Consider the following 231,686-nt stretch of genomic DNA (forward strand, 5'->3'; position numbering starts at 1 on the left):
TGTAATTTCATAGCCAGTTGAGCATGGATCAGCTAAATGAACTTTGGTTCTTCCACAAGACCAGGTTATTCCCCACCAATTATCTTGCCAATACCATCTCCTCCAGATTTAATGACTAATGCAAACATATTGCTGAGTGTAGGACAGACCACCACAAATCTCAGCGGATCTCCACATTTTGCATCATAAGAAAAGACATCACGGAAAACCTGACAGTCACTTGGAATCATCATTCTCTTTTAAATTTGCAGATCACCAACTGCTGAGATATTAAGACCCACCACCTGGTGGCATCGCTGAACTATTATCTAAATTTACCAAGAGTCACCATCTGTGTGATCTTAACTCAAAACACTCAAATGTTTTAGGATTACATTTTATTCGAATATACATTCCTAATAGCTACACATTTTTGGAGCATCAGACTGGAGTGAAAATTAGCAATATCCATCTTTTACAGTTATTGCAACAACTTAAATATAAAATATACCCATTATTCCACTTCAATGTTCACAAATATGTGTTACTTAACTTAGACATTAAGGGAATGGGTCAATATAATTTTATTTTCAAATCATATGCTTTTTGAAATAAACCCAAAACTATTGAAAAAAGTTCAATTGTAGTCATTTTACAGACAGTATTGTCCAAACTTTCGGAACTGCTAGTTGAAATGAATTCAATTTTATCGAATGATTTATTGTCACTGTATATAAGGGAAGGAATAGTGAAAAGAGTCAACTGTTGTCACATTCCAGAGCCTTTTTGAATAACTTACAAACAAAAAGAAACTGAGAGAAACTCCACTTTTGTTCTTTCTCAGCTGCTCCAGTTCAAAGCCTCACTCGGCTTTGCCGGACCCATCAATGTCAGAGTCACCAGGCTTCAGGCACCATCTCTCACCACTAGGCCCACCTCACTGATGTTGCTGTTGATGTCGATCACATCCTTCTGCCACTGACTTGCTGCCAGCCTGTGAACCTGACCTTTTTTTGCTTGACATATGCTTCTCAACAAATGATGTTTTTTTGTATTCATTCAAGTGATGTGGACATTTATTGACTTGTCCGAATTACCCCGGAGAAGATAGTGGTGAGCAGGCGCCATGAATTGCATTATGGATGTAGCCACACCCATTGCACTGCTAAGAAGGGAGTTTCAGGATTTTGACTCAGCAACAGTGAAAAAATGGTGCATACAGTTCCACAGCAGGATAGTGTGTAGCTTGAAGGGTTTTTTTTCATTCGCCTGCAGAACATGGCTGGCCAGCCTTTAAGAAGGTGATGGTGAGCTGCCTTCTTGAACTGCTGCAGCCCACATGCTGTAGGCTGACCATAATTCCCTAAGGGAAAGAATTCCAGGATTTTGACCCAACAATAGTGAAGGTATATTTCCAAGTCAGGGTGGTGAGTGGCTTGGAAGAAAACTTGCAAGTGATAGTGTTCCCAAGTATCTACTGCCCTTGTTCTAGATGGAAGTGTTGTCCAAGGATCTCTGGGGAATTTCTGCAGTGCATCTTGGAGTGCACATTGTTCCTACTGAGTGTTGGTGGTGGAGAAAATGGACGCCTCTGGATCTGGTGCCAATCAAGCAGGCTGCTTTGTCCTGGATGGTTTTTTAAATTCATTTGTGGGACTTGGGATTCGCTGGCTGGCCAGCATTGATAGCTCATCCCTATTTGTCCTTGAGAAGGTGGTGATGAGCTGCCTTCTTGAATCGCTGCAGTCCACTTGCTGTGGGTTGTTTGTTGTGACTTTCCAGCAATTGATACAACTGAGTGGCTTGCTCGGCTATTTTAGAGGGCAGTTGAGAGTCAGCCACATGGTTCTGGAGTCACATGTAGCCCAGACCAGGTAAGGATGGCAGATTTCCTTCCCTAAAGGATATTAGCAAATCAGATGGATGTTTCCAACGATTGACAAAAGTTTCATGGTTATCAGTCAACCTTAAATTCCAAATTCAATTTTTTATTGAATTCAAATTCAACCATCTGCCATGGTGGGATTCAAACCCAGGTCCCCAGAACATTATTCTGGGTTTCTGGATTAATAGTCGAGCGATAATACCACTAGGCCATCACCTCCCTCCCTTCTTGACAAGCGTCTTCAGTGTTGTTGGTGCTGTACCCATCCAGACAAGTGGGGGGTATTCCATCACACTCCTGACTTGTGCCTTGTAGATAGTAGACAAGCTCTAGGGACTCAGGAGGTGAATTTCCTACTGCAATATTCCTTGCCTCTGGCCTGTGCTTGTGGTTGTGTGATGAGTCCAGTTGTGTTTCCGGTCAATAATAACATCAAGGATGTTGATACTGGAGATCCAGTGATGGTGACACAATGGAATATCAAGAGGTCGTGGTTAGATTGTTTCTTATTGCAAATAGTTATAGCCTGGCATTTATGTTGCACAAATATTGCTTGTCACTTGTCAACCTAAGCTTGATATTGTCCAGATCTTGTCGCATTTGAACACGGACTGCTTCAGTATCTGAGAAGTTGCAAATGGTGCTGAACATTGTGCAATCATCAGCAAACATCTCCATACCTAACCTCATAATGGAGGGAAAGTCATTGATGAAACAGCCGTGACAATGGTTGAGCCTAGGACATTACCCTGAAGAACTCTAATAGAGATGTCATGGAGCTGAGATGACTTATCTCCAACAACTACAACCATCTTCCTGTGTGACAGGTATGACTTCTACCAGTGATGAGTTGCCCCTGATACCTATTGATTCCAATTTTGTTAGGGCTCTTTGTTGCCACACACAGTTGAATGTGGCCTTGGTGTCAAGGGCTGCCACTCTCACCTAATTTGAATCAAGGCTGTAATGAGGTCTGGAGCTGAGTTTACCTGGAGGAACCTAAAGTGGGTGTCACTGAGCAGGTTATTGATGAGTAGGAGCTACTTGATAGTATTGTTGATGATACCTTCCATCACTTTATTGATGATTGAGAGTATACTAATAGGGTGGTGATTGGCCAGTTTGGATTTGTCCTTCTCTTTGTGTTCAGAACATACCTTGTCAATTTTCCACACTGTCAGGTAGATGCCAGTGTTAACTGTGCTGGAACAGCTTGGCTAGAGAAGCCACAAGTTCTCGAGCACAAGTCTTCAATACTGTTGCTGCAATGTTGTCAGGGCTTGTAGCTTTTACAGTATTCAGTGCCTCCAACTGTTTTTTGATATCACATAGAGTGAATTGAATTGTCTGAAGACTGGTATTTGTGATGGTGGGGACCACTGGAGGAGGCCAAGACGGATCATCCACTTCTGGCTGAAGATTGATGTAAATATTTCAGTCTTACCTTTTGCACTGATGTGTCTGGCTATTCCAACATTGAAGATGAGGATATTTGTGCAGTCTCCTCCTCCAGAGAGTTGTGGCCTCTCCCTCAATTTAAATTTCCACCCAGCTTTGTATCATTGGCATATTTCAATATATTACTAAGGGAAGGTGGTACTGCAGTGGTAATGCCACAGAATTAGTAATGGACGCCCTCAGGTTAATGCTCTGGGATCATGTGTTCAAATCCCACCAGAGAGTGCCATTTGAAATCAATAAGATCCAGATTTTTCTTAAAGAAAGCTAGTCTAATAGCAACTGTGTAACGATTGTTGAAAATACCCATTTGGTTCACTAGAAAGAAAATCTGCTGTCCTTATTTACAAGTCACTCCAGATCCACAGTAATGTGGCTGACTCTGAACTCCCCTCTGAAATGGGCTAGCAAGCCTCTTAGATCAAGGGCAATTAGGGATGGGCAACAAATGGTGCCTTTTTCAGTGACACCCATTTCTTGTGAAAGCATTTAAAAGTTCTGTCCCTTCCTCCAAGTCAGTAATGGTAAAGACACCAAAGTCCCAGAGGACCATAGGCCTGCTCTCTCCTTAGAGAGCGACAACTAGGGGTGACTTTAACCTAAGGGTCACAACGCCTTAGGCGAGGGCTAATGCTGAGAAGGGGGGAATCTTCGTGATGACGTCAGCCCATTTAGAAATTGAATGCATCCTGTTGGGGTCACTCTGATTACAAACTAGACATCCAGCCAAATGAGCTAACTGACCCCAAATTTTAAGTTAGTAATGCAGATTTCTAAATAGTTAAGGCTCCATGATTGATCCTTGCAGCACTCCACTATTACAGCCTACCCCCAAATTGAAAATTCCTCATTTACTCCCCATCTGGTTCCCACAATCCTACATTGATGCTAATATATCATCCCTAAACCCATGAGCCCTTAGCTTGTGAAGTAAGTTTTTGTGTCACATCTTATCGAATGCCTTTTGGAAATCCAAAAATATTACATCTACTGGCTCATCTTTGGCAACCCAATTAGTTGCATCCTCAAAGAAGTATTATATTTGTTAAACATGATTATCCTTTCTTACTTTGACTTCCTTAGTAATAGAATGCAGCATTTCCCAATAACTCATGCCAAACTGGCCCATTGTTCCCAATGTTTTTCTCTTCCCTTTTCCTTGGAATAGGTGTAATATTTCCTCACTCTTAGTCCAATTACATTGTTCTAGAAAACACAGTATTATGCAAACTTATAACCAGTGCATTTACCATCTCCACAGGTATCATTTTAGAACCAGAAGATGTAGACCCTGAGGTCTTGGTGATTTGTTACTTTAGATCTCTTATGTTTCTGCAATATCTCCCCTCTGTTCTTATTTATTACCTATATCCCTCATTCTTATTAGGTCTTTAGTTACCACCCTTTATTTAGAGTTTATAAGTGTATTTTAATGTGAATACAAGCACAATTTTTTAAAATGTCTGTGCTAATTCCTCATTTTTCATGGTAATTTCATCTATTTCTGTCAACATTTACTTTACTCACTCTCCCCTTTTCTACAGATATTTTCCCAATCAACCTGTTCAGAGATGTTACGACCAGGTGGGACCTGAAACCAGGCCACCTGGTTCAGAGGTACGGACTCTATCACGGCAGCACAGGGCCCCTAAGATCTAGTTTTATATATTTGGCTAGTTCATTAACTTTTTTGATGACATGCATTCACTTGGAAGTTATTTATTCCTGGATACATTGTTCTGGAATTAATTACTTTTATAAAGTCTGGTAGTTATACATTAAAAATATTTTTAAATGCCATCTGTCTGTTTGTCCGTATACTGGAGGTATTATAGTTATACAGATTATAATCTTTTCAATCCCCACTCACATACATTACTGGATGAGAAAACATTGGAATACATAATCTAAAATTATTATTTTAACAGCAAAGCAACACATTATGGACACAACTGTATAAAAGTTGTTCATAATTGTACAAATCAATCATCTAAGGCAATCTGACAGTAGAAACTCTGATGATATTGTGTGTTGGAATATGGGGCAGCCTTGCATGACAAGAACACTGATTCAGGAAAGGGAGACCTGAGGGTAGGTTTTCAAATCTTGGCATAATTCAATCAAGAATTCAGATCCAAATCCAATTGGATAAGCATGCACTGTTTTCCATGATCAGGCCATTTAAATAATTATTCCTTGCACTGAGTGCAGGTTGCTTCTTTACAGGGTTGTGTCTAATGGGAAAAACTAGTGTGCAACTTGAACAAATCTAAAGTTATTTGAGCACTTAAATGGCAGTATAATCATTGCAGTAGGTAAATTTCTTACAGCCTTTATAATGGTTTGGAAAGGCATTTCAAAGTGTTGGCAGCTCTTGAGAAGGCTGAAGTTAAAGGAAGCAAAATATAGATGACAGTGAAGTGAATAGAAACCCAATATGGAGACACGATGGGCAGTATTTTGAATTGTGGGTTAGGACCCTGACATCAGAACTCCCACACTGTCTGAGGAACAGTCATCCTGCAATGACCAGCCCCAAATGGGTCAATTAGTGGTGAAAGGATGACAAGCATTTGAAACCAGAGAAAACTCAAAACCAACCCTACTCAAGATCGAAGGAATGTAGGAGCAGCCTGAAGTTTAGGTAAGGAAAGATACCTTTACCTTGAGGTCCATGTCAGTAACATTTATGTATTTTAATAAACAATAGTTTGAAATGTGTGCACACATTGGAGAATACAAGAAGCAATCAGGCAGCATATTTTCATTCAAAGGACTCATGAACAACATGTCGATCGATGGCTCCACAAATGTTATGGCATTGTTAAATATTTTCTGCACTTTCAAAACTGTGCAGATCATCTAAAAATCAACACGGAACATTTGTGTGGGCCAGAAATAAGCTGTGGAGTGAGCTCAATGCAACATATGCACCCATGTCATGGCATCACTTTGTTATATAATAGGCCAAATGGTCTGATCAACATATTGACAAAACACATTGGTAAAAAATGCACTTCCTGCAATCATCATTCCTTTTTGCACTTGTCACAGTTGGTTTATATTTGGTAGTGCTGTTACATTCAATATTACCACTGGGCAATATCACCCCATCATCCCTGTATCTTTAACCAGTGCCTTTTTAAATATATCTTAGCTGAAACAGTGAGTTTTACATAATTAACTTCACAGTTGAACTCAATCCTGATATATGTATATATAATATACACACACACACATGGTTTACTTTTCAGGAAGCATTGCTGGATAGTAAGAACATACAAATTCAGCTTTTCGAGCCTGTTTACCTGAAGTGGAACTCTAGTTCTCACCTGCCTAGGCTATAGAATAGTGAAGCTAATTTGAGTGTCCAGTTACTGCCCAGCTCAACATTAAAGTCAGCAATACTGTACATTTACTCTTATGAACTTCACTGCATAAAAGTGATACATGGTTAGGAACAAAATGTCTTATCAACTCAGCCTTTTAAGTTAGCTGTAGGTTTGAAAGGGTAATCAGAAAATTATATAGTATAAATATATAATACTTGTAAAAGTAGGTTATAAACTCAATTTAAAAAATCAACCCATGAATGGGCAGCATGGAAGCTCAGTGGTTAGCACTGCTACCTCACATTGCCAGGGAGTGGGTTTCAATTATAGCCTCGGGCGACTGTGTGAAGTTTTCACATTCCCCCCATGTCTGTGTGGGTTTCTGCTGGTACTCCTGTTTCCTCCCATAGTCCAAAGATGTGCAGGTAAAAAGAATTAGCCATACTAAATTGCCTCATTGTGTGTAGGCTAGGTGGATTAACCATGGTAAATATAGGGTTACTGAATTATGTTGAGGGTTGGTTTTTCAGAGAGTTGGTGCAGACTTGATGGGCTGAGTGGCCTCTTTCCATGCTGTTGCGATCCTATGACCTAAAGCAAGGATATATCCCAAAGAGCAAGGAGGATCCTAACAAGGAGATAAACTAATTATTTTTAACCAGGGAAAGGACAGTACCAAATTGAAAGTAAAAATATACAATGTGGCAAATATTAATAGTAAATCAGAGTCATAGAGTTATACAGCTCTAACTATTCCTATACAGGAAACAGACCCTTCGGTCCATGCTGATCAGATATTCTAAACAGATCTCGTCTCATGTGCTAGCATTTGGCTCATATCCCTCTAAACCCTTCCTATTCATATACCCATCCAGATGCATTTTAAATGTTGTAATTTTACCAGCCTCCACCACTTCCTTTGGCAGCTCATTCCATACACACACCACCCTCTGCATGAACAATTTGCCCCATAGGGTCTTTTTAAATCTTTCCCCTCTCACCTTAAATCTATGCCCTCTAGTTCTGGACTCCCCCTACCCTAGGTAAAAGACTTTTGGTATTCACCTTATCCATGTCCCTCATGATTTTATAAACTTCCATAAGGTCACCCACAGCCTCCGATGCTCCAGGGGAAATAGCCACAGTCTTTTCAGCCTCTCCTTCCAACTCAAACCCTCCATTGCCAGCAACATCCTTCCAAATCTTTTCTGAAACCTTTCAAGTTTAACAACATCCTTCCTATAGCAAGCAAACCGAATTGAATGCAATATGCTAATAGTGGCCTAACCAATGTCCTGTACAGCCACAATATGATGTTTCAACTCCTATACTCAATGCACTGACAAATGAAGGCAAGTGTCCCAAACACGACTTACACCAACCTGTCTACCTGCAACTTCACTTTCAAGTGACTATGCACTTGCACTCCAAGGTCTCTTTGTTTGGCTTTACTATTAACTGTATAAGTCCTACCCTGGTTTGCCTTACCAAAATGCAATACCTCAGGCATGGTAGAGATAGGCACGGTAGATTCATTTAAGATGCATCTGGACAGATGCATGAGTGCGTGGGGAGCAGAGGGATACAAGTGCTTAGGAATTGACCGACAGGTTTAGACATTACATTTGGATCGGCTCAGGCTTGGAGGGCCGAAGGGCCTGTTCCTGGGCTGTAAATTTTCTTTGTTCTTTGTTCATATTTATTTAAATTAATTTCCATCTGTCACTTCTCAGCCCATTGACTCACCTGATCAAGATCCCATTGTCTATTGAGATAACTTTATTTCCCTGTCTACTACATCATTAATTTTGGTGTCATCTGCAAACTTCCTAACAATACCATCTACATTCCCATCAAAATAATTTATGTAAATGACAAAAAAGCAGCACATCCAGCATCTGTCCTTGTGGCACACCTCTGGTCACAGGCCTCCAGTCCGAAAAACAATAGTCTATCGCCACCTTCTGTCTCCTACCTTCATGCCAATTTTGTATCCATTGGCTAACTTCCCCTGGATTTCATGTGATCAAACCCTACTAACCAGTCTACCTTGTCAAACACCTTGCTGAAGTCCATATAGACAATCTCTACTAATCTGACTTCACCAATCTTTTTTGTCACCTTTTCAAAAAACTCAAATTAGTGAATCACAAATTTCCATGCACAAAGCCATGTTGACTAATCATAAGCAGTCCTTGCCTTTCCAAATGCATGTAAATCCTAACCCTCAGAATCCCCTCCAACAACTTACACACCACTGAAGTCAGGCTCAGCGGTCTATAGTTCCTTTCTCCCTTACCACCTTTTCAAAATAATGGCACCACGTTAGCCAACCTCCAGTCTTCTGGCACCTCACCTGTGGCTCAGCAAATATCTCAGCAACGAGCCCAGCAATCTTTTCCCTAGTTTCCACAAAGTTCTGGGATACACCAGATCAGGTTCAGTGATTTATCCACCGTTATGCATTTTAAGACCTCCAGCAGCTCCTCTTCTGTAATATGGACAACTTTTCAAGACATTATTATTTATTTCCACAAGTTCTCTTGCTTCTGTATGTTTCTCCTAGTAAAAACTGCTGCAAAATATTTATTTAGTATCTCACCCATCTCCTCTGGCTCACATAGATGACTTTGCTGATCTTTAAAGGATCAAGTTTTGCTCCTTCTCTAATAAGTACATCCACATATGAATAAGAAACTTCTTGTACACATAACAAATTCCTCTTCATCCAAGTAGTTAACGCTATGGCATTCTCAATGTATATGTGGAAATTTAAATTGCCTACCATTACTCGTACTGATATCTGAGATCTCCTTACATATTTGATTCTCAATTTCTCACTGACTATTTTGGGGGCCTATAGTACAATCCCAATCAGTTGATTATCCCTTTCTTCTCAGTTCGACCCAGATAATTCGTTGGACTTTTTCACAGGATTATCCTCCCGAAGTAAAACAGTAACGTTATCCTTAACCAATAATGCCATGGCCCCTTCCCTTCTCTTGGCAGCATAGTGGCTCAGTGGTCAGCACTGCTGCCTCATCGTGCACTGGAATTGGGTTCAATTCCACCCTCGGGTGAGCCTTTGTATAAAGTTTGCACATTCTCCCCGTGTCTGTGTGGATTTCTTCCGGCTGCTCCAGTTTACTCCCACAATCCAAAGATGTGCAGGTTAATGTGAATTGGCCATGCTATATTACCTATAGTGTTCAGGGATGTGTAAGTTAGGTGCACTAGTCAGGGGTAAATGTAGAGAAAAGGGTAGGGGAGTGGGTTTGGGTGAGATATTCTTTGGAAGGTCGATGTGGACTTGTTGGGCTAAAGGGCCTGTTTCCACACTTTAGGGATTCTATGATCTATTCTGCTCACCCCAGCAGACCCCTCACCCCATCCTTCCGACAGTACCTATGACTAGGACCATTAAACTGTCAATCCTGCTCCCCCGATAGATATGATGTCCCAGTCCCATGTTCCCACCCTTGCACTAAGTTTATCTGCCTTTCCTGTCAGGCCTCTTGCATTAAAATAAATGTAATTTAATGTATCAGTCTTACCTCGTTCTCTTGCCTGCATTGACTATTTAACTTGCTCCCCTTCTCTACTGTACCAGCCTCAGACTTATCTCTGTTCTCCCTAGCTCTTTAGGTCCCACTTCCTTACTAGTTTAAAGCTTCCCAAGTAGCACTAGCAAATCTCTCTGCCAGGATACTGTCCCCTTCCAATGCGGATGCAACCAGCCTTCTTATAAAGGTTACTTCTAGCTCCGAAGAGGTTTCAATGGTCCAAAAATATGAATCCTTGGATTAGGAAAGGTTTAAAAGCCTACAAGTTATCCAAAAGGTAATAAAAGGGGAGAAAATAAGCTGACTGCAAAATAGCTAGTAACATAAAAATGGAGAAAAAGAGTTTCTTTAAATATAGAAAAAGGAAGAGAGAGGCAACACTGAACACGGGTCCCTTACTGAATGAAGCTGGGGAAATAATAATGGGGACCCAGGAAATGGCATTTGAACAAATACTTTGTATCAGTCTTCATGACAGAGGAATTTAATAGCATTCTAGGAGAGGAAATAAACACAACTATCACTGGACAAAAAAATACTAAAGAAACTAATGAGTATAAAGACCAAAAGTCACCTAGATCTCATGGGTTGCAACCTAGGATTTTAAAGGGTTTAATTGCAGAGATAGTGGATGCATTGGTAGTAATCATCCAAGAATCTCTAGTTTCTGGAAATGTCCCAAAGGATAAGAAAACTGCCAATAATTCCTTTAATTATAAAGGGAGTAAGACATAAAAATAACTAACTATAGGCCAGTTAACTTAACATTCATCAATAGGAAAATATTATGAATCTATTATAAAAGATGTGATAGCAGAGCATTTAAAGCCACACCATATCATCAAGCAGAGTTAGCAAAGCTTCATGAAGGAGAAATCATACCTGACAAACTTTTTACAGTTCTTTAAGGAAATAACAAGCAGACAAGATAAAGGGGGACTAGTAGATATAATACATTTGGATTTCCACAAGGCTTTCCATGTGGTACTGCATGTATGCATTACTTAATAATATGGTTTTGGTGATAGTATATTAACTATAATTGGCTTAATAATAGAAGTCAAAAGTCAGAGAGTTGGGATAAAGTATGCATTTTCAGAATGGGCAATGGGATATTAGTGGAGTGCCACAGGAATCAATGCTGGGACTACAATTATTTACAAAATATGTTGATGACAGAATTAAATGTATTATCACCAAGTTAATACTTTGTGTAGAAATAGATAAGAAGGAAAGTAGTGAGGATGACATAAGGAGTCTATGGAGGGATCTAGATAGGTTAAGTGAGTGGGCTAAAATTTGGCAGATGGAATACAATGTGGGAAAATGAGGACTTGTGCATTTTTGCAGGAAAAACTGAATTTATTTAAAAATGGAAGGACTGCAAAAAGCATAGAGTGATTTGATGTCCTGATGCTTGAATCACAAAAAGACTAGCATCCGATTCAGTGAAGAGAAGTGAGACATCAGCCTATATTTCAAAGGGAATGGAATTTAAAAGTAGGGAGGACTTACTAAAACTACACAAAGCTCTAGTCAGACAACAGCTGGAATACTGTAAACAGTTTTAGGCTCCTTATGTTAGGAAAGATATACTGGCATTGCAGACAGTTCGGAGAAGGTTCACCAGATGGATCCCGGGTATGGAGGAACTGTCTTATGAGGAAAGGTTGAGTAGTCGGGATGTACTTATTAGAGTTTAGAAGAACAAGAGGCAACCTTATTTAAGCATATAAGAATCTTAAGGGACTTGACAGCATAGATGTGGAGAGTCTAGGACCATCATCTCAGAGTAAAGGGTTGCCCTTTTAAGACAGAGATGAGGAGAAATAGAGAATGGTAAACCTGTGGAATTAATTACCACAAAGGGCAGCTGAGGCTGGGCCATTAAATGTATTAGTTTGGTAAGGGGATGGGAACCACATCTACATATCTGAGAGGGATGTTGTTGTAGATGGGGCAGTGACACAATGTAGTGAATCTATCAGGAAGGCTTTTCACATGATGAAACAAAGGGATCAGTTAAAGTATGTCTGCTTTAACGGAAGGTGTGTCAGAAATAAGAGTGATGAACTTAGAGCATGCATCAGTACTTGGGACTATGATGTTGTGGTCATAACGGAGATGTGGGTTTCACAGGGGCAGGAATGGTTGCTAAATATTCCAGGGTTTAGAAAGTTTAAAAAGAAAGTGAGGGTGGAAAAAGAGGAGGGGTGTAGCATTGCTAATCAGAGAGTGCATCACAGCTACAGAAACGAAGGCTGTCGAGGAAGGTTTGTCTAGTGAGTCAGTATGGGTGGAAGTTAGGAACAGCAAGGGAGCAGTCACATCATTGGGGGTTTTCTACAGTAATAGCAGTAGGGAGATTGAAGAGCTCATAGGCTGGCAGATTTTGGAAGAATGCAGAGGTAGCAGGGTTGTTGTTATGGGTGACTTCAACTTTCTTAATATTGACTGGAACCTCCTTAGTGGTTTGGGTGGAGCCGTTTTTGTCAGGTGTGTTCAGAAAGGTTTCCTTACTCAGTATGTAGACAGGCCGATGAGGCGAGAGGCCATTTTGGATTTGGTGCTCAGCAGTGAGCCAGGACAGGTGTCAGATCTCACGTTGGGAGAACACGTTGGTAACAGTGACCACAACTGCCTCACATTTACCATAGCCTTGCAGAGGGAAAGGAGCAGTTACCAAGGGAAGATACTTAATTGGGGAAAAAGAAATTATGACGCTATCAGACAGGAGTTGGGAAGTACAGATTGAGAGCAATTGTTCCATAGAAAGGCACAACAGATATGTGGAGACTGTTTAAGGAGCAGTTGTTGTGAATGATGCACAAATTTGTTCCTCTGAGACAGGTAAGAAGGGGTAAGATTAAGGAGCCTTGGATGACGAAAACAGAGGAGCTTCTCGTCAAAAGGAACAAAGTAGCTTACGTAAGGTGGAAGAAGCAGGGATCTAGCACAGCTTTAGAGGATTACAGGCTTACTAGAAAGGAGCTCAGAAATGGACTGAGGATAGCCAGGAGGGTGCATGAAAAAGGCTTGGCAGGAAGAATTAGGGAGAACCCAAAGGCATTTTACTCATACGTGAGGAATAAGAGAATGATCAGGGAGAAGGTAGGGCTGGTCAGGGATAGCGTAGGGAACTTGTGCGTGGAGTCTGAGCAGATAGGGGAAGCCCTAAATGAGTTTTTTGCTTCGGTTTTCACTAAGGAAAGGGAATTTGTTGTGAATGAGAACTTTGAGGAGCTGGGAAACAAGCTTGAACAGCTGAAGATTGATGAAGTTGATGTCCTGGAAATTTTGGCAAACATTAAGATTGATAAGTCCCCAAGGCCAGACCAGATTTATTATACGTTGCTCCGTGAAGTGAGAAAGGAGGTTGCTAAGCCGCTGGTGAAGATCTTTGCATCCTCGCTCTCCACAGGAGTCGAACCGGAGGATTGGAGGGATGCAAATGTTGTTCCTCTTTTCAAGAAGGGGAATAGGGAACTCCCTGGCAATTACAGACCAGTCAGTCTTATGTCTGTGGTCAGAAGGTTTTGGAAAACATTTCTGAGGGATAGGATTTATGACAATTCGGAAAAGCATAGCGTGATTAAAGGTAGCCAGCATGGCTTTGTGAGGGGCAGGTCATGCCTCACAAATATTATTGAGTTCTTTGAGGAGGTGACGAGACAGGTCAACGAAGGTTCAGCAGTGGATGTGGTGTATGTGGACTTCAACAAGGCATTTGATAAGGTTCCCATGGTAGGCTCATTCATAAAGTCAGGAGGTGTGGGATACAGGGAGATTTGGCTGACTGGATACAGAATTGATTGGCGGACAGAAGGCAGAGAGTGATTGTAGATGGAAACTATTCTGCCTGGAGGTCAGTGGTGAGTGGTGTCCTGCAGGGCTCTGTTCTTGGGCCTCTGCTCTTTGTAGTTTTTATAAATGATGTGGACGAGGAAGTTGAGGAGTGGGTTGGTGAATTTGCCGATGACACAAAGGTTGGAAGTACCGTCGATGGTATCGAGGTCTATTGCAGGCTGCAGCGCGACATAGACAGGATGCAGAGCTGGGCTGAGAAATGGCAGATGGAGTTCAACCTGGATAAATGCGAAGTGATGCATTTTGGAAGGTTGAAATTGAATGCTGAATATAGGATTAAAGACAGGATTCTTGACAGTGTGAAGGAACAGAGGGATCTTGATATTCTAGCGCATAGATCCCTCAAAGTTGCCACCCAAGTGGATAGAGTTGTTAAGAAAGCATATGGTGTTTTGGCTTTCATTAACAGGGCGATCAAGTTTAACAGCTGTGAGGTTTTGCTGCAGCTCTACAAGACCCCGGTGAGACCACACTTGGAATATTGTGTCCAGTTCTGGTTGCCCTATTATAGGGAAGATATGGAGGCTTTGGAGAAAGTGCAAAGAAGGTTTACCAGGATGCTGCCTGGACTGGAGGGCTTGCCTTACGAAGGGAGGTTGAATTAGCTTGGACTTTTCTCTCTGGAGAGAAGGATGAAGAGAGGTGACCTGATTGAAGTATACAAGGTAACGAGAGGCATGGATAGAGTCAATAGCCAGAGACTTTTCCCCAGGGCAGGATTGACTGGCACGAGGGGTCATAGTTTTAAGATATTAAGAAGAAGGTATAGAGGAGACTTCAGAGGTAGGTTCTTTACGCAGAGAGTTGTGAGTGCGTGGAATGCATTGCCAGTGGTGGTGGAAACAGAGTCATTAAGGACATTTCAGCGACTCCTGGACATGCACATGGATAGCAGTGAATTGAGGGGTGCATAGGTTAGGTTATTTTGTTTTAGATTTAGAATAATCCTCGGCACAACATCATGAGCTGAAGGGCCTGTTCGGTGCTGTCCTTTTCTATGTTCTACTTCGATATTCTCGACTGAGACAGACAGATTTCTAAATATTAATAGAATCAAGGGTACTGCAGGAAGCAGGAAAGTGGAGTTGAGGATTATCCAATCAACCATGATCTCAGTAACAGGCAGAGCAAACTCGATTGGCCAAATGGCCTACTTCTGCTCCTCCTTCTTATGGCCTAAAAAAATCAAAGATGGTAAAACATTCAAAACAAATGGTCAAGCCCACAGATGTCAAATGCAGCTTCTCAGCCCCATCAGTAATCTCTGATGGACTCTCTGCTGGATATTCCTTCCCACTGCATTTAATGGCATGAATATAAGGCTTGACAATAGCAAGCAATCACTGCCAACCATCATATTTGTCATTTTTTTCTCTTCAAGAACTAGCTACAGAGTCAACAGCAAAGCTGCTATCAAAATTTATTTTTAAAAAAAATCTGTAGGGGATAAACATACATGCACAGCACGTGGTGTGTTTAAAATGTTTGTATTGAAGTATTCCAAAATCAGTAGCATACCGTATAACAGACTGTAACCTGTAATAATTAGCTATTGGTTCATGTGCCAATTGTTTTCTTCCTGAGAAACTGTTCCTCCTATTTGGCAGCAAGTAAAGGACACATGAGATGACATGACTGGATGCAACTCCCAGACTCTGAACCGCATAAGACCGTCAAAAATTTGGTCCTTTGTTAAAAGGGCTTCGGCCATTATTATAGGAATTATAACAGCTGGATATATCGCATACTCCGGGTGGGCCTGGTGGGCCACGCTTTCCTGGGCTCCCGGATGCTCCATTCCTTCCAGGTTCCCCATCCACTCCTGGCACTCCATGACCAGTCGGACCTGGTAATCCTGGTAGACCTAGAATTAGAGATAATTCTTAAATTTTCCTTCTTGGGTGTGCAGTGCACATTAGATATGACATGGCTAGTGAGTTTTTTTGGATGCTTCTGGTCTGCTTAACAGTTCTCACAGCATTTGACTAATTAGTAGACGGATTGTCAGATTGGGCTGCATAAAGGGCTTACTATTTTTCTTTAATGAAGGAGTCCGAAGCACAGAAGAAAATAAATATAAAAATCAACTGTAAGTTAAGAATTTATGAATTCTCTAATTTACAATTAACAATTATGTTTAGGATGGACCTTCTTGCATATAAGTTTCAAGATTTGCTACTGAACCATTATGCTAGATTTTCTATAAAGCAGAACTAAAACTGGGGCTTCTGTGACACTTCTGCCGAAGCTATAGTGAATGCTTAGCAGATTCCTGTGGAAATTCTCCCTGACAGACTGTATACTGGGTATATTAGGGAAAGAAGAAGCTCTGAAATAAAATAAATTACAGTTACCCTTTATCTCACTCCTTTTCAATTAATTGGGCCCTAACTTCAGGCTCATATTACTCTTAAAATTATTACTGCAACATTGTTGCAAAACAACATTGCTGCAGCGAACAATATGAATGCACCGAGAAAAAGCATGGGAAGACGGACATGTTTCAAAGACTGATCATATCACAATAACGAGGAGAAAGTGAGGACTGTAGATGCTGGCGATCAGAGCTGAAAATGTGTTGCTGGAAAAACGCAGCAGGTCAGGCAGCATCCAAGGAACAGGAGAATCGACGTTTCGGGCATAAGCCCTTCTTCAGCAATGAGGAAAGTGTGTCCAGCAGGCTAAGATAAAAGGTAGGGAGGAGGGACTTGGGGGAGGGGCGTTGGAAATGCGATAGGTGGAAGGAGGTCAAGGTGAGGGTAATAGGCCGGAGTGGGGTGGGGGTGGAGAGGTCAGGAAGAAGATTGCAGGTTAGGAAGGCGGTGCTGAGTTTGAGGGATTTGACTGAGACAAGGTGGGGGGAGGGGAAATGAGGAAACTGGAGAAATCTGAGTTCATCCCTTGTGGTTGGAGGATTCCTAGGCGGAAGATGAGGCGCTCTTCCTCCAACCGTCGTGTTGCTATGGTCTGGCAATGGAGGAGTCCAAGGACCTTCATGTCCTTGGTGGAGTGGGAGGGGGAGTTGAAGTGTTGAGCCACGAGGTGGTTGGGTTGGTTGGTCCGGGTGTCCCAGAGGTGTTCTCTGAAACGTTCCGCAAGTAGGCGGTCTGTCTCCCCAATATAGAGAAGGCCACATCGGGTGCAGCGGATGCAATAGATGATGTGTGTGGAGATGCAGGTGAATTTGTGGCGGATATGGAAGTGTCCCTTGGGGCCTTGGAGGGAAGTAAGGGGGGAGGTGTGGGCGCAAGTTTTGCATTTCTTGCAGTTGCAGGGGAAGGTGCCGGGAGTGGAGGTTGGGTTGGTGGGGGTTGTGGACCTGACGAGGGAGTCATGGAGGGAGTGGTCTTTTCGGAACGCTGATAGGGGAGGGGAGGGAAATATATCCCTGGTGGTGAGGTCTGTTTGGAGGTGGCGGAAATGACGGCGGATGATACGCTGTACATGGAGGTTGGTGGGGTGGTAGGTGAGGACCAGTGGGGGTCTGTTCTGATGGCCTCCTTCTTCAAAGAAGTACAACCCAGGTGGCCTACTTCTTCAAAGATCCGCAGCTACACTGGCCCCACCCCCCACCTTTTCCTCCGCTACATCGATGACAGTATCGGCGCTGCCTCGTGCTCCCACGAGGAGGTTGAACAGTTCATCTACTTTACCAACACCTTCCACCCTGACCTCAAATTTACCTGGACCGTCTCAGACTCCTCCCTCCCCTTCCTAGACCTTTCCATTTCTATCTCGGGCGACCGAATCAACACGGACATTTACTATAAATCGACCGACTCTCACAGCTACCTAGACTACACCTCCTCCCACTCTGCCCCCTGTAAAAACGCCATCCCATATTCCCAATTCCTTCGTCTCCGCTGCATCTGCTCCCAGGAGGACCAGTTCCAAAACCGTACAACCCAGATGGCCTCCTTCTTCAAAGACCGCAATTTCCCCTCAGACGTGGTCGACGATGCCCTCCACCGCATCTCCTCCACTTCCCGCTCCTCCGCTCTTGAGCCCCGCCCCTCCAACCGCCACCAGGACAGAACCCCACTGGTCCACACCTACCACCCCACCAATCTCCATGTACAGCGCATCATCCGCCACCTCCAAACGGACCCCACCACCAAGGATATATTTCCCTCCCCTCCCCTATAAGCATTCCGTAAAGACCACTCCCTCCGTGACTCCCTCGTCACATCCCCCCCCCCCCCACCAACCCAACCTCCACTCCCGGCACCTTCCCCTGCAATCGCAAGAAATGCAAAACTTGCACCCACACCTCCCCCACTTACTTCCCTCCAAGGCCCCAAGGGATAATTCCATATCCGCCACAAATTCACCTGCACCTCCACACACATCATCTATTGCATCCGCTGCACCCGATGTGGCCTCCTCTATATTGGGGAGACAGACCGCCTACTTGCGGAACATTTCAGAGAACACCTCTGGGACACCCGGACCAACCAACCCAAACCACCCCGTGGCTCAACACTTCAACTCCCCCTCCTACTCCACCAAGGACATAAAGGTCCTTGGACTCCTCCATCGCCAGACCATAGCAACACGACGGTTGGAGGAAGAGCGCCTCATCTTTCGCCTAAGAACCCTCCAACCACAAGGGATGAACTCAGATTTCTCCAGTTTCCTCATTTCCCCTCCCCCCATCTTGTCTCAGTCAAATCCCTCAAACTCAGCACCGCCTTCCTAACCTTCAATCTTCTTCCTGACCTCTCCGCCCCCACCCCACTCCGGCCTATCACCCTCACCTTGACCTCCTTCCACCTATCGCATTTCCAACGCCCCTCCCCCAAGTCCCTCCTCCCTACCTTTTATCTTAGCCTGCTGGACACACTTTCCTCATTCCTGAAGAAGGGCCTATGCCCGAAACGTCGATTCTCCTGTTCCTTGGATGCTGCCTGACCTGCTGCGCTTTTCCAGCAACACATTTTCAGCATATCACAATAACATCAGCTAAGCATGTTCGACTTTCTGATTTTGCCTCTATGCTAAAATAACCTGGAAATCAGTGGCTAGCTTGCTAATGAAAGCACTTCCAAGATTAAAATTCATCTTATGGAAAGTCAGACATGATCTGACTCTGTACCAACACTTAGCATAATATGTTGGAACACTAAGCACACTCCATCACCTTACCTGTGTTTTTGTTTTAATTGTTTGCAGTTTTTCTAAACCTCACCTGATTGACCAGGCGGGCCAGGTAACCCTGGATGCTCTTCACCTTTCATGCCTTTAGCTCCTTTTGGTCCCTGCTCACCTAAAAATATTGATGAATTTTAAGACAATTTATTGCAGAAATTGGCATAAAATAATAGCTAATGTCAAGACATCATTATGAGAACCTTGGAAGATTGGTTTTAGCAGTACTGCACCACTTGAACTACACCTCATCTACTTGTCCGAAATGTTCCTCATATGTCACACAATGGTAGCAATTTGGAATGAGTAATAAAAATTAATGTAGGAGCAAAGAATCCTGAGAATTCAAGTCAATTCTATAAGATCATAGTTGATCTGTGGCCTAGCTTCAAATAACTGCTTTTGCCTTCTATCCCTAGATTTTTCCAGCATCAACTGCCATTAGCAAAACAGAGGTCCAAGCATATGTAGAATATTTTCCTAATTTCACTTCTAAATGAAGTGGGTCTAGGCCATATGTCTTAGTCCTAGACTTCCCAATTAATGGAACTAGTTTTGTTCTATCCACCCTTTGTTTTCCCTTTAATATCTCAAACTACACTTCAAATTACTGTCTAACCTCCTAATTTCTGAGGTTTATTATCCTAATTTAACCCTGCAGACCAGGTATCAGTGTGGTACTCTCTCCCAGGCCAATGCTGTTTTGGATTTCTCTTGGATGTAAACACAACCACCTTCTCAAAGACAACTAGGGACGGGCGACACATGCTGGCCAGCCAGTGACTTCCACATCCCACAGAAAAATACCGATCACACATGGGGGATGGTGAAACAACAAAGTAGGTTCTTTATTTGAAGAGAAGACTATATACAGCCAAGTGAGATTTCTCACCATAGCTTAGGAAATGAACATCATTGATGACTTAACCCAGTCCTACAGTGCTCCTCATATCTGATTTTATGCCCATTTCACCAGGCAATATTCCACAGCAACTCACCACTCCCTGGATATCTGCTGAATGACCAAATTCCTTGTGCCTGTGTTATCTTTGAAAGGCTGCTATGCACCTGGCCAAGCGCTGGCAATCTGGTGTTACCACTCATTGGCATTGGCATGATACAGCAGCTAGAAAGTCATGCTGCTAATGGGGCATAGCCAGCATGACTGACATTCCCTAAAACACATAGCCCCATTCTTTTAGCCTAGTCACTGTGGAACTGTAGTCACCAGGTTGTATAGTTTTCCTGTCCTGAAATCTATCCCACCTGAACAGAGAAAAATAGGGTGGATAAAGATAAACTAATTCCACCAGCTGGGGATTCTAGAACTAGTAACTATATTCTAAAAGGAGAAAGTGTCATTCCTGATGAAAGGTTTATGCCCGAAATGTCAATTCTCCTGCTCCTTGGATGCTGCCGGATCTGCTGTGCTTTTCCAGCATCACACTCTCAACCATATCCTAAAAACTAAGGCCAGCGATGTTAGGAAGCACTTCTACACACAAAGGGTGGTAGATGTTTGGAACTCTTTCCACAAATAAGGTTGATAGTTGTTAGTTTGAAATCAGAAATAGATATATCTTTATTAAGCAAAGATATTGAGGAATATGGGTCAAAGGTAGGTCATGGGTTAGGCCATGGGTTAGCCAGGATCTCCTTGAATGGCAGAACAGGCTCAAGGGACTGTATGACCTACTTCTGTCCCTTTGTAATACTCTTCCTACGTCATAGCTACTCTGTCCCTAATGCCCTCTGGATACCCTCATCTGGTATTTGTCCAGTCATGGAACATACCATACAGGCAAGCAATTGGGGACAAATCTAAACATGAACTTACAGACAGAAAAAGAGAACACAAACCAATACAGGGTACAGGTCACACTCAAAATTGCAAACCATATGCTGGCCTAGTGACGCTGACAGTCCTTGATGGTCTTCTACACTCAAATGTGCATCTACCAGATCCAGGTGTTGATCAGGTCCTGTCTGCTTGTACAGCATACTGCAGCTAGGTTTTGTCAAGCAAAAGGATAGCATCCTCCAACTTAATATGTTCGTCCTTCTCCCATTCCCTCAGCGTCAATCACATCACCTCATTGCCTGCTGTGATTGTGCAGATCACAGCACACCAGCATAATGCTCCACACTCTGTCTGATTATACTGGAGGGCCCCCTAGACAGGTTCTATCAGCAGAAACATGTCTACAGCAGCCCTATTGTCTACTCCACTGTGGCCCTGGCCATAACATAGGCAAAAACTGGGTGAAGTTGCGGCACCAGCTGATCAAAAGGAAGTGCCTGCTGTACTTCCACTCCCTTCCTATCCCAGACCCACCTCAACCGTGAAACATATTCTTGAATTCAGTAGAGTCCATTATCATACTACATGACTTTTGATGGAGTGATGTTCTCCTTGATATTCTACAAGTTATGGAGTGCCTTTGCTCAACATGCACCTCCTTTTAAATTATTCTCACTAACTCTGCGTCATTGAGATGACAATGTAAGTTGGGCTAGCACCAATGGCATGTTGTAATCTGCCTCTGACTAGCATTTGAAGCCTATGCACATTCACTCTGCATACATTACAAATGTGTGAAGAAGCAATTGCAAAGAAAATGTAGCTGGAATTTGCAAACAACACTTCACGTATTTCTGCTTCAGTATCCTAATGTCCAGGGGATGTGAATCCTGCACTTTCACCCATCAAACTGACATCAACTTCATCCATTGGGCATTGTCCCAACCGTTACACATCTAAAGAATGGCAAGTGATAGCCGTGAACAGAGCTCACGATGGTCACCATGAGCAATAGCTCTGCCTGGTCACCAGGTACCTCACCCTGAGCCTCCATGATCCCTTTCATCCCTCTGTACCCTGACAGCTCATTTCCACCTATATTGCCCTCCTAAATGTGGAGACCCATCACATGGAACTTCAGCTTCAACTGTCTTCCCTGCTCCTGATATTACACCTTAATGATGACTCACTCCCCTCTTGTGAAGGTCATAGTGATGGTCAATGCCAATAATCCACCTTCCTATAGCCTCTGCCCTTTGATGCTGTTCCATATACCCCAAACTTGAGTTAACTCATATTCTTGTCCTTGTTTCCACCTCCACAAATGTGTCTGTTTCCCCATCATACCCCTATAATCTTCCCCAACCTTATTGGCGGTGATCTCCCTGCTACCCCCGAATATATTCCTGCACCCTCCCTAACAACAGAATGACTCTCAGAACTACAGACCTTGGACTGATTTCCATAAGCAGGCCCCAGACCTGACTGACCAGACACCTGAACGGTTTACTTGCTGCTCATTGACTGACGATACATAGTTGCCCTGTCTGCTCTAATGGCCCTACAGAACAGAATGTTGCCCAGTCCATAGACTACATTTGGACAAATCTCTGGATGGTGAGTGCCCCAGGTTCTTGACTGACTGTGACCAAACCCCCAGACTATGTGTGAACTGTACCCCTGACTGACAGTATTGTGACCCCTAACTGACACATTCTATGCTGGCTTTCTGTGATCTGTGAAAACTGTGAGGGTGTTATTCCATATTTAATTGTGGAGACTCAACTCATTTTTCCGACACACATTACGTCAACAAGATTTCCTGGTTTGTCTTCGCTCATTTCTTAAATAGTAAAGCAGCACTGGCATCTAATTTTTGAATTGAGAAAACCATTAAAATCCATACCCAGAACAACTATTTTCTTTGAAGTCCCGGGATGAAATCATGCAGTCCTGGGAACTTTTCACTCTTTCATGCCATCCTTCTCTCCATTACTATTAATTTGACTTTGTTAAATTTGATGAGTACCTTTTCCAAATTTCCTGAAAGGCCCAGCTTGTTCTCTTCTTTCCGTATAGTATACACTGGTGAAAAGTAATTTCTAATGTGTCTGGCACTTCCTTATTTTAAGTCAGAATACTGTAAGGGTCCATATTACTCTAAACCATCCTCTTTATCCTAAAGTAGTTGAAAACAGTTTTGTGTTGATTTTGAAAACGGTTGCAAATTTCTTTCTGGGTATACTTTATATACCTGTTTTATGAACCTTTGTTTCCTTTGTATTTCTTCATTTCCCAGATTCTTTACTTTTTGTTTGCATTTTTTATCAATTTCAGTCTTGTCCCTTACTCTATAAAGTTACGATAGTTGGTTTTTTGGCAACTGGAACATTTGCCTCTTAGTGAACCTTTTTTTAACTGGTTTTCACTTCCCAACACCACCCACCCCTCCTGCAAACATTCCTCATTCACTAGTTTAAAGGTTTCTATGACTGCCCTATTTATCCTCTCCACTGGGACTCTGGTCCGAGCTTGATTTGGGTGGAACCCGTCCCAACTGTACGGTTCTCTCCATCCCAGTATAGTTTAAGGAAAACAACAGTTTAGAAATTGGAAAGATGCCGTACAGAGCAGGCTTGGTCTGAGGAACATTGGATTGCATACATTATATATATGAAATCAGCAAGTTACAGATGTCCGTACAGTGATCACAGGCAGTTTGTCAGTAAAAATAATTTAATTCAATTTCAGATTTCTGTATTGTAGGAGAGCACTGAATATGATTGGGAATGAGGAGGAAAGGATTAAGGTGTCTGAGCTTGGGCCAGTAAATGTTCAACCAAAATTCGGGCAAGTACTTTTTATAAGGCATACCTGTTTGGTTGTGACCTCCCATTTTGGGATAGCCGTTTACACTGCAAGTAGAAGTAATTATCCTAGCACAGTCACAATGAGTTCGGAGAAAGGGACTTTAAACAAGTGTAGACCCTATATTGGCTACACAAAAGGTTAAACGCCTCTTCCATACACAGGCCCTGGACAGATCTATTTTTCCTTTACCAGTATGGTAAGGAATGCTTGCCCGATTACCATACCAGCTGCTTAGGAAATTGCCTTGAGCTTGAAACAAATGAGTGGCATCAGCAGATATCCTTTGGCTCAAGGAATGGAAATACTGGAAGTCACTAACAAATTTTGTCTGACAAATCCTGTATGTCAAAGGCAGGCTTTAAACAAGAGACATTCTTGCTAAACAGATTCAGAACACACCAGGGCTCCTGTGCAGGCAACCTTGATCGCTGATGCCTCATTACAAACTCTTTATGCACTTGTAAAGACACACAAACAATGCTGCACATTACCCAGGAGTATCCTCTCTGCAAGCTAAGTGATGGACAAATCACTTTAAACTCAGGACAGAAGTGGCTATCAGCTAGACTCAGGGATTTTCATTTGCCAAATACATTTGCCCTATCCCCCCAGCTGCTTTCTCATATCCTGCAGCATTTTCTCCTCGTTAGTTATACATCTAAATCCATTTTGAAAACAAATATTGAATCTGCTACCCCTCGCCACTATTTAGTTGTAAAAAAGCCAGTATTGGAACAACTTGTGTTGTGAACAAAGCCCCATGGGAAAGGTTTCCTGAACTTTATTGTACCTTTCATCCCTGGTAGTCCAGGTACACCAGGTAGCCCTCGATATCCTCGTCTGGCTGCCCTGCCTGGGTAGCCAGGTAATCCCCGTTGTCCTTGCTGTCCTGGCATTCCTGGTTGTCCAGGTGTTCCCTTAATTCCTTCACATTGACAGCTGGGCCTCATGCTTTGAAGTAATGATGGCAACTGAGCTGTATAGTTGAATGCAAAGGATATATTTACATCGCGCCTTTCACCATCACTAGATGTTTCAAAGCATTTTATGGGGATGCAATATTTTGGAAGTGTAATCCATGTTGTAATGTGGGACACATGTTTGCACATGCAAACTCCGACATTGTCACCATTGTGATAACCTGGTTAAGTGATGTTCATTGAGTGATTGATATTGATTGGAATATCAAACAGAGATAGCTCCCCTGCTCTTCAAAACAGCATCATTGACATCCATCCAAGCAGGAAGGTAGGGGTTTAATTTCTCATCTGAAAAACAGTGCCTCTGACAGTGCAGCACTCCCTCAGTACTACACTGGAGTGTCAGACATGAATTCAGAATCTTGTGATGCAGAAACAAGAGTGATACCAACTGAATCACATGTGACAGAAAATAAGATGGTATTTAAAAGTTTTCACTGCACATCACCATTCAGCAAAAATGCAGTATTAATGTGTTCAACACTCTCTATACCCTATTGATTTCAAGGAAAATCCTACAATAAGGTGGCACTGGCCTAAGGAAAGCACACATATTCAGGATGCCAGATCCTGTCTGCTACTCCTTTACCCCCACCCAGGGAATGTACTGGCAATGAGTAGGGACAGGACTTGTCTCTTGTGTTACAAGTTCCATGGTTGTCAACTGTTTAGACATGAAGAGCAGCTATAAAGTATATAATAAAGTATATAATAATGTATAATAACGGAAATGTTCAGCAAATTCTAGCAACCCATGCTCGACAGCTTTATTAGAACCGGAGCATCATTCCAGCTGTTTGGTCCACTGAATTCATTCCAGCTCTCTGTAGAATTATCCAATCAGTTCCAATCACCTCACCTATGCCCATAATCCGAGCAGTTTATTTGCCTCAAGTATTCAGCCAATGACTTGGAAATAGGAGTGAAAAAATATATTGCACTATCGGTCAAGCTGTAATAGTTCTATTTCAAGAAGTGAGACTGTAGTTTATATGTACTCACTGCGAAGCATGTCACTGCAAAGTTTCATTACCCGTTCATCCGTGACAGGCTTTGCCTTAATATAACAAAGATGAGTTAATGTACAATGTTATGTGCATATCCTATATGCCTCAAAAAGTTAATTCACTAAACTGGTATTCTAAATGCACTTACAGGTTTCCCAGGAAGTCCAGGAACACCAGGCAGTCCATATGGGCCTTCCTGACCTGAAGGTCCACGAGGTCCTATCGGGCCCATTAGACCAGGTTCTCCGTTCTTGCCACCAATTCCCCTCTCACCAGATGGTCCCACATTACCTTTCTAAGTTACATACAAGAAAAGTGCACACATTACATTTGAAGATATATCACAAGAAATGGAAGAGTAAGCCATATGGCTGAACTTCTACTTCAACACCAGCTTGACAGTCTATCCTTATGTCCCTTAATTCTTTAGAACTCAGTCTTGAATAAAGTCAACACCTGAGCAGTCACAAGCCCCTGGCGTTGAGAATTCTGAGGATTCATACTGAGTGAAGGAATTCTTGCTCATCCCTGTCCCAAATGGACAATCCCTTATCCTGAGATTATGACACTTCATTGTAAATTCTCCATCCAGCTTCTCAGTATCTACCCTGTCAAAACCACTAAGACTCCCTCTCATTCTTCTCGAGAGTACACACAATATGCTACTCAATCCTTTCACATACGATAATCTTCTAATGTCAGAGTCCAGTAATCACACAGAAATTGTTTTGCACCGAAAGTAGCCATTTTGACATCAGGTGTCAAATGTTCATCGCCCAATGGAAGTGCAAAATGGGTCATGAAATGGTGATATAATTATTTTGCTGGAAGAACAACTTCCTGAACATACATCATTCCTTTCATGTGGTGTTTTCATAGCTCAGGAAGATCAGGGTGTAAAACACGTATGTAAATCTTCAGTGATTGAGGTCCCATTCCACCAGCCATAAGAAAATTGCATTTCCTCCCACACGTAATTTTCACATACTGGTGTGGATTTGTAAAGCTGTGATATATAAAATAAAACCTCTGTTTTAAGTTCATGACCTTTGGGAAACCTGCTGAGGAGCCAGATACTAAGTAAAATTAAAATGTAACTGTTTGGACATTCTCAAATGTCACTATTTTATGGCAGGGATTCATCCTAGGGCCCTGACTTGCAAAGGTAAGTGGGTCTTGCATTGACCAACAGTTGTGGATGTGCAACAATTTCCATTACCTTTTCCTTTGAAGTGCCATAATATATACTAAAAATGTAAAATAAAGTTCTGCTTGTATTATTTTTTGTGCTGTGATTTAAACTAACCACTAGCTCTGGCTATTACAGATTTCTGCCTTTGTAAGTTAAAAAATATATTTGTACCTATTGCTTTCCATTGATTGAGAGGCAATTTGCCTGAAAGGGAAATTAAACCATTCTTTTCTGTCAGTTTCAGACAATATGGCTGAAAGCTTTTGTTAGGATGGCACAATGGCTCAGTGGTTAGCACTGCTACCTCAGAATGCCAGGGACCGGGGTTCGATTCCAGCCTCGGGTGACTGTCTGTGTGGAGTTTGCACACTCTCCCCATGTCTGTGTGGGTTTACTCCGGTTTCTTCCCATAATCCAAAGGTATGCAGGTTAGGTGGATTGCATTCAGAGATTGTAGTTTACATGAATTAGTCAGGGGTAAATATAGGGTAGGGGAATGGGTCTGGGTGGGTTACTTTCAGAGGGTGTGGACTTGTTGGGCCGAAGGGGCTGTTTCCACACTGTAAGGATTATAATGACAGCTGAAACGACTATGAATGTATGATTGGGTTTCAATAGCTCAATTGGCCTCAGTTTAGCGTATGGAATGATTTGACACTTTAAGAAACTGGGATAACAGAAAATGTCTTTGGCATGGCTTCTTGTTTGCTTATATACCTAATAGGCAACTGAAAATTTACATTTTTGGTTACACACTAGCACATGTTTGGTTTATTTTCAGTATCTATAATAATGGGTTTGAATTCAGCGTGTTATTAGACTGTCAATGGCTTATTTTTCTCAATAATTTTAAAGTAATTACCATTGCTACTGCATAGCTCCTGAGGACAATACCCAATGTATATCAGGCGAGAGTCTATGTGGGATATATGGGAGGAATGAAGTTGGCAGGTGGGAAATCTGAGGGGAATATGGATGGGATGGGGGTTGCTACTGGTGAGGGCTTTAAATGCTGGAAAGAAGCTGAGCTACTGTATAGCAAATTGAAGCAGATTTTCTATCTTTTCCACACCCACACTCCATCATGGCTCCTAAAATGCATTGCAAACACAACTGTAGTGTGAAAAGGCAAACATCCCAGGCAAAGTTACATAATGTTGTGGCATTTTGATAGGTGCAAGAATGCACAGGTTGACATGTTCTGATTCCACAGCAGATCCAGACAATGTCTATAACATGAAACATATTGATCTCTGTTCAACCTTCTCTTCATACCTTTCATATTCGTGATTTTAAGCAATTACTTTTCTTTTAGAATTCCTCATGGATGCTGCTTCAACAAAGGTTTGTGACAAAGAATCATATCGCAGAGGGAAACATCTAGAGGTCATTTTCACTAGTCACTAGGATGGCAACAAAAAGGCACTTAGTAAAAACTTACTTCTTTGGCAAAAATGGCACAGTGAAAAGCGTATTTTCCTTCAATCAGATATCAATGTTATTTTTAAATGTTCCGATGGCCTTTGTTTCAAACTTAACATCCCACAGCCTCACTTCATTCTCTGCAAAATGTTTTGTTCCACCAAACATCTATACCAAACATCTTGCATTTAATCTTGAAAAGAAAGTCTTGCATTTCTATTGTGCGGTTTAGGGCGTTCCAAAGTGATTTAAGCAAATTAAGAAGTGTTGCCATGTTGTTGTTACTTTAATGCAGGAGATGAGGCAGCCAGTTTGTACACAGCAAGCTCCTACAAATTGCAATTCAAGCATGACAAGACAATGCGTCACATGATGTTGCTTGAGAAATAAACATTGACCAAAGAGAACTTTGCTTCTCTTTCATTAAATTAATGGTATAGGATCTTTTACCATTTGGTATAGTAGAAAGGGCCTTCATTTAATGTCTCATTCAATAGATGGAATTTCCAACAATACAGCATTTACTCAGTGCTGCAGTAGAATATTAGTGTAGATTTATGTCCTCAAATCCCTGCAACAGACTTAAATCTTCAGCCTTCTGATCTTTGATTGTTATCTATTGAGTCACAGCTGGAGTTCTCTTGTCCAGGGCACCTGGAACACTTAAAATAATCTGCTTCTATTTATCCTGCCTAATCCCTTCACAAGGATGCTATGCTCCATCCAGTATCCACTCGAGATCCAGCCAAGGTGGGATCTGCAGATACATTTGAGGGGTGAGAAAGGGCAAAAGTGTAACTTTGGCTTTCACAACACCAGCTATGTCACTGCCACTCCAGGATCCCGCCCTGCTCCCACGTTCCACCACTCCCATATATCTAACTTCTTTTGGTTTCCATGTTTGGCTGCCTATCCAGTATTGAGGTGACCTGGAGCTGATGGGCTGTTCTGAACCATCTGATTTCTAGTTGCAGCCCACCAGCCAATAATAATGAAGCATTGCCTACCCACCAATCAAAATTGAAGCAAGTCCCCACTGCTGAGGCTACATGTGTAGCCTTATGTAACATTATGTAACTTTGCCTGGGATGTTTGCCTTTTCACACTACAGTTGTGTTTGCAATGCATTTTAGGAGCCATGATGGAGTGTGGATGTGGAAAAGATAGAAAATCTGCTTCAATTTGTCTGCCTCAGGTTGCCTGTAAGGGAACAGCTACGTTTATATATAAGTTGGCAACGGACAGTAATTTTGATAGGAAAGTATTAGGCAGCAAAGTAAAGGATAATTACGTTTTATTCTGGTTAATTTGCAGACAATTACCTCGCCTTTTGCTCCTTTAGCACCAATAGCTCCCTGAGAAAATGTGAACACAGCAGGTTACTAATGAAACACTTTCATGAAAATAAATTACATTTGCAAACAGTGACATAAGTATATATTCCGTGCGCACAAACATTTCTTTTTGATTACCTGTGGCCCTGGTGAGCCAGGGGCTCCTTCTTTGCCTTTCTCAGCCTGGATGAGAAAATACATAATACTATTACATTCAAGTATACTCCCCTGGGTACAGCTCTCTGCCAACAATATCAAATCACAGAGTCACTCCTTATTTACAAGCAAATTTATCAAAGAATTGATTCATGATTTTATCACAAAAATAAAAACTCATCCTGTCTTGGGAAAACTTTCATCTAAATCAAAAATTGATTCACTAGATTAAAATATTCCAATGTCACATTTAACAACCAAGTTTACAGCACTAACAATAAATAATGCTTCATCAGGCATTCAGTCGTCCATGTGCTACAAGTGATGAGACAGTCTTAGAGAGAGTGGAAACAAGATTCAGGAGAATGGTCCCATAATGAGGAACTTTGGTTACGTGGGTTGATTTCTAAAGCTATTGCTGTTATCCTTGGAGAAGAGAACATTTTGGGCGGCACAGTGGTTCAGTGCCAGGGAGCTGGGTTCGATTCCAACCTCGGGTGACTGTGTGGAGTTTGCACATTTTCCCCATGTCTGCGTGGGTTTTCTCCGGGTGCTCCAGCTTCCTCTCACAATCCAAAAGAGGTGCAGGTCAGGTGAAGTGGCCAAGCTAAATTGCCCATACTGTTAGGTGCATTAGTCATGGGTAAATGTAGCAAAATGAGTCTGGGTGGGTTACTCTTCGGAGGGTCAGTGTGGATTTGTTGGGCCGAAGGGCCTGTTTCCACACTGTAGGGAATCTAATCTAAATTCAATATAAGTGTTCAAATTTATGCAAGGTCATGACCAAGGAGATAGGCAGAAACTGTCCTTGGTGGGTTGAATAATCATCTAGAAAATCCTGATGTGAGGTTATTGACAAAAGAAGCAACAGTGACATGAGGAAAGGTTTCCTTACACAGTGAGTGGTTAGAACTAAGAATGTGTTGTCCAAGAGTGTGGTGGCTGCAGATTCAGGCTTTTAAAAGAGAACTGCATAATAATGAGTAAAAAACAGGGTGACCCCCAACAAATTAAAATGTTATTGGAGAAATAGCTGGCACAGACAGAACTAGACAAATGGTTGACTTTAATGCTGTAACCATTCCATGATACAATGGTCATTGCTTTACAGGATACTTAAAATACCACATTTAATTCCATATTTGTTGATAATCAAAGTAACAGTTTTAAAATTATGGCAGGAGCAAATTAATGTGCCACTAATCCTGGAGTTGAACTGAACATACCATGGTTACTCATCATACTTCTTCTGTTGTCTTAGAAAGACTTGCAAAGTGAATAATTCTGCTTTCTCTTTATCAGTTGCAAAATGAATAATTCTGCTTTCTCTTTATCAGTTGCAAAATCAGATATTGCTATTGGACTTTTCCAAAGGAGAATGGCAAAGCTTAAATTGAGAGTGGAGGGATCCATTGAAAAATGAAAATGCGAACAAAATCAATGACAGATTTGCACAGTGTATTAAAGAGCTTCAACACATTTTCAGTGTCATGAGGATTAGTAAGCATGAGACATGGATGCAAGATTATCAGCAAAGAAAAAAGAAACAAGATTAGAATAAACCCAGTGCTATGATATGGACACAATGCAAGAAGGAGTCATGGAACCATATTCAATTGCCATTCAAGTGGGAATTAGATAGATACCTGAAGTAGTTAAAAAATTTCATGTCTATGAGGAGAGGGACAAATTTACTTTGTAAGGAGCCAGCATGGACACAATGGGTTGAAAGGCATTCTTCAGTGCTGTCTCACTCTATGGTTCTACAATGTTCAATAATGGTCCCACTTCTCTGAGCCAGATGCCATTAGTATTACTTAAAACAGCAATTAGAGAGGAAGTAATTAATACCTGGCTCCCTTTCCTCCCAGGATTTCCTGGCTCACCCTGTAAAATAATATTATATAACATGAAAGTGTTAAGTGTGAATATGTAAGTGGTAAAACTAAGATATTACAAGCTTTCATTAAAAATGTGGGTATACCTTTTGCTACAATGATTTTTGTCATTTTACAAACATTAACAAATACTTTCATTTTAATTCCTTTTTGTAACATTATTATTCCAGTTGAAGAACCGTTTTTGTAAGCAATGATTTTATAAGCCAAAATCAATATGGAGTTGGTTTGGTCAAAATTTGGGGTTCGTTCAAGTTCAAACAAATACATTATTCAGAAGGTAGAATGCAATTTGGAACAGTATGTGAACTTCATGTTTAGCCCAGTCATGGATTTAAATCCCTACCTTATTTCCCTTTGCTCCAGGAATCCCAATTGGGCCAGTCTGGCCTGGAAGTCCTGGCTCTCCTCTTAAACCCTGCAAGTGTAAAAAAAACAAATCTGAGCTCCTATTAAACTGGGGACTATTTCTTGGCTACTGCTCTGTCATACAAGTTAAATATTGGACAGAAATAATGAATGATTAATGTAATTCATGCTGATAAATTCAACCCTTTGCAACCTCAAAATTGACAAATACTTATGCTGGCAAGCACAAAATTAAGTGGGTTTAATATATTGAATTATTTGTTTCTTGTGACACTCCATTCATACTAAAGTTGCTCCACATGAAGGCCCACCATCATTTGGCAGCAACTAGAGATGAATATACATGTCACCTATACACCAGCAACAAATTAAAAATATATGCACTGGGATGCCAAAATGTGCAGAGTTAAAATACAAGCTACACATAAAGGACTAGATTTTCAATGCAGCAGATGGGTGTAAAACTGGATTTGTGTGTTCCAAACTGCATGATTCCCATTTCCATTGAAATGAAATTCAGAGCTTACTATAATAGGTACAACATATTCAATAGGTACAACATACTCATGTGCAGCAAGTTCAATGCAAAATACAGGCTTGAACTGATAAATGGCAAGTAACATTCGTGCCACCACACAAGTGCCAGGCAAATATCATCTTCAACAAGGGAGAACCTAACTACTTGTCTTTGACAATCAGAGTCATAAGCATCCATTACCATCAATGTCCTGGAAAATGGGTTTTGATTCTGAAAGCATGCTGGGACATAGTGGTGGAATTTTCCCCTGCCTGGAGTACCATAGGCAATGATGAGAAAATTGGAAGAATAAGGCAAGAATGAAGATGTTAGAAGTTTTGTTCATTGAGTATAAATTTGCTGCTTTAAAGTTTAAACAATGACTTCAAAATCTCACCATTAAGGAGCAACTGCCCCATTTCCATGCATTTGCAGTGCAGTACTGCACTGACACCTTACTTGTACACACCACAGCTGGAGCTGACAAATGGGGTGGAATTTCTTGGATGCAGGAGAAATGGGGGATCGTTAGAAATCTTCTGAGGATGAAGCTGAGAAGCAAGGAGCAGTACATTGACCTGGAGTAACGTCCATGAGAGCATCATAGAGCAATGTGTTGTCTAATGTGAGAAACCAGAAAGAACTAACTCTATTTGCTTAACATTGTCAGTTAAATGGCAAGCAATTAGTGCAAAGAACAAATGGTCCCTATATTGTTGCTGAAAGGCTCTCACCTTTTCTGTTGCTGAATAAATGTTTCATTATCCATCTGATTGTATGCTTCATATCTGTGGGTGATCACATTTTCAAGTGTCCACACATTGCTGCTTTTTCTCTTAAATTCAGCAGGAAAAATATTCAGTGAGACAGTGCACTAACATTGCAGGCTGCTAACGTTTCATGGCTCTTAAGGCTTCAACCAGCATATCATGTCTGAGTACTGTGCAGGGAAGTCCCTCATGATAGGCAGCAGATTGAGAAGAATCCTGAGGCATCTCCATTTGATCCATCCATCATTAGTTAGCCTTCAATATTTCCGAGTGAGTGTTAACTGCTATGCTGCCCTCACATGCTTGAGCATTCTCTAGGACAGTGCGAAAGGCAATGCTTTGTGCAGCTTTTCTCAGCAGATCAGTGTTATGAGGGAGATTGAACATGTGAACTGCCGATAGGACACCCCTAAGCCTTGAATTTGTGTAGATCCTTCTCCCTATTGGTACCTGAAGTCACTAACCTATCTCCCTTGAACAAGAGACACCTGGAGTGAGGTCAAGATCTCTCGTCCCTTTCTTGCTTTGCCACTGATACTGAGCACCAATGGCTAAAGTGATGGAGTGCAGATCCATGCACCTAGTTGGCTGACACTGGGTGCGCTCGACCTAGATTTCCATGGCTTGTATATATGAGGTGGGTTAGAACCGTTGAGTAGACATGATGCATGCAATGGCAAGAGTTGCAATACATGAGCCTTGGTGAGATGTGTGTGGAGAAGTTAGTTGAGGCCCTCAAGTGAGACGGAGAAGATGGTGACAGTTACTCTGGCAGAATGCAGAAGTTTAACGGTCCTCTTCCTACAGTACCATGTGTTGCTTTTGACCCATGGCACAGCACTAATCTGGCCAGCCATCTTGGTGCAGGTTGGCTGTGACTGATTGTGTGACCTATTTTGCTGGTCAGCAGAATAAAACACTGTCACCTCTTCACCACCCAGCATCCACCAGCAGCCCAAGGACCCTGTTGGCAAAGTGAAGTGTCAGCTTCCCTTTCTGGGATGTGCTCTCAAGCAACACAGAGGAAGGACCAATTCCAATCTGAAATGGTGTGCCGCTGGTGTAAGTGGCCTGAATGCTTGAATTTCCTGACATTAGTGACAGTTCCACCTTTCCTGCAGTGTGTTTCCAAGAGAAGGGGAGTGCAGAGGCTGGATGTAAAATGATTAAGGCAAAGAGTGAAAGATTACACGAGAAAAGTTATTGATGGACTGGGTGCCATGCATCTCTCTTGTCAGCACACTAACACAAAATCTGGAAGTTCAGTCCATTATTCAGCATGCAAGTTGATATATTTTCAGCATAAAAATATATCAACTGATCACAGGATAGCTGAAGAATTACAAGTTGGATCTGTACACTCCACAGGCCACTGTGTATTTGAATTCTCTTAGATTAAAAGCTAGGCCAGGAATACCTGCTCTCCTCATTGTAGTAGTGGCATGACAGTTTGGGAATCCCATGGTTAAAGAGAGCTCCTGCGATCGTCAATGCTAATAGATGAGGACAGGAAGTTTTAAACTGACTACATTAATGTATTTCTGGCAAGAAGATTACCTTTGCTATACATATCATTTACATTGCATTTACCACACATTATAATCTTCTGGGTGTTACATTTGTAATTTAACTCAAAAAACATTCTGGAGTACTGCTTTATGACAGGCTTAGTCGAAAAGGTAAATTCAAATCACCGCACTAAACTTACTCATTTTACTAAATATTTAATAAAAGCCTCTTTAACAGAGTTTGGTTTATTATTAAACTGGATATTAATTGATTAAAAATTCAATTAGCTCTGAACTATGTAATGTAGCTCATTAAATTATATTTTACACCCACCACTAATCATACTGTATTCTAAATTAAACCACATATGCATGACTTTTTTAAAAAAAATCTACTATTTTCCAGTTTTAGGGGAAACCAGAACAGAATGAGATTCATTGTAAGTGTGGAAAAGCAGAGTCAAACTTAAGGTGTAGGGTTGGGAAAAGAAAAAGTTCTACAAGATAAAAAGGGATTAGGCCTTTAATAATCAGATAAAAAATCTAGTGAAGTGATCCACCTGAGTACACAGAAGTAGAAACTCAAACAAGATGGACAAATTAGAAAATAGACTTACTGCCAAATGGTAAGGTTGAGTGCTCTTATCAAATAATAGAGTTCTGTGGAAAACTAAAGAGCTCAAATCTAAGAAGGAACTTAAAATGCACTCATTATACATCTGAGGCTAATGAAATCTCTGATAATAAGAAATCTAGAAAGTGATATAGAGATGTACACAGGGGCATTGGAAGAGCTAACAGGGAAGTTGTAAATTTTCAGCAGAAAATGTTTAATGAATTAGAAATTGTTTTATTTGCTTCAAAAAAGGTTGCAGTGCTTATTGATGAATCACAGGGTGTGATGGACTGCAGTCTAGACTGTTAAAAGAAGTCAAGGAGGAGCAAGTAGAGGCTATCACTATTTTTATAGTATACATTAAAGTAGTGGAGATTTTGAGACAATGTCATCATATCCCTCTCTCTGGATGGGTGCGTTTGAGTCCTGCACCAGAACTTATTGACCATGGAAGGTATCTTTGTAAAGCAACCAATTCATTATCAGCCTTTAAACTTCCCAATATACCCAAAGATAGATGGTAAAAGGAAGACAGCTTTATGGTCAACTATCCTGCAGAAAACAATGGCAAATCATTGCAATATTTTGCCCGTGAGTACGTACCAATCCAATGGAAATCCATAGCCCAATGCTTAGAAATGAGGACAGTAGAAACGACCGACAGTAAAGTAGATAGTTGTGGTATGCAACTGGGAAATACTGATATCCAAAAATGTAGAAGAGGCTGGACTGGGTAACAACTGATCAGTTCCTTGAATACCAGCAATGGGAAAGCCCTTGAAAGGTAACTTTCACTGCGTAATTTAGGCTATGGGGAGCAAGTATGCATTTTGATCATTCCTAGGCACTGCTATGGACTCACTTCCACCTTTATACATACGGACTATTTAAAATTTTCTGCTGCCCCTTAACAGAATGGACTTGAAATCCATAGCAAGGCTAAAGCATGAACTGACCAAGGTGATGCTGTGGATTGGAAGTTGTAGATGATAATTTTTTAATAAAAAAAACATACATGACCACCAGATGTTTCAAAGTGCTTTACAGTCAATGGGATACTTATGACAGTTAATCAATATTGTCTTGTGGAAAACGCAACAATTGTGCACATTGAGCTGCTACAAACAGCAAGAGATGATGGCTGGGTCATCTATTTTTGTGATGCTATTTGAGAGAAAGATATTGGCCTTGGCACCAGGGGTAACTCTCCTGTTCTGCTTTGAAATAATGGCATGGCATTTTTTTTTCCCTCTATCCTCCTAAGGGTGTGGAGAGGCCTCAGTTTAATGGCTTATCAGTTTCACTGTTGGTCCTGCACTGGAATAGCAGTTTGGATTCTTGTGCTCCAAGACCTGGAGTGGTACTTGAAGCTACAACCTCGTGAGTCTGAGATGAGAGTGTTACCAGTTGAGCCAGAGTTGACTCAAAGAAGACAATCTTGCCATATGAGCACTATACTACCATTGAAGAGACGATGAAGAGACACAATACGGATTACTGAGATTAGGGAGGGTTTTGATGGAACGAATAAGTAAAGATTATTTCCTCTGTTTGGAGGAGGTCAATGATAAGAATTTGTTGATTTAAAATTATTGTTCAAATTGACAAGGTGTGTCAGGAGAGAAAAAATATTTGCAGAAAGTGCTGTTGGAGTACAAATGGTGTATTGCAACATTGGAAAAGACATTAAATCAAGGTCCTATTTACCTTCTGATGTGGACGTATAAGATCCCATATGGTCATTACTTCAAAGCTGAATATGAGAAATCTTCCTCTTGTCCTTATCAATATACATAGAGTCATAGAGTCTTTCCACCAACAACTTAAAATAGATTATTTCAGCATGACCTCACTCTTGTTTCGGGGAGCTTGCTGTGTACAATATGGCTGCTGTGTTTCTGACATAATAGCAGTGACTGAAATTCAAAAAAGGTCCTTGCTGTAATAAAAGCAAAATACTGTGCGGACACTGGAAATCTGAAACTAACACAGAAAACGCCAAAGAAACTCAGCTGGTCCAGTAGCACCTATGGAGAGAGAAACCGCTTTAATGTTTTGAGTTGGATATGACTGTTCCCTGGAATCTCTTCACTGTAAAATGTTTTACGACAGCCTTAAGATCATTGGGATGTTACATAAATTGAACATAGAATAATACAGTGCAGAACAGGCCCTTCGACCCAACCTGTGAATTAATCTAAGCCCATCCCCCTACACTATCCCATTATCATCCAAGGATTGGTTAAATCTCACTAACGTTGCTGAGAAATTGAAATATTTTGTTCTCAGGGAACACTGCCAAACGAGTGACTGAGGCAGACACCACTATATCTCTTAAAAATAATGAATAAATATTAAAATCAGAGGATGATTCAGGGCACAGGGAGAGTACCAGTTGAGAGCTGCTTAAACATGAGTGATTAAACAGCTTGTCTGTGTGTGTGTATATATATATATATATATATATATATGATGTGCACATGCACATAAATCCACAGTATATTTTGCATAGCGGAGAGATGAAAGGTATAAAGAGATTGGGGGGATTGTGAAGTAATCAGATCAGCCGTGATCTTATTGAGTAAGCGTTAAGGGCCTATTCCTACTCCTAACTCATACATTCATACGTATATTATCCCAGGGTATTTCACAGGAGCAACTTAAATTAAGTTTGACACCTAACCAGACAAGGACACAGGCAACTTTTAGCAATTGTCTTTAAGGGGGAACATGAGACAGAAAGATGGAGAGAAAGAAGGAAGAAATTCCAGAACTTAGGACCTTGTCAACTGAAGGCACTGCCACCTACTGAGTAGTGATTAAAATTAGGGATGTGCAAGAGTCCTGAATTAGATGAATGTAGTTGGGAGTTGGAGGGAATTACAGAGATAGTGAGAGGTGAGGCCATGAAGTGAATTGGAAACAAAGATAGGAATTTTAAAATTGGGGTACTGCCCTATTACGAGCCAGTGAGCAGACAAATGTTGGGTGAATGGGACTTGGGGTGTGTTAGAACGGAGGTATAAGAGTTTGGGTGTTATCATGCCTGCCTTCATGTTGTAGTCTTCTATTTTATACAATACAATATAGCACAGGAACAGGCCCTTCACTGATTCCCAATCTTTACTGAGACCCACTACTTAGTGCTCATATGTAGTTTCTATCCCTCTGTTCACCTCAAGTACATGTATCTATCAAGATACACGTTAAATGTTGTTAATGTGCCTGCTTCCATCACCTCCACTGACAGTGCGTTCCAGACACCCACCACCCTCTGTGTGAAACATTTTCCCTGCACATCTCCCCTAAACCTTCCCCCTCCCACTTTGAACCTGTGCCCTCTTGTAGTTGACCTTTCCACCCTAGGAAAAAGCCTCTAACTATCCACCCTATCTATGCCTCTCATAATTCTGTTGACCTCTTACCAGGTTGCCCCTTAGCCTCTGTCTTTTCAATCTAAGTTTATCCGACCTCGCCTCATAACTAAAACCCTCCAGACCTGGCACCATCCTGGTAAACTTTCTCAACACCCTCTCCAAAGCATCTACATCCTTTTGGTAGTGTTGTGTTCAGAGCTGTACATAATAATCCAAATGCAGCCTAACCATAGTTTTATACAGCTAACATAACTTGCCAACTTTTATATTTGAAGCTCAGGAAAATGAAGGCAAGGTTTTAATGGTTACTTTTAAAACCACTGTCAGCAATCGCATTTAAACTGAGAAGTGTTGTCTTACAAAAACTGAATGTATAAGCACATTTTTTTTATTTATATACTACACATAACCCATTAAAATTGACCTGAATCAGTACGAGGAATGTCATTTAGCATTATTCTCACTGTCTGCTCTTAATATAACATCAAATGAAATATCTAATGCTGTTGATCACATGGATGTGAACTATAGGAAATAATTTATTGGAACTGTTTCAATAATTATATATAAGAATAATATGAATAAATAAATAATGAATACTTTCCAATTCTTTCAAACACATAGATCCAAACTTAGGATTGCAACATCATCATGAATGTTAAAAGAAACCTATAATTTAAAGAATTATAATTACACAAAATTTGATATCAAATGCATTAATTTGCACTTGAAATTTGAATACTACTCACAGCTGAGCCTGAATGCCCTGGAAGACCTGGTAGTCCTGGTGCACCAATGTCTCCCTAAACAAACATCAAACAATAACATGAAAAGGTAAGCTATAAAGAAGCAAAGCACCCTACCAACCTTCGCATAAATCACATCATCCGCTGACATTTCAGCCACCTAGAAGTGGACCCCACCACCAGTGAAACATTTCCCTCCCCACCCCTATCCACTTTTCGTAAAGACCGCTCCCTCCACGATTACCTGGTCAGGTCCATGCCCCCCACCAATCTACCCTCGCCTCCCGGCACCTTCTCCTGCCACCGCAGGAATTGGAAAACCTGCACCCACACCTCCCCCCCCACCTCCGTCCAAGGCCCCAAAGGAGCCTTCCACATCCATCAAAGTTTTACCTGCACTTCCACACGTCATTTATTGTATCTGTTGCTCCCAATGCAGTCTCCTCTATACTGGTGAGACCGGACGCCTTATCGCAGAGCGCTTCAGAGAACATCTCCGGGACACCTGCACCAGTCAGGCCCACCACCCCGTGGCTGAACATTTCAACTCCCCCTCCCACTCTGCTGAGGACTTGCAGGTCCTGGGCCTCCTCCATCGCCAATCCCTCACCATCCAACACCTGGAGGAAAAACGCCTCATCTTCTGTCTCGGGTCCCTTCAACCCCAGGGCATCAATGTGGACTTCACCAGTTTCCTCATTTCCCCTCTCCCCCACCTTACCGCAGTTCCAACCTTCCAGCTAAGCATCATCCTCATGACCTGTCCCATCTGTCAATCTTCCTTCCCATCTATCCGCTCCTCTATCCTCTCCGACCTATCAGCTTTACCCCCACCTCCATCCACCTATTGCACTCTCAGCTACCTTCTCCCCAACTCCACCCCCCCTCCCATTTATCTCTTCACCCTTGAGGCTCCCAGTCTCATTCCTGATGAAGGCCTGAAACGTCAATTTTCCTGCTCCTCAGATGCTGCCTGACCTGCTGTGCTTTTCCAGCACCACTCTAATCTTGACTTCCATTAATCAATATCAATGACCGACAAGTGCTGGCCATGTCAGTGAGGCTTGTGTATTGACTTGTGTAGCACTGTCATCATACTAAATGGGATAGACTTTGAACAGATTTAACAGCTCAAGACTGGGCATCCATGAGGCACTATGGACAATCAGCAGCAGCAGAATAGTATTATACCAATACAATCTGCAACCTTGTGGTCTGGAAAATCAAGCTGGGGAGTAATCCCAGTTCAACTAAGAATACAGGAGGACACACCAAAAACAGCACCAGCCATGACTAAAAATAAAGTGTTAACCGGTGAAACTACTGGGCAGTATTACATTCTAGGCATTCAGCATAAGCAGCAAATAACAGACAAGTGACTTCACAACCATTAACTCAGATCTAATTTCTGCAGTCCTGCCACATCTAGTCATGAGTAAACAGTTAAACAACTCACTGGAAGGAGAAGCTCCACAAATATCCCTATCCTCAATGATGTGGAAGCCCGGTAAAAGATAACTTCAGCCAGAAGTGTTGAATGGATAATCCATTTCGGCTTCCTGCAGTGGTCCCCAACATCACAGATGGCAGTAATCAGCCAATTTGGTGCACTCCACGTGACATCAAGAAACAACTGGAAACACTGAATACTGCAAAAGCTATGGACCTTGACACCATTTTGGCAATAGTACTGAAAACCTGTGCTCCAGAACATGCCATGCTCCTTCCTGCTATTCTAGTACAGTGACATCTGCCCAATAACGTAAAAAATTGCCCAGGTGCATTCTGTACACAAACACCAGGGCAAATTCAACCTGGTCAATTACTACCTTTCTGGTCTATAGTTGGTCAGCAATAAAATAATGGAGGTGGTCACCAATAATGTGAAAATACCATGGCTTTAAGAGATGCATTTTGTCCTTTCTTTTTATGAAGAAAGTTTGAAACAGAGGTGATGAGCAGTCTGCACAAGCCAATAAACAGCTTGTGAGGCCTTGGGGCATTTTACAAAAAAGAAATTGCAACATTAGAAGCAGCCTGAATGAGTAGGGTCAAGCTCCCCCAGTGCATGTTCTCTCAGTCTTCACTCCCCTTCATGTCTAGATGGAATAGTGTTACAAAGGACAGATGGTATAGCAACTGGCAATTTGGCACATCCAATCCATGTGGATGTTTCCAATCAGGCTTCTTCTCCTCTTTCATCATTTAAATTTACCACTGTAACCTTGCATTTGATTCTCCCTCATATGTCTCTCTTGCTTCCCCTCCCTCTTTCACCTCCTCCAAGTTGTTGAGTAAAGATGTTCCTTCTGCAATCACTATTGGATTTTTTGAAGCTGAATTTATTTTTGTTTTGGCTAAGTGCTAGCAGTATCAAGTTTTTTTTGGAGAGCTTTTCACCACAATGATATATGTCACTTATCGTACCAAACTCACCTTATTAACTACCTACCCAGCCTCTGCAACATTCTCTTTGTCCAATTCTATTCCTACCTTACTAAGCATTGATCCTAGAATAACTCGCCACTCAGCAGATAGCAACCAAAAAGCAGCCCATTCCTGGTATCTTTAAAATGGCTGCTGTGTACATGGACAAGTATTGGCACGCCAGCATTGCCTTTCACTGTCAACCAAATGGCACAGACGCCACAAAATCATGCTGCCCATGGCACAGAGCTCATGGATGAGACTCCCTTGAATGTATAATGTCATTCTCTCACCGGCCCACAGCGTTTACCTGTCCTTAGCTACATCGCGTCCAAACACCCTCTGAAGCATCACTACCCTGTCCCCAATGCTCACTGTGGTCCCACACTTTTTCATTGGCTAGTAGGGGAGCATCAGATACAGACAAGCAATCAGACAATTCCAAACATGAACTTTTATTTACAGCCAGCAAAAGGGGACACAAACAAACCAAATAGAGACTGCAGTTCACATTGTACAATGCAAATTAAATGTTGGCATCAAGAGTGTTGTACAGTCCATGATGGTCTGCTGCACCCAATTCTTATCTATTAGAATCAGCCTCCCCGGTAGTATCACCACACCCTCCCCAGTATCATCATCCTTCTCCTCGGAAAACTACTCCCGTTCCCCAGTTCCTCAATGACTGCTTTTACAGGTCACTCTTGCACTTTCCTCAATGCGAGTTGCCCCAGGATTCTATTCACGCCAGACCTATGACTGAGTTTATCGCAGCTCCTAGACATGACTGAGTGGACCCCTGACCGATATCCTTGCAGCTCCCTACCTGATGAAATACGATTCCCATGAATGCTTGTGATGGCTCAACAGGACTGACCATTTCCCAATCCCCAGACAGTTATTGGATAAATTCCTTAACCGTGACTAGCCCGAGTGGATAGCTGGCTGCGGCTAATCCCTTAGATGTGCTAATGACTGACACTCCTGGGGACGTGCCCCTCCTTCACTGAACTGAGGACTAACCTCTATCAATATTAAAGCATGGCTATTGGTTGAATAAATGTGCAGTGTTACTGTCCAGGCAGCTAGCACATGTTGTAGGTTAACATCTCAGTCTGCTGTACAGAATTACATCATCCAAGCCCCAGGAAATCCCTCCTGACAAACATAACAAGCTGCCAGTATGAGTGACTATGCAAAAGAGCTTGCCTGTAGGAAAGGACTGATTAGTCTTTATCTCTGGTTGAAGGATCAAAACCTTAACAGACATAGTAAAGCAAGGTAAGCCTGCAAGCATACAGGTCAGTGTGAGATTAGGGTCCATTCTTGAGAGGCAGCTTGATCCAACTGTGACCTGGGTGTCTGTTCATGCTGCAATCTTACAACGCTAGTTGCTAGTGCTCCCTGTAATACACGACTGCCCTTTCAAAGCGCCCTGCAGGTGGATTGGAAGAAGTGCCATGAGGATTCTAAGGGGGTTGCCAAATCACATATGCCAATGTCTGTGGACATCTCATGTCCGTGGACCATGTCCTGAGAGCCAGCGGTGAACAGAAACCGCTAGGTATCTGCTCTGTCTTCAGTGTCGAGAATTCTCAATGTCTAGCTTTCTGCAGCTTTTTAGTCAGTATTAAGCTGAATATTAATGAGGTGGGTTACACAATTAATAAACTATAATCCCCCTTAATTGCAGCTTGCTGCTGCCTAATGAGAATCTTGCCTTGGCTCATGACAGACATTTAAACGTTAGAGCAAGCTGCTTCCCCTTCCTGATGTTGAGGTAAGCCTTGCTGGACCTCTCATGTAATTCTGTCACAAATCTCACCATAGTCCACATTGTTCAGGCCCCTTTAAGATTCCACCATTGCTAATTATCATGCATTGACAGCCTCTGGTTAGGATGCACCCCAAAAGAGGACGCATTCTCTCTGTATCCACTCGAACAAAACCTTTCATTATGTGTGCATCTCTACAACTCTATGCTGAAGACTGCTATTAGGTGACTCCTCAGTCTACTTTTCCAACAGAGTTTCAGCGGAACTACAACTAAGCATGAATAAAGTTCTATATTTGGTTTCTCTTTTGATTGACTGCCATGCCTTCAAATTTGAGGTAATTGTTCTGTTCGCTGCTGCTAACAATTCCATTTCATATTTTGACGTAAACCACAGCAATTGGCAGTACCATTGAGCAAGGGAGCCAAACAGGTCATTATAGAATCCCTACAGTGTGAAAGCAGGTCATTCGGCTCATTGAGTCCACACCGATCCTCCGAAGTGGGTCCACCTCCTTGTAACCCTGCATTCCCCATGCACACCCCTGGAAACTAGGGGGCAATTTAGCATGACCAATCCACCTAACCTGCACACCTTTGGACTGTGGGAGGAAACCCACACAGGCACTGCGAGAATGTGCAAACTCCACACAGATAGTCGCCCGAGTCTGGAACCAAACCCAAGTCCCTGGCGCTGTGAAACAACAGTACTAACTACTGAGCTACCATGTCACCCCCTTGGAGCATCCGAATGGACCATCTCTAGAACAAAAGGTGTCTTTGAGAGAAGGAGGACTCAGACAGAGAAGGTTCAGACAGACAAAGGATTTCCTCAAGCTTAATCCCGTAATGTTTCATTCTTATTTGACTTTAATTTCCCTATCTACTTGTAATGACTTGATGCCAGTGGAAGAAACAAAATCTCTGTTTTATGGTTTTTGGGCTATCCATGTGCTTAAATCTCATATTACATTTCCATTGTAATAGGAAATCGTCCATCGCAGAGAATGATTAAAAAAAACCTTCACAGTACCGTTGGCCCTGGTGGTCCATCACGCCCAGGTGACCCCTGACGTCCTTGCTTACCCTGTAAAGAATTAAACGAATATGATTAGTTGTCCAAACATTTTCAATATGAATTATCAGTATTCAGTTGCAAGTTCATCACCACCCCCATACTTATCTGGGTTCTTTTGCCCTTTTGGTTAACCCATCTTCCTATGGGGTGATGGAACAATGCTGGACTGATGTTAAACTTGAGCAGATGCAGAAAGGATTTATAAGGAATGTTGCTGGGTTTGGAGGATTTGAGCTATAGGGACGGGCTGAACAGGCTGGGGCTATTTTCCCTGGAGCATCGGAGCTGAAGGGGTGACCTTATAGAGGTTTATAAAATCATGAGAGGCTTGGATAGTGTAAATAAACAAGATCTTTTTCCAGCGTTGGGGAATCCAAAACTGGATGGCATAGGTTTAAGGTTAGAGAGGAAAGATTCAAAAGGACCTAAGAGGCAACTTTTTCAGGCAGAGGGTGGTGTGTGTATGGAGGAAGTAGTGGAAGTAGGTACAATTACAATATTTAAAGGGCATTTGATTGGTACATGAATAGGAAATGTTTAGAGAGATAGGGGGCCCATTCACTGGCAAGTGGGACTAGATTGCTTTGGGATATCTGGTCATCATGGGCGAGTTGGACCAAAGGGTATGCTTCCATGTTGTGCAACTGTATGACTCTATGACAGGGTGGATGGGGAGAGACAGCGAGGGAATGGTTGGTGGGGTTTGGGATGAGCTGTAGACAATGATCTCTCTCAAATAAGCAGCCAAGCCAATGTCCAAATGGTTGGTGAAAATGGGCTCCAAATGTGATTCCTAAACCACAGTTGCACCTGCCTGATTCATTCAAGGATGTTGGCTCCCCATGGACTACACAAATCTCCTGGCTGACAGCAGTTTGACAGGGCATTGTGCCCAAACCTGCAGGGTGGACTTCTACCCTTGAAAATTTAAGATGTTTTTGTTTAAATTAGGTGGATTCCTTACAATATATCCAGACTTCCCAGAGTCCAAACCTCTTCACTGCTTCTATTCAAACAATGAAATGACAACCACCTGATGAAGGAGCAGTGCTCCAAAAGCTAGTGCTTCCAAATAAATCTGTTGGACTATAACCTGGTGTTGTGTGATTTTTAACTTTGTACACCCCAGTCTAACACCAGCATCTCCAAATCATGACTGAAATAAGCACATTCCCATTATCAAACAAGGTCACGTCTATTATAAAATCAAAATAATGTGAATGCTGGAATTCTGAAACAAAATAAGAAAATGTCTGAGAAACCTTTTGGCAACTGGAAGGTTTTCATTTCAATAAACCATCTTGCTCCCAGGTTAACATTTCTGTCATGGGCCTGCTGCAGTGAAGCACAAACAGCTCCTCGTTTTCCTCTTGCTTTATGTTCTTCAGGACTCAACATTAAGTTTAACAACTTCACAGCATGACCTCTGTCCTCCAGTTTCAATACAGCTGCCTGTCCCCACCCCATTCTTAGAGCAGAACCAATTTCCACTCCTCACCCATTTTCATTCGTTTACATCTCTATTTCTCCTTTGTCATCATTTGCATTCCCTTTGTCTTTTGCCATGGGCCCCCTCAATCATTATCTGTTCCACTCACTCTGTCAATAGCATGAACACTACCATTTTCCAGTAGCTATCTGTTCTGATGAAGAGTCATATTGGACTCAAAACATCAACTCTGTTTCTCTCTGCACACATGGTGCCAGACCTGCTGAGTTTCTTCAGTATTTTTTGTGTTTGGGTCAGTTGTATCACAAATCTTCACCTATATAAAAGCAAACACACATTAAATAACTCCTGTAGAAATTTGATTTGTGTTCTGTGATTAATATAAATTCTTCTTGTTGCAGAAGTGGTAAAACAGAGGCCTCTAAAGCTCACAGCATAGGAACTGATGCCAATGAAAGTACAAATAAATTTGTTGGCCAGTACTACTTCCCCCGACAACACCCACCTCCTCAATTTCAGTCCTTTCTCTGCTGAAGACACTAAAGTCTTTAACATTCATTTCATATAACTTGGATGACCCTCTTGTTGACTGGAGAGGCCCAGATGATGAAAAACAAGCTGTTCAAATATTTATCCTTCTATGAAAAAGACTATTTTTTTACAAAAAGGAAAAGGCTATTTCATGAAAGCCTTGAGCTAGATATGACTGAACGGCTGTCGTTTATTTGGCCACAAAGGAAATAATGAAAAATGTCAAAGAGGCAGACTTTGGTGTGTTGACTGGCTGGTTCTTTAGATGACTGTTTAGGTCCCCATCATGTTTCATTGCTTAAATCAGGTGAAATACAAACCCATACATTCACCATCCATGCTTATTGTGGCCAATTGCCCATACATTGCACAAATGGTGAGCAGCATTTGCCATTAAAGGAATCAATTATGAAGGTGCCATTTATAACATGTTAAGTGGTCTGACATTTCGAGAAGTTCAAGCAGCTTCGGTCAGCTCTTCCCATCTTATTAAAATGCAATTACACTAGTGAGAGGCCAGTATGTAAATGTTAACTCAATTTTCTGCCTCCCCTTTTGTGCATTCTGCAAGATTAGTCAAGCAATTCTCTGCCATCACCCCCAGCTGTCCATCTTGAGATCTCTGTACCTCCTTTAGGTCCTTATTGCTTGTTGCTATTCTGACATCTGTAATGGCTTAACAGCCGCATTTCTTGGCAGGATCTGGATACTGACCAGGACGCTGCACTGGGAGTGGCCAAGACAATTTAAACCCCACCCCTCTATACCCCTGGGGATTGGGCTGCTGGTCATTGTGGACAACAAACTACAAATGGATGAAATGGTGCATAATATATCACTTATTACCTATCAATGCTGGAATCCTGGCCATTGAGCACTTGAGAATGACTTTTGAGTTGACTGGCACTCCAGCACTGACTATTGTTACTTGCCCTAAGCAGGAAACAGGCACTCATATCAAAGCATTTGCAGGTCTCTCCTAGATGAATATGTTTTGGCCTTTGCGAGAATTTTATTTCTGGAAAGAGTTGAGCACTTTTTTTAAATTACATCGATATGGTTTTACCATTGACAAACCCATTCTAAGTGATCGGGACTGGAGCTGTAATGTGAACACTAGGTCACTGGAAACTTTTGAAGTTGTTTAGCCACCTTTTTCTTAAATGTAGGGAACTTGCTGTGAATAGACTGCCCTCATTAAGCTGCACGATTTTGGAGTGTAACTAGTCCCATGAAAGGAATATTCTCTATACGCTGAAAAACATCATGTTAATAATCTCATAATAAGGCTAAGCCATATGGCCACCTCCAACTTTGCTCTGCTGAGTAATTTGGATCGTTATTAAACTTAGGAACTGTGCGTTCAAAAATTTGAAAAAGTATCGCCACCACAATCAATACTGTCAATACAGTTTGGCACTTGATCTCCACATGTCTGAAGATTACATACCATTAGTCCCCGTAATGACCAATTCAGCCTCAATGACTCAATCACTGCCTATTGGATGTTAGTTACTGCAGCGACTATGTCATCAACAAAGAATACAACATTACTTACGATGACATCAGCCAGCTCACAGCTAGTGGGGAAAATATGAGGCTGGGCACATGTTACCAAATATTTACTGTGATGAAAAACATAAAACTCCATTTATATTACCTGAGATTCAAGTTTTCTTCTAAGATCTACACCTAATCCAAAAATATATACTTGCCACTGCATCAGGAAAACAATTAACATAATCAAAGACCCCTTCAACCCCGGTTAGACTCTCTTCCGTTCTCTTCCATTAGGCAGAAGATATTAAGGTTCATACATACATATGAACAGCTTCTTCCCCCTTGTTATAAGACATTTGACTGGAGCTTTGTAATGCAAAAGTTGATCTCTCTCTGCACTTCTCAACAGGTGTACCATTATATCCTGCACTCTATCTGTTACCCTGATGTACTTGTATAGTATGCTCTGCCTGTAAAGCATGTAACACAACATTTTTCAGCGTACCTTGGTACACATGACAATAATAAGTCAAATCAAATGAAAAAACAAAATTGAGGGGAATATGTCACAGTGTTTCAACGATGAGCCACAGACAAGTAAAAGCTTCGCAAATGTGAAGTTTTTATTTTCTGGAACCCCACAGAGTAACCTTGGACCAATTTTTATCAAAGTCTCAATATTCCTTTGTGGCCAATTCGGGGTTTGTTAAGAGAGAAATATAGGGTTTGGAACTTTAGCACAAAGATCTAAGAAATCTGTTGGAAATTTCCTGCATGAGTGCTGAAATCCCATCCACCTCATCCAAGTTAGATTTAAGCAAAGCTAAAATATTAGCTTCTCCATGTCTGTTCCTGATCACTTGTGGCTCGCCTCACTAATTGAACACATGCAAGGAGATGGCTTTAGTTGCAAGAATGTGTTAGACTTTAATGGGCTTCCTTCTTGATTTAATGTTAATAGATGACACACTACCTTGCAACCTTAAATTTAAATCTACCTCCATATTTCTCTTTCTGGTGTCTCCAGTCCTTCTCCTCAAAGAAATTCAGCACAGGAGAGACGAATGTTGATTTCACTGGGGATTTCACTTTGCTTCATTGAAGATGAAAGGAAGGTGAGGGTGAGTCCTCAGAGATGCCAGAGGTGTTGAGAAACATCTGGTAAACAGTCTACCATAAACAATGAGTGCGAAACCTGTGCTACCTTTGAGGTGCTCATGGCAGATCTGGGATCTTTTTCCACTAGAGGACGTCACTATAATCCTCAAACATTATGTCTCCAGGTCCCCTGAGAGGGCATGAAATCATATCCCTCAATTGGTTGTATAATGTAAAATCACAAAGGTGAAAAATACATGGTTCTCCCAAACAGGACTCTATCACTCTCAACTACCCACCTGGATGTAAAGACTAGATTAAACTGGCGAGGCATATGGATCATTGGCATCAATGTTATAATGGGTGGTGACAGCCTAGTGGTATTATTGCTGGGCTGTTAATCCAGGGACCTAGGTAATGTTCTGGGGACCAGGTTCAAGTCCTGTTGTGGTAGATAGTGGAATTAGAATTGAATCAAAATCTGGAATTAAGAGTCAAATGATGACCATGAATCCATTGCTGATTGTCAACAAAAAAGCCCATCTTGTTCATTAATGTCCTTTTGGGAAGAAACTGCCATCCTTACCTGGTCCGGCCTACATTTGACTCCAGACCCTCAACCAATGTGTTTGACTCTTAATGGGGATGGTCAATAAGCCAGCAACAAAATCATCCTATACATGAATAAAAAAGGAGTAGTTGGGGGTCGGGAGCTTCTTGCCCATTTGGAAATTTTACAGAGGGTGGGGAGGGGTTGGACTTTCTATAAGCCCTTGGGCCATTAAATTAGCCATTTAAGGGCATTACCCATTCCCGTTATTAATTTATTTGTGGTGGGGGGATGGCCATGCCATGCGGGCTGGTGTTGGGCATGTGCTTGGGGGGCCATGGAGCACACCTTACTGTGCCCGAGTCTATCGGAGGCAACTCCATCTTTTCCCTCCGTACTTCAAGGTCATACTGCCTACTTTACACTCCTTCAGCCCGGCCTCTCAAACCTGCCCTCCTCATTCCCCCACTTCCCTCCATCCTCATCACTGGGAATTGCCAGCTTGATCCAGTGAAACCTTAGATTTAACATTGTGTCTGTTCTCACCTTCAACAGGATAGGCTGCTTCCCAAGCCTGACCACCACTCCTGCCTTGCACTGAAGGGACAACACAATTGCAGCCATCCAGTCAGCTGCCAGCTCCCTAACATGGGACTTCTATCCGAGAAAAGGGGGAGGAAATTTCACCCTAAAGCAATTATTGTTGCTCCTATTGTTAAAGCAGTGTAGGCAGCTGCTGGTATCATGGGTGGGTCCCCCCTCCCCCCTCCCCCCTCCCCCCCCCAACCACACTTTTGTGGGTTGAATCAGGAGCTGGAGAGCTGGCAGGAACAACAGAGCCCCAGAAAATCCAACCAAGTCATTATCACAGAACAAAATCATTCAATGTTTCCAACCCTGAGTTGGCTCTCTGCCTGATTACATGATTAAGTCTGGGATAACCAGATTTTCAATCTGTCAGGGAATCAAGTGATATGGGGAATGGCAAGAACATGGAGTTGAATTCCAAGATCAACCACGGTCGTGTTACATTATAGACATGCTCGGCTGGCCTATGTGAGGGGTGCAATCCATGAACATCTGAACACGTGCTTTATTTTCTAAAACAGATTTGATTTGTAACTCCTCACCATTTTACAATTTCTCAATTTCAGAGGCTAAGGAAGAATAAATGCATTGTTTATTGTGTGATACAGTAGTATTTCTGGTGGAATAAAATTTTACTTCTTTCTCCTTCCAGCTTGTGGCTGGTGGGAATGTGGGGGCGGATTTTATTTTAAAATAGAGAAAGATGATCACTCACCGGTATCCCAGGTGGCCCTTCAGCTCCCTTTTGACCAAACATTCCTTTTTGTCCCTTGAAAGAAATGGTTACAATTTGACAAAACCATATTTATTCATAATCTAACCCCTGAAGTCCATCAAATATCACTACCCCAGGAAGTGGTCTTTCCTTTGACATGTGACCACAGAGTTTCCTAAAGTTGTGCGCCATGCTAGGCAAAATGAGTAGAGAAAACCATCAACAATAAAGTATCCTTCAGGAGTTCTGAAAAATAATGTAGGCCTTCTTTGGAAGCCTTTATCTACAAATAATCTACAAATACAAGTGGCTAATTCACAACGGTATATTTCAGACTACTACAGTGCTCATCCTTGAGGAATACTCACTAAAATGTTTAGCCTGTCATGTCAGAGACTGTTCTCAGAAAGTAACAATACCTATCTTCCCTATATTCAAAAAGTAACAATACCCATCTTCCTTATTTATTTCCCTATTGAATAACAAACCTTTAAAAATGCAATTCAATGCAGTCAATATCTTTTGGCGTTTTACACTAGACATTATTTTGACTTCAGTGTCATCAGTTAACCGGTAACGATAAGTCCCCCTCCTTCATGGGACCTAGTAATTGGGCCAACATTGAATGAATCCGGGATTCATTCAAACACCATGACTGGCATCACAGAAAAAAATGTTTACTTTTCATTTAAACTTGATCACCTGTCAACCCTATCCTAAAATTCACAACCAAAACGTTCAGTAGACTTGGGTGGATGCCCTGGGAACAATTGGACTGTGAAGAATGTTGTCATTTGGAGACTGTTAAAGATCCAACTGGGTAGCCATTTTTATTTTCTTCATTATCTGCATCAGCAGAAGTTAAGCTAAAACAATATGATTGGAAGAGACGGTCACCATGGTTAAGTTACTACCTAAATAACTCTATATATACACAGTGTAAATTGGAGACGGTTTGATAGGAAGATTAGGAACTGCAAATGGGTTAGGGTTAAGTTCTTCAGGTCTGCCAGCCCTGCAGTGTTGGAAGAGGAATGTGTATGACGCTGGCCTTGGTTATGACCCAGTACTGCCATACATGTCCATCTCTGAAGTAGAGAATGACAGAATGATTAAAAGCAGCTAGAATTAAAAGGGAAAATGCCAAGGCATCTTTGACCTTCCTAGACATCACTTTTTCTGCTTCCTCATTGTCTCCAGTGCCCTGACAATGTAAAACACCAAGGAACACAGTGTTAGATGACCCTCTTCTGACTGGAGACAGTAGCACCAGTTACATGTGGCCTTCCCCTGTGCGCAAATGGAAAAGGCACATTTGTTGGAATAAAGCACTTAAGTTCAATGCTTCTTTCTCATGCTTTATTCCAACAATGAAGGCGCATCTATATGGGTAGTATTTTTTGATGTTTTATTTGTCCTGTTTGTTTAATGATCCATACGGAAAATGCATTGTTCTGGTAGCAATTGTAGTTAAAAAAAGGACATGTCTGAGCATTTGAAAATCATATGAAGAGTTGGCAGTGCAATGTATTCGCTCTTTCTGTGATGACATGCCATGTGTTCTTAAGATCTACTTTTAACCAATGTTATAAACCAAATGTCTGCAATACGTCTTCTTATGAGCATATTTCTTCCTCAACTACACCCAGTTTCAGAACTCACTGAAGACATTGCTTACATTTCCCTGCTTCTGTCCAGGATGCACTAATAATGTTTACTGTTGTGGACTTCTCTTATGGCCTTTGAATTGAGCAGTTGCCTGGCTCTAATCACTGTATCAAGGCACTATTAGAGGGTAGCCTGCAGCCCTTTAAGAGCTGTTGATCACTGATAACCCATTCTGATTCCAGCCTGTACCTAGTTTAACATGAGCAATATGTAACAAGCCCTAGAACAGCATGATAATGGATTGGGCACCCATTATGCAACACTCAGCTCAGTTCAATATAAGCTCATGCATTGCCCAAACAGCACTGGTTTAAGTAAACCTAGATTTGTTCCTCTTTATATGTGCGAATGTCACATGGACAATTAAACTCACACATGTATTAGATATAGTCAGGGGAGTATACCTACCTTGAGCCCTTGTAGACCTTGGGGTCCAGGAAGACCTCGAAAGCCCTGTAACAGTGAACAAATTCAATAATGACTTTCCGTATAGTTGTTCAGAGGATGCGTTTACCATTTTGGAGAGCTGCTGAGAAATTCAAAAACAGCAATACAATGACAGTTTCATCAGCATCACTGGGAACATTTTTACAATCAGGCCTCAAAGCAGGCAAGGAATCTTACTCAACTTGTTGGATGAGACTTCTGATAACTTTTGTCTACTTTAACACATTCAAAAGACATGCAATATGCAATGCAACAGATCAAGAAGATTTGACCATTTTTGAAACAGCTCAGAGTTGAACCCTGGTTTGATGTTAATTCAAATGCGACAATTTGAGACAAACAGATTGATATTTTTGGAATTTCCCAGTTGTGCTTTAGTTTTCTCTCAAGTGATTTTTTTTCCTATCAGTGTTCCAAAAAGGCACCACAAGAAAACACACTTGCCTTTATGCCTCAGTCTGGTTAACTGGATAATGAACATGGGCTGGATTTTATTAGTTCGCTAGGGACCCAAGTCTTAGTGATAGTGCAGAAAAGATTTACAAAAATGATTCTGGAGCGAGGGATTATGTAGGAAAGGTGGAGAAGCCGTTGTTGTTCTCCTTAGCGAAGAGGATATTGAGAGGAAATTCAATAGAAGAGTTCAAAATCATGACAGGTCTAGACAGAGTACATAGAAACTCTCCCAATTTGAGAAAGGGCACCAGTGGGGAATAATACAAAATGCTTGACAAAACAACCAATGGCAATATGAAGAATTTTTTTGTGCAGCAAATCTTTAGGATCTGGAATACACCAGCAATATTTGAGAAGATTTGTAGCACAGGTTGATGATAAGTATGTAAGTTAACTTGCTGAGTTTGAAGGTTTATTTTTAGACATTTTGTCACCATACTAGGTAAAGTCATCAGTGAGAGTCTCTGGAGAAGTGCTAGTGGTATGTCCCACCTCTCTATTTATAGGTCTTGGTTTCTTAAGGTGGGTGATGTCATTGCCGGTTCTTTTTTTCAAGGGGATGTAGACAGGGTCTAAAGCGATGTGTTTATTGATGGAGTTCTGGTTAGAATGCCATGCCTCTAAGAATTCTTGTGCATGTTTTTGTTTCACCTATGCTAGGATGTGTGTGTTCTCCCAGTCAAAGTAGTGTCCTTCTTTGTCTGTATATACAGAAACTAGTGATAGTGGATCATGTCTTTTGGTAGTCAGTTGGTGTTCATGTATCCTGGTGGCAGGTTTCCTGCTAGTTTGTCCAATGTAGTGTTTTTTACAGTTCTTGCATGGTATCTTGTAAATTATGTTAGTTTTGCTGGTTGAATCTAATGGATCTTTTAGGTTCACTAGACGTTGTTGAATTTTATGCCTGTCAGGATATTGTTGATGGTGTTGTATGTTTCCTCTAATTTGTTCCATAAAATTCACAAAAGAGGAGGAGAACGACAACAGACTCCCATTCCTAGATGTGACAGTTGAACGTACTGTTAACAGAGAGCTTCAAACCAGTGTCTACAGAAAAACAACATATACGGACCAAATACTTAACTTCAGAAGCAATCATCCCAACACCCACAAACAGAGCTGCATCAGACATTATTCCAATGAGCTACATCACACTGCAGCACCCAAGAACTGCAAAAAGCAGAAGAAAAATATCTACATAACTTTTTCAAGAAAAACAGGTACCCAATAAACACAATCTGCTGATTCCTCAGAAACAAACCCAAACAAGCTGACACAATGCAACCAAAAACCATAGCCACATTACCTTATGTCAAAGATGTTTCAGAACTGACTTCCAGACAACTCAAGACACCTTGGCATCATGGTAGCCCACAAACCTACCAACACACTGAAACAGTGACTAATGAACCTAAAGGATCCATTAGATACTACCAGAAAAACTAACATAATTTACAAAATACCTTGCAAGAACTGTAAAAAAAATTGAACAAACTAGCAGGAAAATTGCCACTAGGATATATGAACACCAACTGGCCACCAAATGACCTGATCCACTATCACATACAAAGAAGGACACCACTTTGACTGGGAGAACACACACATCCTAGGACAGGCAAAACAAAGACATGCACGAGAATTCTTAGAGGCACGGCATTCTAACCACAATTCCATTAATAAATATATCGATTTAGACCCATCTACCTTCCCTTGTCTACATCCCCTTGAAAAAAAGATCCGGCAATGACATCACCCACCTTAAGAAACCAAGACCTATAAATAGAGAGGTGGGACACACCACCAGCGCTTCACCAGAGACTCTCACTGATGGTGTTACCTAGTATGGTAATGAAACATCTAAAAACAAACCTTCAAGCTCAATGAGCTAACTTACATACTTATCTGGAATACACTGCTCAGGAGTCTCATGAAGACAGATTTAATAATAATTTAAAAAGTAAATTGAATAGACACCTAAATAGAATAATTTTGCTGGGTTATGGGAAAGACAGGGCTGTGTTACTAGCTGAGTTGCATTGGCAGATAAGCAGCATGAATGTAACATTCCGAATGGTCCCCTGTTCTCCAGTTCCATGATGTACTTTTTCATCTGGGGGAGCCATAGCTAGAATTGATGAGGAAAGTGGATCTTGGCAAAACCCCTGTCCGGCAGGGGTAAGCAGAGGCTAGCTGTTTTTGGTTACCATGTGTAGGTAAGCAGTGGAAATAGCACCAAAGTGTCCTGTCACAGTAATGAAGTGCCCCTTCCCTGGACAACCCCTACAAGCTTTGATTGGATCACCACTGGAGGGCACTGATGAGCAAAATCCCAGTGAAACCACGGAAACTTAAATCCTGGATTTTCAACTTTAATTCTTTGGCCTACAATTGAAACAACCTTTTTAAAACTCATTGGATTGGACTTCACTGACAGGAAGGAACAGATGACAACAGTTGTTCATTCTCCTTGCACTTACCTATTATTTGCATTTTCTGTAGAGAGCTGAAATAGTGTCACACACTACCAGGGATCAGCAATGCAAGCCACTGCCTGTATCCTAAAAACCACTCAGACTAAACAATCAGTAGTGAGTAGAGTCTGAAGCAGGAAATATTAAAATATTTAAGTTAATGTTAAGTCAGTTACAAAAAAAATTAACCAGAGAGCAAAAGACAGATGGCTTTGAGAGAATGAAATAAGAGACAGAAAGAAAAAGAATATAAAGAAAATCTCCAACAAGAATTGAAAGAATGACATTCCATCCTTGTCAAGTTAATTTTCAGTGCGAGAATGGCTGTGCAATATTCATTAAAACTTAGCATACTACTCAACATTAATTACATTAAAATGGACAAGAGTCCAATTTTCCAATGAATTAGTAAGTAGTTGGCAATACCTTTCTATATACCTCATTGCAGCATTGCTCAGCTATGTTATGATATGAAAAATAGATAGCATATTACATATTTTTGCATTTTGTTGCACAATTGGTCATTGAAAGTTGCAATTTAATAATGATGAGCGCTGATAGCTTTGCTGATGTTCACAGGAGATTCTGTCATATTGGAATTACAGGAAATATTGCATTTTCCGGGAAAACATTCAGTTACCTATGTCGCATAACAATGCTAAAAGGGAGCCATATAACTGCACTACTTAAACACCAATCATTCATATCGTATGTCATTTAAATTTAGTCAGCAAATGTTTGAACCTGGGAAAATAATTTTATAATCATTTTAGTTTACCTGGGCTTCTGCTTTAAATCCTGTCTTTTATATACTAACAGGGGAAAGGCAACTTTGTATGCTTTTCATTGTATTCCTGTACTCAAGTACATGTGACAATATAGATCTACATCACTGGCATCCATTTCTTACTCTAAAAAAAATATATTTTGAGAACCTTCTCACAGGCCCATTTCCTATTGCTTGCAGATGTCCATTTTAAGTTCAAAAGTTGAAGCCCAGCTGCAGCTTAAACTCGGTCCATCTTTGAAGTAAAAATAAGATTCTGTCATGACATCTGTTTAAATGCCAAATAGTAATTCATGAGTCTAATCTGGATATTCTAGGACAAGAATTGCCATTGTAACCTTTGGGAGTATTTCCAGTGACACAACTCCAGTGCACACTTGGATGCCAGTAATCCTGATCCTGTGCTAGTCACAAACAAGAGCTGTCCCATCATTGTGGCTCCTTGATAAACAGCTATAATTGCCAAAATTGAGCAAAACACTCAAGGGCTAATTTTTTTTTATATTCTGCAGATGAATTCCAAATGGACAGTGGACAAATGGCATGAATCTGAATGGTTGACCTTTATTTACATCTTATTGGTGGGCTGCCAAACTGGAAGGTGGCATCTTCAAATGGATCTAGTGTCATTTCAAAGAGAAAATGCAACTCCAAGCACAAGTGCAGTGGAAACCACGTGTAAATCCGTGCTGCTTGGAGGTTTCTGGAGAATTAATTTGTGGATTCACTGCTGCAGGTGCCTGTGAGAAGGTGAGAGAACACACATTGGATAATGGAATGAGTATTCACCCTGATGCTGGACAAAGGTGAGCAATAATGTCAGATTTGCTCACATCTACAGGGGCGGAAAACAGTACAATTGAGAGTCTAATGCAGGGCTGTATTGGACTGAAGGCTGGTATTCAACACTGGAATGCCACTGTGTCCAAATGTTGCCAACTCATTTGAGGCAGCCTCCTGGCAGCAAGGCAGGGAATCATGAAGCTCCAGGTCCTAATTATCGAGCTTTGGGTGGAAAGCTTATCAGTGAATAGGCCTGCAGGGGAGGTACCCCTCCAATGCTTGGACTCCATCAGCTTTAAGCCTCTTAGAGTCATAGAGTCATAGAGATGTACAGCATGGAAACAGACCCTTCAGTCCAACCCGTCCATGCAGACCAGATATCCTAACCTAATCTAGTCTCATTTGCCAGCACTTGGCCCATATCCCTCAAAACCCTTCCTATTCATATACCTGACCAGACACCATTTAAATGTTGTTATTGTCCCAGCCTCCACCACTTCTTCTGGCAGCTCATTCCATACATGCACCACTCTCTGCATGAAAAAATTGCCTCTCAGGTCCATTTTAAATTTTTCCCTCTCACCCTAAACCTATGCTCTCTAGCTCTGGACGCCCCCACCCCAGAGAAAATACCTTGTCTATTTACCCTATCCATGCCCCTCATGGTTTTATAAACCTTTTATATGGTCACCCCTCAGCCTCCGATGCTCCAGGGAAAACAGCCCCAGCCTATTCAGTCTCTTCTTATAGCTCAAATCCTCCAACCCTGGCAACATCCTTGTAAATCTTTTCTGAACCCTTTCAAGTTTCACAACATCTTTCCGATAGGAAGGAGACCATAATTGCATGCAATATTCCAACAGTGGCCTAACCAATGTCCTGTACAGCCACAACATGACCTCCCAACTCATGTACTCAATACTCTGACCAATAAAGGAAAGCATACCAAACGCCTTCTTCACTATCCTATCTACCTGCGAATCCACTTTCAAGGAGCTATGAACCTGCACTCCAAGGTCTCTTTGTTCAGCAACACTCCCTAGAACCTTACCATTAAGTGTATATGTCCTGCTAAGATTTGCTTTCCCAAAATGCAGTACCTCGCATTTATCTGAATTAAACTCCATCTGCCACTTCTCAGCCCATTGGCCCATCTGTCAAGATCCTGTTGTAATCTTAGGTAACCCTCTTCGCTGTCCACTACACCTCCAAATTTGGTGTCATCTGCAAACTTACTAACTGTATCACTTATGCTCGCATCCAAATCATTTATGTAAATGACAAAAAGTAGAGGACTCAGCACCGATCCTTGTGGCACTCTACTGGTCACAGGCCTCCAGTCTGAAAAACAACCCTCCACCACCACCCTCTGTCTTCTACCTTTGAGCCAGTTCTGTATCCAAATGGCTAGTTCTCTCTGTATTCTGTGAGATCTAACCTTGCTAATCAGTCTATCATGGGGAACCTTGTCGAATGCCTTACTAAATCCCATACAGATCACATCTACCGCTCTGCCCTCATCAATTCTCTTGAATTTAATAATTATCTGCGCTGGCAGTGGAGTGGCGCTTCCATGTTGAATGCCCTTACATTTTCACATCTATCCCAGCAGCATCTGCATCTCCTCATGGGTCTTGACATCGCTGTGAGCTCTCTGTTGCAGCCCACAGCATTGGGAAGCTTGCTGTCCTTAAAAGGGAGCCAATTAAAAGGCCACCATTCGGAAAGGTTGCATTGGTGGGTGCACTGAGTAGCTGGGTTTGAGCAACATCACCTGATATTGAGCTCTGTCACCCACAAGACACATGTTCAATGCCATTAATGTTGCAATGTAAAGGAAAGTAAAATGTGTCCCTCTTTCCACCTATTTAACATGGTCATAGTTCTTCACCTTACCGTTGTGTTACATCTCACAGCAGATAGGTGATATGAGATTAAGAGATAGGCTCACGTCACATTCACTCTATCATGGCACATGACCTGATGATGTAAAGTTCTCAGTACCACCTTATTAAGCTCTGTCTTCTTGCAGCATGGTGTAATGAGGGCAATTTGCTGCAGTACATCTGATTCGATTAGCTTATGCCCAGACACATGACTACCTGCAATTATAAAATGCATATGTAATAAGGTCCTGTAATAAATATTTGTTGCATTCTTCAGTACAATGTGACAGTGTCTCAACCTTATTTCTACAAGAACTACTATACGAATTACAGCACAATAGTGGCATCAATATTTCTCACTTCATCACACCATCTCACATCATGATGGCAATGCAGCAGTACACATCAATAAATGCTTATAAAAGTATCCTCACTGAAGATTACACAGGCCTGGATCAAACAATCGAATGACCAACCACAATAACTTGATGTGTGTACAGATTTCTAACTTACATAGCTAGGAGACAGACTATCTTTTTTTCTACTTCAAGTTCAAATCCTATTGAGCTAGAATCCCACTATCTCTCTCACAAAAATAAAAACAAAGTTTCAGCCTACCTCCCAACATGTAGAGCAGTCAAAAGGCTTCTCACAGGATTAGATGTAAAATTGGCATCTAAAAGGTTTCTTACAGGCTCAGAATTAACATCAGTCGTCAAAGGATATTGTCAGTTTAACTCCATAGCCTAACTGTTCAGGAATCTGATATTTTAAACACCAGAAAAATTAATTGTCTATTGTGGAGCAGTTTACCTGCAGTGAACAGGATGCTGAGTTGGATAATGATCAATGAGCTCATGTTGAATGGTGGAGCAGGCTGAATGGGCAGAATGGCCCACTTCTATCCTATTTTCTATGTTTCTACACTCCAACAGAAAATTAAAGGCAATTATTTGACTATGGATTGAGCAGTGAGTGACATCTTCACCCAACTACAGCTATTTCAACAACACATACACCTTTAGCTCATAGATCAAGCCAGGAGACCTCTTAAATTATTACTTACTAAGTCCTAAGAAGGACTTAGATAATAAACGCATCAATTGTTTCAGTGAAGATCTGGAGAGTACTTGATAGCTAGGACAAGATATGAATCAACTTCTGGGTTAACAGACTCACACTCATGTTGAACAGATGGAAATTCCAAGAGATCATTGATGGATTTGTCACCACATTCCCCAGCAAAAGGCATGAGTAGGATTTAATCAAGTGAGTAATTGTCTCTACTCCAAACAAAGCATGCTGTAAACATCTCCTGTGCAAGAAAAAGGACCATACTGTTGAACCTTTGTTGGAAGATGGATATCAGCATGAAGTCATAGTTGCAGATCAAAATCAACAACCTGCTGTGGGTGCAGGCAGCACTATTGCTATGGTCAGCAAAGTGCATCCAACCAGCAAGGTCTGTAATAGATACAATATGTCACAGCCATCCAGAAGCTGTCAAGAATTTTCTCATGTCTTGCAAAACATGTCATTCCAATAGCCAATGGGCAAAGATTCTGCTTTCAAAAGCCAAACTAAACCCCAGAACAAAGCTCAACGGACCAATGAAACAGCACACCAGCACAGTTCTGAAAATTCATCCAATGTACACAAATATCAATGAAGTGAACAGTCAATCAACTGAAAAGCAACCTTTGGAAGTTGACCAAACCTCTCATATTGTCAACCTCACACACATGTCAATGCTATAAGACAAGCCATCAACGTTGTAAGTCATCAAAAGGCAGGTTGACACACCCTGCTGGAGTTAGTGTGAACATACTATCACTTTGCATCCTAAAAAACATGTGCCACAACAAGTGGTGCTCCACAGTACAATCTATAAGAATCTGTCTCAGTATCTAATGGATCATCAATTCTGCACAGTAGCACAATCGCACTGAGGTGGCAATCAGCTTGGAGTCCCAAAATCCTCTACCTGCTGGCATTGATAGTCCAGCATTGGCAGGACTATCAGTATGCACAGAGCTTAGCATTGTGACCATTCATGAGATTCAAACCACATCCATAGTGATGAAAATGGAAGAGCCACAGGACTTTCCCATCACAAACAAAGAAGATTAAGCAGAAACACACCAGTGAAGAAAACTATTGCAACGATGCACTGGACAGGGAGTACAAGCTGGCAACCCAGTTACAAATAGCTGGAGATGCTCAAAGATTTCAAAGATGTGTGAAGTCATTACTGAATCTAATGCTATAGTGTGAAGTTTCCCTCTTAAGGTGATATCATAGTAGCTGGTAGGTAAAGGGGTAAGCTGGCAGGTTGGTAAAGGAGTAGGATAGCAGGTTGGTGTATGAAGGGGCAGAGTGGCAAGTTGATAAGAGGGTACAGTGGGTCAAGGAGATTATCCTTGTGGGTCGAGGGGTGGAGTCAGAAAGGATTCAATTGGTAGTAATGGAATGTGGTGGTGAGGTGAATGCAGTAGAATAGTTACACAGGACTCAGACATGTTTCTTATTTATTTTACATTCAACGGATAACAATTCAGGCAAGTAGGTCAGAACTTGTTTCTGATTCTAACTCAGAATTGGAGAGTTTCTCATAAGGTTCTGGACACAGGGTAATTAATTGCCCATCAGAAATTTGTATTTTCTGGGCATGTTTGTGCAGTTAGTATGTCAACATTCCAAGCGTGATTATCTGAAGACAGGAAGATCTGAGTATGCATGTTTTCTTAAAATGGCAAAAAAAATCAACATCTGGTGTACTTACTTGCCTGGCAAAATCCCAATGGACGGGCACTTAAATTGCTATTGGGAACCCACAAGCAGTATCCTGCAGACTGTCATTTTGATTCATGATGGAGAGAAGAAGTGTCTATCTGAAGATGAGGGCAATCATCGAAACAGAGGGGAGGGGATGACCTTGTGGTATTATATCTGGACTGTCAACCCAGAGACCCAGGGGACCCTGGTTCAAATCCTGCCATGGCAAATGTTAAAATTGAATTAAATTAAAAGAAATTTGGAATGAAGAGTTAAATGATGACCATAAATCCATTGACAATTGTCAGAAAAACCCATCTGTTTCACTAGTGTCCTTTAGGGAAGGAAACTACCATCCTTACTAGTCTGGCCTGCATGTGATTCCAGACCCACAGCAATGTGGTTGACTCTTATCTGCCCCCTGGGCAATTAAGGATGGGCAATAAATTCTAGCTTACAAAGTGTCACTCTCATCTGGTGAATTAATTAAAAAAAAATTGGGCTGGACCTTGCTTCTTACCTTTCCACTCTGCACTGAGCTAAAATACAGTGCGACAACATCGAGTCGGCAATTCAATGTCATCCTGCCAGTCTCTGATATCACAGAGGGTAAGCAGATATCTAAATCAGAAGCTTGCCTACCTCTTTTTGAAAAACATTGACAAACTAGCTTGTTAAAGGCCAATTCAATTGTCATTTTTCAGTCATTGCATGGAGATAAAAATCTCAGAATATAAGCCAGGTTTGAGGAAATAGCACCCAGCTGAATGGAAAAGCTTGTAATTGGAACTGTGGCTGTATGTAGCAGCAGGGTCTACCACTGAAGCTGACAGAGTGTGGGCATTAGTGTACTTTATTTCATCACTTTAAAGCTGACATAGAGAAAGTACAGAGCAAAGGGCAGGGGTGTAGGAGCTGAGACTGGAAGCCTTTCAGTTCACAGCCTAACCCCTCTCCTGCTTGGTGTCCTACCCAAGATTTGGCACATTGATCCTCCCCTCCCTTCCTAATACTTGCCTGCTGGCCACTAATTGCCTGGTGAACTCTTGATTTGACAGAGACATGAGCAAACTGACTTCCTATTCTGTTCCCTACCCAGTCAGAACCATAAATTCCAGTGTGTGGACTCACAGAAGCAGGCCAATTAGCCCATCAAGTCTTTTTTTTAGTAGACAGGTCATGGCATATTCACATTAATACAAGGCCCTATCTTGGTGCCACAGGGAAGCTCAAAGACAGTTGGGTCATGCAGGGAAGGCCAAATGTGTTTTTATTCAGAAAAGAAAATTTGCCTTTCTTTGCACATCCAGAAATCCTCCTAAAAAGCAATGCAATTGCCTTGCTTACAATTCATCCACAGCCCACTTTGCCATTCCCATGCTGGCAGAAAGACCAATAGTTGCTTCCTGCACATTACAAACAGGATGTGAAAAAGTGAAATGCTAATAAGGTCTCGGAGTTAGAATAGGACGGGCATCAAATTTTCATCAACACATGCTCCTCTCTCAAGTATGATCAAAATCTGCCCAGAATGGTCCCAGACCCCTACTATAACAATTATAAATTCATCTAAGTATTATGTATTTCATGCCCATAACAGCTTCTGAAAATAGGGTCTAAAATTTTAAAGTTGATTTCCAATATACTTCTTCATTACCATTCCTTGTTCCAGTCATCAGTAGTGATTATGGATGTCACTGTATGATAAAAACTCATCTTAAAATTCTTCCCAAATTAAACAATGTTTCTCTCCTAATTATATATACAGGTAATTGGGACATTGGAAATAAAAATTTTGGTCTTCACAAAAATATCTTTTATAATTGTTGTAAAAATGTTTTAAGCATCTAAAATAGTTTAAAAGTATTGTGAACAAAGACAAAATAACCATTGAAAAATGTTGAGAATAATTTGGTAACATACATCTTTCTGACAAATGTCTGAACACTAAACTTTAAACTTCTAAATAAAACTACTCCCATTCATCTAATGGGGCTGTAACCTACACAGCAAATGACTCCAACAATCATACACAGTTTTGTTTCTCTCATTATGTTCTTCAGAAAGGTTAATTCAATATGCTTTGCATATTAGAAATGTTCTGAATGTTACTAAAATTATATGAATTTCACGGTAAAGTACTGAGGAACTGATTGGTGACCTCTGATTAGTGGCTTGCATTGTGTAACACAGCAAGTCTATCTTCTACTTTGGCATTAAGCAGCAATGTAAAACCTTTGACTTTTATGAGACAAAAATGGTTATTGTACAAAATGTTATGACCGCTGTCCCTCTCTCTCCCACCTTTTACATTTTCATTAAAACAAATAACATACTGTGTTACAGTCGTCCTGTATAAATTAAAGCCTAAAGTTCAATTGTTAGACTACTTTGAGGATTGAATCAGAGGCCTAAACATAAAGTACTTTATCATTCTGCTTGCAAATGAAAATTCATATTGAATGCTCAACTCCATTGTGCACTTTTTAAACTGTTCATTTGGCTATGATGACAAAAATATCTCAGGAGAAATGCAGATGCTGGGGAGTCAGAGTTGATAAAGCGTGGTGCTGGAAAAAGCAGGTCAGGCAGCATTCAAGGAGCACAGTTTTGTTCTGGCTCCGTCACAAATAAATATCTTTAACTAACTCTTGTTGCCTCCAGTTTTATTTATGCCCAGTCACAACTGTATTAAATAGTACCTTTTGCATAAAATGTTGCAAGATGCTTTACAAGTGCATTATAAAACAAATATACACACAGCCACTTAATTAAATAATGGACACAATCTTTGATGAGGCGATGCTGTCTTGAACACTCATTAGATCGGATGATAGCAGCATTGCCAAAAAGCTAGGTTTTAAGGGTCCTTTTAAAGAAGGAAAGCGAGGTACAGTGGAAGTGAGGTTTAGGAAGGGAATTCCAGTGGTAAGGCCAAAGTAATTGAAGGCATAACCACCAATGATGAAGCAAATAAAATTGTAAAGAGGTGCACAGGGATCTCAGAGAGTTGTTGGGCTGGAAGGCTACAGAATCAAGAGTGGCTAGGCCATGAAGGGATTTGAAAACAAGATTTCAAAGATTTTAACTAGGAACCAAAGTAGGTCAGTGAGCACAGATTTGGGAGGTCAGTTTAATGTGAGACATGCCAAAGCAGAGTTTTCTGTGTTTGAATTTTTCTGTGTTTGAAAAGTCATGTTTGAAAGAAGCTAAGGCATGGATGAGGTTTTCAATGACAAAAGAGCTGGGATGGGGCAGAGTTGTGGGTTATATTTCAGAATTGGGGACAAACAGTCTTAGAAGGGATATAGACAGACATACATAAAATATCAAGGTTATGAACAGTCTGGTTTAGCTTCAGCCAGTCACCTGGGAGAGAGATGGAATCAGTAGCTAGGGAACCTTTGATTGAGGTGGGGACTAATGACAATGGCACTGATCTCCCTAATAGTTAACTGGAGTACATTTTTGCTGCATGTTTCATGAGTTTGAGATAGTGGGGGAATTGAGACAGGGAGCGATGGCTGGGTGCCATCAGTTTCCAGGCAGAACTGTTGTTGAGTTTTCACATGATATTTGTGATGGTCAGCATGTAATTGAGGAATGGAAGGCGGTGAAGGATAGATTGCATTGACCCTATCTTTCCTAAAGGCGCTGCTGTGTTTTGGGTTATAATTCTATGGGTACTGGCCATGTTTTTTGTAATTTGAATAATATTTTGCTCTTATGGTTGAACCAATATTTTTAGGTGAAATCTTATGGGAGCCTGAATGACATGGGCTAGGACAAAGAATGTGGCAGAATCACACGAGAAGTCCAGCAAGGCCTATCTCAATGTCAGGAGCAACTTAGAGTCATAGAGATGTACGGCACAGAAACAGACCCTTTGGTCCAACTCGTCCATGCTGACCAGATATCCTAAACTAATCTAGATCACATCCGTCTCTCTGCCCTCATCAATCCTCTTCGTCACTTCTTCAAAATTACAGTATCATCTAACTAAGTTCTAAGTGTTGGGGTGAGTTTCTTCCTGAGCAGCTGTGGATCACCTATCAAGGGGGATTATTGTTTGTTAACAGTTTTATTAACCATACACCCTGCCCCAGTAACTCATAACTTTCCAATTTACCGCCTGTCATGAGCAAACTAGATGCTGAATTCTCAAAACAGAAGTCATAGCAGGTACCTGGCGACATAACCTCAACTCTGGCTCTGAGGAGCCTCCATGCTGTTCACCATACAACAATGTCTCAGGGATAGATCCACAAGCACCTCTACAAACCCCTCATCAATGGACACTACAAACCCCTCCAGATCCTCATGCCAATCTTCAATCCACTTCAGGATGCTCAGGAAGCACAGACAACACAGGGCATATTGGCAACCAGCACTGAAAGGCTACTGCAAGACCACGTTGTATACATAACAGGCATGCAGCTTACAGATTGGAACATGCTACATCGCAGGGCTAAAAACAGAAATTGCTGGAGATCTTCAACAGGTCTGGCAGTGTCTGTGGAAAGAAAACAGAGTCAATGTTTCAGGTTCAGGGACACTTTTTTAGCTTTGAAGAAGCAGACCACACAGAGTCCAGCAGCACAGCTGCACTCTCACAGTCACAGGATATGTCCACCCACAGTCCAGAGTGTAGGCAATGATCATCATGAACAGTCAGGGAATTGCATGTTGTCAGTCAGGGGCATATACTGTACAGAGCGTCTGCATATTGATTTCTGAGGAGGGTGTGGGGGAGTCAAGGTGTACCTGTAGGAGCCCAGGTTCGATTTCAGCCTTGGGAGACTGTCTTTGTGGAGTTTGCATGTTCTCCCTGTGCCTGCTTGGCTTTCCTCCAGATGCTCCAGTTTCCTCCCACAGTCCAAAGATGTGCAGGTCAGGTGGATTAGCCATGGTAAATGTAGAGTTGACAGGGATGGGAGAGGGTGTGGGTCTGGGTGGTTGCTCATGGCAGACTCGATGGGCTGAATAGCCTCTTTCTGCCCTGTAGCAATTATATGATCCTCACTGTCCGATTGTTTGCCTGCATGTGATATTTCCAACTGAACAATGACACGATGTGGGTTTACAGTGGGCATTAGGAACAGAGTAGCTGAGACTTAAATCAGGTGTTCAGATTGAATGTAGATAAGGAAAGGTAAAGTGTGTGGTCTGGTAGTTAAATAATGACAAGGATGAGAGAATGGGGTTATACTTGTGAGGAAGTCTCAGCCAAGACAGCTATGTGCCATGAGAAACTTAGCTTTGTGTCGCTATGCCATTATGCTGCCAGTGAAGGGTAATATTGGATTACTAACATTTGCCCAGGTGCACTGCAGCCTTTCAAATGTGGCACAGGTGCCAGGGATGCTTAGCTTTTGGTGAATATCCACTGAGTGGCAAATTGTTTTGTCAATGACAAATATCCAGCTGAGGCTAGAATCAGGCAAGAAGAGCATCATAGATAGGTTGTTAATGAGGTGAGTTTGGTTAGATATGGTGAAAAAATCTTGCTAGGCCTCACAGTGAGATACCCTCCATGAAAGTCAACAGAACTGACACAGCCAGAAAAACACAAGTTCGGCCTAAACAAAAACAAGAAAGTGCTGGAAAAACTCAGCAGGTCTGGCAGGATCTGAGGAGACAAAAGCAGAGTTAATGTTTTGGGTCCAATGACCCAAAGGGTTTAACCTTCTTTATCTCTAGAGATGCTGCCAGACCTGCTGTTTCTTCAGCAATTTCAGTTTATCTTTCAGATTTCCAGCAACCACAGCTCTTAGGGTTATTTTGTAAGATTCAGCCCAATGCGTTTAGTGAGTAATATGGCCATAGGTTACAGTGGTTCAGCACCAATTCTGATTGTTGCTAAGGTCAACCTGAGTAATTGTTTCGTATTTGTACTTGAAGGGAAATCAGAAGCAGAATCTTTGCCATTCCCTAAACCGGGGCCAGGGAGAACAACTGTCACATTCCAACTATTGCTCTGCTGGGATTACTGTAGCCTGTGGCATTGCACAATTGAACCTCAATCACCTGATGAAGGAGCGTCGCTCCGAAAGCTACTGTTTCCAAATAAACCTGTTGGACTATAACCTGGTGTTGTGTGATTTTTAACTTTAGGATCTTCTAGTTTGTATGATCCAGTGCAGTTCCACATTAGTGCACATACTGCCTGAGCATCATTGCTGTCATTAAACACTCGGTTCAGCCGCAGATGATGGAGAACATTGGAGATACAGGTTTTGTAATGAAGTAAGAGTTAGGGTTAGGGTTAGAGTTAGGGTTAGAGTTAGGGTTAGGGTTAGGGATACTAGACATAATTGTCAAAACCTTAAAAGAAGTAATAATGAAGATTACACTTCCTCACTAATATTAAGGCAAAATAATTTTGCACGAGCATTGCTCATATGGTAATACTCCATTACAAGACCTTAAGCTTGAGCCTTAATATGGAATTTCAATGTATAATCTAGATTGATACTCCAGTAGTTTGCTGCATTGTCAAAGATAGTTTCCTTCTGCATATACAACTCTCAGCCTCCATCTCTCTTTCCCCGAAAGCCATGCTGCTGTTGCCAAATACTGACTTCCCAAGTTTGAAATTACAGAATAATATAATTGACAGCGTTTTACAGCAATAGTGAGTAACACAAAGTGCAATCACAAAAGATAACAAGCAGTAAGTTTAATTTTGTTCTTAATATAATAATTTGTAAACTATTGTGATTGCAATCCCATAACAATTTTGAACAAATTCTTCATGCCAAAGTGTAGAAGATTACCTGAAAATTTCTAATATTATTTTTCGTTAAGTGCTACCAGTTGGTCAAATGATATTTTAAAAATAAAGTGCAATTGCAGAGAATTTGATGAATTGATTTAATGGATAAAAAGGAAAACGAGAAACAAAAAGACTTCTGTATACTTTTTGATTCAGCATTTTTCGGATTACTTGCAAAAGTGACCACTTCATTGATCTAAATCACAATCTATTTACCATATGGTACCAATGAACTTCATATTGAAGTGGTGTATTCATTGAAATTATTGGCACAATATTGTTCATAAAAGAAATGATATCACAAACAGGATTAAGCCTTCAAGGAAAATGTAACAGATGTTTTCTTCTGTAGTACTTAAACTTTGTCAGTACAACATGTACAGAGCCACAATGTATTATTAGAAATACCTAGAAAAGGTACTTTGAGTAGCTTTCCAACAGTTCAAGAGACATCAGAATTAACAGTAAATTGCTTAAATAAAAGTCACATTGGAGTTTAATTTGTGAGATCATATTTTACACGGTGCTAGCATTACAAAATGAAAAGGAAGAGAAAATGGTGAGCAAGATCTGAGGAGGGCATCAATAACTAATGTGTTTATTTTTGTCCAGAAATGTCTAGTGTTTGTAAAAGGTCAATAATGAGAAATTCGATCGAAATGAATGAAACAGAAATAAAACAAAGATCAACTTTTATTGCAAAAGCAAGATTTTAATCGCCTACACACTACTGGTGGTTTAAATTGTGCTTCACTAGAAGATGCAATGCATTGTCCAATAAATAAACAACAAATATTTATCTTAGAATTATTTTGAGGTGGAAAACAGTGGATAGTTGCTCTTCACACTCGGTTTGTTTTAATTTATTTATCAAAAGCCATATTGAAATGTGGCTGTGAGTTAATTCAGTTTCTTACACTGGGCTTTGGACAAGATGCCAGTTCAATTAATTCCTCCTTCTGTGTTGTTCAAAACTTATTTTTGTAGTATTAGAAAAGGTTATCATCTGTTTTGCTACTTAGGAAGTGGTCTGAAATAATACTGCAATATACTTCTGAAGTGGGATAATGTTCCAGAATATAAATCAGTCTCATGGTATGATACGGTTCTGAACAGGCAGGATAAAATGTTGAAGGGGAACTTTACCTTTTTGAAGAGATGCACTCAGTTTATGATCTACCATGATATATTACATAGAATAAGTAACACTGAAACAGACCAATTGTTCAATTGGTCAATATTGGTGTTTATGCTACTTGCAAGCCCTCTCCTCCTCCAAATGTTGCTCCCCCACTCCCTAATATCTTTCAATTCTCTCTCTAATATACACTGTGTATGTGTCACATTATTTATTAACAACTTGGATAATGGCATAGAAAGAATTACGTCCAAACTTGCTAATGACACAAACATAGGCAGCATTGTATAGAGTGTAGATGATAGCATAAATTTACAAAGGGATATTGATAAACTAAATGAATGGCAAAACAATGGAAGATGAAGTTCAATGAAGCAAGTGTCAGCTGTTCCATTTTGGAGTGAAAACAAATAGATCAGAGTACTTTTTAGATAGTGTGAAATTAAATAAAGTGCATGTAAAAAGATGCTTGAGGGGTCCAGGTGCACAGTGCTTTAAAATGTCACGAAAAGGTACAGAAAACAATCAGGAAAGCAAATAGTCGCTAGCCTTGATATCTAGAGGACTAGAGTACAAGGATGCAGACATTATACTGCAGTTACACAAAAGCCTGGTTAGAGCACCCTCCCCCCAGTCCCCCCCACCCCCCACCACTGGAGTACTATGAGTAGATGCGGTCACCACATTTTAGGAAGGATGTATTGGCCTTAGAGGGAGTACAATGTAGGTTTACAAGAATGATACCTGGACTTCAAGTATGAATTATGAGAAGAGATTACACAAATTAGCCTGTTTTCTCTAGAATTTAGAAGATGAGGTTTGTTTAGAAGATTAAGGTTAAGGGGTCTAACGGGAAAAGACAGGTAAATATAAATAATTTCCACTGGTTGGGGATTCTAGGGGGCATAGCCTGTGAATTAGGGCTAGACCATTTAATCAAAGAATCCCTACCATGTGGAAGCAGGCCATTTGGCCCATCGGTCCACACTAACCCTCCGAAGAGCATCCCACCCAGATCCACTCTCCTATCCTAGCTTTGTACCCCTACATTTCCCACGGCTAATCCACCTAGTCTGCATATCCCTGGACACCATGAGCAATTTAGCATGGTTAACCCATCTAACCAGCAAACCTTTGGAATCTGGGAGGAAAATCAGAGCACCCGGAGGAAACCCATGCAGACACAGACAGAATTTACAAACTCCACACAGTCACCGAGGGTGGAATCGTACCTGGTTCCCTGGCACTGTGAGGCAACAGGGCTAACCACTGAGCTACTGCGCATCCCACGTTTTGGAGAGACGTGAGGAAGCACTCACACTCACAAGAGCTGGTAGATGTTTAGAACTCCTTTCCACTGGTGGCAGTGGATGCAGGATCAGTTGTTAAATTTAAATCTGAGATTGATTAATTTTTGTTAAGCAAAGGCAAAGAGCTAACGACGAGAATATGGAATTAGGCCACATAACAGCCATGATCTCATTGAATGGTGGAAGACTTGAGAGGCTGAATGGCTTACCCATGTTCCTATGTTCCTCTGTCCGAAGTCTCTCCATCAATGTGTCAATGGGGTCTACTTCATTACTACATGTGGCAATTGGCTACATATTCTCAGACACTGAAAATATTCATCCTAAATCTAGATTTGATCTGTTGAGGCAATCTCCTCATCCGGTCGAAATAGTTTCTCCACATTAATTCTATCAAACCATTTTATAATTTTAAAATCCTCTATCTAATATGCTCTTAAACTTCTATTTTCTGGAGAAAACACCTGGAGCTGGATCAATCCAACTTGATTTTGCATCCAATCTTCTGGTGACATCCTTGGAAATCTTTCCTGCACTTTCTCCTTTGGTCACTATCCTTTCTTCTCATGGTCTGGAGTCCAGAGATCAACACTTTGCCATGGATGTATGCAAATCTAATGCTGGGCTGTATTTAACAGATCTGACAGAGTTTCTCACCCGCTGGCTGCAGAGCCGGTGAAAATCTCACATCACTTCTTTCAGGCATGTTCTGTTGAATTATGGGAACATTAGAGTGGTGCTGGAAATGCACAGCAGGTCAGGCAGCATCCGAGGAACAGGAAATTCAACGTTTCGGGCAGGAGGCCTTAACCATTCCTGATGAAGTGCTCCTGCCCAAAACATCGATTATCCTGCTCCCCGGATGCTGCCTGACCTGCTGTGCATTTCCAGTACCACTCTAATCTTGACTCTAATCTCCAGCATCTTCAGTCCTCACTTTCACCCTGTTGAATTATGTGCAATTTGAGCACTTGACTGCCCCGAGGTTGGCCTTCCCAGAATCAAGGAGGCTGGCTAGCCACTGAGAGGTTGGCAGATCAATTGAACACAGTGCCACCAGAGAGGCAATAGCTTCTGTTGGAATGACAACAATGCAAGGCCATCAACTGATCCCAGGCTCACAGACAGGGGATAGTGGGAGGGGATTCACAGGATGTGGGTAACAGCGGATAGGCGATTTATGGAGTTAGCAGTGAAAGGGGATGGCTGTCAGCAGGCCATCCCACTTCCCAATGTTTGGTCCCTTGATCAGGGACTGGTGGCTATTTTAACAACAAACTCATCCAGAAGCCTGGAAGTAAATATGCCAGGGTTTGCTTACTGTGCTCATGACATGGTGAATTCCCTGCCTGACACGGGGTTACCCAGAGACGGGATGAGACCCTGAAATGGGCAGATTGATTTAAGGGTCTCAATTGGCAATGGGGCTGGATGTTTGGGTGGAGTTGCAAAGATGGATTGGTCCCCATTTCCGACTCTCCTTCCTGATTAAATGCTTCCCCAGCCACCACCAAACCCCTGATGGGATGAAATTATGGGGATCGCATCTGCACTCATTAAATTCCACTCATTTGCTACTTGCTTTTGTAAAAGATTCCTCAATAATGAATTCCAAATGTTGTTTACATTCTTTATGGACTTATCAATGCATGTTGCTGCTCTACCCACCTCTCAAGTGATTAGTGAAGCTGTTCATGATAATAATGCGAAAGGAGAAATACTGGCCAAGGCATCGAGAGTGAAAGAAACTTTTACATTTACCTGAGCAGTCAGAACCCTGAAAGATACCTTTGGAAATATGTCTCTTCCTTCACTAAACTGTTATCCTTGTTTGTGCTCAAACCCTCGAATAGCTTCGCATCCACGATCTTCTAACCAAAAGAAATGAATGCCACCAGGGAGGCAAGCAAAGAATTGTTTCATTGTTCTTTCTTAGGACTTGCAATTAGAAGGTCAATGCCACTCAGTATTAACAAAGGAAGTGTAGGCTTTTCACTGGAAATTAGTTTATCAGATCTCGCTAATGTTCCTAATTTTATAGTACAAACAGATGCATAGGAATGTCGAGGGAAAAAGCTATATATTTAAAAAGGAATATTATATTAAAATACTATGAAGTTATTTTATAATTAAGTCAGCGTATTAAAAGTTGACAAAACAAATGTCATACGAAATGCTAGAATGCTGACTTTCAAGAACTTACATTGCATTTTGTTTCTCGTTGCTTTCATCAGCCACTTACATCTTCTGTTGAACTCAATCTAATTTTGAAAATTCATTGGCAAGCCAGCCAGAAGCAGGAGCAATTATGGAACATTTTATCCGGAATATTCCATCCAAGTAATGACGATACCTTATGGCTATAGGAAATCATTAAATGTTGAATGTTTTCCCCAGTGCCTAAGACTGTGCGGTAAAATTGCTGCTCAAAACATATATTGTACATGGGGAGATGGCATAGGAAGGATAACTAATCCTTCCAGCCTGTTAGAACTGGACAGAAAAATAGTTAAATGAAATGATGTCGCAATCGAATCCTGCTGTGGTGAAGCTGACCACCCAAAGCCAGTGGGATCTTTATACATAAAGTTTGGGTCATGTAAAAGTATCAGGTTCTGAATGCAATCTTAACTCAGGTCTCCCACCAGCTGAAGGGCTGTCAGGTGAAAATCTGGTTTCAAAGAGGTCACACAGGCTAAACTGGCCAGGAAGAGCTGACAATCAAGGGTATATACCCAACTTTTAATAAAATTACAACCATTGAGCTCAAAGTTTGAATGTTTTGGGTATCACAGAAACTGTACAACGTAAAACAGGCCATTTGGCCCAACAAGTCCACCCCACCAAGCCTCCAAAGAGAAACCCACCCAGACCCATTCCCCTACCATATTACTCTACATTTAGCCCTGACTAATGCACCTAAACTACACATCCCAGAACACTATAGGCAATTTAACATGGCCAATTCACCTAGCCTATCTTTGGACTATGGGAGGAAACCAGAGCACCTGGAGGAAACCCATGCAGACACGGAGAGTATGTGCAAACTCCACACAGGCAGTAGCTCGAGGCTGAAACCAAACCAGGCTCCCTGTGAGGCAGCAGTGCTAACCACTGAGCCACTGTACCGCCATATGAAGACCTACATTAAATAAATGTGTGAACCATTATTGGGTTCTCATTTCTGATTGGAGGTAGACTGTCCAAAGAAAAGGTCTGTACAACTTAGTTAAATTGTAAGCTATTTTAAATTCTAGGCTCCTGCAATAGTTTGACTAGAAAATATTCATTTTTCTTTTTAATTGAGCAACATTATTCATTTCCGTATCTCCGTCTATGGTGGTTCATACTGGATAAAGTTTCATCATGACTGGCAGCCCACGGAGGACTTGAATTGTTAAATATAATAATGAACTGGTGACAAACTAACCTTCTACTTTGATTTCTAGGCTGCAACTAGACATTTCGTATTTTGCTTTCCATTGTAAAAAGCCAATTTGTCAAGATGGAGGTGAAAGATGAACTAACAATTTCTGACTCTCAACAAACTGTTCAGTAAATTTGAACTGGCATTATGGGACGTTAGGGAAGAAAATCACTAGTAAAGTTGCAGGCTTGTAAAGAACAATTCATGCTCATGATCACACCGACTATGTGGTTGCTTCTTCTGGCTTTCCTTGTTCTATAAATGGAATGAATTCCAGAGCACCACTACCCCACTGAAACTCAGCATGGATCACCACAGAGGAACACAGAACATAGAACATAGAAAAGTACAGCACAGAACAGGCCCTATGGTCCACAATCTTGTGCAGAGGGAATAGATTAGATTTGATTCCCTACAGTGTGGAAACAGGCCCTTCGGCCCAACCAGTCCACACCAACCCTCTGAAGAGTAACCCACCCAGATCCATTTCCCTCTGACTAATGCACCTAACACTATGGGCAATTTACTATGGCCAATTCACCTGACCTGCACATCTTTGGACTGTGGGAGGAAACAGTAGCACCCAGAGGAAACCCACACAGACACGGGAAGAATGTGCAAACTCCACACAGACAGTCACCCTAGGCTGGAATCGAACCTGGGACCCTGGTGCTGTGAGGCAGCAGTGCTAATTACTGAACCACTGAGGAAGAAATAAAACTGAATAAAGTTGCCGAACTAAAATGAAATATGAATGGATTCCAGTCAAAACTATTGCAAGAGGCCAGAACTTGCAATTGTTAATAGTTCACTACAAGTAGCTCAGTTGGCAGTGACTGCAACAGCAGCAATTCAATTCCCATGCCATCTGAGGTCACTTCAAAGGCCTCAACTTGGCTTGAAATGTGGTGACCCTAAGGGAATACTCACCACCAGTTATCTCTCTTATACGAGAGAGCAGCATGTAATACTCTGGGACCATGACAATTTTTAGGTCGATGCCTATTCATGATTACTCATTCATGGGGAAAAAGGCACTTGTCAGAGCCACCACTAGCAACAAGTGGGTCTAACTGCAACCCCATGACTCCCGCATCTCATGATCCCAAATCACAGTCATCACTGTTAAGTTTTGCTTAGAAACTTATACAAATAATTACTTGTACATCTATAAAAACATTGCACAAAGCATTTTTTTGACATTGTGGTAGAGGCTGATATAATTATAACATTTAAAAGGCATCTGGATAAATATATGAACAGGAAAGGTTTAGAGGGATATGGGTCAAATGCTGGAAAATGGGACTTGATTAATTTAGGATATTTGGTCAGCATGGACGAGTTGGACCAAAGGATCTGTTTCTGTGCTGTACAACTCTATGATTCTACATGAATATACAACAACATATGAGAAACAGTTCTTCAAAATCACAACCCTTAGCAGGAAGCTACACTTATGAGTCATATGTAGCATGTATTCCGATATCAATTCAATCTATTTTCTGTCCATAAATGGAAGACGGTGCATCTAAATTCTTGATTTTATACTCCAGGTAGGCAACACTCTCTGTCACAAGTTGAAAGTATTCACCTCGAGTCCATTTAGCTTAAATCACACGTGTAAACATCCTCACTGTTACTCTTTAGAATATAAAACAGAGATTAAAGTTTGCATTATTTGTTATTTTTCTTATTCAATTAATTTCAATGGTTAGTACAAATGAAATATTGATTCACATTAATTCTCTCAGTTTCCTATTCAAATATGTTAAGTATTAAATCTTTAACAGTCTGCTAGTATAGTAAAAAGAATCCAAATGTCTGGTTTTCATTTACAGGAAATTAAATGTTAAGTCTGTCATAAAAAAGACCACATGAACCTTTTATAAGTTATGATTTTCTTGTTCCATTTGCTGACCAGGCTCTAAGTACAGGCACCAAAGTGCTTATCTGTCAAAAACGCCCCTTCTTTCTTACTGGGCTGCATTTCCAGCAATCCACAGATTAACCACACAAAATCTTAAAAGGAAGTGACAAGGCACCTTTAAACCATCAGGTAAAGCATGCTCCTTAAAGAAAATTAGTGCAGCTTCTCAGACAGAAGGAAGGGGAAATACATTACTGGTGAATGGTTGATAACATCAGAGGCTAAGTAGAGGAGGCAGGACTAAACCAAAACTGGAAAAAAAAGTCAATTGATCTTTCCATTGCTAGTGCACTCCCATTAATTTTCATAAGCCCGCTGTATTGGGATCACATTTTCTATGCCATCCAAGGCTTATGAATGAAGTTTGGATTCTTGTACAGTCTCAGCGTATTTTCAAACTTGTCACCAACTTGAAAAATGTGTTGAGAATCCTGGGTGCGAATCTTATAATGACAACTTTAGAATAATTATTAAATGACAATTTCATACAAACCCCACCTTCAGCTTCCTAAGGTGGGATATATAGCTTATGTTGTTTTCTTAACATCATTATTTATTTATCACTCCATAAATGCAACTGCATTGGCAAACAGCTCACAAAGAAAATAATTACACAGAAGTTGAAACATAGGTATGATAGCAACCAATATCTCATTCATATCTTCATCATCTGCCAAACCTCTAGGCCTGACAGAAATTATTTCAAAAGTCTAGTCCAAATGACATTCAACTCAGTCTGTGGAATATATAAAACATCACTTAAACTTGATGGATTATAATATTAATTTAATATTGTGCATTTAGCGTAGTTATCAAGACAAGATATATGCTCAGTTAACTTTATAATATGCAACATTTGACTCTGACAAATTTGCTTAGATAATAGAATGATCTATATTTTGACATGATACCATGAATAATGGATTGTCAGATGTAGCAGCAAGAATAAATAATTCAGCACATTCTCATTTTACAATATCGATCCTATCATAGAATCCCTACAGTGTGGAAGCAGGCCATTCAGCCCATCGAGTCCACACTGACCCACCCTATTCCTGTGACCATGCATTTCTCAAAGTTAACCTGCCAGCCTGCACACTGTAGTATGGTCAATCCACCTAACCTGCATATTTTTGGACTGTGGGAGGAAACCAGAGCACCCGAAGGATGCAGGGAGAATGTGTAAACACCACACAGACAGTCGCTCAAGGCTGGAATCGAACCTGGGTCTCTCACACTGTGAGGCAGCAGTGCTAACCACTGAGCCACCATGCTGCCCTAAGTCAGGGTTACTGTTCACCTCTGACAGAATCATTGTAATCATATAGGCATTACACCACATAAAATATAAAGTGATGATCAAGTAATAATGCTACCTATCTATTTTTGTTTTGCTCTGAGGATTTAGATATCAGCTCAGGCACTCAGTGCACAGTTGCTAATCTTAAACAAGGTGAAGAGCAAAAAGCTCAGGTGAACCAAAAAACTATGGTTGAGTTACTGGAGTATCATGGGCAGGGGCTTCAGGTCTTTTTCTGGACTTAAATCTCTTATTTGCTATTAACGCATCTTTGGAACAATCTTTATAGATGTTAAGATGGTTACTGAAAAAGCCATGTGTTACAATTGAAAGGGAAATGAATTTCCAACCAAATATGGGAATAAACCAAGAATGTACCTATCAAAGGATTTTGAGAAAGGTTATTTGTATGGTAATACTTCTAATTGTCAGCATCTTCATCTAAATCATGATTGATACCTACCCTTTTTTAATTAAACTCCATTAGAGAATAATAATAAGTTACAAATACAAGATACAGATCAGAAACCAGTGTTCTCTCCCTATAACGGTCCATTGTGTAAACGTACCATCCAGAAGTATTACAAACCACAGAGATAAACAGTACATCCCAATTATATTGCTTACCTATTGTGAGATGGTTGATCTCAGACATAGCAGTGGCATAATTAGCTTGAGCTTGGGATTAGTGTCTGAAGTTTTCACCTTCCAATACTATCCAGTGAATTCTGAAGAAGATTGTGTGTGCCTACTTTGTTTTAATATATGATAAAACCAGGGGGAAATGTGTCCTCCACCTCCCCCCTGTATCAAATTGCCTAGTGACATTCTACACTGAGGCTCAGACAAGAAGGATGACCATTGAGTTAAGGTACTGAACACCTGCTGGATGCACAGCAAAACAATTATATAATGGTAACCAATGGGTTCAAAAGGAAATGAAAGAAAGAACAAAAAATACAAATAAGAGATTACATAACATGGTCTGAGATATGCTTAAATCTTACCATTGGGCCACGTTGTCCATTTCTCCCTGGCAAACCTGGATTGCCATTTTCTCCCTGGAAGAGCGGAGAAGTATTTTAAACTCTGCTGATGGAAAAAAAATTGTTCAAAAATTGTTCAATTTCTTTTCTGACCAATTATGAGGAAACAAGTTCAATGGATTCAGATAAGACCGAATTCTACAAACATTTTTTTAAAAGCTGTATAAAATAATTCTAAACACTGATTTAGAAGTAAAATAAACCCACAAGCTGTGGGTGCTGGAAATCTGAAGCAAAAACAGAGTGCTGGAGAAACAGGCGCAGCTGGTCTTGCAGCACCTGAAGAGAGAAACCAGTGTTAATGTTCCAAATTAAATGCCAAGGCAGGCTGCTCAGATAGCCTGTCTCAGTTCTCTGGGACTTTATCCCAATTGTGTTAAAAGATTTTAGTTCATCTCACAGTCACCTAGATCTCACCCTTCAGAACCCCTTATCCATCTCCCCATGGTCCTTCAGACCCACCCCAATTCAAGCTCACCCTTTTTCCCGATCAACCCCTAACAACTGCTTACGCTCCACGCCAACTCATCAAAACTCTCCCAGTAATTTTAAAGGGCAATTTCCAAGAGTTAAGCGTTAGTTAAAAATTACAATGTTCTGAAAATATAATGCAGATTTCACTATACAGCGTGAAATTAAAAATCTCACATTGAAAGCCCATTCAAAGCTTTTATCTTAAATCTCAAGCAGTTACCTGCTCATAAAAGTAAAACAAAAGCTTTGACTCAGACCCCATATCACAGAGATAGCCAATCCTTTAGTAACCCCTTTAAACTGTCAACCCAACTGAACACAGAACCCAACTGAGATAATTGTAGCTTTTAGAAATCAACCAAACATTCATAAAAACACATTGGGGAAATGTCAACACACAGCTAATGAAATTGCTTGAACTATGCTTTTGATACTCTCACTGACATCTATATACTGTCCGTTTGCATATAGTATACTTTTTTAAAGTACTGCAGGTTTTCATAACTTCAGATCATGATAGCTAACTAGAGCATATCACCCATTTCATCTGGCCTGTAAATGTGTGACTCCTACACTGCAAGTCAAGTCCCCTGCAGGAGCCAAAATGCAGTCTGTTTGAACTCAGCACCAACTGTTTGAACATTATCCTACCAAGTCCAGGCTTTGATGATATGTGTATCATTCTCTGCTCCTGTTCCCCTCTCACCAAAAATCAATCTGTTTAAAATGGGACAGGACCTCCACATCTGGGTCCAGGCCACCATTTGGAAGTTCCATGGAGCCTTCACAAAAATCGGAATGGAACTTGAGCATGAGCACAGAAATAAAGATACATTTCAAAATATAAACATAAACATATGCAACGAATACAAGTCACTGAATGTAAAGATAATTATTTGCCTGTTGAAACTTGGCATATGAAACTAATTCTTTCCTTGTCTTCAAAACTAGAGCAGTGTGAATGAGATGAACTGTGATCAGCAGTTACCTCCGATTCTCAGTAATTTTACAATAACACCATGAAATGTTATACAACCAAATTTCACGGTTTTACCAGGTAGCAAATAATTACATGTACAGAGAGATTGGGGCTGTCAATATAATAAACACAGTTCAGAAGCACGGAAGTCTTATTTGTGGCAACATTTGTGATATTGAAGAATATTTTGCATTCAGATAGAAAATATTCAGTTATTGACCGGACTCTTTTTCCGAGGTCACATCTGAACATGGCTTAAGTTTTCATTAGATTAGATTAGATTCCCTACAGTGTGGAAACAGGCCCTTCGGCCCAACCAGTCCATACCGACCCTCCAAAGAGTAACCCATCCAGACCCATTTCCCTCTGACTAATGCACCTAGTACTATGGGCAATTTAGCATGGCCAATTCACCTGACATGCACCCGGAGGAAACCCACGCAGACACGGGAAGAATGTGCAAACTCCACACAGACAGTCGCCTGAGGCTGGAATCGAAGCTAGGACAGCATCAGGGTTTCCAGGTTTGATTCCAGCCTCAGGCGACTGTCTGTGTGGAGTTTGCACATTCTCCCCACGTGTTTTTTTGATAGAATTAGAAATGTCGTGGTTGAGGGTATGTTCACCAAGCTGGGATGTTGATTTGCAGATGATTTGTCCCCTCTCTATGTGGCATCTTCAGTGCCTTGGAGCCTCCTGTGAAGCCAGACTCCAAAGCTCTGAAGATGCCAGCGAGACAGGGGACAAAATGTCTGCAAAACAACTTCCCAGCTCGGTGAACATAACCACAGCCACGACAACTGGCACCTGAGCTACAAATCTTTACACAAACGTTGAGAATTAAAAATATTGATTTTGGCAAATTCACAATATTTTGCATTAATTCTATTTTTGAGAGTCCAATAATGATTTACTGTGTGTACAAAACAAAGAATTCTTTGTCCATTTCCTGTTGAACATCTGACCATGACAAACATCTGCTTCACATTCCTTTTAGAACAGTTCAGGCTAAATCAAACAGTCTTCAGATGTACTATTCTAATAGTCTCTGGCTACTAATTTTATATCAAGGCTTTATTAGTCAATCTATAGTTTGGTACAGCACTCAGATCAAAATCAAATAAAAGGGCAATAGATGATAATTCTTTATGTCATCACATAAAAGATAATAATTAATGCCAACATCATGAGGGGCATCGATAGGATCCTTAGTTAAGGTCTTTTCCCCATGTCAGGGGAGTCCAAAACTTGAGTTTTAAAGTGAGTAAGGAAAGGTTTAAAAGGGATTTAAAGGACAACTTTTTCACCACAGAGCATTGCTCATGTATGGAATGAGCTGCCAGAGGAGGTTGTTAGATTAGATTACTTACAGTGTGGAAACAGGCCCTTCGGCCCAACAAGTCCACACCGACCCGCCGAAGCACAACCCACCCATACCCTTACATTTACCTTAGAACTTAGCATGGCACAACCCACCCATACCCTTACATTTACCTTAGAACTTAGCATGGCCAATTCACCTGACCTGCACATCTTTGGACTGTGGGAGGAAACCGGAGCACCCAGAGGAAACCCATGCAGACACGGGGAGAATGTGCAAACTCCACACAGTCAGTCGCCTGAGGCAGGAATTGAACCCGGGTCTCTGGCGCTGTGAGGCAGCAGTGCTAACTGCTGTGCCACCGTGCCATTGTGGAAACTGGTATAATTACATTTAAAAGGCATCTGGATGTGTAAATGAATGGGAAGGGTTGAGAGGGATATGGGCCAAATGCTGGTAAATGGGACTAGAGTAATGTAGAATATCTGGTCAGCATGGAAAACTTGGACTGAAAGGTCTGTTTCCATGTTGTAAATCTCTATGACTCTGTCACTTTAACATAAATGACAAAAGAAAATCAAGCTAAATTCTGTAGTAACAATTCAGATAAGAGTACCGGATAGTGAGAAGGTAATTCACGAAACAAAGCTTAACCTACTAACACACATACTCTGAATCGTATTTTTCCAGATCTCTGCATTGCTTCACTTTACTCTAAGTGGCAAAATCAGCAATCCTGTGCCCACAGTGTGGACCAGACTCTTTGGAAATAGAGGTGGAAGCAAATCCAAAAACACTTTGTGCAGATCTTTTAATCTGTGCCACACGCTGGGACCATGAGAGCTCTGAACATACCTGAACTTCATGTTTGTTTGCGCTTGGTATCTTTTTCAGGTTTTGATGCAGAATTAAACCATAGTGCCCATTTGAGCTGATCTTCCATTGATACATCATGCCTGATCTGATTGTGGCCTCAATTCCGTTGTCTGTCTGCCCTCCAAACTCCTGGATTCTTTTGTATATCAAAAACAGTTCTAGCTCAACCTTGAATACATCCAATGGCCCAGTCTCCACTACATTGTGGACAACAGAATTTCACAGACCAAGGACCCTCAGAGAGAAAAAAACTCTTTATTGCCATGTTTAAAGATCCCTTATTCTGTGCTGTTCCCCCACCCCATACGTCACCACCTATGGCTTCTTTACTCATGTCCTTATAAAACCATGTACCATCTGATTTATTGTAATTCATAAAGGCATTTTCAGACTAGTATGGCTGCTGCACCTGATATTCCCAGATGGTCTCCCATCCACATACTAACCAGGCCTGAGTCTGCTTAGGTTCTGAGATCTGACAAGATCAGGCGAAGTCAAACTTTGAGCAGCTCCCGGGAGCAGGAAGCAATGCAGGCAGAGATCCTAATTGCTTGACAAGGTAAACATCATGGTCCCAACAATGGAATGAAAGTTTACAGTTAAGATTAGATTTAGATTAGGTTAGATTCTCTACAGTGTGGAAACAGGCCCTTCAGCCCAAGCAGTCCACACCAACCCTCCGAAGAGTAACCCACCCAGACCCATTTCCCTCTGACTAATGCACCTAACACTATGGGCAATTTACCATGGCCAATTCACCTGCCCTGCATATCTTTGGACTGTGGGAGGAAACCGGAGCACCCAGAGGAAACCCACGCAGATACGGGGAGAATGTGCAAACTCCACACGGACAGTCGCCCAAGGCTGGTTCTCAAGAATTTAAAGATGGGTCAAGCTTCCAGGAAGTTCTTCTGTATGCATTTGTAAATCATGCATACTTGTTGAAAGGTAAGCCTGTCAACATCACATTCCCACTCCCAATTAAGATCTCCACAAGTAAGAAATAAGTTCTGATATAAGAGCAATATAGTAGGCAAGGTACATAAGTCCTGGCTTTGGAGTGAGAAGCTATTGCATTGTTTTCTTTTAGGGAACTGTTATATGTGCCTTGTCGTGATTTGACATCAGTTGACAGCACATTAAGCTGCATAGGGCTCAGAGGAAAAACACTGGACTCTAATGGACATAAGTCAAGGAAGCTAGCCAAAGCTGACCAGAGGAAGGCGGAGGTTTGGGTGGGTAAAGGGTAGCAGGCTGACTGGTGTGCAAAGTCCAGAATGTCTAGCTGCAATCAACCACTCAGAAGCTGGGTGAAGTTCCTTGTTTGCAGGAAATAATCGCCTATCTGGGCGATCTTTAAATCTGGTGCAAGGACACTTGGCTGCAGAAGATAATGACAGGTATGTAAACTTACAAGACAAGATTCGCATGTTCTTCATTTGTGCATATATAATGAGGTCAGAACCAACCTTATTATCAAATGGAAATGATGATTATTGCCATTCCTGAACCCAATCTTAAGACAGAATCTTCCGCAGCATAAGATTCATAGAAAGTTCACCAGTAATAGAACAAAGGCAAATGTGATTAGTACACAAAATATTCTTCTTCCACCTATGACACAAACTTTTCAACTATCATGTAATCAAGACCTTTCCATATTGATTACAGAAACATATAGCTATAGTTAGGGTTGGGATGGGATTTAACTATAACTTTAATAAATTGCTATCTATAATCCAACTCAACTGCAACACCTTTCACTTATTTTACAGTATGCAATAACTTAAGAGTTTGCAATGTACACAGGATTGCTGGAACTTTTTTATTATTGGCTTGTTTGTGTAAAATGTTCAATTCTGCTAAAAATACTAACAAATTCTCAAAATCATTATTTGAAAATTGATCATCTCTTGCCACCACTGGACAAATACAGCAGTGTACATTTCAGAAGATATTACCTAATTTTGATAATGTTATCTAACTCAACTTTAATGTCACCTTCACAGCTACAGTTCCTGAATCATATTCTTACTTGTATTAAAGTTGCAAGCTACATCACCAACATTATCCAGTAACAATTAAATTTAAGTTTCATTGCAACACAATGCTGTTAAACCAAAGCATGTAATTCACGTAACAATAATTTTTGTTCTTTTGTATTGATGTCTTTATATTTTGTTATGTAACAAATTGACACTTCAGCAAGCAATCAAGAATATCCAAGTTCCAATTAAAAATAAGTTGACCTTTAATATCTCGAAGGTAAGGTTGACCTATAAATGCTAGCACATCATTTCCAGAGAAGCTTTAAATGTTTCAGTTTTAAATACTTGGCTTGAAAGCTGTTTCAGACAAGGTTGACCGAGCGTACTAATTATGTGCAGGCTCTTTGGTTACAATCCACATTCCGTAATTAGCACAGATTAACTGTTCTTCCAAAAGATGCACACCCATCATTCAACGTTTTGTTGAATGACAGACTCCTTTGCAATTTCCATTGGCATGGCCTCATTGTCTAACACTGCCTATTCATGTTGTCCTTCAGGTGAGACATTTGAAGAGTTATCTTTTCACAAAGTTGAGTGGTCTATTTATTCTAACGTTTGAACACTCTTATCATGTTGCAGCAATATTTTCTAAGCAGCAGCAGTTTATAATTTTTACTATAGTAAAATTAAGTACAAATCTGAAAATCTACAAATACATTGATACTGAATACTACTGGGTAAGGGGAGTCACATAAAAGATGAGATTCTGTGGGATTTCTGACTGTGTTCCACATGCTTTATGGAAGTGTTCAATTTTGCTGCAGCTGCCCCTAAGTTCAGGAAAAGGAACATCTGCTTTAAGGCTCTGATTTTCCTTGTCTATTGATGCATACAATTCCACTCTGTGGAAACAGTTCTACCCTCAGTAGTTGCACATGTGGAAAAGTACGATGACTGAAGTTGCCAAATCCCCACTCAATGAGGCACATGCTGTTTCTAGCAGGGATCTTGTGATGGACTACTCACCTGATGCAGAGTTTGGGGGGAGCTTCATTATTCATGCATAAATTCTCCTTGATATGTTAATGAAGGGCTTACTGCAGTCTTAGGGTCCCGAAGGGACATCGGTTTATTACTAAATTGAAAGCATCATCATTAAGATGCCCCATTTTAATAAATCAATTCATTTGACCAGTTCCTTAATATCTACTTGTTAAGGGCTAACTCTAAAACGCAGATGTGCTATATTTAACAAGCTAGCCAAGATTAGGATGTCAAATGGACAATGGCTTTTCATCACAACGCATACATTTCTCATCTCACCCAAAAACCTCTTTATTTTTTAAAATTCATATTTGGATGTGGGTTTGACTGGCCAGACTAGCATTATTATATTAATTCTTATCTGCAGTCCATGTAGTGTAGGTACATCCTCAGTGCTGCTAAGGGGAGAGTTCCAGGATTATGACCTTTCTTAAGTAGGTGAGTTAACAAAATGCAACTAGAGGATGAAACGACACAAAGCACTCTAGATGTGGTGCCACTGATATCTGAAATACAATTGTATCAAAACTTCCCAACTTTTTGTATTCCATTCCCCATACAAACTGACAGCATTCTATTTGACCTTTAATCACTTGAAATACCTTGATATGTTGATATTACCTCTGTGTGATTCATGTGCTGGAATATCCAGATCCCTCTGTAAAACCATGTTCTGCAATTTTTCTCTATTCAAATAAAATGTTGCATTTCTATTCTTCCTGCCAAAGTGTCCAAATTGTCATATTATACTTCACCTGCCAGATCCTTACTCACATATGTAATTTACCTACATCCCTTTGCATTCTGTTTGTGTCCTCTTCACAACTTTCCTACCTATCGTTATCAGCAAATTCAAGGCATTGTTTAATAGTTTGTAAATAGCTTAGTCTCCAGCATTAATCCTTGTTGCATTCCTCTAGTTACTCTTTGTTAACCCACAAAATGAAGCATTCTTCCCGATTCTCTGTTTCCTGTTATTTTCTGATGATACCTGTTGATAAGTAGCTTACTGTACCACAAGCTCTTACCTTATGAGTCACCTTTGATGTGGCACCATTTCAAATACCTCTCAGAAGTCTAAGTACAGAATACTTACAGTTCCCCGATATTCACATTGCTTATTACTTCCTAAAAGCACAACAATAACTCAGTCAAGCAGGATTTTCCTTTAGAACATAAAAACAAGAATCAGGAGTAGGCAATTCAGCTCCTTGAGCTTTTTCCACCATTTAATACGATTATGGCTGTTCTCATGTTGGCCTCAAATCCACTTTGCTGCCTGCTTCCCATAACCCTTCAATCCATTACTAATTAAAAATCTGTCTTTCTTCTCCTTAAGTTTATTTAAAATGTCCTGGCATCCATCACACTCTGGGATAGTGAATTCCTCAGACTCCTGATAGTAGTAGTTTCTCCTCATCTCTGTTTTAAATCTTCTACCCCAAAACCATGCATTAAGGTTTTATAAGTGTGCTGGAATCTGCTTAATAATATGTGCTGGCACTTTCCAAATGACTCCTGACTCCCCCCGTTACTCAATAGAGGAGTTACATAGGGTAATACGGTGGCTCAGTGGTTAGCACTGAGGCCTCACTGCACCATGGACCCAGGTTTGATTTCACCCTCAGATGACTGTCTGTGTGTAGTTTGCACATTTTTCCTGTGTCTGCATATGTTTCCTCCGGGTGCTCTGGTTTCCTCCCACAGATCAAAGATGTGCAAGTAGGTGGATTGGCCATGGCAAGTATCCCATAGTGTCCACAAATGAGCAGGCAAAGTGGAATAGTTATGGGAATTGCAGGGTTACAGGGATAGGGTAGGAGTATGGGTCTCGGAGGGATGCTCTTCAGAGGGTCGGTGTGGACTCGATGGGCCAAATGGCCTACGCCTGCACTGTAGGGATTCTATTTTTCCAATCTGAGATGGGACCTTTCTAGATCTTGGAAGTTTGGAAAATCATTGTGAATTCATCTATTATTTCAGCATCACTTCATTTAAAAATCGAGACTGATGGACCATCAAGGCCTGGGAACCTTTCAAGATGCAATTTTAAATATTCTCTCAATACTTTTTTTCTGGTGCTTATAATTGTTTTAAGTTCCTCCATCCTTTTCACTTTTTGATATAAAATTATTTCTGAGATGCAGTGAAAAAGACACAAATATCTGTTCAATGCATCTGTCATTTGCTTTTTTCTTCTTATTAATTCCTCAGATTCTCTCCCTGGAGGACCAACAGTAACTTTAGTTAATCTTTACCTTTTTAAATACTAATAGAACCTCTTCCCATCTGTTTCTTTATTTCTAGCTAGACTTCTCTTTTACTTTCGCTCTCACTATTTTTAAATAATTCTTTGCTGGTTTATTATTTTGTCCAATCTTCTGGCCTGCCATTAATCTTTGAGCAATTGCATGCCTTTTTTATTCTCAATTTAAAAAAAATCCATACATGGGTATCGTTGGTTAAGCAAGCATTTATTACCTGTCCCTAATTGCCCAGAAGGCATTTGAGAGTCAACCACATTACAATGAGTCTATACTTAGGTCAAACAAGATGAGGACATGAGTAAACAGACAGGTTTTTGTGACAATCAACATGGTAATGATAAGGCCAACTGTTAATTCCAGAGTTTTGCTTAATTCAAATTTCACCATTTGCTATAGTGGGATTTGAACCCATGTCCCCAGAACATTAGCCTGGGTTTCTAGATTACGAGTCTATTATGCCACTGCCTCCCCATAGTGATATTTAACTTCCTTAGTTAGCAATGAATGATGTATCTTTCTCTTAGAATCTTTCTCACTGGAATGTATGAATGTTATGAAATATCTCTGAAAAGTTTGCATCTGCAACTCTTGTGACCTATACTTTAACCAAATTTCCTGTTCACTTTAGCCAGACCTGTCTTTGAACCCTCACAACTTTAAGTTTTTCACAATTTAAGTGTTTCACACTAGTCTTGGAACAGGTCTACCCTCTCACAAATTGAATGGAACATTCAATCATTTTATGATAATTGCTATCTAATGACTCCTGCACTATGAGATCATTTGTTAAACCAAACTTATTGCACAGTACCAGATCTGGAATAGCTTGTTCCCAGGTTGGGCCTAGAACATGTTGATTTAAAATATTGTCCTGAAAACATTCTATGACCCCAGCTCAGATTACTTCTGCAAATTTGATTCATTCAATTCATATGTAGATTATGAAAGATATGTAGTATCTTTCTCACAAGCTCCCATTATTTCTTCCCAATCAACAGTGTGATTACAGTTCAGGAAATTATGTACCACTCACACATGTGCAATCATTTGCTGTTTCTTATTTCTATCTAAATTGATGCTACATCTTGATCTTTAGATAACCACCAATATCCATACAAATGCAACTCTGTGTACACCAGTCTTTGTGCATGGCTTTCAGGTAATTCGCAATCCAGCTCAATTGATTGCCACTAAGGTCTTATAGGCGAAAGTGAGTATTGCAGATGCTGGAGATCAGAGTCAAGATTAGAGTGGTGTATCAGGGAGTCTCCTTTGTGACACCTAATCCAAAGTTTTTTGAAGTTGAGTTAGATCTTCCAACAGTCATTGATTCAACAGTAATTAATTCAACAGCCATTGATTCAACAGTCGTTCATTCAACAGTCATTCATTTAACAGTCATTGATTCAACATTCATTGATTCAACAGTTGTTCATTCAACAGTCATTCATTCAAGTCATTGATTCGACAGTCATTCATTCAACAGTCATTAATTCAACAGTCATTAATTCAACAGCCATTGATTCAACAGTCGTTCATTCAACAGTCATTCATTCAACAGCCATTGATTCAACAGTTGTTCATTCAACAGTCATTGATTCAATAGTCGTTCATTCAACAGTCATTCATTTAACAGTCATTCCAACTACCAAATCGGAGATTTCAATTGCCAAATCCACAAAATCATAGTGATGCTTCAGCAGAACAGTTTCTCCATAACAGAAGAGATGGATGAGCATTTGAAGCCACAGTAAGTCTATATAGTAGATTAATGGGGGTAAGGTAAAATTGGAGGGAGAAGAGACTATACAGTACTTCAGGTATTGCTGTTTACCAGGGATTAATGTCATGTACTTTACACAGGATCAAAGTCTCACAAACCCATTTGTCCCTCTTTTCTAGTGTTACCCCATGCAAACATTTAGTACAACCTGCAACAGTCAAGATTTCTAGCAAGTTTTCAGAAATGCAAACTTAATCTGAAATCTGAACACACGGACAGTCCGAAGATCATGAAGCGGGGATTCTTTATTCCATCTGTATTAGGTACTTACAAACATGATGGGAAATTAAGGTTAAACAAGGACATTTTTGCAATACTTACATTAATTGAAGCCTGTGATATACACTATGTTCAGTCTGATTCCCATAATACCTTCTTCGCCAAAAGAGAGTCTTCTCAACTACTCCAGTTACACTCCCTCACTGTAACCAGAGATCCTGGAACAACTACACGTTTTGTTGCTTATCGCTCTCCCCTGCCATTGCCACCTACTGCTGGAAATTCCTTTACATAAAATCAATCTAAAAAAATCATAGTTGATGCAAAGAAATGTTTACCTCACACTGAAGTTATATTCACCACAAACCAGTCTCTGACTCAGTTTCAAGGTTCATCAGTCATTTCCTACTGCTAAGACGAATCCCAAAAAGTGTCCTGATTGAATTGAAGTAAGTATGTTTCTGATCCAAATGGAGATGTCATTTCTCATCAGTTTGTGCTGTTATGTTGCTTAAAGTAAAGCTCACAAATATGATTATCATATTATAATCCCAGATTATAATAATTAAAACCCAGGATAATTGCCAAAACCAATGGAAAATAAAAATATCTGTAACCAGACTTCATTAATTATAGAAGAAAACTTAGCTCATCACATAAAATTATATAAAATACAAGCACAGAAATAGCCATTCAGTCTAAATCATCAACATCAATGTTTATCTATCACATGAGCCTCACCTTCTTTGCCTTATACTATTTTTTATTAATCTATTTATTTCTCCCTCTTGAACTTCTCCAGCTGGGTCAGAATGCATTGTTACTATCTACCTCACCTACACTATGTGGTTGCAGATTCCTCAGTCCCACTACTGACATATGATTGTTTCATGTACCTACTCCAAATAAGAGTCAACACATTCAGTCTTTGAAAAAAAATTACCTTGCTGCCAAAACGCATGTGATGAAGCTCCTTCATGCAAACAAGAAGCAATCAAGTGATTCTACTACCAGCCAACAATCATATTTGGTTCTGGCTCACTTACAAAACATAAATAGCACTGATTCTGCATGAAAGCAAACATCAAAAGGTCATTGGAAGTACCAGCTGGATGCAAACAACTCAGGAGCAAATCGCTCAATCCAACACAGTAATGCTCAGTTATAAAATGATAAAAACTAGTACAAGAGGAATAATATACACTCCCCTTCAGTTTGGTGTTTGTTATTTTATTTTCACTCAGCTACACCACACAACTACAGTGTATACAAAATATCAAAAGTGCTTACCATTCAACTATGCAAAGTACCTTTTGGCATAGACCACTAGTTTCATTTATTTTAAATTGACTTTAAAGGCCTCTGTGAAAGACCAATGTGCATACTTTATTAACCAGAACACCTGTCCTGCCGCAAGGAAGGTTCCAGCTCAGTTCTCATAAACAAGCCGCTAATCTGCCAAGAAATGTTTGATTTGGAGCAGGAGTTATATATCATTGGAGCAAGTAGAAGCTGCAGATCGGAATTCTAAACTGGATCCAATTATTCATCCACAACTTTAATAACACCATATTTCAAACACATCTTACCTTTAACCCAGGTAATCCTGGAAGGCCATTAGTTCCTGGAATTCCAGGTTCTCCCTGAAAGCAAGTAAGACCAAAAAAACAACCATGGTCAAAGTGCTAAAGCAGAATGAAATATTAACTTACTTCTTTGTTCATCGCATTATCTCATTTTAGAATCCCTACAGTGTGGAAGCAGGCCATTCAGCCCATCAAGACCAGACTGACCCTTGAAGAGCATCACAGCCAGACCCACATCCCGACCCTATCCCTGTAACTCTGTATTTACCATGCCTAACCTACCTAACCTACACATTCCTGGACACCATTGGCAATTTAGTACGGCCAATCCACCTTACCTGCACATCTTTGGACTGTGGGAGGACACCAGAGCACCCAAACAAAACCCACGCAGATACAGAGAGAATGTGCAAACTCCATACAGACAGTTGCCCGAGGGTGGAATTGAACCTGAGTCTCTGGCACAGTGAGGCAGCAGTGCTAACCACTGAGCCACTGTGCCATCCATTATGTGGCTTAATGACAATCTTTTTAAGCACTGTGTAAGACCCTTAGACATTTTATTATATTAGAGGCACTGCATAAATAGAAGTTGAACTGTGATGATTAATATTCAGATTATTTTCTTTCAACTTACTCTTCATATGGTGCTTAGACCACAACACAATCACTAGTTATTTGGCCTGACATATCCATTCCAGTGTTAATGTTCTACTTGAGTGCCTGCACCTACCTTTCTTCAACAAGGCCTGACTACATTTATCTCTATTCTTTCCATCCTCAGATCTTATCTAGCATTTCCTTCAACGTTTCGATGCTAATTGACTTAGCTACTCCTTGTACTCATGATTCCCTAATTATAATTACAACACCATTTTACCACCAAAATTGTAGTACTGTAATCTACAACATAGAGTCATAGAGATGTACAGCACAGAATTGGACTCTTTGGTCCAACCCATCCATGCTGACCAGATATCTTAATACTAATCTAGTTCCATTTGCCAGCATTTAGCTCATGCCCCTCTAAACCCTTCATACTAAACATGTTTTCCTTGCACACAATAGCGACTGCCATACTTTAACTGTCGTACAAGTACAGTCCAATGGAAGCATAATGGTTTCACTCCTGTTGAAAAGAAAATACTGAATTTCTGAAAGCAAATTGTAAATAGCCAGTCAGTAGAAAATAAAAAAAATTCAAAGAGCAAACAGAATGAAATTACTAATCATTGCCAGAGTTGGAGGGTTTGAGCTATAGGGAGAGGCTGAACAAGCTGGGGCTGTTTCCCCTGGAGTGTTGGAGGCTGAGGGATGACCTTACAGAGGTTTATAAAATCATGAAGGGCATGGATAGGATAAATAGACAAAATCTTTTCCCTGGGATGGGGGAGGTTCAGAACTAGAGGGCATAGGTTTAGGGTGAGATGGGGAAAAATTTAAAAGGGACCTAAGGGACAACTTTTTCCACACAGAGGGTGGTGCGTGTGTAGTATGAGCTGCCAGAGTAAGTGGTGGAGGCTAGTGCAATTACAACATGTAAAAGGCATCTGGATGGGTTTATGAATAGGAAGGATATGGGCCAACTGCTGGCCTGGGGCTCAGGTGGTGAAGTGGGAAGAAGAGCACTTAAGTAATTGGGTTGGGAGTTAGAGCAGTGGGTGGGGAAGATCAAATCTGATGCAGTTGATGCAGAGAGGGGTACCAAGAAGGGATTGTGAAGGTTTTGCAGATCACCTACACTGAGAGGCTGAGCTTGTAACTCAGTGAAATGTAACTGCTGTTTCCTTCATCATATCCAAATTACAGAGTTCAACAGAAATAAATATGACTGCTGCCACACCCAGGAGGGTGAAGTAGTTATTTCAATTCCTGATTGGGCCTACTTTTGTGCAATATGAGGTCCATCAAAGAGTAATAGCATTAAACAACTCTAAGCTCCACACAGTACTGAGGAAAGATATCTGTAATCACATAACGTGGCATGAGGACCTCATGTGACCAACTGTGACAACTAAAAAACCCACTCACAAGCACTCTTGCCCACATCATTGAACATTACAAATTATTGGCTGTGGGGCACATGAAATGTCTTGCGGCCTGGAAAGATTAATCCTAGTTACCAAAGTAGCAATGACCTTCGAACATCCTAAAGTCTGCACAAGATACAGGAACAGCCCACTTCACACCATCGACTATTAAACATTATGCTATGTTCAATGCTGCCTTTCTTGGAAGTGTGGATGAGAGCTGAGGTTCTCATTATTGTTCAACCTGCTACTGTATGTGCACTAAAAAACTTGAACAAGGTGGAAACAATATGCATGCCCATGTAGAGGCAGCCCATTGGTTTCCTTCATAGGAGTCTCCGTATCTCAGTATTTGATGGATGATGTTATACTTGTGTGTGCTGTGACTGCTGATTGCTCACATTACTGAGGAGCTGTTTTGTTTCTGTTCTTGCCCACACAGGTTCATTGGAATGGTCCCCATTGCTTCTAGGCACACTAACTGTGGTCTCCCCCGTGGCTGCTGTACAAAGGACTGCTACATGAAGGGATGAGGAACACATGCATCTACAAGCTCAGGACCAGCACCAATCTCCAGGCAATGTGAAGCCAATTTGCTGCTGAGGAACATCCAGCCACTTGTACTGTCACCTTGCGGTGACAGTGCAGAAAAGACAGAGTCGCTCATCTTCCATGGAATATGTGCAGATGGAAGAGGGGCAGGGGCAAAGATGGAGGTCAGAACAGTACAGTGGGCTGTCTTGTGTATCTGCAACACTTTCACTGAGGCCACTGAGAGGAATTGGACAACCCCTTCATATCAGATTTCCATGTAGGTCATGTGTGAGGTGTTGTCCAGTCCAGACAGAAGATGCTGCTTAGTCCTTGGAGTTTCTGCTCTGAACAACTGGAGCACAGACTGAGGTGATGGCATGGACAATGGGAATCAATGAGAGACTCGGCATTGCAATGAAAAGGACATTCTCCCAACAGCATCTTCGGCATCCTACAGTGTAGCAGTGCTGGCCAAAGCATCACAATCATGTCTTCCTTACAAAGGTCTTTCAAAGGAGCTGAGTTGCATGAAACTATCTTTCACTGACGGTGAATGTTCTGAAGCTGCTGCTGTGTAATCCCAACCACAGATGCAGTCTAACATTTCGAACTTTCACAATATTCACAACATCTAATGCTCCATCATTCAATCCTGATGCAGTGTAGATGCTATGACAAGGACAGCTATTGTTCAGACAGGGTTGGAACATCATCTGCTGCTAAAGGTGACCAGCCTCTCTCACTTCATTCTTGCAGCTGCCACTAACATAGCATTCACTCATACAACTGATGATGAAAAGTAAACATATATTAACAAATGTGAGAATGCATTTACATTGAATTGTCACCATTCCATCTATGAGCTCTGATCACTCCCACTGAGTCCAGGTGCTTTCCCAGGGTCCCCGGCTGGGGTGGTGGAGGGCCTGTTAGCCTTGGGGTTTTGGGTGCATGACCAACCCAGGGGACAGCTGTGACTAGAAAGCCAGCACATGCTGAGTGTCGTCTGCCCAGGCACACTTTCACCTTCCTCACCTTAAATTTCCCACAGGGTTGAGGGTGGCAGGCCTGGCCATCTCAGGAGTGTTCTTAGAGGAAACCTCTGGGGGAGGGGGAGCAGTCTGTATGCAGTTCCTCCTCCGGCAGATGCCTATGGAATCACAAAGTCTCCATGAGGCAAAGGGGCACCTGTAGTGAAGGCAAAGTCTCTCAGCCCTCTGTCACCATGCCATTGGTGCTAAATACCAATGGCTAGAGTGATGGAGTGTATATCTGTGCTCATATAAAACAGTCACGGAGACTGCTAGGCCTGGCTTTCCATTGACAGCTTCCAACATCACCATGGGGGCGACTTACAAAGGCAAACAAACAGTACTGGTGAAACCCTATAACCTTTGAGTCAGTTTACCTAGTAGCTCTGTAAAAGCTGCCTGATGCTCCTGTGTCTGCCTGTGTACTTATATGAAGTCAACACCATGGGCTCCTGTCCTGTCCTGTCTGAGCAGGTGCCTGACAGCTGTGGGGACATGGCAGTGAAATGCTCACTCTGACTCTAATCTAGCTCATGTTTCCAATAAGGTTCCAGTATCAGAGATGGCGGGGGGGAGGATGCAGAAGACACCATTCCATTGTATCCTTCATGGAGGAGGAAATAACTTGCATAGCAACTCTCAGAGTTTCTCCTACTAGTGGAAGCATCTTCGAAACATCCACTATATCCAAGTAAGTTTCAATGAGATTCTCCCGTCACCATTCTAAACTCCACCTAGTATAGATCCAGAGTCCTCAACCACTTCTCATATGACATGCCCTTCATTCCTGGGATCCTTCTTGTAAACCTCCACTGGACCTTCTCCAACGCCTTCATTTGATACAAGCCAAAACTGCTCTCAATATTCCAATTCCAAATGCAGTCTGACCAGAGCCTTATACAGCTCAGCAGTACATTCTTGCTCTTACATTTTAGTCCTCTCAAAATGAATGCTAACATTGTATTTGCCTTCCTAACTGCCACAGACTCTGCATGTTAAACCGAAGAGAATCCTGAGCTAGGATGCCTGAGTCCTTTTGTGGTTCAGTCTAGCCCCTATTTTTCCGACCAAAGTGCATAATTTTCCCACATTATATTCCATCTGTTATTTCTTTGCTCACTCTCCTAGCCTGTGAAAGTCACCCCGCCTCTTCAATACGATCTGTTCCTCCCCCTATTTTTGTATCAACTGCAAATTTAGCAACAATTCCCTCAGTTCCTTCATCCTGATCATTATTATATAACATGAACAGTTGAGGTCCCAAAACTGACCCTTGCGGAAGTCCACTAGTCACCGACTGCCATCCTAAAAAAGATCCCTTTAATTCATTATTTAAACAATTAAAATTATTTTAAAATATGTGATTGATATTAAACTTGTGTATAAGACAAATACAAAATTTTACTAAATTAGTAAAATTTACTTAATTTTTTGAAAATGCTCACACATTTAAGATTGCTTACCGAAGGACCATGCTGTCCAGGAGAGCCAGGTATTCCTTTTTCACCTTTATTACCCTGCAATAGAATGATTGATAATTAACAATTAATGGGCGGCACGGTGGCACAGTGGTTAGCATTGCTGCCTCACAGCGGCAGAGACCCGGGTTCAATTCCCGCCTCAGGCAACTGTCTGTGTGGAGTTTGCACATTCTCCCCGTGTCTTCGTGGGTTTCCTCCAGGTGCTCTGGTTTCCTCCCACAGTCCAAAAACATGCAGGTTAGGTGAACTGGCCATGCTAAATTGCCTGTAGTGTTACGGGTAGGGGAATGGGTCTGGATGGATTGCTCTTCGGAGGGTCGGTGTGGACTTGTTGGGCCGAAGGGCCTGTTTCCACACTGTGAGTAATCTAAAAAAAATGCCTTGAGCCACACAAGTAAGAATTATTGAGTTATATGATTACATGAAAACATATAATCGAAATCTGTGCAATAAATAATATTAAGTTGTTTATCTCTTTGATCAAGCTTTACGGGATTTTAGCATGCAATTATTTCAAATCTTGGAGTTGCAAGTTTCCATTAAGAACATTTGCAGATTACTGCCCCTCTCCAAAAGTTGGGAGGGGGAAAAGGTGAGGTTTTTGTGCATCAACAGCCACGTCTGTAAGGCTTGATAGACTTCAGATGGGCATACAGTATTCAAATTATTTTATATAATTTCAGTGGCAATTTAACAACACTGTTATGATTCATATAAATTCTTTGGCAGTCATGTCTACTTGGTTCAAAGTAAATAGCTTAAACTATAGTAAGCAGTGTAAACCTTTATTTGTTACAAAGCTTACTGCTTCATGGTACAAAGTTAAAAATCACACAACACCAGGTTATAGTCCAACAGGTTTAATTGGAAGCACACTAGCTTTCGGAGCGATGCTCCTTCATCAGGTGGTTTAAGGAGCGGCGCTCCGAAAGCTAGTGATGTGATGACAGAACAACCTCAATTATCTGAACGAGACGGCAGGGAGTATTTTGTTCCGATAACTAGTTGTTTGGATAACTAATCTGATCGTAAACAAAGGAAGCATTCTCAAGTGCAGATGGAACCCCATGACACAAAGCCTCAGCCAGAAGCACTGACTTGTGTGTTACACCAGGCAACTTGATCAAATCAAATCGAAAGACATTCTGGGACAGGGTGGAGCCATCTTTAAGCAGATGTAAAGTGAATATTTCAGAAGCGAGACAGCTGGTCAAGCCATTCAGTTTTAAACAAAACTGAACTTATTTACACATGACCAAAAGGAAACCAAATTCAGAATAACATAACTATTTGAAAACCCAAACCGACATGAAAACACAACTTGACAAAGAGTTGTTCCAATTTCCTGCTACATCCCCTTGGCAAAAAGGTAAATTCAAACACAGGTTCTTATTAGAGAGAGATGTCAGCAAGAGTGAGGATCAGCATGAAACTGTTTCTTTGGGTCCCCAGCTAAAACTAACCCAAAACAAAAAGAAACCCTGAACTGGGAGAACAGACCACTCCCCTTTCATTGTACAAGTGTTTCTAAATAAAATAGAATCTGAAAGCTTTTTCTGATTATTGACTTAGCACAATCTGTTGGCCATTAGTAAAGTAGTCAGTTCAGACATTTCAGCACCACTGCCTTTACTACCACTCTCGGAAAAAAGTTCAAAGACAGAATAACCTTGTTCAAGGCGCAGTATTGTCATAGTGGAGGCTGCCACAATTTACCTGGCAATCTCCCGATGTAGCAACAGCTCTTCCCAACAAAATTAAAATGCTAGTGGGTGAAGGAACTGACTGGTCATTGGCTTCATAATTGGTTTAACTGGCTGCCGACTTCTAGGTTTTGCTGAACTTCCTGACAATATCCTGTGGTGAACCAGAACATCTGACTTCCCTCCCAATGCCTTCTGCTGCCACTTTACAAGGCTTCACACCTCCCATCCTGTCTCCAGATAAAATCTAGGCCACCCACCTTTGCATGCAGTGATGTTAATTTGGCAACCAATGCAACCAATATATGCAACCAATGAATGCACAAAGAAAACTTTTGTTATGGTTTTGTGTATCATAAGTTCCACAAAATCACTGTCTTTATTTAATAACCCTTTTACTTTAAGGACTCCTTTTAAGGATTACTGTTTGATTTTCAAGGCCAATGTTTTGTTTCTCAGGGGCTAATATTTTCATTTTCACTAACTGCCTTATTAAGTGATACATTGACATTATCTTCTGGATTTGAAATATGGAATATTTGGACTCTGACAGAAGCAGAAGAATTGATCAAATCCTCAACAATTATCAACCATCGATTAAAATTAAATTCGCAACATACAAGGAAAGCATTAATTTTCTGTACACAACAGTATTTAAATTTTCAGAAGGTAGCAGTCACAAGTTAAGAACATAGGTTTTTTTCAAAATAGCTGACATACATCTGTACACAAAAAGCCCTCAACACCTCCCCACCCCTCGAACACCCAACTCCTCCACAGAATGCAGTGATGCAGCCCTACCCACCACCAGATATACGCTTCTCCAGTGACACCCATCACCACTGACACTTAGCTTCCTCAAACACAGTTTCTTTCTCTCTCCTGTAGTCTTTGCTGATGGGCTCACCAATACCAATCAGCAGCGAGCACAGACTACAAGCAACCTGTCATTTCATTCTACTTACTGGGTTGAATTTTCCTGACTGGCCATGCCCAAGTATGAATTTTATTCTGGCAGTTTTGGGTGCTTATCCTCTCTGTCCATTTAGCATGCTGTTCTACAGTAATTGCTAATATACACAAAATCTATCAGTTAATCCTTGGTTTGATGTTTGAAGCTTGGCTGTCTGGCAGAAAGAAGGGAATGGGGATAAAAGGATCCTTCTCGGATGGCAGCTGGTGACAAGTGGTGTTCCACAAGACTCCGTGTTGGGACCACAACTTTCACTTTATATGTTAACAATCTAGATGAAGGTACTTAGGGTATGAAGGTACTTCGGGGCACGTTGAGTCAAGCATTTGCCAGCCATAATAGATTGCATGGATTTATGTGTAGTTATTAGTGAACATTAGGAAATGAACAGCACTATCACCCACTTGAAAAGCACAGAATGAAACCAAATTGTGCAGCCAACAACAACCAGTAGGTTCCCATTGGAATTGAAACTGTATGCAAATCTGAGATTTGTTTGTAATTGGAGTGGAACTGGATGAGAGGTCCAAGTACTATTGTACAATTTTGCTCTCGCTGTGCAGCCAATAATGACAACTTTTACATTATAATGAGCCAAGTCTTGTTGGGAAAATGGCAGGTTCATGACACACACTGACATTTATATACAAATTGGCCAGCATTAACTTCATGCAGAAAGGAGACACTCCACGAGTTGCTATTGATTTATGCTGGTCCACCATTTGCCTTGCACAAACAGCTCACCATTAACCTCCCATAATTTTAAGGAATTTGTCAAATTTGCACATTAGTTGTTCAGTAAACTCACCACAGACATTTTAGTGCTTGAATTTAACAGTGTGACACTTTTCTTAATGAGGTGATAATGGATAATGCAATGCCAATTCACCTTGCCAGCCCAGAAAGGGAACTATTTAAACTGTTGAGTCTCATTACTCAATGTAGTGCATTTGCCTCAATGATTTAAATAATTTATTTCATTCTTGCTTTATTTATTTCTTTTCACTCCCTTTTTGTTCCCTTTTCTCTCTCCTCTTTATTACTTCTTCTATCCCTTAATAGACCCTATTCTCCACTGTTCCCGCAGTTTCTTTCTGAACTTTTAGAGCTCAGTGGTTGAAGAGACAGACCAATGGGTCCAGCATTCACTGAAGTCCCAGAATAATGTGTTAGCTTTTGGCAATTTTCAGCGAAATATTTAAACTGAAGGGCACAGGAAAATGAAGGCATGTCAAAAGATGCCTTCTCTGGCAACACTTGCTTCCATAGTTTCATTCATGTTTGAGGGATGGGGTTGCCTCATGCAACCCCATGATGTTTCCTTATCTGCCCTCTCTGGAGACGGGTGGGAACGTAATGTGCTGACCATCCCTCCTTACTTTACCTTCAAATATATTGGCTGATGGAGGTTGGGAGAGGAAGGGGCAGGGATTGTTGGAGTGTAAGATTCATCCCATGATCTTAGAAGTGGTAGCAGTTTTTCTGTTTTGTAAAAGGAATCATCATAACTGGACTGTAATCTAATTATGACGACCTGCATTATTAACGCAAGGCCAAACATTGATCTGGGAATGTAAATGATACTACACACCTTTATTCCAGGTATTCCTGGTATCCCTTGTGGCCCAGTTGGTCCTTCAGGTCCCTTTAAAAAATTGTAGGAAAACAAAAACAAATATTTTACGTTTTAACACAAAAAAAAGAACTAGAAAAACCGAATGGCCTGAAGGTGGATAAATCACCTGGACCAGATGGACTATACCCCAGAGTTCTAAGGGAGATAGCTAAAGAGATAGTGGAGGAGTTAGTGGTGGCCTTTCAGGAATTGCTAGAATCAGGGAGAGTCACAGAGGACTGGAAAATTGCCAGCGTGACACACCTGTTCAAAACAGGAGTAAGGCAAAAGACTGAAAATTACAGACCTAAAAGCTTAACATCAGCTATGGGTAAGATCCTGGAATCCATTGTGAAGGATGAGATTTCTAAATACTTGGAAATATTTAGTAAATTCTGTTACAATTCTTTGAGGAAGTAACAAGCAGTTAGACCAAGGAGAGCTAATGGATGTTATCTACCTGGACTTCAAGAAAATCTTTGACAAGGTGCTGCACAGGGCCCATGGTGTGAGAGGAAAGATACTAGCATGGAGAGAAGCTTGGCTGTCTGGCAGAAAGAAGGGAATGGGGATAAAAGGATCCTTCTCGGAGGGCAGCTGGTGACAAGTGGTGTTCCACAAGACTCCGTGTTGGGACCACAACTTTCACTTTATATGTTAACAATCTAGATGAAGGTACTTAGGGCATTCTGGTTAAGTTTGAAGACAATACAAGATAGAGGGATAGGTCACATTGAGGAGGGAGGGAGTCTGCAGTAGGATTTGGACAGGTTTGAAGAAGGGACAAAGAAATGGCAGATGGAGTACAATGTGAGAAAGTATGAGGTCATGCGCTTTAATTGGAAGAATAGAGGAATGGACTATTTTCTAAATGGGGAGAAAACTCAGAAATCTGAAGTAAAAAGAGACTTCGAGGTTCTAGTCCAGGATTCTCTCAAGGCAAACTTGCAGGTTGAGTCAGTAGTTAGGAAGACAATTGCAACAATGGCATTTATTTTGAGAGGACTTGAATATAAAAGCAGGGATGTAATTCTAAGGCTTGAATAAGGCTCTGGTTAGACCACATTTGGAATATTGTGTGCAATTTTGGATCCCATATCTCAAGAAGGATGTATTAGCCTTAGAGCGTGTTCATAGAAGGTTCACGAGAATGGTCCCAGGAATGAAAAGCTTAACATATGAGGAACTTTTGAGGACTCTGGGTCTATATTCAATGGAGTTTAAAAGGATGAGGGGGGAGCTAATTGAAATGTACAGAATACTGAATGGCCTGGACAGAGTAGATGCTGGGAAAATGTTTCCATTGGTAGGAGAGACTAGGACCCAAGGGCACAGTCTTAAAGTAATGGGAAGACATTTTTGAATGGAGATAAAGAGAAATTTCCTCAGCCAGAGAGTGGTGAATCTATGAAATTCATTGCCCTAGAGGGCTGTTGAAGCTAGGTCATTGAAGACTGAGATAGATAGGTTCTTGAGTATCAAGGGGATCAAGGGTTATGGGGAGAAAGCCGGAGAATGGGGTCAAGAAACCTATCAGCCATGATTGAATGGTGGAGTGAACTCAATGGGCTGAATGGCCTAATTTCTGCTTCTATGTCGTATGGTCTTATGGTTTTAAATGAAAGATTAAATCTGTTAAAATAGTACCTGTGGACCTGAAAGCCCTTCAATACCAGGCAAACCACGTGGTCCTTTTTCACCCTGAAAGGTATAATTTGACAAAAGCATGAATTTTTGAATATTCTTTTCTTTATAAATTATTAATTCTACGAGAGGTTGACCATGAACACCCATTTTAGGTCAGGATCATCTCACTGATGTTGCCAGTCAATTGTGTCTAATTTTTACTGGTTAAATCAGAATGCTGTTGACTGATTATTTATAAAAAGTACTTCAGAATATGACTGACACATAGCTTAAGACTTTTCTTTGCCCGAATAGTTTTGAAGATTATTTTCATTTAAAAACTGGATTCTAGAACATCAAAGGTTCGAAAAGCTGTAGACTTACTTAAAGTCAGGAAACATGGTTTCTCAGGATCGTGAAAATTCATGTAAACATGCTTATCTTTTATTGTTGAGGAAACCTACACAATTGAGCTCAGTATGAAATCTCAATACAGAATGTACACTCCAGAGATTTGGATCATAGATCCAGCGATAAATCTCTGAGTGACCCAAGGGGAGCTTCAGACACTTAGGGCAAGCTTTTCAATGTGTCTAGAGGGCGAAGGTCAGGTGTGTACTTACAAAGTCATAGAGATAGAGTCATACAGTGGAGAAACAGACCCTTCAATACAACCAGTCCATGCCGAACATAATCCCAAACTAAACTAGTCCTACCAGCCTGCTCCTGGACCACATCCTTCCAAACCTTTCCTATTCATGTATCTATTCAAATGCCTTTTAAATGTTGTAATTATATCCACATCCACCATTTCCTCAGGAAGTTCATTCACACACAAACCATCCTCTGTGTAAAAAAATTGTCTCTTATATCTTTTTAAAGTCTCTCCCCTCTCACCTTACAAATGTGTTCCCTAGTCTTGACATTCCTCATCTTAGGGAAAAGATAACTACCATTAACTCTAACTATACCCCTCATTATTTTGTAAACTTCTATCAGGTCACTTCTTATCCTCCTATACGCTAGTGGAAAAAATCTCCGCCTCTGCAGCCTTTCTTTGTAACTCAAACCTTCCATACCCGGCAACATCCTGGTAAATCTCCTCTGAATCCTTTCCAGCTTAATAATATCCTTCCTATAACTGGGTGACCAGAACTGGACACAGTACACCAGAAGAGGCCTCACCAATGTCCTGTACAACCTGAACATGACTTCCCAACTCCTATACTCAAAAGACTGAGCAATGAAGGCAAGTGTGCCAAATGCCTTTTTAACCACCCTGGCCATATGTGACACAAACTTTAAAGAATTATGCACCTGCACCCCTAGGTCTCTCTGTTCTGCAATACTATCGAAGGCCCTGCCAAAAATTGTATAAGACCTACACATGTTTGCACATCTTGCATTTATCCAAACTTATTTTGAAACTGGTGCTCCTGGATGGCAACCATCTGTACCTCTGGATGGTGCTGTACTTTTCAAAGTGAGAGCAGTGATAGGAAAGAGCAACTTGCCTCCAATAAACTGCCTTTAAACTCATTGAACAGCTTGTTAATGTGCTTTAAACAGACAGAAGCACATTATATAGCTGGCAATGGGAAGAATGATGATATGGGAGCTATGTGTCAGTGGTATGTATTGCTGCTAATTTAAAGTTTTGTTAAGAAAGGGAAGTTATCAAGTTTTGACACGATTTGTTGCTCAGGTTGAGGTTCTGGATGTAGGTTTGCTTGCTGAGCTGGATGTTTTCAGATGTTTCATCACTCTACTTGGTAACATCTTCAGTAGGCCTCCAGGCAAAGCATTACTGATAATTCCTGTTTTCTATTTATATGTTTGGGTTTCTTTGGGTTGGTGATGTCATTTCCCATGGTGATGTCATTTCCTGCTCTTTTTCTCAGGGGGTAAAAGATGGGGTCTAATACGATGTATTTGTTGATAGAGCTCTAGTTGGAATGCCATGCTTCTAGGACCTTTTGTGCATGTCTCTGTTTGGCTTATCCTAGGATAGATGGGTTGTCCCAGTCGAAGTGGTGTCCTTCCTTATCTGAATGTAAGGATACTAGTGAGAGAGGGTCATGTCGTTTTGTGGCTAGTTGATGTTCATGTAACCTGGTGGCTAGTTTTCTGCCTGATTGTCCAATGTGGTGTTTGTTTCAGCTCTTGCACGGTATTTTGTAAATGTCAATTGTTTTGCTTGTTGTCTGTATAGGCTCTTTCAAGTTCATTAGCTGCTGTTTTAGTGTGGCGGTGGATTTGTGAGCTACCATGATGCCAAGGGGTCTGAGTAGTCTGGCAGTCATTTCCGAGATGTCTTTGATGTAGGGCAGAGTGGCTAGGGTTTCTGGATGTGTTTTGTCTGCTTGTTTGGGTTTGTTGTTGAGAAATCAGTGGACTGTGTTCATTGGGTACCCATTCTTTTTCAATACACAATATAGGTGATTTTTCTCTGCTCTGCAGTGTGTATTGGCTCATTGAAATAATGCTCTGAGGCAGCTTTGATTGTGGATGTTGGGATGACTGCTTCTGTAGTTCAATATTTGGTCTGTATGTGTTGTTTTCCTACAGACGCTAGTTTGAAGTTCCCCATTGACTGTTCGCTCTACTGTGACATCTAGGAACGGCAATTTGTTGTTGTTTTCCTCCTCTTTAGTGAATTTTATGCCAGTAAGGGTATTATTTACCACAGGAAATGACATCATCAACCCAAAGAAACCCAAAGAAACCCAAACATATAAATAGAAAGCAGGAATTGTCAGCAATGCTTCACCTGGAGGCCCATTGAAAATGTTACCTAGTAGGATGACAAAATGTCTGGAAATGAACCTTCCAGCTCAGCGAGCAAACCTACATCCAAAGGGAAGTTCTAACTGAGGTGAAGGCTCAGAATTAATGTTGTTTGAGCAGAATGAATCAAGAATATGACTGACTGCTTGGCACCTCGTTGGTCCATAACACTGTCATCCCCCTGCTTTCTTGTCTGCTCCATTCTATAATACAAATATATTTTCCAATCAACCTGTTTAGTGTTGTTATTGCACACTTCTGGAGTAGTTAAGACTTGAACCTTGCTCAGAAGTAGAGTTACTATCACAATGTCACAAGAACCCTTTATTCTACAAGCCCAGTCATGGCTTTCACCTCCCCCTGAGATTTGACTTCCAGCACCTGTTCCCTCCCCGAGGCTGTGTTTAGCTGGCACCAAATTATGGACATTGTGGGCAACAATAGCATCACTTCAGCAATACAGGGTCAGGAACCAGAAACGACATGGGCTTTTGGTTCCCTAATTTAGGTTGAAAATCCAACCCCAATCTTACCTCTCCCAATTAATGTAAACAGCAGAATGGCAAAATGGGCTGTGGATCAGGTTTTAAAGTTCAGATTGCAAGAGACTGACTGAAACCTATCATCCAAGATGCACAAATTCATCATTTGTATTTCCAGATTGCCCTGAAAGAAAATTGTTTCTGAAAGCATGCCAGTCCATCACAGAGACTGGAATGTATTTAATTTTTTCTTCTCATTTTCACAAAGAAGTGAAAAGTGCTTACAACTAAGGAAGTGTTTACAACTATTGGTTCAGTTGTAAAATAAAGCAGTTCAGCATTTAGTATCTGATTTTAAAGTTCTAATGCTCTATTCTCAGATCTACTAAAAGATTGGAGAACCACATGCAAACATATGGATAGAAGACAGAATCTCTCATTCATTATCATGAATGATATTATTGAATATTTAGATAGTGAGCAGCGCAGGCATATTTTGGAATTAAAGCTTATAGGAATGGCTAGAACTTTGGTACCTAAGAGAATATCTAAGTCAGACTTGAAATTTATAACAACGTCCTTCAACAAATGAGAGGTGGGAGTAACATTAACCTGAAAACATTCTGATTACTCATGTCGAATTAACACAATGACCTTAATCAGTATGAAGCATCTGCTGAGAATGCACTCTGCAAGAAAAGACACAAGAATCTTCCCCGATATCATGATTTTTCTTGAAATGTCAAAGACAAGTGGAGATGAATCAAATATATATCCAACTTTAATGACATATCTTTCCAGTAAACTCTTCCTTTAGTATCAGTGCTTTAATTTTTATTGAAGAAGACACACATTGCATGGTTGCAAACTGATTTTGATGGTGAAGGAATAAAAATAGATAGCCTACAGTGTCTCCTTTTGGTCCAGGCTCGCCAGAAGATCCAGGCACACCAGGCTGACCCTGAATTGGGAATAAGAAATTATAAATGTCAGAAAGAATTGCAAGTGTAGATTATTCAGGTCAAAAGGTACAATATCAATTACATATATCACATATTAATTTTACAAATTAAGGAGGCTATAAAGTTATATCTGGCCTTGGCAAGATTACGATGAATGTGGCAGAAACATGAAAAAGACACTGCAGAGAGAGGATAGAATACTGTATAATAGTGAATGATCCTTATAGAGGACGGTATTATAGACTTTCACATGAAGAAAAGAGATTGCAGATCCTCTCAGAGTCAGACAGCGCTCACTCATTTCAGGCTACAAAGTATTAATGAAGACAAGGATAACTACCAACACAAACCAATAATGTGTTAGATTATATTACAGAAAATTACAGTCATGGACTGTGCTTTATAGTATTAGGTTACTCCCTCACCATTGAGGACTGAATTGATTAATTGCCCTCAAACTTTCCTTTCTGCTGGAACAAAGTCATGTTTAATCAAGTTCTTTTGCACAAGCGAATAATTAGATAGTTAAAGGAAATGTTGTCATTTTATGGTTTTCTGAAGGCACTCTATATGATCTTGCAAGAAACACTTTGAGATAAAGCAGCAGCATGGAACAGAAATAAAAGCAAAACACTGAGGATGCTGGAAAGCTAAAGTAAAAACCAAAAATGCTGTAAATACTCAGCGGGTCAGTCAGCACTGAGAGTTAATTATATCAGATTAGATCAGATTCCCTACAGTGTGGAAACAGGCCCTTCGGCCCAACAAGTCCACACCGTCCCTCCGAAGGGTAACCAATCCAGACCCATTTTCCTCTGGCTAAAGCACCTAACACTATGGGCAATTTAGCATGGCCAATTCACCTAAATCTGCACATCTTTGGACTGTGGGAGGAAACCGGAGCACCCAGAGGAAACCCACGCAGACAACGGGAAAAAGTCACCCAAGGCCGGAATCGAATCTGGGACCTTTGTGCTTGAAAATGTTTTTTTCCAGAACTTCCCAGTTCTGAGGAGAGTCATGACTTAACCATTAAGTCTTCCTCTCTCTTTCCACAGAAACTGCCAAGCCTGCTGAGTATTTCCATGTTTTTATTGTGAAACAGAAGTTGGTTGGTGAAGCTTAAACAGAATTAGGCTAAATAAATATCCAATCAATTGAAAGGATTAGAACTGGTATTCCCCAGACTAGCGTCGTCCAATGGAGATCATTCTAATTATGGATATGATAATGCTACATTAGCTCCAGGGAATAAGTTTCATAGAAAATATCTTCCACACAATACAAGTCAATGTACTTCACTTGTATAGTTACTTAACAAACACACCACCATTTAATGCAAAACTTTGCAGTCCTTCATCTTCAATTACATTTGGAATTCTGACCTGAATTTATCAGACACATCTCATCCTCGTGCAGCTTTTAGGTAATTTTCTCGGAAGATTAGTCCCCTGGCTGGGGAGAGAGGGTAGGGATACCATCTCAGAGTGTATTTAAGACTGAGGTGAGGAGGAATTCCTTTAATCAGAGGATGGTAAATCTTTGGGAATTTTTCTACTCGAGAAGGCTGTGGAAAGCTCAGCCATAGCAGTATATTCATGACACAGATTTATAGGTTTCTAGATCATAAAGCTATCGACAGATGTAAGGTAATGCAGGAAAATGTATGGAGGTAGAAGGTCAGCCACAATCTAACTGAATGGTAGTGTGGGGTCGAGGCCTGTAGTATAGGATTGGATGGGAAAGTGATGGGTTGCATACCTGCTCTATTTTTCCTGTCCCCACCACGTCCACATATGCGACTGAGCAGCTGTAAAACTCACCCATATAAATTTGTAAAACCTTTGGCTTGGCCAGTTGGAAGGCTGTGTGCATTTTCCAGTGCTCCATTTCAGACAGAGAACTGAAAATCTAGAGAGTTCAGTGTATAAGTTCACCAGGATAAATGTCTGGGAATTGAAGTTCCGATTATGAGGGGAAATGGAAGGTACTCAGACTACTTCCGTTGAAGAACTGAAAATTATGAAAGGTTTTGAGTCAGTAAATGCATAAAAATGTCTTTGGTTGGGAATCCATAATGAGGAGATATCACTTTCATATTGCTATTTAGAAATTGAAGTGAAGAAAAACCTCCACTGGAAAATGAATGATTGGAGCACCGAATGATTAAATATGAAGCATTTAGAAACTGTTATTGTTTAAAGGAAACATAGATAAGTATTGGTGGAAAATCGGTGGAAAGGTGGGAAAAGAGATTATCAGATTGAGGGTTATGGATTGCACTATGATACATCCTGAACGGAGATCATAAGCTAAACAGTTCCTATTAATGACACAATTTTCTGTAGGCTTGAGTTAAGTATGTCAAAAGAAATTTTAAAACTTAAGTGGAAATGTTTGCATTCGAAACTAGTCAGATTTGGTTTTAACTATTTTTCAGGTCTCAACTGGACTGGATGAATTTATTTAGTAAATAGAGTGAGGGTCTTTAGTTTTTAGAATTGTGGCATGGAAACGATGGATGATGTGCAAGCACAAGGCAAGAATATGTTACAGTAAGATTACTTCATCAAAAAGACAAAAAATAGATGTAATGCCCTACCTGCATGCCTTGAGAGCCAGGAATACCTGGAACACCTTGGTCACCAGGTCGTCCCTTAGAAATGAAATATAAATTAAAGGTACAGTACATCTTACCGATTATCAGCACTATGTTAACATGTATGTCATTGGTGGCTCGAAGCAGAGAACATCCTGAAATTCAAGGTTCTGCATTTAAATTCCACCTCACAGCTTAAGCATAAAATAAAAGGCTGTTACTCCCGTACAATATTTAGGAAGCAGAACAGTGTCAAGGGTTCTGTCTTTTTAAGATGTTAAACAGAGGCCACATCTGGGCAGAGGCAAAAGATTCCAGGGCCTTATTTCGAAATAGAGCAGTGGAAACCTCCCCAATGCACTGGCTATGACTTATCCATCAATAAGCATCACAGAAACAAAAAATAGATCATATGGTCGTTATCGCATTGTTGTTTGTGGGCATTTGCTCTGAACAAGTTAGCTGTCGCATTTTCTACAGTAAACAGTGACAACATTTTGAAAAAAGTACTTCTTTATGTGTAAAATGCTTTGGGGTAACCCGTGGCTGTGAAAATCACTGCATCAATGCAAGCCTTTCATCTTTTTATTCCCAATATAAAGGAGTTGAAATTCAGCCGGAGTGATATCTCAATGAAAGTGTAACCCCATGCTGATTGAGAATTTCTTACACTGACATCTCGAAGAGTTGTGAGGTCAGGGAGGGAAATTCATTAATTATTACTTGAATTGAAACGGTTAAAGGTGGATAAATCCCCAGGACCTGATCAGGCGTAGCCGAGAACTCTGTGGGAAGCAATAGAAGTGATTGCTGGGCCTCTTGCTGAGATATTTGTATCATCGATAGTCACAGGTGAAGTGCCGGAAGACTGGAGGTTGGCAAACGTGGTGCCACTGTTTAAGAAGGGTGGTAAGGACAAGCAAGGGAACTATAGACCAGTGAGCCTGACCTCGGTGGTGGGCAAGTTGTTGGAGGGAATCCTGAGGGACAGGATGTACATGTATTTGGAAATATATTCAGGATAGTCATCATGGCTTTGTGCGTGGGAAATCATGTCTCACAAACTTGATTGAGTTTTTTGAAGAAGTAACAAAGAAGATTGATGAGGGCAGAGCAGTAGATGTGATCTATATGGACTTCAGTAAGGCGTTCGACAAGGTTCCCCATGGGAGACTGATGAGCAAGGTTAGATCTCATGGAATACAGGGAGAACTAGCCATTTGGATACAGAACTGGCTCAAAGGTAGAAGACAGAGGGTGGTGGTGGAGGGTTGTTTTTCAGACTGGAGGTCTGTGACCAGTGGAGTGAAGGATCGGTGCTAGGCCCTCTACTTTTTGTCATTTACATAAATGATTTGGATGCGAGCATAAAAGGAACAGTTAGTAAGTTTTGCAGATGACACCAAAATTGGAGGTGTAGTGGACAGCAAAGAGGGTTACCTCAGATTACAACAGGATCTGGACCAGATGGACCAATGGGCTGAGAAGTGGCAGATGGACTTTAATTCAGATAAATTCGAGGTGCTGCATTTTGGGAAAGCAAATCTTAGCAGGACTTATACATTTAATGGTAAGGTCCTAGGGAGTATTGCTGAACAAAGAGACCTTGGAGTGCAGGTTCATAGCTCCTTCAAAGTGGAGTCGCAGGTAAATAGGATAGTGAAGAAGGTGTTTGGTATGCTTTCCTTTATTGGTCAGAGTATTGAATACAGGAGTTGGGAGGTCATGTTGCGGCTGTACAGGACATTGGTCAGGCCACTGTTGGAATATTGCGTGCAATTCTGATCTCCTTCCTATCGGAAAGATGTTGTGAAACTTGAAAGTGTTCAGAAAAGATTTACAAGGATGTTGCCAGGGTTGGAGGATCTGAGCTACAGGGAGAGGCTGAACAGGCTGGGGCTGTTTTCCCTGGAGCGTCGGAGGCTGAGGGGTGACCTTATAGAGGTTTACAAAATTATGGAGGGCATGGATAGGATAAATAGGCAAAGTCTTTTCCCTCGGGTCGGGGAGTCCAGAACTAGAGGGTATAGGTTTAGGGTGAGAGGGGAAAGATATAAAAGAAACCTAAGGGGCAACGTTTTCACGCAGAGGGTAGTACGTGTATGGAATGAGCTGCCGGAGGATGTGGTGGAGGCTGGTAAAATTGCAACATTTAAGAGGCATTTGGATGGGTATATGCATAGGAAGGGTTTGGAGGGATATGGGCCGGGTGCTGGCAGGTGGGACTAGATTGGGTTGGGATATGTGGTCGGCATGGGTGGGTTGGACTGAAGGGTCTGTTTCCATGCTGTACATCACTATGACTCTATAATTGGGAGACCCTTGTTGCTCGGGGCTGTATCTAGGATGCTCACCTGTCCAAAAAGGTTAGATACAGCAGCATGGAGTCATAGAGATGTACAGCATAGAAACAGATCCTTCGGTCCAACCTGTCCATGCCGACCACATATCCCAACCCAATCTAGTCCCACCTGCCAGCACCCGGCCCATATCCCTCCAAACCCCTCCTATTCATATACCCAAACAAATGCCTCTTAAATGTTGCAATTGCACCAGCCTCCACCACTTCCTCTGGCAGCTCATTCCATACACGTACCACCCTTGATTGAAGACGTTGCCGTTGAAACTTTATTGCTGGAACAGCACAGCAGGTCAGGCAGCATCCAGGGAACAGGAGATTCGACGTTTCGGGCACAGGCATTCCTGAAGAAGGGCCTGTGCCCGAAACGTCGAATCTCCTGTTCCCTGGATGCTGCCTGACCTGCTGTGCTGTTCCAGCAATAAAGTTTCAACTTTGATCTCCAGCATCTGCAGACCTCACTTTCTCCTTGAAGACGTTGCCCCTTAGGTCTCTTTTATATCTTTCCTCTTTCACCCTAACCCTATGCCCTCTAGCTCTGGACTCACCCACCTCAGGGAAAAGACTTTGCCTATTTATCCTATCCATACCCCTCATGTCTTTGAAAACCTCTATAAGGTCACCCCTCAGCCTCCGACGCTCCCGGGAAAACAACCCCAGCCTATTCAACCTCTCCCTATAGCTCAGATCCTTCAACCCTCGCAACATCCTTGTAAATCTTTTCTGAACCCTTTCAAGTTTCACAACATCTTTTCGGTAGGAAGGAGACCAGAATTGCATGGAATATTCCAACAGTGGCCTAACCAATCTCCTGCACAGCCGCAACATGACTTCTCACTTCCTGTACTCAATACTCTGACCAATAAAGGAAAGCATACCAAACACCTTCTTCACTATCCTATCTACCTGCGAATCCACTTTCAAGGAGCTATGAACTTACACTCCAAGGTCTCTTTGTTCAGCAACACTCTCTAGGACCTTACCGTTAAGTGTATAAGTCCTGCTAAGATTTGCTTTCCCAAAATGCAGCACCTCGCAATTATCTGAATTAAACTCCATCTGCCATGTCTTAGCCCATTGGCCCATCTGATCAAGATTCCATTGTAGTCTGAGGTAACCTTCTTCGCTGTCCAGGACATCTCCAATTTTGTTGTCATCTGCAAACTTACTAACACTACCTCTTATGCTCACATCTAAAATTAGTAATCGGATTAGTGAGGGATGCAGGGAACTAGTTCAGAAGCGTTCAGCAAATGGTTCCATCAGTTCTCTTCATAAAGGGGGCAAATAGCTTTATTAAATAGTTATTTCAAACTTCTGGGGAGTTGGCACTCTTCTACTGGCCTATGCCCCACTTCCACTAGCTAAACATGTTCAGACAGCAGTCGTTTTCCAGCCATGTTTCACGAGCCATATCAATAGCTGATGATCCAACTGCCAGTTCAGGCATCAAGGACACAGGGCTGAATTTCCCCAGTCCCTGAATGATGTGGACACTGTGTCGTCAATAGGGAAATTATGACAAGATTTGAAAAATTTGGTTCTTGATGTCAAGAAAGAAAGTCCAATTTTGCACCCAAACTTTGAACAATACGATGAGACTCTCACTAGTGAGTGCCGAGAGACCGATTTGCATGCATTAACATCGCATCATTATTTATTCAAACCTCATTTCCACGTAGTTTGCTATTCTCTCATGTACCTGGCAACAATTCCTAAAGTCACAGCAGATACCTGGTGACTCCAGCTCACTGCTTGCTTCCCTATGCCTGCAATTTTTTTTATCCATACAGGTTAGGATCAGCCACCTGCCAGCCTCATATTATCATCATGGCATGTCTTCAACTCATTTAAAATATAGTCTCCATTTCAATAATACACTTTCATTGTAATGCAGCTGCCAGGCTGTTGTCAGATAGATATAAAGAAGTGGCTTCCCCTTGTGGGAGAATCTAGGACAACAGGGCATAACCTCAACATAAAGGGTCATCGATTTAAGACAGAGTTGAAGGTGAATTTCTTCTCTCAGACTGTACAGAATCCATGGAATTCTTTATCACTGGAGCTGTACAGGCTGGGCCGTTAAGGATATTCAAGGCTGAGAAAGGTTTTTAATCAGTAAGGGAATCAAGATGAATGAGGGATAAAGCAGGAAAGTGGAGTTGAGGATTATCAGATGAACCATGATCTCAGTGAAAGGCAAAGGAGACTCAATGGGCTGAACAGCCTACTTCAGCTCCAATGTCTTATGCCTGCTTTCCTTCTTCATGGCTGACCTGTTGTGTATTTTAGTTTTCTAATACTAACTTGTGCATTGTATTACATTATCCATTCAGAGAATGAAGGCTTTGCTGACTGGACCAGTATTTATTGCCTATCCCCAACTGCCCTTAAGAAGGTGGTGGTAACCTTTTGATACAGAGCCTTTAATGCTCTTTTCCATCAGAAATGCATCAAATCTCTCGTAATCTAAGAAGACTTTTATGACACAAGCAGTGAACTGCATAATGTCAAAGCTGAATACTTTGAAATGAACTTGGCTGAAACCACTTCACATAGAACATTACTTGTGGCACATTCTTTCTATAGTCATTTGGGCATTTATTATGTGAGCATATTAGTGTTTTATATTTTATATTTCATTAATGGAAGTAAGTATTGAAGAGTTGAGCACGTTGGCAGTGACTCAGTCAGTGGCGCTCTTATTTCTGAGTCTGAACTGTGCGCATTCAAGGCTACTCAGGGTTGAGCACAAAGATCTGGGCTGACATTTCAATACAGCAGGAGTCCTGTTAGGGACAGGAACAGAAATCAAGGGCACCACTGCTGCTCCTGGCCTAGGCCCCCCCATCTGAGCATAAAAGCCCATCCCTACAGTGGGCCACCTAGAGTGCTGGACCTCAATTATTCGGCCTTTGACCTTGTTGAAGTGCTTCTTATGAATGAGATGTGAAACATCCACTGTCTCTTGCAGATATAAAAGATTCAATGATATTTTTTGGAAGAAGCGTCTAGGCAGTTAGCCCTGCAGTCCTGGCTGACCATTTATCTTGTAACCAACATCACAAAACCTGACTCTGATCAATATCAGCTCTGGGCTTTGAAGAGGCTCCTGTGGACAAATTGGCATTTGTGTCTCTTGTATTATGTTATATTATTAATATTATATATTAAATGACTTCAAATACAATGTGATTGCTTGGCTATGAAGCAATTAGAGAGATGTATTGAAAAGCATTGTAAAAGTCTTTGTATTTCCTTTGAAACTTACTCCACTTGTTAAAAAAAAGTATCCATCCAGAGAATCAGACATTGAACTGTGACTGCCTTACTCTTTATATAATGAAAAGTGAATTTGCACCACAAATGAATTAACTTTTCTTGGACATGCAGTGTTGAGGTTGTGGCTGCATTCAAGACAAAATAATCAACGTGTTCTAAATGTTTGAACTGCCATGAACAATGGGCACTCACACGAGACATTGGAAAATACTTGTTGGCCCTGGAATTATGCCACTGTGTAAGTCACCAACAGGAAGAAAGGAGAGGAAAGAACTGAAGGTAAATAGTCCCAATCATTTATCATTCTATATTCTGGTGCTTATTCAATGTTCTTTTTGAATGGAATGGTTTCTCTTGTTTTCAGCAAAACAACAGTTGACTCATAATTAATGTTGCTCAATCAAAGAATTAATTTGTTTGCATTCTTGTGTCATAAACTTAATTATTTTCAGAGGACGGGACTCTTTCAGCACTCCTGCATGACCAACTAAGAAGGAAAAATAAATCACAATATAGCCATTCATTGTGAAATACAAGACTTTTCTTTCAGTACTGCTTAATTTAGATGCAAGGGCATAATTCCTTTTCTAGCTTACTGTGCTGTGGATACACACCAAGTAATCAGTAATGCCATTCATCAACATCAAAATGCACTTGGTGGGCACACTGGCAGATAATGTTTCACAATGTAAGGAGATGAGTCATTGTGACCACAAAACCATTACAGTGGGATGTATTTCAATTGAATGCAAGCAATTGGGTGAAAATTACTACTTTGCCTTGTGCACAGAAAGAAAAGGAAAGTTTTTTTAAAAATAATGTATACAGGGCAAAGACAACAGGCACAGCATTTCAAAACAGTTTCATTAAACCTTATGTCACTACCTTATTAAAACAACATTTTAAATGATACAGGACTTTAGAAGACAAAAGTAGATTAGATTAGATTAGACTGCCTATAGTATGGAAACAGGCCATTTAACCCAACAAGTCCACACTGACTCTCCAAAGAGTAACCCACCCAGACCCATTCCTGCACCTTATATTTACCCTGACTAATGCACCTAACACTTTGGGCAATTTAGCATAGCCAATTCTCCTAACCTGCACATCTTTGGATTGTGGGAGGAAACTGGAGCACCTGGAGGAAACCTACACAGACACGGGGAGAATGTGCAAACTCCACACAGACAATCGCACAAGGTGGGAATCGAACCCTGTCGGAGCAGCAGGGTCCTGGGTTCGATTCCCACCTTGGGTGACTGCCTGTGTGGAGTTTGCATAGTCCAAAGATGTGCAGGGGCTAGGTGAATTGGCCATGCTAAATTGTCCATAGTGTTCATGGATTTGTAGATTGGGTGCATTGGTCCGGGGTAAATATAGGGTAATAGGGTAGGGGAATGAGTCTAGGTGGGTTACTCTTTGGAGGATCGGTGTGGACTTGTTGGGCCGAAGGGCCTGTTTCCACACTGTAGGGATTCTATATTTTAAAAAGTACTATATTAAAATTATCAGTGCTTACTGTTAACTGAATTTGAAATTCATGTCACCCTATTTTTCATGGGTACTTTGGTTGTGTGAATTGTGCAGCTGTACACTTAGATTTTCATCAATTCAATTGCCCTTTTATTTTGTCAGTGCACAGCAGTTCCTGTCTTCATTCTGCCTAGACTGTATATCATCAGCACAATTGTGATTTTTAAAATGAATTTTGTTCAACATGTTTTGTTGCTGTTTTGAATTACTGATATTTTTGTTTCATTCCAACAGGTGAACTTCTGACCCCAATGTGGAAATATGCTATATATGCAGAGAAATGAGTTCACAACTGCTAGAGATGACTAGGAGATCATTTTATTAATGTATGCAGGTGAGATGATAAACTATGGCAGTAAATTACAAGTATGTTGCACTTTTGTGTGATTGCTAGAACAACAGCATTAATAAACCCATTCAGTTGTGCCAGTAATAAGAGGTTACCTTTCTTTTCTTATCGTCTCTTACACTGTCTCACATTTTTATCTTCACCGTGATGATACGCAGCCAAAAATGTATAGCACTTCCCTCACATTCCTGCTCATTACCAAAGTAGGAGCGGACTAGGACAACTACATAATTGCTTGGTGATATACTAAGTTCATATCCATTTTGGGAATTGCACGGTCTATAAGCATCAGTAATTTCAGTTTGAGTGCACAATTTTTAGTCCCCTCCCACCCCCCACCACACATTTAAACAAAATCTGACTGGCACTCAAATTAGAACCAAAGTGACTAAAATGCCCATGCTCAAATGAACAGCTAATATCGTATGCTAGTGAAAGACAATCCTTCCCATCCATTCTCTCAGCCCTTAATTAATGGTATTTCCACATTGAACCCATTTATCAATATGTAGCATCACAAACTTCTCCTGCCATCTTTACACATTTGAAATTCACAGATTTTTATAATTAATTACTAAACAGGAACAAGTGGAATTTTCCATTGACAGGATGTTGCCATCAAGCTACAGAGCCATTCTGCCAATCATATAAATCAGTTATGGGGTGTATGGATTTCAGATCTGGCACAATCTCAGATACTTAGCCCATATGTTCTAAACACTGACAGATCATATCAAACAGTATGTTTTTTGGCTGTTCATAGCAGGCACAACATACTCAACCAATCCGTACCTGCAAAATTCAGAAAATAATGTTTAACTTGGTATAATTTCATTTTTGCACCCTGGCAGACATTTTCAAGTGTTCTCTGGCCACAAGAGAGGTGCCGGAGTCCGGAGGACAGGCAATGTAGTACTGTCATTCAAGAAGGGAGCAAGGAATAAACCGGGAAACTGCATGCCAGTCAGTCTAACCTCAGAGAGCAAAGATGCTGGAAATCTGATACAAAACCAGAAATTGTTGGAGAATCTCAGCAGGTCTGGCAACATCTCTGGAGAGAAAATAAAGTTAACATTTCAACTTCAGTGACCCTGAAGGATAGAAGAACAGGAATTCTGAAGAAGGATTTGAAATGTTAACTTTGCTTTGTCTCCACAGATGCTGCCAGACTATTGAGTTTCTCCAGCAATTTCTGTTTTTGTTTCCGTCTAACCCCAATGGTGGGGTAACTAGTGGAAGTAATTCTGAAAGACAGAATTAATCTGCATTTGGAGAGGCAGAGATTGATCAAGAACAGTCAGTACAGTTTTGTTAATGGGAGACCAACTTAACTGCTTCTTTCGAAGAAGTGACCAAGCGTGTTGATGAGAGCAATGTATTCAATGTAGTTTACTTGAACTTCAAGGCTTTTGATAAGATGCTGTCTGTGAGACTGATAGCAACATTAAGAGCCTTTGGGATCCAAGGAAATTTGGCTAATTAGATCCAGAATTGGCTGAGTGGCAGGAATTAAAAAGGTGACGGTTGAGGGTTTTTTTATGACTGAAAACCTATGACCAGTGGGGTTCTGCAGGGACCCTTGTTGGGGCCTTTGCTGTTTGTGGTATATATAAGTCATTTAGACGTGAAAGTGGGAGAATTGATCAGTCAGTTCACAAATGATTTTAAAAAATGGCAATGTAATAAATAGTGAGGAGGATAGCTTTAGATTATGGGAGAATTTCGATGGGCTAGTCAAATGGGCTGATCAGCGGTAAGTGGAATTTGAACCAGATAAGTGTGGACGGCACGGTGGCACAGTGGTTAGCACTGCTGCCTCACAGCGCCAGAGACCTGGGTTCAATTCCCGCCTCAGGTGACTCTCTGTGTGGAGTTTGCACGTTCTCCCCGTGTCTGCATGGGTTTCCTCTGGGTGCTCCGGTTTCCTCCCACAATCCAAAAGTGTGCAGGTTAGGTGAATGGGCCATGCTAAATTGCCCATAGTGTTAGGTGAAGGGGTAAATGTAGGAGAATAGGTCTGGGTGGGCTACGCTTCGGCGGGTCGGTGTGGACTTGTTTGGCCGAAGGGCCTGTTTCCATACTATAAGTAATCTAATCTAATAAGTGTGAGGTGATGCACTTAGGTAGTACATACAGGCAAGGGAATACATGATGAAATGGTAGGAGCCTGGGAAGCATCAAGGATCCAAGGGATCTTGGTATGCATGTCCACTGATCCCTTAGGCTAGCAAGACAAGTAGATAAACTGATTAACAAGGCTTGTGGAATATTTGCCTTTATTAGCCGAGGCATGGAGTTTAGAGCAGGGAGGTTATGCTGGAAGGTATATAAAATAATTAAGCCATAGCTAGAATAATGTGTGCAGTTCTGGCATCTATATTAAAGTAGAATGCGGCAGCATTAAAGAGCTTGCAGTGGAAATTTATCAGGAAGTTGACTGGGCTGGAGAGTTTTCGTTATGAAGAGAGATTGGACAGCCTGGGGTTATTTTCCTTGGAACAGAGGAAACTGAGAGGGACATGATCGAGATGTCCTCCTCAATTCAGTCCTAAATCTGCTCCCCCTAAATTTAAGGCTATGCCCTCTTGTCCTAGTTTCACCCGCTAGTGGAAACATCCCCTCTACTTCTATCTTATCTATTCTCTTCATAATTTTATATGTTTCTATAAGATGCCCCTCATACTTCTAAATTCCAATGAATATAATCCCAGCCTACACAGTCTCTCCTTATAAGCCAACCCCCTCAACTCCGGAAACAACCTAGTGAACCTCCTCTGCACCCCCTCTAGTGCCAAAACATCCTTTTTCAAGTAAGGAGACCAAAACTCCACACAGTACTCCAGATGTGACTTCACCAGCACCCTATACAGCTGCAACATAACCTCGCTGCTTTTAAATTCAATCCCTTTGGCAATGAAGGACAAAATTCCATTTGCCTTCTTAATTACTTGTTGCACCTACAGACCAACCTTCTGTGATTCATGCACAAGGACACCCAGGTCCCTCTGCACAGCAGCATACTGCAACTTTTTACCATTCAAATAATAATCCTTTTTATTGTTATTCCTACCGAAATGGATGACTTGACATTTATTAACATTGTACTCCATCTGCCAGACCTTGTCCACTCACTTGAACTATCTCTGCCCCTCTGCAAAGTTTCACAGTCCTCTGTACACTTTGCTCTACCACTCATCTTAGTGTCATTTGCAAACTTTGACACACTACACATGATCCCCAACTCCAAATCATCTATGTAAATTGTGAGTAATTGTCCCAACACTTATCCCTGAGGCACACCATTACTCACTGATCGCCAATCAGAAAAGCCTTAATTTATTTCCATTCTTTGCTTCCTGTTAGCTTCCATTCTATCCACTCTAATACATTACCCATAACGCCATGCACCTTTATCTTATGCAGCAGCCTATTATGTAGCACCTTCTTAAATACCTTTTGAAAATTTAGATACACCACATCCACTGGGTCCCTGTTGTCCACTGTGCTCGTAATGTCTTCATAGACTTCCACTAGGTTATTTAAGCATGACCTGCCTTCCATGAACCCATGCTGCATCTGCGAAACCCTCATAACAATTAAGAAATATTTAAGTGTACACTTGTGAGGCCAAGCGCTGGAAATTGGGATTAGAATAGTCAAATGGTTGTTTCTGCCTGTGCAGACTTGATGTGCTGAAGGATCTATTTCTGTGCCTCTATGATCAATCCAGAGTGTGCTACCAATTATACTAATAACCAATTTCAGATTATCATTTGGTTCACAATGTGGATTATTTATCCTTGCTAGAAGCTTTTCCTCTGCAGAAGATACAATCCAGGTTTTGCACTTTATTGAATTAAACAAGGTCATGGGGTAAGATAGTTCCCTGGTGTATTTCCTATGACAACAGTTTAACCAATCAGTCAGCTTGATAGCCAGTGTGCAGTCTTTCTTATCCAGTATAAATCCTTACTCCTTCTAAATGTTTGACATATTTACAGTCCTGATAACTGCAAGATGTAAATATTTGACAGCAGATCTTTTTTTTCAGCAAAATTGATGTATTTCATGAAACATTTTACTCTGCATTGAGTATTGAGATTGGGGTCGGGTTTAAGAGACCAGGGAAAAGGTTAGAGAGTGGGTACATAGCCCTCTGATGGGCCCAGGAGACTGATGTAGGAGGTGTTTCCAGACAATCAACCCTCACAGCTAAAGTTGCCAGGCCTCCTTCATGATATCGGCCTCCCTCCCCCCACCCTGGGTAGAATAGTAACGGGTGTGGTGGTGGGGGGGGTTGAGATGAGGACCTTAAGTGGACATTAACTAGCCACTTAGGATGACAGTGGGCCCCAGGTCCAGTCTTCACCATGCCCTTCAAAATTTCAGTCAGGTTGGAAGGGATCAGGGATCATGTAGGTAGCTTGATGGCCATCTACTGGGTTTTACATGCCCCTTCACCCACTGCTCACAAGCCTAAAATTGAGGCTTAAAATCAGCCATATGAGTATGATCACTTCTTATAGCAATGTAGAAATATGTAGAAAATGGAATAATACTCACAGGTAGACCATTCATTCCTGATTTTCCTGGTTTACCAGATTCTCCCTTAGATCCCTGGTTAAAAGAAAAATAATAATTATTGGACTCCAATACATTGTGCTATAAACCTGATAGGTCTTGCTTCTTAACATAGACAGAATTGTGGGACAAGGGATTAAAGTTGAGGCCATTTCATTTCCACTACATTTCCATCAAAATCATCGATGAGGAATTGAAGTAGTTTTCCCATACATTTGTTTTAAAGGTATAAAGTATAAGGTACCTTTTTTGGTGTTTGCTTTTAAAAAAAAGTGGCAGATGGATTTGGCATCAGTTTCATGAAACTTTTTTGAAAAAAAGATCAGAAATTCATTTGGAACAGTGACCTAAATAATAATTCCCAATAAAGCATGTCATTTAGACATGCGTCTATCAGGAAAGATGTGGTGTTAATTGATGAAATGTTTATGCAGCTGATTTTTTGACAGATTGAGGAAACAGAGCAGGGGCCATTGGTTTAGCTTTTGACTTCAGTTCAGAAGAGTGTTTCCATTGTAACAGAAGGGTTTTAGTTTGTGAAGTTGCTGAGCTGTGAGAGGTTGTGTAGAAATGTTCAAGTTGTCAGAACTGAGAGAGATTTATGGCAGAAGAACTGGCAAAAACTGGTAGAGTTATCTCAGTCCCAGAATGAGAATTTGAGTCAGTTTAGTAAGAAATTAAAAGGTTGAGAAAAGAGTGATATTACTCTAGGATTTGAGTATCTTTGATGGACAATGCTGGGAAACAAGTTGAAAGTTTTTTCTGATTTATGTTAACAACTTTCTAAACTATCATTTATACATATCTTTATTTTACTTCACTTTCGTGTTTCAAACTTTTGTTCTGTCGTTAAGGAACATCTGCAGACTTGCCTGATTATGTTCAGTGACTAAATCAACCTCAGAATTAAACATTATCTATCAAGTCAAGTCTCTCTCTGGGAGTTGGCTTATCAACTTCCACCATCAGCTAGAGATCATAACATATTTAACTCCTTGTTAACCTCAAGTTTCCAGAAAGAATAATCAAAAACTCACACTCTAAATGTAGTTTGATGGCAACTTCCTTCCAACTGCCCTGAATGTAAAAGATAGCACCATGTTCAAGATAGTAGCAGTAAAGGTACTCAAGTCTGTTGGTGAAGGAATTCAGACCCTGATTCTAATTCAGACTCTGCACTTAACTACTGTGATATTATAGACCTCAGAACTTTTCTAACTGTTCATAGATTGAATGAATCAGCAAAAGATAAGCTGTTATACTCAAAAGAAACAACAATAAACTTTATCTGGAATAAACTACTAAAGACTACTAAAGACAATAAACTTTATCTGGAATAAACTACTAAAGACTATTAAAAACTATTAAACCTAAACAGGAATGGAAAGGAATTAGCCATATCTTGGAGAGAAGAGAGTTGACATTAGATAGACAAAACTGCTTTGACACCTGCTTGATAAACTCAAAACTTTATTACCACAAGGACAACTGATTAGCCTGAGGAAAACATTAAGGAGTTAACTACAAGAAAGCTGTGTCTCTGAACAGAGTGTGGTGTTGGAAAAGTATAGCCAGTCAGGCAGCATCCGAGGAGCAGGAGGATCAATGTTTCTACCATAAGCCCTTCATCATGGATGAGCTTGTGGCTCAAGGGGGCTGAGAGATAAATTGGGGGGGGGGGGGGGTGATGGTGGTGGGATGTGGGGCTGGAGGAATGTAGCTGGGAATACAATAAGTGGATGAAGGTGGGGGTGAAGGTGATAGGTCGGAGCGGAGGGTGGGGGTGAAGGTGATAGGTCGGAGCGGAGGGTGGAGACAGTTGACCTCAATGTAACAAGGGACAAAGAAGCTACTTCTGATAAGAAGGCATGCGGCAGATTTGTAGTAATTTGAATGAAAAGACTTTAAGAAATCATCAATATATTACCTCATAGACCTAAAGGACAAAAATTTGTATAAAAATCAAACATTAGAATTTTCCTTTAACATAAATTTGAAGAATAACACTGACAATGATCAAACAGTGACCCTGGGCAGACTACCATTGGTTGAAATCCTGGCCAAATTCCCCAATAATCGGGTAATAGTCAAGTTGGGTTGTGAGACTTAACTTGCTTGCTTGAGGGGTCTTATTTTGTTTGGTACATGCAATAGAGCTTAAATCAGTATTGTGTCAGTATCTGATTGTTTGTAAGTCACAAATTAAAGATAACTACTGGTGGTGATTTACCCACAACACTATCCAAGCCCAATGGATTAAGTGTAGCTTTCTTTGGGGTAAAGGGAATTACTCAGTCTTAGTGCTACCTCTGGCCTCTTAAAAGTCCCTTGTTGCCTCATTCATATTCCAGCAATATGCCTAGTGCACTGCTGTTGGAATATTTCTCTTCACATGGTCCTGCTTACTCTCAGCAGCATGAATTCTGCCAGGAATCCTACACCAACAAAAAAACCCAGGGAAATGGGTCAGTATTAGGACAGATTAAATGAGTCAAACTTTTGGAACTTTAGTTTAAAATATACTAGTCAGGAAGTCAAATAAAAGCAAGGTTACATTATAGTGCTACACTATCGTTGATGAGGACTCAAACGCTCAAAATTTGTTTTATTGAGTTGAAAATACAAATGAAGCCCAGAATAAGTGCTAAGGAAAATATGAGCTAGCGAGTCACTGATTCCTACAGTAATCTTTACATGGCTCTGGAAAAAAGGATGAAAGTGCAATTTTTCAAATACATCAAGTATCTATGTTTTGTATAAACTCCAGAGCTAATACTGCTAATGTTACCCTGGACATGTGTTAATTATTGAGTAGGTTGCAATAATTTCAAGCCGTCCGTTGTAGAATAGATTGCTAAAACCACAAATTTAACCAGTTTTGAAATCAACAATATGTGGAATGTTGTGAATTGTTACCCTTATCAGATATAGATACTCAATTGTGAACTTACTTTTCGTCCAGGAATGCCACGTAATCCTGGTGGGCCTGGTGGACACGCACAGACTGTCTTGGGCTCCATTCTGTCAGGAGGGCACTTGTCAAAATTAAATAAAAGAGTTTTAGAACAGGTCACATTTTGGTCAAGCGATAAAATTTGAATTGAAAAATTGCTAGGACTTGGTTCTCCTTCTGCACACAAAAATATTACTCACCCTCTCGTCATCCTAAGTAAGAGAAAATATGAAAGAAATTAGTTAAATATGATAAAGCATTTTTTATATATGTATATACAATATACACACATAAATATATGTATAAAATAGTTATTACACTTTGGTAGTTCTCCATTTGCTGTAAGGCATTCTGGGAAACCATGGCGTCACATAAAGAAGTACTTTTGTTTACATCTTAAAATATTAAACTCTAGTTGCCAGCTCATTAATTTCTAGGAAATCATTGCACTGTATAAACACATTTTTGTTAATTAATGAATCTATTATGGCCGTTTAATGCTTCTTCTCCTTTTCTTTCAATGCAGCTAGAAATTTACTAGAAATCCATTATTAGTAGTTCTGATTTACAGCATCTTCAAATAAACTTTTCTGATTTGGGAAAAATACCACAAACAGAACAATATTTTCCAATTTAATTTCACAACAGACATTATCTAGCACAGTCTAGCTGATCTTATAAAGAATGTCATGCAGGTTTGAAAACAAAAACAAAGCACCTCAAAAAATGTTACTGACAAAAAGAAAATTGAAATGATTTTAAAGTTCACAATGTATGAACTTATCAGTAAATTTGGAGCACTCAGCTTTTAAGTCCGAGGATTTTCAATTGATCCAATGTAATGTTTGTGCTGAGACAGGCAAATTTTCACCAAGTCATAAGGAACAGAGAAAGAATCACAGAAATGGAATTCAGAAGAGGTGAACTTTACTGCTGGGGAAGAGTTGAGAATGTCAGAAAAATGATTGAAAACAAGTGAGACTTGAACACAGCGAATCATAAAATGTTACAATGGCTCTCTCCAAAATGATATGCACCATTTGCATATGTTGTCCAGGAATGTGCTGGCTAGATGGATTATCTATGGGTAATGCAGGGTTACAGGGATAGGTGGGTCTGGATAGGATGATCTTCAGAGGGTCAGTGTGGACTCAATCGGCTAAATGGCCTGCTTCTACACTGTGAGGATTCTATGATTTAAGTGAGTAGCAACCCTTCAATTCAATTGTGCTCCAGCAAGGATGACAACCGAAACCTTTAGTATAATACTCTTGATCTCATTCTGCTAAAGAATATTTAAGAATCCACTAAAGTAAGTAAAACAATTAATTTAAGAAGCATCTTGTTGAGTCTGCAAGAAACAACAAAATAAGGTGAAACTACATCACTTCCTGTGTGCTGTCTCATTAGCATATCATACAGTCAGAATTAACCCTTTATACTACATTTAATGCAAGCATTAAGGCAGTTTTCAGGATATTTTCCATTTCCTGGTTATCATTTTGTCACTCCAGCAGAGACCTCTTTGCTGGAATTGCCAGGATTCTCCTCATGCTTCCCTTTGGAGACAAGAATTCTGCCATGCATTGTAGTGGTCAAGTATCAGATTTTCCTATTAGGAGACAAGATTTGATTCTGGGTCAAGCATGGAAGAGCTGTATATCAAATCCACAGTGGAGGAGCTTGGCAAAGCTATTCATTTGCTGTTATGTCAAGTTCAAGGAATAAAAGCAATCTGATTGAGAAGACCAAATTGCACGTTTACCAAACTTCAAGTCCTCAGCTCACTCCTCTACAATAGTGAACATAAGCTTGGCAAAAGAAAAGGCTGAATAGTTTGTTCCTTCACTGTCTCAGCCATATCTGTAGTATCTCTTAGTAGGACTCGGTCACCAGCTCAAAGGTCCTGAAGTGTGTTAATTCCATCAGCATACAATTATTGTCAAGCCAATGCCACCTATTCTGAATTGACATGTTCATCAGATGGATGATGGCCCTTCTGTATGGTGAACTGGCCAGGGGGTCACAGTACCCTGCATGTCTATACTTCCACTAGTCCACTATAATTAAACTTGGAAGTGAGGTCTGATGATGGATTTTCATTCTGATGACTAAGAGATGTTCATGAACGACAGGGAGCTCTGGTGACTAACTGTTTAGAAGAACATTGAAAGAAATGAGGAGAAACAAATACCTCAACTGACTGAAGAGGGCTCAGAGAAAATAAAGGCCAGCAAATTGTGCACATTCTCAGCCTTGGTCTTTCTTTGCAGTGTCTATCATGCCTGAATGGGAAGTCTGAGCCACACCAATGCATAAAACAGGGTTGATCATGTTGTAAGGTATTATCGTACAGGATGCAAGGCTGCCGCACAACGACACAATGATCCAATGCATGGTTTTCTGATTCATAGGATGATGTGTTCTGAATTTTTGTGCTAATGTATAGCACCTAAATACTATAGAAATTATAAAGGAAGTTGAGCGATACCAAATATATTTCAAATCTACAAATAATTAGCTAGCACTTTCTACTGTTTATTTTGAATGCTTGGGCCAGGTGAAGATTTTATCATTCCTCATTTATTTTCTCTCCATGGTTCTGAAATAATGTTGTGAGATAGATCTGATATTCTCACAGCTTTATTCATATTGTTTTGACTGGCTATGAAAATTAGCAATTTAAAATTTGAGATCAGCAAAGTGCAATAATCTTTAACTGAAATTGAAAATCAAAAGATTAAGGTGAAGTCTGATCGTTGTTTCAAAATGTCATACACAGCCTTGTATAGCTTTGATCTTGCTAAGAGTAGTTCATTGTGCTTAAAGTACTCCTCTTCTGGTTAAATGTGGAGAATTATTGGTAAGGTAATGGAAATAGGTGTTTTTCCCTTAAATCTTCAAATAGATATTTTAATTTGTTCATGGGATGTGAACGGCAATAACAAGGCCAAAATTATTATCCATTCTTAATTGCTCTTGAGAATCAGCTACTAGATCACACTGCTGCAGTCAGTGTGATGTAATGATAATTTTGTTCCAATGGTGATGAAGAAATGGCAATATAATTGCAATGTGTACACAACAGCATTAAGATTATGAGACTTTAATATTAAATTCCAGTTAGTAACCCACTCACTGGAAGATATGGCTTCCACATTATCGGAGAGCTTTACTGATGAAGGTGCAAATATATTTTGGTCAAGATTAGATTAGACTATCTGCAGTGTGGAAATAGGCCATTCAACCCAACAAGTCCACACTGAAAAATTACACTGAAATTGCAGCTGCAATGACTGACCAACAATGATGAAATAAACAGAACAGACAATTCTGCTTTGATTAAGTATTTTCTTAAAACCTGATTGTAAATTGATATCAGATCATTCATCGATCAGGATGAAACTAGTCTACTGCAAAGTATGCCCATCAAGAGAACACCTGAGCCAGTATGTCTGAGTACCAACTGTGAGACTGGCACCAAATTATTTCTAGAATTTGATTCCAAACAGTCTGTTATTAGAAGTGATTAATTCCAATAGTTTGGATTTTGCAGTTGCAACAAAGTTACATTGTTTTATGGCACAGAGAGCAGCATGGTGACTCAATGGTTAGCACTGGTGCCTCACAGCACCAGAGACGAGGGTTCGATTCCAACCTTGGGTGACTGTCTGTGCAGAGTTTGCATATTCTCCCCATGTCTGCATGGGTTTCCTCCCACAATCCAAAGATGTGTAGGTTTGGTGAACTGGCCATGCTAAATTGCCCATTGTGTTCAGTGATGTGTAGGTCAAGGATAAATATTAGGATAATAGGCTAGGGGAATGGGTCTGGGTGGGTTACTCTTCGGAAGGTGGATGTGGTTGTTGGGCCCAATTGGCCTGTTTCCACACTTCAGGGATTCTAATTCCAATTAAGCAAACATTGCTTACCACTGATCTCAATGAAATTCCACAAAGATCTTCTGATCTCTGTCACCTTTCTTGATGTTAATTTGACCGTGGATCCGACAATAGAGGATCTCAGGCAACAGGGATAAATGATATCATTAAGCAGGCCAAATAGCTAATGGCAAATGAAGAATTATTGTCAGCAGCAAAGAGAAATCAAGATGGATTGATAATCTTTCAATTGTTAATAATTTCACAAGAGCAAAATAAGGATTGGAATATATACATGGAATTAAAGGTAGAAACTGAAATATGAAATATTTATTATGAAAAGAATTCTGGGTAATCCAATATAAAAGCAAATTACCGCGGATGCTGGAATCTGAAACCAAAAAAGAAAATGCTGGAAAATTTCAGCAGGTCTGGCAGCATCTGTAAGGAGAGAAAAGAGCTGACGTTTCGAGTCTAACTGACCCTTTGTCAAAGCTAAAACAAGGGAGAAATAGGGAGGTCACACCTAACACCTCTCCCATCACACACGGCACCTTCCCATGCAATCGCAGAAGGTGCAACACCTGCCCCTTTATCTCTTCCATGCTCACCATCCTAGGCCCCAAACACTCATTTCAGATTAAGCAGCGTTTCACTTGTACCTCTTTCAATTTGGTCTATTGCATTCGTTACTCCCAATGTGGTGTCCTCTATATCGGAGAGACAAAACGCAGACTGGGTGATCACTTTGCTGAGCACCTTCAGTCTGCATGCAATCAGTTCCTGGACCTTCCCGTGGCTTGTCACTTCAACACACAATCCTGCTCCCATGCCCACATGTCTGTCCTTGGCCTGCTGCAATGTTCCAATGAAGCTCAACGCAAACTGGAGGAACAGCATCTCATCTTCCGACTAGGCACGTTACAGCCTGCCGGTCTCAACATTGAACTCAACAACTTCAGATGATTATCCCATCTCGACCCCTCTGTTTTCATTCTGCTCCGTAATTTTATTTAATTTATTTAATTTATCTTTTTTTTTCACTGTTCTGTACCTCTTATTTCTTGATTGTCTCTCTTTCTCTCGCTCCCCAATCTCTCACCTTTTTCCTCTCCTCTTCCCACTTTGCTACCCTTCTCCCCTGTTTTCCATTTTGCCTCTGCTTCACCCATCCCCCCCATCCCCCACATATTTTGTCACATAGCACTGGCTTCAGCCTTGGTCATCCACAGCTCCTAATCTCCCTATAATCTCTCTATGTACTGTCATTATCACCTCTTTATTGCTACCTTTGCTTCTGGAGCCATAACTCACCTTCGCTCAGCCTATTATAAATACCTCCCTATTTCTTCCTCTTTTTAGCTTTGACAAAGGGTCAGTTAGACTCGAGACATCAGCTCTTTTCTCTCCTTACAGATGCTGCTAGACCTGCTGAGATTTTCCAGCATTTTCTCTTTTGGTTTCTGGGTAATCCAAGATGGAGGATGGGAAAAAGTTGTGGCTATAAGAGATGTTCCTTTTTTGAGGTATTTTAGGTATTGGAGTTCATTTCCTCAAATTCCAAGAGAGTAATTACTGTTTATGGAACTTTGGGGACAAAAGATCAAAACAATAGCATTTTAAAAAGGAGGAACAGAAATAAAGGCAAGGACCACATGGTCAGTGAGAGAGAGAGAGAGCGAGAGTTAAAGAAATCTAAACTAGTGTTTGACCTAGCAGTGAAAATGCACAGCTACTGCCTTTGCTGTTTGAGTTCAAGTATCTCTGGACATTGGAGCGCACATAAGAAAAATTAACAGACAGCAAAAATCACAGGCGACCTTGGAGGAACCTGTGTGGGAGAGCTCACAGCAGAGGAGCAGATAAGTGCATGGTTTTTAAGTGTAAACTTGCTGGGTTTTTTTATGAATCTACAATAGTGAGTTCTTTTTGGTTATATGTTTTTTTCAGATCTGTCTCTTGATTAAAATTTAAAATTAAAACCATAGGTACTAAGTTAGCCTGGAGCAGTGAGTCATAGAGATGTACAGCACGGAAACAGACCCTTCGGTCCAACGCCTCTATGCCAACCAGATATTCCAACCCAATCTAGTCCCACCTGTCAGCACCTGGCCCATATCCCTCCAAGCCCTTCCTATTCATATACCCATCCAGGTGCCTTTTAAATGTTGCAATTGTACCAGCCTCCACCACTTCCTTTGGCAGCTCATTCCATACACACACACCACCCTCTGAGTGAAAACATTGCCCCGTAGGTCACTTTTATATCTTTCCCCTCTCACCCTAAACCTATGCCCTCTAGTTCTGGACTCACCCACTTTGTCTATTTATCCTATCCATGCCCCTCATGATTTTATAAACCTCTATAATGTCACCCCTCAGCCTCCGACGTTCCAGGGAAACAGTCCTAGCCTATTCAACCTCTCCCTATAGCTCAAATCCTCCAACCCTGGCAACATTCTTAAAAATCTTTTCTGAATCCTTTCAAGTTTCACAACATCTTTCTGATAGAATTGCATGACCTCCCAACTCCTGTACTCAACAAAGGAAAGCATACCAAACACCTTCTTCACTATCCTATTTACCTGCAACTCCACTTTTGAGGAGCTATGAACCTGCACTCCAAGGTCTCTTTGTTCAGCAACATTCCCTAGGACCTTACCATTAAGTGTATAAGTCCTGCTAAGATTTGCTTTCCCAAAATGCAGCACTTCACATTTATCTAAATTAAACTCCATCTTCCACTTCTCAGCCCATTGGCCCATCACATAAAGATCCCATTGTAATCTGAGGTAACCTTCTTCGCTGTGCACTACATCTCCAATTTTGGTGTCATCAGCAAACTTACTAACTATACCTCTAATGCTCTCCTCCAAATCATTTATATAAATGATGAAAAGTAGTGGACCCCAACACCAAAACTTATGGCACTCCACTGGTCACAAGCCTCCAGTCTGAAAAACAACCTTCCACCACCACCCTCTGTCTTCTACCTTTGAGCCAGTTCTGTATCCAAATGGCGAGTTTTCCCTGTATTCCATGAGATGTAACCTTGCTATTCAGTCTCCCATGGGGAACCTTGTCGAACACCTTACTGAAGTCCACATAGACCACATCTACTGCTCTGCCCTCATCAATCCTCTTTGTTACTTCTTCAAAAAACTCCATCAAGTTTGTGAGACATGATTTCCCACGCATAAAGCCATGTTGACTATCCCTAATAAGTCCTTGCCTTTCCAAATGCATGTACATCCTTAGGATGCCCTCCAACAACTTGTCAGGCTCACTGGTCTATAGTTTCCTGGCTTGTCCTTACCACCTGTCTTAAACACCGGCACCATGTTTGCCAAACCTCCAGTCTTCTGGCCCCTCAACTGTGACTATCGATGATACAAATATCTCAGTAAGACACCCAGCAATCACTTCTCTAGCTTCCCACAGAGTTCTCGGGTACATCTGATCAGGTCCTGGGGATTTCTCCACTTTTATGCATTTAAAGATATCAAACACTTCGTCCTCTGTAATATGGACATTTTTCAAGGTGTCACCATCTATTTTTCCTACATTCTATTATTCTCGTGCTTTTTAGAGCAGTAACACTCTGCTATTTTCTGGGGTCTGCAGATTGTTAAGGTCAAAGATGGCCTTTAGTAGAGTGATGTGCTCTTCCTGTCGGATGTGGGAGATTAAGGAGAGTTTCCATGTTCCTAATGATTATGCCTGCAGAGAGTGTATTTGGTTGCGAATCCTATCTGGTCATATAGATCAGTTAGAGCGGCAGTTAGAGACAATGAGGAATTTACAGGAGCTCAGGGGTGTAATGGATGGCAGTTATAGGGAGAAAAACCATAGATACAATCAAGTAGATAGGCTACCTCGAAATGTAGGAGAGGGAGGCAGGTAGTGCTACCTCCATCTCAATCAAGTATGCTGTTATGGAAAATGTAGGGGGTGACAGACTCTCAGGGGAGTGTAGCACAAACAGCCAAGTTTCTGGTATTGAGACTTGCTCTAACGTAATGAGTGGTACATCAGGTTCCAAGCGATCGATTGTGATAAGGGACTCTCCAATCAGAGGCACAGACAGACGTTTCTGTGGACGGCAGCAAGAAATCAGAATGGTGTGTTGCCTTCCTGGTGCCAGGATCAAGGCTATCTCAGAGAGGCTGCAGAATGTTCTCAAAGGGGAGAGGTACCAGCAAACTGTTGTTGTACACATAGGGAGGAGAAAGGATGAGATTCTGAAGGGAGAATATAGACGTTAGGCAGAAAGTTAGAAAGTAATATCTGGATTACTCTCGCTGCCATGAGCGAGTGACAATAGGAATAGGAAGATAGAGCAGATGAATAAATGGCTAAGCAGCTGGTGAGGGGAGAAGGGTTCATAATTTTAGATAATTGGAATCTCTTCTGGGGTAGAAGGGACCTGTATGAGAAGGATGGATTGTGCCTGTATTGGAAGGGGACTAATATACTGCCAGGGAGATTTGCTAGAGCTGCTCAGGAGGATTTAAACTAGTAAGGTTTAGTGGTGGTAGTGGTGGGGAGGGGGGTGGGGGGGAGAGGTTGGAAACCAGGGAGATAGTGAGGAAAGAGATCAATCTGAGACTGGTACACTTGGCAAAGGGAAGAAGTCAAACTGCCAGGGCAAGTAGGAACAAAGCAGAGACAAGGTAGGACTATAAATTAAACTGCATTTACTACAATACAAGAGGCCTAACAGGGAAGGCACACGAACTCAGGGCATGGTTAGGAACATGGGACTGGGATATCATAGCAATTACAGAAACATGGCTCAGGGAAGGACAGGACTGGCAGCTTAATGTTCCAGGATACAAATGCTATAGGAAGGATAGAAAGGGAGACAAGAGAGGAGGGGAAGTGGCATTTTTATAAGGGATAGCATTACAGCTGTACTGAGGGAGGATATTCCCCGAAAAACATCCAGTTTTTTGGAAGTTTTTTTGGGTGGAACTGAGAAATAAGAAAGGGATGATCACCTTATTGCAATTGTAGTATAGACCCCCCAATAGTCAGCAGGAAATTGAGAAACAAATTTGTAAGAAGATCTCAGTCATCTGTAAGAATAATAGGGTGGTTATGGTAGGGGATTTTAACTTTCCAAACAGAGACTGGAAATGCCATAGTTTTAAAGGTTTAGATGGTGAGGAATTTGTTAAGGCTGTACAAGAAAAGTTTCTGATTCAGTACATGGCTGTACCCACTAGAGAAGGTGCAAAAATTGACCTACACTTGGGAAATAAGGCAGGGCAAGCAGCTGAGGTGTCAGTGAGGGAGCACTTTGGGGCCAGTGACGACAATTCTGTTAGTTTTAAGTTAGTGATGAAAAAGAAACAAAGAAAATTTACAGCCCATGAACAGGCCCTTCAGCCCTCCAAGCCTGTGCCGATCCAAATCCACTGTCTAAACCTATCGGCCAATTTCTAAGGATCTGTATTCCTCTGCTCCCCACCTACTCATGCATCTGTCCAGACGCACCTTAAATGAACCTACTGTGCCTGCCTCTCCTACTGCTGCTGGCAACATGTTCCAGGCACTTACCACCCTCTGTGTAAAGTACTTTCCGCGTGTATCCCCCTTAAATGTTTCTCCTCTCAGCTTGAACACATGACCTCTTGTTATTGAATCCCGCACACTGGGAAAAAGCTTATCTCTATCCACTCTATCTAAACCCTTCATGATTTTGTAGACCACAATCAGGTCCCTCCCAATCTCCTTTTTTCTAATGAAAACAATCCTAACCTACTCAACCTCTCTTCATAGCTAGCACCTTCCATACAACATTCCTCGTAAACCTTCTCTGCACCCTCTCCAAAGTGTCTACATCCTTTTGGAACTGTACACATCCAATGGAGGCAAGCATACCATATGCCTTCTTGACCACTCTATCCACCTGTGCAGCCACCTTCAGGCGACAGTGGATTTGAACTTCCAGATCTCTCTGCTCATCAACTTTTCCCAAGGCTCTTCGTTTTACAGTATAGTTCACTCTAGAATTAGACTTCCGAAAATGCATCAGCTCACATTTGCCCAGATTAAACTCCATCTGCCACTTCTCCACCCAACTCTCCAGTCTATCTAGCTTTGACAAAGGGTCAGTTAGACTCGAGACGTCAGCTCTTTTCTCTCCTTACAGATGCTGCCAGACCTGCTGAGATTTTCCAGTATTTTCTTTTTGGTTTCAGATTCCAGCATCTGCAGTAATTTGCTTTTAGTATTATTACAAATTTGTTGGCAATTTATCACTCAGCAAATGTATGAAAAAATATTTAAAAGTTTATATTTACATTCATCTGCTGTTTGAACAAATTTTCCCTGAGCATAGGGGACTGTCAAAGAATACAGGAGAATATAGATGAAAAGAGCCCACCAATTCGACTGGGACAACACATCTATCCTGGGACAGGCTAAGCAAAGACATGCCAGAGAATTCCTGGCACTCCAACCACAACGCCATAAACAAACACATAGATCTAGATACCATCTATCATTTTGGGACGGCACGGTGGCACAGTGGTTAGCACTGCTGCCTCACAGCGTCAGAGTACCCGGGCTCAATTCCAGCCTCGGGCGACTGTCTGTGTGGAGTTTGCACATTCTCCCCGTGTCTGCATGGGTTTCCTCCGGGTGCTCCGGTTTCCTTCCACAATCCAAAAATGTGCAGGTTAGGTGAATGGGCTATGCTAAATTGCCCATAATGTTAGGTGAAGGGGTAAATGTAGGGGAATAGGTCTGGGTGGGTTGCGCTTCGGCGGGTCGGTGTGGACTTGTTGGGCCGAAGGCCTGTTTCCATACTGTAAGTAATCTAATCTAATCTAATCTAATCATTCTCACTCCAGAAGCATTAAGGAGAATTGGCAAAAGCTCAATGTCTGGATATGAGCAAGCAAAATAATACTGTTTTTGATGTTGCTGCTAGGCCAAAAAAAAACAAGGAACAACATCCAGAAAAGGCAAGCGGGCATAATCCTTGATGTCATGGAATTCATATTTTATATTAAAAAAACACAAATGGAGATACTGAGAAGATACCTGTTAGTAAAAGAGATGTTACAGAGATTGTGTCAATTGCAGCACAGTTGTATGCAGTTTTTTTAATTGGAAAATGATTTATAAATTGTAGAGTTAAATATTCGTGGAATATACTCAACATGCAAATATTATGTACAAATTAAAAGAGTTTCCCAGGCTGAGACGTTAAGTGGACTATTTTGTTCATCACAGCAGGGGTTTGATTAGCTCAGTTGACCAGATAGCTACAATATGATGCAGAATGATGGCAAAAGTATTAGTTCAGTCCCAGACCTGATTCATGGAGGTCTGTCTCCTCGACTTGCCTCATGCTTGCAGACTTGTGTCCCTCAAGCCAAATAAGCATATACTGTATATGGTTTTCTCTCGTGTGGTCCTTTGTGGGTTATGGCTAATTATCTAAATTACTCACCACTGAAGGGATTTCACAGGCAGTTTCCCGATCACTTTGCTGTGGATCACAGTAGAGTCGAAGCTTCTGTATTTCTAACTAATTAATGAAAATAAAGGAAGTATCAGTCATAAAGAAAACGAAGTAAACGGTCACTGCATAAATGGTTTCTGTTATCTAACTTATGACGTGGAGGTGCCGGTGTAGGACTCGGGTGGACACTAGGTTATAATCCAATAGGTTTATTTGAAAGTACAAGCTTTTGGAGCACTGCTCCTTCATCAGGTAGATTGTGGGGAAAGATACATAGAACACAGAATTTATAAACGATCAGTGTCATAAAACTGATGCAATATATTAGACAAACCTAGATGTAATCACTCAGAATTGTGAGGCAGGTTTTGATTGATTAATATGCAAATCCCAGAATTTACTGCCCCAAGATAATTTAAGGTTTTATCAGTATTTGTAAGATAAATATAAGGAGACAGCCCAGCTCAGACAATGCATTAAAGGTGTGAAGTTAGAGTCTGTTTTGTCCCCAACCTGGAATCACACTGTTGTTATTTCCAAAGTAGGAATTTAAAATTGTCACATTGACTGACTGTCGATAGATTGTGTGCTTTTTGAACAAAGTATAATGTATCTGCAAACTCAAATCCGCAAATTTAAATTCACCCCGTGTGTGTGTTTGTGTGTGTGTGAGGGAGAAGGACGTGTGTGTGTTTGTGTGCACGCTTGAGAGAGTGTGTAAGTTAGTGATGAAGTATTTCTCTGTGACAGTAGGTGGGTGTGTGAGTGTGTTTGTGTGAGAGTGTGTGTATATGTCTGTATATATGTGCTTGTGTGTGTATGTGTGCTTGTATGTGAGTGTGAGTGTGTGTGTGAGTGTATAGTGTGGTGGGGTCACCTGTAGTATGACATGAACCCAAGATCCTGGTTGAGACTGTCCTCATGGATACTGAGCTTGGCTATCAGTCTCTGCTCAGCGATTCTGCATTGTCGTCTATCCCAAAGTTCACCTTGGAGGATGGTCACCCGAAGATCCGAGGCCAAATGTCTTTGGCTGCTGAAGTCTTCCCCGACAGGGAGAGAACATCCCTGTCTGGCGATCGTTGCGCGGTGTCCATTCAAGTGTTGTCGTAGCGTCTGCATGGTCTCGCCAATATACCATGTCTTGGAATATCTTATATGCCTGGGAGTATCTTATACGAGAGAGACAATGCTGGCCAAGTCACACGAGTACCTGCCGCATACATGGTGGGTGATGTCCCGATGTGAAATGGTAGTATCCATGTCAATGATCTGACACATCTTACAGTGGTTGCCAATGACAGGGTTGTGTGGTGTTATGGTTGAGGTAAAAACAATGACTGCAGATGCTGGAAACCAGATTCTGGATCAGTGGTGCTGGAAGAGCACAGCAATTCAGGCAGCATCCGAGGACAGGCAAAATCGACGTTTCGGGCAAAAGCCCTTCATCAGGAATAAAGGCAGAGAGCCTGAAGCATGGAGAGATAAGCTAGAGGAGGGTGGGGGTGGGAGAGAGTGGCATAGAGTACAATAGGTCAGTGGGGAAGGAGATGAAGGTGATAGGTCAGGGAGGAGAGGGTGGAGTGGATAGGTGGAAAAGGAGCTGGGCAGGTCGGACAAGTCCGGACAGGTCAGGGGATCGAGTTTCTGGAGGTTAGAAGCTAGGATGAGGTGGGGGAAGGGGAAATGAGGAAACTGTTAAAATCCACATTGATGCCCTGGGGTTGAAGTGTTCCGAGGCGGAAGATGAGGCGTTCTTCCTCCAGGCGTCTGGTGGTGAGGGAGCGGCGGTGGAGGAGGCCCAGCACCTCCATATCCTCGGCAGAGTGGGAGGGGGAGTTGAAATGTTGAGCCACTGGGCGATGTGGTTGATTGGTGCGGGTGTCTCGGAGATGTTCCCTAAAGCGCTCTGCTAGGAGGCGTCCAGTCTCCCCAATGTAGAGGAGACCGCATCGGGAGCAACGGATACAATAGATGATATTAGTGGATGTGCAGGTAAAACTTTGATGGATGTGGAAAGCTCCTTTGGGGCCTTGGATGGAGGTGAGGGAGGAGGTGTGGGCGCAGGTTTTACAGTTCCTGCGGTGGCAGGGGAAAGTGCCAGGATGGGAGGGTGGGTCGTAGGGGGGCGTGGACCTGACCAGGTAGTCACGGAGGGAACGGTCTTTGCGGAAGGCGGAGAGGGGTGGGGAGGGAAATATATCCCTGGTGGTGGGGTCTGTTTGGAGGTGGCGGAAATGTCGGCGGATGATTTGGTTTATGCGAAGGTTGGTAGGGTGGAAGGTGAGCACCAGGGGCGTTCTGTCCTTGTTGCGGTTGGAGGGGTTGGGTCTGAGGGCGGAGGTGCGGGATGTGGATGAGATGCGTTGGAGGGCATCTTTAACCACGTGGGAAGGGAAATTGCGGTCTCTAAAGAAGGAGGCCATCTGGTGTGTTCTATGGTGGAACCGCTCCTCCTGGGAGCAGATACGGCGGAGGCGGAGGAATTGGGAATACGGGATGGCATTTTTGCAAGAGGTAGGGTGGGAAGAGGTGTAATCCAGGTAGCTGTGGGAGTCGGTGGGTTTGTAGAAGATGTCAGTGTCAAGTCGGTCGTCACTGATGGAGATGGAGAGGTCCAGGAAGGGGAGGGAGGTGTCAGAGATGGTCCAGGTAAATTTAAGGTCAGGGTGGAATGTGTTGGTGAAGTTGATGAATTGCTCAACCTCCTCGCGGGAGCACGAGGTGGCGCCAATGCAGTCATCAATGTAGCGGAGGAAGAGGTGGGGAGTGGTGCCGGTGTAATTACGGAAGATCAACTGCTCTACGTAGCCAACAAAGAGACAGGCATAGCTGGGGCCCATACGTGTGCCCATGGCTACCCCTTTGGTCTGGAGGAAGTGGGAGGATTCAAAGGAGAAATTGTTAAGGGTGAGGACCAGTTCGGCCAAACGAATGAGAGTGTCGGTGGAGGGGTACTGTTGGGAACGTCTGGAGAGGAAAAAACGGAGGGCTTGGAGGCCCTGGTCATGGCGGATGGAGGTGTAGAGGGATTGGATATCCATGGTGAAGATGAGGTGTTGGGGGCCGGGGAAACGGAAGTCTTGGAGGAGGTGGAGGGCGTGGGTGGTGTCTCGAACGTATGTGGGGAGTTCCTGGACTAGGGGGGATAGGACAGTGTCGAGGTAGGTAGAGATGAGTTCAGTGGGGCAGGAGCATGCTGAGACAATGGGTCGGCCAGGGTGGTCAGGCTTGTGGATCTTGGGAAGGAGGTAGAACCGGGCAGTGCGGGGTTCCCGGACTATGAGGTTGGAAGCTGTGGGTGGGAGATCTCCTGAGGTGATGAGGTTCTGTATGGTCTGGGAGATGATGGTTTGGTGATGGGGGGTGGGGTCATGGTCAAGGGGGCGGTAGGAAGAGGTGTCCTCGAGTTGGCGTTTGGCTTCAGCGATGTAGAGGTCAGTGCGCCAGACTACCACTGCGCCCCCTTTGTCCGCTGGCTTGATGGTGAGGTCAGGATTGGAGCAGAGGGATTGGAGGGCTGCGCGTTGTGAGGGTGAGAGGTTGGAGTGGGGGAGGGGGGTCGACAGGTTGAGGCGGTTAATGTCCCGGCGGCAGTTGGAAATGAAGAGGTCGAGGGCAGGTAATAGGCCAGCGCGGGGTGTCCAGGTGGATGCAGTGTGTTGGAGGTGGGCGAAGGGGTCCTCAGAAGGTGGGCGGGAGTCCTGATTATGAAAGTAAGCTCGGAGGCGGAGGCGACGGAAGAATTGTTCGATGTCACGGCGGCGACGGTGTTATGGTTGATGTTGTCCTGAAGGCTGGATAGTTTACTGCGAGCAATGGTATGTTTAAGGTTTGCCAGTTGTTTAAAGGCAAGAAGGGGAGGCGTAGGGAAGATCTTAGCGAGGTGCTCATCCTCATTGATAATGTGTTGCAGGCTGTGAAGAACATGCCATAGTTTCTCTGCTCCTGGGATGTAGTGGATGATGAAAGGTACCCTATTGGTTGTATCCTGTGTCTGTCTCCTGAGAAGGTCATGACAGTTTCTTGCTGTGGCACATTGGAACTGGATCTAATGAGTTGAGCATTGTATCCCATTCTTATGAGGGCATCCTTCAACACTTAAGATATCTGCTGCATTCCTCCGCATCTGAACAGATGGGACAAGACAGACTCTAGCCTCACACCTTTAATGCATTTTCTGAGCTGAGATGTCACCTTTTTCTTATATACTGATAAAACCTTAAATTATCTCAGGGCAGTAAATTCTGGGATTTACATACTAATCAACCAAAACCTGCATCACCATTCTAAGTGATTACAGACTTAACAGTCATCTAGGTTTGTCTGATACTTTGATCTTTTTCTTATAAATTCTGTGTCCTACGTAACCTGCCCCACTAGCTACCTGACGAAGAAGCAGCACTCTGAAAGCTTGTAATTTCAAATAAACCTGTTGGACTATAACCTGGTGTCATGTGATTTTTGATTTTATCCAACTTAGTGCAAAACCAGGTGATTGCAGCTAACATTTAAAAGGATTTTACAATGTCAACTTAAGTATCATTTAAAAAAAAAAGATTCATAGGATGTGGGTATCACTGGCAAGGCTAACAATTATTTCCCATCCTAAAGTGCCCTTGAGAAGGTAGTGGCAAGCTGTCTCTTGAATCACTGTAAGTAAAGAAGAAACCTGGGATCCAAATCCTAGAAACCCTTCCTGAACAGCACTCTGGATGTATCTATATCACATTGACTGCAGCAGTTCAAGATATGAGCTCACAATCACCACCTTCTTGATAGCATTTAGAGAGTGGTGACACATGATGGCCCAGCCAGCAACACCCCCATGATGTGAATAAACAAATAACATTCTGAAGGTTTCCTGAGATGTCATATACGCTCATATATTACGATTACACAAATATCATTAGTTTATGCTAATTGCTGCAATAGGTGGAGAATATTCACTTACCTGAGTCATAAGTGTTTTTGAATCTGGAACATTTTTAAAGTTCTTGCACTCTGATCCACTCCCATATCAAAATTATTTTATTTCTGAATGTGAAGTGCCGTTATTTTTAATTATTAAACATCAACTCCATAACAAATTTGGCACTGCCACTTCCCACTCAAGCTATTTATATAATCCAACCAGTGAAGACTGATTTTGGAACAGTTTACATTATGGACACATTCTTAGCAATAAGAACACTTGGTCTTTCCAAACTCACTTAGCTCCTTTACAAGCAGCACAGTGGGGAGAATTATTGTTGTATTACTCTTGTTTGGCTCCAGCCTCTGATCCACGAGGAAACAGGACATTATTCTAATCTACTTCACAACATGGTGTTTGCATAATTAACTTCTGACATGGTTGTGTGGGTCACAATTGTGTTTTAAATCACCCTTTCCAATGAACAGAACACCATATCATTGGCTCCTGAATCTACTGGAAAGACAAGTCAAGAGCCAAAAGACATTGCCTGCTTATGGGACATTATGATGAAGTAAAGTACCATTATTTATTTGTATACCATTATTTACTTACGAACTGTCTATTTTCTTTAAAAAAATTGACAACTTTATACAGAGTCATATTGAGAGCATATTAAGAAAATAACCATTAAGGAACAATTCACAGTTAAATTATTAGCTACATGTTACGAAGAGAATGTACTCCTACAGGTTCGGCCTCTGCACGAGGAGGAGGACCAAGAAGCTGTGCCTCGCAGAGTGGATGTAGCGATGTGACTGCCAGCAACATTAAATCAGTCACAATTAAACAGTAAACAACAGGAATTGCACAAACAAGGAAAACCTTGCTGACTACTCTAGTATATGAGAAAAGCCAGTTGACTGAAACAGCAGTAAGCTCTTATGAAATAAGAGGAGAAAACATTGCTGTTGGCCATTAATAAAGTGCCTATAATTGGGGGAGGTTTTGGATGGAGTGTGGATAGTGGGTTTGCAAGCCTAAAGCTGGCAACACCAGGCAGGATCTCACTGATTCATGTGCAGGGTCCTGGCATGACACTATGCAGGGTCCAAGGAGGTCCAGAGCTGGCAAAATCTCAGCAGCCAGGCTGCAGTCTGCCACTGTACTTGACTTTTACACTCAATAATCGCAGAGAAACATTGATAAATTCTGTGTCACATGTCCAAAACAGAAATACTGTAAGACCATAAGACTTAAGATCAGAATTAGGCCATTTGACTCATCGAGTTTTCTTCACCTTTCAATCATGCCTGATACGTTTCTCAACGCCATTCTCTTGCCTTCTCCCCACAACCCTTGATCCCCTTACTGATCAAAAACCTACCTAAATCTGTCATCAATACACTCAATGACTTGCCCTCCACAACCTTCTGTGGCGATGAGTTCCACAGATTAGCCAGCCTCTGGCCGAAGAAATTCCTCCTCATCTAGTTCTAAAGAATTGTCCCTTCAGTCTGATGCTGTGCACTTGTGTCCTGCTCTCTCCTACTAATGAAAATATATTCTCCAGGTCTACTCTATCCAGGCGTCTCAGTATTCTGTAAGTTTCAATTAGACTCCCCTCCTCCCCACCCCGACTTCATCACTTTAAACTCTATCGAGAGTCCTCAACCACTCCAAAACTGCTCACAATATTCCTTGTGTCCTTGTATACCTGAGTCTTATAAGGCCTCAGCAGTACACCTTTGGTCTTGTACTCTAGCTCTCCTGAAATAAATGGCATTATTTGGCTGCCTGACTACCCATTGAACCTGCATGTTAACCTTAAGAGAATTCTGAACTAGGACTCTCAAGTCCCTTTGTGCTTCAGATTTCCAAAGATTATTTTCTAGATGGGGAAAGGTTATGCTTCTATTCTTCCTACCAAAGTGCATAACCTCACACTTGACCACAATGTATTCCATCTGCCAGTTCTTTGCCCACTTGCCTAGTAATGTCCAAGTCCTTCTGTTTCCTCAGCACCACTGCCCCTACACCTATCTTTGTGCTATCTGCAAGTGTCGTAGTCATGCCCTAACCAGTAATAATTTCTACAGAGCCAGCACTAGTTTTTCCCCCAAATGTACATGCTCTGTTTAGAATGATTTTGTGATTACACTTAAAAAAAGCACATTTATGGTGGCTGTATGTCAATGTAAAGATCCTGGTCTGACGCTGTTTACATCATCCTCCTTCAATGTTTTTACTCCTTTGTGAAGAAAAGTAATGGAAGTTTAAGCACACATTGATGACCTAGTGTGAGCGGGTGTATGGAGATTGAATTGTATGGTTTGTTTGATCAAGTCATATAAATCCCTGCTTCCAAATCAGCAATCATTTTGCTATTTTCCGGACATAAATATTGTAGGTGCTCTACTTACGTCTGTTCTTTGTTCAAAAATGTCGCTAAAGAAGGTAACTTTAGTCTCCCAAGAGCATTTCTTGCATTTTAACCTCACCAACAAATAATGACCTGGAGGTGCCAGAGTTTGACTAGGATGGACAAAGTTAAAAATCACACAACATCAGGCTATGGTCCAACAAGTTTATTTAGAAGCACTAGCTTTCAAAGTGCTGCTCCTTCATCAAGTGGTTGTGGAGAATAAGACCATAATGGGTATATAAATCATTTCAAAATTAATAAAAGATTGGCTTGTAGGGAAATAACCAATGACCTATATTATCCAATTCTAGAATAATCACAAGCCCTAGAGATTCATTGACAACTCCTTTTCTATTCATGCAAACTACATCAATTACCTGCTGTACAGGTCATTCTGTAATAACGCATGTTTCGTTAACACGAATTTGCTGTAATGCAATTGACGAGTTAAGGACACTGTTTCTAAACCTACAGCCTACAGCCTGGAGGACTCAACATTGACTTCTCCAATTTCAAATAACCTCCCCTCCCATCCTCTGACTTCCTTTCCAGCCCATCCTCCTCCCTTCCATTCCACTTACTGACCCTTCCTTCCAGCCACCAACCAGATTCGTTCCTCCCATCAACCAACCTGGTCGTACCCACCATCTGTGCTCACCTATCACTACCTCACCATTCTGCCCCTCTCCCCACCCAAAACTCTCCCCCACTCCCTCTTTATCTGCAGCTCCCCTCACGCCCACACCAGTCCTGAAGAAGGGTTATACTCAAAACATTGACTTCTCCACTTCCTGATGTTGCCCAGCTTGCTGTGTACTTCCAGCCTTCTGCTTGTCTACATATAGAGTCGGCAAATCATCAGGCACAGAACACATCATCTCGGTCTCAATGAATCTGTTCCATTTATGATGCTCACATTGGTCTGGCCAAGAGAGATATGAAGCTACTGACTCAAATCTTGATTGAAATCACATCTTGAAAAATCTAATCCATAGCACATAGCGCACTTCAGAGGAAACAAAGAAAAACCTCAGGAATAAGGAAGGAAGATACACACAGTTCTCCATTGCCCTTGATTGATATCAGTCTCATTGAAACCAAAACATTATGGTGAAGCACAGAACCATTGATGAGAAATAGAAAAGATTCAAAGAAAAATGTTACAAGTCTGCTGTTCTCTAATGAAAGTCATTTCCAATTTTGAAAAATACAGACCAAATACAAACATGGGTGATCACTTTACACAACGGTTCTGTTGTGGCGTGTCAGAAAGTAGACTCTCTCAGTGCTCGTTAGAGGTAACAAATGTTTCTCTACCAGTTTAGAAGTTGATTACAATGTAAAAGATAACAAAGTGCCTGCAAAATTCCCCATAATTTTCCCATTTGCCCCAAAAACAATTTAATGGTAGCTGCCCCCAACGAACTACCTTAACTGGACAATTACTGGACAATTAAGGGCCACTTCCTACACAGCCTCTATTTTGGTGACTCCAGCAGGTAAATGCTCAGGCAGAAGGAGCATATCCAGCACTCCCTCTCTTTCCAGATCAGGGACCATCAGCCCCCGCTCCAAGATCTGTACCTTCTTAGTTTAAATTAGTTATTTGTATAATTCTGTCCATGAGAAACTTAACTTCAATGGAATGACCCCTAACCTCCTACTTTTTCCATATTGTCTATTGTCCTATTTGAATAAACAGCTGTATTTAAGTATTTCCTACGACACCATAATGAGCTCCATTCTATGTTCAAAAAAATGGAGTAATCTAACAAGCTCTCTTTCTGTAAAATTCAACTGAAGGATCTTGGGTTCCTGCTACTGCCTGCTGCAAAACGATCTTCATGAGACAACTTATACAATGAGATTCTTCCATTTCCATACTCTATAAGATTGGTCTCAGCAACAACCACATTAAAAAGGGCACATGTCATTTGCTCACTATTCAATCCTGACACCGAAATAGAGCGCATCATGCTAATCTGCTGTTTCAATCAGATTATTGGTTATTGTGCATCCCACAAATTCATCAATAGGCCTAAGGGCACTATTTCTGGTTGAAAAAAGCACATTCTACCAAAAGGGCAAGATGTCTCAACAATTTGAGCAATAGGTGAAACTGTTTCATGTTTCTGGGAGAAAGTGAGGACTGCAGAGGCTGGAGAGTCAGTCACAAAGGTTGGCGCTTGAAAAGCACAGCAGATAAGGCAACATCCAAAGAACAGGAGAGTCGACATTCTTGATGAAGAGCTTCTGCCAGAAACGTCGATTCTCCTGCTCCTTTGATGCTGCCTGACCTGCTGTGCTTTCCCAGTGCCACCCTTTTCGACTCTGTTTCAAGTTGCTACCATTAAGTAACAGAGCAAATAGTGCTCGCCACTAACAGGAAGCTATCATCAAACCAAAAGTATTCTCTCCCTACCGCACAAATGATTAATGTAGTAAATGAATTTCAGTCCTAGTGCGATATCAACCATATGTCTCAACTGGAAGGTCATATTTAGCAGCATGTCCATTCAACTGATGACACTAGGCACAGTATTGACCATGCTCAATTAACCTGTATGAGCAAAACTCAGAACATATTGTCCAACATTAAATGTGATTCTGCAATTGGATAATACTTGCTAAATAATACTGATTGTGTTCAGAATTACACTAACAATCAATTTATGACTAGCAGTCAAGATTGCAGCGTGGTTCCCTTACACATAGTAAAAGCCATATATATTCAGATGCAGAACCCTGCCCTATGCACACAGAAAGAACATGGCCATGCATTAAAACATTTTCAACAAAATCTTGAGGGATTGTCATTCCCTGGTGCATTCCTCTTGGCAATTCAAAAACCAATCAGAGTCAACTTGCCTTCGTTTGAATTTAAACAACTTGGCAGTTAACTGTTCTTTGTTTGCTATTGCACTGCCTGTACTAATTTGAGTTCACTTGCCAACCTTCTTTCTCCTGTAGCATAAAGTTGTTCACTTTAAGATTTGGAATTCTTGAGATTCTTCTCTGATGATTGCAAGATTTATGACTCTATGAAAATGTTCACCAATATACCCTTTTAAACAGTAATCCTCAAGTTCTGTATTACTAAGCAACTATTGGTAAAACAAGTAATCCAAATAAGAACTCAAAGTGTTCTAATCCTCCTTGACAAAATATACTGCGCAACTGTGTTTATATACATAATTCTCTTAAATAATGAAAAGAACTGTTTCTAAAACACATGAAGACAATCGTGTCTGAAAAGAAAACCTCTACTAAGTTCATGTAGTCATGTAAGGAGCACTTATATCTTTTACTTACAGGTATAGACGTCTCTCTTTTCACATGTTTGGCCACCTGGGTTTTCCCATTTATAAATATAGGAATGACTTGCTCAAGGTTTCTGCTCTGAATCTTTACGTCATCCAAAAAACAGGTGACCTCCACTTCTATTACCAGTAACTTTAACTGATGCCAGTCTTCATCAAACAATTCCTATTGAATGAAATAAAAGCATATTTAAGTTATTTTGAAATTGGTGATACTCTTTCAGTAATCTATCACTCTTTTATGTGTTTACTGTCAGGTCTGAGTTGGGCTTCAGAGCTGCATATTTATTTCCTACACTGTGCAATGCTACATCAATTGCTCTTGATTGTCCTCCAATACGCCCTAAGAAAAGATCTTCTTCCCCCACCATTTCCCTTCCCTCCCCTTCCAATGATTTACATAGAACATAACAGCGCAGTACAGGCCCTTCGGCCTTCGATGTTGTACCAACCTATGAAACCAATCTGAAGCCCACCTAATCTACCTTATTCCATTCTTGTCCATATGCTTATCCAATGACTATTTAAATGCCCTTAAAGTTGGCGAGTCTATTACTGTTGTAGGCAATGTGTTCCATGCTCCTACTACTCTCTTTACCTTGTTCCATTTTGTTATGGGAGTAGAGACTTGAAAGACAATATTCTGATCATTCAGATTTTTCATAATTTCACAAAAAATTATATTTATCTTAATGCACTAGTTAATGGCCACAAGTACTTCGTGGGTGAACAAGAGCAGGAAAAAAACGCCTGTAGCAAATGGCAGAGTGTGGAGTTTGGAGTCAGCTATCAAGGTGATAGCGTTTTCTGGAAAGGCTTTTCTTTTTACTTTCACCACCTACAGAAGATGGTGCAAAGATGACCATCTTCGCAAAGCCATCAGGGACACCAAGAGACCAGACTAAACTAGAGTTCTAGTTTAACTACATGAACACACATTGACTGTGGCAAAGCGTACACTATATTATGGGTTGCAAAGCAAAGTCAAGTAGAATTGTTGACAGCAATGCATCCCTCCTGAGTGAGCTCAATACATTCTATGCTCATTTTGAACATAAGGTCAGTGAAAGTATGTCACCTTCCCCGACAGCCTCAGGTGCACCTGTACCCACAGTCACCGCCACAGGTGTCTGATCGGCCTTCTTGAACGTGAACACATGGAAAGTGACTGGCCCAGATGAAGTCCTCAGCTCGATCCTACTTGACAAGTTGGCCAGAGTACTTGCAGACATCCTTAACCTCACCTTACTACAATGTGAGGTTCCCACCTGTTTCAAAAGATCATTATCATCCCAGTGCTAAAGGAAAATCAGATAGTATGCCTTAATAACTATCCCCGGTGGCTCTGACATCCATCATTATGAAGTGCTTTGAGAGGTTAGTAATGGCACGCATCCACTCCAGCCTCCCAGATTGCCTTGATCCATTATAATTCACCGAGCATCACTATAGATCTACAGCAGACACTTATCCCTGGAAAATCTGGATAACAAGGACACCTGCATCAGACTCCAGGTTATTGACTTTAATTCCGCCTTCAGTACCATAATTCCAACAGAAGTCATCAAGTTCCAAAACCCAGGACTCTGCTCCCTCTTCTGCAACTGGATCCTTGAATTCCTGACCCGCAGATCATCACCAGTAAGGACAGGCAACAACACCTCCTCCATAATAATCAACACCGTGCCTGCAAGGCTGCATACTAGGCCCTAACTATACTCCTTATACACTCACAACTGTTAGGCCAAATTCTGTTCTAACTCTATCCACAAGTTTGCTGATGACACCACTGTGGTGGGTTGAATCTCAAACAACAAAACAAAGTACAGGAAAGAGATGAAAGCTTGGTGTAAAGACAATAATCTCACCCTCCATGTCTTCAAAATTAAGGAGCTAGTCATTGACTTCAGGAAGCTCAGTGGAGTACATGCCAATGTCTGTCAATGGTACCAAGGTTGAGGTGTTCGAGAGTTTCAAGTTCCTGGGAGTAAGTATCACCAACAATCTATCTTGGTCCATCCATGTCAATGCTACAGTCAAGAAACCACACCAACGCCTCTACTTCCTCAGAAGGCTAAGCAAATTCGGCATTCCCACAAAGACTCTAATCAATTTTTATAGATGCAGCATAGAAAGCATCCTATCCAGATGCACTACAGTTTAGTATGGCAACTGCTCTTCCAAGTCCTCAAGAAATTACAGAGAGCAGTGAAGGCAGCTCATTCCATCACAAAAACCAGTCTTCTTCCATTGACTCCATCTATACTTCTCGCTACCTCAGGGAAGCAACCAACATAATCAAAAACCTCTCCCAACCATGTAATACTCTCTTCAACCCTCTTCCATCAGTCAGAAGATACAAAAGTTTGAAAACACATACCAGATTTAATAACAGCTTCTTCCCCACTGTTATCAGACTTATGAACGTACCTCTCATACATTAGAGTTGACCTTTCTCTGCACCTTCTTGTAGCTGTATCACTATATTCTGCATTCTGTTCTATTACCCTGTTGTACTTATATAAGGTATGATATGTCTGTTTAGCACACAAAACAAACCTTTTCATTTTAACTCAGTACATGCGACAATAATAAATCAAATCAAATCTGTGCTGTCATTTGTCCCAGTCATTAGTTTTCAAGGAAACTACTGTCAGAGTCAACTGCGAAGAACTTTGGCTTTAGCTCCCAAATCCTCTTTCAGCTAAATGAGGGTTGTGCTTACTGGTGGAAGCACCTCATCTGAGGAGGAGGATAGGACAAGGAGGGAGAGGAGGGAGCTGACTCAGTCAGCAGCAACATGCCTGCCATCAAGTGTGGCCTGAAGACACTGGAGGCCAGCAAGGGATGTGAGGGAGACAGGGCCAGCGGGGAATCATGAACCTATCAAGAGTGTTCAAACTAATGAGACACGACAGGGACACAGTGTAGGAGGAAGCTGCTCATTTCAAGCACAGTCATTGTAATATAAGGGGATATGAATCTGTTAATGATGATGCATAACTGATGATATGAGCCTGACAAAATAAAAACAAGATGCTGTGGATGTTGGAAAGCTATAACAAACAAAGAAAGATGTTGGAGAAACTCAGCAGATCTGCCAGCATCTGTGGATGAGATACAGAAATACTGTTTCAACCCAGTCTGGTTCTTCTTCAGAATCCTGCATTCAGCATTTTCTGTGATATGACTCTGATGTTAGCACAGTAGATGAGAAGAACAGACCAGACAGAAGCATGAAAGGAGCTGGAATATACACTATTCTGGAGAGGTGTATTCAGTAATACGCACATATTTAGATGTAACTAAAGAGTGTCACAGTATAGGAGAGAGTGAAAGAGCCTTACTTGCACATAGGAGTGTACTAGGATGCTAGAGACCAAGGATAATGGCAATCTAGTAAAAAAAGGAAGGCGAGTGGATGGGTAGTAGACATCCAATTCCCAGAGAAACATAAGATAGTAAAATTGTGCTCTGAAGATAATGACCACCTAAAGTTTGATTGTAGTGGCACAAGCATGTTAAACTTTGATGCCAGCATGGGATACTTCAAACCTGCAGGATTTTAGGCAGGTCACAGTCCATGAGGCATGAGAGAAAAAGTGGAAAGATCCCAAAGTACTTCTGAACAATTTGCAGACTTTGCAGCAAAATGGGAAGACTCTGGACAACAATTATTTGCATTATTTTGAGTGAAGAAAGGGGAACAAAATTAATCATTTGCCCAGGTCAGTATGGTTCAGTAAAAAATCGTGATTCAGAAAGACATTGCCATTGATCTAATAATATATTTATTTGACTTCAAAGGGAAGACACCTTTAATCCTGTTACATTGCTATTCAAGATAATTCAAGACTTCATATAAATACAGCAGAGCTGGTGATCATAGCACTTAAATGATGCTTTGCAACACAAAGTTTACTATAAATAGTTTTATATAACAGTCCTAGATTTGTGAACAAGGAATTTAATTTAGAAAGTTCACTACAGATGCAGGTTACAAACAGGTTACAAGTTCTTCATTTCATCCTCAGTCATACAGAGAGGGTGGTCAAGGCCAGAAAGTTACTCATGTCCAATAATGCAGACTGGACATCAGCATTATTCAGCAACTGGTTAAACAAAATTCACCAGCAGAACTGCTTCTGGAAGAAAGATTAAAAACAGAAAAACTACCGTGGAGGTGTAATCTCTGTTTGAACATAATGTTTCATGACCATTAAAAGATCAAGGAGGTAGACAAATATAGAAGAAAGCAGTAGAATTGGTATAAAACAGGTAAAAAAAATCTGTTAATTTTGACAGCAGTCAAAAAATCTGATTAAGGGTCAGAGAATTAGACATTTCTAAGGGGCGCAGATTAACTGAGATCATACATAGTCAATACACCTGAAAAAATGTCCAGCAGAAATGGGAATGCATCTTACTTAAGCCCAAAAATGATACCGTGTATCATTACTACAGGATGAATGACAGAGACGATTGTACCCCATCTTGGGGTGGCACGGTAGCACAGTGGTTAGCACTGCTGCCTCACAGCACTAGGGATCCAGGTTCAATTCCAGCCTCGGGTGACTGTCTATGTGGAGTTTGCACATTCTCCCAGTGTCTGCATGGGTTTCCTCCCACAACCCAAAGATGTGCAGGTTAGGTGAATTGGCCATGCTAAATTGTCCATAGTGATAGGTGCATTAGTCAGAGGGAAATGGGTCTGGCTGGGTTACTCTTCAGAGTATTGGTGTGGACTTGATGGCCCAAAGGGCCTGTTTCCACTCTGTAGCGAATCTAATCTAATACCATTACAGAATGGTACAACAGTTGTAGGAATTCTGGAGAATTATCCTCATGTGGAAATTAAGCAAATCAAAGCGGGGCGACTACTCAAGAGTTCAAAATCATATTGACTGTGAGATAGACTTTGTGGAGGGTAGGGGTGGCGATAATGATGTTAATGATAAGAATGGCAGTATACATAATTATAACCTTGAAGGTAGTGAGGACTGCAGATGTCAGAAAGTCAGAATCGATAAAATGCGGAGCTGGAAAAAGCACAGCAGGTCAAGCAGCATCAGAGCAGTAGGAAAGTCGACGTTTTGAGCAGGGCACTTCAGCAGGGCAGATTTGCATTTTCTTGATAGAATTATAAACTAATTGCTAGAATTATACAAGCCAAATAAGAAAGAAATGTGGACTGTGTTGTAGTATAATGGGAAGTATAATATATAAATGAATACAATAATGTGTTAATGATGGCGATGTAACTGATTACTCTGACATCAGCAGACCAGAGGAAAGTGGAAAAACAGAACAGAGGAAAGCGCAGAAATGGAAGGTGAGTTACGCGCATTAACACATACGTGGAAATTTTGCATGAAAGGTTAAAATGACCTATTGCTTTTAACTACCGTCATCTGATTTTAATACAAAGACATTCAAGTCACCAAAATTGGATTTACAAAATAAACAAACAATGACTTAAAATGGCTGCACTGATCACCTGACTAGGTTGAGCCAAGCTCATGAAAACATCAATAAACCAGATCTGAAATTAATGTCATGAAAATGACTGAAACCAGATAGTCGGACCTATATCTTCCATCATGTTTTATTATTTTTCTTGAGGTTAGTAAGTAATAAAACTCCTCTTTCTTTCACCCAAAAAATCCTGTAATTGGCTCCTTAATTCTGATCTGATGAATTTTGCTTTAAATGAAATGTGACATAGCTGCATGGTAAATATTTCTGCCGCTGACCTAGCAGGTTAAAAAATGGGAGCTGATTCACCTGGTCATAACAAAATGAAGAGTAATACAGTATTTAAGAGAGCAAGAGAACCTTATTGTAAGATAAGGAAAGAGAAATGGCAGCCCGGAATAAAGGAGCAGCCTCAAAGACAATGTTTGTAAAGATTGCCAACACTCAGAGAATTGTGAGATGGTGCAGAGGTGGCTGATGTTACCAGTCAGACATTCATAAACCTCTGCTGAGGATAGTTATAGTACAAATCCTGTCTTCAAAACAGTCACTGTCAAATAAATGATTGTTCTACTGAAGATTTGGTTCTTCCATTGGGATGTTCTGGTGGCTCTGTGATATCCTCTGGATTGACTTTCATTGACTATTCCCTTCTGCTGTGCTCTGCACAATCTTGTTCTTCCTCAGGTTGAGGAGAATGGAAGGGACACCATTAAATATCAGAGTATGAGTCCATGAGCAATTCAGATGAGAACCCTATGGAGCCACAATGGAACAGTAAGCAAAGCAGCAGGGATCTCAATGCCTGGAAGAGAAGGAAAGCCCTGAACCCAAGGTACTTCCAACAGGATGTCTCAGGACTCATGAAACATCATTAAGAAGTGACATCTAGGGACTTTGCTAAACCATCAGTACACTTTCTGCAGTCACTGACATTACAAAATCTGCTTTAATGGCATCTGAGGCTCAGAAAGACCATTGCATTGCAGCCCCATAGCCATCCTCCCAGTGCTCGCATCACACAGTACCCAGTGAAAATAACAAATACATCTGACCAACACCACACACAAAACAGACAGCTACATATTGCCTACTAAAAATTTGTTGATGCTGTCAATCAGAAACAAAAACTGAAATTAATAGAAAAGCCTAGCAGTCTGGCAGCATCTGTGAAGAGAAATCAGAGTTAACAATTTCAGGTCCAGTGACTCTTCCTCAGAACTGATGGGAGCTGGGAAATGTCAGTTTTTATGCAGAAGGTAGGGTAGGGGAGGGGGTAAAGAGTAAACAATAGATAGGTATAGAACCCAAAGAAAGAAAGAAGAACAGTTGGACAAAGGAGTGGATAACGATCTGGCTAGGAGGGTGAATGAAAACTGTTAGTGGCTAACAATGGGTTGTGTGTAATAGCAAACAATATGATCACAAGGCCTGGTGTGTTTGGATGGGAGCTAGGACAAAGCAGAGTTCAAGCTCTGAAGTTATTGAACTTGATATTGAGTCCAGAAGGCCGCCAAGTCTCCGGGCAGAAAACGAGGTGTTGTTCTTCCAGCTTCCAGCTGAGCTTCACTGGAGCATCGCAGCAAGCCTGAGACACAGATGTTGACCACGCAATAGGGTGGTGTGCTGAAGTGTCAGGCAACTGGAAGCTCTGCTTCTTCCTGGAGCAAAGGCCTGAACCATTCCAACTCACCACCACCGTCCTCTGCTTGGCAGGTTCCTCCTCACCCTAAACAACTTCTCATTTAACTCCTCCCATTTTCTTCAGGTCAGGAGGTAGCCATGGGCATCTGCATAGGCCCTGTTATGCCTGTCTCTTTGTGGGGTACATGGAACATTCCTTGTTCCAGTCCTATTCTGACACCTATCCACAACTCTTTCTTTGATATATTGATGCTATCACCAGTGCTGCTTCCCTCACTCATCCAGAATTGGGAAGGATTATCGATTTCACTTCCAATTTCCACTCTGCCTTCACTTTCACCTGGTTCAACTCTGACTCCGCCCCTCCCTTCTTCGACATCTCTGTTTCCATTTTGGAGGATAGACTGGCCACTAATTTCCACTATAAACCCACCGATTCCCACAATAACCTGGGCTATACATCTTCACACTCCACTTCCTATAAAAACTCTATTCCATTCTCCCAGTTCCTCTATCTCTGTCACATATGATGATGCCAATTTCAACAAGGGAGCCTCCGAAATGTTCACCTTTTTCCTCAACTGAGAATTCCCCAGCACTGTTGTCTACAGGATCACCAGCCGGGTCTGACTGATCTCCCGTGCTTCAGCCCTCACCCCCTCTCTTCCCTCCCACAACAGTGATTAGGGTTCCCCTTATCCTTACCAGCATCCACATCCAGAATATCATTAGCTGCCACTTCCGCCACCTCCACAATATGCCCTCCCCTCCCTTGTCCACCTTCCATAGAGTATTGTCCCTCCAGGACACCCTAGTCCACTCTTCCTTCACACCTGCACCCACCAATCCCCCACTCACAGCATTTTTCCCTGCAATCATAAAAGGTGTAACACTTGCCCATTTACTCCCCTCTCCTCAGTATCTAATGGCCCAAACATATCTTCCAGATGAAGTAGTGCTTTACTTGCATTTCACACAATCTAGTCTACAGCATCTGCTGCTCACAATGTGGTCTCCTCTACACTGAGGAAATGAAGCATAGACTGGGTGCACACTTCACAGAACACCTTCATTCTGTCTGCAAAAATGACCCTGAGCTTCCAGTTGCCTGCCACTCCAACACCCTGTTTCATGGCCAATATCTCTGTCTCAGGTTTGCTGCAGTGCTCCAGCGAAGCCCAGCATAAACTAGAAGAACACCACCTCATTTTCCGTGTGGGGACCCAGCAGCCCTCTGGACTTAATATCGAGTTAAATAATTTTAGAGCTTGAACTCTGCTATGTCTTAGCTCCCACCCCTACACACTAGACCTTGTTATCACATAGTCTGCTATTACAAGCAACCCATTGTTAGCCACTAAAAGTCTCCATTAGTAGCTATTCACCCTCCTAGCCAGATTGTTATCTACTCCTTTGTCTGTCCAACTGCTCTTCACTCCCTTTGGGATCTATTCCCAACTATTGTTTACTCCTTACCCCCACCCACTACCCTATCTTCTGCATAAAAACTGACATTTTCCTCATTAACATCAGTTTTGAGGAAGGGTCATCAGACCCGAAACATTAACTCTGATTTCTCTTCACAGTTGCTGGCAGATCTGCTGAGCATCTACATATTGCTCATGACTACCCTTGAGTTTCTCATTTTGACCCAGCTGTTGAACAAGTGTTACCCTGTTACTGTCAGCTATAATGAGGGTAGGCCATGACCCTGATGGTCCCTCGGTCTGGATGACCCTGGCAGCTGCCATCTGTCTGCCTGAACCTGTGAGGCCCCAAACTGTGTGAAAGGGCAGACACTTCAGCCAATATGCAAGTGTATAATCATCACTTTATCTTAATTGACAAATTAATCTTGAAATAAATAAGAATATTGTCAAAAAAATAAATTTTCGCCACTATATTTTAAGATACATTCTTATTTTCTTGATGCCAAAATACACAAGTCTGTATTTTCACATTTTCCTCACAGTATGTTTAGTTTTAGTCAAAAACTTGGAAGCTATTCCACTGTTTCTTTTCACAGCTGAAATGGTCCATTATTGATATTACCTGAGGGTGGACGGGTTAGAGAAAGGGACATCAAGCTGGTGAATGGAACATTTTCCCTCTTTGGGCACCCAGCCATAGCCCATACTCCAACTCAGGTTACCAGGGGAGGTGCAAAGAAAAACTCAATGCAACTGTATTATTAAACAATACATTAAAATGTCAAAATTCGCTATGACTTAAATGATGAAAAATAATGCGCAGTTGTAGTTGATACATCAATGCACATCAAATGAAGGGCAACAGCATTCTATTTATCTCTATGATGCAACATCAAATACACTCACATAGAAACATTACTTTGAGCTGAAAAAAGATACTTGATTAATTAGGCTGAGTGATATTTAAAACAAACTGCATTAGCCCAATACATGAATTAATCCTTGACAATGCAATGGCATTGACAAAGCTAGAAAACAAATGGGTGTGATACACTGAATGCCCTTATAACATGCAGTTGGAACAACATTCCTGTAACTGTCATAGCTTACTACTCAGCTGAAGTTCTTGATCCATATTGGGCCTTGTGCTAAAACCTTGTTGACAAGTGAGTGGAAATTGGGAAATTAAGAAGCATTGCAAAAATATAAAATTATTGCAGTTAAAACTAGCCACATAAACATTGTCAATGCACTGATAGTTATACAAAAGACTCAGGCAGCTTTAACGCTCTTTCATTGTTAATCATTCATTCCCACATTCCAACAAACAAATATTCATGCTCCAAATTACAATCAAAAGTCTTGACATATTCATATATTAAAATGTCTTTACAGACAAAGCCACTGTGCAGAATACAACACACAAATCAGACTGTAGATTAAACATATGTTACTCTTTTCACTTAAGACAACAGCGAGACCTGTATGAGTAGATGGTACAATATACCAGAAAGTAGACAAAATGTGCAAGAGGTTCTAAAAATTATAACCCTTGCGCTCCTTTGGAACAAGTTGATCTGAACATCATTGCATCAAAAAGGAACAGGCAAGGTAAAGCCACTAGCTTCCATCAAGCACAGGATTAGCACCTTCTAGTTCTTCCATTTGGAGTGATATCAGGAATATTCAGGCAGCTGGGTAAGGCCTACAACGTCACTAAATGAAACTAAACAAAGCATGAGGCTGGTACATTTGCAACATTTAAAAGGCATCTTGAATAAGAAGAATTTAGAGGGATATGGGCCAAGTGCTGGCAAATGGGACTAGATTAGGTTGGGATATCTGGTCGGCATGGACGACTTGGACCGAAGGGTCTGTTTCCGTGCTGTACATCTCTATGTCTCTATGTGGCCGTTGATTTAATATATGCTAATATATATCTGTAAATATGATTTAAAAAATCTTTTTAAATTGAAGTAGTGGCAATAATGCATCTTAAAATTTTCAAATGCTTAAGGGATAGAAGTTCAACCATGGACATATCCCTAAAGAGGTGGTACCCCATTAGCTATCTCAATCAATATTCATCACCAATGGAACTGAACATAGGTGAGGGGCTTTAACAAGTAGGTTAAGACTACCCATTAATTAATCTCCAAATTAATCCAGATAAGCATTCAAACTCCAAAACTGAAAAAAAGATGCAATTGATCAGTTTATAGAATTTACTCAGCCTATTCCATTGATCATGAATTTGAAGAAAAATATAATAACAAGCACACTGACCTGTAGTTTACCATCTTTAAAAGTCACTGTCTGGATTTCATTGACCAGACTTGTAGTAGTAAAGAACACAGCCTGTTGTTCACCATCAATTGTGACAGCTGCTTGAATAATTCCTTCTTTAGATAAGATTCGCCATAAGTCAAATCTCTGTTTGTTAGCTGGACTTTGCAAACGTAGTGTAGCAACAAATACGTAAGAAGGAGGCAAGCCTTCTGGAAATATGTCTCTGAAAATATATAAACATGACATTTTGCAAACAAACATTCAATTACTCATACAAACAGAGGTGGATGTCGGCTCTGATTTCATAATTATAAATCTGTATTTTTCATGGGTACCTGCCACTTTATCAAAGTTTTCCTGTTATAGAAATGCATTCTTTAAATCTTCCTTTGACTTTACTTGGAAACACTGCGATCATAAATCTGCTGTGGCAAAACGCCAATCATAAATTAGACTTGCCTTTACACATTTAGGTTTTTATTATTTTATTTGAATGGCAAGCTGGTGGATATTTATGTTAATAGCATTGCAGTGAGGGAATTATGACTTCTGGGACCTGGTGAACACGGCAAACATTGAAGGCGAACATGGCCTTCGCCAATTAGAATAAAGGATTTTGAAATTCACAGAATAACTTCGGAGAAGGAATAGCTGAGCTCAATGTCAATTTTTTTCACTAACGCCTCGGGTCTGGATGTCACTGGCTTGGCCAGCATTTATTGTCCATCACAGTTGCTCTTGAAAAGGTGGTGATGAGCAGCTTTCTTGAACTGCTACAGTTAATATGATGTAGGTACATCCACAGTGCTGCTGAGGAGTTCCAGAGTTTTGATCCAGTCACAGCGAAAGAGCAGAAATGTAGTTCCAAGCCAAGACAGTGTGTGGATTAGAGGGAAACTTGCAGGTGATAACACTGCCATCCCTTTTGGGTGCTGAGGTTTGGAAGATCCTGGGTGAATTGCTGCAGTGGATGCTGCAGATGGTACAAATTTCTAGCTCTGTGTGTCAGTGGTAAAAGGATTGAAAGTTGAAAGCGGTGGACATGGTGCTAATCAAGCAGTCTGCTTTGTCCTGGATATATGTCGAGCTTCTTGAATGTTTTGGAACTGCACTCGTTCAGGCAAATAGGAAGTATTCCATCACACTCCTGACTTATGCTTTGTTGGTGATGGACAGGCTTTAGATGGTCGCAGTCTGGAATTTATGTGACATGGATGTATACTTGCCACTTATCAGCCCAAGCCTGCTTGCTGCCCAGGTATTGCTACATGTGGACATGGGCAGTAACTGAGAACTGGTGAATGGCACTGAACATTGTGCAGTCATCAGAGAACATTCTGAATTTGACCTTAGGTTTGGGTGCAGATAATTAAGTGGTGAAAGAGAAATAAACAACAGAATATTGGAGTCAGAAAGATGACAAAGAAAAAGCACGTTTTGAACCACAAAGATTGATATTTGTGATAGTTAATTTCAGAGTCAGAGAAACTACCCAATGGAACCTAACACATAGGAGAGGAGACACAGGGTATTTAGGCTAAAATGGACAGGACATAACAGTCTGTGGCTAGTTTAATTCGTATATTGTCAACCAATAAAACAACATCAATTTATTCGATGATTTTCAATGGTGAAGGAGACATTGTGGGGCAGGATAACTTGTAAAGCAACCAGGGATACTTGCACTTAACTGGGCATCTGCCACTCCTCCGAACTTGGTGTACCATTTGTATACAAGCAACAGGAACAGCACTGACACACTGTTATCTTGAAGGGAAAATTTGTAGTGCTGGTATCAAAATGTCAATTCAGAAAAAAGTTTAACGCTTAAAAGGTTCCTAATCTAGTGGAAGGATACATATTAATAAAAGGAAAGGACAGGAAAAAAAAAAATCAACTCTACCCTATTGAGTTAAGGACCATTCTCATGCACCATTTACCCAACTGTTTTCCATGCTATTCCATGTGAGAAACAATGAAAACATAATCTTTTGTCAATTTAGAAAGAAAAACTGAGAAATCCCTCTCCAACCAGTGGAGACAATCTACTCAGCATTAGTTACACAATGAATCATCGCAAATTACAATTAATGAGCAACTTGTCATCTGTAACTGGAGATTACGTCTTATCTCAGTAATCTAACAAATTCTTTTTTTATTTGCTCGTGGGATATGGACATCACTGGTTGTCCAGCATTTTATTGTCTGACCCTTGCTGTCCTGGAGAAGGTGGTGGTGAGCTACATTCTTGAACCGCTGCAGTTTACATGCTGTAGGTTAACCCACAATGCCCTTAGAGAGGGACTTCCAAGATCTCATTTAAAGAAATATAGCATCACCATGCCCACCAAATGTCTCAGTGGCGTATGTTCTAAAGAACTTCCTCTAAAGAAATACTAGCGTCTAGCTCGATTTGGGGTGACTTCTAACCCCACCTTCACTATCTACTCTAAACAATGTGGTGGTTGGGGAGGTCTTGAAGAGCATTGCAAAAAGGGTAATGAAGAAGGAAACTCGGTGGGGTGCAAATCCACTCAAAACTAATTTTACCCTTTCTAATTTTTAATGAATAAAAGGGAAGGTGTATTTTACGTAGAGACTCTCTAATTGTCCACAGAACTCAGATACTCAGGTTAATAGTGGTAAAGGGCATGACTTTTCTCCCAAGCCACACTAAAAGCCATGTTATGATGAAGTGAAATTATGTACGGACACATTATTTAGCACCAAGATGCAAATAGCCAAAATTGTGGTTCAGATAGGAAGTTACAAGGTTGCAAGCATAAACATCACCAATGGCTCCAGATAATCTAGTAATCAAATATTCTGACTGATGTACTGGATTTCAATAACATAAACCATTTAGCACTTGTTTCTAGTACGAATGATTCCTAAGGAAATATTACCAATGATAATATCTCAACCTGGCTGGTAGGGCACAACAAGGAATCAGAACTTGGTCATTTCTTTTATAATTGGCCTGATTTCCTTATACACAACCAAAAAAGCAAATCAAGAAGGAAACATAACATTGGCTAAATGTTATACTTAAGTGCAACATCATGATCCAAAATACAGTTTGCATTTATCTTTTCTTAAATGATGTAACTGTTTAACCTTATCTGTTGCCAATGCTGTCAAAGTGTTAGTACAAATTACTTTGCCAGTAGATGCTTAATTTAGTTTTATTATGTCAGTTCAGCTTAAACTATTATACTAATGGATATAAAAGTATGTGATTAAATTTCCTGTATGAGATCGCTACAAATATTAATCTAAGAATAATATTTCTTGGCAGGATACCAATGCTTTTCAAAGGATGCACCTTATATGAACATTTTCTAACTCTCATCACAATATTCAGGACTTCCCATGGAATCTACAGCTAATGAAACATATAACACAATTTCTTTTTTAATTATTTGTACAGATAATGCCTTCCAAGAGAACGCCTCCATTTTAGCATTAGAAATCCTGCAAAATTACCACTAGTCTAATCTGAAATAAATGCTGTTGTTTTAAAATCATGAACTCATGATTTTACTGGCTTTCAAAGCAAACATTTTGGTCAAATTGGATTTGCAAGGACAAAAGATGGGGACTTCCTCAGGATCAAGCAGTTCTAATATACAGATAATATTGTGGTTAATTCCATTAAAGAAAAGTACAGCCCAAAATGTATCTCCTTTGTTAGCTCCACCAGTCGAAAACCTTGACCTTAGATGTGCTTTTGACATGTTACAGTATGGACTTGATTTATTTTCCTACCATTTATTTTGTGAATTAGAATATGTTAAGGCATCTGGCTGGGTGTATGAATAGGAAGGGCTTAGAGGGATATGGGCCAAGCGCTGGCAAATGAGACAAAATGAGGTTCGACATTTTATTAGCATTTCAATTGTAAGCCATACCTAGTGTTCTCCGTTATGTCTGTTTGAGATGTCAATAAGAAACCTGCTTCTGTCGTCAATGATCCAGATATTTCCCGAGCTTTCTGTGGTATTTTAAAGCCCACAATTAATTCAAAACCTTTCTCATCACGCGCAGCTACAGGGATTCTTGTAGGACATACCGATTCTGAAGAACAAATGAGACAGAATGAGGTCAATATTACTGTGTACAGGAACCTGCTTCATATTGTTTAGTGTACACAAGATTCAATTAAGTTAGATTAGATTCAAGTGTACCTTGCTTTCCCTAAGCCTTATTTATGTTATCTTGTTTTCAGTTACAATCACATTGCAAGAACATTGTAGCAATACCAAAACCAGCAGGTCTTTGACAAAAAAGATCACTTTGCTGCAAAAGCTGTGTCCAGAGATCATGACAACTGAACGTAGGTGAAGAATGATTTTAACTCTTAAACCATGCAGTTGATTTCCAACCTGTCTGCTCAGTTGAAACCAGGTAGCTTAGCAGTTAAAATAGACCACATCACTTCCCCACCAATGCCCCACATGCTCTTCAACTTTAGCCTGGTGATCAAAAATTCCAGTGAGTTCCTTTATTCTACACTATATGTTTGAGTTCTCATGACATCATACAACAAAGGCCACAGCTTTCATTTCAAAGTCAAGTGAGTTTATCTCTAGAAGTTTGTCATTCAAAATCTGTGTTCATTTTTCCTTTCTGATCCACTACGCCACACAGTTAAAGTTAGATCACCAACTCTCAAACTCTTTCCTGCTTTTACACCAGGAGAACTCGCCGGAAACCACAGTAAGTATTGGTGTCTGTTGTGATTCTAGGTTCTTCATCCAAACTCACTAATTAACTCCATAAGATGGGTAAATTATAAGCAATTTTAATTTATTTCAAAACTCCATCTAATATATACATTATGTATAATACGTAATGTACACATGTTACAGGATAGCTCACAAACGGGTATAAATCTAAAGATTCAGCAACCACAGTATCTCCTAGTAATAGCTGTAACCACTCACATGTATAATTAAGTGTCTGCTGGTTACTTCTTCGTTGATATTCTGGTCTCTTGATTGTTTACATCTTCTCTTATCGCGACGTGCCCTTTTTTTCATAACTTAAGAGTGAAAAGACACAGTAGGGTGGTTGCAAAACTGTTTACATAAAAGATAAGTTGGGAAACATGGTGGACCAGTGGTTAGCACTGCTGCCTCATGGCACCAGGAACCTGGTTATGATTCCAGCCTCGGGCATCTACCAGTGTGGAGTTTGCACGCTCCTCCCATATCTGCGTGGGTTTCTGCCGGCTGCTGCCCATAGTGTCCATGGATGTGTAGGCTAGGTGGATTAGTCATCGTAAGAATAAGAGGGTGGGGTTATGAAGTTTGGATGCGCCGCTCTTTGGAGGGTTGGTGTAGACATGATGGCCTGAGGGCCTCCTTCTGCACTGTAGAGATTTTAAGGATTCTATGATCTCTGGATAATCCATTTGTAGTGCATTTCTCCCTTTTAATCTCCCTTGACACCTTCAGGCATGACATTCCAGAGCAGCTAAGTAACTAGCTTGCCACCCACTTTGTAATGGATTTCATAGATGATATCTCTTCATCTTTATTTCAAGTCACTGTAATCTGGGTATACACTTATCAGTGGCTTATGCCAAATTATTTCCAAGTGTTTGCCGTCAATTTCCATAACAAATCATCTACTAAATAGGTATATGTGGAATCTTGAGATTCCAGAATGAGTTCTCACTCTCCATGTTTGAATAGTCGGATTGCTGTTGCAAAACATGTTTGGAGGCAAATGCTGTTGGCTTTCCATCTTGCATAAGGTATGCTTGTAAGCCTTTTGGAGATGCACTGACCTCCAAAACTACATCCTTTCTTAGTTGTAATACCATAGAACATGTTTCTTCTGACAATACTTGTTTACATAACTTAAACAAGTGCTGATTGTCCTCCTGACTGCAACCAGAATCATGTTCCTGCACTGCCGACTCTGATATCCTCCTACTCAGCATACCATGCAGTAGTCTTGGCCTACAAGTTACCTAGCTCTCATCCAGTAAAAATGACTCTTATTTTAGAACATAGAAAATAGAAAAGTACAGCACAGAACAGGCCCTTTGGCCCACGATGTTGTGCCAAGGTTTAATCCCAATGTTAAACACGATAACTTAACCTACGCACCCCTCAATTCACCGCTGTCCAAGTGCATGTCCAGCAGTCGCTTAAATGTCCCTAATGACTCTGCTTCCACCACGACCGCTGGCAACGCATTCCTTGCATTCACAACTGTCTGCATAAAGAACCTTCCTCTGACGTCCTCTCTATACCTTTCTCCTAATATCTTAAAACTATGACCCCTCATACCAATTGATCCTGCCCTGGGGAAAAGTCTCTGGCTATTGACCCTATCTATTCCTCTCATTATCTTGTATACCTCGATCAGGTCTCCTCTCTTCCTACTTCTCTCCAGAAAGAAATGTCCGAGCTTATTCAATCTCTCTTCGTAAGGCAAGCCCTCCAGTCCAGGCAGCATCCTGGTAAACCTTCTTTGCACCCTCTTCAAAATCTCTGTATCTTTTCTATAATAGGGCAACCAGAACTGGACACAATATTCCAAATGTGGTCTCACCAGAGACTTGTAGAGCTGTAGCAAAACCTCGTGCCTCTTAAACTCGATTCCCCTGTTAATGAAAGCCAAAATACCATATGCTTTCTTAACAACCCTATCCACTTGGGTGGCAACTTTGAGGGATCTATGTACTCCCACACCCAGACCCCTCTGTTCCTCCACACAGCCAAGAATCCTGTCTTTAGTCCTATATTCAGCATTCGAGTTCGACCTTCCAAAATGCATCACTTCGCATTTGTCCAGGTTAAACTCCATCTGCCATTTCTCAACCCAGCTCTGCATCCTGTCTGTGTCACGCTGCAGCCTGCAATAGCCCTCGATACTATCGACAGCACCTCCAACGTTTGTGTCATCTGCAAATTTACGAACCCACCCCTCAACTTCCACATCCAAGTCAATTATAAAAACTACAAAGGCCCAAGAACAGAACCCTGCGAGACCCCACTCAACAATGACCTCAAGGCAGAATACCTTCCATCTACTACCATTCTCAGCCAACCAATTCTGAATCCAGATAGCCAAATCTTCCTGTATCCAATACTTCCTGACTTTATGAATGAGTCTACCATGGGGAACTATATCAAATGCCTTGCTGAAGTCCATATACAGCACATCCACTGCTCGACCTTCGTCGACCTGTCTTGTCACCTCCTCAAAGAACTCAATAAGATTTTTGCGGCATGACTTTATTTTCTGACATCTTTTAGCAGTGAGTCAATATCATAATTATTCCTCTTCTCCAGAAGACTACTTTCGGAAGACTTTGATCAGAATTGAAGCAACGTTTAGCCCTATTACCCTTTCAAACATTTGAGCTTCCAAAACTTGCAGTTCCTGCCTTGTCATAGTTGATCCTTGTGGCAGTTACCTGTCAACCTTCAGCTCCAACTGGTGCATTCTGAAGTTCAATTTTATATAAAGCTAATGCTCTAGCATGTTTTAACATTTAATAGAGACTAGCTGGTCTTCCTCAGATAAATTGATTCCATGCAGCTGCTTGCTTTCAAAACTGACAATTTCAGCAATTGTTGTTCGGTGATAGATAATTCTGAATGGCATAATTCAATCCTTCGTTTAAAATGCCTACATTTTGGTAGGGTCTTTCATTTCATAATCTAAACTTTCAAACTCCCGACCACAGGGTATTTGTAACCCCTGTATACTGTGGAGAGATTCAGCAATGAAGTTTCATTTAAAAAAAACTCCTTCTTTTCCAACTGCATTTCAGCATTTGACCACACTCATTGTTTTTCAATTTCACACTTTTTTTTGTCACTTGTGCAGGCATGGTGCCCAAGAACAGTTCAATGGTCCTTCAGTTTTTCTACTCATTTCAAAACTGACTGCACAGTGCAACTCTAAATTAACTAGGAGAAAGTAAGGACTGCAGATGCTGGAGATCAGAGCTGAAAAATGTGTTGCTGGAAAAGCACAGCAGGTCAGGCAGCATCCAAGGAGTAGGAGAATCGACGTTTCGGGCATACGCCCATCTTCAGGCCTGAAGAAGGGCTTATGCCCGAAACGTCGAATCTCCTACTCCTTGGATGCTGCCTGACCTGCTGTGCTTTTCCAGCAACACATTTTTCAGCAACTCTAAATTAATCCAACTGTCCCTCCAGTTAAGGTACTCACCATTGAGGAAAGTATTATCTATTAAGGGGTGATTTTTGCTGAATTCAAGTTTCACCATCTGCTGTAGTGGGATTCGAATCCATGTCCCCAGAACATTAGCCTGGGTTTCTGGATTATGAATCCTGTGATGATTTGGATATGCCGGTGTTGAACTGGGGTGGACAAACTTAAAAATCACACAACACCAGGTTATAGTCCATCAGGTTTATTTGGAAGCACTAGCTTTTGGAGCACTGCTCCTGCACAACTACCTGAAGAAGGAGCAGCGCTCCGAAATCTAGTGCTTCCAAGTAAACCTATTGGACTATAACCTGGTGTTGTGTGATTATTAACCTATTAAGGGACATTTCCTCCTAAGGCTTACACACAGCCTCTTTAAAGCAACAATTTTGTCTGTCGCTCCTTCTGTAGTCGACAAACTTACGATACCACTGCCAAGTTGTATTTCTGGGTTCCTTAATGCAAACTTACCAATCATCCACACGTGATTGGTAAACTATACATAGGTCCAATTTGTTTGAAGACTGCAGCTGACAAACATGACACAATAGCTCGACAAAGAGGTCAACTTGAGGGCTTCAGCAACTATCATTACTTCCAGCAATAGCTACAATTACTCATACACTCCATTGATGACATACTGTTTTACATCCTCATTCCTTGATCATTTGTGTGATAGCACAACAGTGGACTGTCAACGGTCACCTTCATTTCCGCAGTCCAGCAGTTGCTTTCCTTTTTCAATGGACAGGCAGTTGACCTGCAAGAATGTAAATAAGGCACAACACTTCCTATTGCCTAGCAGTTTCATCTTTTAATCCCAGAGAAGACTGGACATTCCGTGAGATTTGGCAATCCTAGCCATTCATGTTTTCATTTCTGATATTTTCTGCTCTACATTCTTTGACCTTTTAGCAGTTTGCCAATTTTTTTTTGGTTGAACTTTAAGAGTTCTGTGAGGCTTTTCAAAGAACTGGCAAATGCTCCTGGCATTTTGACTAGCACTTATTCCTCAAGATCATGAAAAAGAAGGGATTATCTGGTCATTTGTTTCAGTGATATTTGTGGAACCTTGCTGCAAATAAAATGGCTTCTGCATTTTTCAATATACTACCATGACTATAATTCAAAAGTACCCAATTGGCTGCAAGTATTTTTAGGTGTCCCAGAGTTATGAAAGTTCTATATGGAAGTATTGTTTGTCCACCCTTGATCGAAAATTTTCTACTTCATAGTGAAGATAAGATACCATGGAATCTAAGGAAATTTGGCTAATTGAATCCAGAATTGGCTTAGTGGCAGGAAACAGAGGATGATGGCCAAAGGATGTTTTTGTGATTGGATGCCTATGGCCAGTTGGGGTTCTACTGGGGTCAGAGTTGCTGCCCTCGATGTTTGTGGCATAAATAAACCACATAGACTTGAATGTAAGAGAGTCAGTCAGTAAGTTTGTGGGATTTACGAAAGTTCTTGGGGTGCTAAATAACGAGGAGGGAACCCTCAAAATAATATGGATGGCTGGTCAGATGGGTAATAGGTGGCAAATAGAATTCAACTCAGCTAATTATAAGGTGATGCACTTAGGCAGTACAAACAACGCAAAGAAATACGTGATGAATTGTAGGACTCTGAGATCGACTGAGGCTCAGAGGAACCTTGGTGTGCCCATACACAGGTCCCTTAAGGTAAAGGAACAGGTAAATTTAGCTGGTTAAGAAAGCCTATGGAATTCCTGCTTTTATTAGCCGAGACATATATTTCAAGATCAGAAAGTTTATGGTGGAACTGTAAACATTGGTCAGGCCACAGCTAGAGTATTGGGTGCAATTCTGGAGGGATTGGCATTCTAGGAGGAATAAAATAACTAGGTGAAAGTGAGGACTGCAGAGGCTGGAGATCAGAGTCGAGAGTGTGATGCTGGAAAAGCACAGCAGGTCAGGCAGCATCCGAGGAGCAGGAGAGTTGATGATTCAGGGAAAAGCCCTTCATCAGGAATTATAGGAGGGATGTCAATGCACTAAAGAGGATGCAAAGGAGATTTACCAGGTCGTTGCTTAGTGTGGGGAGTTTCACTTATAAGAAGAGATTAGAGAGAATGAGATTGCTTTCCTTTGAGCAGAAGAGGCTAAGGGGGGAGGAGGGGGTGTGTGTGGGGAGGGGGTATGATGAGATGTGTAAAATTATGAGGGCCATAGATAGGGTAGATAGAAAAGAACATTTTCCATTTGATATAGGGATCAATGACTAGGGAGCATAGATATAAGATCATAGGTAGGAAGCTTGGAGGGGATATGAGGAATCTATTTTTTCACCCAGAAGATGGTGAGAATCTGGAACTCACTGGCTAGAGGGTGGTAAAGACAGAAACCCGTATAATATTTAAGAAGTATTTACATGTACACCAGATATATGGCAAGGTGTAAAAGCAATGGGCTGAGTGCTGGAAAATGGGATTATAATAGTAATGTGGTTGGTTTGACCAGTACAATCTCAGTTAGTCAAAGTGTCTTTGTTTTTGGTGCTGTAGACCTCCATGACTATAGCACAGTTAATTGTAAGGATGAATGAGTAAGTGACTTTGAGGAGTCAGCAGAGCATAAGAGCAGCACAAACAAAACGGTAAGTCAACTACCACCATCTAATCTGAAAAGGTAAATGAGTGGGTTGGTGGGAAACATGTTAGAGAAGTGGAGAAGGAAGTACAGAGGCACAAAGCTCCAGCTCTTTCTCAGGTTTCTAGTAATAGTATCCAGATGATTCAGCTTTGGCCTCCAGAGGCACACAGATATTTTGAGAGTGTTTACAACCTTAAATGGTGGGTGAAAAATAGGAAGCAATTATTCCTGTCTATCCTATCTATGGCCCTCATAATTTTATGCGTCTGAATCTTCTATTTGGGATCGTATCCTTAAAAATGTACCTTTTGGATTTTTCCTCATGCACAAAAATCTTCAAAATGAATAAAGGTCTTCAGCTTACAAGGCATATATCCCACCATCATAATGTACCAAAACACTTGACAGCTACTGAGGTACTTTTCAAATCTAATGTACTTTGCAATGTAAGAAACACAGGAGACAATTTGCACACCGCAAGGTGGATGGCATGATTGCTCAATGGTTAGAACTGCTGCCTTCACAATGCCAGGGACCTGGGTTAGATTCCAGCCTTGGGCAACTGCCTGTGTGGAGTTTGCATGTGCTTTCTGTTTCTGTTGGGTGCTCCAGTCTCTTCCACAGTCTAAAGATGTTTTGGTTAGGTGGATTGGCCATGTATTGTGTCTAAGGAGGTGTAGGCTAGGTGGATTAGTAAATTGGGAAGACGGGTCTGGGTGGGATGCTCTTTGGAGGGTTGGTGCAGACTTGATGGGTCAAATGGTCTCTTTCTGCACTGTAGGGATTCTAATATCTCAACACAGAAATGTGATTAAAAACAAATCATCTGTTTTTGGGTGTTTATTGATAGCTAAATATTGACCAGGAAGACCTCTATTTAGAAGTAGTGCCATGGGAATGTTTTCATCCACTTCAAAAGGTAGACAGGGCCCTGGTTTAACATCTCATCAAAATGACAGCACTTCCACCAGCGTAGCACTCCCTCAGTAGTGCACTGGCAATGTAAGCCTACATCAAGAAGTAAGGTTGAATAAATGTCCATATTAGATATGATTATGATTTTTTTTTTCTTTTATGTCATATACTTAATGGGACAGACTTTAGAACAGTTTTTTGTCAGCAGGCCTTTTGCTGCATTGGAATTAGAAAAATTGACTGACACAACATATGGGTTAGCATACTAAAGTAAATCAGCTGGCTGTTGAGAACTCATCCCATTGATTTCAATTATCCCTATTATGTCTATGAAGAAAAGTATTTACATGCCCATGCCTATCCATATTCAGTGGCACTCCTTTCATTATTTTCCCATTTATGAAGGGGATTGTTTTTAACTGTATTTGATATTGGCTGAGAACAGCAGAATCCCAGGAACAGAACAGCAACTGAACCCCAGACAAATTAACTATGTCCAATACAGTCCAACAAAATTGAAGGTAAATATATTATTATTTTGCCTGGGTGTTTCTTTCATAAATGGGTGAATTATTTTTGCATGTTTCTTTCAATAGCAGTAAGGGTGGCTCTATGCAGTTGTGGTTTCCGTGTAGATTCAGAATATTATCGCAATTTCCTTCTGTAATGTCTGGCACCATTCACTTGTACAGGATATTCCGCAATCGAGCATTTAACGAAATCTATCACACAGATACTATATGTTTCCTATCCACCCAACAACCTTGACATCAGTCAGAAGGCTGGGATATTCAACAAAAGAGCCCTTACAAATCAAGCCAAGTTTATTTTAAGCACTATTTCGACATGCCAAATTCGATTGTAGGACAACATTATACTCCAGATTACCTGATTTCACTGTGCAAGTGAGAAAACAGGCAATAATTTATTATAGGAATAACAACAGGCCATTCAGGCCTGTGGACCTCTTCTGTCTGTTTACCTAAGCCCTGCCTCCTCTCTGGAGCACTGGAATGACCATCAAGTCCTGTTGTGACCAACTCAAGATTTTCTTTCGGACTGGTCAGAACAGCCCCAGCACATCTATCTTAAATTCTGAGAGACCCCTTAAAAAATCCCAGAAGGTTGGCAACCCTTGTACAAAAATGTTCAAGGGACAGTGAGAGATCCTATTTGGAAGGATGAAGTAGAATTATAATACTTATGCATAAACCCATACTTGCAAACTTATATTTGTTGGTGAATCCGCTGTTATAGATATGCAAAATTGCAAGCATTATAATCTCTGGCTGCAATATCTTTTAAAGTATTTGGGGAACTTCCTGTCTTAAATGAAGAAGGATAGCAGGTATGGGAGTAATAAGAGAAAGATAGCTGTGTTCTCCTGAGATACTCATTTGGGCTCGGAATGAATAGTAATGGCTGCATTCACAAGCATAGACTGTCCAATGTGGTAAACACTGAGAAATGCCAGTCAATATTATTTTCACATGAAAGGGAGGAATTATTGTGGAACTATAAAAAGAGAGGGTGGCATAGTGGCTCAGTGGTTAGCACTGCTGCCAGGGACCCGGGTTTGATTCCTCAGGTATGTGGAGTTTGCACATTCTCCCCGTGTCTGAGTGGGTTTCCTCTGGGTGCTTTGCTTTCCTCCCACAGTCCAAAGATATGCAGGTTAGGGTGAATTGGCCATGGTAAATTGCCCAGAGTGTCCAGGGATGTGTCGGTTAGTTACATTAGTCAGGGGAAATGTGGGTGGATTACTCTTTGGATGGTCGGTTTGGACTTGTTGAGCCAAATGGCCTGTTTCCACACTGTAAGGATTCTATGAACTTGCCAAGACATTGCATCAACCTTCTTTCAGCAGATTTCCAATGCAGTTTTCAGAGTTACAAAGTAGTCCTTTGCTGGACTGAGGGTAGGTGAAGATTGTCAGATTCAATAAAAAGTGTAACGGTGTCTCTTTGGTTCAAATTGTGAATTTGGCAGAGGTTATGGGTTCAAGTCTTGGTGCATTCATTGAACACAATATAAACTGACACATCAGCGTAATATTGGGGCAGTGCTGCCTTGTCAGAGTTGGTTTCTTTCGGATGTGATGTTAAACCAACGACTTAGCAGTCAGTTCATATGGATACGTTACAGTAACTAGATCTATTAACCATAAATAATTTCAGTTGAATTTACCGATTAATAAATATCTTTACAGCAGATGTGTATCTAGAAAGAAAATCCCTGTGGATGTTTCTATATTAAGTTGTAGCCCGCTGAAGTTTCTATTTTTTGTTGTGTACCGTATATGACTTGGATATCCTGTTTGGATGAAAACCAAGAAGCTTTCATACTGCAAAGAGATATGACATTGGAAGTGAAATGCTAATTATCTGCAAAAGCTATCAAGTACTCCACGAAAGACTCAATAATATAACACCACCTGACTGAGGTAAACCCAGGAGAAATGGGAGAGGATGCAGCAATAAAAAGGGAGACACTAAACGGTAATTTATAATAAACTTTTTTCTGCATATGAACAGGAGGAAGAAATTCAGTCATTTCATTGTCATAACTTCTTCGTGATAAAGTGAAACTATATTAACTACGATTGTGGTTGCAGCTAATGATTAAAAGGATCAAAGGATTTGCTGGAATTTCTGAAGGAACAGTGGATAGATCCCCACATATTTTTATCACTGGTTTCAATGCTTTGTTGACAAGTGCATTAATTGTTTATATTTCAACGTTCAGCTCTTCCAATCTTGCCTTGTAAACACTTTAACAACACACATCTTCCTCCATCCAAGAGGGTAGGACATTCTTTACTGTGGATGTCTCTAGCCTTCCCCGTCATTTCATGACTATCTCATGGATGGTAAAATGTTAATAAATGACTAGATAAACCAGATAATCTCTGAAGCAATTACTGAAGCAATTGCTTCTGAACTGCATTATCAAGCTTTGCAGAAGTGGAACAGCTCTGGGATTTGTGGTAAATTGCAACCATGAAAACTCAAAAGCAAAATGTTTCATCAGAATGTGGTTAAATTGCTACAATGTCAACAAGTAATTCTGGTAAGTCAACACTTACCTTCACATATCTTCTGCTGCATTGCTTCCTTAATTCTGTCTATAGTTCCATAATCGTCAGCAAATATAACATAAGTTGTTGACGGCTTGTTGCCAATCATTTTAAGCTCTGATTCGGTTATTTCCGATCCGACTCCGACAGCAAACAGGATAATTTTGTCAGCACGTGCTTCAACAGAAGCATCAACAACATCATCCTGAGACTTTCCATCCGTGACAACAACAGCTATTTTGTTTTTAGCTGTCTTATTTCTTTGTGAAGATGGAAAAACAATTTCTGTTGCAAACTTGATAGCACGACCTGTTTGAGTATTTCCACCAAGGTATTGGATATTTTCTATTCCAGCAATTAGTTCTTTATTGGTCAGGAATTGGCCAAACGAAATCTCCAGACGTGGAGTGTCGCTGTACTGGATAACTGCTACTTGAGTGTATTCTGGTCCAATATCAAAGCCACTCGTGACATTAACAAGCCATGTTTTTGCTGTTTCAAAGTTGTTAAATCCCACACTCCAAGATCCATCCATGATGAAAACCAAATCATTCACTGCTGTTCTGCATCCTGTTGACAGATCAGAAATAACCAGTAGAAAAAAACCCTAAATATTTAAGTGCAAGCCAAAATGCTATTTCTGCTCTTGGCAAATTTTCCCACCAAGTTTACTGTTAAATCCATAGCACAATGCCACCAAAGTTTTGTGGAGTTGAAAGCATGAATATTGCTCAAAGGCCTGCAATGAGACGTTATTAAGGTACAAACAACAAGAACAACATTTGATACTTGCATGGTTCCTCTGGTTCCATTGGTCTCCATTTGATCAAAACATCCAGTTCAAATGTTAATCATGTCCTCCAAAAAGGTGAAGAAGTATGGGAATCTAAGGTCCATGCTATCATTAAATACAACAGAAATACAGAACATTCATAATTTAAGGATTTTTTTTCAATAAATCAACAACTTATATGGGAATGGAGCTGCCAATGCCACATCAGGATGTGGATAAAATCCAACTTTGCACTTTCCAGGAACAAGTAAGATGGAAATCAGAAATGATGATCTCAAAAAAGGCAAAATCTGTCTGCTCACACACCATTCCTGATCATGAAATTCACACAATGATCTACTTCTCTGCCACAAACATCCCGGACTTACCACTGGCTGGAAGCTTAATCTTATCAATTCCACAATGTAGTCAGACTGCAGATACTCTGTAATGAATGTCACAGCTCCTAACATCACTCCATCATCTACAAGGCTCAATTTAGGAATACCATAAAGTACTCACCACTTGTGTAACTGGCTTTGGTTGAACTATTCATGAATTTCATCACCACCTGGTTTACCACACTTTGTTTGATGGTACCCCTGCTGTTAAACAATATATTCTTCCCTTTCATCATCAGCAACATTCACCACTTACAGGATGTGTCGCTAAGTTTATTTGAACGCCAGAAGGAAAGAGTAAGATGGTAGCAGAGTAGGGTTCCTGAGCCCTGACTGATTTTCATTTCTTTTTGTTTTTTTTCCTCTCTTTTCTTGTGTTTTTCTATCTATACCTTTGCTTACCTCTTGTCCTGAGCTCAGAGGGCATTTGTGACAGCGATAGCTCAGTGCGGACCTCGAGTGAACCTAGCGCAGAAGTGAATGGGCCCAGTGCAGACCTCAAGAGAACCCTTACTGACTTTTCCGGGGCAAGCACAGAACCTCGCATCGGAATCAGTGGCTGCTACATCGGCGGTGGCAACGTCAGTGAAGTAAGCCCAAAGGCAAAAGATAGCAACTGAGGATTGATGACTTCATTGTTGGTTGGGTCAGGAACTGGTAGTGACTAAGCGGTGGTGGAAGGGCATCACAGTGACATCGAGGAGATGGGCCCAGCAGCAAGAGACACAATTCTGATGTTGGTTGGTCCGGCACAGGTGGCAGCGAGGTGGAGACATATTGGCCCAACAGCGAAAGATGACACCTGAGGGTAGGCAACTTGGTTGGGTCCAGTTTGGCGATGAAGCGATGGAGGAAGCATGGCTGCATAGGCGTTGCTGATAGTAATAAGCTGGTTCAAGACTGATGGACTCCCTTCAACCATATCATTTGTTTTATTTGTATTTGTAATATTACTCAAAATGGTGCCAAATTGTGGCAACAAATGAAAACTTTTCATAGTATTTCATTTTTCTAACTGTAAAATGCACCTGACAATAAAATCATTCATTCATAACTCCTAGCATTACAAACATCATGGTTAAGAATGAGAGCAGCAATGTCATAAGAAACTATCACCTCCAAGTTCCTCTCCAGGGCTCACATCAGGAACACTCTTTGAGTTATCACCTTTTCTTCATTCTGCTGGACCAAGACCCTGGAATTTCACTTTCACCACCATTATGAAAGCAACATCAACAAAAAGAGTGCAGCAATTCAAGAATGAAGGCAACCAGCAGCTTCCTGGGGCAACTGGGCTGGATTATAACTATAGCACTGCCAGTGTCAATCACTCTCATTTGAAGAACAAGTTTAAAAAGCACTTATAAAATGATTACCTCTGTACTTATATTCAGACCAGGAAGCTAAATGATTTACAGAAAATGTTGATCTATCTCTATGTTCATTCTTCGTCACATCATAGGCTAGAGGTATATTATTCTTCAATTTAATAAAAATGGAAATACATAGTCCTCTAAGTTTTACATAAAACAAGGCTGAAAAGTACCACCTTTTTCTTTAATTTCTCCAATATTGTGATATGGTTTGGATATGTATTCCAAAATAATCTTGACATAATTTCAGGATCCTCAAACAATGATGATACAAGCTACCTTATAATTACAGTCAAGGGTAAAGGGCAAGTTCTGATTGAGGTCTGATACTGACAACAAGATATGTAATGTAGAATTCTTACCTGCTCTTACGTTTTCATCCTGCACAGCTTCACTAAATAAATGAGATGACAAATAGATCACTACAGCTTGTAAAATGCATGACTTCATTGTACCTAAGGAGCAAAAGAAAGCAAATATTTTACTGACAGTATGTTACAGTGCAAAGTACAATTTGTAAATCTGACTGCTGAGGGGACCCCATTATCAAGAAAACTACGAATCACATTGTTGTTAGGTCATGAGAAACAGGAGAAGAATTAGGCTGTTTGGTTCCTCGAGGCTTCCACCATTAAATAATATCACTCTAAATGAGTTCAGAAACTTTACAGTCATATAGGCATTACAGGCTGAAAACAACCATTCAGCCCAGTGAGTTCTGCATTATACTTTCTGATTATTATGATCTTTATTGAACTGTTTCAACAGTTTGCATTTACTTATGCCTCTTTAATATTGGAAAATATTCAAGGTGCCTCACAAATGCATAATGAAAATTCTTGTCTGTGTGAATACTGACCACAAGCTATGACACAAAATTAATTTATATATATTTATATAAACAAATATATATAATACAATGCACTGTGATTTTTACCTATACTCATCTATATCACAACTGATCTGGATGTCTAAATGTTTGCATATGTTGGTGATGTGTAATCCAAAATGTACTTTAGCTTATCCTGATATGTGAACTTCGGGCTCAAATAACATTTAACCAAGAAGTGTTACTTTTGGCTACTAAATTATTAGTTTAATCGAGATCAATTATCTTTCAGCTGAAGTAAAAGAAAAGTATTTAATCAAAGGAATTTAGAGCCTTGTGAAGTATTATCCATAATCTAAGAAGTATTAAATTTGACTAATGTGAAGGCTTTCAGCTACAGTCAACCTCAATTCCAGTTAAATTAAGTGTAATTGATTAAAGAGGTCTCAGTCAGAATCTTTTCCCAACTGTGATATTCTTTATGGCTTGAATTATTGATTACACGATACCTGTATATTTGTAGTATATCATTCTTCCACCGTGGAAAAGGGGACAGAAATCACAACACAAATACCATAAGAAGTAAGAATTATTTGATTCTCTGGAATTGTTGCATCACTAATAAACACTATTAAGGTCCAAAAGATGTTCCAAGACCCTGGTATAATTGTGCTGTCTTGTTCAATTCGGATTTTGTCCCATTTTTATCACTGTCTCCAATGTTATTGACTCTAATTTACCTCAACATGCTTTCGATTACACTGTGTCTTGGCCAAATATTTCCCTGCACTATATTCCCTTTATATTCTCTTAGCTCTGTTTAAACTTCTTTATCTTCTTTAACCTAACAGCCTGGTCCCAATGAATGTGAGTCAGTGGCAGAATATCATTTCAGGGGTATTAATCAATTAATTGATTGAATAGAATCCCTACAGCATGGGAATAGGCCATTCAGCCTAACTGACCCTCCAAAGACCATCCCACCCAGACCCATTTCCCTACCCTGTCCCTATAACCTTGCAGTTCCCATGGCTAATGCACCTAACCTACACATGCCTGAACACTATGGGGCAATTTAGCATGACCAATTCAACTAACCTGCATATCTTTGGATTGTGGGAGGAAACTGGAGCACCTGGAAGAAACATGCAACTGCCACACAGAAGTACCTGAAGGTGGAACTGAACCTGTGTCCTTGGCGCTGTGAGGGAGCAGTGCTAACCACTTAGCCACCGTGCTTAGTAGCAGTGGAAAGATATTTCATTAACAGACAATGATTTAATCCCATTAAAGTTATATGTGTTATTAAACTGGTACTTTAATATCCAGGCATGCTTAGTGGTATGATGATTAATCAAAGGGATTTTCCAGCCACCTGACGCATTACAACTCCGGCAGCCATTGCTTCCTTTGGCATTGTAAGCAATAATATAAACGCCTCTGAAAAAAGTCACAACCAAAGCAGAAAGTCACATTCCCTGTAGATATTGCCTTCAGACTGGGCCAGTATTGATCATCTGGAATTTATTCAAAAAATTCAAATAAATCTCTTCTCTGAGATACTAACTTGTATGAATTATTCCAGTGAGTCAGAGGGCTAGTTTTGGACCCCATCATGAAACCTGATCAGCTCATGGAGGTATGACCAACACTGGCAGCTCACCCCAACTAAGCAGATGGCCAGGGCTAAGTAATCCCAGAACCAATGGATCAGATCAAAGCACTAGGCATGAACCCTGATGGATAACTGAACAAACGACAAGAGGGGTAAGCTCAACAAATGCCCCTCTCCTCAATGGTGGGGGAGCACTGCAAATTAGTGAAAAAGACAAGGCTGAAGCATTTGCAACAATCTTCAACCAAAACTCCTGAATCAATAATACATTCTAGTCTCTTGCTGAGGCCCCCAGCAGCAGAGCTGCCAGTCTTCAACCAAGTTAATTCACTCCATGAGGTATTAAGTATTAAGGACTGGTTTGCACTGCCACTGCAAAGGGTACTTCAACTGTTGTATTATCACATAGATTTTGGACAGACAGAATCGTACCTTGAAGAAAGTTACTGTGATGTTCCAAAATAAAGGTACCACGTTATAGGGTCATGTAGTCATGGAAACAAACCCTTTGGTCCAACCCATCCATGACAACCACAATTCCAAACTAAACTCGTCCCACCTGCCTGCTCCTGACACATATCCCTGTAAACCTTTCCTATTCATGTCCTTATCTAAGTGTCTTTTAAACATTGTAACTGTGCCTGTATCCACCACTTCTTCAGGAAGTTCATACCACACACAAACCACACTCTATGTAAAAAAAAGCCCCATGTCTTTTTTAAATCTCTCTCCTCTCACCTTAAAAATGTGTCCCCTAGTCTTGAAATCCCCATTCTATGGAAAAGACACTGACCATTAACCCTATCTCTAGCCCTCATGATTTTATGAGCCTGAGAAGATCACCTCTCAACTTCCTACACTCCAGTGAAAAAAGTCCCAGCCTATCCAGCCTTTCTTTATAACTCAATCCTTCAAAACCCAGCAACATCCCGACAAATCCCTTCTGAACCCTCTCCACCTTAATAATATCCTTCCTACAATTGAGCAACCAGAATTGGACAGAGTATTCCAGAAGAGGCCTCACTAATGTCCTGTACAACCTCAACATGACTTCCAACTCTTATACTCAAAGGACTGAGCAACGAAGGCAAGCATGCTAAACGTCTTTTTAACCACCCCACCGAACTCACCTCCACCTACCTCGACTGGGAAACTTTTAAAGAGCAACAGAGGATAACTAAAAAGGCATTACGTGGAAAAAAAAATGACATACGAAGGCAAACTGGCCAAAAACCTAAAGGAGGATAGTAAAGCCTTTTTAGGTATGTGAAAAGAAAAAAAATGGTTAAGACTAAAATTGGGCCCTTGAAGACAGAAACTGGTGAATTTGTTATGGGGAACAAGGAAATGGCAGAAGAGTTGAATAGGTACTTTGGGACTGTCCTCACTGGGGAAGACAGAAGCAATCTCCCAGATATAACTGTTGCTGAAGGATCTAGGGTAATGAATGAACTGAAGGGAATTTATATTTGCCAGGAAATGGTGTTGGAGAGACTGTTAGGTCTGAAGGCTGATAAGACCTGATGATCTGCATCCCAGAGTACTTAAAGAGGGGGCTCTAGAAATCATGGACACATTGGCAATCATTTTCCAATGTTCTATAGATTCAGGATCAGTTCCAGTGGATTGCAGAGTGTCAAATGTTGTCACACATTTCAAGAAGGGAGGGAGAGAGAAAACAGGGAATTATAGACCGGTTAGCCTGATGTCAGTGGTGGGAAAGATGCTGGAATCAATTATAAAAGATGAAATTACGACTCATTTAGATAGCAGTAAGAGGATAGGCCAGAATCAGCATGGTTTTATGAAGGGGAAATCGTGCTTGACTAATCTTCTAGAATTTTTTGAGGATGTAACTATGAAGATGGACAAGGGAAAGCCAGTGGATGCACTGTACGTGGACTTTCAGAAAGCTTTTGATAAAGTCCCACATAGGAGATTAGTGAGCAAAATTAGTGCACAGGGTATTCGGGGCAAGGTACTGACTTGGATTGAAAATTGGCTGACTGACAGGAAGCAGAGTAGTGATAAACGGGTCCCTTTCAGAATGGCAGGCGGTGACCAGTAGGGTACCACAAAGTTCGGTGTTGGGACTGCAGCTGTTTACACTTACATCAATGATATAGATGAAGGTATTAAAAGTAATATTAGCAAATTTGCTGATGACACAAAGCTGGGTGGCAGAGTGAAATGTGAGGAGGATGTTATGAGAATACAGGGTGACTTGGACAGGCCAGGTGAGTGGACGGATGCATGTTTAATGTGGATAAATGTGTGGTCATCTACTTTGGTGGCAAGAACAGGAAGGCAGATTACTATCTAAATGGAGTCAAGTTAGATAAAGAGGAAGTTCAACGTGATCTAGGTGTCCTTGTACATCAGTCAATGAAAGCAAGCATGCAGGTACAGCAGGCAGTAAGGAAAGCTAATGCCATGCTGGCGTTATAGCAAGAGAAATTGAATATAAGAGCAAAGAGGTCCTTCTGCAGCTGTACAGAGCCCTGGTGAGACCACAACTGGAGTATTGTGTGCAGTTTTGGTCTCCAAATTTGAGGAAGGACATTCTGGCTATTGAGGGAGTGCAGCGTAAGTTCACAAGGTCAATTCCCGGAATGGCGGGACTATCATATCTTGAAAGATTAGAGTGACTGGGCTTGTATATACTTGAGTTTAGAAGGATGAGAGGAGATCTGATTGAGACGTATAAGATTATTAAAAGATTGAACACTCTGGAGACAGGAAACATGTTTTCACTGATGGGTGAGTCCAGAACCAGAGGACACAGTTTAGAAATAAGGGGTAGGCCATTTAGAACAGAGTTGAAGAGAAACGTCTTCACCCAGAGAGTGGTGGGTATATGGAATGCTCTGCCCCAGAAGGCTGTGGAGGCCAAGTCTCTGGATACTTTTAAGAAAGAGATGGATAGAGCTCTTAAAGATAGTGGAATCAAGGGTAATGGGAATAAGACAGGAACAGGATACTGATTGTGGATGGTCAGCCACGATCATAACAAATGGTGCTGATGGCTTGAAGGGCCGAATGGCCTACTCCTGCACCTATTGTCTATTGTCTATTGAAACACATAAAAGTGGATAAAGCCCCAGGACCTGATCAGGTGTACACTAGAACTCTGTGGGAAGCTAGGGAGGTGATTGCTGGGCCCCTTGCTGAGATATTTGCATCATCGATAGTCACAGGTGAGGTGCCAGAAGACTGGAGGTTGGCTAATGTGGTGCCACTATTTAAGAAAGGTGGTAAGGAAAAGCCAGAGAATTACAGACCAGTGAGCCTGACATTGGAGGGAATCCTGGGGGACAGGATGTGCATGCATTTGGAAAGGTAAGGACTGATTAGGGATAGTCAACATGACTTTGTGCGTGGGAAATCATGTCTCACAAACTTGATTGAGTTTTTTGAAGAAGTAACAATGAGGATTGATGAGGACAGTGTGGTAGATATGATCTATACGGACTTCAGTATGGCGTTCGACAAGGTTCCCCATGCGAGACTGATTCGTAAGGTTAGATCTCATGGAATACAGGGAGAACTAGCCATTTGGATACAAAACTGGCTCAAAGGTAGAAGACACAGGGTGTGGTGGAAGGTTGTTTTTCAGACTGGAGGCCTGTGACCAGTGGCGTTCCACAAGGATCGGTGCTGGGTCCACTACTTTCCGTCATTTATATGAATGTCTTGGATGTGAGTATAAGAGGTATAGTTAGTAAGTTTGCAGGTGATCCCAAAATTGGCAGTGTAGTGGACAGCTAAGAAGGTTACCTCAGATTACAATGGGATCTTGATCAGATGGGCCAATGGGCTGAGGAGTGGCAGACGGAGCTTAGTTTAGATAAATGCGAGGTGTTGCATTTTGGGCAAGTAAATCTTAGCAGGACTTATACACTTAACGGTAAGGTCCTAGGGAGTCTTACTGAACAAAAACACCTTGGAGTGCAGGTTCATAGTTCCTTGAAAGTAGAGTTGCAGGTAGATATGATAGTGAAGAAAGTGTTTGGTATGCTTTCCTTTATTGGTCAGAGTATTGAGTACAGGAGTTGGGAGGTCATGTTGCAGCTGTACAGGACATTGTTTAGGCCACTGTTGGAATACTGCATGCAATTCTGGTCTCCTTCCTATCGGAAAGATGTTGTGAAACTTGAAAGGATTCAGAAAAGATTTACAAGTATGTTGCCAGGGTTGGAGGATTTGAGCTATAGGGAGAGGCTGAACGGGCTGGGGCTTTTTTCCCTGGAGCATCGGAGGCTGAGGGGTGACCTTACAGAGGTTGATAAAATCATGAGGGGCATGGAAAGGATAAATAGACAAAGTCTTTTCCTTGGGGTGGGGAGTCCAGAACTAGAGGAGAAAGATATAAAAGAGACCTAAGGGGCAACTTTTTCACGCAGAGGGTGGTACGTGTATGGAATGAGTTGCCAGCGGAAGTAGTGGAGACTGGTACAATTGCAACATTCAAGAGGCATTTGGATGGGTATATGAATAGGTAGGCTTTGGAGGGATATTGGCTGGGTGCTGGCAGGTTGGACTAGATTAGGTTGGGATATCTGGTCGGCATGGACACGTTGGACGAAGGGTCTGTTTCCGTGCTGTGACTCTATGACTCTATGACTAAGATAAGTTGAAGAGCCTCTTCTGTATTGTATGATCCCATGATCCATCAATTTGTCTGAGTTCAGGAGTGGAATTAAGAAAAACAATCGAGTTGGAGTACAGCAACCTTGTTCTCAGCACCTGCAATTGTAAATACCTTGCCTTTACTGAAGATCAGGCTTTTCCAATCTCTCCAATGGTCTGATTCTTTAGTGCTCCCTTTTACCAATAAATTCCCAAATAGACTTTTCTCTGGACCACCAAGATCCCTAACATAGCACAGGGTGACTCCTCTTCATTAGCATTCACAGAACACAAGCAGAATTTTGGAAAAAAGTACACCTCTTGTTGGTTGAGTCCTGCACTCTAAGATGTTAGTCCCATGATTTGATTCTTAAAAAAAAAGATGCAAAAGTTCCAAAAAGGCAACATGTGACTTACTCACGATTTCCACTTTGATGCCAACATTGTGCAGAGGCTCAGATTGTAGCTTTTAAAATGTAGCGATGGGGAAAAACAAAAGATAAAAGAAGCATAATAGGAAAAGTGAAAGGAAAACAAGCCAGGCCAATAAAAGGAAATCACCACACAGCGCACTGCACTCTACTTGGAAAAGGAAAGCAAGGACCTGCAAAGAGAAATGGAAGGGAAACACTTCATTATGGATGACCACACCTTTGACATTCTGTCAGAACTTCGATTATTCCTTTGTTTTAAATATCAACCTTTACTTTAAGGATTAGCAGTTAATTGAGTAAACCGTCTCAGTCTGGGTCTGAAGGGCTAAGAAGATTCAAAACTTAATGAATTTCTGATGCTACCTGAAAGGATCTTGACAATTACTTTCTGGTTTTAGAAAATCAACTTAAAAGTGGAGTCAATTTCAGGATTCACAAACTTGAGTTCATATCATACAACCAAACAGCCAGCTGAAATGATTGACTAATGTATACGCAGATATCAATGTAAAGTTGTGGAAAGTGATTTCAGCAAACTTAGCTGAAATGTTTACGGGACTGGTCAGTGCATCCACCACTATTATACATTCCTGAAAATCACTTCTGGACAAACCTAAGCAATGGATTATTGAATCACCTGGAAAAGAAAGAAGCACGTTATAATCTATTGTAGCAGGCCAGCATTGTGTACAAGTGCTTAACTCTGGAACTACATCAAAAGATCCAAATCTTACACTGAATGCGGCTTGTTCCATCCTCCAAGCCAGTGTCTGGAATCTTGAGACATTTACAAAGCTATGTTGTATAATAGCACTTTGGAATTAGATGTTCAATTACTGACAGGCACCCAAAATATAACACAAGGCTCCACAGGAGCATGTTTAGAAAACCAACCATGAACAATGCCAAAGAAGATTCCAAAGTTCCATCATGGCATGCAAGCATTTTAATGAAGTCCAAGAGGCTACTGCAATATTACAGCTTTCAGATACCCATCAGAGTACAGTGGTAAACTTGACACATCACATGGATAGCTTCAGTATAGCTGAAGCCTTTACGTCTAAGCAAGTGATATACTCCAAAAGGAATGGATAAAATGCACAATATACCAAAATCGACATTGACGCGAATGCAAATTCAACTGTTTGTGCATCTTATACAGGATGTACTCAGCATGCGGCATTAGGTAAGCTAAATGCTTATAACAGATCCATGAATTGACATTAGCCATTATTGGTCTTCTAATATGCAAGGATCTACATATTATTATGATGCAACAGGTTAACAAACCTATCAATTGCAACACCACAGATTCTAGGATGTAATATCAATCCCCCTGGTCACAAAACAGATGGACCAGATTTAATAAAGTACATGGGATGATGACCAGCTGCAACAGTTCAAGTAGATCACCATTAGTGGGTAGCCTGAACCCAACCAACAAGTTCCAAGGCTCGTATATTTGTTTTATTCATTCAGAGATGAACTAAGAGTCTCTAAGACTGTGATATCCAAAGGCAAACACGTTGTAATTCTGCAAGCTCTACCTCAAGACATGTTAGACCATACACATATAGGCCACATAGATATAGGAAAAAGCACATGAAATTGTTGCATGAGTCTATGTATTGGCCCAGTATTAACAAAGACATCAATCAACTAACTGAATTGTGCAAAACATGTTAATTCCAACAACCCTAATAATCTAGAAGATTTCTCCTTATGATCCAACAGATTAATAAACTCATCAACTGCAACATCAAAGATTCCAGACTGAAAAACTGGTCCCATATACATTAGTCACACAAGACTAATAATTTACATTTTCAAGGACACGATTACATTATGGTGACCACTTCACCATTTTATATGAAAAACCAAAGATACCACTAGTGCAACTGTTGATGGTACATTGATCATCATCTTCAGCATGTTCAAAATACCTCAGCATGTTCAAAATACCTCAACAAATTGTGTCTATCAGTTCACTAGTGCATCCTTCCAAATCATGTGCCAAAAATGGGGGGTTCAACATTTTACCTATTCTCCTCACTACACTCAGTTGAATAGTCTCACAGAAGGCATTGATCACAATGTAAAATCCATGATTAATCTCTAGACAATCACTTACCCTCACTGGCAGCTCTCATGTTTGGAAAACAGATCCGAACCATTCTTTCCTTTCACATTCTCGCCACCCAACCACGGGTGAAATGCTTTAAAAGCCTGATCACAAACATGCAGTCACCCCAACCCGAACCCGGATAAAGCAATGGAGTTCAATATTTTTATACAAAAAACAAAAATTCCTGGATAAGTACTACTTTTTTTGTGTCCAGACTAAGTCATATTACGTTGTATTGAGCAATAGTCAAGTTCTGAAAAGAAATAGAAAATGTATCAAACTGTAGTTCATCAACCACCTGCCACATTTCTAACAATCCTCAGACCTTGTGTTTTGGTCAAAATTGCAATATTGTCTGATAGGGCCCAGTTTTAACTTATTCTTTTTCAAATTTTCCACACACACTTTCTATTGCAAATTACATGTGTGTTTCTTTTTCAGGCACTATCCCCCACATTGTATCTGGAATTCATGCAATAATCAATATATTAGCAATTTTATTGTATTTGTGCTCTTGGATAGAGTTTAAGCTGGTGACATGGTACAGCAGCTGTTTTGGAGGCCAAACAAGCTATGATGTTCCATCCATTCTTTCCTCATGTATGGGCTGTAGAAATGGTAGTCTTGTACCACTAAACATTGCTTGCTTAATTATTTAACATGGATTCTTAAAAAAAAGAAATAACATTCAACAGCTGGTTAAGACCGATGAACAAAAGACTGAAAAAGATTCCATGCAGCTTTCATTTCAAAGTTCCAAGCAACTGGTTATTTTCATTGAGGTTTTAAGAAACAAAGAACCCTAATTCTCTTCAGGGCAAAACAGTCACATTGCAACTAGTAAGCTGATTTTGGCACATAGACACCAGACGTTGAAAGAAAAAGGTTGTACAGCAATTCATCAACCTAGCAACGTTTACCAATGGGAGCAGATTGACAGGATCAAAAAACGCGACCTTCCATTCATCCTTTTTTAAACATTAACACATAGTATACATATGCCCTTATACTAAAATAAGTACTGAATACAATCAATGTTTGTGGCAATAGTTTATGTTAAATTAATGCAAAAACAATTGTTTTGCAGATGATAAGTGGGCAAATGAATTTTAGAAATTACAGCACTTCATGCACTTGCCTGTACTATGATCTTGTCAATCATGATAACAATTTCATAGCTGAATCAGAAGGTTGAGGGTTTAAGTCCCACTCCACTGACCTGAGTAGTAAAATTTAGGTTGACACTCCAGTGCAGTACTGGAGTTTGTACTGTCAGAGGTGGGGTCAGATCAGATGTTAAACCAAAGCCCCACCTACCTTCTCAGGTGAATATTAATGATCCCTTCGCATGATTCAAACAACAGTATTTATCCCTCATCCAGCAACATGAAAAACTGATGATATGGTTTTAAAATGCTGCTTGTGGATCTTTCTGGGTGTAAGTTCACTGCCAAATTTCGCAGGGTGTTAGAGGCAGGGTCGAGGAGAGCAGGAATCTTTCTAAGAAGCCAGGATGAGAAGGAGGAATATTTTCTTGGAACCAATGCCCCTAGCACTCGGCAGATCGACATCACCCAATCCAACCCTGAGAACGTACACGACGGTTGAAGTTAGGGGCTTGAAACCTGTGGACTGTCTGTGTTGGCAAAGACAATGTAGATGTGATCTCAGATCTGATGTAAGGTTCTCCCCTGGTCTGGACTAAACTGTACTCCATTGAGTCTTAAGGAGGTGGCTCTCGAAATCGTGGATGCATTGGTAATCATTTTTCAATGTTCTATTGATTCTGGACTAGTTCCTGTGGATTGGAGGGTGGCTAATGTTGTCCCACATTTCAAGAAAGGAGGGAGAAAGAAAACAGGGAATTATAGTTGTGTAAGCCTGATGTCAGTGGTGGGACAGATGCTGGAGTCAATTATAAAAGATGAAATTACGACTCATGTGGATAGCAATAACAGGATAGGTCAGAGTCAGCATGGATTTATGAAAGGGAAATTGTGCTTGACGAACCTGGAATTTTTTGAGGATGTTACTATGAAGATGGACAAGGGACAGCCAGTGGATGTAGTGTATCTGAACTTTCAGAAAGCCTTTGATAAGGACCCACATAGGAGCTTAGTGAGCAAAATTAGGGCACATGGTATTGGGGCAAGGTACTGACTTGGACTGAAAATTGGCTGGCTGACAGGAAGCAAAGAGTAGTGAAAAACGGGTCCCATTCAGAATGGCAGGTGGTGACCAGTGGGTTCGGTGTTGGGACTGTAGCTGTTTACAATATACATCAATGATATAGATGAAGGTATTAAAAGTAATATTAGCAAATTTGCTGATGACACAAAGCTGGGTGGCAGGGTGAAATGTGAGGAGGATGTTATGAGAATACAGGGTGATTTGGACAGGCCAGGTGAGTGGACGGATGCATGGCAGATGCAGTTTAATGTGGATACATGTGTGGTTATCCACTTTGGTGGCAAGAACAGGAGGGCAGATTACTATCTAAATGGAGTCAAGTTAGGTAAAGAGGAAGTTCAATGAGATCTAGGTGTTCTTGTACATCAGTCAATGAAAGCAAGCATGCAGGTTCAGCAGGCAGTTAAGAAAGCTACTAACATGCTACCCTTCATAACAAGAGTAATTGAGTATAGGAGCAAAGGGGTCCTTCTGCAGCTGTACAGAGCCCTGGTGAGACCATACCGAGAGTATTGTGTGCAGTTTTGGTCTCCAAATTTGAGGAAGGACATTCTGGCTATTGAGGGAGTGCAGCGTAGGTTCACGAGGTCAATTCTCAGAGTGGTGGGACTATCTTATGTTGAAAGATTGGAGTGACTGGGCTTGTATATATTTGAGTTTAGAAGGATGAGAGGGGATCTGATTGAGACGTATAAGATTATTAATGGATTGACACTCTGGAGTCAGGAAGCATGTTTCAGCTGATGGGTGAGTCCAAAACCAGAGGACACAGTTTAAAAATAAGGGGTAGGCCATTTAGAACAGAGTTGAGGAAAAATGTCTTCACCCAGTGAGTAGTGGATATATGGAATGTTCTGCCCCAGAAGGCAGTGGACACCAAGTCTCTGGATACTCTCAAGAAAGAGATGGATAGAGCTGTTAGAGATAGTGAAATCAAGGATTACGGGGATAAGGCAGGAACAGGATACTGATTGTGGATGATCAGCCATGATCATAATGAATGGTGGTGCTGGCTCGAGGGACCGAATGGCCGACTCCTGCACCTATTGTCTATTGAGTCCAATCCTATCTTCTTATATCCTTATATTGTCTTCATACTCAATTTACCCAGTTTTCTTTGAAAAGATGACATAGTCTTCCTATATGATGAAGCATTCTGCACATCAACAACCCCTCCTGAAGAGAATATTCCCTCATCTCTCCCTTTATTCTTTTCACAATAGTTGTCACTCGACGTTTGCTTTGTTGCCACCTGTCCATCGGTGGAAAAAGTATTTTATTACTTACATCGCAAAGGAACATTCCACAATTTCAAAAACAACCAACTTCCACTTAGCCTTCACTTCTCTCAGAAAAAGTGGAGCAGATATTTTTCATCTGTTCTTCCCACTTCATTCCCTTGCCATAACTCTAACATTATTCTTGGAAAGGGGTACTGAACTACATTCCAGACTCCAGTACTGGTCCAGATAATGTCTTGAACAAAACCAACATCAGTTTTAGATCTAATCATGACTCCTAGGCTGGCATTTATTGTCATCCTTATTGCCCCAGAGATGCTGATAGTGAGTTGCCTTCTAGAGCCATTAGAGTCATAGAGATGTACAGCACGGAAACAGACCCTTCAGTCCAGTCCGCCCATGCCGTCCAGACATCCCAACCCAATCTAGTCCCACCTGCTAGCACCCGGCCCATATCCCTCCAAACCCTTCCTATTCATATACCCATAAATTGCCTTTTAAATGTTGCAATTATACTAGCTTCCACCACTTCCTCTGCAAGCTCATTCTATACACATACCACCCTCTGCATGAAAATGTTGCCCCTTAGGTCTGTTTTATATCTTTCCCCTCTCACCCTAAACCTATGCCCTCTAGTTCTGGACTCACACACCCCAGGGAAAAGATTTTATCTATATATCCTATCCATGCCCTTCATAATTTTGTAAACCTCTATATGGTCACACCTCAGCCTCTGATGCTCCAGGGAAAACAGTCCCAGCCTGTTCAGCCTCTCCCTATAGCTCAAATTCTCCAACCATGGCAACATCCTTGTAAATTTTTTCTGAACACTTTCAAGTTTCACAACATCTTTCCAATAGGAAGGAGTCCAGAATTGCGCACAATATTCCAACAGTGCTCGAACCAATGTCCTGTACAGCCGCAACATAACCTCCCCACTCCTGTACTCAATACTCTTAACCAATAAAGGAAAGCATACCAAACATCTTCTTCACTATCCTATTTACCTGCGACTCCACTTTCAAGGAGCTATGAACCTGCACTCCAAGGTCTCTTTGTTCAGTAACACCCCCTAGGACCTTACCATTAAGTGTATATGTCCTGCTAAGATTTGCTTCCCTAAAATTCAGCACCTCACATTTATCCGAATTAAACTCCATCTGCCACTCCTCAGCCCATTGGCCCATCTGACCAAGATCCCATTATAATCTGAGGTAACATTCTTCACTGTCCACTACACCTCCAATTTTGGTGTCATCTACAAACTTACTAACTATACCTCTTATGTTCACATCCAAATCATTTATATAAATGACGGAAAGCAGTGGACCCAGCACCGATCCTTGTGGCAGTCCACTGGTCACAGGCCTCCAGTCTGAAAAACAACCCTCCACCACCACCCTCTGTCTTCTACCTTTGAGCCAGTTTTGTATCCAAATGACTAGTTCTCCCTGTATTCCGTGAGATCTAACCTTGCTCACCAGTCTCCCATGGGGAACCTTGTAGAACACCTTACTGAAGTCCATATAGATCACATCTAACACTCTGTCCTCATCAATCCTCTTTGTTACTTCTTCAAAAACTCAATCAAGGTTGTGAGATATGATTTCCCATGCACAAAGCCATGTTGACTGTCCTTAATCAGTCCTTGCCTTTCCAAATACATGTACATCCTGTCCCTCAGGATTCCCTCCAACAACATGCCTACCACCGATGTCGATCTCACTGGTTTATAGTTCCCTGGCTTGTCCTCACCACCTTTCTTAAACAGTGGCACCACGTTAGCCAACCTTCAGTCTTCCGGCACCTCACCTGTGACTATCAATGATATAGCTATCTCAGCAAGAGGCCCAGCAATCACTTCCCTAGCTTCCAACAGAGTTCTAGGGTACACCTGATCAGGTCCTGGGGATTTATTCACTTTTATGTGTTTCAAGACATTCAGCACTTCCTCATGTGTAACATGTACATTTTTCAAGATGTTACCATGTATTTCACTACATTCTATATCTTCCATGCCCTTTCCACAGTAAATACTGATGCAAAATACTCATTTAGTATCTCCCCATTTTCTGCTGCTCCACACAAAGGCCACCTTGCTGATCTTTGAGGGGTGCTATTCTCTCCCTAGTTACCCTTTTGTCCTTAATTGGTCCTTGGAGTGTATGAATATCCACATTGCTGTTAAGGAGAGGGTTCCAGGATCTTGACTCAGTAACAATGAACAATGTTCAGATATTACCAAGTTGGGATTGCAGTGGCTTGGTGGAGAATATGCAGGCGATGGTGCTTCTATACACCTGCCACCCTTGCCATTTAGGTGATAGATGTCATGGTTTGGAGGATGCTAATGAAGGTCCCTTGATGCAATGCTTTGCAGATGGGACACACTGAAATGATTCCTAGTTTTTGTTCTGCTCCTGTAGCCATGGTTTCTGTCAATAGTAACCCCCAGGATGCTAATAGTGAGAGAATCAGTGTTAAGTGATGAAACAAAAACAGAAATTACTAGTGAAACTCATCAGGTCTAATAGCATCTGTGGGAAAAAATGCAGACTTCACATTTGAGATGGTCATTGCCCAGAACCTATGAAGCATAAATGTTACTTGCCACTTCAGCCCAGGCTTGACAATTGTCCTGAATTGCTACATGTGAACGTTGACTGTTTCCATATCTGTGGAGTTATGAATAGTACTAAACATTGTTCACTGAGTCTGACCTTATGATGGAGGTTCAGTCATTGATGAAACAGCTGAAAATAGTTGGGTCTTAGACATTGTCCTGAGGAACTACTGACCTCCAATAACTGCAGCCATCTTCCTCTGTACAAGGAATGACTCCTTCCCCTGAAATCCATTGCTTCTAGTTTGGGAGGCTTCATGATATCACATTTGGTAAAATGTCAATGGCGGTGATCCTTACTTTCCCTTGAGTTCACCTCTTTCCACCATGGTTGGACCAAAGCTATATTTTTATTCATTCATGGGATTTGGGCATCATTGACTAGGCTAGTGCTCATTGACCATCCCTAATTGCCGAGATGGCAGTTAAGAGCTGACCACATTGAAGGTCTAGAGTCACATGTAGGCCAGACTAGGCAAAAATGGCACATTTCCTTCCCTAGAGGATATTAGTGAAACAGATCAGGTTTTACAACAGCTGATGGTGGTCTGATGGTCACCATTAGGCTAGCTTTTAATTCCAGGCATTGAATTCAAATTTCACCGACCATGGTAGAGTTCAAACCCATGTTCCCAAAACATTAGCTTGGCGTTCGGCATTGCTGGTCCAGTGACATTATAACAGTACATCCCCTTAATGTGCGGAATTGTGTGGCCCTGCCAGGACCCAAACTACACATCAGTGAGGAAATTATTGTTGAATAAGTATTGCTTGAAGTTCTGTTCACGATCCCTTCCATCACTTTACTGATGCTTAGGTGTAGACAGATTGAGGAGTAATTGGCCAATTTGGATTTATCCTGCTTTTTAGTGAACAACACACCTAATTTTCTGCCTTGCTGGGTAGATGTCAATGTCGTCGGTGTACTGAAACAGCTCATTCTAGAGTACTTGTCTTTAGCACTATCACCAGAATGCTGTCAAGGCCCATAATCTTTGGAGTGTCCGAACCTTCAGTGTTTCTTGTAATTGCCATTTCCAGTGTCTTGGTTGGTATCAATTGACCCATTCAATTTCATTACTCTCCTCATACTATGTAACAGTTAGATATAGCTGAATATATATAGTTAGATAGACTCACAGAGTCATAAAGTTGTACAGAACGGAAAATAGACCCTTCGGTCCAATTCGTCCATGCCAACTAAATATCCTAACCTAATCTAGTCCCATTTGCCAGCACTTGGCCCATATCCCTCTAAACCCTTCCTATTCATATACCCATCCAGATGCCTTTTAAATGCTGCAATTGTACCAGCCTCCACCACTTCCTCTGGCAGCTCATTCCATACACGCATCACCCTCTGCGTGAATAAAGTTGACCCTTAGGTCCCTTTTATATCTTTCCCCTCTCACCCTAAACCTATGCCTTCTAGTTCTGGACTCCCCACCCCAGAGAAAAGACTTTGCCTATTTGCAGTGTGTCTCACCAAACCAGTTGAGGATGACAGATGTTCTTTCCCTAAAGGACATTAGTGAGCCATGGATGTTTATAACAATGGTTTCATGATGCCTATTAATCCAGAATTTTAATTAACCAGATGTATTTATGAACTCAAATGTCACCATCTGCCGTGATAAGACGTGAACCCATGTTCCCAGAGCTTTAGCCTCGGTTCTGGATTATCGGTACAGTGATTAGCGTCATAGAGTCATAGAGATGTACAGCATGGAAACAGACCCGTTGGTCCAACCCGTCCATGCCGACCAGATATCCCAACCCAACCTAGTCCCACCTGCCAGCACCCGGCCCATATCGCTCCAAACCCTTCCTATTCATATACCCATCCAAATGCCTCTTAAATGTTGCAATTGTACCAGCCTCCAATACATCCTCTGGCAGCTCATTCCATACACGTACCACCCTCTGCGTGAAAAAGTTGCCCCTCTCACCCTAAACCTATGCCTTCTAGTTCTGGACTCCCCGACACCAGGGAAAAGACTTTGTCTATTTATCCTATCCATGCCCTTCATAATTTTGTAAACCTCTATAAGGTCACACCTCAGCCTGCGACGTTCCAGGGAAAAAAGCCCCAGCCTGTTCAGCCTCTCCCTGTAGCTCAGATCCTCCAACCATAGCAACATCCTTGTAAATCTTTTCTGAACACTTTCAAGTTTCACAACATCTTTCCGATAGGAAGGAGACCAGAATTGCATGCAATATTCCAACAGTGACCTAACCAATGTCCAGTACAGCCGCAACATGACCTCCCAACTCCTGTACTCGATACTCTGACCAATAAAGGAAAGCATACCAAACGCCTTCTTCACTATCCTATCTACCTGCGACTCCACTTTCAAGGAGCTATGAACCTCCACTCCAAGGTCTCTTTGTTCAGCAACACTCCCTAGGACCTTACCATTAAGTGTATAAGTCCTGCTAAGATTTGCTTTCCCAAAATGCAGCACCTCGCATTTATCTGAATTAATGCCCATTGGCCCATCTGATCAAGATCCCATTGTAATCTGAGGTAACCTTCTTCGCTGTCCACTACACTGCCAATTTTGTGGTCACCTGCAAACTTACTAACTATACCTCTTATGCTCACATCCAAGACATTCATATAAATGACGAAAAGTAGTGGACCCAGCACCGATCCTTGTGGAACGCCACTGGTCACAGGCCTCCAGTCTGAAAAACAACCTTCCACCACACCCTCTGTCTTCTACCTTTGAGCCAGTTCTGTATCCAAATGGCTAGTTCTCCCTGTATTCCATGATATCTAACCTTGCTAATCAGTCTCCCATGGGGAACCTTGTCGCACACCTTACTGAAGTCCATATAGATCACATCTACTGCTCTGCCCTCATCAATCCTCTTTGTTGCTTCTTCAAAAAACTCAGTTTGAAGCTTCTGCATGAAATATGCAAAATCCAGAATCTATTTGCTTTCATTGCATATACATCCAATTGATACATTTCTCTAACTGTACATTTAATTAATAATCTTATAGCTACATGTTTCATTCTTTACTTCCAAAATACTTCACATTTTCTGTAACAAACTGGAAATACCATGTGCTAATATTCCTCTGTATACTTCCTCACACTTCACAATGCTACCTCACTTGATTATCATTAAGGTTGGAAATAATTCCCCTTGTGTTGGTCTAAAATCATTTAGAGTGGAAAGTCAATGAGGTCTCAACATTGGTCCCTAGGATCCAGCATCCTGCCATCTGAAGCACACCAATTACCTATTATCTTTCCCACTAACGGGGTTACGTTCTGTTAAACTTGTGCATAATTTTTGCAACAAGTCTTTCATGTGGCACCTTATGAGAAACCTTTTGAAAATCAATGCACACATATACCCCATTCTCTTTATCTATGCATGCCACAACTTGACTCAAAAACTTAGTTCAGGTCACCACACATCTCTGTGTTTCACAAACATATCCTAAGCAATAACCCGTCCCCTCAATGCACACCCAGAGTAAAAGTCTACGTACAAAATAACCCCAAAGCAACGCTCTTCAATTTTGCGCTACGCTGATCGCAAAATATCACGGAAAACGAAAATTCTTAAGCAGCATGCAGGCACAGAAAGAGTAAATGTGCTACATGGCAACTAAACCTATCCATTAACAAAATCGCGTTGCCCGAACTGTAGCACTTTTTAAAAAAACACTACTTTAAAAAGTGTCAATCCAAATTCGGGGTTTTGTTTATGTAACAGGTAAGAGATTGACTCCGTCTAGCAGATGAACAAATGTGAAAACGTTGGCAGAAATGTATTTGTACAGGCATACTACTGAAAGGCAAAAAAATACTGTACTTGAAGCAAAAGTGATGTCAGAAAATACAGAATCTGAAATATATTGTGTTAGCAAAAGTATATTAATTAAAAGTTGAATGGCATTTACTCGTTCTAATCAATGGTATAGCCCAGGATTACTGGAAACAGAGAAAGCAATGGGTATTTTACTGTCTAGGTTTTGTTACTACCGTAATTTAAACTAATCCTAAAACAATTTAAGGCAAGGACAGCATCTGTTTCGAGCGTCACATACTCACTGCTGAAAGATTTCCGTACTCCCGAGTCTGGGATGATAGCTCTGATCACTGGGAAGTTGCTTGTTGCTCTCTGTCACTGCGTCGCTGTAATGACTTCGACAGTTTGTGTCCCAATCGCAACTTTCTGGCCAGTTTATTCGTGCTCACTCTGCATCGCTGTCACAGTGCTCTCCCTTCGTCACTTCTGTACATCTGATTTCTAGATGTGTTTCTGCCCACTTGTGCCTGCTCTCTCAGTGGTCAGGTTAACCTCTGAGCACTCAATAACTTCCCTCTCTTGTGCATGCACATAGCCTCTCTATCAGTCCCACCCCTTTCTCCGTCTATTACATCCATCCACACTCCGGGGTCTGACATTCAGACCCGCACGCGTTCTGACAACTGTAGTGCGCGCTCCCCTAAGCCCCAGGTTAACGCCCGCGCCACTGTCCAAGTCTTGGTGCGCGTCTCCCTCGCCCCTCAGGCTCGGAGGCGCGCCCTGCAGATCTGCAACAACAGCTGTTTAACCCACATTGCAAGGTGCACTCGTTGCCAGTGCAGTGTTCCCTTGTGTCTAACAAGAAATAGGAGTAGGCCCAAAGAACCTGCACCACCATTCAGTAGCTGATCTCTTCCTGGACTCAGCTCCACACGCATCGGCTCACCATAACCCTTTATTCCTTAAAATCTACCTTTGCCTTAAAAACATTCAAAGGGCTAGCCTCAACTGTTTCACTGGGCAGGGAATTTCACAGATTCACAACCCTTTGGGTGAAGAAGTTCCTCCTCAACTCAATTCTGGCATCTACCAACCACTTTTCCCCAGATAATTTAGCATCAGCTTTCATGCTGTCTGATCCTGTTCAGCATGTTGTATTTTTGATCCGGGATAATATGTGTCGGACTAAATGACTTTCACTATCAAATCAGTCAGTGCTAGGAACATTTCTTGCCCTGTAGTCACATGGTTGTGTCTTCATCACTGAAATGAGACATGTGGAATATTACTTGGGGGCGATATACTAACATCACTATTGTAATTGGAAGCTTTAAACCCAATTAGTAAGAAAATAATGAAATACTGCAGATACTGTACATCGGAAATAAAACAAAAAGCACTGGAGAAGCTCAGCAGGTCTGGCAGCATATGAGAAGAGAGAAATAATATTTGGACTCAGATAAGATTTCCCCAGACGCTCTTCTTCAGCTCCGAGTCATATCGGACTTGCAAAATTAACTGTTTCTCTCTCCACAGATGCTGACAGACCTGCTGAAATTTGGTATCTGATTGAAGAGTTATCTAGATTCGAAAAGTTAGCTTGTTCTCTCTCTCCACAGATGCTGCCTGACCCGCTGTGATTTCCAACTGATTTTTTTTGTTTTCAGTTACTGAAATTTGGTCTCAGTTTTCCAGATTGAGGCAGTCACAGACTTTAGGCATTCAATCCTTAAGTTACGTCAATTGGGTACTTACAAAGTACATTGAGGGCACCGCTCCATTTGGAAACTTAAAAAGGCCTTCACTTGTCCTGGTGACAGTGTGCATTTAGAATATAGTTTGACAAGAGCCATATATCATAAGTAATAGCTGATTAATATTTATTGAGAATTAATAGTCTGTTTTTTAATTAATTCTTAAGAAGTGTTAATTTTCTATTATGATTGAAAGTCAAGCTTATTCCTTGCGTTGCCTCAAAAATACAAGGATAAAGTAACTGCCATCCAGCAACTTAATTTTCTCTTTCTGTTGGGAAAACAGTTTGTGATTTCATATTTAATGCAAATTTGTTTATCATTGTATATAGTTTGTACGTAATTAGGTATACATGACTTGTTTACATGGATACAGTGTATGCAGAATTTGTCATGTAAGGCTGACAATTCTTTTCAACAAAAACAACACTTTTAGTTCAATTTTGTACTGTGACTTGTCACTTCCTTGAGGTTCAGCAATAGTGATACACATTCCAAGGGTTAAAATAGTTTTTGGAAAGTTCTCCTCTTTGCAAGAGATGTTTTTGTTAGCACAGGATCCATTTGCTTCATGAGAACTTCAGTAAGTAAATGACATGTCAAACAGATATTATTATTCCCTTATAGGAAATGAAACATTGACAGGAAAAACAAAATGTTAATTATCAGAATTCGATGGTACAAATTGCTTGCTTGAATTGATTTCCAATCCTGGATCCCTGACATGATAAAATTATTCCTTTAACCACTGCTCCATTGAAAGTAACAAGTAAAATTTCATGATGTCAGAAAACAACATATGTTATGGAAAAAGTCCTTGTGTAAAGGCACAACTTAAAAAGAATGAGTTTGCTTTTGATTTGAGTACCACTGCAAGGTGAGCATATATTGCTCATCCCTAATTACCTTTGAGAACAAGGTGGTGGTAAGCTATCTTTTTGAGTTGTCACATGTGGTGAATGCTATCAAGTATAAAATCAAAAGACTTGCATTCTCTGGATTTGAACAATATGTTAGAGAGGAAAGCCACCACTATCTAACATCCTGCTGAATGAAAGACCTGCACTTATCTTGATACATTTTGTGTGGGTGTCTATGATCAACGCATACCAGAAGCAGATGAGTGGAAGATTAGATACCATAAAATAATTTATTGTGTATATAGGAAATGCAAGCATTTGCTACAGGAATGAATTTAATTCACAACATCCAGCCGCATACAATGACTGGACAAGGTAAAGTCAATACTGGTCTGACAATCTTATCTGCAATTGACAGCTGTACATCCTATTTATATTTTATTACATTCCCTAACCCTGAGTTGCTTAGCTGGTGCCATTCACTGTTCTCTTGGACAAAAATAATTTTATGTAAATATGTAAAGTTAATTCAACAAAGCAATCGATTGTTAAAAGTTGACACATGCAGATTCAGCACTAAGCTATTAAGACACCCATTCATCTGAATGTACAAATGGCAAAACTCAGACTACATTAATTATACTCTGATAATAATTGATCAGAGTAATTGATCTTGCAGATTCAATTGAAATTTACAATTTTACACATTACTCCCCAGTTTCTATACCAAATAAATAGGTATAGGTGGCAATTATGAAGCTGTGCTTTCTTGTTTTGCATTTGCCTGTTACTTGAGCCTAGCTGTAGAAAATAATTCCATATATTTAGATTTAAGCCTTCTGTTTAATGCAGATCATTTTTGCACAATTAGTCATGGTTGCAGTACTAAACGATAAATAACAGTTTTAACAACAAATAAGCTGAGTCAGGGCTGAAGTCCAGTGATTTTACAGAGGTGGCAATAGATGGGTTTTAGTTGATGCATAAACATATAGTTTATGCTTATCTTGGGTTAAACATGATTTGCAAGAGTCTGGTTTAGCCTGCAAGGGAGAGAGATGGAGTCAGTAGATCGAAAATTGGGATCAGAGTGTGCACTGAAGACAATGGCTTCAGTCTGCCCAATATGTAATTGTAATTGTAATTTCGGCTCTTGCATTACTGGATTTCAGATCCACAATCCGGTAATTTAACAGGAAGTGTTGAGAGATATGGCGTGAGGTCAGTCTGTGTCATCAGTGTGTGTGTGTGATAATCCTGCTGAGCTTGAGGATGAAGCTACTGAGGAGCAGCATGCAGATGAGAAATCATTGGGAGGCAATGATAGTTCCTCAATGAACACTAGCGGTAATAGTGTGGGAAAAGGAAGAGAAGATAATGCAATTGATTCTGTGGTTTCAATTAGATAGGAATGGAACTAGTTGAGTGTGTTAGCTGGATGACAGTGGAGGGACATTAGAGGAGGATGGTGTAATCAAATGTGTCAAAAGATACAAATTCTTTGTCACATCACACATGGTTTCAATTGTGATTTTAATGAGCGTTGTCATGGCGGAATCCAGATTGGAGGGCTTCCAGTAGGGAGTTCGGGGAAAGGTGACCACAGATTTATCAGGTGATAACATATTCAAGGACTTTGGAGAGAAAGAGGAGGTTGGAGATGGGATAAAAGATTGCAAAAGCCATGGGGTCAATAGGCATTCTTTGACGATGGGTTCTGACAGCAGGGCAATGGATCATCACCTAAAGAGAGAGAAATGTCAACAATATCTACTAATATGGGGAAAGGTTAGGTGGCCAGTAGTTTATGGGAATAAGGTATGAGGAGGTGGATCAAATGAACTTGGAGACAGCAAAAGGGGAGGTAGAAGAGAAATGAGAGAAAAACATAAATTCAGGTCCATGGCAGAGGACAACATTTTTTGTAAATATTTTTATTGAGAAAAAGATTTTGAATTTTTTACAAAATTATAGAATTACTACAAAACAGTATAACAATCTTATAATATAATGACAATAACAGTAAACAAACTACTACTCTACTCCACAAACAATTTAGAAGAAAAAACAAAGAATAAAGAGTAAAAAAACATACGCAAACTACAATTCAATAAATAACTAAATTTAAAAAAAAGAAACTAAATTAAACCGAATTGAACCAAGGCAACTTAAATTAAGTTATGTTACAACACTCAGCGTAATCCCACCAAAGCTCCCCATCACCGGGAGCATCAGTTGGCATACCCATATTTGTTCAGAATTCTTCCTCCCAGGGATCCCCTGCCCTCCAGATACAGCCCTCATGGCTACACAAAGGCCCTGACCAATATAGCCGACAGGTCTGCATCTATATAGTTCAAAAAGGGCCTCCACATCCTATTAAAAAGTTCCATTTTCTGGTGCACCATACTCGTGAGGAAGTCCAGGGGTGTATGCTCCATAACTAACCTATGCCACCCAGAGAGTCCTGGGGGATTTTCCGGCACCCAGCTTGTCAGAATGTTCTTACTCACACAAATTGAAAGAGTACTAAACAGTTTCTTCCCTTGCACGTCCAAAGAACGGAGATTCACCAAGAGGAGGGATATCTAATCTACCTTGACCTTGGTTCCCAAGATCCCTTCCAAAACACTCACTGTGGCGCCCCAATACCAGTGACCACAAGCAATGAGTAAGAGTACCAATATCTGTTTTACATTTGGGGCACATTGCGGATGTTCCTGTCTTAAATTTCGCAAGCCGCTCCAGTGCCAAATAAGCCCAGTAGAGTACCTTCAGCTGCATGGCCTGCATCTTACTGCAAATTGAAATCTTCCTTACATTCTCCCAAATATCTTCCCATGTCTCTGACGAGATCTCCACCCCGAGTTCTTGAGTCCAAATACCGCACAGCCGCTCAATGTCCTTTGAGACACCACCAAACGAGAGAGTATCCATGAACCGAAGTACGCTCCGACTTATAGGGACTTATAGTCTTTTTCGGTATAAAGTCCCTAATCTGAAAGTAACAAAAGAGGTCCCTCTTAGATGGTTCATATTTCTGGCTCAGCTACTCAAAAGACATCATGACCTCCCTGTCAAACAAATCTCCCAACAGGAGACTACTCTATACTCCCAAATCCATCGATCCCAGCCGGAATCCTAACATTCCTACTGTGGGAGTTAAAGGGGAAGTTTTATCTAAATTACCCTCACCTTGTCGCATCATTCCTCATGCTTTAACCATGTTCAGGACAATCGGATTTCTGCAATGGTCTATAACAGTCCTCATCTTGTCCATAAACAACAGATTAATGAGGGGGCCTTTTGCCTGGGAGGCCTTGATGTCCAGCCAAATTGACCTCAGGTCCTGACAAGCTCAATCAGCCACATAGAATAATAGGGAACTTAATTGATATTTTTAAAAATCTGGGAAATCCACACCCTCCATTCCCTATGGAAGATGCAATTTGTCCAGCTTAATAAGAGACTGCCTATGACCCCAGATGAAAGAACGGAGCCAACTGTAAAGCCTCCATAGTGCTTGCCTTGGCAGCATCAAAGGGAGCATTTGCATGGGATATAATAAGCGAGGAAGAACATTCATTTTAACCAGGGCTATTCGAGCCAACCAGGATATCGGAAGATCCTCCCAGCGCCAAAGATCCTGTTCTATCTTCTCCAGCAACTGCACGATGTTAGTTTTATATAATTGATTGAAGGGCGGAGTGATAAAAATGCCTAAATACAGGAAACCTCCCTGTGACCACCTGAAAGGGAATTGGATTCCACCCCCAAGATCGGGTGCTATAAAAGACCCCGACAGGCATGGCCTCCGGCTTCATAAAATTGATTTTATACCCCGAGAAGGAACCAAATAGATTAATGACTTGCATTAAATGGGCACAGATATTGTCAAGTGAGTTAGAAAGAGAAGAGCGTCATCTGCGTAAAGGTTGATCTTATGCCCTCCTGATCCTACCTCCAGGGCAATTATATTGGGGTCCCTCCGGACGGCCTCTGCCAATGGCTCAATCACCATTGTAAATTGCAACGGCTGTCTCTACCAGTACTAAAATTGTCAGACCTTATAACATTAGTGAGAACTGCTGCTTTAGGGTCACTATATAACCCTGACACCCACCTAGCAATGACCCCTCCAGGACCAAACCATTCCAGGACATAAAAGAGATATGGCCTTTCCACCCAACCAAACACTTTCAATGTATCCAGGGAGACTACCCAGCCCGGAATCGACCCTTGCTGGTGTACCTGAACCATATTCAGTACTCTTCTAATATTATTAGAAGACCTGCGGGCTGGAATAAAACATGTCTGGTCCTCCTTTGTGATGAAGGGCAAAACCTTTTCCAACCTCAATGCCAGCATTTCCGCCAAAATTTTAAAATTCACATTTAATAACATTACGGGCCTGTATGAAGTACAATTCTCTGGGGCTTTCCCTCTGCTGAGAATAAGAGAAATATTTGCTTCTCGCAGAGAGGATGGGAGGCAGTCCTGACTGTACGAATAATTGTACATGTCCAACCTTGGCCCAAGCAGCATGTTTATAAACCCCTTATAAAACTCACTTCAAAATCCATCTGGGCCGGGTGCTTTACCACTCAATAGACAATAGACAATAGGTGCAGGAGTAGGCCATTCAGCCCTTCTAGCCTGCACCGCCATTCAATATGATCATGGCTGATCATTCCTAATCAGTATCCTCTTCCTGCCTTATCTCCATAACCCTTGATTCCCCTATCTTTGAGAGCTCTATCCAATTCTTTCTTAAATGAATCCAGAGACTAGGCCTCCACTGCCCTCTGGGGCAGATCATTCCACACAGCCACCACTCTCTGGGTGAAGAAGTTTCTCCTCATCTCTGTCCTAAATGGTCTACCCCGTATTTTTAAGCTGTGTCCTCTGGTTCGGCACTCACCCATCAGCGGAAACATGTTTCCTGCTGCCAGAGTGTCCAATCCTTTCATAATCTTATATGTCTCAATCAGATCCCCTCTCAGTCTTCTAAACTCAAGGGTATACAAGCCCAGTCGCTTCAGTCTTTCAGTGTAAGGTAATTCCGCCATTCCAGGAATTGACCTCGTGAACCTACGCTGCACTCCCTCAATAGCCAGAATGTCTTTCCTCAAATTTGGAGGTCAGAACTGCACACAGTACTCCAAGTGTGGTCTCACCAATTGCAGAAGCACCTCTTTGCTTCTATACTCAATCCCTCTTGTTATGAAGGCCAGCATGCTATTAGCCTTCTTCACTACCTGCTGTACCTGCATGCTTCCCTTCATTGACTGGTGTACAAGAACACCCAGATCTCTCTGTACTGCCCCTTTACCTAAATTGATTCCATTGAGGTAGTAATCTGCCTTCCTGTTCTTGCCACCAAAGTGGATAGCCATACGTTTATCCAAATAAAATGCATCTGCCATGCATCTGCCCATTCACCTAACTTGTCCAGGTCACCCTGTAATCTCCTAACATCCTCATCACATTTCGCCCTGCCACCCAGCTTTGTATCATCAGCAAATCTGCTAATGTTATTGCTGATACCATCTTCTATATCATTAACATATATTGTAAAAAGCTGCGGTCCCACATGGATCCCTGCGGTACCCCACTGGTCACTGCCTGCCATTCCGAAATGGAGCCGTTTATCACTACCCTTTGTTTCCTATCAGCCAACCAATTTTTCAATCCAATCTAGTACTTTGCCCCCAATACCATGCGCCCTAATTTTACTCACTAACCTCCTGTGGGACTTTATCAAAGCTTTCTGAAAGTCCAGGTACACTACATCTACTGGATCTCCCTCGTCCATCTTCAGAGTTACATCCTCAAAAAATTCAAGAAGATTAGTCAAGCATGATTTCCCCTTCATAAATCCATGCTGACTCTGTCCTATCCTGTTACTACTATCCAGATGTGCCGTAATTTTGTCCTTTATAATAGACTCCAGCATCTTTCCCACCACTGAGGTCAGACTAACTGGTCTATAATTACCTGCTTTCCCTCTCCAACCTTTCTTGAAAAGTGGTATAACATTAGCCACCCTCCAATCCTCAGGAACCGACCCTGAATCTATTGAACTCTGGAAAATAATCACCAACGTATCCACAATTTCCCGAGCCACCTCCTTCAGTACCCTGGGATGTAGACCATCAGGCCCCGGAGACTTATCAACCTTCAGACCTAACAGTCTCTCCAACACCAAATCCTGGCAAATATAAATTCCCTTAAGTTCAGGTGCAAGAGACCCCGGGAGAAGTACCTGTCAGGAACAAGTTGAAGCTTTTGGAAACAGTAGAGACTGATAACACTGCCAGTTCGCAAGGTGGCCAGGTCTGTCAATCAAACGTTGGCGCAGAGGCAGAGCGGAGGAGTCGGACATCGCATAGAGCCGTGGTAATAGGGGACTCCATCATGAGAGGAACTGACCGGGGTTTTTGTGGCAGCAGACAGGACTTAAGGATGGTGTGTTGCCTTCCTGGTGCCAGGGTGAAAGACATCGCGACAGAATGCAGGAAATCCTCAAGGACGAGGGTGAAGAGCCAGAGGTGGTGGTACATGTCGGCACAAATGATGTCGGGAAGAAGAGGAGGAACATACTACAGCGGGACTTCGGAGAACTAGGAAGAAGGCTGAAAAGCAGGGCGTCCAAAGTGGTTATCTCCGGTTTGCTTCCAGTTCCTCGGGCTGGTGTGGCCAGAAACAGGGAGATAATGGACTTGAACGTGTGGTTGGGGAACTGGTGCAGGAAGCAAGGATTTAAGTTCTTGGATCACTGAGGTATATTTTGTGGTAAGCATAAATTCTACAAGAGAGACGGTTTGCACCTTAATAGGTTAGGGACCAGCATTCTGGCAGGCAGGTTTTTTACTGCAACACCGCTACATTTAAACTAAGTAGCGGGGGGGAGGGGACAAACTGGATGTTTAAAAAGGAAATTGAAGGGAAAGTAGAACAAGATAAGTAAAGAAAGACAACTATCAATGAGGCAGAAAACTCGGAAAGGGATCATGCTGTAAGGTTGAGTGAAATAGGGGTTGATGGGAAGGGTGAGAGCAGTAACAAGTTAAAAATACTATACATGAATGCACGAAGCATTAGACATAAGATGGATGAGCTTGAGGCTCTTTTGGAAATTGGCAGATACGATATTGTGGGGATAACTGAGACATGGCTTCAAGTGGACAGGGCCTAGGAAATGAATATTCAAGGCTACATGTGCTATCGTAAGGACAGACTGACGGGCAGAGGGGGTGGGGTGGCCTTGTTGGTAAGGGAGGATATTCGGTCCCTTGCGCGGGGGGACCTAGAGTCAGGGGATGTAGAGTCAGTGTGGATCGAGCTGCAAAATACTAAGGGTAAAAAGACCCTCTTGGGAGTCATCTACAGGCCCCCAAACAGTAGTTCTGGATGTCGGATGTAAGTTGAATCAGGAGCTGAAATTGGCCTGTCGTAAAGATGTTACTACAGTTGTTATGGGGGATTTTAACATGCAGGTAGACTGGGAGAATCAGGATGGTATTGGACCTCAAGAAAGAGACTTTGTAGAGTGCCTCATAGATGGATTCTTAGAGCAGCTGGTGCTGGAGCCGACCAGGGAGAAGGCAATTCTAGATCTGGTATTGTGTAACGAACCAGAATTGGTCAGAGACCTCGAAGTGAAGGAGCCATTGGGAAGTAGTGACCATAATACATTAAGCTTCAATCTGCAATTTGAGAGAGAGAGGGTACAGTCGGAAGTGACAATACTTCTGTTGAATAAAGGGAACTATGGAGCTATGAGGGAGGAGCTGGCCAAAGTTCATAGGTGCAATACCTTAGCAGGGAGGACCGTGGAGGAACAATGGCGGATATTTCTGTGTATAATGCAGAAGTTGCAGGATCAGTTCATTCCTAAAAGGAAGAAAGATCCCAGGAGGAGGCATGGGCGGCCGTGGCTGATGAGGGAAGTTAAGAAACATATAAAGTTAAAATAGAAAAAGTATAACATAGCAAAGATAAGTGGGAAAACTGAGGACTGGGAAGCTTTTAAAGAGCAACAGAGGATTACTAAGAAGGAAATACACAGAGGAAAAATGAGGTACGAAGGTAAACTGGCGAATAATATAAAAGAGGATAGTAAAAGCTTTTTTAGGTATGTGCAAGGCAAAAAAATGGTTAGGACTAAAATTGGGCTCTTGAAGACAGAAACAGGGGGATATATTACGGGGAACAAAGAAATGGCAGAAGAATTAAATGGGTACTTCAGATCTGTGTTCACTGGGGAAGACACAAGCAATCTCCCTGAGGTAACAGTGGCTGAAGGACCACTCTGGAGCTGCTTCATCGCCTCCTGTATCTCTTGGACTATTCAAAAGAGACCCCTGCACTGATGTTACACCTGGGAGGTCCATGATCTTAAAAAAGGACTTCACCTTCGCCAATCTATTCTCACAGCCCACCGACCAGTACAACTCAGAGTAGAACTTCCTGACTGCTGTTTTAGTCTTTTTTGGAATTGCAAGTAAGAGTACCAGCACACTCTGTAATGGATGTGATAGATTGGGGGACATTCTTCTTTCTAGCCAGGTATGCCAGATCCTACCCAGTTTATCACCATACTTGAATAACATCTGCTTCAAAAAGGAAATCTCCCTCTTGGCTGTCTACGTGAGCAAAGCATTCAGAGTAGCCCGAGGGCTGTAATCCACTGCAACTTGGTCACAGATTGTCTTTCAAAGTATGCCATCTCAGCTGCCTTCAGCCGGGCCTCGAGCATACGCTGCTGCTCTCCCCTCTGCCGCCTCCGGGTCACCGAGTAAGAAATAATCAAACCCCTTGCATAGGCCTTAGCAGTCTCCCAGAGCACTGACGGGTTATTGGCCATACTCAAATTAAAATCCCAAAAAATTTTAAAATCCCATGAAAAATACTCAATGAATTTGCTATCCTTCAGGAGGAAAGGATCCATGCGCCAATGCCACGAGCCTGTCTCATCACCACTGGCCTTAACCTCCATGTGCACTGCTGCATGATCAGTAATGGCTACATTCCCAATTCTGCAAGACAGCACCGAATTCAAAAAGGCCGATGGGGCAAAAAACATGTCAATCCTCGTATAGCATTTATGTGGGTTAGAGAAAAAGGTAAAGTACCTACCCTCAGGGCGAAGGTATCTCCACACATCCACCAACCCCAGCTCCAAGTTCAGGTCCACCAGCTGCCTGGATTGCGGGGATATACTCACAAGACCCCAAGGCATCCTGTCCACTTCGGGGTCCATAAGGCGATTGAAGTCTCCCCCTATAATTGTATGACGCACCCCAAGGGCCATCAACCTGGAAAACACATCTGTTGAAAAGTGGAGGGGGTGTGCCAGGGGGGCAATATACATTCAAGATCCCATACTGCTCTCCTTATATTAAAGCTTTAGGAATCATAAAACACCCATATTCATCCTTAATTTGGTCTAACAGCTGAAATGACATATTATTCTGGATGAGTATAGCAACTCCTCTGCTTTTTGAATTAAAGAATGAGCAAAACACCCTGCTGAACCCTCTCTGCTGTAACTTTAAGTTCTCCTTATCGGTTAGATGTGTTTCTTGCATCAAGGCTACATTGACCCTTTCTTTTCTAAGGCTTGAAAGGATCTTTTTTCTTTTAATCGGTGAATGACTCCCCTTAACAATCCAAGTGCACCATTTAAACAATGGTTAGCCAGAGCCGTCTGAAACAGTCCGTGACACTTTGGGAGGAAGAACCCCACTCATAGCGTGCTGAGTGAAAACAGGAAACAGTTTATATAAATTTAAAAATACAAGTAATAAAACTTGGTCAGAGTGTTGAGTACAGGAGTTGGGAGGTCATGTTGCAGTGGTACAGGACACTGGTTAGGCCACTGTTGAAATATTGCATGCAATTCTGGTCTCCTTCCTATCGGAAAGATCTTGTGAAACTTGAAAAGGTTCAGAAAAGATTTACAAGGATGTTGCCAGGGTTGGAGGATTTGAGCTATAGGGAGAAGGTGAACAGGCTGGGGCTGTTTTCCCTGGAGTGTCGGAAGCTAAGGGGTGACCTTATAGAGGTTTACAAAATTATGAGGGGAATGGATAGTGTAAATAGGCAAATTCTTTTCCTTGGGGCCGCGGAGTCCAGAAGTAGAAGGCATAGGTTTAGGGTGAGAGGGGAAAGATATAAAAGAGACCTATGGAGCAACTTCACACAGAGGGTGGTACATGTATGGAATGAGCTGCCAGAAGAAGTGGTGAAGGCTGGTACAATTGAAACATTTAAGAGGCATTTGGATTGTATATGGACAGGAATGGTTTGAAGGGATATGGGCAGGGTGCTGGCAGGTGGAACTAGATTGGGTTGGGATATCTGGTCGGGATGGACGGGTTGGACCGAAGGGTCTGTTTCCATGCTGTACATCTCTAGGACTCTATGACTCTACCAAATCAAAATTTCTAACAGCTACTTCTACAATGAACCAACACATAGCACAAATAAGAGGAGAATTTCCCCCTTGCCCATAGGGGGCGCTCATACTACCCATAACCTCTCCATGGGTCCTTCTAGCTGAAGCTGCACCCCAAACTCAGGCAAAACAAAGTAAAAAAGTTATACTCATAGAGTCATAGAGTTATAGAGATGTACAGCATGGAAACAGACTCTTCAGTCCAACCCGTCCATGCTGACCAGATATCCTAACCCAATCTAGTCCCACCTGCCAGCACCCAGCCCATATCCCTCCAAACCATTCCTATTCATATACTCATCCAAATTCCTCTTAAATGTTGCAATTGTACCAGCCTCCACCACTTCCTCTGGCCCGATAGGTCTCTTTTATATCTTTCCCCTCTCACCCTAAACCTATGCCCTCTAGTTCTGGACTCTCAACCCCAACCCCAACCCCAAAGACTTTGCCTATTTTCCCATTGCATGCCCCTCATAATATTGTAAACCTCTATAAGGTCACCCCTCAGCCTCCGCGCTCCAGGGAAAAACAGCCCCAGCTTGTTCAGCCTCTCCCCATAGCTCAAATCCTCCAACCCTGGCAACAGCCTTGTAAATCTTTTCTGAACCCTTTCAAGTTTCACAACATCTTTCCGATAGGAAGGAGACCAGAATTGCACACAATATTCCAACAGTGGCCTAACCAATGTCCTGTACAGTCGCAGCATGACCTCCCAACTCATGTACTCAGTACTCTGACCAATAAAGGAGAGCATACCAAACACCTTCTTCACTATCCTATGTACCTGCAACTCCACTTTCAAGGAACTGTGAACCTGCACTCTGTGAGAAACAAAAGCTCACTCACTTTAATAATTTCAGTCCGAGACCAAATATCTGAATCAGAGTCGTTTATTTGTACACTTGCAAGTGGGTGCCTTGTCTAATTGCCAGGTACGGCAATTACAAATGCACAGTAAACCCCAACAAACTCTTGCAATTTATACAGTTTTTTCCCATATGTTTTCCTTATTCCATTGTTTGTTCCCTGCTTCGCTTACGTCATTCATTTCCTTAAGACTGATCCCACAACTTCTGTTTATCCGGCCTTGTCAGTGACAAATGTCTATCTCTGCTCCCATAAGGGTGTTTGACGTCATCCCATCCTTTGCTTACCATTATCTGCTCCCTCCATCTGCGCTGCCCCTCACAGCATCTTATCACTAAGCCCTTTTAATTGGGGTTTGTTCCTGTGTCTCTGTACAAGTGGGGAAACAGATGTTTTTCCTGTTTGCCCATACATCCACCATTGTTCTGTAATCATGTCTCATGCTAACATACCATTTTCTTTAACGGATTATATGTTTCCTCATTTTTGCTAAGTCAGCTCTCGTCCGAAACAATCCCAAACTAATGTGAATTCATTTACTCTGTATCAGAACTTATAATTGCAGAAATAACATTAATTCACCTATATCCCCCAACTCCAAGGTCACTTTGTTCAGCAACACTCCCTAAGACCTTACCATTAGGTGTATAAGTCCTGCTAAAATTTGTTTCATTTTACAACAAGAAAATTAAAAGTGGGCATTCAACCCATCCTATCCATACGTTGACCGTAGGCAATCCTGGTAAACTCTCAGACCCCCACAACCCCTACAGGTTGGTTGGGTTGGTTCGTCCGGGTGGCCCAGAGGTGCGGACGAACCAACCCAACCAACCTGTAGCACAGCATTTCAACTCCCCCTCCCACTCCACCGAGGATATGCAGGTCATTGGACTCATCCACCGCCAAACCACAACAACCCGACGGTCGGAGGAGGAGCGTCTTATCTTCCGACTGGGAACCCTCCAACCGCAGGGGATGAACTTGGACTTCACCAGTTTCTTCATCCCCCCTCCCCCCACCTTGTCTCAGCCGGATCCCTCCAGCCCGGCACCGCCTTCCTGACCTGCAGTCTTCTTCTTGACCTCTCCGCCTCCATCCTACTCCGACCTATCACCCTCACCTTGACCTCTTTCCACCTATCACATTTCCAACACCCCTCCTCCAAGTCCCTCCTCCCTACCTTTTATCTTCTCCTGCTGAACACTCTCTGCTCATTCCTGAAGAAGGGCCTGTGCCCGAAACGTCGAATCTCCTGTTCCCTGGATGCTGCCTGACCTGCTGTGCTGTTCCAGCAATAAAGTTTCAACTTTGATCTCCAGCATCTGCAGTCCTCACTTTCTCCTCCAAAACGTTGGTTCAAACATGGACAAAAAAGCTAAATTCCAGAGGTGAGATGGCAGTGACAGCCCTTAACACCAAGACCGTATTTGACTGAGTGTTGCATTACCGAGCCCTACCTATTTTATAATACTTGCTTATCTCACTAACCTTTTTGTAGCATTCTGTGCTACACATATTGCAATGAACTTCATTGTCCACCACCAAAAGTGACTCAGCTGGAATCAATTGGAATCAGAAGACAAACTCTCCACTGGCACATAGATTGATGGGTGTCGTTATTGGAGGTCAATCGTCTCAGCTCCAGGACATCTGTGCAGGAGTTCCACAGGGTAGTATCCGAGACCCAGTTATCTTCAGCTGCTTCATCAATGACCTTCCCTCCACCATAAGGTCAGAAATGGGGATGTTACCAAAGATTGCACAATATTCAGAACAATTCATGACTTTTCAGATAATGAAGCAGTCCATGTTCAAATGCAACTAGATCTGAACAATATCCATTTAGGCTGACCAGTGGCAAGTAACATTCATGCCACACACATCACTGAATCTCCCACTATCAACATCCTGAGGGCAATCATTATCCTGAAAAGCAGTTGCTCTTGTCACATAAACACAGTAGCAACAAGGGCAGGTCAGAGGCTAGGAATACTGCAGCGAGTAAAGGAACTCCTAACATCTTAAAGCCTGTCCACCATCTATAAGATACAAGTCAGGGGTGTGATGGAATACTCCCCACTTGCCTGGATGCTAGCAATTCCAACAACACTCATGAAGCTTAACACTATCCAGGACAAAGCAGCCTGTTTGATTGGCACTACACCCACAAACATCTACTCCCACCACCACAGATGCACAGCAATAACAGTGTGAATGATCTACAGAATGCCCTGCAGAAATTTATCCAAGATTCTTAGAAGGCACCTTCCAAACACATGACTGCTTTCATCTACAAAGATAAGGGCAGCAGAGATATGGGAAGAACACCACTTCCAATTTCCCCTTCAAGTCACTCACCATCCTGACTTGGAAATATATTGCTGTTCCTTCACTGTCACTGGGCCAAAAACTTGGAACTCCCTCCCTAATGGCACTAGGGTCTACCACAGTGGGCACATGGACTACAGGGGTTCAAGAAGGCAGCTCCCCACCAGCTTCTCAAGGTCAACTAGGGATGGGCAATAAACACTAGCCAGCCAGTGACCCCCCCACGTCCCACAACCAAAAAGAAGCTTCTTTTCTTTGAACTCAATTTTCCTGAACAGTGCTGAGCAAAATTAATTCAATAGTGTGGTGTTAGGTTGACAGAACTGCCACCTGACAGGATATGCTTTCCACCAGGAGCATGAGTTTTTAAAAATAGCAACATTGAAACTCACTATGATAATACAACATTTGATAGAGCATATAGGTAGAAAACATTTGATCCATCATGTATGTGCTACAGATGCACAGCAATAACAGTGTGAATGATCTACAGAATGCCCTGCAGAAATTTATCCAAGATTCTTAGAAGGCACCTTCCAAACACATGACTGCTTTCATCTACAAAGATAAGGGCAGCAGAGATATGGGAAGAACACCACTTCCAATTTCCCCTTCAAGTCACTCACCATCCTGACTTGGAAATATATTGCTGTTCCTTCACTGTCACTGGGCCAAAAACTTGGAACTCCCTTCCTAATGGCACTAGGGTCTACCACAGTGGGCACATGGACTACAGGGGTTCAAGAAGGCAGCTCCCCACCAACTTCTCAAGGTCAACTAGGGATGGGCAATAAACACTAGCCAGCCAGTGACCCCCCACGTCCCACAACCAAAAAAAAGCTTCTTTTCTTTGAACTCAATTTTCCTGAACAGTGCTGAGCAAAATTAATTCAATAGTGTGGTGTTAGGTTGACAGAACTGCCACCTGACAGGATATGCTTTCCACCAGGAGCATGAGTTTTTAAAAATAGCAACATTGAAACTCACTATGATAATACAACATTTGATAGAGCATATAGGTAGAAAACATTTGATCCATCATGTATGTGCTACTGTTTGAAGGAGCTACTTGATTACTCTTGTTTACTTCATTGCCCTTTTCCTAATTCCTTTAATTGTTTTTGTGATTTAAGTACATGTATCCAATTCCCTTTAAATGTTGTGCTTAAATCTGCTTCCACCACATTCCAAATTGATTTGATTAGATTAGATTTCGAGTCATAAAGTCATACAGCATGGAAACAGACCATTTAGTTCAATTCATTCTCACCAACCATTCATCACAATCTGACCTAGTTCCAAATCCCTCTAAACTCTTTCTATTCATGTACCCATCCAGATGCCTTTTAAATGTTGTAATTGTACCAGCCTCCACCACTTCCTCTGCAGGGTGGTGAAGAAGGCATTTAGCATGTTTACCTTCATTGGTCACTCCATACACACACCACCCTCTGCATGAAAAAGTTATTCCTAAGGTCCTTGTTAAATCTTTCCCTTCTCACCTTAAACCTATGCCCTCTAGATGTGGACTCCCCCACCCCAGGAAAAAGACCTTGGCTATTCGCCCTAACCATGCTCCTCATGATTTTATTAATCTCTATAAGGTCACCCCTCAGCCTCCGCGCTTCATGGATAAAAGCCCCAACCTATTCAACCTCTTCCTACAACTTAAACCCTCCAGTCCCGGCAACATCCTTGTAAATATTTTCTGCACACTCTCAAGTTTAACAACATCCTTCCTATAGAAGGGCAACCAGAACTGTATGCAGTATTCTAAAAGCGGCCTCACCCAACATCCTGTACAACCGCAACATGACATCCCAACTCCTATTCTCAATATTCTGACCAATGAAGGCAAGTATGCCAGATGCCTTCTTCACTATCCTGTCTATCTGTGACTCCACTTTCAAGGAACTATGCTCCTGCACCCCTAGGTTTCCTTGACTGGAAATAGTCGCCAGGGCCCTACCATTACTGTACAAGTCCTGCCCTGGTTTGCCTTACCAAAATGCAACACCTTCCATTTAGTTAAATTAAACTACATCTGCCATTGCTCAGCCCATTGGATCATCTGATCAAGGTCTGAGATAATCTTCTTCACTGTCCACTGTACCACCAATTTTGCTGTCATCTGCAAACTCACTAACCATTCATAATTTACTAATATCTCCAATACTTGCATCCAAATCATTCATTTAAATGAAAAAAAGCAGTGGACCCAGCATGAATCTTTTGATTGATTATGTACGAAGATACAGTGAAAAGTATTGTTTAGGGGGCTAGCCAGACAAAGCATATCTTATGTAATTACATCAAGGTAATCAAACAGAATGCAGAATATAGTGTTACAACAACAGAGAAGATGCAGCGAAAGAACAACTCTCTCATATATGAGGGATCCGTTCATATATCTGATAATAGCGGGGAGGAAGCTGATCTTAAACCTAATGGTGCATGTTTTTAAACCTTTGTATTTTCTGCCTGTGATGGAAAAAGGTGGAAGAGAATATAAGCGGAGTGGGGGTCTTTGATTATTTTAACTGCTTTCCCGAGGCAACTGGAAGTGTAGACAGAGTCGATGGAAGAAAGGCTGGTTGTTGTGATGGACTGGGCTGCATTCACAACTCTCTGTAATTTTTTGATCAGAGCAGTTGCCAAACCAAGCTGTGATACATCTGTATAGGATGCTTTCTACGGTATATCGATTAAAATTGGTGAGAGTCTTTGTGGACATGTCGAATTTCCTGAGGAAGTAGAAGCGTTGGAGTGCTTTCTTGACTGTAGCATTGACATAACTTGGTGCAGATGTAGCCTTTGATCTTCCTGTCATAGCTGTTTCTTTTGATAATAATCTTAAATTTACTATTCAGTAAAACCCATATGCCCCTAGCTATTCTATTCAAACCTTTCAAATGTGAAGCAAGTACTAACCTGAATTGTCAAACGACAGTTACTCTAAATGTGATGCACTGTCAAGGGAACATGACCAAACATATCCCCTCCATGTTTTTGTCCATACTAGTATTTGTCTCCAGAGAATCTTTCTACTGGTTAACCCATTTGGTCTCTTTACATAAGGCAACTGTTTACATTGATCTCTCCCCACAACAGGTATAGTTGAACAAGCTGGTTATCAAAGTAAGTGGTTCAAAGTAAATGAAAGTAATGTCACTGTTAAAACATGTCAGCAATCAAAATGTTTATCTTGTTCAATACAAAATTTGTGAAATAAATCTAAAGCTAGATTATACTATTCAAACTAGGTATGCACCTAAGTCCACCACTTTATGGTCTCCATCTCAATAAACTCTGGCCTGGTTTCCTGTTGTTTCATTCTCCTTCAGTGAACCTGTTCATGGTAGTATTTTCAGGAGAGGAATGATTTCTTTTTTACAGTGTTATCTTGGTTCTGTAGCATCAAAGGCTTCATGTTCTGAAAAATAAAGATCTGGCAATATTGCTTGGCAAGGGACAGAATGGGAATGATTGTGTATCATTTTCATCATGATTTTACCACATGGAAGTGATACAATTATATTTTCATATCTAAGTAAGAGTGAGGTCATCCACTTTAAACCTAAAACAAAGAATGAAAATACAGGAACTGTTTCCAAGTAAAAAAAAAATTACAGCACATAAACACAAGCTAAGTACAGAATTATTAAAAAATCCTTTGGAATATTTGTTTTTATTTCAAGTGGCTGGATTACAAAGAGGATAAAGTTGTCCTTGATTTGTATAGAGCCTGATGAGACCTCATCTGAAGTACTGTATTCAGTGTTATAAACAACACATCAGGAACAGTATAAAAGCCTTTACCTATTCACCAGAATGATACTGGGTTTAGATGATTAAATTAAACTGTTGGAATCTAAAGTTAAGGATAAGCTGTCTAAAAGTATTCAAACTTTCAGCCCATTAATGAGAGCAAACATGGATTTGTAAAGGAGAGGTCCCACCTGACGAGCTTGAGGAGACAGCTAAAGTACTGGACTGGAAATGTCTATGGCATTATTTATATGAACTTCCAGAAAGCATTTGGTGAAGTATTTCATAAGAGATTGTTAGCTGAATTAAAGCTCATAGGCAAACTCTGAAGAATTGGAGACAAGGAGGAAGGATAATTGGCAGGCACTCTAATTGGTAGAATGTGACCACTGGTGTCCCACAAGTGTATTGTCATAGAATCATAGAGTTATTGAGATGTACAGCTTAGAAACAGAGTCTTTGGTCCATCTCGTACATGCCAACCAGATATCCTAACCTATTCTAGTCCCATTTGCCAGCACTTGGCCCATATTCCTCTAAACCCTTCCTATATATGTACCCGGCCAGATGCCTTTTAAATGTTGTAATTGTATCAGCCTCCACCACTTCCTCTGGAAGCTCATTCCATACACACATCACCCACTGCATGAAAAAGGTGTCCCTTAGGTCCCTTTTAAATTTTTCCCTCTCACCCTAAATCTATGGCCCCTAGTTCTGGACTCCACCATCCCAGGGAAAAGACTTTGTCTATTTATCCTATCCATGCCTCTCATGATTTTATAAACCTCAATAAGGTCATCCCTCATTCTCCGACGCTCCAGGGAAAACAATCCCAGCCTATTCAGCCTCTCCCTATACTCCAAATCCTCCAACCATGGCAACATCCTTGTTAGTCTTTTCTGAACCCTTTCATGTTTCACAACATCTTTCTGATAGGAGGGAGACCAGAATTGCACACAACATTCCAAAAGTGGCCTAACTAATGTCCTGTACAGCCACAACATGACCTCCCAATTCCTGTACTCAATACTCTGACCAATAAAGGAAAGTATACCAAACGTCATCTTCACTATCCTATCTACCTGCGACTCCACTTTCAAGGAACTATGAGCCTGCACTCCAAAGTCTCTTTATTCAGCAACACTCCCCAGGACCTTACCATTAAGTGTATAAGTGCTGCTCTGATTTGCCTTTCCAAAATGCAGCATCTCACATTTACCTGACTTAAACTCCATCTGCCACTCCTCAGCCCATTGGCCCATCTGATCAAGATCCTGTTGTACTCTGAGGTAACCTTCTTCATTGTCCACTGCAAACTTACTAACAATACCTCTCATGTTTACATCCAAATCATTTGTATAAATGACCAAAATCAGTGGAACCAGCACTGATCCTTGTGAAACAACATTGGTCACAGGCCTCTACCACCACCCTTTGTCTTTACCTTTGGGCTAGTTCTTTATCCAAATGGCTAGTTTTCCCTGTATTCTATTACATCCAACCTTGCTAACTAGTCTACCTTGAGGAACCTTGTCAAATGCCTTACTGAAGTCCGTATAGATCACATCCACCACTTTGCCCTCATCAATCCTCTTCATTACTTGTATAAAAAGTATAATCAAGTTCGTGAGACATGACTTCCCATGCACAAAGCCACGTTGACTGTCCTTAATCAGTCCTTGCCTTTCCAAATACATGTAAATCCTGTCCCTCAGGATTCCCTCCAACCACATTTCCCACCACTGATGTCAGGCTCACCAGTCTATAGTTCCCTGGCTTGTCCTTACCACCTTTCTTAAATAGTGACACCACATTTAGCCAACCTCCAGTCTTCCGACACCTCACCTGTGACTATCGATGATACAAATATCACAGTAAGCGGTCCAGCAATCATTTCCCTAGCATCCCCCAGAGTTCTAGGGTACACCTAATCAAGTCCTGGGGATTTATCCACCTTTATACATTTTAAGACCTCCAGCACCTCCTTCTCTGTATTATGGACATTTTTCAAGATGTCACCATCTATTTCCCCACATTCTATATCTTCCATGTCCTTCTCCACAGTAAACACTGATGCAAAACACTCATTTAGAACCTCTCCCATTTCCTGCGGTTCCATACATAGGCTGCCTTGCTGATCTTTGAGCAGCCCTATTCTCTCCCTAGTTACCCTTTCGTCCTTAATTTATTTATAGAATCCCTTTGGATTATCCTTAACCCTATTTGTCAAAGCTAACTCATGTCCCCTTTTTGCCCTCCTGATTTCCCTCTAAAGTATACTCCTACTGCCTTTATATACTTGTAAGGATTCACTCGATCTATCTTATCTATAGTTGACATATTCTTCCTTCGTTTTCTTTACCAAAACTTCAATTTCTCTAGTCCTCCGGCATTCCCTACACCACCAGCCCTTTCTTTCACCCTAACAGGAATATACCGTCTCTGGACTCTTGTTATCTCATTTCTGAAGGCTTCCCATTTTCCAGCCATCCCTTTACCTGTGAACATCTGCCCCCAATCTACTTTTGAAAGTTCTTGGCTCATACCATCAAAATTAGCCTTCCTCCAATTTAGAACTTCAATTTTTAGATCTGGTCTATCCTTTTCCATCACAATTTTAAAATTAATAGAATTATGGTCGCTGGTTCCAAAGTGCTCCCCCACTGACACCTCAGTCACCTGCCCTGCCTTATTTCCAAATAGTAGGTCAAGTTTTGCACCTTCTCGAGTAGGTCACATCCACATACTGAATCAGAAACTTTTGTTATACACACTTAACAAATTCCTTTCCATCCAAACCCTTAACACTATGTCAGTCCAAATCAATGTTTGGAAATCTCCTGCCATAAACACCCTATTATTCTTACAGATAACTGAGATCTTCTTACAAAAGAGATGGTGGGGGTGGAGGGGGCAGGGGCAAATGTTCAAAGGTAAAGGAATGGCTGGAAAATGGGAAGCCTTCAGAAATGAGATTATGAGAGTCCAGAGACCATATGTTCCTGTTAGGGTGACAGGCAAGGGTGGTGGGTGTAGGGAAATCTCAATTTCTTGCTGATTATTGGGGGGGGGGAGGTCTATAATACAATCCCATTAAAGTGATCATCTTTTCTTATTTTTCAGTTCCACCCAAATAACGTGCCTGGATGTATTCCCAGGAATATCCTCCCTAAGTACAGCCATAATGCTATACCATAAACAAAAACACCACTCCTCCTTCCCTCTTGTCCCCTTTCAATCCTACCTATAGCATTTGTATCCTGGAACATCAAGCTGCCAGTCCTGTCCATCCCTGAGCCATGTTTTTATAATTGCTATGATATCCCAGTCCCATGTTCCTAACCATGCCCTGAGTTCATCTGCCGTCCCTGTTTGGCCTCTTGCATTGAAGTAAATGTAGTTTAATTTATCAGTCCGACCTTGCTCTGTGCTTTGTTCCTTCCTACCCTGACTGTTTGACCTTCTCCTTTTTGCTATTGTACCAGTCTCAGACTGATCTCTTTCCTTACTATCTCCCTAGGTCCCATCCTTACTAGCTTAAATCCTCCCGAGCAGCTCTAGCAAATCTCCCTGCCAGTATATTAGTCCCCTTCTAACTCAGGTGCAATCCGTCCTTCTAGTACAGGTCACTTCTATTCCAGAAGAGATTCCAATGATTCAAAAATGTGAACCTTTCTCCCCTGCACCAGCTCCTCTGTTATCCATTCATCTGCTTTATCTTCCTATTCCTACCCTGTTGGGAGTTCAGTTGTTCGCTGTGTACCGTAAAGACTTACAGATGGGGTGGAAAACCATGTATCTAAATTTGATGATGATACAAAGATTGGGGTGATTTTTGTTTTGTTTATTTTTATTCATTTATGGGACGTGAGTGTCTCTTGCTGAGCCAGTATTTATTCTCCATTCCAGTTTCTTTTGAGACAGTCGTAGTGAGCTGCATTTTTGAACTGCTACATACCAAGTGTTGCAGACAGACCCACAATGCAATGGGCAATGTCAAGGAGCAGGGTTAGGTTGTCTCTTATTGGAGATAATCACTGCCTGGCATTTGTGTGGTGCAGATGTTACTTGCCAATTGTCAGACCAAGCCTGGATTTTGTTAAGGATTTGTTGCACTTGAACATGGACTGCTTCAGTATCTGAGGAGTTGCAAATGGTACTGGACATTGTGCAATCATCAGCAAACATTTCCATTTCTGACCTTATTATAAAGGGAAGGTCATTGAAGTAGGTGATGATCGCTGTGCCTAAGGCACTGTGCTGAGGAAATTCCTGCAGAGCTGTCGAAGATTACAAAGGGACCTAGATCAAATGGGTCAATGGGCTGAAAAATTATAGATGGAGTTCAATTTAGATTTTGGTACACCAAACAAGGATAGGGCTAATACAACTAATGATAGGACCTTGGATAGAATAGAGGGACCCATGGGTGCAGGTACATAATTCTTTGAAGTTTGTTTCACATATAGACAGCGTGGTTGAAAAAGCATTTGGAACGTTTGCCTTTATTGCTCAGTTCTTTGAGTATAGGAGTTGGGACGTGATGTTGAGGTTGTACAGGAAATTGGTGAGCCACTTCTGGAGTACTGTGTCCAGTTCTGGTCACCCAGTTATCGGAAGGATATATTATTATGCTGGGGAGGGTTCAGAAGAGATTTATCAGGATGTTGTCAGGTATGGAAGGTTTGAGTTATAAAGAAAGGCTGGATAGGCTGGGACTTTTTTCACTGGAGCGTAGGAGGTTTAGAGGCAATCTGATAGAAGTTTATAAAATAATGAGGGGTATAGATAGGGTTAATGGTAGTTGTCTTTTTTCTATGATTGGGTATTTCAAGACGGAGGCATACTTTTAAGGTGAGAGCAGAGATATTGAAAAAAGAGATGAGGGCAAATAATTATACAGAGGGTGGTTCACATGTGAAATCAACTTCCTGAGGAAGTATTGGATGTGGATATAATTGCAATGTTTAAAAGACATTTGGAAAAGTACATGAATAGGAAAGGTTTGGAGGGATATGGACCAGGAGCAGGCAGGTAGGAGGACTTTAGTTTGGGATTATGTTCAGCGTGGACTGGTTGGACTAAAGGGTCTGTTTCTGTGCTGTATGATTCTATGACTCTATGTTCTGGAGCTGAGATAACTGACCTCTAACTACCACAGCCATCTTTCTATGTCTCAGATATAACTGACTATTAAGTAGATGGAAGCTTAAAAAATTGAGAAATATTAATAGATTAATTGAATGGGCAAAACTGTGGCAAATGGATTTCAGTGGAGCAAATGTAATGTCATCTACTTTGCACATGAACCTGATAAAATATGTTGCATTCTAAATTGTGGAAATCCAGAAAAGAAGAAGTCCAAAGAGATCTGAAGGTCCAGATGCATAGACTATTATAATATTGTTAACTAGTATGGAAAAGGATCAAAAATGTAAATGTAATATTGCCCTTTGAAGCTAGAGGATGAGAATAAGTGAGATAGACGTCAGGCTTCAGCTATATAAAGCTCTGCTTAACCCACACATGGAAGGATGGACTGGCCTTGGAGGGAATGTCGCTAAGGTTTATTAGAATGATACTTGCATTCCAGGGGTAAAGCTGTGAAAAGAGATTAAACAAAGATGAGCCATGTTCTTTTAAGTTTAAGATTATGGAGTTTTCGGGGACTCGGCAATATGCCGGCAATTCTGTAGAACTGCTGTGGACAGCTCTGCCTAACAGCCAAAGCATACTGGTGTGTTTTGCCATCCCTGGCCAACTTATGCGGTGGAATGATTAGTTTAAAATCTTACAAAACACATATTTGTTAATATTTGGGAGTGAGAAGGATGCCAAAGGGAAAAGGATTGAGCAAACAGCAGCAGGGAGGACCCTCCCCTGCAGCACTTACCACACCAGAGACAGCAGCAGCAGCAGCCTCTCCTGAACCTCCCGGGGACCTGACAGACTCTCAGGAATTGGCTGTGGTGATGGAGAGACTTACCTTGAAAGTTGGGGCTGCGATTGAGGAGATTCGTGGGGAGATTTGTGCCCAGGTCCAACCTATCGCATCCATGCTGCAGAAGCATGAGCAAGAGATCCAGGGCCTCGGGGAGAAGCTGGAGGAGGTGGAAAGTCGAACTAAGGCCTCGGAAACTGCGATGGAGTCCTCATCCAGTCGGATCCAGGTGCTGGAGCGAGAGATGCAGGCCTTGCGAGACCATATCAACGACCTTGCAAATCGAGGTCGGAGGATAAATCTCTGAATTGTCGGTCCCCCTGAAGGTGAAAAAGATGAGCAGCCAGTCAGCTTCTATGAAAGCTGGCTGCCGAAGTTTTTGGGCCTTCACATTGAGTCCAGCAGGCTGCAGATTGAAAGGGCTGATCAGGTTACAGTGCTATAGACAATAGACAATAGACAATAGGTGCAGGAGTAGGCCATTCTGCCCTTCGAGCCTGGACCACCATTCATCATGATCATGGCTAGTCATCCTCAATCAGTATCCTGTTCCTGCCTTATCTCCATAACTCTTGATTCCACTATCCTTGAGAGCTCTATCCAACTCTTTCTTAAACGAATCCAGGGATTGGGCCTCCACTGCCTTCTGCGGCAGAGCATTTCACACACCCACCAATCTCTGGGTGAAGAAGTTTCTCCTCATCTCTGTCCTAAATGGCCTACCCCTTATTTTTAAGCTGTGTCCTCTGGTTCGGGACTCACCCATCAGCAGAAACATTTTCCTGCCTCCAGAGTGTCCAATCCTTTAATAATCTTATACGTCTCAATCAGATCCCTTCTCAGACTTCTAAACTCAAGGGTATACAAGCCCAGTCGCTCCAATCTTTCAACATAAGATAGTCCTGCCATTCCAGGAATTGACCTTGTGAACCTACGCTGCACTCCCTTAATTTTCAGAATGTCTTTCCTCAAATTTGGAGGTCAGGACTGCACACAATATTCCAGGTGTGGTCTCACCAGGGCCCTGTACAGCTGCAGAAGAACCTCTTTGCTTCTATGCTCAATTCCTCTTGTTATGAAGGCCAGAATGCTATTAGCCTTCTTCACTACCTGCTGTACCTGCATGCTTCCCTTCATTGACTGGTGTACAAGAACACCCAGATCTCTCTGTACTGCCCCTTTACCTAAATTGATTCCATTTAGGTAGTAATCTGCCTTCCTGTTCTTACCACCAAAGTGGATAACCATACATTTATCCACATTAAACTGCATCTGCCATGCATCTGACCACTCCAGGTCACCCTGTAATCTCCTAACATCCTCCTCATATTTCACCCTGCCACCCAGCTTTATATCATCAGCAAATTTGCTAATGTTACTATTACTACCATCTTCTATATCATTAATATATATTGTAAAAAGCTGCGGTCCCAGCACTGATCTCTGCGGTACCCCACTGGTCACCGTCTGCCATTCCGAAGGGAGCCGTTTATTACTACTCTTTGTTTCCTGTCAGCCAACCAATCTTCAATCCAAGTCAGTACTTTGCCCCCAATACCATGCGCCCTAATTTTGCTCACTAACCCCCGATGTGGGACTTTATCAAAGGCTTTCTGAAAGTCCAGGTACACTGCATCCATTGGATCTCCCTTGTCCATCTTCAGAGTTACATCCTCAAAAAATTCCAGAAGATTAGTCAAGCATGATTTCCCCTTCATAAATCCATGCTGACTCTGACCTATCCTCTTACTGCTATCCAGATGTGTCATAATTTTATCTTTTATAATTGACTCCAGCATCTTTCCCACCACTGAGGTCAGACTAACTGGTCTTTAATTTCCTGCTTTCTCTCTTGCTCCTTTCTTAAAAAGTGGTACAACATTAGCCACCCTCCAATCCGCAGGAACTGATCCTGAATCTATCGAACTCTGGAAAATAATCACCAACGCATCCACAATTTCTAGAGCCACCTCCTTCAGTACCCTGGGATATAGACCATCAGGCCCTGGGGATTTATCAGGTCAGGCCCAGTGCAGTGCAGTGCCCCCACTCGGTCCTAGTGCACTTCCACTCATATAAAGACAAGCAAAAAGTCATAGAAGCTTCCAGATCCCTGGCAAAAGATCCGTAGACACTGCTGTACAAGGAGTCAAATATCATGTTTTTCCAGGATTTCTCTTCAGTTGTAATTCGAAAGAGGAAGTCCTTCGATGAAGTTAAAAAGAGGCTGAGGAGCCTAGGCATCCATGAGATACCCCGCAGTGCTCCATTTCAACCACGAGGACTCAGTTTATACATTTGACTCAGCAGATAAAGCTAAAAACTTTGTAGACACTTTAAAGTAGACGGATTGGCCTGAAGAATACAGTTAATGTTTGTTCCCTTTTCTATCTTTCCCCATGTTTTCCTTTCCTTTTTTTATTCCTTTCTTTCTCCCTAATAATTTCCTTTTTGGAAAGGTGGGGGGGAAAAGACCTTGGAATAAATTGTTCCTTTTTTTTAATAACTGGATTTTCTGATGGGAAATTTTGTGGATGTTCTTTATTGTTTCTCCCCTTTTTGTTTGTTCTGTTTCTCTTTTAGTCACAAGTAGGAGTGACATAAAGCCAGGGATAGGTGGCGTGCTCATCCTGACTTTGTCTTTTTTCTGTTGATTTAAGGATCATCTCCTTGTTTTTTTTTCTGGCCTAAGGCTGGGGCATAGCCCAGGTTTGAAGGAGCTATGAAGAAGGTGATAGGTAGGGTGAGTGCCCCTATGGACAGGGGGGAAGAGTCTTCCATTCAAGGTTTTATAGCTGGTTTTCTTTGTAGTTTTTTGGTAGTAATTGTTGTTTATAGTTATGATAGAGTTGTTTTTGTATATATAGTTCTTCGACTCTATGAGTTTTATTTACTTATGCTCGGCGCTTTTTAAGCATGGTTCTCCCTCTGAGGGGTTCAAGGGTCTCTGAAAGGGGATATGGCTAAGTGTCTTATTAAATGGTGCACCTGGAACATTAAGAGAAGTCATTCACCTGTTGAAAGGAAAAAAGTACTTTCTAGCCTTAAGAGGGAAAGGGTTGATATCGCTTTGTTGCAGGAAACCCATCTTGATGATGGGGAACACCTGAAATTACAACAGGGGGGTTATGACCGGGTATTCTTTCCATCCTTTACTACTAAAAGTAGGGCAGTGGCGGTACTTATCCAGAAAAATCTTCTGTTCACCTCATAAGAGCAGGGATGAGCAGGGATGGTTTGTGATACTTAAAGCCCTGATACATGGGAAGGAATATGGCATTTTAAATATCTACTGTCCTCCGGCACAACCCCTCAAATTTTTGATGAGTGCTTTCTCTAAGTTGAGTGCTTTTGGAACACGGCACATTTTTATAGGGGGGCGGATTTTAATTGTCTTTTGGATCCGACGGTGAACAGGATACCTTGTGGGCCCCCAAATATTTCTTCATAGGCCAAGCAGGTGGTTGACTTATGCGAGGAGTTGGGGCTGGTGGGTATTTGGAGATGTCTTCACCCTACGGCAGGGACTTCACCTTTTTTCAAACCCAGACAAATGTTGCACAAGGATTGATCTCTTTCTGGCTCCTCGGCGCTTCTGGATTCGATTATGGGTTGTAAAATTGGGAATATAGCTATCTCTAATCACATGGCAGTATATTTGGAGGTTAAGGCCAAGAGTGAAGGGCTAGGTTTGCGGCACTGGCATTTGGACCCTTTCCTCCTTAAGAATTCCAAATTTGTGGAATACTTTTTGAAGGAGTTTCAGGAATTTTTGACTATCAACTCAGGCATGGCTAGTAGTCCGTCTATGCTGTAGGAGACTGCTAAGGCCTTTATTAGGAGATTAGCTATTTCCTATTCGGCTAGCTGGAAATTACAGAAAGAGGAACAGCAGCGTCTACTTGAGACGTGGTTGAAAGCCGCCAAGGCAGAACATTTTGCGCGGCCTTCGGTGACTAAGCTACAACAGATCACAGCCCTCCGGGCAGCCTTGAATTCAATACTGACACAAAATCCAAAGGAAGAACATGCTTTTGCTCGACAAAGGCTGTTCGAGTATGGGGATAGGCTAGGGAAGTATTTAGCATATCTGACTCGGAAAAAGCGTGCTCCCCAATCCATTACTGCAATCAGAGACAGTGCCAGGGTCCTTACATACGATGCTAAAAAGATTAATGAGGCTTTTCGGAGCTTTTACTCTGAATTGTATCGATCTGAAGGTTGCGAGGACATGAGGGCTAAAATGGAGACCTTTTTTTAAGAACTTGGACCTCCCGGGGTAACCTTGGAACAGGCCCCTCTCTTTAATGCCTCCTTGACATTTCAGGAAATACAGGAGGCAGCTAGACAACTTCAGAGTGGGAAAGCGCCTGGCCCTGATGGTCTTCCGGGTGAGGTTTATAAGGAGTTTATAGGGATTCTGTCCGGGCCAATGTTGGAGATGTACAATCACTCCTATATGCATGAATGCCTACCACCATCTTTGAGAGAAGCTAATATTTCCTTAATTCTTAAGAAGGGGAAGGTTCCTGAGGATTGTGCCGCATACAGGCCCTTCTCTCTATTAAATTCAGACTTCAAGATTCTGTCCAAGAGCCTGGCGATGAAATTGAAAGGCTGTTGCCCCATATTATTAAAGAGGACCAGACAGGCTTTATAAGGGGCTGTAGCTCCTCCAACAATATTAGAAGGTTGCTGAATATGGTCCAAGTTTGTCAGCAACGATCGATTCAGGGGTTGGTGATTTCCTTAAATGCAGAGAAAGCATTTGACCGGGTGGAATGGCCGTATATTTTTAATGTCTTAGAACAGTTTGGGTTGGGTGGTGTCTTTGCTAGGTGGGAGGAGGCTTTATATCACCACCCTCTGACCACGGTCATCACCAATGGGGTGAAGTCTTGGAATTTTAGGATCGACAGAGGTAGTCAGCAAGGCTGCCCCCTCTCACCGTTGTTGTTTACGTTGGTGATAGAGCCGCTGGCAGAGGCCATTCGTCAGAACGTCCACATAACCGCACCGGAAGTGGGATCAAGGGCACACAAGATTACACTGTATACGGATGATGTCCTTCTGTTTTCATCGAACCGATGACGTCTGTACCCCATTTGATACAATGAAGCAATTCATTTGGGGCCATTTCAGGATATAAGATTCACTTTGCAAAATCGGAAGCTATGTCTTTGGGGAATCTTAAGGATGTGCCAGAAATTGAAGATGGCCCCAAGTTCCCTTTTAAGTGGTCACTGACAGGGTTCTGATACCTAGGCATTTTTATTACCCCTAAGTTTGACCTGTTATTTAGTACTAACTTTGCTCACTTGCTCAACAATATTAGACAAGATCTCCAGAGATGGGAGGCTCTTCCAATTTTTGGCTGGGCCGAATATCTCTCATTAAGATGAATGTTCTTCCTCATTTGCTTTATCCCATGCGTATGCTCCCTATAATGTTTCCCAGGTCAACGCTGCGGAAGCTTATGGGATGGTTTGGTTCCTTTGTCTGGCATCGTGGGCGGCCCCTCATCAAACTTACTAAATTGCAGTTGCCTCAAGGAGGGGGAGGAGTTGCTTTCCCAGACATCAGAAAGTATCAATTGAGTTCCCTGTTGTCATTTGCCTGTGATTGGGTAGGTAACGATCCAAACTCAATATGGCTGGATATTGAGGCCTCCCAGCCAAAGTGCCCTCTTATTAAACTATTGTTCATGGATAAGATGCAGACGGTTATGGATCACTGCTGGAACCCAATTGTCATTAGTACAGTCAAGGCATGGAGGGCGATGCGTCAGAGTGAGGGTTGCTTATCCAAGACTTCGCCACTTACACCTATAGTTAGCATGTCAGGGTTCTGACCAGAGATGAGAGACTCAGGGTTCAAACTATGGGCAGCGAGAGGAGTTTCTAGTTTGGGAGACTTGTTTGAGGGGGAGGTTATGATGCCTTTTGAGCAACTGAGTGGCAAATACAGGTTGCCCAGCAGAGATCTTTTCTGTTTTTTTCAGGTTAGGGATTTCATCCAGAAGAAGACTACGCTTCTCTCTAAGCCCTATAAGCCCGATACAGCGAGGTTGTTGCTATGTTCCACAAGCACCCTTTTGGTTAGTGCCCTCCATCACCTGCTGGGTGGCAGGGCCTGGCAGGATATTAACTGATTATGTGAGGTCTGGGAGCAAGAGCTAGGAGTGGAGATTTCTTTTGAAACATGGGAGAATATATGGGAGAATACTCGAAAGATCTCAATCTGTAATAGGACATGCGCTACGCAGTTAAAAGTTCTGCTCAGGGCTCATCTGGCACCAGACCATCTGGCGAAGTTTAAAAAAGGGACATCTTCGGTGTGCCCCAAATGTAAAATAAGTGTAGGTACTCTTACCCATTGCTTCTGGACATGCCACAGGCTCCATGTGTATTGGAGCATTGTGGTGGGAGAGATAGGGAAGGTATTGAGGACTGAAGTCAAAGTAGACCCGATATCTCTCTTAGATCTACCGAATTTACCATCTTTAGATAGACAAAGGAAACTATTTAATATTCTTGCATACTGTACACGGAAGAGTATTCTGGTGAACTGGATGTCTGAGAACCCGTCAGACTTGCTGGGATGGCAGAAATTAATTATGGAGCACATTCCCTTGGACTTTTTCACATTCCCTTGGACTTTTTCACAAACATGGTGCACCACACAACAGACCATTTTATATGACATGGTAGCCCGACTTGAGTTATTTGGATATAGATTTGTCAGTTATCTTAACTAGGGCATTTGTTTAACCAGGATGGTTAGATTTGTCAAGCCCTGGGCCCTGGAGGGGGTCTCCTGTGTTAATATGGGTATATATATAATGCTCCCGTTCCTTTGTTGGGAGCTTTGCGCCGAGCATAGCTATTCTGTATTTTGTGTTCTTTTTGTGTTTCTTTCTTTTTTTGGTGTTGCTTTGCACAGTGTTAGGGTTTGTTTTGTAGGGTAGGTTAATAATTAGTAGACAGTAGTTGTATTGTGGAGAAGGGCTTATGCCCGAAACGTCGATTCTCCTGTTCCTTGGATGCTGCCTGACCTGCTGCGCTTTTCCAGCAACACATTTTTCAGTAGATTAGATTAGATTACATTACAGCGTGGAAACAGGCCCTTCGGCCCAACAAGTCCACACCGACCCGCCGAAGCGCAACCCACCTATACCCCTATATTTACCCCTTACCTAACACTACGGGCAATTTAGCATGGCCAATTCACCTGACCTGCACATCTTTGGACTGTGGGAGGAAACCGGAGCACCCGGAGGAAACCCACGCAGACACAGGGAGAATGTGCAAACTCCACACAGTCAGTCGCCTGAGGTGGGAATTGAACCCAGGTCTCAGGCGCTGTGAGGCAGCAGTGCTAACCACTGTGCCACCGTGCCGCCAATGTTGTGTGGTGCACTAATCTAATCTAATCTACTCAGAATCGACTTTTTGGGTATAAGCCCTTCATCAGGAATGAGGCTTGTGGGCCAGTGGGCTAAGAGATAAATAGGAGGGGAGTGGAGCTGGGGGGAAGGTAGCTGGGAATGTGATAGGTCAATGAAGGTTGAGGGGAGAGGTGACAGGTCAGAGAGGAGGGTAGAATGAATGGACGGGGCAAGAGGGCAGTGCTGAGTTGGAGACTTGGGAGTGCAATAAGGTGGGGAGAGGGGAAATGAGGAAACTGGTGAAATCCACGTTGATCCCATGTGGTTGCAGGGTCTCAAGACGGAAGATGAGGTGGTCTTCCTCCAGGCGTTGGGTGGTAAGGGTTTGGCAATGGATGAGCCCCAGGACCTGCATGTCCTTGATGGAATGGAAGGAGGAGTTAAAGTGTTCTCCCACAGGGATCTTCCACAGCTATACCAGCACCATTCCCCACCTTTTCCTCCGCTACATCAATGACTGTATTGGTGCTACCTCGTGCTCCCACGAGGAGGTTGAACAGTTCATCAAATTCACCAACACCTTCCACCCTGACCTCAAATTCACCTGAACCATCTCGAACACCTCCCTCCCCTTCGTGGACCTCTCCATCTCTCTCCGGTGACCGACTAGCCACGGACACCTACTATAAACCCATCAACTTCCACAGCTACCTGGACTACACCTTCTCCCACCCTGCATCCTGTAAAAATGCCATCTCTTATTCCCAATTCCTCCACCTCCATTGCATCTGGTCCCAGGATGACCAATTCCATCTTAGAAAATCCCAGATGGCCTTCTTCTTCAACGACCGCAATTTCCCCTCCCATGTGGTCAACGATGCCCTCCAGCGCATCTCTTCCACTTTCCGCACCACCGCCCTTGATCCCCACTCCTCCAATCGCAAACAAGAACAGAACCCCCGGTCCTCACCTTCCACCCCACCAACCTCCGATTGCATCGCATCATCCTCTGCCACTTCCGCCACCTACAAACAGACCCCACCACTAGGGATATATTTCCCTCCCCACCCCTAAAAGCATTTCGGAGAGACTATTCCCTCCGTGACTCCCTTGTCAGATCCACCCTCCCTGACCCCGCCCACCAGCCAACACCCCACTCCTGGCACCTTCCCCTGCCAACACAAGAAATGCAAAGCCTGGGCCCACACCTCCACCCTCACCTCTGCCAAGGCTCCAAAGGATTCTTCCACATCTGGCAGAAATTTACCCGTACTTCCACACACATCATCTACTGTATCTGTTGCACCCGGTGAGGTCTCCTATATACCGGGGAGACTGGACGCCAACTTGTGGATCGCTTCAGAAAACACCTCTGGGACATCCGCAGCAACCAACCCCACTGTCCCGTGGTCAAATACTTTAACTCCCCCTTCCACTCCAATAAGGAGGTGCAGGTCCTGGGCTTCCTCCATTGAGCCATCGAGTCTGCACTGATTCTCTGAAGAGCATCCCTCCCCGACCAAGTCTCCCACTCCATAACGCTTTAGCACAGCTAATCCATCTAGTCTGCACATCTTTGGACTGTGAGAGGAAACCAGATCACCCGGAAGAAATCCACACAAACACAGGGAGAATGTGCCAACCCCCATGTTCAAACCCAGGTCCCTGGTGCTGTGAAGCAGCAGTGCGAAATACTAAGCCACCAAATTCAACAAGTTGGTCTGACACTATTCATGAAAACACTACACCATTAATGTATTTTCACATTTATTTAGCAACAGCTGGTGAATTATTAGCTGCAAATATATAACAACCCATAACTGTAAACATTTTAAAATTTACACTGTCAATTTTACCAATTAGAAAATCAGGATTTTAAGTTACTGCACGTTCAAATTATATTGAAGCATTTAGCCTAACCAATATAAGACCATAAGACCATAAGACATAGGAGTGGAAGTAAGGCCATTCGGCCCATCGAGTCCACTCCGCCATTCAATCATGGCTGATGCGCATTTCAGCTCCACTTACCAGCGTTCTCCCCGTAGCCCTTAATTCCTCTAGACAACAAGAATCTATCAATCTCGGCCTTGAAGACATTTAGCGTCCCGGCTTCCACTGCACTCCGTGGCAATGAATTCCACAGGCCCACCACTCTCTGACTGAAGAAATGTCTCCGCATTTCTGTTCTGAAATGACCCCCTCTAATTCTAAGGCTGTGTCCACGGGTCCTAGTCTCCTCGTCTAACGGAAATAATTTCCTAGCATCCACCTTTTCCAAGCCATGTATTATTTTGTATGTCTCTATTAAGTCTCCCCTTAATCTTCTAAACTCCAACGAATACAATCCCAGTATCCTCAGCCGTTCCTCATATGTTAGACCTGTCATTCCAGGGATCATCCGTGTGAATCTCCGCTGGACACGTTCCAGTGCCAGTATGTCCTTCCTGAGGTGTGGGGACCAAAACTGGACACAGTACTCCAAATGGGGCCTAACCAGAGCTTTATAAAGTCTTAGTAGTACATCTCTGCTTTTATATTCCAACCCTCTTGAGATAAGAGACAACATTGCATTCGCTTTCTTAATCACGGACTCAACCTGCATGTTTACCCTTAGAGAATCCTCGACTAGCACTCCCAGATCCCTTTGTGCTTTGGCTTTATTAATTTTCTCACCATTTAGAAAGTAGTCTATGCTTTTATTCTTTTTGCCAAAGTGCAAGACCTCGCACTTTCTCACGTTAAATTCCATCAGCCATTTCCTGGACCACTCTCCCAACCTGTCTAGATCCTTCTGTAGCCTCCCCACTTCCTCAGTACTACCTGCCTATCCACCTAACTTTGTATCATTGGCAAACTTCGCTAGAATGCCCCTGGTTCCCTCATCCAAATCATTAATATATAATGCGAACAGCTGTGGCCCCAGCACCGAACCCTGCGGGACACCGGCTGCCATTCTGAAAAAGAACCTTTTATCCCAACTCTCTGCCTTCTGTTAGACAGCCAATCCTCAATCCATCCCAGCAGCTCACCTCGAACACCATGGGCCCTCACCTTGCTCAGCAGCCTCCCGTGTGGCACCTTATCAAAGGCCTTTTGAAAGTCTAGATAGACCACATCCACTGGGTTTCCCTGGTCTAACCTACTTGTTACCTCTTCAAAAAAATCCAACAGGTTTGTCAGGCATGACCTCCCTTTACTAAATCCATGTTGACTTGTTCTAATCAGACTCTGCTCTTCCAAGAATTTAGAAACCTCATCCTTAATGATGGATTCTAGAATTTTACCAACAACCGAGCAGCTAATAATTCAATTAAGCTGATTGGCCTATAATTTTCCATCTTTTGCCTTGATCCTTTCTTGAACAAGGGAGTTACAACAGCCATCTTCCAATCATCCGGGACCTTTCCTGACTCCAGTGACTCTTGAAAGATCTCAACCAATGCCTCTGTTATTTCCTCAGCCACCTCTCTCAGAACTCTAGGGTGTATCCCATCGGGGCCAGGAGATTTATCAATTTTAAGACTTT

The 231,686-nt window shown here is 41.4% G+C and overlaps 2 protein-coding genes across 4 annotated transcripts; both read right to left on the bottom strand.

The window, feature by feature from the left end:
• Positions 1–369: 369 nt before the first annotated feature.
• Positions 370–125,209, bottom strand: LOC122549191 (uncharacterized). 3 transcript variants are annotated; one of them, XR_015756958.1, is made up of 23 exons: positions 125,125–125,209; positions 122,156–122,209; positions 110,070–110,123; positions 107,413–107,466; positions 103,258–103,311; positions 101,587–101,640; positions 97,302–97,355; positions 92,247–92,300; positions 79,665–79,718; positions 53,584–53,628; positions 51,508–51,561; positions 45,031–45,084; positions 39,800–39,853; positions 32,240–32,311; positions 31,847–31,882; positions 29,978–30,022; positions 29,828–29,860; positions 26,040–26,186; positions 25,887–25,941; positions 24,695–24,880; positions 19,273–19,350; positions 15,603–15,948; positions 370–2,311 (listed from the first exon to the last, which is right to left on the bottom strand). XR_015756958.1 is itself a non-coding variant. In XM_087986253.1 (22 exons), the coding sequence occupies exons 1-22, from the start codon at positions 125,191–125,193 to the stop codon at positions 15,758–15,760; spliced, it is 1,551 nt and encodes a 516-aa protein (XP_087842379.1). In that variant the 5' UTR covers positions 125,194–125,209; the 3' UTR covers positions 15,488–15,757. The 3 variants fall into 3 exon arrangements, 1 of the variants encoding a protein (XP_087842379.1); XR_015756957.1 differs by lacking the exon at positions 370–2,311 and adding an exon at positions 5,962–7,282; XM_087986253.1 differs by lacking the exon at positions 370–2,311 and having other exon boundaries at positions 15,488–15,948.
• Positions 125,210–136,451: 11,242 nt separating this feature from the next.
• LOC148150140 (collagen alpha-1(XXI) chain-like) lies at positions 136,452–195,331 on the bottom strand. Its single transcript, XM_087986254.1, has 7 exons — positions 195,093–195,331; positions 175,696–175,788; positions 172,797–173,357; positions 161,894–162,059; positions 157,980–158,205; positions 147,137–147,310; positions 136,452–136,550 (listed from the first exon to the last, which is right to left on the bottom strand). The coding sequence occupies exons 2-7, from the start codon at positions 175,781–175,783 to the stop codon at positions 136,452–136,454; spliced, it is 1,314 nt and encodes a 437-aa protein (XP_087842380.1). The 5' UTR covers positions 175,784–175,788; positions 195,093–195,331.
• Between the last annotated feature and the right edge of the window lie 36,355 nt (positions 195,332–231,686).

The sequence above is a fragment of the Chiloscyllium plagiosum genome, unplaced genomic scaffold, assembly GCF_037043375.1.
Source record: "Chiloscyllium plagiosum isolate Xiang-an unplaced genomic scaffold, Cpla_swu_hap1 HiC_scaffold_4, whole genome shotgun sequence".
NCBI lineage: Eukaryota > Metazoa > Chordata > Chondrichthyes > Orectolobiformes > Hemiscylliidae > Chiloscyllium > Chiloscyllium plagiosum.

Coding starts and splice junctions, on each gene's coding strand:
- LOC122549191 (XM_087986253.1), bottom strand. CDS start 125,193: ATGGAGCCCAAGACAGTCTGTGCGTGTCCACCAGGCCCACCAGGATTA. Junction 79,719..92,246: donor CAGGATTACCTGGGTTAAAG/GTAAGATGTGTT, acceptor CCGCTCTTCCAG/GGAGAAAATGGCAATCCAGG. Junction 32,312..39,799: donor CAGGGCATTCAGGCTCAGCT/GTGAGTAGTATT, acceptor TTACACTTGCAG/GGTTTAAGAGGAGAGCCAGG.
- LOC148150140 (XM_087986254.1), bottom strand. CDS start 175,783: ATGAAGTCATGCATTTTACAAGCTGTAGTGATCTATTTGTCATCTCAT. Junction 173,358..175,695: donor GGATGAAAACGTAAGAGCAG/GTAAGAATTCTA, acceptor ATCTGTCAACAG/GATGCAGAACAGCAGTGAAT. Junction 147,311..157,979: donor TTAAAGATGGTAAACTACAG/GTCAGTGTGCTT, acceptor TTCATTCAATAG/GAATTGTTTGATGAAGACTG.